At 40.2% G+C, this 277,659-nt stretch overlaps 3 protein-coding genes and 1 long non-coding RNA gene across 5 annotated transcripts; 2 read left to right on the top strand and 2 right to left on the bottom strand.

Annotated features, from left to right (window-relative positions):
• The first annotated feature begins 103,822 nt into the window (after nucleotides 1-103,822).
• asic4a (acid-sensing (proton-gated) ion channel family member 4a) lies at nucleotides 103,823-242,628 on the top strand. Its single transcript, XM_058083063.1, has 10 exons — nucleotides 103,823-104,944; nucleotides 214,265-214,409; nucleotides 216,169-216,296; nucleotides 216,429-216,582; nucleotides 226,357-226,410; nucleotides 231,171-231,324; nucleotides 231,601-231,692; nucleotides 234,552-234,631; nucleotides 235,368-235,484; nucleotides 240,001-242,628. Exons 1-10 carry the CDS (start codon nucleotides 104,369-104,371, stop codon nucleotides 240,127-240,129), a joined length of 1,629 nt encoding a protein of 542 aa, XP_057939046.1. The 5' UTR covers nucleotides 103,823-104,368; the 3' UTR covers nucleotides 240,130-242,628.
• Nucleotides 229,449-230,367, bottom strand: LOC131136329 (uncharacterized). The gene is made up of 3 exons (XR_009131732.1): nucleotides 230,357-230,367; nucleotides 230,085-230,132; nucleotides 229,449-229,983 (listed from the first exon to the last, which is right to left on the bottom strand). It is a non-coding gene; the product is annotated as an uncharacterized LOC131136329 (long non-coding RNA).
• An 8,339-nt stretch (nucleotides 242,629-250,967) lies between the features above and the next one.
• On the bottom strand, nucleotides 250,968-261,013 carry chpfa (chondroitin polymerizing factor a). Its single transcript, XM_058083062.1, has 4 exons — nucleotides 260,506-261,013; nucleotides 257,573-258,137; nucleotides 254,516-254,698; nucleotides 250,968-254,369 (listed from the first exon to the last, which is right to left on the bottom strand). Exons 1-4 carry the CDS (start codon nucleotides 260,793-260,795, stop codon nucleotides 253,107-253,109), a joined length of 2,301 nt encoding a protein of 766 aa, XP_057939045.1. The 5' UTR covers nucleotides 260,796-261,013; the 3' UTR covers nucleotides 250,968-253,106.
• Nucleotides 261,014-265,785: 4,772 nt separating this feature from the next.
• Nucleotides 265,786-272,001, top strand: LOC131136255 (pyridoxal kinase-like). Of its 2 annotated transcripts, none has more exons than XM_058082919.1 (11): nucleotides 265,786-266,088; nucleotides 266,371-266,425; nucleotides 268,491-268,595; nucleotides 268,696-268,779; nucleotides 268,864-268,898; nucleotides 269,057-269,142; nucleotides 269,249-269,294; nucleotides 269,357-269,468; nucleotides 270,596-270,732; nucleotides 270,832-270,898; nucleotides 270,976-272,001. In XM_058082919.1, exons 1-11 carry the CDS (start codon nucleotides 265,999-266,001, stop codon nucleotides 271,095-271,097), a joined length of 939 nt encoding a protein of 312 aa, XP_057938902.1. In that variant the 5' UTR covers nucleotides 265,786-265,998; the 3' UTR covers nucleotides 271,098-272,001. The 2 variants fall into 2 exon arrangements, with proteins under 2 accessions (XP_057938902.1, XP_057938903.1); XM_058082920.1 differs by having other exon boundaries at nucleotides 270,832-270,867.
• Nucleotides 272,002-277,659: the final 5,658 nt, after the last annotated feature.

Genomic DNA, 277,659 nt, shown 5'->3' on the forward strand with positions numbered 1-277,659 from the left:
CGGGAACCATGAAATCCAAAGAAATACAGTTGAATAGGTGCAGATTCTGGAAGAATTGGAAAGCTCTGTGTGCTGGTTATCATGAGTAACTGCTCTATAGGAGTCCACAACTCAGTACTAAGGGATGAAAAAATAGGTCCCTTTTAACAGGCCTTCTCTGTATCCTTTCAGCAAAGTTATATCTGTTGGTGACGGTGTATTGAACCTTGCCTATTAGGATTGGGAAGGCCATACATGAATACATTTGTCTTTGTCCAATAGACACAACAGAAAGAAAAGAAACGTTTAGTTCAAATCGGTCGTGAATATTTCCTTCCATAATAAAACAGCACCAGTTTGAGTTGTGGATTGTTATCACTGCAGCCCTGGAGAGCGACTGAATATGCCATATGCCTCGCAAGGCCATTTGGATTATATTCTCATTCATCAGGGTCATTGCATTCTCGGGGGCATTCGATCAATCTCAACAGGACTGTTCTGGTTGTCTATTTGGATATTTGAATATGAGCAACTTACATAACATGTCTTATTTTGGATCAGCTGGGAGCGTGGCAGACGTTGCTGTTTGATGACAATGGTCCAGACTCTGCCCCATCCCTTCATCTCGATCCCTTTGACACATGTTTACACAAGTCAAATATGCGGGAGTAGAGTGGAACAGAGGCCCCTGCTTGTCGCCACACATCTCCCATGATCACAGCCTTGTTTACAGTCATCTCCCGCCACACTTTGATTGATGGCAGCCATCTCATTAACGCCACAGCCGTCCAAGGCCTACTAACACGTTTGACCGCCATGCCCTCCCTCACTTGCACTGTTTGCACAGCAATTAAAAGTCCTGTGAAACCCTCTGCACTCAAGTCAAAAGGAAAAGGACATTACTGTAGCAATATTTCTGCCTCTGTTCGATTGTTTGATGCACGCAGGAGAGGAAGCATAAAAAGGCAAGTGGAAAATAGGAAACATAATAAGGAGGGGTGTCAGTATGATGTGAGTGATTTATTAGTGTAGCTGGACGCTTAATAATTACTTAACACGCACACACGCGTGCACGTATATCACCTTTACAGTATTTCTGTCAGGCGACGGTGCAAGAATGGAAATGATACGTGATTGATACCAGGAAATGTAGGCATGGCCCAAGGGGAACACGGGGCAAGGTCTTACTTATAAAAACATCAATCAGGAAGCGTGGTCTGTGAAACACCAGAGGTCCTGCTCCCCCACCCCTTTGCACTGAGAACAAGTTGCCTCAGAGAGAAGTAGGGTTTCTCCTCCCGCTTAATGAAGACACAGCGTATGGCTGCCACAATTGGAAGAAATATATAGCCATGCTGGGAAAACTTGAACACAATGTTGGATGTTTACCCGAGCTGCAAGCAAGAAATGAACAATAGTGCTGATTAGAAGTTTGTGTTTGTACCGTTTGTGCGATTCTTTTCTTTTCAGTGCTGCAAGAGGGGCAGCTCATTAGCACCGTTTCATATGGGATTGGATTACAATCAATAAAGCTGCTGTGTATCATGACTCCACCACAATGAAAACACCTTTTATTTTGATTAAACATGAACACATTATGTAACATAGTCAAACACATTGGCTGATTGCTTTCTACAGTGGCTTGCCTGAATGATAAATGGTGCCGGTTTTAAGTGAATGCAGTCAAACACTAATTTTTGAACACCCCATTTTTTGTCTGATTTGGTTTTGGATGACAATTTTGGACAAAACTTCACCATTCATTCATTGATTCTCTACCGCTTTTCCTCACGAGGGTCGCGGGGGGTGCTGGAGCCTATCCCAGCTGTCTTCGGGCGAGAGGCGGGGTACACCCTGGACTGGTTGCCAGCCAATCACAGGACACACTCCACACAGGGAGTGTGTCTCTCCACACAGAGATGGCAGAGGGTGGAATTGAACCCTGGTCTCCTAGCCGTGAGGTCTGCGCGCTAACCACTCGACCGCCGTGCCGCCCCAAAACGTCACCAAAAATATGTAATTTATAATACTGCGCACAGTACCATACTTTCCAGACTATAAGTTGCATTTTTTCTTTTGGGTTGGTTGGCCCTCTGACTTGTAGTGAGGTTTGATATAAGCTTCACTTACTTAATTTACAGAAAAAGGCCTCCAACATGTACTTGTTCCTGATCCTATCCATCCTGGTCACTCCCAATGAGAATCTCAGCATCCTCATCTCTGCTATCTCCAGTTCTGCTTCCTGTCTTTTCCTCAGTGGCACTGTCTCTAGACCAAACAGCATCACTGGTCTCACCACTGTTTTGTATACCTTTCCTTTTCATTTTAGCTGAATTTAGTACACAGTAGGGTTGGGCGTTATTTTTTTTATACCAATATAGATTCTTCCAATGATAAGAAAATGACTTATACCGGTATAAATGATCAAATGTAAACATGACATCGCAACGTGGCGGATATATATGGTAGATGACGTTGTCATGGTAAGGAGAAGGAACATTTGTGCCTGCAAACTGCTCAATCGTGGCACAAAAACATTATAAACACTGAACAATCTCCTCCTGACCTACACAGGTTAAAATGGTGATAAACTCAGGCGAAAGTTGACTGAATCTCCTCTTCCGGAGAGTGAATGGAAGCTAGCAGGGTTAGCTTGCGTGGTTGTATGTGCGCAACTCGTGCAAGATGACTATATTTTCACCACATGTTACATACTTCCATGACCATCCTTCAAACTAAGAGCGTTTGCCCTATGTCTGCCTAAACCAAACAAAAGTGTCATAAAAAATATCTTCCCTATGCAGTTGGAATTGCATTGGTGACTACATCTTCCTTAATCATTAAATCATCAATTTCGTATCCCAGGCGCAACGGGGTGCGAACGCACTTTGCAATTTTTGTGAACTGCGCAGCCAGGCGCAGCCACAGAAATAAGCGTTGAGTGGATCTGTCTTGTGCTTTTTTGGCGGCGTTTTCACATGTTTATTTGGGGGTGAGCAAACCACTTATTTAGGGCACAATGCCCCACCCCCGGCCCCGTTTGGCATCCTACTTTCAGCTGCCATCAGGTTGAGTTCCCACTATGCGTGACGTCTTTGATGTGACATCAGATGTGATGGGACATTTAATACAAAAATGTACATGCTGGTTCAGACGCTACATTCAACAGTGGTTGCTGTGATTGTTTCATGCATTGACACTCAAAACACAAAAAACAGCCTGTGAAGTTTTGGGGGCATGTCTGCACTGTGTGCCTGTCAGCCAATTTACCACTGCGCTTCGGCTGCGCCGAAAATCGGCCAGGTTAGATGCTGTATGGTATCATGTACCCAAAAAAAATATTACGTTTGATTAATGTTCATGTTAAAGGTTAAATAACTGTTAATAGTTATCCTATCCTCCAAATAACTTGGAGGCTACCGTTTAGGTTGTTAGCTCTCTAGTTTGTGAGTTAGCATGTGTCTCAAGACCCTGCAGTTGCGCAATATGTTGAAAATAAGTAGTAGTATAAATGTGACTATAGTCGTGTTTTGTCATGTCTACAGGGCTCTAATAATGCTTTGTTAATTTTAATCTGAAAAAAATAATTTGTCTACCCACCAACTATATGTGGTTTCTTAAGTTTTTATTATTTGCTGTTTTATTATTATTATTATATTTATTTATTACTGATTGATTGATTTTCTTTATTTTTGATCTTATTTTGTGTAGAAAAATAAAAATGAAGATATTTGAGAACAGTGGAATGTTTTATCAGAGCTTTTATTGTAGAAAATCGGAACCAAAGCAAAGTTTATTCATTTTTCTGTTTTTAATAAATGCATTTTTTTTTGGAAAACCTGATGCGGCCCAGCCTCGCCCAGACCCTAGCTCCAGTGGCCCCCAGGTAAATTGAGTTTGAGACCCCTGCTCTACAGTCTGTAGTACGGGTGTAGCGATTTGTTTTAATAACATTTCAATTTGTATCACGATCCTTGGTTGCCATGGATCCATGGAAAAAATTGCCTCACTTTTCATACGTTTCAGTCAGACCTTTTCTTGAATGTTGAAATGATTACTGTTACTGCAGTCATGAGCATTTTGTCCTTCGTACCAATACTATTGGGCATCAGGGCACTTATTAAATTGCTCGACCATGGCAGCTGACTTCCTCGCAAATATTTGCATGGCATTGGGGGATTACCATGATATTTTTCCCGATCCCTGATGGCATTTCTTACCATGCAGATTTTTGAGAGATCTGCAATGTTGTCCTCTATTCTTCAGCTTATACACATATTTCCTCAATTTTCCCTTTGTCTTTTTTTGTTTCTCAATGCAACTGATTATCATGCACCATTCTGCTTATTATTCCTACCCCCCTGAGTGGCCATTTGTCAATTCTATTTTAATTGGGTTATTTTTCATAGGACAAATGCTGCTGGGTGGAGTGTATTTCATTTCAAATGCTGATAAGAAACTGGTTGTGCCTGTCATACCTACAACATTATTACATGAGGGATGCTGCTCAGCATTTTCTGTTCAGTCCTGTTCAGAAGAACATATTTCTTCAAACTACTCACTAAATTCTGGTGATGTGTTAAACAAAAATGTGAAATTATAATAATAATTTTGAGTGTTTCTTGATTAGTGTTCTTTTTTTTTACCCTATTCTCCAAGCAAGAAGAGACTCTACTCAAGGAAACGTGAAAGCACTTCAGTCTCCCTTGCCTCCTATTTGCATCCCATTATTGTGCAGGTGCATTTGGAAGGGAAGGATTTGGGACCATACTAATGAGCAACCTTGTTTTAATTAACTTCAAGTTAAAATGGCGTGAAATTGAAAATGATCATTGCCAAAGTCAACACGCCTAATTAGGATATAAGAGGTGTGTGAATGAATTATTTGATAACTATTGTTTATATGGAGCTGTGCACTTTCAGGTTTGGTTTATAAATGATTATCCACACCATAAACACACCCTTTTTTCAGTTATTTTAAAGCACTTTCATTTTTGCATGTGATTTCACAGACTGTAGAGCAGGGATCTCAAACATGCGGTCCGCGGGCCAAATGTGGCCCACAGGACACTAGTTTGAGGCCCCCGCCTTGATATGAAAGTTTAATGTTAGTGCGGCCTGCGCAAGTTTGATATGGATGCTGTATGGTATCATGTACCCAGAAAAAATTATTACGTTTGATTAATGTTCATGTTAAAGGTTAAATAACTGTTAATAGTTATCCTCCCTATCTGTGTGGAAGTGGATTAAATTCAAGTTAAAGGATGAAGGCTACCGTTTAGGTCGCTAGCTCGCTAGTTAGCATGTGTCTCAAAACCCTGCAGTTGCGCAATATGTTGTAAATAAAAAAAGTATAAATGTGACTATAGTCGTGTTTTGTCATGTCTACAGGGCTCTAATAATGCTTTGTTAATTTGAATCTGAAAAAAAAATTTGTCTACCCACCAACTATAAGTTTTTATTATTTGCCGTTTTATTATCATTATTATATTTATTTATTACTGATTGCTTGATTTTCTTTATTCTTGATTTGTTTATTTATTTTTCATCTTATTTTGTGTTTCTTGTAGAAAATTGGAACCAAAGCAAAGTTTTTTAAATTTTTTTGTTTTTAATAAATGCATTTTTTTTTTTTTTTGAAAACCTGATGCGGCCCAGTCTCACCCAGACCCGAGCTCCAGTGGCCCCCAAGTAAATTGAGTTTGAGACCCCTGCTGTAGAGGTTTAGATCCAGACCAGTCTATGGTGCAGTCTGCTGTTTTTTGTCTTAAAGGTGCATGGTAACAAAAACGCTTAATACAATTTGGGCACAAATACTGGACTATCCTTGGAACTGCCATCTGTGTTTCTGATTTCCATATACAGTCAACCCTCGATTCAATGTAAGATTTGTTTTTTTACTGCAATGTTGACTCTGTTTACGCGTTTTCATGCAATATTCCACATAACCAAACTAATCGGTTTGTCCTGTATTGTATCATTACATGGAACTGAGTGCCCAAAGTGTTCAAGCTGGCCCTTTAGCAGGCTGGGAACTACCATGTTCTTTGCAAGAACTGCAGAAACCCCAGTTTGCATCTGGGTCAATTGATGGGTCTGGCCTCCAGAACAGGAACCACCGAGGTTCTTTAATTCTATAAATAACCAAGGTTATAGTTTTATAATTTATTTTAATTAGAATTTGTTAGTTAATACCAGCACTGGAGAGAGCCATTAGCTGCCAACGAACGCAGCTTTAGCCAAGTCACAGAGGAATCATGTTATGACTTCTGTCAGAGAGGTGGTTCAATGGTGTAAACTGGCTCCAGCCAGTCTTAGTTGGACAGCTATGCTCTCCTCAGACAGATAAAAAAGGTGGCTTATCTTGAAACTGTGTGTGTGGTGTGTGTGTGTGTGTGGTGTGTTAGGTAACTATGACATATCTCAGCATTTGTTTACAAAATACCTATAGAGCTCTAAAAAAAACAAAGTCTCTAACTACTAATGTATTCATTCATTCATTCATTCATTTTCTACCACTTTTCCTCACAAGGGTTGCGGGGCGTCTTTGGGCTGTCTTTGGGCGAGAGGCGGGGTACACCCTGGACTGGTGGCCAGCCAATCACAGGGCACATATAGACAAACAACCATTCCCACCCACATTCATACCTATGGACAATTTGGAGTGGCCAATTAACCTAGCATGTTTTTGGAATGTGGGAGGAAACCGGAGTACCCGGAGAAAACCCACGCATGCACGGGGAGAACATGCAAACTCCACACAGAGATGGCCGAGGGTGGAATTGAACCCTGGTCTCCTAGCTGTGAGGTCTGCGCGCTAACCACTAGACCACCGTACCGCCTTCATATTTAATCCTATTTCACAAAATTGACTTGTCACAGTTAACAAAGAATTACTGTAATTGGATTCCCCTTTATTTGCCTTTTGGAACAAATTAATGATGAAGACTCGGGTTCAACTGTACTAGCCGCCAGAGAGGTGCGACAGGTTTATTTTTTTGTTTTGACCAACTATTAAAATGTGCTTCGTATTGAGTTGTAGACCTATAGAGCAGCTACACATGATAACAAGTACAAAGGGCTTTCTAGATCTTTCAGACTCTGCACCTATTCCTGTAGTGTTTCCATAGACTTCCTGCTTCCGATCCAAACGGGCTGTTTAATTTACTCCACCCCTGGCCTTCCTCTGGGTACGCTCACTCCGCTGTGATTGGTCACACTTCCAAGCGCTGCTGAGGACTTCCAGATACGTCGGTCCGCCTTTTTTACTGTGTGCAGGCAATCTGCAGCCCATATAAGGAAGTCCACAACTTTTTTCAGGGCTCAATTCCAAATGCACAGAACTCATTATCCAACCCTTTGGCATTGTTTAACATGAGGATGCAACTTGGTCACAACATTTATAGGTCAGAAAATTGGAGAAAGCATAATAGGTCCCCTTTAAAGTAGTTTTTCTTTTCCAGTCTACAAGAGAAGTGCAAATACCTGCGCTAAATAAGATGTTTGTATTCCCATCAGCACACAGCTCACCAGAGCAGATTGAGTGGCTCTTGCTGACAGGAAGGAATCTGCCAGTGGGTGATGGATGAGCCTGTCAGATTTCAACAATTTGCTCGTGTCTGTTGACTCCAGAGTTTAATATCACTGATCACGTCATGAGCGACAATGCGTGTTCTGACATAGTCATTACGAGTTGGTCTAATTATGCTGTCATTGCGTCATTTTGCCATTTCTGGTGGCTTTCAATACAACAAAGTGTTAATTTGGCCATTTATTTCAGACGGCTGGGGGGTTCAATTTAAAATTCCAAACATGTGCTTAGCTCTTCCTGCTACCAAAACACTTGTTTTGTATATAAAATAAAGTAATAACTCACTAAATACAATAATGAAATGAAACATTAGTGAAAAAAATCCAAAGCACTAGCAACCTTTCTAACTCAATAATAAGACTAGTGAAAAACTATATTAATGATTTCGCTTTCATTGGAGCAGATCCTTTAACATGCTTAAGGATGCTGTAGTGGCAATCATATGTTCATATGTTCAACATTTGTGATTTCTGGCTGTTTGAGTCTTGACTGTGTGTGTGTGAGTGTGTTTGTGTGTAGGGTGCAGAGACGGATCAGGATGCGGATCCAAAAAAAAAAGATCCGCTGTCGCGACTCCATAACCAGGAAAAAGCCAAAAGAAACAATTTTGGCTAAACTATTAGGAATACAAATTTCACTCTTGCACGATTTTTGCTGTTTTTTTTTTATTTCCTAATATATACATTTTCTTGTTAAATAATCTTTGTGGGGCAGCACGGCGGTCGAGTGGTTAGCGCGCAGACCTCACAGCTAGGAGACCAGGGTTCAATTCCCACCCTCGGCCATCTCTGTGTGGAGTTTGCATGTTCTCTCCGTGCATGCGTGGGTTTTCTTCGGGTACTCCGGTTTCCTCCCACATTTCAAAAACATGCTAGGTTAATTGGCCACTCCAAATTGTCCATAGGTATGAATGTGAGTGTGAATGGTTGTTTGTCTATATGTGCCCTGTGATTGGCTGGCGACCAGTCCAGGGTGTACCCCGCCTCACGCCCGAAGACAGCTGGGATATGCTCCAGCACCCCCGCGACCCTCGTGAGGAAAAAGCGGTAGAAAATGAATGAATGAATGAATAATCTTTGTAAATGTTCTTCTCCTAATATTACCTTATTAAAATATTACCTTGACTTTATTCCCATTTTATAACTTTCATTCATTCATTCATTCATTTTCTACCGCTTATCCTCACAAGGGTCGCGGGGGGTGCTGGAGCCTATCCCAGCTGTCTTCGGGTGCGAGGTGGGGTACACCCTGGACAGATCAGCCAATCACAGGGCACATATAGACAAACAACCATTCACACTCACATTCATACCTATGGACAATTTGGAGTCACCAATTAATCTAGCATGTTTTTGGAATGTGGGAGGAAACCGGAGTACCCGAAAAAAACCCACGCATGCACGGGGAGAACATGCAAACTCCACACAGAGATGGCCGAGGGTGGGATTTCTTGATCACTATTTGTGCCACGGGCTGCAAATGGTCTCCGGGCCACACTTTGGACACCCCTGGTATAAAAGAATAGGACATAATAATGTTTTTAGCAGCACTCTACCATTTCATTTTCATCTGCCCACATCAGTATAGTTGTCTATAACCTTAAAAACAAATCTGGGGCAAAGGCTTTCACCACCACAGGAGCAGATTCAAATTGCAGCGCTCCTCAAAGATCATGTAATTCATATTTCCACAAAACAATGTGCAAGAAAGTAACTTTTCAGAAAGTAGTTGACCTGCTGCTGCTCCGTGTTCAAGTCCTGACCTGACATCTCAGTTGGATTAGAAATACAAAACACTGCCTGCATTTTTTTCCACACAAGGACAACGTCTCTTTGACCCATTGTAAGGCATCAAACCTTCATAGGCACAATTTCAGTGTTCCCTGTACAAACACTCAAGAGCCCTTGTGCTTCTTTTCAAATAAACACACAACCCCTGTTGACAAGACTGCTGCTTATAAAAGGATAATTATGTGCTCCAAAAACACCCAAAATTTGTGTGTGTGTTCAGAAAGTACTGCCGAGGAGCCATCATATTTTCTCAGCATCATGCTATATATATAGTATATATGTGTATATATATATATATAGCATCATGCACCTGATATCGCTTTGGCTTGGGGTCTGCTGCAGGTGTTTATGATGAAAAACATCACGATATAAAATTTTCCACCAAACGTCAGCAGCCTCCCCACAGTTGTCCATATATGTTTATGATTAACTCATTGATATGTTTGATGTATTTCCTGTCTCCTCACAGTCACATGGCCAGTATGACAATGCTGGAGTCCACGGACATACTACACATAAACAAACTGAATCAACTACAACATCTTCCACATAAACCCACGAGGATAATTAAGTGGAAATTAAGCAGAAATCTTATGTGAGCATTCCGTGTGGCCTCGCAATAATGAGGTAAAGTGATGGTTGGACATCGGGTGTCACGTTGACCACATATATGCTAGTGACATGTCGGTGGCACGAAGAAGAGGTCTGTTGAAAAACAGAACAAACAATCCATCTAAATGTAGGCCCGCCCAAAATGGCGTCTTATTGGAGGGCAGCGGGGTGTGCGGGGACTGCTGGAGTGCTGGGCACTCGGTGGGTGCACTCAGGGGCTAGGGGGGTCGGGGCCAGGTGGGTTGGCTGGCGGGGTTGGTGGTGGAGAAGATGTAGGATTTAATAAGCTTTGCTTCTTCCTGCTCCTTTTCAGACATGTGTAGTAATAAGGTGTTGTGTGTGTGTGCATGTATGCATATGTATATATATGTATATTTATATATATATATATATATATATATATATATATATATATATATATATATTGTAAGTGTATTGTAAGTGTATATGTGAGAAAGAATAATGTAACATAGTATGCATGTCTGAAATAAATTAAGAAAACGAAAGACAAAATGTGTTAATAACTGGAGGTAGCAGAGATGAGGATGCTGAGGTTCTCATTGGGAGTGACCAGGATGGATAGGATCATGAAGGAGTACATCAGAGAGACATTACATGTTAGAGGCCTTGGAGATAAAGTCATTTATCGGCCAGACTGAGATGGTTGGGACATGTCCAGAGGAGAGATAGTGAATATATTGGTAGAAGGATGCTGCCAGGTAGGAGGCGTAGAGGAAGACCAAAGAGGAGGTTTATGGATGTATTGAAGGAGGACATGAGAGAGACAGATGCAAGAAGACAGAGTTGGATGGAGGAGATCGTTTTGCTGTGGCAACCCCTGAAGGGAAAAGCCCAACGAGAAAGATGAAGTGTTAATAACAGCATATTTTTAAGTAATTTTAATATGCATGTCTTGTATTGGAGCTTTGAATGTTTTTGGTCCTGAAAGGTTACACGAGTAAACACATTTACTTACAATGTGTGAGCGAAAACAGGTAAACCAACTTGGTGGTTCTGCCTAATGCATTCTCTCCTCATGCATTTTTGAACATGACAAACATTTCAAGTTTGTCTGGATGAAAAATGCATGAGGAAAGTTACTCACAATATACAGTGGAACCTTGATTTTGCTCATTAATCCGTTCAGACGAAAACTAAAACATACCAAAATCGAAGCAAATAATTCCGTTCTAGACACCTGAAAAATATGGACAAAAAACATGTTATAGAAAATTATTGTAGTTTTCCAATAACTATAAGTGACAAATGAAATGGACAAATGAACAGCAGGTACAATCATCATTACAAACGCTGGCCTGGCTCACCTTCTGTAATGTGTCCCTGTTAAATCCTTCCCCCTGCAACTCATATCTCGATAAATTTAGGTTGATTATAGATTCACGAGGGCGGCACGGCGGTATAGTGGTTAGCGCGCAGACCTCACAGCTTGGAGACCAGGGTTCAATTCCACCCTCGGCCATCTCTGTGTGGAGTTTGCATGTTCTCCCCGTGCATGCATGGGTTTTCTCCAGGTACTCCGGCACGAGGGTCGCGGGGAGTGCTGGAGCCTATCCCAGCTGTCTTCGGGCGAGAGGCGGGGTACACCCTGGACTGGTCGCCAGCCAATCACAGGACACATACACACCCACATTCATACCTATGGACAATTTGGAGTGGCCAATGAAGCTAACATGTTTTTGGAATATGGGAGGAAACCGGAGTCCTGGGGAAAACCCACACATGCACAGCTTTTAATTTAGCAAAAAAATTAGCAAATCAAGCATTTCCAAGAATATAAAAAGGGTTCATTAAAACTCAGAAGAGGGATTCAAAGACAGGAAATTGATTCAAAGACAGGAAATGTCTTCTACACTGGTCAATAGGTGGCATTTGTAAGGGGACAACTCTTTCATAACCTGACGTATAAATGACAATGGAAAGCTGAACATATGGACGTATGGTCTAAAAAATGCAGTGGGAAATATAGAGCTGCCGTAACTTGCAGTCAGACGGCACTGACCTCCACATCAAATCTAGGTTATATCGATATGACTGATATTTACCTGTTTTTTAATTCATTCATTCATTTTCTACCACTTTTTCCTCATGAGGGTCGCGGGGGTGCTGGAGCCTATCCCAGCTGTCTTCGGGCGAGAGGCAGGGTACACCCTGGACTGGTGGCCAGCCAATCACAGGGCACATATAGACAAACAACCATTCACACTCACATTCATACCTATGGACAATTTGGAGTCACCAATTAATCTAGCATGTTTTTGGAATGGGGGAGGAAACCGGAGTCCCCGAAGAAAACCCACGCATGCACTGGGAGAATGTGCAAACTCCACACAGAGATGGCCGAGGGTGGGATTGAACCCAGGTCTCCTAGCTGTGAGGTCTGCGTGCCAACCACACAACCACCGTGCAGCAGGGCTGTTTTGTGATTAAAAAAATAGGAACACAGTTGGACTCATGCAGTGTATTTAATAACATAACATAAAAATATGTTAACTGGGTTATAGTTTTCCCCTGCAGCAATGTCTGGTATCTTGCTTTTGTTGTAGTTCTGTACATTTTGGTTTGCTACGTGTACGTAATTGACTTAATTGGTGAACGGTGAGATCCAAACGGCAGAGTTTTTAACCCGCAGATGTTCTTTATCCGCACTGCAGTTTGATAATCAGAGAATGTTTGTAATGCTCTGCTGCATTCAAAGCCGACCTCTGTGGAAAATTGGCCATGCTAAATCAAAGACACAAAGTTTAAAAGCACAGCAGAAAGTTTTCCTATTGTGCTGTAAATTGTGACAAAAGGATGTTATGTTCGGTCCAATGTCTTTGAAACAGGGAGCAGCTCAGTAAACTTTGTCAGGATAACCACCCTGAAAAAAACTTTAGTTGTTACTTGAATGTTTTGACAAACAGCTAAGTCTGAATTGGTGAGCCAAATGGATGTAGTTCTGCCATTGTGACATGTGGGGCCATAAATCAGAGTTTAATAGAAAACAAATTGTGATAATGGTATTAAAAAATGACACATAGACGTTCCTGCAAAAATGACAACAAAAGGTCAGTTTACTTACTAATGATAGCATTACACTCGTCCAGCTGGTTTGGTGACTATGACATAAATGCTCTGCAATCTGGCTCAGAGCTCATAAGTACATCCTAATTTAACATGCAGGCCAGGTCCAAATAACTTCTGTGTGCATGCAAAAAGAAAGCGGCATATTCAGTAACTGTGTTATTTACCATAACATGCATGTTTTGGAATGCATGTTACAAAAAATGGTCAAATAGGTTTAAGATAGGTTAAGTTTAATGTTGCCACCTCCCTGAAAAATTGTCTTTTTCAGTAAAACATACATTATAGCGACGTGATTTATCTTATTTGTTATGTATTCTGTAAAACTATGACAGGAACAACGTCAAATTTAAAGCACAGAATAAATCAAAATGAGTCACCATCCACCAGAACAAGCCTGGACTTTCCACATAGTATCAACATTTGGGACAGAGTTCAAGGTGAAAGAAAACGGGAATTTGTAAATATATATCATTTTTTGAATAAAATTGCCCATATTTCTAAAATTGAAATCCTCTACATAAAATGTTATGTACTGTAGCTATCGTAGTCATGTACCAAGAGATTTACATCTTTACTTATTATAGATAAAAAGTTATTTCAATTTATGATAAGTGTGACTAATTACGAATCACCTCTGGACAAAATGTGATTAGAGCCTTTTATACATGACATTAGATAGCACCCCTATAATCACCTGTACACTGGTATTACCCAACATAGTAGACAGAACAAGAGTAAATAAGCCATTTAAGCCAATATTTGTGCTTGTGTGTGTGGCTGTAAATGTGTTCCCTAGGAGAGCTGAGGGAGTGGCGCACAGGAAGTGATGACAAGTTAAGTTTAAGCTTGGTGTGGGTTATGCCTGCAGCAGTAGCCCGTTTTTTTTTCTTCTTTTTATTAGGGATTATTGTGCCTGCAATAAAAGCCTGTTGTTCCAGCGATCTCAAGTCTGGCATTCATATGTCTCACCGTACACTTACTACTATTGACCAATGTGGACTACTGCACATCATTCACAGTGAACGCATCTTCTGAATGCCTTATATATGAATTTTATCTTATTTAACCATTTTAGATCTAGGCAATAATATACATACAGTTTGCTTAGATATGCATATATTTGACTAATAGTAAGCATAAGTTCTTTAATATATTTTTTGAAAAACCGTAATAAAGTGATCCCAAAAAATCCAGAAGAACTGATTGACTGTCCATCGAGACATGGGACAATCTTCTGCCCAAACGAAGGTTGTCACTGACGCCAAACGCTGTCCAAAAATCAGATGACATGATCTGGGGTGCTTTTTCCATCAATGGAACAGTGGAGCATCAGGTTGTGCAGGGGCGTCAAACAGCAGCTGGCAATGTGGAGATGCTGCAGGGGGCATTCCTCATGATTGAAGAAGTAATAACTTCTTCTTTTTCCAAAGGACAACACTGCAGTTCACAATGCCTGCTTAACAAAGGACTTCTTTCTGATAAATAACCTCACTTTTCTGGACCACCTTACATGTTTGATCTAAATTCAATTGAGAACTTTTGGCTAAGAATGGCAAGTGAAGTTTACAGAATGGACATCGGTTCTAGATGGGATTCCCACAAGCCTCATGGAAAAACATCAAGCAAGGCCAAGCCAATTTTTGAAGTGATTACCAAGAAGAGCACAGCAACTCTCTCCTGTTTCCCATTTTTGAAAATTATGTTTTTGTTTTAGTGGGATTTCGGGTTGTTTTGAGTGATGGTCCAAAACCTATTTGCAATAAATTGCTCACTCAAAAAATGATTTGTCTCTCTCCCATTTCTTCTTTTTGCATTTTGAAGTTCTACATAGAACCTCCTTATTATCTATCGATGAAAAATGACATTTTTCAACTGGTCTCCAAATTTTGATCCGGAGCATATATTATTTTGTGTCGTCATTTATGCCAATGAGGTATTTTGTGGTAGTGGTTAGCATTCTGGACTTCGGACCAAACGCACTGGGTTTGAATCTCCTCTAGTAAGCATCATCGATATTCATCCGGAAGGGCATCCCGCATATAAAGTGATCAAGCCAAAATCAGTATGCCAATCAAAAGATATGCCGCGGCGACTCCCAAATCAGGAAAAAGCCACAAGGAAAGTGAGTTGTTTTGCATTTTTGTATTTTAAATTCTATTAAGAGGGGGTAGTGGTTATTTTAGAGTTGGGAAATCAAGGAAAGATTCCAGTAAGATGATGGACACTTTACACTCAACAAGCAGGATCAAAACTAGCAATCTGCTGTCAGTACTGCTCCAGCTTTTCCTAAAATGGTGCATCATGTAACTCCTCGGGCACAAGTTGCTGCTGCAATCCTGTGTTTGGAACCTGGATACCAATCCACACTAGTCCAATAATTTGTCTCATTGCATGGTTGGCATGGGCGTTTGTAAAATTGTATTACAAACATCCAATTACAGTAGATAAGTAAAACATCACCTGTACTCAAATGTCAATACCCAACAGGTAGGCCCCTTCTTTAGCCATACCCCTTATTAAGGGTCATGTAGTCATCATATTAATTACTTCCATTTATCATGAATGACTGCAAATGTCTCAGGGGTTCATATTTGATGAGTTCCATAGAATAATCATTCCCGTTTACGCTTGGCCCTCAGTTCAACTTATCTCTCACTGTGTTTTTTTCTTCAGTGCAGCAGCGATAAGCTTGGCTATTCAAGCGACGCCTGTGCGCTCTGATGTCTAGATCCAAGCAGAACAGCAGGTGATGCAGTTGATGACGGTAAACTCGGTTGAGCCGCTTCCCCCCAGCAATTACAGTTATGAAGCCATAAATCACAGCTAAATGAAGAAAGGGGTTGCATGACGACACTCTACCCACCCACATGGAAATGTCATTTACATCACATGTTAATTCTCCAGGCGAGCTCTGGGTTATTTGTATTTAATAACTTTTATTACTTGCTGTCACCAGATCAACTTCTCTTTCTGATTATCCCTCACATGTGCTATTTGTCCTTTAATTAATTTGCTAACTCTTTATCATACTGTAAATGCTTTTTTTTAAACCTATATTCCTAGTTCGTTGGACCGCAATGATAGGTATTCAAATGATATTTCAAAGTAAGAGCGGTGTATGTGGTTACAGCACCAGCTCTAGTGTCATTGAGGAAGAACAACAAAGAGCCCAGAATGAAAGAAGGGTGTCTACATAGGAGTTGTAACACCTCTCAAGAAAGTGAAAGTTAAGCTATGTGTGAGTGAGTGACAACAAAGCATATGTTCCATCAGTCATACACATGTGAGTGACTCTGAAAGCCCATATGTTATTTGACTTGTAATGCACTGAGCTATTATACTATCTAAAAATGTGCTACTTGTTGTACTATGAACTAGTGACGTACGTGTATTTGTAACCTTTTTTGGTATGGATTTTTGGTACAGTACACTAAGTGATAGACAGGAAGTATAACTGCTTAGAGTCACGAGTTCGATCCGAAATACAGTTCGGCCAGAGGGGAGTCAGATGTTAAATCCAAAGAGTTATGCCGAAGAGTGGTTAGGATGAAAGTAGTGTGAGTACCTGATAGTAGTTCATGCAAAATGCAAACATTTGTAATGCTAGCCAACGTGTCGTGTCGTGATGGTAGGACGTAGCATGGATCCATACATTCTATAAGATGGCAAAACCCCACAATCCACGACGGAGATGGGTTGGTTTAAGCAATAAATTTGACTACCTTTTCAGTATTCCACTTTGCCTTTTTGCTTTGGGTTGTTGTTTTGGTTTTACAGCTTTTTCAGCGGTGACTTTGCTAAATGTTTTGTACTGTGTTTTATGTTTGATCCTCAGATGGCGGATTCAATTTGTGGAATTGAATGCAACCCTACTAGTTCCACATCTTGAAATTGCCAATTTGCAGACACTGCAAGTGGATGTAGGACTATTTTAATATACAATGCAGACGTGCTTCCACACAGGTGATGTGGAATTAGTTAATTTCTGGCGTGCTGCAAAAACTAAGCACTTTAGTTGGGGTCCAATCTTGATCAGCCAATCTCTGACCAATACACGGCAAAAATCGTCCCGATCCACCTCTAGTCAGATTGTTGGAAAATGAAAATGATTCATGTTTCATGCCAAAACCTCAATTCATTTAATCAGCTCAAGTTTAATATAAGAATAATTGTTTTGGATGTTTTGATGCTAAGAAATTCAATAGATAATCTTCATTGTAGTCGTCTCATTCATCAAATCTAGTAGGTGGACTTTGAGATTGTAAGAATTGAATTAAGAGTTACATAGTTCTAGCAAAACTATTTTTGTTGTGACTGAATCACGGCCGCACGGCTGTAGAAGCTCTGAGTGGAGGTGCAGATAAACAAAGGCTAATCCTCTCAGACAGGTAGAGAAGAGCAGCTCTGGTGTGACAGGCCTTCTGTTCACTCATCGTTGCCTCTGCCACCTGGAGGCAAAAACAAAAACCCTCTTCAAGGCGGCTGTTTGATATGTGTTGTCCTCCATTGAATGGACATACAACATTTTATAGTGTTCAACAAATCAATACTGCATGCTGTTTTGTAATCTTTCTAAATTCCCCAAAAGTTCAAATTGAACATCAACTTCAAAATGTCACCAGGTTGAACATTTATTTTGTGAATGCTGGCCTCGAAGTTTCAGTTTTGTCTTACCTTTTGGAATGAATAAATTATGAAAAGCAAGGTACTGCTGTACTGTGCAACACTGGTTCTCATACCTGATGGAAAAAAACAAATAGTACTTCACTGCAAAAAGTACTTCATACTGCCTGCACCGGGGCTTGAACACAAAACCTTCGTAATGGGAATTGAGACAGCTGGAATAACATGCATGTTACAAAAAATGGTCAGATAGGTTTAAGATAGGTTAAGTTTAATGTTGCCACCTCCCTGAAAAATGTTATTTTTTCAGTAAAACATACATTATAGCGATGTGATTTATTTTATTTGTTATGTATTCTGTAAAACTATGACAGGAACAACATCAAATTTAAAGCACAAAATAAATCAAATTGAGTCACCATCCACCAGAACAAGCCTGGACTTGTTTTCAAGTAGCGTTTCCACATAGTATCAACATTTGGGACAGAGTCTAAGGTAACGGGAAAACGGGAATTTGTAAATATATATCATTTTTTTTTATTGAAAATTGAAATCCTCTACATAAAATGTTAGATACTGTAGCTATCGTAGTTGTGTGCCAAGAGATTTACATCTTTACTTATTATAGATAAAGAGTTATTTCAATTTATGATAAGTGTGACAAATTACGAATCACCTCTGGACAAAATGTGATTAGAGCCCTTTATACATGACATTAGACAGCACCCCTATAATCACCTTTACACTGGTATTACCCAACATAGTAGACAGAGTAAGTAAGAGTAAATAAGCCATTTAAGCCAAGATTTGTGCTTGTGTGTGTTGCTGTAAATGTGTTCCCTAGGAGAGCTGAGGGAGTGGCGCACAGGAAGTGATGACAAGTTGAGTTTCAAAATGTCACCAGGTTGAACATGTATTTTGTGAATGCTAGCCTTGAAGTTTCAGTTTTGTATTACCTTTTGGAATGAATAAATTATGAAAAGCAAGGTACTGCTGTACTGTGCAACACTGGTTCTCATGCTTTTTCAGGTTGGCGGTACCTGATAGAAAACAACAAATAGTACTTCACTGCAAAAAGTACTTCATACTGCCTGCACCGGGGCTTGAACACAAAACCTTCGTAATGGGAATTGAGACAGTTGCCCCGAACTGTGGGGTTTACTGGCAGGCATCCATTACATTAGACTAGTTTTGTCATACTTTCAAATTAGCATGTATTCTTAACAGGCTGCGAGCATTGAGTCTTATTTGATCACACAATCCTGCGTTTACTATTGTGCTGCATTCTTTATGTTAATGCGTGTTTTGTTGCTGCTGAAATATCGACAAACATGGTGCATGCTTTATGAAGGAAAAGGTCTTGACACGTTTTATTTTCCATTTGCTGTGGAGGAGGTGAAGGAGGTTAAGTTGATCTAAGGTGACTGGTTGGAAGGGTTGTCTTTAGCAGGAATATGTGGAAGATGCACAAAATGCATTCGCTCCTGCAGGAAATATTATGACGTGCAGCTAAATCTTAAAGAGACTGTATACAGCGTCTTACCCAGCGTTACATCTTGCCCTCTTCCTGTTTTGAACATTGAAAAAGTTGAGCTACTAATGTGAGCTATCATTGAATGCATAGCTTTTGTGTATGCGGATTCTAGAGATAATAGAGTTTTACAAAGTATGAGCATGGCACAAGTACATCTCGTTATTATTCATATTTGGTAATGGTTTAATTAATTTGAACATGCATCAGATTATAATTGAGTGCATCACATAATCAGTTCCCAGTTCCACATGTCCAAAAGGAGTAGGAAGAAGCAAAGCTTATTAAATCCTACCCCTCCATCTGGTACTTTTACAATCAGTAACTGTTACATTTGTTCACTTCCTGCTTTCCAGAATACAGTTTAAGATTTTTTTTTGTTTCTTTTTTAATAATGTACCGAAGTACAAGGTGATATGACCATCCAATGACATAATGGGTACCATAGTAAGTGTCAATATAGTGATATACGTATATAGCACATCATGACTGGTTCAAGACTCTTCATCCTTGTATTTAGCAAACATCAACTGCTTGTATTGTTTCTTGAATTGGTTCATCGTTGTGCATTGTTTGAGGTCCTTACTCAATCCATTCCAGAGTTTGATTCCTGCTTTGACTGCTGCCCCCGCGACTCGGACCCGGATAAGCGGAGGTAAATGGATGGATGGTTATAATTTACCTGATTATATGAAGTCATTTGGAAAACTTTGCTTGCAGTACTAAATGAGATAATACAGGTAATGCCTTAAGAAAGTCTTAAAAGGTACTTACACACATACACAGTACACATGCAACTGAATAATAATAAATATAGCATGTCAATTCCACTTAAGGTTTGTGCCCCGTCCACAGTACAGATACGGAATCAAATAAATTAGATACAGATACACAGTGGTGTACTCGCTCATCCCTGGCGGATACTATTGTGGACACGCTACGGACATTTACGTGAATACCAGTGGCCGCTGTCTTATACAGTCCATCATTCATACATTCATTCATTTTCTACACCGCTTGTCCTACCTTGTGTGTCAGGTTTATACTGGTGCCTATCCCAGCTGGACTCGTCACCATCCAATCAGTGGTTGATTAAAAAGCGTATTTCACTGATATTGGACTACTATCCAGAATTCCAGGGTACAATTGTAACTGCAGACATGGTGAACACAAATGTTCATCAACATAGACATAATTGAAACTCACCTTTAAAGCTTAAAAGTATTCCCAATGCCAACAAAAAATAGATCCGGCAAAAATGGTGTTATTATGTTGGCAATGAGCCAGTACATGCGCTCCAGTAAAATAGTTAGTCCACACCAAGCTTTACATCCATAAAGACACACCAACTGTTGCTGCGGTATTTCATCATTTCTATCTCTATCGCATATTTTCCACATATTATCAATTGTGAATTGGGTTAGAATTGAAGGGTTCGTCTTCTTTGAAAATATAGACATGCTGGGTTAGTAGGATTTTGATAAGGGAGCAGGGAATTGCCGCCTAATAAAGAAAGCGAGAATTTGGACTGTATGACTTTTTGAAGTTGTTTTTCTGTCTTTATTTTACAAATGATGATGACAAAACAGACGGCGGAGACCAGATACAGTGTCAGGAAGCCATGAAGACTTTGACCAAGTGAGACCATGGACCACATGTGACCATGAACACCCTAAAATAGTCATTTGTAGTATCATTGTCACATTTAAAATTTAATTAGGTATGGACTAAAGCTATGGCCTCAGTGCTTTCTTGTCTCTAGCACCAGTTATTTTGCAGGCAAATTTAAACAAAGCAATTTCGTCAAACCTAAACAAAAAAAATATATTTCGATGAATAGTGTTCCCATACTCCATCAGTGTTTACCTTTCATGGACTTTCTGTTTTGCAGGGGGTTTTTTTGTGCAGTTTTAGTGTGTGTGGTCTTTTACAGCATATATGCATGCCATTAAAAGCTGAGCCTGGCCATTTAAGAAGAACTGCATTGTAGGAAGTTGAAGTTGTGTTATAGTTCCGTGCTTAGCATGAGTTGGCGTATCTCTTTCTCGCTCTCTCTTGCCTCTCTGTTCTACAATGTCGACATATGTCGGAAGAGGAGGAAAAAAGGACAACAGAAGCAATATGTTTTAACAAGGATACAGAAACGCTTCAGCAGAACAGCTCCAGGACGAAAAAGCACCGTCAGATGAGTGAAATGAGTCACTTAATAATTCCTTGTGTCCAACCTCATAGGTTGGTCATTTAAATTCAAGCAAAATTTGAACTTTGAGAGTGTTTAGGAAGAGAAAGTGATGCCTGTGTATGGCGAGTGTGCAACCTTAAAAGACAAGTATTTTTTTAAATAAAATCTATTTGTCGACTTATTGCGGGTTATTTTGCAAACCTATTCTCCGCGATAAAGCTGTAATTGGAGAACTGTATTCATATTTATTCTCAATGTGAGTAGCACTGAAGATAGTCTGTCGTCGGATGATGCAAATTTAGCTTGAACCCAAAGCCATGCCTCGACACCAAATAATTCAATGACAGTTCTACATTTGCTGTGTATGTGAATTTCGTCATTTTGTCATTTTTGCAATTTAGCCCACCTCAAAAAAACCAAACGCTAAGTTAAACCACCATTGGTAACCTTAGGCATCCATCAGTTCTTGCTCAACAAGTAAGTGAATCTTAAAGGAAGTGTTAAAATGGCAGCATCATATGAGAGGGAGAGTGGTGTTGTGGACCTCCCCCTCTGTTTAAAAATGGTTTCTCTTGCCATTAGCCTCCAGCCCCACTCTATTGTGCCTTAACGACTATCATTTGACACCAAAAAAGAAGGAAACCATTCTTGTTTGGACATGCCACTACCTTTTAGAGGACAAATACAATGGCTCCTGCACCAACCCCTCAGTCTAAAGATAGGTAGACTAATGTTGTCCCACCCAAATGATGAATCCTGCTGGAATGAAAGGCCAAACGTTTTCTAAGACATCCGGAACAGTCCGGTTGCCATCGATTCAATGCCCTGAGAATACAATAACCTGGATGAATGAGAATATTCACAGGCAATATTGGTAACATACTGTATGCTATTTTTTGTTGAATAAAATTGAATATTGAGTCCATTTAATTTAATTTATCAGGTTTAAATGGGGTCTGTGGAGGCAGTAGGATGCTTCCTGTCAATCACAGTGTGCTCTTAATGTTTAACTCTGCCACCACGAGGAAGCATTATTTAGGGTTTGTTGATTCCTCCCCATGGCATGCAACATTAAATATTTTAGCAGGTTATATAAGAATGCGTTCCTGTTTCACGGCCGTTTCATTAAAATGTAAAGACTTTGCAAAGCAAACCTTTAAACTGTGTGTTTAGGAACGCTGGAGAATAGAACGTGGTCTGCTCCGTCACCCTTTTTAGGGTGGCAGGGGCAGGTCAAGGGCTCTGATTGTCAGTGTTTATTAATGGGCCTAGCCGAGGGGACTGACAGCACTGTGATCTCTGTGATGATGATGTCTTATTGCTTTCCTCAGGTACATACATATTTATGATGTACTTCCACCTTGACGCCGGATGGAAATATCTGCTTAACATTCGGCCCTATCCAATGCTTCCCATTGCACAGTCACAACAACAACATCCATTAACATCCATAATGTGTGTGCCACATTACAGTTAAAACGCACATAATAAATTTCCACTTTCATTTACATTTGAGGTGGTAGAAAATATATTGTGCGGAGTTTAAACACGACAAAGATTCTCCAACAGTACAGTGATGTCAGCACTTCTTGTTAATCGAGTGGCTTTTTGACCACCAATTGAATTAATTCAAACTAATTTGTATGACAGACTGATTTGTAGCGCTACACGTGTATGTATTAAATATTAACAGCCGGCACTTCCTCGAGGACAGCTGGGATTTTAAAGGGCAACTCGTTCACAGTCATTTAGTTGATTAATATGGCCTCTCATTTCAACTGACAGATTTGTTTTACTTATATATTCATGTCCTCGCAGAATGCTTCCCTTTTAAGGGAAACGGACAAGCTGATTGGAAGATTACAAGTTGCCTTTGAACTGATCATACATCACTTTTAAATCGGGAATAATAATGTTATTTATCAAAATGTGTGATTAAAACTGCATTAATGGGATTTGTTAAATAAAGCAAAGTCATTGTTAACGTTCTTCAACTTAATTTTAAATATACACACACTGAGGTGAATAATAGGACGTTTTTCCCAACCATCACCAGAAAAAAGGAATGGAATGGAATGGCCTTTATTGTCATTATACAAGATGTACAGCGAGCTTCTCCTGTCAGTGCAGTAGTCAAGTAAAAAAAATTAAATAAAATAATAAAATAAAAAAAAGAAAAAGTAGAGTAAAAAAGACAATTTAACAAGATATATACAAGATAACCAAAATATACACATAGTATTGCACAGGAGCATATGCAGGAGCAGACATATTGCAGATATATTAATTTTAGTGCAATGATAAATGGGTCATAGTGCAAATAATGACTGGTATATACAGATGAGTAAAGTCACATATGAGTGTATTGTATTGGGTTGTTAAATAAATAAAATGTTTGAGGTAGTAACAGAGGCTGTGATGGAAATATTGCACATTTGCATTACAATGGTGCGTATATTTGTGTTTGACAGAGAAAGGAGAGTTTGGTTTTTTTTTTCGGGGTGGTCATGTGCTTGTCAGAATGGAATTTTTTTTAAAGATCATACAATTAAACATTGCAGTACAGGGCAGTGTGAAAACGTCAGTCAAGCCCATCTTCAATTTTATGACATGGTTCCAAAAAAGTTTGCTCCAAAAATAGTTGGAGCAAGCACAGGTGGAAGAATAGGTGCCATGCGCAGAACAAAAATGCTGGGTGTCAAATATATTGACATTTTTAACAGATTAATCACAATTTTCAAATTAAATAATCCCGATTACTTACCATGTCCAACTATGTCTTAAATATGGATTTTTTTTCAGAATTTTATTGAAAGAGTGACATGACAAGAACATGACATTTGCTGCATTAGGGATGAGTACACCACTATCTGTATCTTTTCACCCATTTAAATGACCTATATCCGTATCTGTACTCGGAGTGGGTGGGTCATTAACTGGAAGTGGGCGTGGTTTAAGCGGAAATGTGTAGGGCTTACATCTGTAAATTATTTGAAGTCTAAAATTGACATGGATGGATGAGACGTTGCTATATTTATTATTAATCAGCTATATGTGTACTGTGTATGTGTGTAAGTGATCTGTCAGACTTATTTCATCATTTTTGAATGATCTGGGTGAAGTTGGTGATTCAGCTCTCTTGTGAAATGTGCGGTGTACAAAACAAGTTTTAAGATTACAAGATGCATACTGCAGCACATTGAGAGGGGTGTAATGTTTGACCATTGCCATACAGATAGACTGTGGAGGTGTACCTAATATTATGGCCAGTCAATCAGTTACTGTTACCACTACCTGTGTACTGCCAACATAAAATGAACAAACTTCATATATTTTAAGTAGTACACCTGTTTTATGATTACTTCAATAGGAAAAAAATACATTTAGCACTCATGGCCCCTGATGCATAAGTGACTGATGTAACACTGTCCTGTATACAAGTTTGCGTACGATGTTACGAGATATGTTTACCAAGTAACTTTTGATACAAACTGAAATAGAGGCGAGCTGAAGAGAACCTAATGAAGTGGAGGCCATCGTCTAGAGAGAGGCGGTCGCTGTGTGAGACTGACCAATCACAGAGCGTGAAGAGTGAATACATAATGAGCATTTTCTTTAAACATGAATACGGATAATGATGAAATGTACTCCTTCCATTGTCGTATCGCAAATGTGTGCACTCACACAGTTCCTTTCCAAATGTGTCAATTGTAAATAGTTCATGGTGTTATAATTGGAAATAAATTGTAATTTTGATGTAAAACAAGCATTTTTGTGTTGTTTATTTGGGGGAATAGTTATTTACTATGTATATTTTGGGTAAATATATATGGCTAAATTTGTATCAAAGTGAAAGTTATAGGTGAAATGTTTTGCTGATACTTACCTCTATGCTCTACTGCTACTACTACTACTACTACTAGTACTAGTACTAGTACTAGTACTAGTACTAGTACTACTACTAGTACTAGTACTAGTACTATTCATTTTCTACCCCTTATCTCACAAGGGTTGCAGGGGTGCTGGAGCCTATCCCAGTTGTCTTCGGGCGAGAGGTGGGGTACACCCTGGACAGGTGGCCAGCCAATCACAGGGCACTTATAGACAAACAACCATTCACACTCACATTCATACTAATAATAATAATAAGTAATAAATAAATAATAAGCGGGAGAAAATGAATGAATGACTAATAATAATAATAATAATAATAATAATAATAATAATAATAATAATAATAATAATAATAATAATAATAATAATAATAATAATAATAATAATAATAATAATAATAATAATAATAATAATAATAATAAATATTTGAATACTAAATCGCTGATGGGGGGGTGCCATTGAAAATCTAAGCCACATCTGAAATAACCCCATGCTTTTACGTTGGCCATTATTCATCTCCAACCCTTTTTAAACTCACAAACAAAAAATCTGGACCCTGCAAATCAGTGCGCTGTGATTTGCGATGACAGGAGCTTTAATATTACGCTGATTCTATATGGCAGTGTAAAGCCACCGCCTCATCTCGGCTCCTGCTGTCAAATGCATTGTATTTCAGCCATGTCCCTTCAGCGCTGAATAGAGAAATAATGAGTGCTGTCTAGAGACAATGTCACTATTATTTTAGATCTCCTAAATCCATCTCTCCCTCCCGCTCTCTTTTTGTTTATGTCCATTTTCCTGCAGGTTTTGCTCCCATTTTGTGTCTTCCTCACACATTTTTCGCCGCTCTCTCTGTCCCCTCAAAGCAGAGTCACGCCATCCAGCCCGAGAATAGATTCGGCTTCACCTTGGTGGAATGAACTGTTACATTTATATGTTTTTGTAGGTGTAGAAAATGTGTGAGGGGGGTTGAGGTGTGTTCAGGGGAATTAGGGAGCTCGGCAGCATCTCTGCAAGTGTAATGAGACACTGAATTCATAAACGGTGGATATTCATACGGTGGAACCTTGGTTAGCACCATTTTATTTGTTCCAGAGGGTCCAGAATGTGGTTGACTTTAACCAATTAGATTAAAATTGTGGGAAGCTGTTGCATGATAGGGGCTTTGTGCTCTCTGTAGTTTGGTAATTGATTGTATTATCCATAACACTTTGCTCGGTACTGTCATGTTTCTTGGAAACAATAACAAAATTCTCTATGTCATCATTGTTTATATTTCAAAGGACAGCATTTCTGTTATCTTTGTTCATAAATGCTGTTTTTATTTCCATTTATTTAGCATTTGAGCTGAAACAGGCTGAGCTTGTGTGGCTCAGTTGGCAGGGACACACTGCAGCATTGTCACAGCCACTTAAGTGCTAAATGATGCCATTAAATGGCTCCACTGGCAGCCAAAGCATAAAGTTGTTAAGAGCAAAGGAAAAAAAAATACAACCAAAACATAACACTTTATAAATTAGGACTACTAAACGCTAATTTGAAGGGCAGGATTGTTTATTAAGTTACGGTGAGCAGGATCCCATGAAGTAAGAGTTGGTATGTTTACATTAAACAAAATAATAACGGTGGTAGGCCATATTATATATATGATATATTGGCAGCTCAAGCCTGACAATATTTTTGGCCATGTTTAAAATTACTGTTCATTTCACCAAATACTTTAAACCAGGGGTCTGAAACACGCGGCCCGCGGGCCAAGGCCCCCGCCTTGAAATGAAAGTTTAATGTTAGTGCGGCCCGCGCAAGTTTAATATGGATGCTGTATGGTATCATGTACCCAGAAAAAATTATTACATTTGATTAATGTTCATGTTAAAGGTTAAATGACTGTTAATAGTTATCCTCCCTATCTGTGTGGAAGTGGTAAGTTTTTGGCTATTTAAGTTTAAAGGAAATTACTTGAAGGCTACCGTTTAGGTCGCTAGCTCTCTAGTTTGCGAGTTAGCATGTGTCTCAAGACACTGCAGTTGTGCAATATGTTGTAAATAAAAAGAGTATAAATGTGACTATAGTCGTGTTTTGTCATGTCTACAGGGCTCTAATAATGCTTTGTTAATTTTAATCTAAAAAAAATAATTTGTCTACCGACCAACTATATGTGGTTTCTTAAGTTTTTATTATTTGCTGTTTTATTATTATTATTATTATTATATTTATTTATTACTGATTGATTGATTTTCTTTATTCTTGATTTGTTTATTTATTTTTCATCTTATTTTGTGCAGAAAAATAAAAATTAAGATATTTGAGAACAGTGGAATGTTTTATCAGAGCTTTTATTGTAGAAAATCGGAACCAAAGCACTGAAAAAGTTTGTATATTTTTCTGTTTTTAATAAATGCGTTTTTTTTTTTTGGAAAACCTGATGCCGCCCAGCCTTGCCCAGACCCTAGCTCCAGTGGCCCCCAGGTAAATTGAGTTTGAGACCCCTGCTTTTACTGTAGTTTGTATGTGTAAATATGATATGTGCAGTTTGTGTGCGATGTGCGGTGACATCATCGCGTCACAGTATGTACGCGCCCTCGTCCACTCATGCGGCCGATGTGGACAAGGTAAGGCATGTTGTTTGGTCCGGAACGATTGTTGAGCTGTGTCTGTGTTGTATTTTGTGTACTGTTGTTTCCGTCAATGGTTATCACAGTAATATGATAGCCTGCAAGTGGAAGCTAGCGCCGTTAGCATTGGTCGGCTAGCGACCTGTTATTCCGTGTCAGCACTCAGGCATTGTAATTAGTAAACATCTCACATATATGTTGTTTCATGCAGAATAAACCCTATAAATAAATATAAATAAACAACGCATACGAAAGAAAGACGGGTTACACTTTTCTCCTCCAGTAATTGTATGAATGAGACTGTGAGTAACATCGTTAGCACCAGCAAACAATGGCAATTCAGCTCTCCCCCTATGTTGCCAGTTTTACTGTAACCCGAGGCTACCTGCAATGGCTCTACCCAAGTCTTCTAACTTAATCTGCCATTTATAGATAGAGAGGTGTGGGTTAGGGTGGGGTGGCTTAAGGCAGGCTTCGTGTGCTGTGATTGGATGAAAAAGTCACCAAGGAAACCACAGGGCTTTAAAGCTTCAAAATTGGTTAACATTGTTTATCTCTAATCAGAGTTGCATCACAGGTGAGATAAACTCCATCTCGGAGGAACACCAGCCCCCTTTTATATGCCGCAAAGACCTGCTTTGTTACACGTGTTCAAAGATCTTTCAACAACAAGGCAAAAGTACTTTATGGAAATTTGGAGTATAATTAAAGACAGGATTTCAAAGGTAGCCTCATAAATAATGCAAACTCGGTGTTAAATGCCCCTGACAGTTAATGCTGGCTCCGCAGAACGTAAACGTCCAGAAAGGCTGAGCTAGTCTATCTGGTCATCAGGTGCCTCCCTTGGAGTATTATAAATTGACAGAAATGGGATGCAGTGGAGAATAAATGAGATGGCTTTAATAAATAACCCTCCTTAATGGCTGTTATTGTTGTACATTGTTATGATCTGTTAGGATGGCCATTGCTGGAGCAAAAATATTTCACATATATTATTGTATATGTTATATATATATATATATATATATATATATATATATATATATATATGTATATGTATATGTATATATATATATATATATATATATATATATATATATATATATGTATATGTATATGTATATATATATATATATATATATATATATATATATATATATATATATATATATATATATATATATATATATATATATATATATATATATATATATATATATATATATATATATATATATATATATATATATATATATATATATATATATATATATATATATATATATATATATATATATATATATATATATATATATATATATATATATATATATTCAGCCATCCGGCCGGGGATTGACAGTTCTGTCCAGGGTTGGCTTTACAGTTGTTTGCATCTACTTTTATTGCTAAATTGTAAACCTGACTTAAATTATTATTATTATTATTTCACAGCTCTGGTGGTTTCACACCATATTCACACCATGGCATCCAGTGTTGGGCACGTTACTTTAAAATTCATTCATTCATTCATTTTCTACCGCTTATCCTCACAGGGGGTGCTGGAGCCTATCCCAGCCTATCCCAGCTGTCTTCTGGCCAGAGGCGGGGTGCACTGGTGGCCAGCCAATCACAGGGCACATATAGACAAACAACCATTCACACTCACATTCATACCTATGGACAATTTGGAGTCGCTAATTAAGCTAGCATGTTTTTTTGGAATGGGGGAGGAAACCGGAGTACCCGGAGAAAACCCACGCATGCACGGGGAGAACATGCAAACTCCAAACAGAGATGGCCGAGGGTGGGATTGTACTCGGATCTCCTAGCTGTGAGGTCTGCATGCTAACCACTGCTGTGCAGCCATACTTTAAAATTAGTTATAGTAATTAGTTATAGTTACCTGTTATTTCTCCAAAAAAGTAACAGTGTTACTAACTGAGTTACTCCACTACAAAAGTAACTAGTTACCAGTAAAAGTAACTATTGCATTACTCTCCCCCGTTAGGTTTCTGTAGGTTTGAGTTGCTCACACAAGATGTGGACAAAGTTGGTTTTTTTCGGCAACATAATGTAAATTCGACATGTACATTTTTACCTTTGACATCAACGAGGTTAAAGTAGTGTCTGTACTTCCCCTTGGCAAACGCTGTCTTCTCGCTAGAGTCCTCCTCACTCGCCATCTCTCGCTATGCTGTATCACACTTAGGATGTGCTCTAAACACCCACCCACCCAAGAGCTCTGATTGGCTGAAGACACAATTTTACTAAACCTTAGCCAATCCTCATTGCTTATGTAGTCACACCCCCCCCCCCCCCCCCCCCCCCGTCACTCTGCAACAGCAACACTCTCACACTGTGCTGCAGAGTAGTTATGAAGTCGGTGATATATTTTTAGGCGGCTTCAGTAACGTGCAGTAACAAGTAATGAGGTGTCGAAAATGGTAAAGGCGTTATGCTGACAGTAAGAGTAATTAGTTAGATTACCCGTTACTGAAAAAAGTACACCGTTATTCCCATCACTGGTGGTATCACACTGCCACATTGTGTCTTTGGGAATGGTCACCACAGGAATCACAAATTCATTGAAGAGAAACAGAAATGTTTATTTTGCCTGTTCATTCATAATTTGTGTGTATTCATTTCTACATGTAAAACTATAAAAATGTGTTGCGGGTTAACATTTTTGGCTTTGTGGAACGGATTAATTAAAATTACATGATGTTTTATCGGAAAAATTGATTCGGTTAGCATCCATTTTGGTTCAAGTCAGACCTTCTGGGACGAATTAATGATGCTAAGCAAGGTTCCGCTGTAAATTCGGTTACATCGCTGGATTCTAGCATTGATGAGGAGAATTGATAAAGAGCCCAGAATAAATTAGACAGAGTCGATGTAGCAGTTGCTGCACCCCTCTAGAAACTGAAAGTTACTGTCTTTTCTCCCAGTATTGAGCAACTCTGGTTGTGCTATGCATGTGTGTGTGTGTGTGTGTGTCATGGAGGATGAGTGTGTGTATTGTGGAGGCCTCTGTGAGAAGCTATTAGACTGACAATGCAATTAGCTATTTGACTGAAACTAAACGAGTATTAATCATAACTTCTAATAGTAACTGCATATAAAATAGTCATCTACCAACATAAAGGCAATTCAGGATCTGGATTAAACAGGGGTTACACACAAGCAGCGGATGAGGAAAATCCGCCGGTTATTGAGACCAGGGACACCACCAGGAATTCCGGGTCCTGTTAAATAAATTTGCCCCGCCTGCAGCTGTTGTCTCCACACCTCTAGAACCTTAACTGACCCAAGAAGAGCTTTACATAACTCAAATTTTGAAGGTGTGCAAATGTCTTGCTTCTTATTGCTCAGTACTACCAATGTAGTATTTGCTGCTTGTGAGTTGTCCATGCAAGAGTATGCATGTAGTATGCAATTCACTATTTGATGCAAAGAGAACGTAACAAATGTGCCATCGTTTACGGTCTCACTGTTATTTTCAAGGCTTTCAAAAAAGTACTTATACAGGAAAAAGCCAATAGAAACAACCAAACATTACATTAATTTTTAAATCCGCCAACCAAAAATAATGTGGAAAATGGAGTAATTAACTGGAAAAAGACTTTCTGTCATCACACATATACGCATTTTGTAATTTCACAGACTCACCTTCTTCACTCAGACAGGGAGGGGTTTATTTATGGGGAGACAGGCATGCTGCTGACTCATTTACTGTTAAATCTGGTTAAAGGGGGGGGGGGGGCAACTGATTTAATAATACATGCTGAACATTTAGCTCTGTTGATTAAATGTTGGTTAAAAAGCAGTGACATATACAACATGCTCAAAGTTTTTGGTTATGTCTTTCGGCTTTTTCCTTTATTTCATTGTGGACATTAAGCTACCAGGTTCATGCAACATCGACTGGCTAGGTTACAAAAAAAACATATTGACACCCTTATCGTTTGGCTTTTTTTTTTTTAAAATCCCAGATGCGCGACTTCTTACAAGGACACGTAAGTGTGACCATATTTCTCCAATACTAGCCAACCTGCACTGGCTCCCAGTTCATTTAAGATGTGACTTTAAGGTACTGCTTCTGGTTTACAAACTATTACATGGGTTGGCACCTTTTTATCTGGTTGACCTAATTGTACCCTATGCTCCGTCTAGAAACCTACGCTCACAACACGCCGGTCTTTTGACTATCCCGAGAGCCAGAAAGAAGTATGCGGGCTCAAGAGCCTTTTCCATTCGGGCCCCAACGTTGTGGAATGCTCTACCTGTTAATATTAGAGCTGCTACCTCAGTAGAAATGTTCAAGTCCCGACTTAAGACTCATTTCTATACTTTAGTGTTTAGTTAAAAATATTCCCTGCCTGTTTTGACTGCCGCTCCTTCTGCATTTTTGATGTTTAGCATTCTGTTCCATACTGTATCTTTACAATTATGGCTTCACTGTGAACTCTGAGTTTAAAAGTCTCAATATTTCCCTGAAATTCCGTTAAAGTCTCTCCAAAGTGTTGCTTTCGCCCAAAGGTCTGTCACGCATGTGGGTGATGTCTTGGTCCCACATCTCCAGGACTGTATCCCCTTTGATATTCCTTGACTCCAGGCCTTGCATAAGCACATTGAGAGACGTCAAGGTCACTCCCTCTCTCTCTCACTGGAGCCTCATGAATATTATGATTAATCACAGTCTTTTGCCTCAAAATAATAACAAACCCATCATTGTCATGCAAGGGCCATAAATTCAAGGCTAGCTTTGCAGGGGCCGTATGAGTTGCCCTCTCCAACACCTCCCTAGTCTCTTATTCAAAACAACAACACACACCAACAGACTGTTGCCCTGCCTTAAGGCAAGTTCCAATGCTGAATGCAGGGGGACCCAAGACGTGAGACCTTTAAGGTGTTTAAAATACACAACATTCACGATTATTAGGCACATCACATTCTGTAGGATTAATTCTTAACCAGATGCAATTGCCTGAGTTCAGCTTTTGAATCGGTGGCGTTGTGTTTCAGCCTTCTTTACTTTGGCCGTGACCGTGAAGGCTGTACAATAATAGTATTTTGGCACTGGAGGTTAACAGGTTTTCCACGCAGCTTTTTTCTGAAATCTTTTGTCTTATCTTGCAAGTTCATTTAGTTGCAAGTGCTTCACTTGTCTGACATGCGTGGAGCCAAGCCTGGGTTCAGTTCCCACGCACTGACTGAGAGAATGTGAGTCAAAATGGTTATGTGCCATGTGAGTGATCGGAACAGGGCGTAATCTACCATTCACCCAAAGTAAGATGGGATAGGCTACAGTCTTTCAAAGTGGTTACAGCTTTTGCCAATTCTAAAGCAATGGCTACTACATCCTGAGGCGGAATAATGACGTAACCCAGATTCCATAGTCATCCTACTGATAACGATTCTGTCTGCCTTCCTCTAAATATTTACACCAGACAGTGTCAGAAGACTGCAAATGTCTGCAAATGCCAACGGTAGACAATAGAACAGCATGAGTCTAAATATGTCTGGGAAACTTGGAATAACTTCGTTACTGAACCAAGCTTACAGACCATCAAACCTAATGTCCGAATAAGTATGAGTAACGAACAAAATGGTGGAAAAACATCAGATTTTTGTCTGTCAACATCCAGTTTGTGTCTCGAGCTCCACTCATCGCCTCATTACAACAGTTATTTTGAAAATATGTCTTGATCAACTAGAAGATAAGTACTATTAATTTGAAGTAGTATCACACTTCAAGGTCCCGTAAAAGACACTTGTTGAGTCCAATAAGCGACTTAGAGGAGAGGGAGTGCGGCGACGAGCGGGCTGCCTGCATGGAATATGTCGGTATATGCATTTTTCTATTTCTCAAATATAATAATTGACATGAAGTCATTTAATGGTATTGTAAAACATGTCATAATATGTTGAGCTTTGTGCCTGGAGGCAAACGAGTCATTCGCCTACCCACCAGCCATAGAAGTCTAACAAGCAGTATGATTCCGCCTTAAAAATAAGCCTTAAGAAAAAAAAACCCACCAGAGTATATATGAGAAGCGCCGATCACTGTCCAAAGCTGACAAAGTTTGGAACGGCTAGTCGGTGTGTCAACTTCTAGAAAAGACTGTAAACCACCTGAAAAACAGAAGAAGTCCAAAAAACAACAGAATCGTTAAAATCACTCCACACTCTTTATTGCTCTCTGGTTCTACCATATGTATCTTACTTATTATGTGAAAATATGGGGTAATAACTATAAATGCAATCTTCACTCGCTAAATGTACTGCAAAAAAGGTCAGTAAGGATAATTCATAATGCCGCCTACAGAGAACATACTAACTCCTTATTTCTAAAATCACAAATACTTCAACTTGCTGATATAGTTCATCTTCAAACAGCTAAAATAATGCATAAGGCTAAAAATAACCAATTACATAAACATGTCATCCAATACTTCTCTACAAGAGAGGAGAAATATGATCTCAGGGAGGAACTAAATTTGAAACACTTATATGCTAGGACTATGTTAAAAAGCCATAGCATTTCAGTATGTGGAATCAAACTATGGAATGGATTGAGTAAGGAAATCAAACAATGCACAACGATGAGCCAATTCAAGAAACAATACAAGCAGTTGATGTTTGCTAAATACAAGGATGAAGAGTCTTGAACCAGTCATGATGTGCTATATATATCACTATATTGACACTTACTATGATACACATTATGGCATTGTGTGGTCAAAGCACCTTGTACTTCGGTACAAAGTACATTATTTAAAAAAAACACAAAAAAACAAAAAAAACCTTTAAACTGTATTATGGAAAGCAGGAAGTGAACAAATGTAACAGTTACTGATTGTAAAAGTACCAGATGGAGGGGTAGGATTTAATAAGCTTTGCTTCTTCCTACTCCTTTTGGACATGTGGAACTGTGAACTGATTATTTGATGCACTCAATTGTAATCTGATGCATGTTCAAATGAAATAACACCATTACCATTACCAAACGCTGCAGTGGGACAGAGCCTCAACAGAATAATCCTGGCTTGAACAGGCTGTGTAAACGGTGCCACTGTTTCATGAATAGTAGTCTTCTAGTTACAATCAAGCCTGAGTGTCATCATCCTTGTCATGGAGACACGCCTTTGCACATCTTGCACTGGGTTGCATTCGTATGTGCTGGTTTTGCTGGTGACTATGTGATATCTTGAACAGCTATGTAAGTATAACGAGTGCTACATATACGTAGATCATACATTGCAGCTGACACATACACCTATACATGGATCCTCTTGCTGGTCCTAACAGAAGTTCCATTAATAGCTGGCCATAAAACAACATTGTAAGCCACCTGTTCTGTTGCCTGTGTGTATAAGTCGTGTGCGATGAACCACATCTTTGCCACATCTCTGCTGTCTGCTTGATTTTATCATGAGCTCATATAATGTTATGTGCAGTGATGCGTGGTCAGGAGAGGCAATGATGAGAAACAATGACAACATCAAATAAATATTAATACTGTATTACACTTGTATTTTTTGTATGATTTTAGATTTGCACATTTCTTGATGAAATATAGGGCAGAAACCTAAAATGAGACTGTCATCTTGGATTTGTGTGCAAGCCCCGCCTACCTTCTGATTTGGATCATAGCACACCAATAAAATAATGCCGCGGAATTATTTGTTGCACACCAATGTCTTCAATGGAAGCATGATATAATTAGTCTTGCTAATAACGTATGGTTGCCTATTTGGTGAAGGCTATTGCTTCTCTTCATCCTTTCTTCCTGGTTGTTGGGACAGCGTAGCTATCGGAGAAGTAGTCAGTGATCACTCAATTTGAAAGGTTTTGAATTTATACAAAAAAATAGGAGCAGTATATTTGGTGACGGCGCTGGGCTCCAGCATCTATGAGGAAGATTGACAAAGAGCCTAGAATGAAAGTACACAGTCTACTGTTGCCCCACCCCTCTAGGAAGAGGAAGTTACGTTTATTTGAATGTTGAAAGCAATGCATGTGTTTTGTGTCTGCTGATATTTTCCCATTCAGTCGTAAGTAAGTGTTGTGCAACTGTGATTGTGCTATGTGAGTGTCTGTCTGCCCCAAAGGCCCCCATGGGAGATTGCACTGAGTTGTTGTGTTCATATTCTACCTCCATTAGCTTATAATTTCTCTGTAAAAAAGTGTGGTATCCAACCTGCATAATAATAGCTAATCCTAAAATTATCCACTGTTTTACACCCATTTGCAGGAGTCTTGCCATAATACAAACTTTTCGGTTGGTTATGATTGTTTTTGTGCAATTTCCCGATGGGTGGGTAAAAAAGAAAATGGAATAGTTTGAAAACAACAGCTTTATCACAAATGCTGACCTTTAATTACAAAACGTCTGCGGTGGAAGGCTGTTGCTTTTACTTAAGCTGACATTTCTAAATACCAAAATGTCTCCATGAATTGCTTTTTGTTGACGCCAATGCATTGTTGAGCAAGATAACATCAATCCATTTGTCAAATACTGTAACTAGTGGCAAGCAGGTCTGCCAGGGGGTGTGTGTGCGTGCAAGTTGGCGTATCGCCCACCTGAACTATCTATGCAATGTACAAACCTATTAGCACAGGGCCTCCACTATCAGTCACACTAGTGATGGAAAGTCGAGATAAAGATGGTACTTCACCCTGCTATCCTGTTTGTGTTCCCGGGACAAGGAATCGATACAACTGCTTTACAGTCAAGGCAGCTCACAGCTTAAATGTTTGTCTGTTTTATTCAAAGACACCTCTCTGCAAAATGTCACCAGTGAACAAACATAAAGCAAACATACAAACTGCCCCCCCATATGTTTGTAGACTAAGGTGGGATTGTCAAAATGAAATATATCACAGCTATGAGCCAAGCCATTTTATTACAACCTACAAGGAAATATTGTTTCTTCAGCTGGCTCGTTTTTATCCCTGATCTTTGTGCCTGGACATCATCACGGGGATGTCGGCTTCCACGGGGACACGAGGCTTTCTCCACCTCTCCCTCGATAAAAGAGGATTTTCTCATCTGATATGCAGTAAAGGTTATCTGGACCGCAGTCGTGTTCTTGTATAACATACACTGTGAGGCAAAAATGGAACCATTTCTGCCCCCCCAAAACTAATTTTGTCTGTGCTTTTCAGCAGCAAACAGCAACATGGTGCGCTTGTGTGACTATAACTCTTTTTCCTGAACACGAGCACAGCAAAAGTCATGTTCCTCGTGTTTGCAATGGAAACTTGGTGATAAAAAAAAAAAGCATATTCAGGGAACGGATGATTTTGGTATAAAAATGAGATATTGGATCATCCTGGTAATCATACAGTATATGACTTAATCAAACTGCACCATGCTCCACAGAGCAACAAGCTCTATATGTCCGAGGTGTGGAATTATTTCCACGTTCCGGCTGTGGATGGTAAACATGCAATTTGCAATGACTGTAATTTGTTGCATTATGTATGCAAAACAGATACACAATAAGATCACAAAACAGGAAATAACGTAAAAACTAACGTGAACCAAAACCAACCCGAAAAGTCCAACCTGTCACTCACAGCATTGTGGCACTCTTGGATTACATATTGCAGCACATTCCTGATCAATATGGTAATACTAGTTGGAAAATTGCAAGAATTTCCATTTTGCACTCAACTTCAAAATGCAAAAGGAAGAAATGGGAGCGAGACACAAAAGATTAATTTATTGCTTTTCTTAAACTGAAACGTTTAAAACCTTAGCTCAAAAAAATAACCCTGAAACCCCCTTAAAATAGAATAAAATGTAATAAAATAAAATACAGGGCGGCACGGCGGTCTAGTGGTTAGCGCGCAGACCTCACAGCTAGGAGACCAGGGTTCAATTCCACCCTCGGCCATCTCTGTGTGGAGTTTGCATGTTCTCCCCGTGCGTGCGTGGGTTTTCTCCGGGTACTCCGGTTTCCTCCCACATTCCAAAAACATGCTAGGTTAATTGGCCACTCCAAATTGTCCATAGGTATGAATGTGAGTGTGAATGGTTGTTTGTCTATATGTGCCCTGTGATTGGCTGGCCACCAGTCCAGGGTGTACCCCGCCTCACGCCCGAAGACAGCTGGGATAGGCTCCAGCACCCCCACGACCCTTGTGAGGAAAAGCGGAAGAAAATGAATTAATGAATTAATGAATGAAAATAAAATACAATTTTTCAAAGAAGAGCTGATTAATGAGTAGCTTTTAATCACCTCCAAACTTTTTTTTGGTATGCTTGACACGAGGGTTGGGCGATATTTTTTTATATAGAGTCTTCCGGTGATGAGAAAATGTTTGATTTTGAGAAGGAATATTTGTGGAGGGAAGTATTTATTCGGCAGACCAATTGTAGCAAGCGAAACAGGTTGAAATGGTGCTAAACACTGGCGAAGGTTGGCAGAACCTTAGAGTGTGAACGGAAGCTAGCGGGTTAGCTTAATTTAGTATGTTAATGTGGTTACATGCCCAATGACCACGTGCAGGTTCCGATTGAAGACAGGAAGAACGTTCATTCTTGTACCTAACTTGTGATATAGACATTTTCAATGCAGAGGACTGCCGGCCTTCAAAATAAAAGCATTGTTTGTCATAAAAGAATATCACTGGCATAGCACTAGCATTACAGTTAGTCTATTTTTGAAACTTCCCTGCTATCCATCCACACATGTTCTGAATTGGATTTAGATCAGGAGACCACCAGGCATGGTCCAATTCCTCTTGAAGAAGTCCTTTGTCAGGCAGACATTGTGGACTGCAGCGTTATCCTGTTGAAAAAGGCAGTCATTACGACACAGACGCGGGCCGTCTGTCATGAGGGATGCCCCCTGTGACATCTCCACATAACCAGCTTCTGTTTGACGCCCCTGCACAACCTGAAGCACCATTGTTCCATTGAAGGAAACGGCACCCCGCATCATGATGGTGCCCCCTCCATCACATCTCAGGCCAGATGTCCTTGTCATGCCAGTAACTTTGGAAGCCATCGTCTAAAGCCTACATTTTGTGGTGTTGAAGGAGACAGGGACTTTGAAGGTGTTTTTTTGTTCTTAAAACCCTATCTCTCGCAGATGCTGTCTGATGGCTATAAGACTGCACTCGGCACCAGCAGCAGCCTTCATTTGGGCCAAGGTTTGTCGCGTGTCTTGATGGACAGCCAATTGGATCTTCTGACACAAGGCTGCTGACATTTTTCTTGGCTGTACCACTTCATTTTTTTTTTGTTCCATGGCCCTCAGGATCTGTGAAGAAGTTTAAAATGTCTTACTGAGGAATGTTCCTTCAGACATTTGACCTGCACGCTTCAAAAACATAAACCTTATGTTAATTCACTTGGAATAGTAAAGATGATTCATTGGTTAATTTATTTTATAAAATTGTATTTTGCATGGTGACATTAGGATAAGGTTTGACATGAGTACTGATAAATAGATAAGTTATCATCCTACATATATTTTATTCCACTCTGATGTTGGCATCTTTCCCTTTGAATCCATTTAATTTGAAAGGACTTCATTTAGGCTTCACTTTTTTGTCCACTCAGAAGCAAAATAGCAAATAGAAGCAAATAGAAGGGGGAAGTAGAACAACCATGATACAATTATGATCTGTCCAAAGGTTTGTTTAACACTGGTATCTGTTCAAAGTAGAATATTTCCTAACATTGTCTTGTACGAGCAACAAGTGGTTGGTTTTATAAATATCACCTTACTTTTGGTGTGTTTGCTGTGATTTAAAAGAGCAGCACTGGCAGGAGTTTGCTAGTTTTGATTCTGCTTATTGAGAATGATGTGTCCATTGTCTGACTGGAATCTTTCCATGGTGTCCCAACTGTAAAAGAACCACTACCACCTTCTTAATTTTCAGGTGAATCTCCACTCACAGTAACAGGTTTTCACCTCTGGGGCCGTGCGGGGATTAAATAGAACACCTCTATAAATGAAATCTTCAGATGAAACTCTCTCAGACGTACTTGTATTTGTTGATGCGATGCACACAGAGCAAAGAACAACTTCCTGCACTGTCACAGGCATTCAAGCGCACTCATACCCATGGGGGTACGCGTACCCGACTTTGGGAACCAATGCAGTAGAAGAACCATAATGTTTTCATATAAGGGTGCCTCGAACTGATATTGATATCCGGCTGATGTCAGCAAAAACATGTATCTCCATTTAAAATCTGTGATGCAAGTAGATCAGTCCAAACTCCTCTCTACCACTTCTTAAAGTAAATGGGTCCGTTTGCCTCACACCTACTATTGTTGACCATTGCTCTCTTTTTGAGAATACAGTACAGTAGTACATCAAACCTTGTCTAGCATTTCATACTACAAACCAAATCTGATCCATGCTTGGTATCGGTCAGTTGTATCGGGACACCTCTATTTTCATTAGAGAATATTAGTTTGAGGGATGTCAGTATTGGTAATGGGATGCTGGACAATATTGGTAAGAAAGCAAATATCGAGAATAAATAGGAGAGCATTAAGCAAAAAGAGTATTATCTTTTTGTATGTTTTAGTTTTACATTGTCCATATACTGATTATTTTAACCCAATTATTTGATGCAATATCTCCAAGTGTAATCTTCTGCTTCTGACAGAGGGGCCCTTTTTGCAATTCAAAGTTTTAAAAAAAGAAAGTAGAAAATGGAGCCTGAAGCTGAGTTGAGCAGACAAGAACCAGCCTCACATCACTCACCTGGATTCACAAAGGACAGAAATAGCACTAAAAGCACCCACTCACACTTTGTTACTGTTCCTTCCTGCTCCGTACAGCCAATACACTCTGCATTTAGTTTCCCAAAGGACTCTTCTCTATGGCGTTACAACCAGGGGCCATTGGAACCTGTGAGATTCAAAAATTACTTCTTTGAAACATTTGATGGTGGATTTGGAATGGATTAAAATGACAGACTAATGGGAAGACACATGCAGGGATAAAATAAATGTCTTTTCATTTATAATAGGCCTCCATCCATTACCACCTCCCCAAAAAGGGTGCATCTGTGACAACCTAGAAAATTGGTATAATACATATGTGACTTATGATAATCATTATATGAAGCAGTAATTTATTATCATTTTACAGCTTTTAACAGCTTTAAAGTCATTGTGATGACACGTGGCTTATCAGGGGATAGTGTCGGTGTCATTGCCATGGCAATCATGCATCATTTTCATTAATGGTCTCTAACCATGGACCAGCCAGTTAATTAAAGCTTAGATTACTGGTCAAGGTTGTGTGGAATAATGGTATAAGATAATAATGTTCAATAAATATTTCAGTGTTATAGCACAAACAAATTCAGTAATCCAGCCAATTTCAACAAAGTAGCATTCCTTGTTTATAAATGAAATATATTCGTAGTTAGGGCATAGAAAACCTGTGCTGCCTTCTAAATATGGTTTTTAACATTATTAGAGCCATCTAGACATGAAATAACACTCACATGACCTAATATAGTAGACATATTAACAGAAAATGTGCCATTTAAAAAATACATTTTACTCCCACTCATGTGTTCTGGTGCTTGGGGAGCAGAGTGGGTGGTTACGGGGAGAAGTTACGTCAGAGGTTCAGAGTTGAGTTTTAGCTTGCTGTGGGTTACGGCTGAAACAGTATCCGGGTTTATGTATTATTATGCCTGCAAACCTGCTATAACCCTGGGCTCACACTGAAACCGTCACAGCTCTGTTGCAGTGCCGGAAGAATTCAGCAATATTGGCATCCACCCTGGAGGCTCACAGTAGCTCCATGCAGTGCAGCTCCGTCTCCGTCAGCCGTACGCCGCAATGGAAAGAATCCATTTGGGGTCTAATTCTCATATCATCATCATATCAATACAAGAAATTGATGACAGTTACAGTGACTATTTGGACGGTATCTATCAACATTGTACACTCAAAGAATATACAACAGTAATTCAATGCTATTTAATAATAAACATGAAAAACAATACAGTTATGTAGTTACTCAATGTATTGAGTCAAAAGGCACCAAAAAAATCCACAAAAATCGACGACTCCGCAGCTGTGCAGGCAAATACGACTATTTTTTACAAGAACATCTTAGTGTGGTTTCCGCAGCCGGAGCGGAAGCTTGCTGCAGTGCCTATATGAATCAGTGAGAGTGGCACTTTACGTCAAGCCGGATTGGATCAGGACCGGAGCCGCAACGGATTCACTGTGAAAACCATCCATCAAGTCTGATCCTTGTGCATCTCATACATACAGTAACATATTACTGTAACATTACTGACTCCTAGTGACTAGTGTAAAATACTACACCATCATAACATCTATGAATGCGCTTTCCGAATGCTGTACACTGTATTTGCATTTTTGTTCATTTATGCTTAATTTAGGCAAAACGTGTGGCATTTCTTTAAACATGCAGTAGTTTTCATGATAAGTCGTATTCTACCACAAAACAGCATGATTTATTAATATACTTTTACTACTTTACTTTTACTAATATACTTTTACTTTTACTATTTACTAATATACTATTTATAATTAATATACTTGGTTGGCCTTGGTTGGCTTCTAGGTGCAGAAATCTCGTCAGATTTTAATCTATTTTCTTACATAACCTGATTACTATGTCAGTCACAATGTACATTCAGTAGCATTCACTGGATACACAATTTATGTGTTATGTTCACGCAGCATTTGCAATCAAACACTGCAGATATACAAGAAATTAAAATGATTATACAAAAGGCAATGCAGCCGAAGTCAAGGTAACATATTGAAAAGGTTTCAGCAATTCAGCAATTTTCTAATTAATCATGAAATAAGAGTTGAACAGGCGAAAGTGTAGAAAATACACATTTCTGTCGTGGAGCTCAGGACGCAAAGCAAAGCCATCAAAAAAAAATGTTCTACATCAAAAAAATCAACTACATCAACAACCAGCACTGCTCCCAATATACTTCTACACCACTATGTACATCTGTGTAATACTTGCTTTTATAGTCAGTATAGTTACTCCAGACCCCATTCACTGTGCAATATCTGCTCAACCTCCATGTGCAATATTAAGGGCTCTAAATGCAATATACTAAGTTCTATGTGAAGTATTTCCATAATGCCTCATATTAACTCACTAGCAAGATCTCAGTGTATAGACTGGTCATATATCTCATCTCGTTTCATATTATCTACATCAGGGGTGCTCATTAAGTCGATCGCGATCTACCGGTTGATCGCGGAGGTGGTACTGGTCGATCGCTGGTCGATCGCGGCGTGACATTAAAAAAATATCATCCTAGCATCAATGCCGTCACTTGATTGATATACAGGGCAGCCATTCAGATGACAACTGAATGTTGCCCTTCGGGTGACCAATCAAATCAAACAACGTCTCTAAGTGCAGCAGAACTTACAAATGTCTTTTTCGAAGTGCGTTTGCCTGGCTAACCTGGCTATCAGCAGCTACTGTCCGGACTATGCATCCCTGGCTGATTCAATTCAGTGCAAGTCATCAAAGTAAACTCAGGTAATTACAAAAAATGTTAATAGTTAATTATGTGTGTTTTGCAATATTGGCTCATTTGGTTATGTAAGGTACATCAACATACATTGTACGTACAAATAATCCTCAATACATTTGAAAATAAATAGATGTTTTGCATTTTTGTAGTGGGTAGATCATTTTGACTCGGTCATTTTAAAAGTAGCTTGCATGCTGAAAAAGTGTGAGCATGTGAGTTTTTCCCAGAGTATATAACTCTGGGAAAAACTGTTGATTTTGTTAATACTTGGGTTGTTTATATTGTTTATTTTTCTATTGTGTATTTTGTACTGCTTAACTGATTCTGTACTCTTGCTGCTGTGCAATGCAAATTTCCCCACTGAGGGACAAATAAAGGCATATCTTATCTTATCTTAACTACATCAAATGAACGGATACATTTTGTCATAGATATAGGCATCTTACCAATTAGTTCGTTTATCCTAATCAGAATAATAAAGATGGGAAGTTGCCTCTCTATGTGTAGCTTGAGACAGCTGTTCACTACGTAATCTTTGCCGCGGGGGAGCAAGAGCAAATCAGCCGGGGAACTTAATGTCAGCTGACTGATGTCATACGCCATCTACAAAGTGTCGAGCAACACTACCTTTGCAATTGACCAGTGGCTGGCGAACGATGCACTGGGTACCCCTGGTCTAAAAACAGCTGAGGGTTAGGGTATTGTGTGCCATTATTTCCATTTCCATCGCTGATATTCTATAGTGATGGTTTATTCTGCAAAAAAAGGTACTGGATACATCCCTCACTAATCCCTTAAACCGCAGATTTCATATAGTTCAATTTAGAGATTATTTGTCCACTTTATCATCAATTAGATTAGCATTATTTCCTATGGGAAAAATGGCTTCAAGCTTTTGGAATGAATTAATAACGAAAACCAAGCTGCCGCTGTGTAATGATGCATCAATATGGCAAATTTACTAGTTAACAAACACCCGCTCTTTTGAGCCCCCTTTGTCAGGCAGGCACCATTATGAGCGTCTGAGGTCTTGACAGTCCAATAGCACTGCAGTCCAGCCAAACCAATCCGTTGTTGTGACAGCGACAAGGAGGCTCCCTCGCCCAATCAGTGCAGGGCTGATTGATCGGATAGTCTGGAAAAGCAAATGTCCTTGACAAAAGGCAAAGAAGAACGACGAGTCGTAGATATTTTTTGCACTCTTCCACGAACTTTGCATTTTGCTGAAGTAATCCTCCCTGTTGACATCAAAGAACCGCGGCTGACGTGGGAACGAGCTTGCCTGGAAATGCTTCTGTCAAACTAGACAGATGCAAGTGGTCCAGATTTACAAAGTAGTGGCTCCATCCAAATGTTCAGCCTTAGTGTCTAATGTTTTGGGGAAAATGCAAGCACAGAAAATACCAGATGTACACATACCCTCCAAGCCTATTTGCCATTTTTGTATATTTCCTGCAGGGAAAAAATACTATGTACTGTGATGTAGTGTGCACATGATGCTTAAACATCTGTGCTTTTGCTTGTTAGTGCAGCCACGCAGCCACTTTCATTATGAAGACATAACCGACAAGCAAATTCAGATGCAGCTCTCACTCCTCCCAATATGAAATTCTATCAGCCTCTTTGCATTCTTCCATTGAGGATCTTGTTAAATATTTGCAAAGTGCCAAGTCACACACATAGCCGAGGCATCATAGCCATTACCAATGAGGTGCGTTCCCTTTTTAAATGTTAATTGTCATTTATCATGCTTCTCATTACAGTCCCACTAAAAAGATGTGCTTTGGGCTGTACTGAAAACATCTCATTTATTTTCAGAATGGCATTAAAAATCCACGCAGTTACAGTTTATTCCCATATCAAGTCAGTACAAATTGTCCATGCAATGTTTTCAGTGTAATCAATCTGCAAAATAAAGAAAGAATTGCAGTATATTTTTAAAAGAAGATTACAATAAATATGCGTCATTGAAAGGTCTTGGAAATGCAATGAGGCAAAATACTGTGAGGATAAAGATAAAAAAAAACCTGAACTATTCCTATGAACATTTATTTACCGTTCTACAAATAGGACATAGTAGTAAGGATAAAAGTAAGTAAGTAAGTGCCATATATATACATATATATATATATATATATACACACACACACACATTTTTCTGGCATTAACATTTTCTTGCATTTCTCTATTGTTTAAGTTCATACCTTTATTTGGATTTTAATGATTAACCAACGAGATTGGACACAAGAAATGATTCAGTGACTCATATTTAACTCCTCTGACCGTGCTCTGTCATTGTCCTGCCGCTTTTCCGCTGTACTGTAGCGTTTTTGTAGCCTTATTAAATTCTGTAATTACATAATGGCACCTTACAGCGGTGTAACTTCTACATTCCTTTAGCATGTCCCAACCTTTAGCAAGTCGAACCTTTTGTGTGATGGTTAGCTTCCTCCTCTGCATTTTGGGTGCAGAACGTTTCCTCGACATTGTGGGTTTTGTGCAATGACACAGGAGGCCCAGCAGGGTGGCACAGAGGAGATTGACTGACAATGAGCCGTGCAGTTACAGAGAGACACTCTACTTCCGACAATGCAATTGTTCTTAAAGGGCCAGGTTCGGCCTGTAACAGTGTTCATAGGCTGTAAAAATAAAAATGCATTTGTGAAATCGTGATAGAATGAAGGAGCACCACTGTGTGTTCCGACACTGTTTTTATTTAGACAAAGGGTACTCCAGTAAGTACTCCAGTACTTGGTCACCAGAAGGAATAATGTTAAAAACGCTATTTATAAGGACCTAAACAGGTTTTCTATGCTCTAACTATGAAAATATTCAGTTTATAATGAAGGAATTTTACTTTGCAAAAAAAATTCATTTATCAAGGTCAGGTCTGGAACCAATTTAAAAACTCCAGACGAAAGGTCACATGCACGATGTTTAAAACAAAACAATAAAAGTACAAGAACTTTTTCCTCCCAAACGAATCTCACAAAATTGCAAATAAGCAACACAGCCCTACACTGGACTCGAACCAGCTTAAGAGGAAAATGTAAACAGTTCAGTACTTTTGGAATGCATTATTTCATGCACGATGAAGCAGAGATGGATATTAATACTCACTGCTATAATGGATGTGAAGGGTCGTACCCGGAATGAAAAAATATGTATGTAGATGTTGGTACTAAACTAATAGTTACTATTAATTAAATCATAAATATTATTTAGTGGTCTGTGATTCATCTAAAATAATCTGTTATTGATCTGGTGAACTATTTTCATTGTTTCACAACCCTAGTGTTTCTTTTCGTCATACACTGGAAATGTTTTTCCCAAGGTAGTATACCACAGCATCACCAAAGTCATCAGTGCATACTCGCTCATACACCCAAACCACTTGTGATCCATCAAATTAAAAACAAAGACCTCGTTGATGAGACACACTGCCTCCTATGTAATGCAGTGCAGTACAAACTTCAGCACCTGCATAGGAATAAGCTTCATCCTCACTTCCTTTGAAACAAGGTGCGAAGAGCAAGTTAAGGCTAATGAGGTTCATGATAGGAATCTAGACACGTAGCATCCTCCATGTCTTGAACATGTCAGGTTGCTCTTTCTACTTTTTTAAACATGAATTTCAAACTCTCTAATATGGTACACCAGCACGATCGTGCCTTGTTGCCTTGGAAACATTGCATTTAGCTCGACGAATTGTTTGACGATGCATTCGTTTCTTGGAGAAATGAGGGGGTTTGAGATTTAACCACACCGGGATGCCGTAGTATTCCTGTCACTCTCAGGAATACTGAGAGTGATGATGTCATGTCGTTCTTTAACAAGAAAATTGTCGCTATTCGTAACTAACTCAGTCACCTCCAGTCATTGTTTGTCAAGTTCAGTGGAAGAAGTTGGAGTGACTGGTGTTATGATATTGGAAAAAACAATACAGACATGATCCCATATATTATTTTTGATGGACATTCCTTCTTAAAACTTTTTTTTTTTACAAATATTATACTCAAAGGCTGCATAGTGGTTAGCGTCCAGGCCACACATCTATGAGACCTTGGTTTGAATCCCGGCTCGGCCATCTCTGTGTGGAGTTTGCATGTTCTCCCTGTGCATGGGTGGGTTTTCTCCGGGTACTCCGGGTTCCTCCCCCATTCCAAAAACATGCTAGGTTAATTGGCCACTCCAAATTGCTCATAGGTATGAATGTGAGTGTGAATGGTTGTTTGTCTATATGTGCCCTGTGATTGGCTGGCCACCAGTCCAGGGTGTACCCCGCCTATCGCCTCAAGACAGCTGGGATAGGCTCCAGCTCCACCCGCTACGGTCGTGAGGATAAGTGGTATAGAAAATGAATGAATTAATTATCGTCTTATTTTTCCCATTATCCTTTGAATGAACAACCTCTACTAATAACGTCCAAAGTCGGTACGTCCCCCAGCCAAGAACCTAAGTGCATGTCATTGCCATACGTATGAACTGTATGTGAAGTTGCCTTGAATCTTAAATCATCCCAGATAAGGATTGGTCCATGCCATGATCAGGAATATGCTGCCTTAGACTTTGAAGGCTATTTTGAGCTTGAGCTTAAGCTTGACACAATGGACCTACACAGTATGGGTGGATCTGAGGTCTTGGGGATATGCCGAGAGAAGCACTCTCCTATAAAGAAATCCCCTCTATACAGAGAGAAGGTGAAAAGGTAGTTATTTAACAAGATGCCCCAGTCAGCAGCGAAGGGATTAAAATGCACGAGTGCTTATCAGAAGACTTTGACTTTAAAACTGTAGGTTGCCTTAAAAACTAGGTAGGAAAAGGTCATCGTGTACAAGATTGTGTTCATATAGCAACATGAACACAAGCAAAGGTTTTTGTCCTGTGTCTGTATGTTTCTTTTTCAACTCTTGTGCTCATTGTAGCCCAGCCTTTTGAAAATTCACCAGTCAACACAGCTTGTATTGATGAAGAGTGGAAGAGATGATGACCGCACCGAACTCCAAAGGCCACGGTGGCATACATGAGATCTGAAATGAATTAAGCTAGGAAGAAAATACTACAAATATTCGTAGTGTGACAGTCAGATTCCTGCAACTGGCATTGTGAATCACAGCTGAGGTATCAAAATCCCCTTTATTGTCATTGTATTGCATACAACGAAATTTGAGTGCAACTCCACGGTGCATTTTGTAGAAAGTAAAAATCAAAATAAGGAATAAGAATATAAATATAAAAAGTGGCAGGTGCTGTTCAGAATAAATGTAAATATATGTACATCAAAACAATAACCTACACAGTAAATAAAATGTAGAATTGCAGATACCGTTGAGCAATGCAAGTAACTTCACTAATTCCCCCTAAGGCAGGGGTCTCAAACTCTGGGTCTGGGTGAGACTGGGCCGCATCAGGTTTAAAAAAAAACAAAAAAACGCATTTATTAAAAACAAAAAAATGTAAAAAAAACTTCGCTTTGGTTCCAATTTTCTACAAGAAAAGCTCTGATAAAACATTCCACTGTTCTCAAATATCTTACTTTATTTTTCTACACAAAATAAGATGAAAAATAAATAAACAAATCAAGAATAAAGAAAATCAATCAATCAGTAATAAATAAATATAATAATAATAAAACGGCAAATAATAAAAACTTAAGAAACCACATATAGTTGGTGGGTAGACAAATTATTTTTTTCAGATTAAAATTAACAAAGCATTATTAGAGCCCTGTAGACATGACAAAACACGACTAGTCACATTTATACTCTTTTTATTTACAACATATTGCACAAATGCAGGGTCTTGAGACACATGCTAACTAGAGAGCTAGCGACCTAAACGGTAGCCTTCAAGTTCCTTTAAACTTAAATAGCCAAAAACTTACCACTTCCACACGGATTGGGATAACTATTAACAGTTATTTAACGTTTAACATGAACATTAATCAAACGTAATAATTTTTTCTGCGTACATGATACCATACAGCATCCATATCAAACTTGTGCGGGCCGCACTAACATTAAACTTTCATATCAAGGCGGGGGCCTCAAACTAGTGTCCTGCGGGCCACAAATGGCCCGCGGGCCGCGTGTTTCAGACCCCTGCCCTAAGTGGATGCCCTCGTGTGTAAATAATAGTGTGCGCTTGTCTCTGACATGTAAATTTATTCACAATTACTGTGACCAAAATAATTACAGTAGACAACTACAGGGCTGGAACTAGCGATTATTTTCTTCTTCTTATTTTTCTATTTCTCAGTCCAACTGCTGTCCCCTCTGCATGACTGACAACAGAATGGCTCAAAACGTAGACGCAATTCACAAGGAGAAAAGGAATAATTTTTTCTGCAACTCTACGTCACATGCAAAGTTCTCGCTATGTGGTACAATCTGAACTTTAAATACATTTAGACGCTGCCATTGTTATAATGCGGGAGGCTCATAGCTCAGAATTCTCCAGTAATATTTCCTGCCATCAGCCTGACAATCAAACTCACTTGTGTGTTCTAACATGACAGAGACCTCAGGCATGTGGAATTGAGGAAGCAGGCTAACATTGCATTTTTAGAATCATCCTCCCCAACTTATGACCTCCACCATGTCAAAAATCTGTGGACCGTGCTGTGACTATCAATGTAATTATTGGACAAATATTTTCAGATCAGATCCAGACAGAATCTTGTTGGCTATTAATTACCAGATAAAGCTGGTCCTGGTGTTGCTCTTCTTCTTTGTCTTTGGGCTTTTCCCTTCAGGGGTCGCCACAGCAAATCAATCGCTTCCATCCAACTTCCGCATCTGTCTCTCTCATGTCCTCCTTCACTACATCCATAAACCTCCTCTTTGGTCGTCCTCTACGCCAGTGATTTTCAACCACTGTGCCGCGGCACACTAGTGTACCTTGAGAAACCGTCAGGTGTGCCGTGAGGAATTATCCAATATCACTTTTTATAATTAACATTTATATTAATCATCATTTGCAAATATTATGTCAATAGCCATTATTTCAATAGTATACATGGACCCAAATATTCCAATTGCATTTGGTTTATTTGCTCAAACGGAAAGAATTGAACAGGGATGGAATATTCCTTTAACCAATCCGATTGAGGGATCTTGTATCCGCTCAAGTTGTCAGGGTGCGTTCTTCTTCGTGTTTTTCTTCTTCTGTTGTTTATTGGCGGTTGGCAAGCAGCTTTCGTGTGCATTAGCGCCATCTGTGAAACTGAATCTAAACCCTTCTATACGCCATTCACAAGTGCAGTTTTATTAAAAAAGAAAATATATATCTATATAAAACATGTCCTGAGTTTAATTATAAAATATTAGCAAGATTGAATTTGATCTTTTCCTGTTTAAATTAACCCCGGGTGCGTTCTTTCAGCGCATGCTCAGATATGACGTAACACGCAGATCCAGACGTTTTTCACTTTTAAAAATGGAGGCCAGCAATCGGCACTGGACTAAGTAAAGTTTGTTTTTGATTCAAACTAAATTTAAATTTCAAGACTGGACAGACGAAAAACTGGTAATACGGAGTTATTCCAACAAGTGAAAGAAAAACTTGGGGAAATCGGTATCACGTGATGTTGATGTTACGTTTTACTGGGCATGCCCTATTGACTATTCTGTTTGATTTTCACGGCGCATGTAGACAAGAGATTGGAATATTCCTTTCTATGGATACCATTGTTTCCTGAAAGGTCATTCGGAAAGAGAAAAACTGGTCATGTAAAAACGTGGCTACTGTGGAGTGTCTGTGGTGTAAAGACTGGCAGAGCAATGTAATATTGGTCCGTGTGGCAACACCTACCTTGTTCCTCCCATAGACTTATTGATGCACGTGTGAGGTCGTGGTGACATTTTGTAACATTTTTGGTTAGTGGTGTGCCACAAGATTTTTCCAATGTAAAAAATGTGCCGTGGCTCAAAAAAGGTTGAAAAACACTGCTCTACGCCTCCTACCTGGCAGCATCCTTCTACTAAAATATATTCACTATGTCATGTCCCAACCATCTCAGTCTGGCCTGGTGTTGCTAATGATGCTAACATGACTTTCTGAAATCAGTGTTTGGGTTTTTGTTTTTTATTTACCATATAATGTTTTGGGTGTATTTGTCAGTATATACTACCTAAAATGATAGCTCAAATGTATCATATGTGAGCACAAAGCATATTGGAGGGTTTTTGAGGTTGGGCCCAAAATTGGCCATTTGTCTGTCACATTTGGCCCATTCATCCATTACCTGTACAGAGCCATTACAAGTCACGACCGTAATAACTCCACATGATGTATGGCAGGAGTGTGCTAGTAATATCTGACTTGTAGAGAGAACAAATGTGGTATGCTTGTCATAAGTACACTTTTCTTTTCCTTCTTTGATTCCTAATCACAGGGATTTGAATGGCCAACCCCCAGATACCAGTAACCTATTTTAAACTCTCTTACGCTTTTATACTGCTTAAGTATTTCCAATGTGGTATACTTTATTTCTTTCAGACATTCTTATTATCACATTGTTACATTTGCCCAATTCAATATGTCCGACAAAAAGTGCCCGTAGGAATAAAAAGAGTTTACGTAATTTCAATAATAAATAATAAATAATAAATAATAAATAATAAATAATAAATAATGAATAATAAATAATAAATAATAAATAATAAATAATAAATAATAAATAATAAATAATAAATAATAAATAATAAATAATAAATAATAAATAATAAATAATAAAAACATCAGTAGAAATAAATGAGTTAAGAATAAGGGGTGAGATTAAATAATGAGAATTATATAAGGTATTGAGAATAAATGTGTATATATTGGAGTAAAAATGTTTGACTTAATTGCACAATTCATACCAGTCCAGGGTGTTGCCCGCCTGTCACACAAAGTCAGCTGGGATAGGCTCCAGCACACCCCTGTGACCCCAGTGAGGATAAGCAGCATAGAAAATGAGTGAGTGACATAAATTAAAGGGGACTTATGACGCTTCCACTTTTCTGACCTATAAATGCAGTTCAAATGTTGTATTGTCGTGTTAAACGATGCCAATGTTTCAGATAATGAGGTTTGAGTATTTGGAAGTGAGCCCTGACAGAAGTTTGGGATGACTCAAAACGCTCAGAGAGTGTTCCCTGTGATGTCACAGTGAGCCGGACGTCCGAACATAGGTGCACCTGCCCTCCTCCCCACTCTGCTGTAGTCTTTTTACCAGTATTATCGTGTTAGCACCGTGTTTATATTGTGTAAGTACGCGGTTGTTTGTGTTGCATCGTAGAATGTGCATACTGGGAGAGAATTACCTGCATGGCATGCAAATGATATGCTCACTGATGGTCACTTATTTTCCAGTTGAAGTATTTCTGCTGTAAGTGGTTCCTAGACTTTTAATAATCAGAGGACTTTCCTCTGCAGCTTTTCTAATACTGTAAGTGCTGTGGTGCAGGAATGTAAAAAAAAAAACAAAAACGTACAAGTCGCCCATATGTTGCAAGAAATACTCTTTTAATAGTGTACAAAACAGCAGTGTTCAATATCCCGCTGTAAATAATGATGATGATGTTTGCATGAGAAGCGAGGTGTATGGAAAGGAGTATGAAAAGTGAGTCATATTAACCCCCCAACCCCTGTTTGAAAACCACTGCTTTAAGACATCCACTTTGATACACATATACATAGATACACCCATTGTCTTATCATTCTTCTCATGTCTTCTAAAAAAAACTTAAATTATGTTTGAAAGGCAGGAAGTGAACAAATGTAACAGTTGATTGTACCCATTCATGTCATTGCATGGTCACCTCGTACCATTCACCAAGTCAAAGAAATTACTGTTGCAACGACACATCATCAGTAAGGTAAAACTAACCTGTCTCACGACGGTCTAACCCCAGCTCATGTTCCCTATTAGTGGGTGAAAAAAAAAATACAAAAAAATAAAATAAATAAATAAATATTAAATAAAAACTTTAAAACATTAAGAAAATAAATTAAAAATTACAAAACTGAAATTATATTTGGAAAGCAGGAAGTGAACAAATGTAACAGTTACTGATTGTAAAAGTACCAGATGGAGGGGTAGGATTTAATAAGCTTTGCTTCTTCCTACTCCTTTTGGACATGTGGAACTGTGAACTGATTATGTGATGCACTCAATTGTAATCTGATGCATGTTCAAATGAAATAAAACCATTACCATTCGAGTGGTGGCCAGTAGCAATGAAGTTTGGGCGTAAGAGACAGTTCATTAACATTTGTAACTCATTTTTCGACAAGTTAGTTGCTCCCACACATTCAAGCCATAATAACAAATCTGTAATTATAGTCAGGCTCCGTCGGTCTTCAGAGGAAATGCCGTCAAAAAAGGTTTGAAAAAAAGACAAAATAACGCATAAAGATAACTCATGCAGAATAGATTTGCTCCATCCAAGTATGTACTAGCCATGAAAACTGAATAATAATGTCATTGGCAAAAGACAAGTGACTGGACATATAAAAGAAACCAAGCACACAGAAAATTGGATTTTCAAGAGTGCCTTGTCTCAGAAAAAATGACCAGTCAGGTGGTATAAGAGAGGTAGACTGGCTTTCATTAGCCTAGTCATTTGACAGCACTGAACCATGAAGATGGTTAAGTGATATTATGTTAACCTCCTGTTTTACATCTAGAAAAGATGAGAATGTAATTAGGTGGCTATTGTACTTCCTGCAGTTTCCTACATAAATGCAGATGGACTGAAATCATTTACAGTCTGTGCTATTGTTCTCATTTCTGGACCTGGAGTCAGCCATTTTAACAATCATTGTCAAGGAGCACAGACATCAGCTAGTTTGCAAAAATATGGAATTTAAATGTAAACTCATCTAACAGGAAATAAGTGTGTCTCAGTCCTATTATTAGCCTGGAATAAATTATATGATGATTTTTTTTTTTCTATGCTTATTTCCCACCACCGAGGCAGAACCAGGTTGCAGTAGCAGCAGCCTGGAAAAGGTAACTAAAGGGAGAAAAAAAATGAAACCCAATTTACAAACCCCCAAAATAGGTTCGACCAGAAAAAGAAAGCGATAGGTGTGAAAGCACCCTTAATTGGACGTTCCCAGGCAATTTTTAATGGGTGGTGCATCAGTGGTGTTCAATTTCCGAAGCCTGACAAACTGTACAAACAACCTTTGACCCAAGTCCAATCAGTAGCTTAGATTAGGTAGGGATCTTGCTATGACAAAAACATTACCCTTAAAGCGGACCTGCACTTTTTTTTTTTAGAATTTGTCCCATTATTCACAACACATATTTGAACACATATTTCTTTACCTTTTCTGTGCATTATAGTAATAGTTAATTTCAGTGCTGTCATTGGGATATACCTATTTCAACTATGAAGACATCTAAAAAAAAACCTGTAAAAATGTTGCATGGTTTGATATCCATGCTGTGATCGTACATTAACACGTACACTGATGATAACATGTCATTGTTGCAGTATCTTGCCTTATTTTGATGATATAAAACACCACCGAAACTTTTCTCAGCGCATTGATACACAGTTATGGTCGTCAAAAACAACAGCGGCGACAACATTTACGATGTCCGCTCTCCTCAGGATGGCTGTATCTTCCAGCACAAGACGTGTGCTCTAGTCCTCAAGTAAAAAATGCTGACAGCAAATGAGCATCTTGTTGAGTCTTTAAGCGACATCGAGAGCGAGTTATCCACTCTTCCGTCTGTGAATGACGCTGAGACTAGTGATTAGTGAATTAGATTAGCGTGTTAGTTAGCTAGAATAGCAGGACAAAATACTGCAACTATTATGTACATGTTATCATCAGTGTACATGTGATGCATGATCACAGCATGGGTATCAAACCATGCAACCTTTGTAGAATTTTTTTTATTTTTTTTTTATAGGGCTTCATAGTTGATGACAGCATTGTAAACTAGCTTGTTTTATCATGCTATAATGCACAAAAAAGGGAAAGAAATATGCATTCATGTTTCACATAAGGATTGTGAATGCTGGGCAAAATTCCCCAAAAAGTGCAGTTCCCCTTTAAAAGCACAAAAATTAAAACAGTAATAGTCAAGAGGTACTTTGGTTGCGCTTGGGAATATGACCAATTACAGCACAGTGGGTGTGACCCAAGGCGGGCCGTGGGTGGAATAAATTAAAATAGACCATTTTGACGGGAAGCTGGAATAGTATGTGCAGATTCTGAAAGATCCATACGGTTTTCTGCGCGGGTTATTGTGTGTAGTTGCTCTCCAGGGGTCCACAACTAAATACACAGGCTCGAAAAATGTTAATATTAGGTCCCCTTGAAACATAAATGTGCAAATAATCTGAATGGTGTCTCTTGAACCATATTGTTTAAATACATTCTTAGATGCAGTAGCTAAGTTCGTAAAATACAGTTTCACTGACAAAATAAACAAGATTCACATTTTCCCATACATTGATGTTTCAAGTACTGTTATGTGTCCTGTGCTCTGACCAACACTTTAAACTTTTCACATCAACAACTGAAACTTATTCTCAATTGGGTCATATTCTTGAATGTGACCTCACAGTCCCACCGATTGCTGGAACATGAAAAAGTCTCATTTTCACAGCCCCTGGCCATTTTCCCTCCCTACATCTCTGTCCCACTGATGGTGATGATGAGAGTAGCTTTGGGGCTGGAGAAGCAGATGGACCCTCATCCTCCCTTCTGCCCGCTGCTGATCTGACTCCCACCTCTCTTAAAAGCATGATACCTGTGAAATACCCTGATCAGGACCAGACCAGACAACACAGATCCATGACCCCAAACCTCAAAGGTCAGGAGAGTGTGGATTTGATGGACTCTCAGCATGAACCCAGTTGGAGAGTGGTGTTAGAACCAGCAAACAAAGTAATGGGGGCAAAGGGAGATGGAGCCCACTCGCAATTCCCTGGGTAATTAATTGTAATTATCCGGCACAACAGGAGGTACCTGAGTAATGAATGGGCACTGCGACAGCTAAATGGGGGAGAAATCAAATAAAAGGTTACATTGCATTCTACATTACGCGGAGCTTATTAGTACTGCAGTCTGTCAAAAAATGACCTTTAAAGGATAAACTGTTCCCAACATCAAATACCCGGAGAATAGAAGCTGATCTAAACATATCTTCAAACATGTACACTGGATAATCAACATAGTTTTTTTTATCATACCACTCGTCTGATGTGTTCATGCATGTTTAGGTTGTGGTAGTACATGCTGGTACACGCTCCTGCCTTTCGTGCGGATATTGTGTGTGTAATTCCCAGTCAGGCCCCACGGCCTTAGGCTGGTCACAATAAAAGGCCATTCCAAAATGTGCATCTATACCAGAGGTCTCAAACTCAATTTACCTGGGGGCCACTGGAGCTAGGGTCTGGGCAAGACTGGGCCGAATCAGGTTTTCCAAAAAAAAAACCAAAAAAACGCATTTATTAAAAACAGAAAAATATACCAACTTTTTCAGTGCTTTGGTTCCGATTTTCTACAATAAAAGCTCTGATAAAACATTCCACTGTTCTCAAATATCTTATTTTTTTTTCCACACAAAATAAGATGAAAAATAAATAAACAAATCAAGAATAAAGAAAATCAATCAATCAGTAATAAATAAATATAATAATAATAATAAAACGGCAAATAATAAAAACTTAAGAAACCACATATAGTTGGTGGGTAGACAAATTATTTTTTTCAGATTAAAATTAACAAAGCATTATTAGAGCCCTGTAGACATGACAAAACACGACTATAGTCACATTCATACTTTTTTTATTTACAACATATTGCGCAACTGCAGGGTCTTGAGACACATGCTAACTCGCAAACTCGGGAGCTAGCGACCTAAATGGTAGCCTTCAAGTTATTTCCTTTAAACTTAAATAGGCAAAAACTTACCACTTCCACACGGATAGGGAGGATAACTATTAACAGTTAATTAACCTTTAACATGAACATTAATCAAACGTAATAATTTTTTCTGGGTACATGATACCATACAGCATCCATATCAAACTTGCGCAGGCCGCACAAACATTAAACTTTCATATCAACGCGGGGGCCTCAAACTAGTGTCCTGCGGGCCGCATGTTTGAGACCCCTGATTTATACTGTATGGTTGGTAAGGCATGCATGTGTGCAACTCCAGTATCTTGCTACTATCTGTAAGCCCACTTGTCCATCACTCTATCAAAAAACCCTCTTGAATACAATAAGAAATTTGGTGTATGAGAAACCACAAAATCAGTCAGTACTTGGTGTGGCCACCATTTGTTTCACACAGTGCAACACATATCCTTCATATAGAGGTGACCAGGTTGTTGAAATGTTTATTAATTGCTGTGCAAAGTTGCTGGATATCGGCAGGAACTGGAGCACGCTGCCATATAATCTGACTAAGACCAGTGAGCATCCCTTGCAACATAAAGTAATGCATTATTATACTGCAACATGAGGTACATATTCATGAATGAATGAGCCTCAGGATGTTGTCACAGTATGTCTGTGCAATCAAAATGTCAAAATGGCATGAGTAAAATGGACCTGTGTCTATAACATATGTATGTCTGCCCATAGCATAACCCCACTGCCACTATAACGTTGACATCAGCAGACATGACACCATCCACACTGTCTGCCCTGTGCAGTGAAAACCAGGATTCATCCATGTAGAGAACACCTCTGTAAATGTAACCATTTGCCCACTCAAGTTGGTTCAGATTCCAAACTATAGTCAGCTCGAGTGCCCAATGAGGACGATGAGCGTTCAGATGAGTTTCCATAAAACGGGTTCTGAATTTGTGAAAAAATGTTTTGGTTATGCAAACCGATTGCTGTAGCAGGTAGCTGGTCTCAGACAACCTTGCAAGTCTTGGGTTGGTGTGGTTCCACGTGGTCTGCGCTTCTGAGACCGATGAGATATACCTTTACATTTTCTGATAAGCATCCAATTTATGGGCAACATTACAGCACTCAGCATGCTTATGGAACTCTTCCTAAAAGGCATTGTACTGTGTGATGCACATTTTTGAGTGTCCTTCTTTTGTGGCCAACCTAAGGCTGTGCAATAATAATGCTGTCTAAGCAGCATTTGATATGCCACATCTGTGAGGTGGATGGATTAGATAGGCGAAAGGGAAGTGTTCACTAACAGATTTAGACAGATTTGTTAGTGTTAGTTGTTTGAGTTCAGCTCACGAAATAAGGGAGCTTAGTTGTGTTCAAAATAATAGCAGTCGAGCATGAATAACCAGATCAATCACTGCTTCTGGTGGAAATGATATTACTCCATGGCAAATAATGTACCATTACGTGAAGTAGAGTCACAGAAAACCAACACATCCAACAATCATGATGCATGTTCCTGAAACTTTGTCATTGATTGAAAGGGGTGAAAAACCTGGTGTTAATCAGGTGGCCCTTTTTTTTAAGGATGAGGCCAACACATGTTGTACATGCATTTCTCTATGAAAACCTGAGAAGATGGGTTGTTCCTGACATTGTTCTAAAGAAAAGCATACTTGATGAAAATGTTGATTGATGAAGGGACAGCATATAAACACGTGCAGAAAACCAAGTGAAGTGAGCGCTAAAATAATTCTGGGATGGCTCAAAACGCTCTGTTTGAAAAGGCGTGGTAAAGCCATTCCTTTGTGATGTCACTTTGTGAGGGCACTCTGCCCTGCCCCAAGTGCTGGCTCCCCCGCCCTCCTTCAAGTGCTGCTCCGCTGTTTACTTACTAGCAATGCCTTGAAAGGGAACGCCACATTTTTTTACAATTCCTAAAGACACCACCATCAGACACAACTGATTCCCTACCAGCATAAGAAATGCATTTTAATCTGTCAACGGTATTTCACACCTGACTTTGTGAACATGGGCCACTGTGCAGCTGGACTAGCCGATAAGCTTGCTGCTCTATAGGAGTCCACAACTCAAGACAAAGGGCCGAAAAATGAGTACAATAGGTCCCCTTTAAAAAAAGTATACGTGCTGAAGAGGATACAATTTGCCAAAGAACACATCGACTGGCCGAAAGAGAAATAGAGAAACATTTTGTGGACTGATGAAAGTCAGATTGATCTTTTTGGGTCCAATGGCTGAATTCAAGCCACAGTAGACTATGAAACTATGGTGTTGGCCTATTTTTCGCATACTTGGGATCATGGATCAGTTTGCATACATCAAAATACTTGAAGATGTTGCCTGATGCTGAAGAGGAAATGCCCTTGAAAAATTAAGGACCTCAAACAATGCACAACGATGAGCCAATTCAAGAAACAATACAAGCAGTTGATGTTTGCTAAATACAAGGATGAAGAGTCTTGAACCAGTCATGATGTGCTATATATATCACTATATTGACAGTTACTATGGTACCCATTATGTCTTTGTATGGTCTTATCACCTCGTACTTCGGTACGAGGTGCATTATTAAAAAAAAAAAAAAAAAAAACTGCATTATGGAAAGCAGGAAGTGAACAAATGTAACAGTTACTGATTGTAAAAGTACCAGATTTAATAAGCTTTGCTTCTTCCTACTCCTTTTGGACATGTGGAACTGTGAACTGATTATGTGATGCACTCAATTGTAATCTGATGCATGTTCAAATGAAATAAAACCATTACCATTACCATTACAACAGTAAACGAGCAGCATCTTGGTTCGAGACCAATAAAATGAAAGTTATGGAGTGGCCAGCACAATGCCCGGACCTTAATCTGATAGGAGATTTGTGGGGAAACATAACCAATGCTGTTTCTCAGGCAAAACCAAATGCAGAGTTGTCAAATCATCAAATCAGAAATATCACAATTAAGAGAAAAGGTAACAGATTGCAATGGAATATGTCACTATTATTCATTTATGTCTTCAATTAATCGAGATAATTTGCGTAAATGTCAACAACATACGTCATATGGGCCATGCAGCTGCAGATACATATCTTCATTGCTCTTCACATACAAATCTATCCATCTTTAGTCGCAGCTAATATATTTTTTTACATTTTTAGAAACCCATCACTAAATAAGATAAATGACCGGAGAGCCCTGTATGCCGCAAGCATATTTTATAGCTTTTGTACATATAAAAATGTGTTCACTCCTATTGAAATCAAACATTTACTGACCCCACCCACGCAATTAGTGCAACGCTTATTCATTTCTTGTGAGCAGACGTGCCTTCATATCAAAAGCTGTAATCTAAACGAGAAACAACCCCAGGCCGAGGCAGACTCTTTGATGCTGTAGCTTAATGAAGTTAATGCTCTTCAATGGTCTGCCTTGGTTATGTAGCAATAACGCCGCCAGGGAGCTTTAAGCAATAGCACAGCAATATGTTGAATCTTTTAACCAAATCCGGATCAGAGTAAACAACTTTGTATTGTGTTGGGACTCCCAAAGGACAGCGGAGACGGGCTACTATTCAGCATGTAATATTTCAACAGATTTGCTGTAAACATGCCATTTTGTTATCATGGCTTTATTTCTGCACACATTTTGCAACTTTTAAGTTCATGATATACATATACGTACTTCTACTGTGTAGTGTTGTGTTATTGCTATCCTGAGTTGAACTTGTTTTTTCTTGTCATGTGTTTACAATAGCAATGCCCTTCCATATTAACCACATTTTCCATGGTTTATGGCAGGGGTCTCAAACATGCGGCCTGCAGGACACTAGTTTGAGGCCCCCGCCTTGACATGAATGTTAGTGCGGCCGCGCAAGTTTGATATGGATGCTGTATGGTATCATGTACCCAGAAAAAATTAATATGTTTGATTAATGTTCATGTTAAAGGTTAAATAACTGTTAATAGTTATCCTCCCTCTCCATGTGGAAGTGGTAAGTTTTTGGCTATTTAAGTTTAAAGGAAATAACTTGAAGGCTACCGTTTAGGTCGCTAGCTCTCTAACTTGCGAGTTAGCATGTGTCTCAAAACCCTGCAGTTGCGCAATATGTTGTAAATAAAAAGAGTATAAATGTGACTATCGTCATGTTTTGTCATGTCTACAGGGCTCTAATAATGCTTTGTTAATTTTAATCTGAAAAAATAATTTGTCTACCCACCAACTATATGTGGTTTCTTAAGTTTTTATTATTTGCCGTTATTATTATTATATTTATTTATTAATGATAGATTTTCTTTATTCTTGATTTGTTTATTTATTTTTCATCTTATTTTGTGCAGAAAAATAAAAATTAAGATATTTGAGAACAGTGGAATGTTTTATCAGAGCTTTTATTGTAGAAAATCAGAACCAAAGCACTGAAAAGGTTTGTATATTTTTCTGTTTTCAATAAATGCGTTTTTTTTTTTTTTTGGAAAACCTGATGTGGCAAAGCCTTGCCCAGATCCTAGCTCCAGTGGCCCCCAGGTACATTGAGTTTGAGACCCCTGGTTTATGGGATCATCATACAGTGGAACCTTGGTTAGTGTTGTTAGTCTGTTCCAGAATGTCCGACTCCAACCGAAACGTCCTCTAACTGAATAATTTTTTCCATATGACAAAGATATTATAAAACGGAAATGTTACACTAGCTTTGCTAGTGTTGAAGATAAACCTGTAAAAATGTCTGTGTCGGCGAGTGTAGCATACAGATTAGCATCCTGTCTGCTCATTGGTCAATCAATGACACTCCCGCTGATTGGTCTTCGTCTGGGCGACAGCAAGCACTAACTTTCACACACACAAATTTCGTGTGTCGCTTCAATGGACGGGGACATGTGATAATGGCACTATTGTGCAGGTTCCATTGACAATGAATGGAGTAGAGGTGGTGTCATGTGTGGCGTCCATAACACTCTGAGTTGACAGTGCTTGATAGAGCCTGAAGAAAGAAGACAGACACAGAGTTACACACATAAGAATGATAATTAACACATTTCCTGGCCAAAATCTGTCAAAGACCGAGTCACCAACTCTTGGATGTCTTGTTTGATGATTCCTACAGTAGTTAGGCCAAGGACTAAAAACCAAGACAGATTTTTGACAATTTTCACCAAAAGCCCAATCCTGCGAAATCCATTTGCATTATTTTGTATACTTTTTGTGTCTGTGAACCAGCTTTGATCATAAATGTACTAGTATTGTTTTTTTTTGTTATGTGTTCAACATACATACACTCCCAATTGTCATTGGGAGTGACCAGGATGGATAGGATCGGGAAGGAGTCATCAGAGCAACATTACATGTTAGAGGCCTTGGAGATAAAGACAGAGAAGCCAGACTGAGATGGTTGGGACATGTCCAGAGGAGACAAAGTGAATATATTGGTAGAAGAATGCTGCGTTTAGAGAGGAAGACCAAAGAGGAGGTTTATGAATGTAGTCAAGAAAGACATGAGGGTAGTTGGTGTGAGAGAGACAGATGCAGAAGACAGGGTTGGATGGAAGCGATTGATTTGCTGTTCCCTGAAGGGATAAGCCCAAAGAAAAAATAAGATGTTCAACATACACACACTCTTCCAGCTGAAGTATCTGTTTAGGAATCTCTACGCAGAAGATTCCAAGACATTTAAAAAGGTCAATGAAACACCAGCAGCCCGATTGTGAATTGTCATTTATTATTCAGTGAAATCATTGTAAATGTGACATAATGAAACACACGTACAGTGTAAAGATCTACATGACACAAATGGTTGTTTAGGTCTACAAAATGCTCTAAAGTGAGTCACATAATTACATTGTGAGTAATTATTAATGAGTAAAATGTATCACATATTTGAACACTTTCATGGTAGTTTGAGGGCTATAAAAGTTCCTTAATGAGGACATAAGTCTCAGTGAGACTCGCTCAGAGAAGGTGTCAGTATTGTTGTTTTTGGTTGTAATGAACTAAAGACACAGCATATGAGGTAGTCACGCTGCACGGTAGTGTATTATTCTAGGGCAGTACACAGTCTGCACACAGCAGATGGCTGATGCCAGCTCTTACCAAATTGATTCAAATTGATCCCTTGCTGTTTTGGAATAGTGCAAATTCCATTATTGAGTGATCATTTTGGAATATTTATGCTCTTCACCCCTCGATGCCCTGGGTACAATTGCCCCCACCGAGACTCTTTGTCAGCCAATCATTCACCTGATGCTAATGACTCGGTGCCAGTTCGACTGTCCCCCTGATATCACGCCTGAAGACTGATGTATTGATTAGGCCACATTGATCAAGGCAGGGATGATACAGCAGAATTACATGATTTATTCAGGCACTAATATCTTATGTCAGGGCTGCCCTTTGGGACTTAGCTGGCCAAGAGTACTTTCATCATCCATCTGAGACCGCTTTTACAAACACTATCAGGTTTCCTCTGGAAGAAACCAACATCTAAATGATGTTTACTGTAATTATCTGTGAATTGTGGTGGCCATAGGGCCGTGCACACTCAGGATCATTATAGACTGCACAGTGAAACGTGCACGGAAACACATGACAAGATTGGATTTTATTTCTGACTTTTGTTGCCTCTTTAAACTTTGAAACATACCACAAACCATATTTGTTTTATGGCAATATATACCTAAACCACAGCCTTGCTTTTTAATGCACCTTTAAACAGAATATAAGCTGCAGTGTTCCGGTCCACTTGATTTGCAATGAACAAATGTCAGTAATGTAGTCTGTTATGACTTCTGCTGCTGCTTTACTGGCGTATTATTCCTTTATGCAACACTGTTTTCCATGCACACTGTGCACAATGGTCAGGATCTTCTATTGTCTGACATCTAATTTGGGTTGGCATTATGCAAATGACTGCTTTATCATTAGACAGGTGTAGCTTTTTAGATTAGTAATTTTCCTAATAAATGAGGCTTGATGATTGTCTGTTATTTTATCGCCACAATTCTACCGAAAAGAAAACACTTTAGTCAATCAAACCGTCAAAGTGTATTTGGAAGGCTGGACCTGGACCCAGAATTCGATTTTTGACAAAAATTGTACTCTTTTTGTATATCGTCGTATACTGTTTTTTGTATCCACGTGATGACTCAGATTTTGTGAATGCTGGTTCTTTTGGAGTCAGGACACTACAGACAGATCAAGGAGTCAAGTCAGGGAATCATCTGTCATGCTCTGTGTGGGTTCCTACGTGACAGTTTGTTTGAGTTACCTTCTGGGCTTTGGTTTCCGTTTTTGACACTTATTTGGTATTATTATTTGGTACTTATTTGGTATTGGACTTCCTGTTTTCCTGTCCTCGTCTGCCTTCGTTGTCATAGTCACCCACACCTGTCCATAATTTCTGTGTGTATTTAGTTCAGGTGTGTGCTTCTCCCTGTGTGGGATCATTATCGTTTGTACGTCTGCTCCCTGAGTTGCTTTTTCCTGCTGCTGCAATTTTTGCAACAAATAAATATTTTTTACCTGCATTTGGTCCTGATCTCTGCATCCTGGGAACCTTAAAGCTCTCGAGACCGACCGTGACATCATCTTTATTATGTTTCTGTGGGTGGTTAATTTCTTCAGAGAACACTGAAGAACACATTTGGTGTCTTATTAAGCACTATGCGCTTTTGCTCGGGAGCCGTTCACACACAATGTGTATCTCTGAGTCGTCTGTGTGCTTATTTTTTCATTACGGCTGCAAATAATGCACCATGGTGGCAAAGAAAGTTCCAAGTGCCAGAATTTTGATAACAAAGGTGAACACCACTGCTACTACTTCAATGTACTTGTTGGTTTTTGTCTGATTCCACTATAAGCAGTTTTTAAATGTAATAGTTACTGATTGTAAAACCAGATGGAGGGGTAGGATTTAATAAGCTTTGTTTCTTCCTACTCCTTTTGGACATGTGGAACTGTGAACTGATTATGTGATACACTCAATTGTAATCTGATGCATGTTCAAATGAAATAAAACCATTACCATTACCGTAATTTTACCGACACATTACTTAACGACTTGCTACAGAATATAATATTGTGTCATGCACAAATTACCAATAAAAGTACAAAATTCACCCCGCCAAAAAATCAGGGATACCAACAGCAAGCAGACGATTCACTCAGGTGACAGAGGAGCAGTGAAGCAGGCTGACGGTAAAGAGTTTTGGACAACCACACCATGCCAAGGGCTCTTCCGTCAGTTGAAAGAGTAGCTGTCATAGACTGTGACCTTCATCAGCGTTCCAGGATACGGCGTCTTCCTGTCCTGTTTCTAAATCATGCCCCAGGAGCCTTGCACACGCCTTCCACATCAGCAAATGCATGTTATGCTTGTACGTTACATTTACATACACACCAAAGGCTGAATTTAAAGTGAGAATAATAAGATGTATCTTCTCTGACAACCCTTCACTTTATAACCTCATTGCTCTGTTATTGATTTCTGCAGGAACTTGAGCAGAGCACAACCAACAGTTGTAATTGTGACCTACTCCACACACCAGAAAACGGGTTTCTGCTACATAACTATAATCCTAATTCCTGACATGGACATGTAGTTAAATAATGTCCCAAATATATTAGTGAAGGGTGTCCAATGTGCGGCCCGGGGGCCATTTTTGTCTTTTCCTTGGAATACGACCCAAAATAATAATAAAGTCGTCATTTTTGGAAAGTCATGATTTTACAAGAATCAAGTGAAAGTATTTTGGGAATAAAGTAAAAATTCTGAGTAGTTGAAATATTTGTAAAATGTGGGGGAAAAAAACACTGCCAAAGACAAACAAACAAAGAACTTATTTCCAAGAATAAACTCGTACATGAGGAAAAAATAACACTATTTTAGGAGCAAAGAACAAGCAAAATAAAGAGTTAAAAAAAAGAGAAGAAAAATCACTAGGAGAGTTTAAATGTTTGTAAGTTTGTAAGCATACCTACCTGGGTCGTTTTTTTGGCATCCCTTCATTTTTAACACAACAACAACAAGCGTTTTGTTTACAGATGAGCGATGCCACTGCAATGACCTGCAAAACCATTAAAAAAATGTTGCAATATGAATGCTGGCTCAGGAGTTAAACATATTACAAGCTACGCTTATCTGTCCTCCTGTCAAGGAAATCTTGTGTAAATCACCAAGACAAGTGTTTTTTATCGCTTTTTTTGTTCGCTTTATCGTTTGCTTTTTATTGAGTCAAGTAGCAAGTAAATCATGAGGCAAGGAGAGAAACAGTTCGATACGGTTAGTTAACAGTTGTTAGTTGTTAGTTAAAAAGTTGGGACAGTTTACTTCCTGTTTCACTTCTCTGTTAAAAGGTGCTGAATACAAGTTTGGGCCCCCACTTTTCCTGTTTCAATAGGGGTCATGGCTCGAGCAAGGTTTGTGCCCTTTAAAATATGTATCTTAAGTTCGGTCGAGTCGCTATCTGGATGCAGCACATTTCTCTTAACAGGGTTGTGGTCAGGTGCTCGTAAATTTGTAAACAACTTGTCCTGAAAATACAATAGTGTAGTCACATAATATATATATTGGATTCTAAATATGTTTGTTAGTTTCATAACGTAATGATATACTGGATTCTGAGTACATTTGTTAGTTACATGATAAAATTATATACTGATAATTGTTAGAGTTCACATAAGAAAACGATATACTGGAATCTTGGATTTCTTTCACACCTCCCGATCTCATCCAAAAGCATAAATTGAATACAAACTATTTTAAAATTTGCGTCCATTTGCCAGCAACTCCTTTAATATTGGCCCACTGGCCCATTTATTTACTATAAATAAAACTAAACACTAAAAAACAGCAAAGATGCATGATTTTGAAAGATAAAAAGGTGATTTTTTTGACTTTTTACAAACTAAAACACCCATCAGTTTATTTTCTATAACTCGTATCCCAATTAGGGAGGCTGGAGCCTATCCCAGCAGACTTTGGGTGAGAGGCGGGCTACACCCTGGACCAGTCGCCAATCACAGGGCATATATAGACAAACAATTATTCACACTCACATTCATACTTGAGGAGAACCCAGCATGTTTTTTGGAATGTGCAATAAGGAAACCGGAGATTCGAACCCAGATCTTCCCGATCTCCTGACTGTGTGGCCAACATGCTAACCACAAATGGCCCCCAGCATCCTTTGACTTGTCTGTATCTTGTCCTTTGTGAAAAATCGACCAAATGTTGGGACAAGTAGACTCGGTCTGTTAGGCAACTCCAGCTGGTATCATTCCCGTAAAGGTAGCTGCTATATTTCATGAATAATCGACAGTTTAACCTTGATAGAACCAGTTTTTGTATGATTTAGATTTTGAAAACAATTTTCTCTGTTACCATTCAACATTGCATGTAATTGGACTTACTGTACATTATTGCCAATATGTGAAAGATTGTATAATAACTGAAACAGCGTATGGGAACCGAGGCAATATTTTGGTGAAAATATTTGGTAAATGTTTAATCATATAAAAACCGGGGCGTTCAAAAGGGTTCCTCAGTTGGAACCCAGAACAGTAAGCCGTTGTCCCTCAACTCCGTCACCCCTCCTTGACATCAACGGCTGACTGTGAAGTTTGCTAACTAAAACCATAAGTGTTATATAGCAAATATTTCTGGGTGTCCTGAACACATTAATTAGATTGTTTCCTATGGGAAAAATCATTTCATTTTCCATAGGATTCAGTTTTAGACGGACCCTTTGAAATTGAATTATCACAAGGTACCACTGATCATTTTAAATTAGCCAGTAACAGTTGGATTTAAAAAAGTAAACAAATCAGTATCAAAACAATACCCCTCGTGTAAAACCATAATTTTTTGTGAGTCTACATTTAGGATGTTATGATTAACAGAATCACAAACGAAATCGTGGAATTGGCGGAATCTTTTATTGGTAATAGTTTAATTTCATTTGAACATGCATCAGATTACAATTGAGTGCATTACATAATCAGTTCACAGTTCATGTCCAAAAGGAGTAGGAAGAAGCAAAGCTTATTAAATCCTACCCCTCCATCTGGTACTTTTACAATCAGTAACTGTTACATTTGTTTACTTCCTGCTTTCCAAATATAAGTTCAGTTTTGTATTTTTTGATTAATTTTCTTAATATTTTTAATTTGTATTGTATATTTATTTATTTATTTTATTTTTTGTCACATAGCGTTGGATTGTTCACCCACTAATAGGGAACGTGAGCTGGGGTTAGACCGTCGTGAGACAGGTTAGTTTTACCTTACTGATGATGTGTCGTTGCAACAGTAATTTCTTTGACTTGGTGAATGGTACGAGGTGATATGACCATACAATGACATAATGGGTACCATAGTAAGTGTCAATATAGTGATATATATAGCACATCATGACTGGTTCAAGATTATTTAGCAAACATCAACTGTTTGTATTGTTTCTTGAATTGGCTCATCGTTGTGCATTGTTTGATTTCCTTACTCAATCCATTCCATAGTTTGATTCCACATACTGAAATGCTATGGCTTTTTAACGTAGTCCTAGCATATAAGTGTTTCAAATTTAGTTCTTCCCTGAGATCATATTTCTCCTCTCTTGTAGAGAAGTATTGGATGACATTTTTAGGGAAGTGGTTATTTTTAGCCTTATGCATTATTTTACCTGTTTGAAGATGAACTATATCAGCAAGTTTAAGTATTTGTGATTTTAGAAATCAAGAGTTTGTATGTTCTCTGTTATTACCCCATATTACCACACAATAAGTGTTTGTGGAAATTGATACAATGTGAATTAAATGTTGTCAGGAGGAGAAGTAATATTTCTGTTCAGAAATATTTCCCCAGTATGCTCAATTGTGGCGGCACCTCCTCACAAACACTATCCTAGAACTAATCAATCTAATGTTGAATTGACCATCTGAACAACTGGCATTGGCAAAAAAAACTCCGTAACATCTCTTACTCATCACCAAGCATGAGTGAAAGCTGGTTACATTGGTTTAGTTTAGTAGAGCATACTAGGGAAGGTGTACAGCCCAGGCTGTATAAGTAATTTTACAACAATGTTGTGTTTTATTGCCTTTTAAAGGGATAGTTGTGTTTGATTTACATATATTTTTATATTTTTGGTTCCACAAGTCCAATTCTTGGATTTCTGTGATGAGAAACGTAGTTCAGTTTATTTGCTTGGTCATTTAAGTAAAGAGTTTGGCTTCTCAAAACAATATGCATTCAAAAGAGCATCATAGAAATCCCTCCTTGCCACCCGCCGTATCCCTGCGCATTGTTGCCTATGCATTCATATATACTGTATGTGTTGAAGATGCTCAGATGTTGTACTGTTGAACACACACAAACAAGATGGCCACGTTGCTCCATCGCGGAAGAAGATAAATATAACACCAAGATACTTCTGAGTCACCGATGATGTACTACACCGCTGATGGAGATGTCATATAACTTCATAACTTCATAACTTCAAGTCTTCATTACCACAAGCACAGTTTGCTGAGGATTTTTATCAATGTGTGCAAAGGCTGATATCACATTAGAAAGGTTAGTTCTAAAATACTAGGCAATTGTCCAATGATGTATTGTATCAATAAATTTAAGGATTTTTGCAGTTAATGGACACTGTATTCACTGTCACAAAGGCACACACCAATTGTGGTACAGTATTTGTAAAAGTATAAAAAAGAAATTATAAACTAAATGAAAAAAAAAACAAAATTTGGACCAAAAAACAAACAAACATCAAATTATGGTAAAAATCTAAATTTTCTTCTATATTCATAGATTTGTTTTTACTAAAAATCCTATGAAGGCTGAATACAAGCCTTTGTAAGTGTGGTATCATTTAAAGGTAACAAACAGCAAAAGCATCATTCCGTCTTCCCAGAAAGTTCCAAGCAGCAGCAGCCCATTCGTAATGAGCACATTTTGACAGACACTCCACGAGTGGCAATATCATCTGGTCAGTCAACTCATTGGATATGCAAGGGAACCCCTGACATTTTGTTTATACACCAAATGACTCCGTTTTAAGGAAGCAGTATGCTCACAGATGTTAAAACAGAAGGATCAAAGGAAACCAGTGAATGTGGACACACACCACGTTCAAACGTCTGAATCCACTGACATCCACTCACCACTTCATTTTAAGTGTAGAACATTTGAGTTTGACTGGAGCTTTCATCTCAATGAAAGTGCTGAAATGACTTGGGAGGTAACATATCAGCTTGCTCAGATTGGACACGGTGTGGTTCAGTGGCTTTTCAGAACATGAATTTGGCGAGCATGTTATAATGGTAGATGAAAGTCAGAGGATCCAATGCCTAATGAGAGCTTTCATTATTATGGCTGTTCTAAGTCCTCAAGGACTGTATGTGTATTCATATCCTGGGTATGTAAGAACACACAGCCCAAAGGGAAGAGAAAGCTATCCAACCTTGTGAAGTGGACTGAGGAATTGCTATGCTTTGCACATGAGTGCAAAGAGCAGGGTTCAATGATTTTATATTGCCCTGAGCGTCTTGTCTCTTCAAGTCAGCAAGCTGCTTTATGCAGCAACGTCACATATTTGTTAGCCATACACCCTCAGTGTTAATACTCTAATTAGCAAAGAAAATTAAATTAGCACCATCAATGTGAGCGCTGTGTCATTTCTAAAAATAAGCGACAAACTACTGTCAGGTTCAAAGTCCTGTGACACTTGTAAAAACACTTAAATACAGAAGGGACAGACAACAACACTCAAAGTTACTCGCAGCGAGGAGAGTGAAACCGCTCCACTCTGAGTATGCAATTCACACTCCTCTCTTTTTATTCTCTTTCGGGGTTCCCTACTACATGGTCGTGGAACTCTAAGGGGGGGGGGGGGGGGTTCTCTATGTGTGTGTGTATGTGAGAGTATTTTATAGTACTTTTTATTGTTTTAGGAGTTCTTATCTTGACACATTCTTGCAGGATTAGCATGAGCATCTGCAGGGTTGCTCTTGGTGCATCCAGGCACCTCCAGGACCTGGGGATCGCTGGGGCTCTCTGATCAGGGTCACGGGAACATTTCTTCTTCAGCACATTCAAACACTCTTTCAATAAAGGGTGATAACTAACAAAATAATAATTGTATCTACATTTTATTCTAACAACTACCCTCCAGTTTAAAAGCAAAACTAGCAGAACAATGGTACATGTGATATGACACAGCACACTGTGATAGTGTCAATGTGAGTGTTAATGTTGTCTGTCTTGACTGGCGAGTTAGTTGGGATAGACTCCAGCTAACACTCCTGAAGTCTTTATTCATCTGCTCGTGATAGTGGTTGGTTTTTTGCAATTTGAAGTGCTCCGATACTGCCTTTCTTCCTGGAAAAGCTATTTCTGTTCTTGAGATTTTCTTCCTAATCCATTCAGAGAAGTAGTCAATGATCACACAATTTAAAAGGTTTTGAAATTGTATTAAAAAACAACAGCAATATATTTGGTTCGAGCTCTGGGGCCTAATATATGGTAATGGTAATGGTTTTATTTCATTTGAACATGCATCAGATTACAATTGAATGCATCACATAATCAGTTCCCAGTTCCACATGTCCAAAAGGAGTAGGAAGAAGCAAAGCTTATTAAATCCTACCCCCCTAATATTTATTATTATCATATCTAAAATAGTTAAAAGATCTAAATTATTAGAAAATATATTTTATATAAATTATTATATATTAAGTATCAATAGTAGTATCATTATTATACATACATAACTATCAATAAATATTATTATTATTACTATTATTGTTATTACTATTATTGTTATTATTATTATTATTGTTATTATTATTATTATTACTACTATTATTATTATGGTTACTATTATTATTATTATTATCAATTACTTTACTTTATTTTTATTTATTTATTTATTTATTATTATATTTTTTTTTATTATTTTTATTCTCAATTTTAATTTTTGTGTATGGTAGGTGTATGGCCCCGGGTGGGGCGCCTGGTAAGCTCATATGGGAGGGGGGGTCTCGTTTGTGCAGCTTGGGCTCTGGGTGGGGAGGTGCGGTGCTGGGGTGGGGCATTACCTGCTTCCCTCCCTTCGGTGGAGGGATGGCTGGGTTGTGGTGGATGTGGGGCGGGCGGGTGGGGGGCTGGCTGTGGGTGCGTGGGTAGCGGGGCGGATAGCGGTGGGGGTGGTGCTCTGCGCGGCGTGGGCCGGGATTAGCGGGGGGCTTGCTTGGGGGGCGGGGTGGTGGGCTCTGGGTCGTGGGGGGGCCTCGACCAAGGGTTGGGGGGTGGGGCTGGCCGGTGGCTCACGGGCGGCCCCTGCTATTTGCCGGTGTCTGGTTGGCCCCTTCTGTCTCCGGTCTGGTGGCGGTCTTCCCGCCTCCGGGGTGTCCTACTTGGCGGGTCCGTGGGTGGATGGGAGATATGGTGGAGACGGGTCGGCGCTGTGGTGGAGGGTGGGACTGGGGGGGGCATTCACTTTTTGCGGCTGTTGGGGTATCGTCTGCCTGGTGGGCTCTGCTGCCTGGTGTGTGTGTCTCTGTCCCGCCCTGGCACTCTTGGCTCACGAGCCCGGGGGGTGGGGTTGGGCTCTTCCCCATGCGGGTCCCGGTTCTCCTGCGGTCTCTGTGGTGTCACTCCCTGGGCTGCCATGGTGACGGATGTGTTGCCGGGGCGCGGTTCCTGCTGTTCTGGTGGTTGTAGGAGCAGCCTCGGGGCGTGTGGTTTGTCCGCGGCTCCTGGTGGTCCGGGGGTGGCATAGCTGGCTCAATCTCTGGTGGGGCCCTCCGGGGGGGAGCTGGCAGGCCGGACTGGCCGCCACGATGGGCTGGGTGGGGCCCGTGGTTGGTCCTGTGGCCCAGGGCTTGCTCCGGGCGGCTGGCTTGCCCGGCTCGGTTGGCCGGTAGTGCGGGGTGGGCGTGTGTGGGGCCCCGATCCTCCCTGCTGCACTGCACCACCTCACATACATGTAGGACTTTGGGGGGTGGCCTGCAACTGGTTTTGCCGGGGGCGAAGGGTTTCCTTGCGGATGCCCTTTTGTCCTCGGCATTCCTCTGGCTGGTCACCCTTCAATTTTAACCGCACCTTAGACACTCAGTTCTGGGGGGGGTCTGGGCAGGCAGGGGACCCACCATTGCTCAGCTTCCTTCCACACACACACACACACATACACATACACCACACACATAGGTCAGCCCTATGGGACAGGCCTATTTTTAATTGCACTATCTACACAATACCATCTTCACACACACAGGTGTAGCGGGCTGGACCGGAGAGCCTACTGCCTACCCCCGCGATTGGCCCGCTGGCTGCTGGGGCTTGGCGGCTCGCTCGGGGTGCCCTGGGCTGCAGGATATTTTGGTCTGGTCTGCCTGGCCTTCCTGGGGGTCCCGCTGGAACCAGCTGACGCCGGGGCTTGCCCTGGTGTCATGGTTGGCGCTACCTCCCTGGATCTGTCCTGGGTCGCGGGCGCCAACGTGCCCTTGGGGGGGCGTTCACCGGCCTCCAGGCAGTGGGGTCCGCGCTGCTGGTGGCCTGAAGTCTACGGTGGTGGCTTGGGGTTGTTGCGCTGTGGTGGCTGCTGCGGGGACCGGGCTGTGTGTTGGGAGGGGACCTGATCCTGCTCGTGGGTACGGGGGCCGGGGTGGCGTGTGGGGATGGGGAGCATGCTCCTCGGGGTGGGGCCTGCTGGGGGGGCGGTGCTCTTTCGGGCGTTTGGGTGTCTGCTGCCACTGGTCCTATGCTCTGCCGCATCGCTGTCCCTGTCTTTGCCCATCCCCAGTCTTGCCTTAGGGCTCGTCGGGGATGGTTCTCCGGTACGTGGGCGGAGCGCTGCTGGTTCTGGGGGCGGGGGGGGCTGGCCCTCCCGGTGGATGGTGGGGTCCTTCGGGGGCCTTGCGCTGGTCTTAACTCCTCGGCTCTGGTGCGTGGCCTCCCCGTGACTTGGAGCTATGGCTCTCCCTCACGGGGGTGAGCTGCCCGGTGGATGTCGGCCGGCGCAGTGGAGCGCCTCACCACTCGCCTGCTCGCCCCCTCCGCTTGCTCATGTGCGGGCCTCCTCCCCTCGCCCGCTCCTTTGTCTGCCACACTGCAGTAGCCCTGATGCCGTGGTCGAGGGGAGTCTGGGGGTGCTATGCCTTGGCGGTCCGTACCTCCCTGGGCTTGGGGTCTGGTTGTGGGTCTGGGACCCCTGGGTCCCCCACCCTGTGATGCCCCGGACGCCCCACCCGGGGACGTCCACAGCATGTGTGTGTACTGAGTGGATGGGGTGTGCATGTGTCTGAGTTTATTTTATGTATTTATTGTTTTAAATACTTAGATAATTAATGATTAGTTTTATTATAATTATATATATATGTATATATATATGTATATGTGTGGATGTGTATGTGGGTATATGGCCATGTAGATATACGGGGGGGGGGGGGGGCTCTGCGGGGGTCTGGTGTAGGGTGTTCCATCTCAACCGCCCGGTCCTCCATGGGGCAGTGTGCCCGGGCCTCTTCTGTCCTGGCCGGGGCGGTCCTATGTCGGTGGTCGGGCCTGGGGTTACCTGGGGCGGGCCGGGTTCTGCTTCCTGGGGGTGTGTGGGGGGCGGGAGGCGGTGCCTCCGGCCGTGGACGGGCTCCCTTCCGGCCGGCAGGGGCGCCCCTGTGCCCACGGGTGTGTGGCCTTCGATGCCCTTCTGCCCTAGTAGGGTATGGTCTCCCGCTGGTCTCGGGGGTGCGGCTCTCCTCCGGCCTGCTGGCGCCCTGTTGCCGGTTGGGATTGCTCCTCCATGGCCTCTTGCTGGTCTCTTCGGGGAGTTGCTTCGGGGGCGGGTCTTGGGGAGTCGGCCCTGGCTTTGCCCACACCCACGGGGCCGGAGGATCTCTGGCGGTGGGGGCTTGACCTGGCTGCGCGGGGCGGGGTTTGCTGGGTGGTAGAAGGCAGTCTCTCTCCTTTTGTCACTCTCAGTGACAATTACACATTCACACACTCGCATTCACATACACAACACACCTCCATATGGGCACTCACAGCACATGGGTGCTTCTCTATACAATCTACTCTCTTATCCCTGATGTTTATATAGTATTGGTATGCTATTATTACAGTAATAATGATGTCAAGCAATGAGATTTTAATTACTGTAACTGTATGGTTGCAATTGTGTTTACTATCATGGGTCATGTCCTCATTGTTACTATTGCTATTGGTAAGTTGGACTGTTTCATTCCACTGATATCATCTCCAGTGTGACCCTTAGCCATCATTGACATTTAACTGTTCTGTTTGTCACTGTTGTTGTTTTGGGAATTCTTGTTGCTGCTGTTTTTGTCTCTCCCTCTACTGCCCCCCCCCCCCCCCCCCCCCCCCGACCCCACCTTTCTCTTCTCTCTTCTTCTTTTCTGTTCTTCTTCTTGCTCCGGTCCGGTCGTCCCAAATGGCATAACAAAGACATCAAATAACGGCAAATAAAATTTCATGGTACAGGGAAGTTGTAGCCAACACCTTTCCTGACACAGAGCAAATCTGTCTAGCATGTAAGGGCATTTAGATCAACAATACTATCTGCCCCAATGGCTGGACGGGACAAAAAAAAAAAAAAAAAAAAAAAAAAAAAATCCTACCCCTCCATCTGGTACTTTTACAATCAGTAACTGTTACATTTCACTTCCTGCTTTCCATAATACAGTTTAAGTTTTTTTGTTTTTTTTTGAATAAAAATGTGCGTGGAAATCTAAATAAAACTACACCTGAAACCCAAAATGTGCGTACAGAAAAAAATATTCAGACCTATAAAAAGCGGCGTACGCACACATTCACGCAATTTGTGGTTTCCAGAGTCTACCTTGAGGAGAAGTGTGTGTACGCAACTCCTCCTCAAGTTACACCCTTCCCATTCCTCAATTTCACCAGAGAAGGCCAAAGCAAAGTAACTCATGAATGTGGAATCAAGAGCCTTGATTGCATTGGAATCACAGCTGATGGGAAGACGACGACAATGAAAAAAGTGAACTTTCACAGAAATGGAGGTAGAAATAAATAAAAAGTGTCATATTAAGAAGACACAGCAGTGACATTACAAATAAAAGACTGAGTGACGGCACATCAACTGGGTTTGCTGTGAAGAGATCAGGTTGAACTGAGGCAAAAGTAAAGCAAAAAAGCAGTCCAATATCAAGGCACACATTTCCATTTTGTTTTTAGCAGTTAGAGCAGTTGACGTGCCCTTCTAGAAAGTGAAAATCAAGTTTGGGTAGAAGTGATCTGTTGTATTTACTGTATATCCCAGTATTTTTACCGTCAGTCGTATGTTAGCCTAGGTCACAACCGGTCTACAGGCTCGTACAGTGAGTCTAAACAACGCTAGAAGGAGGGCAAGCGTATGATGTGCTGATTTTTTAGCCTTAGCTTTGTCATGTCAAACAAATAAACAAACTCTGCAGGCGCTTACATTTTTTTTCAGGTTGCAAGACACACTGTGTACATTGTGCATCGTCTGTACGGCCACTGTGTGTCTTTTACGTTTTGCAGACCAAAACATTCATGCATGTTATTTCACTTCGAAAATGTGAATAAAAAAGGAGGCAATTGTGTAGTTCCGATAGTACTGTTAATTCGTGGAAAAACAAAGTCAAAGCCATCAGGTGCACAATTTAGAAAGAACAGTAGAAATGGGCTAAAGATAATGGTATGGCGCTATAGCATCACTTTATGTACATTCCACGTTATGGAATGTATATGCTAATGTTACTTGGTGACTATAGACTAACTGAGTTTTAATTATGTAAATGTGGAATTCAAGTCAAATGCAATTTAAGGGGAGCTTGAGCTTGTGAAATCAGCACCTTTCAGGAGTTGGAAAAAGTAGAGGTGGTTGTTTTTTGAGGTGGAGAGAATGGGGGCTGGGAAGTATTGTACTTGAAGAATTTGTGCAATGCAAAAACATACACTACCGCAAAGTTTGGAATCACTTGCAAATGTCTTTGTTTTCAAAAAAAAAAAAAAAAATGCATTTCACAAACATTTTTATCCATTTCACAAACAATGAAAATGAATCAGATGACTTTCAAAGAAGGATCTACATTTCTGCATAGAAGCCTACTATCAACAACTGTCAGTCCTCTGCATCAATCTCCTGGTATGGCTGCTAATTCAAGTTCATCATTTTATAAGGCTAATAGATTATTAGAAAACCCATCTAAAAAATCTCTTACCATGCTGTTAACTACTCCCTTCAGAGAACAGCACAAACTGGGTCTAACAAGGACAGAAAAACGATGCACAACTGTGCAAGAAGACAAATATCTGAGAGTGTGTAGTTTAAGACAAAGACGCCTCACAGGTCGTCACCTGGCAGCTGCACTAAATAGTAGCCGTCAAACACCAGTGTCAGTATCAACAGTGAAGCGGCCACTTCAGGACTTCAGACTTCATGGCAGGATTGGCAAAAAAAAAAAGCCATGTCTCAGACTGGCCAAAAACATTTCCGAGTGATCCCAAACTTTTGAGCTGCAGTGTATATTTTCTTCTATTTGTGTTGTGGATCATATTTTTTTGCTTATTTTTTTAAGTAAGCTTGTGTAGTATATCTTAATAGATAGAAATGTCAATGTAAAAAAATAATAATTTATCAGAACGGTATGAGCCGGTCCAGCATTACCCATACGGCAAGAGTGCATCATTTGCATGAAAATTCAGGTATATGAAGATGCTGAGGTGTGTACGGCCATTTGTACACATTGTGCTTGTCACTATATCATCCATACCATAAACATAATCGCTTTTACAGAACCTGTGGACCTATTTTACAGCAGTCATACATTAGACAATTGGAACTGTATTATGTATGTCAACTACGTCATTAAAAAACATCAAAAACATGCTAAGTTAATTGGCGACTCCAAATTGTCCATAAGTATGAATGTGAGTGTGAATGGTTGTTTGTCTATATGTGCCCTGTGATTGGCTGGCCACCAGTCCAGGGTGTACCCCACCTCTCGCCCTCGTGGGGACAAGCAGTACAGAAAATGGATAGATGGAAATGACATCTAATATTGTATTCATTGTGCAAAGTGGAAACATTTCCTGGCTATCAATTACACAGTACGCATGAAGCGACAGCCAGGAGTCTGAGCAGCCTCAGATTTTAGATTTTGTGTGTGGATTGCACATTTGATTTATAGGTTGTACGTTGGGTGTGTGGTGATCTTGCTCCATCATGGTCCCAACAACTACATTCTCCACAAATGGGAATGACAAAAATTGCACGGCCAGAAAAATCTTACCTCAGGTGGTGACCTGGGCTTAAGTGTTGTGCAACTCTGATTGTGCTAAATGGGTATTTGTGTGTGTCATGGAGGGTGTGAGTGTGTGTATCCTGATGGCCTTCATGAGAAGTTATTAGACTCACACTGCACTGAGCTATTATACTGAATCTAAAGCTGTAATTATTTTAATAATATGTCAGATTTAGGCAACAGCGCTTACTCACTAATGTCAGGTAATGAACACATTATCCTTTTTTTTTTTACTGGGACGCCCTTGGATGCATTTCACAAATGAACAACTGTGCAAATACTGCAATATTCAATACAAGTTATGCAGTAGAACAAGTGTTAAAAGCTGGCTGTGACTGAATGTTTCTTCCTGAGGTGTGATAGTACCTTTCTATCTATACGTAGAGTGATACCAGATTAGTTATCAGATTAGTTCCATTGAGGCCTAGTTATCTACGGCCCGGGCAGCATGGTCCCTATAACATGCTGGAGTTTAAAAAAAGCCTGTTTAGGAACATCCAGAAAGGATTATTATTAAAGATTTGCCTTTCCTCTATGAAATGTACAAATGAAAATACCTAAAACATAAGGCGATATATTAAATAAAACATTAATATGTTGTATATAAAAATTAAAAATTTATAAAATTATATATAAAATAATAAAACATAATAAATAATAAAATAATAAAAATTAATATATTAAATTAAACATTAATATGTGGTTTAATATGAAACATTTCATCAAAATTGCAAACTCCAAAACACAAGGCGATATATTAAATTAAGCATTAATATGTTGTATATAAAAATTAAAAATTTATAAAATATATAAAATAATATTTAATAAAAATAATACAAATTAATATATTAAATTAAACATTAATATGTTGTTTAATATTAAACATTTCATCAAAATTGCAAACTCAATGTCATTTCATTTCTCTTTTAAAACACATTAAAATACATAGATATTAATCATTATATTACAGTAAATATTATTGTATTTCAATTAATTTGAAATCCCCCAGTTTTCGAATGTTTAATGTGAGCAGCGATTTGTCCTACTTTTTCGATGGTCATTGAACGCACCGACCCACCGTTCTCCGATGCAAAGAGGGCTGTATGGATGTATTTGGATGTATTCCCCCCCACCACCCCCTTTTCTTTCACCTCATACTTGCTCCCGAATGCTGATACTATGTGGGAATGCATAAAGGTAAGATTTGATGACTTTGAACGCTAATGTGTATCATTGTGGTAGTTCCATGCTAAATGGCTAACGCTAGCAAAACACTGGACATCACATTGACAGCCCGTCAATAGCAGCTGGAAGTCCAATTTAGCTGGCAGTTCAATGCAAAAATCATCAGATAGATGTAAAAATGTGAATATCACTGGTTAGGTGGGCCACTCTTATGCCAAGGTAGCACTGTATATGACAATAAAAACAATACCTGCACTGCTCCAGTCTCTGACAGGCCATGGAGTCCGTGATAATTCAAACAGCGACAGTAGATACAAATAACTTTGGTCTTGCTACAAGAGCCATCTGCCAGGGCTTTGAAGCTAACTTTACCAATACTTTTCTTTCTCCATTTCCCATCAATATTTGTTCCAGCTTGTGGCTACAGAGTTACCGTGCTTCAACCAAACTGTGGTGGGGGCAGAGGGTCAAACAGGAGGAGCGCATGTAATCGCACATCAAAAAATTGCTGCCATTAAAGGAAAATAAGTTTGACAGTCCTAGAAACTAAATTTTCAATATATATCAGCTGGACTGATTTTTTACATTCGCTAAAAGGCCTATAAATAATAATATGCGTATGAGGTAGTGCTACAAAATGCATATCAGTTTGGAAGCTGATGCAAACCTGACAAATAAGACTTCAGCTCCCCTCAACAGAAGGCAGCCATCATTAATGCTGTTAATTCCAACTCCATTTTTTTTCTGCTTTGCTAAGTCAAAACATGAGTGAGGGGAGAAAGGGGGGCTACTATTGATCTAATGCTGAATTTTAAAAAGTTGGCTGCTGTCAAAGGGCATCCAATAATCAACTTAGCTAAATAGCATGAATCTGACTTTAAAGTGAAGGTCACTACAGAAAAGCAAAGTGAGGTCATGAATATCGTTTTACTGACTGGGTATGAGCACCAATTATTAGTACTCAGAGGGACGGCGATGCAATAGCAGTCCAGACTGCTTCTATTTCAATGTTTTTATTCTTCGCTGTCCCCGATTTTCCTGGAGGTACCAAGCTGCTTTGCCAAATGCAAAACTAAACACATACTGTGCACATGAAGTGGTGTGATAACAATGATACCTACATTTTAGTAGAAATTGTCTGTGAATGCTGAAATTGAACTCAAATGTAGAATGAATGTTGACATATTCATATAATGTGTTGAAATATATTCACTGACTGAGGATCGAGCCAGCAATCATTCATTCAACCTGTTCATTTTTCAATGGGATAAATGCCAAAGAAAGTGGAATTCTAAAAAATGTGGGAATTAATTTTTAAGAAAATCCTGACTGACTATTACTGTGCCCTGAAGATTATTGAAATGTACGTATACATAAATATGTTGAACAACTACGCAGCAGTGACCATTGGTTTAGGACAGGGGACTCAAACATGCGGCCCGCGGGCCGCCCCTGCCTTGATATGAAAGTTTAATGTTAGTGTGGCCCGCGCAAGTTTGATATGGATGGATATGGTATCATGTACTCAGAAAAAATTATTGCGTTTGATTAATGTTCATGTTACAGGTTAAATAACTGTTAATAGTTATCCTCCCTATCCGTGTGGAAGTGGTAAGTTTTTGGCTTTTTAAATTTAAAGGAAATAACTTGAAGGCTACCGTTTAAGTCGCTAGCTCTCTAGTTTGCGAGTTAGCATGTGTCACAAGACCCTGCAGTTGCGCAATATGTTGTAAATAAAAGAGAATAAATGTGACTATAGTCGTGTTTTGTCATGTCTACAGGGCTCTAATAATGCTTTGTTAATTTGAATCAGAAAAAAAAATAATTTGTCTACCCACCAACTATATGTGGTTTCTTAAGTTTTTATTATTTGCCGTTTTATTATTATTATTATTATATTATATATATTATATTATTATTAAATTTTTCAGTTTTTAATAAATGCATTTTTTTTTTCTTTTGGAAAACCTGATGCGGCCCAGCTTTGCCCAGACCCTAGCTCCAGTGGCCCCCAGGTAAATTGAGTTTGAGAACCCTGGTTTAGGAGAAGACCCATCTCCCACCTGACCCATGTCACCCTGTGGAATAAGGCTGAATCCCATTTCTACCACTTGGCCATTGGTCTTTGTCTTACCCCTTAAAAAATCGGGCCACTAAGAAATGGGACACCACTTGGTTCTCATTACATCATCACCCTTCATCGCTTGCTGGGTGCTAATTTTACAAACTATGACATTTATTCCAAAACAACGTACAACTAATAAAACTAGGGGTAAGGGGGTCGACTTGGGATTCAGCCTAAGTGGAATGGAAAATGATTTTCCACCAGTCTGTTTTCAATGGAAAAATGTAATACCAGTAAATGCGAACATGTCAACAAAATGTGCTGAACACTTTGACCTTGGATTGGTTTGTATCGGTTGAGAAATGTGGGATGAGTTAGTAGAGGAATGAAAAATCGTGTATAATTTTATATGTATAAATGTTTTTCAGCATTCACACAATCACAATTCCTAGTGTAACAATTCCCTCTTAACACATTTATTCTGGCACTTCTATTAGTGTACAGATGAGATGAAATGTATTCATTAGTGAGGTTTAGAATTGCTAGTAGACACACTGTAGACTAATTAGGAACAAGAGATTGTGTAAATGGTGAACTAATCCTTTAATTAAAAGTTGTGCTCAGTGGATTTTGTTCTACAGTACTTCTAACAATTGCCTCAGGAGATATTCTTTCGCTGCTGTTGTTTGGTTTGTGTTAGCTTTCAGGATTATGGAAAAACAACCGGGCTGATTTCCATGACAGTTTCTAAATAATGTGCATTGAAATAGCCCATAACAGTTATGGTACACATTGGGATAAGAATTATATACAGTATATCGCTCTTTCCAGTTTGCAGTGAAGGCGCAAGGCTATCGCTGACTACTACTTGGTGCTGACCAAGTGACATTATTATTGGACAGATGACTTTTTATTCTATTCACCGCCTGTCAGTGCAGGACAGATGGGATTGGGTGGATGGGGTAGGAAGCCTTGAAGGTAAAGCCGACCCTTTTCCCCTCCCCATCAGCTGCACCAACAACATGCCATTCGCATCATGGGTCCGACCCATCCTCGACACTGACAGAAGCTCACCTGCCCTCCAGCCTCCTGAACAACAGGCTTTGCTCCTCTGCCAGCTGGAGAGCAGCCTGCACTTCTGTGTTAGTTCTTAACAAATACACTCGATACAGTGGCACCTCGGTTTTCGCTATGAATCTGTTCCAAAAGATCACACCAAAACCAAAACGTATCAAAACTGAAGCAATTTTTCCCATCGGTACGTTGAATTTATTAATAACAATACTGCTTGGATCACGCACCCAACACCAAATATTGCGATACTTATTTTACACAATACTACAGTATCCTGTAAGGCACATTCATTTAGCAAACTCCAATGAGAATATGACACAAACTACTCCATCGGGAAGCAATCAAGGAGGCTAACTTTGTGAAAGGTGTTCAACAAAACACATCGACTTGGATCAAATTAACAACATAAACCAAGGCACCACTGTACCTTACCACATTTTCTTTCCACACAGATTATTTTTAACCATTTTATTCACATGTAGTAGTAGTAGTAGTAGTAAGCCCTTTATTCTTGTCACTTATACAGGAGTACAAGCGAAATTGTGCAATCATCCATCCATACATATACAACATACTATGCAGTGAGACAAGGGGTGACAGGACGGGATGATTGGGCGATGAAGGGGGGAAGAAGGGGGGGACAACACTAGGAGAGGGGGGGGAAAAAAAAACAACAACTCCAAACTAGACTCTTAATGAAGGAGTACAGTGTGGGACTGTTAAAAAAAAACCTCAGCATACAAATCGGCATACAAGTAAAAGACATTGTTCACACACATAGACACAAGACCAGCGCCACGAAGGGAAAATGGCCGATACGAGCAGCGGCCAGCCCAGCTACCTGAAGCCACTTACGGCGCAAGCCGTGGTCCCCGTCATGCCCGCACCGGGGGGGTTAGCGGCAAAGGCTTTGGATGTCTTCGATGTCCTCCACGGAAAGAATCGCCAGGCACATGACCTTCTACTTTCCCCAACTGTCCATCACGTACCCAGCGGTGTACGTTCCGTCAGGGCAGGCAGGTTCGCCTGTACCTGAGCTTCTCGTCGAGAAGATCGTGTCAATTGCGTGGAGAGACCAGTTGATCAATTCCATGATTTAGGTTTTTGGAGAGTAGTGCAGTGAGAGGCTCTTGAGGAAGTATAAGACGAGACTAGACAGGACATGCAGCATCGAGAGAGAGCAAGCTTTTTCATTTTCATCTTTAATTGACTCCATGTTCCTGTTTAATTGGTGGGTCGTATATTATCGTATATGTTCCTAGTCAAGGCTATAAATAAGCCACTTAGCCACACCTACACATGTGATCAAATGTGGTTGCTTATTATTTTATTAACACTTCACAGAATGATACATTCCAGTCGGACGATTGGGGGGGGGGGGGGGGGTTGCCAGTCTTAACATATTAAACCCTTGTAGGTGGTTGTCCATTGTTGTCAAACAGATTTCGTTATTAATACAGCTGGGATGGCGTATGTATCCAACTAATTGGAACATCTCTGTGTGGGGTTTGCATGTTCTCCAGCTTCCTGCCACATTCCAAAAAAAGGCATGTTGGGCAAATTGGAGACTCTTGCGTTTCTACAGTGTATGTGCTTTGTGATTGAGGACCTACTCTCACTAGACCATTTGTACCATGCTGGATTTGGATACATCATTCCACCTCCATAACGCTCTATTAGAGATCATATCCAGTCTCATCCGGATTATTTTTATGGTGCAAGGTGGCAGTGGTCAATAATTACTTTCAAAAGGACTGACCACATGTATTCATGACACATTTTTATTACCCATACAAATGTCGTCATGGGTCACATCACCTCAATAAACGGTGACAGGTAAAAACAAACGTCCTTTGTTAAAGACCCATTCCCTTCCAGTCCACACAGTCTACTTCTGTCAGTTATGGATTATTGCTCTCAGTAATTTTCAATTCTGCCCTTCTCTGCCCCACTCAAGCTGCAAGTCACGCCCACATCATCAACCAGCCCACCACACCTTTTATAAAACCTTAATCACTTCAATCACACTTTGCTTGATTATTCCTTGCTAATGGTTTTCCCAGCATTTAAAGGGGTTCTATTATGCATTTGCCACTTTTCTGACCTATAAATGTTGTTACAGTACAATGTTGTATTCTTGTTTAAAACGATACCAAAGCATTAGATAATGAGGTTTGCGCAGCAACACCGACTTCTACTGACGTCAATGAGATCTGGACTTCCTTTAATGGGCTGCAGATTGCCTCAACTCTTGGGAGTGTGACCAATCACAGCAAGGTGGGCGTACCTACAGGAGGGCCGGGGGTGGAACAAATTAAACAGACATCATCTGAGAGTATTAGTTATTTGTCCTTCAATATGCGGTCTGATTTATTTGGGATGAAATCAGGATCTTTACTCATTTTTGTAAGAAGCACAATACCACAATGTGAATCTGTTATTTTACAAATATTTTTGCATATTAATAAATTACTAAAGGGCACCTATTATGTTTTTTCCACTTTTCTAAGTTAAAAATGTAGGATGGCTCAAAACGCTCGGTTTCAAAATGTGTGGTTAAATTTGCCCTTCTGTACCAAATTTGGTATACTAGACAACTACACCACCCTCACCTTTAGACTTGAGTAACATAACATTCCAGATCAAATCTGCTAGCATTTTATGCCATGAATAAAAGTGCATTTTTCACAATGGTATTGGTAAAGCCTGAAATAGAGATATATATTGCAGAAGAACCATCATTTTAATAGCCTCAATGGCACTTAAAGGGGACCTATTGTGCTTTTTCCACTTTTCTGACCTATAAATGTAGTTAGAATGTTGTATTAGTCCGTTAAACCATGCCAAAGTTTCAGATAATGAGGTCTGGGCATTTGGAAGTGAGCCCTGAAAGAAGTTTAGGATGGCTCAAAACGCTCGATTTCAGACCCGTTGTAAAACTGTACTTTTGTGACGTCACAAAAGTGGTGAGCTTCGTTATTGGGCTTCGTTGTAGGAGCGATACGCTCTTTGCTCTCCCCCAAGCCCTGCTTGGACATGCTGTGCGTCCACGGAAGTGGAGAGAACCACAGTGCTCACCGATGTCTGGAACACGGTAGTCCCGCAAGAAGGTGTAATGACCACGTTCCTACGTTCCTACGTTCCTACGTTACCACCCTTCGAGTTTATACAATTATCTTCCACTGGGTGGAATACATTAAAACAGACCGTTTTGGTGGGAAGCACAAATCCAAGGAAATACCACTTTATTTCCTTGGATTTATGTAGATTCTGGAAGATCTAAATGTTTGTTGTGCTGGTTATTGCGTGTTGCTGCTCTTTTGGAGTCCACAACTCAATACAAAGGGTCAAAAATAAGCATAATAGATCCCCTTTAAAATTCCATATGATATTAATTTCCATCTTCTCAACCTTATTTTCTAATTCATCATAGATCATCTTAAAGAGGTCTTGTAAGTTCCTAAATATTGCATTTTTGAAGCATCCCAATGCAATGTTTAACTGTCCTTCAAAGTCTGACTAATGAATAATTTATTGTTAGTAATTTACATTTACTTACATTAACTTTATATCCAGATACATGACTATATCCTGTAATAGTTTCCATAAGTAGAGGTATAGATTGATCAGATTCAGCAAGATACATTATAATATTGTAGCGTCGTAGAATGACGGCAGTCAGGATGGCTCTATCGTTGCATGGTTTTTTATTTCCAATCAGCATGAGAAACAACTTACTGGCCTGTTGCAGACTTAACTCACTAACTTCGGCGCCCGGCAACCGAACTTCCCCCTTTTCGCTCACGTTCTTCCTCCTTGGTCCCAAAACGCCCGCTCCAAAACCGCGAGCTGAACATGACTGCCCCCCAGCGTCCATGCATGAAACTACAGCCCGGAATACAACACACACGCAACGCTACACTACCCCCGCCCCACAAAGGCCCTCGCCCCGAGGGCACAGAGAATCAGCAACAATCAATGAACATTAGCAACAGCGTAACACAATTTCAAGTGCTCCCCCCAACATTGTGACCCACATAGTCTCTGAGATACCGTGGCGGCCTTCTCCTCCTCGGGCGCCTCGCTATGGGGGGAGTTCCAGCGGATGGTGAAACCGGCTGTCCCACCTCTGGCGCTGCCAGCCCGGGCGGCTCTCCATCCTGAGCTGGGAGTGGTGAACGTCTCCCGTCCGCCTCTGGTGGAGCAGGGGCCCTATGGCCCACTCCCTGCACTCCCCGGTATGGCGCCAGCCGGTCCCGATGAAGAACCACTTTCCTTCCTTGGTCTGGCAGCTGCACTCGGTACATGACTTCCCCGACTCTCTCCAGAACTCTGCACGGCCCCGTCCAAGGGCTGTCCAGTTTGGGGCACCGCCCCTTCTTGCGCTGTGGGAGGTAGACCCACACCTGTTCGTCCTGTTGGAAATGCCTCCCTCTTGCTTTCAGGTCATAGTTCCTCTTCTGTCGCCTGCCTGCCCTCTGTTGCTGCTGCCGGGCGAACTCGTGAGCGGCCTCCAGCCGGTCCTGGAGTTTCCTGGAATACTCTGGACCAGGGACTGGCTCTGTGGTCTCTGGGGGGCGGCCAAAGGACAACTCGGCTGGCGTACGGAGCTCCCTCCCCAGCATGAGCAGGGATGGCGTGCAGGCTGTAGACTCCTGTACAGCAGAGCGACAGGCCATGAGCACCAGGGGAAGATGATCATCCCAGTCCTTCTGGTGCCGTGATGTCAAAATGGCCAGCTGCTCACCCAGAGTGCGATGAAATCTTTCCACCAACCCGTCACTCTGGGGCCGCAGAGGGGTTGTGCGTGTCTTTCTGATGCCCAGCCGCCCACACATTTCTGCAAACACTCGTGACTCAAAATTTCTTCCTTGGTCACTATGCAGCGTCTCTGGAACTCCAAAGCGGCTAAACATTCCCTCTATCAAGGCGCTAGCGACTGTCTCGGCTTCCTGGTCGGGTAGCGGGTACGCCTCTGGCCACCGTGTGAAGTAGTCGATGGCTGACAGGACATAACGATTCCCGCGATCGGAGCGCGGCAGCGGTCCCACAATGTCGACTGCCACTCTTTCCATGGGCGCTCCCATGAGGGCCTGCTGCAGTGGGGCACAGGAGCGGCCAGGGGGGCCCTTCCTCGCTGTGCACAAGTCGCAGCGGCGGCAAAAATCCTCCACATCTCTCCTGCAGCGGCCCCAGTAGAAGCTTTGGCGAAGGCGGCGCAGGGTCTTAGCCACACCAAAGTGTCCAGAACCAGCCGCTCCGTGCATGGCAGCCAACACAGGCTCTTGTAGACACCTTGGGACAACCACCTGCCACCTCTCTTCCCCTGTCGCTGGCTCCCTCCACGCCCGCTGCAGCACCCCTTGGCTCAGCCGCAGTGTGTCAAACTTGGACCACAAGCCTTTAGTCCCTGCTGACGTGTGGGCTATCTCCTCCCATGCTGGAGGTCGCTGAGACTCCACCCACCTCCGGACTGGTTGCAGGTCTCCATCCTCCTCTTGCTTCTGCTCCCACTCAGCGACTCCCACAGCCTGAAGTTCCCTGGCCATCACTCCTGCAACCCGGCACTCCGACAGGCCGCCACCCGCTTCCTCCAACAACTCCTCCTCGCGGGCCTCTCTCCTGTCACAATAGCGGCAGCCCTCTGCAGCACACGGGCGGCGGGACAGCGCGTCTGCGTTGGAGTGACGTGTCCCGGCTCTGTGCTCCACCTTGAAGCTGTAAGCCTGTAATTCTTCGAGCCACCGTGCCACTTGCCCTTCTGGCTCCTTGAAGGTCATCAGCCAGCTGAGAGCTGAGTGGTCTGTCCTCACAGTAAAAGGCTGGCCACATAAGTAATATTTAAAGTGTCTGATGGACAGCACCACAGCCAGCAGCTCTCTGCGGGTGACACAGTAGCGCCTTTCAGCCTTGCCCAGCACTCTGCTGAAGTAGGCCACGACCCTCTCGCCTTCGGGTGTGGGCTGCGCCAGCACCGCTCCTACTCCCTCTCCGCTAGCATCTGTGTCGAGGATGAAGGGCAAGTCCGGATTCGCGGATGTTAGCACTGGGGACTCACTCAGGGCTTGCTGAAGGCTGTTGAATGCTTTTTGGCAGGGGTCAGACCACTCAAAGTCTCGGCCCTTCTGGAGTAGCTGGAAGAGGGGTGCCGCTGTGCCAGCAAAACCTCGCACAAACCTCCTGTAGTACGAGGCTAGCCCCAGGAAACTTTTCAGCTGCTTCGGGTTGGTGGGCACTGGCCATTCCACCACCGCCTTCACTTTATCAGCCAGGGTGCTGACTCCTTCACCTCCCACGCGGTGACCCAGGAATGTCACTTCTCTCTGCATGAAGTGGCACTTTCCTGGGTGTAACTTCAGGCCAGCTGCTCTGATGCTCTCCAATACCACCCTCAGGGACTTTAGCGCTGTCTCGAACGAGCTTCCATGGGCCAGGATGTCATCCAAATACACGAGGCACTGCTGGCGAGGGACCCCGGCCAGCACTCTGTCCATCAACCTCGAAAAGGTTGCTGGTGCATTGCACAGTCCAAAAGGGAGGACCTTAAACTGCCAAAGGCCCCTCCCGGTGGAAAACGCTGTTTTGGGTCGGGCCTCCTGGGAAAGGGGCACCTGATAATAGCCACTGCGGAGGTCCAAGGACGAGAACCAGGATGAGCCCGAGACCAGGTCTAAGGACTCGTCAATGCGCGGCAGTGGGTAAGCATCCTTCTTGGTCACCCCATTGACAGTCCGGTAGTCAACACAGAGACGCCATTCCCCCGACTTCTTTGGCACCATGACAACTGCCGATGTCCATGGACTGTCGGAAGGTTCGATAATACCCGCTCGCAGCAGCTTAGCTACAGCCTCCTCACAAGCTGCGTGTCGGGCCAAGGGAAGGCGACGGGGGCGGCATTTAATTGGCCTGGCCTCCCCCGTGTCAATCTCATGCTGTGTCAAATGAGTGAGACCCCCTTCATCGTCGTTCTTGGCGAAGGTATCACTGAAGTCCGTCAGCAGGCTTAGCAGCCGTTCCTCTTGCTTGGGGGTCAGGCCACTGCAGTTCCTTTTCCACAACTCCCACAGCGTCCTGTCCACAGCTCCCTCTTTCACAGAGTCTCTGCCTGCTGTCTCTGGTTGTCGGCGGGGCTCCCTCGAAGGCGGAGGTGGGCCTGCGGCCTCCAGTGCACATGCCATGTGCTTGGCCCGGGGATCGAGGGAATCCAGGGAGGTCATAGGAATGGCAGGACCCCCCTGAAAGCTGATCCACCCACTTCCGATGTTCATCACACAGTCAGCCGCCTTCAAAAAATCCAGACCCAGGATGCACGGGTCTTGTATGGCTGCTTTCCATACCGGGTGCTGGAGTGACATGCCCCCCACCGACAGTGCCAGTCGTCCTTTCCCTTGGAGAGGGGACCACTCTCCTGTGACTGAGCGTAGAGCTACCGCTGTCATTTCAAGATGGGCGTTCTTCGGCCACACGTCAGACCTTATCAGCGTCACCGTTGCCCCCGTGTCTATGAGGGCCGGACAGAACACGCCCTCCACTTGGATCATCACGTAGCTGGAGCCTTTGTCCGACGTGCGCCCCACAGCTCCAATCGCCTCCACGCCCATGCTCACTTGGGACCCCCTGGAGGTGGTAGACACAGCAGCTTGTGGGGTGTTAGCCTCTCGGGTCCGCACATCCCCCACTATGCGGGCCCGTGGTCGTTTCCCGACGACTGGGGCGAGCGAGGGCATTCTCTGATCAAGTGACCGGGCTGGCCACACCCCCAGCATACCCTCACTCCAGGGCGTGGGCGTTGTGGCGACTGTAGCGACACAGACCTGATCAGTTCTGTGATTTCGGCCACCCAAGGGGGTTTATAGTCAGCCTCTTGACTCCCTGCTGCTGACCTCGCTGTGGGCGGCAGGACCCTCCCCTCTGCCACGCTGGAGCTCTCCACCATTTCTCTCTCCACAGCCAATTCTAGGGCTTCTTGCAGGGTGCGGGGGTGTAACAGATGAACTTGAGCTCTTAGTTCTGGGGGCCGAAGAGCTCTGACAAATTGGTCGCGTGCCAGCTCACTTTGTACCTCTGGCGACATGTGGGAATATGCCCGCCTTGACAGGCTCTCAATGGCATAAGCCAGAGTTCGCAGCGGTTCTCCAGCAGTGCGACACCTGTAGCTCAGTTCATTTCTCAGGAGTCCCGGTTGTGCGCACTGTCCAAAACGCCTCTTTAGCGCCCCCACTAGAGCTTTATAATCATGGCGACTCTCTGGGTCAAGGAGCAAAAGGCAAGATAAGGCGTCCTCCGTGAGACACACTGCCAACTGTAAAGCTTTGTCTTTATTGGACCACTGCTGTGCATTTGCAATCAGCTCAAATTGGGCGTGAAAAGCCTCCCAGTCAGCCTTCCCAGAATATTTGGGCGTTTTCAGACACATGGCCGCAACTGCACGTGGTGCGCCGTCCTCTGTGTTCTCTGTGCACGCTGCAAGGCCGCCATTCTTGGCCGCCGGTGACAGCTTCGACATGCCGACAGCTTCTCTCCACGCCTCCCGACAAGCTCTCACCATCTCTCGGCGCTCCCTCCCTTCCCAACTGGCAGCGCCCACCTCGCTGTCGCTCTCCACCTCCTCCTTCACACGCGGCTCCCCTCGGTGGCTCATACTCGACGCCGCCGAAGACTCGGGCAAAACAGTACAGTAGGCTCACGTTCGAAGTCACTTCTGACACCAGTGTAGCGTCGTAGAATGACGGCAGTCAGGATGGCTCTATCGTTGCATGGTTTTTTATTTCCAATCAGCATGAGAAACAACTTACTGGCCTGTTGCAGACTTAACTCACTAACTTCGGCGCCCGGCAACCGAACTTCCCCCTTTTCGCTCACGTTCTTCCTCCTTGGTCCCAAAACGCCCGCTCCAAAACCGCGAGCTGAACATGACTGCCCCCCAGCGTCCATGCATGAAACTACAGCCCGGAATACAACACACACGCAACGCTACAATATCAACGGCTACCAATGTTCTTTTTATAATATCATTTTATCAAATTACCAATAGAAATACTTCTATAAACAAGGCAAACAATCATGGCAATAAATGGTCACTTGACAGGTTCCTCTCGGAATTTTAAATGCTCTTGATAAAGTCCCATTAACTCTTGATGATAGGGTCCCATAGAATGCTTCTATCCATAAACTAAATTCAGGTCCCAAACCAAAACAGTTTAAAATCCCAAACAAAAAAGTCCAATGTACCAAATCAAAGACCTTTTCAGAAACTTATTGATTGTAGTCAATTTAATTTATTGTTGGTCTTATATTATCTATTAATGATCTGTAAGATATTTAACACTTTGTTTCTTGCATTAATTTCTGATGTCCTTATTTATTTTTTAATGAGTCTTTTGTAAAAACAAAATATCACCTCTATCTTTCTCCAGCTGTAGTAACATCGATTTCCTCTTCATCGGATTATTCAACCATTATTCAACCATTTACATTTCATTAAATTATGTTCATTAATTCATTAATTTTCTACCAATTGTCCTCACAAGGGTTGCAGGGGTGATAATGATAATGAAAGAAGCGCATCATAATTACATTTTCATGCCCGTTTTGAGGCAGGTATTTGGTGGGCCACATTATCCGGTAATTGGAGACAAGCTCTGATGAAATTTTGATCATGAAGCCAACAACTTTGGTTCTTTCTAAACTTGAGGCCCTCTTGCTAGGTGCTAGCATGATGACTGTTAGCATGTTAGCATTTTAGCTAATTTATTCATGTCTAAAGGCAAATACACACATGGCATGATATAGGGAGGTTATTCGACAACCATGACACTTTCTAAACTTGAGGCTCTCTTGCTATGTGCTAGCATGATGACTGTTAGCATTTTAACATTTTAGCTAATTTACTCATGTCTAAAGGCAAAAATACACACATGGCATGATGTGGAGACACTATCGGACTGCCTGGACACTTTTGGGACTTGAGGCATGATATAGGGAGGTTATACGACAACCTTGGCACTTTCTAAACTTGAGGCTCTCTTGCTATGTGCTAGGATGATGACTGTTAGCATGTTAACATTTTAGCTAATTTACTCATGTCTAAAGGCAAAAATACACACATGGCATGATGTGGAGACACTATCGGACTGCCTGGACACTTGTCATGTTAGTCCCCCAGATAAAATGAGTTTTTCATGTTAGCTGCTACAATAATATATCGCTGTAGCTTGTAGCTCTCAGCCAAAATGATTTGACCTCCTAAATTTTGATTCCCTGCTTACAGTATAATTACATGTGCACATGTCCAATCAGATCGGTCCAATATTTTGTTTGATGAGGTCTCATTGAAGCATCGATATTATCGGCAGAAAGAAAAAAAACGCCACAGATATGATCTAATTCTAATCTAATTTTAATATTTGTCAGCAAATTTTCAAGGCAGTATTGGCCGATAACATCTGTCGTTAATATTATCTAACTGCCCTAGTTTTGATGCTTTACCTATAGTGTGATTACAATTAGGTATGGTCCACTGTGGTAATCAGTGTGGGAGTTTGATGAGGTCCTACTTGAGCACTGAAATCATTTTTGGCAGTAAAAAGCAATATTGATATGATTCAATCAACCAATATTGTGGAACTTTCCTAATTTCGATGCTCTATTTACAATATGATTACAATTTGAGAGATGACCCGATGCGACACTAACGGTCCAGATTGGTTTAAGATTGATGTTTGATGAGCTCTCACTCAAGTGCCTATATTATTGGCAGACAAAAAACTTATCGATATAATCTGATATCTTATCATTTTTAAGCAGTATCAGCTGATAATATTGATCAACCCCAACTCAAAACAAAAATGAAACTTTACTTTCTGGATAAAAACAAGTCATTGAGCACCAACACAATGCATCAGTTTGATACCGTCTTGATGTTATTTACATACCTAAAATGGTGGCAATTAATTTAATGTGACATTGAGGAAACAGTGTACATGCGCATAGAAAACACTTTGTGATTACTTACATGGTTACACAAGAACACATATAAATGCAGCAGTGGGTTTTAGAGCATGGCAGCGACTATTAAAAAGGTAGACAAAGACATTAGACATATTTCCAGGGCATAAAAAGCAGTAGCATTCAGTGTGTGAAGCTGAACCCCTGAAAGATCGTGTAGGTGAATCAAAAGAAGTACAACTTTAATGATGACAGGTGCAACATTAATGGTGGTGGAGGGGAGTTTTTTTTTCTTTTTTTGTTTTTTAGAACAAAAGTTTTGTGAAAGAAAAACGAATATGAGGATATTTGTAGCAGAAATACAATGGTAACTTAATGGTGCTCGGAACTATTCAGTGCATTTCCTTATCAGAGCGGCTCAATCTAAATGCTGCCTTCACTGAGCTGTGACCTGTGGTGTTTACTCGAGGGGAAAAACAAGAACAAATATCAGCCGGGGCTCTGCGGTCTACACAATTGCATACCTTCAAACACGCCGCGCCGAGAACAACAAGAAATACAATATTTAGTGGCTTTTATGTAAATTTGACATTTCCCTTGGCTGTACACAGGCAGGCTCTCCTGTTGACCACTGATACCTGCATGTGTTACTGCTGAGGCAGCAGCGTCCTCTGTTGCATAGCGCCGTCATTATTTGTTTTCGCCACATTAATACCTGTCAAATAGAAGCTACACACATGCAGGTCTAAAAGTTGTGCTGATTGTGTACCAAATTTATCACAAGTCTGTGCCAAATACATCAGGGAGCAGGCCTATCTTGTGACTGCACCTTTCTGACTGAATTGTAATAGCTGCAAAGCAATTTTTTCCACCTTTCAGCTCACCGCCATCAGAAAATTTGATGTTTATAATGGACTCACAAACAAAAAAACACAATTTTGATCGTATCTTAATGCAGCAATTTTACAGCTAGGACAAAGATTAATGAAAATAGGTGGCTAAATAGGTGGCTAAACTGAAGTTGTTATAATACACATTGCACACATGCTGGTGCACACATCACTGATTTACTGACTGACTAAAGTCGATATAATACAGTGATGTGTGATCAAGGGAAGGTCATATCAAAACTTTGAAAAGAAGAATAACAAACTATAATAGTAGCATTTGTCTATTGAACTGTTATAAATCTATTGTTGCTGTGATTCCAAACATTTTCCTAAGGGAAAATTTGTGAAATTGTGTACCTCATATCAAACATAAGTTTAAAAAAAAATACGGAAAACCATTTAAACAGGAGGGCGACTAGAAAGCGGGCAACTGGCAACAACATTCATTCATTCATTCATTTTCTACCGCTTTTCCTGTCTTCGGGCGTAAGGCGGGGTACACCCTAGACTGGTCGCCAGCCAATCACAGGGCACATATAGACAAACAACCATTCACACTCACATTCATACCTATGGACAATTTGGAGTCGCCAATTAACCTAGCATGTTTTTGGAATGGGGGAGGAAACCGGAGTACCCGGAGAAAACCGGAGAACATGCAAACTCCACACAGAGATGCCCGAGGGTGGGATTGAACCCTGGTCTCCTAGCTGTGAGGTCTGCGCGCTAACCCCTAGACCACCGTCTGGCAACAACAAAAATATCCAATTAATCAACAACTATCCATCCATTTTCTATACCGCTTATCCTTATGAGGGTCGCGGGCATGCTGGAGCCTATCCCAGCTGACTTCTCGAGAAGCGGGGTACACCGTGGACTGGTGGCCAGCCAATCACAGGGCACATATAGACAAACAACCATTCACACTCACATTCATACCTATGGACAATTTGGAGTGGCCAATTACCCTAGCATGTTTTTTGGAGAAAAACCACGCATGGACGGGCAGAACATGCAAAGATGCCCGAGGGGGGAATCGAACCCAGTTGTCCTAGCTGTGGACTGTGCACTAACCACTCCATCTACCATGCAGCCCAATCAATAACTATTTGATATTCAATTCATTTTTAAATTTCTAAATGTCTTCTAATTTCAGCCTCTCAAGTGTGCATATGTTTGAAATGATTTCATCATCCATGAAAGCAGACCCATTATCTTTTATGTTTTAGGCAAGGACAGATATTCTCACACATCAGCTTCACTTTGAAAAACAGTGATCGGCTTTTTTTGCGTCCTGTCTGATACATAGCGGACCAAACCAACTGTTCATATTGATTTGGGCTGACTAGAGCCTAACTGATTACTCGATAATGCGAAACAAAAAGTTTCAGATTAATCGACAAAGAAACAAATCATTAGTTGCAGCCCTAATGTTATCTTAAACAATATTTAATCATTATTTCTCTTGCAAGGCACTTGTCAGCCTAATTCTTCTATCTGTCACAGTGTTGCTGTACATCAGCAGTCGAACATCTAATAGATGGAGCTTTTCAAGTAAGATGATAATCACTTGCTCTTCTTGGGAACATATAATACTTACATATCTTATAGTTCTATGTCAAAATAAGTGGACTAAATCGAGCAGTTTCAAAAAATTAAACTGCTTTTATCATATGTCCACAGAGAAGAACCTTGTATCTGAAAAGGAAATGCACCTATGGAATCACTAAACTGCATGTTGCCACCTAAAGATACATTAAAATGGACCAGCATGTCTTACAAAGCCGTGTGCTAATATATAAAAAACGATCCTGCTAAATGACTCAGACACAAATATCTTGAAGGTCAGCAGCATCTCATCCATTTTGTCTCGTTTTTGGGCATGAACAACAAAAAAAGCCCCTGTATTGGAGTAGGATTGGATCTGGCACACAGATACGGTAGGATTCCATCCACTCCCTCAGTCCTTCAGGTTTTTATGTGCCAGATGTGTCTGTGTGTTTTTATTTACATTTGATATTCAGCCATGGCACCGACTCTAAGCTTCGGTTCCCTCGGTGAGATTGTAAATAAGGCCAGCATCTTTTGGGAATAACCACATTAAAGACGATGTGGTTGTAGCAAGACCTGCAGTGTTTGCTGCCAGAGGCAAAGCTGAAACATGGCCACCTCACCAAAACAACAATATCCAGAGCACACCAGAAACCGCACTTTAATGTGCAAACAGAAAATGGTCAAATGGCTGAATGTATAGAAATATTGATAAATGTTGTGTTGGAAAAATGACATTGACATTGATATTGGTAGTTTGGCATTTGAAACAATGTTTCAACAGTGTAACAAAAATGTAGCTGGGTGTTATCCACTATACTGTTTGGTTAGGGGTACTTTTCAGTGATAAATGTTTGTACAATGTACATGTACTTCACCTGTTCTGTTATTCATTGCCTGGCAAGAAAAAGGTCACCAAGTGGATTTAACAAAGCAAATAGGTGAGAGCATCCCATTGGATAATTAATGCATGAGTGATTATATTTTACTTGGCAACAAGTTACAGAGTGGGTAGGTCACAGGTTGAGGACAGAGATGCACACACGTTTATTTTCCAAGTCCTACCCACGTTTGAAAGTCATGTTTCCTCCACAGAATGGTCAGGCAAGATGTTGCAGGTGAACACTCAACAGGACTGCCTTGCCTTCTGATTCCTTACGTTTGTTTCCCTTTAAGGGTTCCCCCAGGAAACCAACCTCCTCCATCCAACCCTGTCTTCTGCATCTGTCTCTCGCACACCAACTACCCTCATATCCTCCTTCATTACATCCATAAACCTCCTCTGTGGTCTTCCTCTACGCCTCCTACCTGGCAGCATCCTTCTACCAATATATTCACTATCTCTCCTCTGGACATGTCCCAACCATCTCAGTCTGGCCTCTCTGACTTTATCTCCAAGACCTCTAATATGTAATGTCCCTCTGATGTACTCCTTCCTGATCCTATCCATCCTGGTCACTCCCAGTGAGAACGAAACGAGCGAAAACTCTTCTATCACACATCACGCCTGACCTTTTTCTCCACTGTGTGCTGTGAGTTCATATTTTATGTGACAGTTTGCCATTGACAATGATTTGGCATTTAATTTGGGACTTCCTACTGGTGGAAAATTATCTCACATTTTCCATTAATGTAACATTGTGTTGGTTCGATCCTCGGTTTCATCATAATTTTGACATGTCAAAATTTTCCAACATGTCAAATACCATACTACTTCCTGATCCTATCCATCCTGGTCACTCCCAATGAGAACCTCGGTGTTCTCATTTCTGGGGTTCTCATTGGGATTTTGTCCAATGTTGACTAATATTATTTTTTTTCTTGTAAGCTCTCCGCAATGGCAATTCCAACAAATAAACAGATCTCATTTTCGACTTTTTCCACCTCAAAGAAAAAGGCTAAAACACTCAATCAAATAAACATGGTAGGTGTGCAACAACAGTACTTTTATTTATTTAGTGACACAGAAAGCGTCTTCCTCCTTTGCGCAGTTGGTCTGGTACTCTGCTGTTTAGTCATGTCTCTACACTACATTTCACTACAAAATGCATATCTGGAAGAGGCACTGGGTCCATCTTGCTTCTTCTGTTAAAGAACACTCATCATTGTGTCTGAATGTGCATCAGAATAGGCTATTTCTAACAAAAACAAATACATTCTATGTAAAAATGTATGCTCAGCCACCACCATTTAGTCAGAATTATAGTATTCATCACATGACATTTTCAAATGGTTCGACTACAAAATTGATAGTCGAATAAAAATCGTTGAATAGTCAAATAATCTACAACACCCCTCAGACATCCTGTCCCAAATGGAGGATTTTAAGTTCCTCTGTGACGAGTGAGGGAAGAATAGAATGCAAGATCGACAGGCGGATTGGTGTGGCGTCTGAATCGGTCCATTGTGGTGAAGAGGGACCTGAGCCGGTCGATCTATCTTCCTACCCTCACTTTCCTGCCCTCAGCTTTGCATAGTGACCAAAAGGACAAGATGGCGGGTATAAGAGGTTGAAATGAGTTCTCTCTGTAGGGTGGCTGGGCTCTCCTTTAGAGAGAACTGTCATCCGGGAGAAACTCGACGTGGCGCTGTGAATCATGTAATAGGTTAGTACTTGAAAGCACTGTTCTGGTAAAACTGCTGCTATGACAGGATTCAGCTACAGGAGTTGCAGAGTTGTAGGTGGCTTCTCACTTTTGCTAAATTGATATGACTCCCCTGGCTTCCTTCTTTTTTTTTTGCCATCGACATCATTACAAGAGCATTCAAAGGCACTTAACGTTGAGTTCTTTTGTAGCCTTTACAGTTTTGTGGCATTCTAATGCTCCTCAGCAGCTGTGATTAGAATGGTTTAATTCACAATTAAATGGGAGTTTTCTCTGGAGGTCATAGCCCCGTGTGATGTGACTCACATGACTAATTCCATCTAAAAGGCTCTCCCATCCCTGCCTTGAGTTTGCATAATTTTGTTTGAAAACTTGGTGAAAGTCATTAGCAGGTCTGAGGCACACTGTACACAGTACACTGCAAAAAAGCTGGATCAATAGTTCAACATATTTAGTAGCAGTGGGTGTTCACACTGAGTTGTACGATGTCTCCTTTTCTAATCTCTGACAGACATGTTGCACCCCCATGTCACATGTTAGCTGACAATGGTAATGGTAATGGTTTTATTTCATTCGAACATGCATCACATAATCAGTTCACAGTTCCACATGTCCAAAAGGAGTAGGAAGAAGCAAAGCCTATTAAATCCTACCCCTCCATCTGGTACTTTTACAATCAGTAACTGTTACATTTGTTCACTTCCTGCTTTCTTAATATAGTTGAAGTTTTTTTAATTATTATTATTTATTATTTTATTATTTATATTATATATTTTTTTGTCACGTACCAAAGTATGAGGTGATATGACCATACAATGACATAATAGGTACCATAGTAAGTGTCAATATAGTGATATATATAGCACATCATGACTGGTTCAAGACTCTTCATCCTTGTATGTAGCAAACATCAACTGCTTGTATTGTTTCTTGAATTGGCTCATCGTTATGCATTGTTTGAGGTCCTTACTCAATCCATTCCATAGTTTGATTCCACATACTGAAATGCTATGGCTTTTTAACGTAGTCCTAGCATATAAGTGTTTCAAGTTTAGTTCTTCCCTGAGATCATATTTCTCCTCTCTTGTAGAGAAGTATTGGATGACATTTTAAGGTAATTGGTTATTTTTAGCCTTATGCATTATTTTAGCTGTTTGAAAATGAACTATATCAGCAAGTTTAAGTATTTGTGATTTTAGAAATAAGGAGTTAGTATGTTCTCTGTACAATAAGTAAGATATGGTAGAACCAGAGAACAATAAAGAGTGTAGAGTGATTTCTGATTGAGAACAAATTTTGCTTAATTTTTGCTCAATATTGACGTATTTGTGGCCACCTTATGTTGTATATTTGTAATATGAGGTTTCCAGCTCATATTTTCATCTATTGTGATCCCCAGATATTTATTTTATTTATTTATTTTCCAGGGCGGCGACTCCTCCCCTCGTGTTGTTCCTGTTGATGCAGGTCATCTCATAACCTTCCAAGTCAAAGTCCGTGCCTTTATCCTCGTTCAGCCAGGTTTCAGAGATTGCGATTACTTTGAAAGGTTCCTTTAATACATTCAAATATTGTTTGATGTTGTCATAGTTTGCATACATGCTTCTGCAGTTTATATGTATGATTGACAACTTGCCAATATTTAAATTGTTGTTGTATTCTTCTTCTGTATAATAACACCAGTCAATTGTCATGTGTGAAAAAAAATTTGTCCAGATCTATGTCTTTTTCCAATTCCAATTGTTTGTGATTTGTAGAGCCAGAGGTGTCCAGTTGCAGATCTTCTTGTGTCATAATGGTAATGTTTAATGGTAATGGTAATGTTCTATTGTCAAGAATTGTCAAGAATTGTTCCAGATCCGCGCTTTTTTTGACAATGAGCACACAGGCTTCCGGTCCTCATTTAACTTTATGAAAATTTTTCAGTTGGCACTCCAAGTAGCTTGGATCTTTCCCTGCTTTCTCAGGTCACGTGTTTTCTTCGCAATTTCAGCATTACGTTTGGTCAGGTGGTCATTCATGTAGACATTTGTACCTTTCAGCTTCTTTCCTTGTTTTAGTACAGCGGTCTTGAATTTCCTGTTAGTGAACTTGACGATGACGACGGGTGTGGTTCTGTTCCTGCCATATAGTGGGATGCAAGTGTCGATGGATTCACTATTATGTAGTTCATCCTTGTATTCTGATCCATGTCGTCAATCGTATTTTTCAGCTCCTGAATCATTTGTCTTTGTCCTCATTATCTTTTTTGATGTTGGTATTACTCTCTTCTAATTTTTTATATGTGTCTTTCAAATCTATCATCTTCTTCATTAGGGTTTGAACCTGCTCATCCATCTTCTGTTTAGATTTTTCCAACTTCAGAGTCATCTTTTGCAGTTCATCGCTGTTTTTTCTTAATTTCTTATCCATGTGATCCGTCCTCCGAGTTAAGTAATCCACCTTATTTAGCAGCTTCGATAGCATCTCTAATATGCTACTCTCCGTTAGCGGCTGCGGCATCAGGGGGAGATCGCTTCCAGTGGGAATCAGCGGCAGATCTTTTAAGACTTTCTCCTTGTCTATAATTGTGTCCGGAGTGCTTCGGCCCGAGCTACATGAGCTCCCAGGTACACTTCGATCCGAGGTACTTGGGCTGAGAGGTTCATTATTTTGTCCGTGGGGTGAACCCTTCCCCTTGGATCTCCGCAAAGTTGCAGTTGCTAAAAAACGCCTTGTCAACACCGACCGTTGTTAGCCTGTTAGCTTGCTTTTACGACTGTCTTTGATATTTAGTGTTCGTTGTTATCGAATATAGTCTCTCACCACTCGATGTTACAGCCCGTAATGTCCCCACGAAGGTTAAGAGATGTTATGAGGGTTATGGAGGCTAAAAGCTGCCACCAGCTAGCTAGCCACCACCTTGCGAGCTAGCCTTGTAACGGTGCTGACACGTGTAATGGTCTGGAATGTTCCCAACAAAAACTAAAAACTCCGGCAGCAAAGCCAGAGCTCATGCCGCCCATGTCCATCAGGAAGTGACGACATGTCAATGACCTGCACAAGGGATGTTCTGATCAGGATTTTATGCTGCCGATACCGATCCCGATAATCCATTTGTCAAAACGTCCGATACTAATACTGATGACATAACTGATTAAATGTACTTCTGGCTACATTAGGGGTCACCAAGAGTTTACAAAATGAAAATGGCCAAGAGCTACTCATTTTTGTAACATTCATTTTATAGCTCATTTCAAGCTAAACAAAGCCAATAAGCTTGTCTTACCAGGACATGAACTAAATGCTGATATCCACAACTCACCTTTTGTATTTCACACTATTTTCACACATTTATTTCTAGTCTTCTCACATTATTAATTGAAAACTCGAATAAAAAGTAGGTTTATCCACCTCCGGCCGCATCCACGGAAGCGCAGATGCGCTTTTCTGTGCCCGGAGAAAAGATACAATATCACACGTCATACTCGTCACACATCATCCGGAGTCCAACGCAACCTCGCACACAACGAAAGTTCCTCGGCACTAAAAGTGCTACATCATGTCTGCATGTCCCAAATCCGTACTGAGGTCCTACTCATCCCTAAATTACTATGCCCACACTTGCCTGTACAGAGGGTTGGGACCTAGCCGCGGACGAGCCCCAAACTCACCACACCTTGACATGTGCTCGACCCCAAATGTCGCACCTATCTAAGCTTTTCAAAGCGGCAACCCAGTGGGACATTTTTGAGACACGTTTTGCAGGGTGCAAATCTATCTATCTATCACTTTCACAAAGACAGGAAGCCCCACACATGACAGACATGCTTGTTATGGATGCTGCAGCGGGGGCGTAGCTGATCAGCAGAGGGGATCGGTGTTTTAAAGTATCGGACGATGTTGATACCATCCTTTTTCACTGATATCGGCCCATACTGATCGGTGACCGATTGATCGAAGCACCCCTAACATACACCATTTTTTAACCTGCAGCAAAAGAACAATTCCATTTTAACTAAAATTACCACATTGACATGAATATAAAACAGTACTTTTTTCCTACATGGTACATCCACAAAAGACAAATTGTCTTATATTTGGGTTTTAGAGAATTTTGCGTGGAAAGCTTCTTATTTCACATAATAACATGGGTCCGGTGTGACTCTGTGTACTTTTAAAGACACTAGTGTTAGTAAAATAGAGTTTTCGATGTGTGGTATCTTTTAGGTTGATTTACATGTTCAGTCAATTTGGAGTTATTAGTACATACAAATATATTGTACGTATATAATCCTGTCCGATCATTTAGCTTCCTTGTATCGCGACTAATGTTACAACTAATGTGTCTGGTAAATTTTGAAAAAGTGATTTATTTCAAATCATAGCTCATAGCATAAAGAATACCAGATATCAGAGTGATTTTTTCAAACAGTGACATATGTTGATATAGCAGCGTAATTTACATATACATATCATATACATCATATACAACAACAGAAAAAAAAACCCAGAGGGCAAAATCTACTGTGTTCTTGTTAATTATGCACCTTATCACTGAAGTATCAAAGTATTTGATACTTGTATCACGTATTTGATACAATTGCTAAACTGAGAAAACCCATTCCCAATTTGCATTTTATCTGGATTTGCATCATAATTTAATGGGTCCTGAAGTTTTTTCGAAGCCGATTAAGTTTTTGATGTTTTTAACCCTAGCCCATTAAGCAAGAATCAAAACAAGACGTTCTCCATTTTTGCTTTCACCCTGTCCTTTTCTATAGACTTGAAGTAGTAAAACATGGGGGCAATTCTGATGGTATTGAGAATTTCACTTGAAAGTGAATTGTGAAGTATCTATGAATGTTTAGGACAAAACCTTTGACATTAACTGTGATCTATGGCCATCCAAACATTCAGGCTTTGAAGGGAAGGCTGCGTGTGGGGGTTGTCTGTCGGAATCATAGGGATGACCACAGCTTGCAACTTGCACCACTGAGGGGGAAATAATCAGCACGTTACCTTCTCATGAATTATTAAACACTCTGTTCCTGTTTTAGCCCAACTCAATGCGCTGAATTTACGTCTGTCGGTCTTAGGCAGTGTGTAAGGTGTTTATTTATTTTTATTTTGACTATGACGGGGCCGTATTACAGCTGATATGCAAGAGCGTGTGAGCTGAACAAGGAGTGAGACAAGTGTTGAGAGCAAAGCAGCACAGCGGCAGCACTCTGGTCACAAGGATCCGTGGTAGAGGCAGCAGCAGCAACACTATCAGTCACAGCGCAGGCAGCATCGGCAGCAGAAGCAGCACACTCTCCTCTGTTTCTCTCTCTTCTTTCTGGAGTTGTTTCTTGCTCAGAGGACAAACGGCAAGGAAGTCACAGGAGAAAGTGATCCAGGGCTGATAGCTGCCATAAAAAAACCCAAACGCAGACCTGGCTGCCCCCATGCCTATCGAATTTGTTTGCAAAATCAAGTTTGCAGAGGAGGATGAGAAGCAGAAAAACAAGCAGGATGGGGACAAGGAGAGTCTGATCGAGGAGAGCTGTGCACCTCCGGCCAAGGACTTGGCTGGGTTTGCTAACTCCTGCACTCTACATGGGATTAATCACATCTTTGTCTCTGGTCGTCTTGGCATCCGGCAGACTCTGTGGGCGCTCGCCTTTCTCACTTCATTGGCACTATTTGTTTACCAGGCGGCAAAGTGTGCTATCTCCTACCTGGAGCACCCCCATGTCACAGCTCTGAATGAAGAGGCGACCCCAGAGATGGTTTTCCCAGCCGTCACCATCTGCAACATCAACCGCTTCCGCTTCTCCGCGCTGACTGATGCCGACATCTACCACCTGGCTAACTTGACGGGACTGCCCCCCAAAAACAGGGATGGACACAAGCCCACGGATCTCATGTATCCTGCCCCTGACATGCAGGACATCTTCAACAGGACGGGACATCAGCTGGACGAGATGCTCATGAGCTGCAACTTCAGCGGGCAGAACTGCTCAGCGGATGATTTCACTGTGGTGAGTGTGAAAGTTTCTTCAACTTCTCCCATCGTCTTCGCTCGTCATATATTATCTGAAAGGGGGAAATCTATTTCCTTTGCAAGGCTTCTTTTGTTTGTACAAAACTGTTTACACATGAAAAGAACAAGAAAAGTTCCAGGCATCATCTGTGTGGAGTCCTCTCCGGGGAGTGAGTGGTACCGATGATGCATTTCTTCATTCATCATTCATGACTTTGGTTCCATCGGTGAGCCGTCTCGTCTCACTAAGTTTAAGGCGGCACCAGCACTCCCGCTACGGCTGTGTGTTTCCTTCCCTGCGTCGCTGCTCACAATGTCAGATATCAGAGGCTGCTCCCAGTAGGCAAAAAAAACAGGAAGCTCACGTGTGTTCTGTACTTTTACTCGGCAAACCCTTTTGCTCTGATGTTGTCTCAAACTTCTTGCATAGAGATTAACATTGTCATCAAAAATAGCCTCTCGTGGCTCTCTCACTCTCTGGTAGAGAAGAGAGTAATGCTTCTTCAGCGTTGTATTTCAATCGCGCTGCTGTTTGACTTTAAATATTTAAAGACAGACATACATGATTTTTGCATTAGCCAGATTGACTAAAAGGACTGAAGCAATTTCCATGTGAATGGACGGGAAGTGTGGGGTTGTGGAAGGAGGGAGGGAGGAGGGGTAGATTTTTTTTTATTGTTTTCCTCACTATTTATTAATCCTCACAGGAGATGAATTCCCCCTATCTTTGCGGCAGGAGTGGGAATATACATTTGCTTTAGTGATGAAGTGCTTGTGTCAAGTCTTTATGCTGTGTGTTGAACACTGATATGGCCACATGAACACAAGAAATCCAGATATCATTGTAACAATGGCAGTACATTGCTTTGAAAAAAAAAATATATATATATACATAAATACATACGTATACACTGACATTTCAGCGCTTTTCTTGTAGTGATGGGAATTCCATCTCTTTTAACAGTGCCGGCTCCCTAAAAAGCAGCAGCTATTGTGTCCCCCAAACGGTTCCTTCTATGTTTTTTTTTTCTTATATATTTGGAAAATTTAATTATATCAAATATTAATGATATGGCTCTATGTATATGCTCGACATGGAACAGATCCAAACAACAGGTACAAAAAACAAATACGTACAAAAGTACTGAGCACAAAGTCTCATCTCGAGCTGCAAGATTAATTGATGAATCGATGATTAATCAACTATTTTGGTCTTCAATTTAAGCCTCTGAAATGTGAATATTTTAAATTTTCTTTAGTCATCGAAGAAAGCAGACCTACTGTCTTTGTGTTTTAGGTAAAACATGATAGTCAAACACATCAGCTTTGCCTTTTATGGAGATGATCCTGACCAAAACACGACTTGTTTGTTTTCGGTTCACATTGATTTCGTCCGTCTAGAGCTTAATTGATTATTCAATTAATCACAGCAACAAGCTTAAGATTAATTGCATGTCAATCAGGCAAAAAGGTCAAATCCGATTGTGTGTATTATTTGTACATATTTTCCCATTTACAGTGAAAAAACCTTGAGAAAACAACAAAACAACATAGGGCTGCAACTAGTGATTATATTCTTTGTTAAATAACATGAAGCTTGTTTCGAATGAATTGAGTGATTGGGGTTGGAAACCTGCGGTTCTTCAGTCTCTTTGTTGTGGCTCCTTTTGTAAAGCACATATTTTTAAACACACCGTGTGGGGAAAATGCACATTTTGGATTGAAAGTTAAAAATTGGACTTTCTGTAAGACCGTGAATTCATCCTGGCTTACTGGTGATTGGATGAGCATAAGGAAGGGAGGGGGTATTGAGATGTGCCAGAGAAGTATCCCACTCACCACTTGAAAAGTAGCCATACATTTCAAAGCCGAGCTCTCCATGTAAAAATGGTCATCCCGCCAAACGGCAACAACGTAAGTCCACTGATTGATAGTTGGAATTTATGGGGTGACACTTTTTTGTTGCCACAACCTGGATAATTACATGTACCACTTTTTAAACCACTATGTCTGGCGTTGTAGTGATCGCGATCTGTGCATCTTAACACTGAGAAAAACGTACACAACAATGGACAGATGGGAACGCGAAGTGATACGACTGCAGAGAAAATAAAGCCTAAGAATTGTTTTGAGAAGCCAAACTCTTTACCGAACTGTCCTCAGCAACTAGCTGGAACTACTTTCCTCAGCACCAAAATCCAACCAGAGCTCGGCTCAGGACACTAAGTGGGGAGAGTCGCTGTTGACGGACCTCACTGCTAATGTGGGTGTCATACAACTCTATGTCAAAAAAGCCTAACTATCACTTCAAGTTGAGCAGCATCAGCCAGCAAACCTGCTGTCAATTCCTCACTAGTAGCCATCCGTTGCACATACACACTGCACCTCTATTTGTTTCATTCTGTTGTTGTTACTGTTGTTACTATTAGTTTATAAGATGGTATTTTAAGCTGATGTTTTGCACTATTTTGGACTATCACTAAAGGTTGCCGACCCCTGATCTGGATGGGACCAAATCAATTTGAAGCCAACTCAAACAGTGAGTGGTTCGGTGCACAACATGTCAGACGAGAAACTGTTGAATTGTTGTTTTCCGAAGTCAAAACTGATGTGTGCTAATGTTAATGTTTCTTCATGAATTAATTGTTGCAGGGCTCCCTCCATCCCTCCCCCCTTCTGCTTAGTGTCAACACACACACCACCACACGTTTTCACCAATCTCGTGTGGCTTTAACCGGAAAAAAACTACGTCTTGTTCCCTTCAAAGAGCTGACGCATCACTAACTCTCCTTGTCGTTATCCCAACAGAAAAAAAAAGTAAATGTTAGTCCAGTCAAAAAGGAAAAGCAGTGACATTGCGAGTTAAAATTTGATATTGTGCCATAAGCGTGAACCCGCCCACTTGCACTTCAGAGACAAATGTGTCATGTAGGAAATGTCAGTGTCAGTCAGTGAAGCATCTATTAGCACTTTTTGGACACTGTTTGACTTCATCAGCTCCCTAAGCTGCTTGTTCCTCTCTGTCAGCCTTGTGATTGAGTATATCTGCATTTTCGGGGCCTGTCACTTAGATTTGTTACAGGCTACTTGCTGCCTCCACGCCTGACAAATCACTTACTCCGAGTCCGGACTTGGGGACATGGCTGAAGTGTTAAAGCAAGGTGGACAGGGGGAACTGTGGGAGCAGAACACAAATGTGAGAGGGTGGGGGCCTGGGGGAACTGTTTTTCTGTGTGTTGTGGAAACAGCTTGCACGTCATTTGTTACTGTGCCTGGAAATGGAAGGAAGTCATTATTACAGGTGATGTCCTATTAATCACATCCAAACATGTACAAACCCAACGCTCCTCGGTCATTACTCCTCCTCTCGTGGGGACCCACTTCATGGATCGGCTTCTTGTAATGTGTTTTCTCCCTATTGATCATTATGGGAGCGCCAGATGTTTCATTTTGGGAATAGCCTCATGGATGCGGTGGCTGTTGGTGGAAATTTCATGACAAAATGGAAGTGTGATATTTCCTGGCATCGTCTATAAACACACAATGTTTGGTTTTGTGTTTATTTCACAGCCAACATGGATTATTACCGTATTTTCTGGACTATAAGTCACACTTTTTTCTGTAGGTTGGCTGTTCCTGCAACTTGTGCTCCAGAGCGACTTATTTTTAGAACTTGGAGAGGATGTAATGTCGGTTTTGATCAAGTCGTGTGTAAAATAAATTACCCGCAAAAAATGCAACTTATACTCCAGTGTGACTTATGTATGTTTTTTTCTACCTAATTATGCATTTTTGGCCTTGTGCGACTTATACTCCGAAACGACTTATAGTCCAAAAAGTACGGTACTTTATTTGGTGGGAAAGTCATTGCAGTAAATGAACATTTTATTTCCGAAAGGCATTAGTCTTTCTCTATTCAAATGGTTTTGACATGACATTTTGACATTTGACATTTTGACATTTGACAAACATTCAGCTCGGTGGCGTAATATATGGAAATAAAAAAATCATCCAGTCATCCAGTATAGGAAGAAATGGATTTTCCTCTTCCTATCGTTTGTTTATTTGAGACAGGTAATAACTTTCTAATTAAACATTACATTATTGACTTGGTTTAATCACACAAGATAAGGCTGATTCAACAAGCCATGAAAAAATAGATTATTATTTTTTCCTCCAGTCTAACACAACATCATTGTAAATCTATTGTGTGCTGACGGAAAGACGAGCCGCGAGCCCTTTGGCTTTTTTTCCCCCCTCTTCTTCGACAGCCCTCTTGATTGGTTTGTTCTGACTCTTAGTTGTGTTTGCTGATGCATTATCAGATTTTGCTCTCAGCAAGGACGGATCCCCTTTTGCATATACGTATTCATGGACGTAACTAAATAGCTAAGGGATACCTCACAAGGTGATCTATTAAAGCCGGGGTTTTGCTGCTCACTTCCTGAAGTCTTGCATTTCATTTTCAACCGCAGCCAGAGATAGTGGGTTTTACTGATAATTGGATCTTTAATAGTACAGGCCACAGATGGTGTCCCTTTTTCTTTCATTGTGGCATCAGAGGCTACATCCATGGTAATCAATACACCAAATAAATTGGCATTGTCGCCTTTTCACAAAGGTTCAGCAGAAATATATTTTGAGTTTCAAGACATTTTTTGAAGACGACCCTGGAGAATAAATGATTTTCTGTAAATTATAAATAATTGACAAATTGTAAATTGTACCAATGTACAGTCGTCCCTCCTTTCTTGTGAGTAATTGGTCGTAATAAGTTATTTTTAATGACTCATTTCTGAAGGATTTTTTTTTTTTTTGTAATTAGAGCATATAATTTTTTTGCAATATGAGAGCCTTCTAGACATGGAAAAGACTCCTGTAGTAGAATGGCCCAGTGAACATATACTCAGGAGCTGCTCAGGTGGCTGTCAGCCACAACTCACAACGGCCACTGGTGTTCTCCACACTGCTATACGATGCACACGACATCACTAACATTACACGACATATAACATTTTCTTCTATTTGTATTTTCATTTATTTAGTCATTTTTATAATTAAAAATGCTTAATTTGAGCCTAAAATATGTAAACAAATTACAAACACATATAGCAAATAACTACATAGAACACAGACACCCTTACAAAAAATTAAAATTCTTGTTAAGAAAACTAAATTACTTATAAATACGGCAATCATATCATTAGAATAACCACACAAATTGTACACAATACCTCTATATATTAGCTACATTTACACTATGCAATCACTACATATTAAAAATGATATACGCTGAGTGTTTCCATTTTAAGAGTTGAGAGCAATAACTATTAATATTTATTTAATATAATTTTATTAATTTAATTATATTAATTATTTTCTGGACTACAGAAGTCGCACTGGAGTATAAGTCGCATTTTTTGCGGGTAATTTATTTTCCAAACTACTTGACCAAAACAGACATTACGTCCTCTTGGAAGGCAAGTTCTAACAATAAAAGAATAGAGAACAGGCTGAATAGGTGTAAGATATGCTAACACAATGGTTATTCAGCTACACAAAAAATAAACATGAACAGAAAAGATGTCCAGTGTTTATGTAACATAACAAACAGTTTTAAGTACAGTAACTGTTTTGTTTTCTTCATGGCAGTAAGAGTGGCCCCTTGATAAGTGTGACTTATAGTCCGGAAAATACAATATATTGAAGGTGAATTTTTGTGTCCCAATTGACTGACAACATCCTTAGCATCTGGCTATGTAGTAATCCCTTACCACTTCACACAATGATTTCACATTTTGTGAAAAATATATTAATTTATAAATCACACAGCATTGTGGTTGAAACAGTTTCTTGTTAAAAAATAATTAAATTTTTTTAAACTATTTTCAAGCATAAAAATGTAGAAATGAACACATATATATATATATATAAAAGGCATTGTGATGATGTGTAGTATTCTACACTGGTTACTAGGTGTCAGTAATGTTACTGTAATGTTCGGTGAGACACACAGGCACCAGACAACAGAATCTATTGTAAGTTTAAATATCTCACAGTTACATCAATGCATAAAACGGGCAACTGTTATAGCTATAACCCATGCCAAACTAAAAGTTAAATCTGAACCGCCTACGTCCGTCCTCCACTCATCTCCACTCGAACTGGAACACATTTACAGCAACACATATGATTATGAGTCATATTTATGTCATCAATGGCTTATTTACCGTTATTGTGTCCACTATATTGGGTAATAAAGGTGAATATTGGGTCGTTATTTCATGTCTAGAGCGCTCTAATAATGTTAAACAGCATTAGAGGGTTGTTAAACTGATTTTCTATGCTCTAACTACAGAAATATTCTATTAATAAATCAGGAATCATCCACCCACATAATTATTTGTAACATTAGTGGTAATAGCTTGCTTTTTTGTCATTGTTTTTATGATTATAGGTAGAGCAGTCACATAATAAGTTAACAGGCCACTATCACATCCACTATTGTTTTTTGCAAAGCGCTGGAAAAATCATCAGAAAAGGGACACTCTGATGTGTAATCATGTTCGATCAGATATGGGGAATTTCTCTTCTTTATTTAGTTAGTTTTTACTTCAAATGCATACCAGCTACACTCGGGTCTGTTGTCACACGAGTGTCATCATTGTTATTACCACAGGAAACACATTTTGCACTTGTCTGTAAGCTCTGTTAAAAAACAACTTTGCCGTGTGTGTGTGTGTCTCAGGAAATGAGCCGTGTACATGTGCAGGAAAGTGTAAGAGTGACAACTACTTCCCCCGTGGGTTCAATGCATGCACACCACCTGACAACACACCCCGACAACACACCCCCACACCACATACTAGTATACACACGATAAAGGTGGGAGCGTGAAAGTGACTGGCTATCCTGACTGGCTCAGTCTCCAGCAGCCTGTCAATTAGGCGTCTACGGTTACACTGCTGTGTGTGTGTGTGTGTGTGTGTCCCTGCAGCTTCGCATGTAGCTTCATGTGAGCCTCACATCGTCACTGGAGGCAACAATATTACACCACCAGCACGTAAACAAACGCCACACACACACACAAACTGTTTTGACAGGGTTGGATCTCACTTTTGTTTTGTACGTTATGTAAATTCCCCAATGGAAACTATTATTCATATATGGTTGTATTTTGTGTTTTTTTGTGGAGCAGATGAATTGGATTAATTGGATTTACATTATATTTTAGGGACAAAATGTATTTGGTTAGAACAGTGTTTTTCAACCTTTTTTGAGCCACGCCACGTTTTTTACATTGGAAAAATCTTGTGGCACACCACTAACCAAAAATGTTACAAAATGTCACCATGACCTCACACGTGCATCAATAAGTCTATCGGAGGAACAAGGTAGGTGTTGCCACACGGACCAATATTACATTGCTCTGCCAGTCTTGACACCACAGACACTCCACAGTAGCCACGTTTACATGACGAGTTTTCTCTTTCCAAATGACCTTTCGGGAAACAATGGTATCCATAGAAATGAATATTCCAATCTCTTGTCTACATGCGCCATGAAAATCAACCAGAATAGTCATTGGGGCATGTGCAGTAAAACGTAAACATTAACATCACGTGATACCGACTTCCCCAAGTTTTTCTTTCACTTGTTGGAATAACTCCGTATTACCAGTTTTTCATCTGTCCAGTCTTGAAATTTAAATTTAGTTAGAATCAAAAACAAACTTTGCTTAGTCCAGTGCCAATTGCTCGCCTCCATTTTTAAAACTGAAGAACGTCTGGATCTGCGTGTTACGTCATATCTGAACATGCACTGAAAGAACGCACCCGGGATCAATTTAAACAGGAAAAGATCAAATTCAATCTTGCTAATATTTTATTATAATTAAACTCGGGACATGTTTTATATAGATATATATTTTCTTTTTTAAGAAAACTGCACTTGTGAATAAAGTATAGAAAGGTTTAGATTCTGTTTCACAGATGGCGGTAATGCACACGAAAGTTGCTTGCCAACTGCCAATAAACAACAGAAGAAGAAAAACACCACGAAGAAGAACGCACCCTGATAAATTTCCGTTTGAGCGGGTACAAGATACCTGAATTAGATTGGGGAAAGGAATATTCCATCCCTGTTCAATTCTTTCCGTTTGAACAAATATATCAAATGCAATTGGAATATTTGGGTCCATATATTCATGGCTATTGACATAATATTTGCAAATGATATTTAATTAATGTTAACTATAAAAAGTGATATTGGATAATTCCTCACGGCACACCTGATGATTTCTCAAGGTACACTAGTATGCACAGTGGTTGAGAATCACTGGGTTAGAATCCATTTCCGTAAGAGTCAGACCTTCAGGAATGGATAAAATACGCAAATCATTGCATTTGCATCATCCCACTAACTACCAAACGTGATGAAGCATTATTCACATAGAAAGGACTGATAAGAATAAACAACTATAATGGTGTCTCTAAAACAAAAACGTGCTCCTATTTAGGCTGTGTAGTCCACCCCACTGTCCAAGTCCCATGTATTAAGTCTGCAAGCAGACAACCAGGCCATAACCTGTTTGCTTTGTGTAATAAGTGAACAGTGTGGGCTAAAAGGAGGACTGCTGTCTCTGCAACTTACTTCAGCCCGTCTGCACCCCACCCCTGCTGCTCCGGTGTATCACAGGAAGATGAATCCCTGCTCCCGTTGACATGCATCTCCACTGTCTTATCAGATGTAACCCACCTGTGACTGGCATGCACTGATACGCAAAGAGTTCACATTTGGTTAGTGTTTTAAAACCAGTCACTGTTCCACTGCTTGAAATGTTTATTTTGATGAGGACGGTGTGGAACTTGGGGACGATGAAGGCTTGCAATGTTGTGGTACCGCTAAACACCCCCTACCTCCTCACAGCCCCCCGCCCCCTTTCCTATAACCCCTGGGAGTCTTTTAGTCACACAGACATTTGTCTCTTTCTGACAAGTCATACACCAGGCTGTTGGGAGTGTTAATGTGCCTGCTCCTGCACACGCACACACACATACACACACACACACACACAAAATTGTATTGAGAATGTTTCCCCACACAAACACACCCAGGTTTCCTCACAGATTGAGAGTTGGCTTACAAGATTGATCATGACTCCTGACTGCACGCCCCTCCCTCTCCGCCAGATCGATTCTTCCTTCAGTCACATCGCTTCCCAGCCCTTCCTTCTTCGAGCCAAGTGTGACTAATTATTCTGTGCTTCAGCTTGGGGCTCAGTCTTAGCTGCATTGGTTAATGCTACTAGCAATGGTGACGAATTTGAGCTGGAGAAAAAAAAAAATGTCTGTTTATCTAAGTGTAGCTGTGACTGTCTGCATTTTGTTCATAGCAAGGTGAAATTATGAAGCAATATGAGATGAAGGATGCGAAGGACTTTGATGCAATGTCAAAACACAATAACTCATAAATAACAACAGCAAGGCAAATTTTTAGATGTTACATTTTTCACTTAACATTGTCTGAATAAATGGGTTAAAAAGTCAAATGACAGAAAAGTCAGTAATTCTCAAGGTAGTCTCACTTATTTTCTCCCCCCCCCATAAAAAGGAGACAGAACTGTAGTCAGGAAGTAGCTACTGTCATTAGAATGTGCAATATGCCAGGCCTGTCACTTGTTGAGCCATTTGCTTGAAAGTATGTTATGCTTAGTATGCATGATCTCTCGAAGTGAACTGTACATTTAAATGTCTAATAAATCTACAAATAAATCACTAAAGAATAGAAAATATTAGCTATGCAGTAATCCTTTGTTTGTTGTGGTGAATCGTCCATGCCCAACCCAATGGATTTTTCCTTATACATGGAATATTTTCGTAGTTATGGCATAAAAAACATCTATTCACATCATTAACAATCTTTACATCATTAAAGCCCCCCCCAGATATGAAATATCACCCATATAGTCACCTTTGCATTTGTATTGCCCATTATAACATTAGACAAAATAAGCCATTTAAGACATAAATTGTATGTTCCAGTGTCTTGTCGTGGGTTATGGCTGCAACAGTAGACCTGTTATGATGATGATGATTAGATATTATTATTCTTCCTGTTGTAAAAGCCTGTTGTTCTGGTGATCAAGTCTCACTGAACAATTACTGATACCAAGTAACTCATGTCGAATATTACAGGCACAATTTGAATCATTCTTCTGAATGCCTTAAATATGTATTTTACTTCATTTGAACATGTGTATGCTTGAATATGCTTAATTTAGGCAAAACATTCATTCATTCATTTATTTTATACCGCTTTTTCCTCACGAGGGTCGCGGGGGGTAACGTGTAGGATATTTTGACAATTTTGACTATTAATAGGTCATATTCAACCACTAAACAGCATAATTCATCAATTAATATATGTTTGAAAAACCATGACAGAGTGACTCTGCGAAATTCTAACTGGGATGACTGTACAGTCGCCCCTTGTTTATTGTGATTAATTGGTTTTTCAACAAAAAAAAAGGGGGGGGGAGGGAAAAAACTTCAACAAACAAAATCTGCTCGCTCGTTGTGAGTGTAAAGAGGGATTACATCACATGCTGCAGAGTCCCTTAATATTAGTCAATTTAATGGCCAAATTAAAAGCAATAAAAAAACAGGACATTTTAATCACTTCAAAAAAACAAATCAAGCAAAAGCGGTTAGGACGGCACATGTAAACAGGACATGTTCTGGGAAAACAGTACCCTGTCTTCAAACAAAAAAAAAAATTGCAAAAAAGCAAAACATCCCTTAAAATGATGCATTGATTGGCACCAAAATAAAAAAAAGACACGTCTACATTTAGGTGACACAATGAATTATGTACTGTATTCTGATAACCCACATGTGCAGGTGCATTTAGGGAAAAGTTTGGGAACACCAATCTAATCTAGTCCGTGCTGCTTCAACTGTCACAGCCGACTGAATTGATGACACTCCAGAAAAGTACATGATTGTCGTACAGCCAACCCCTTTCCACACTGCATGAATAAGAAGGCCGAAATAGACTGACAATATTCTTTTATTCAAATGTAAGTTAGCTAGAAACCAGCATTGTATACCCAGGAATTAGTTTGAATCAATGAGAACGAAAGTAAAGCTTGTGTTTGGTTTTGCGTTCCAGATATTAAAATAGGTGTATGCACTTTAAGGAACAGTATTTTTAAGAACATCTTGACAAAAATGGTTTCAAGATTGCTAAACTTAGTGTCTCCCGCCAGTCTATATGCCAATCTGACTGAAAGACCTGTAAAAGTATGTCCAAGGTCCCTTTCCGAGAAATGCCTCTCGAAAGGACCTATTCACCGGAGCACAGCAGGCAATATTTGAAGCTCTTATTTAAGAGTTGGAAATTTACAATGCTCTCAGTGGGTCCCACAAAAAGAAATATGTCATTTTATTGGGGTGATCTGACCGCATGTGCTTTTAGCACAGCTGTTTTTATAGATACAGTGGAACTTTGGTTTCATCATTAACCTGTCAGACGAATACAAAAACCTAATCCATTTTTTTCCATAGGAAAGAATGGGAATCTCATTAATCCTTTTCAGACACTAAGAAATGTGAAAAAACAACACTTTTTGTGGAGGATTATCATTGTTTTGCATGCAGAAAACAATGACAAATATATACAAATGATGAATAAACGGAGGAATTAACATTGAACATTACCTTTACTGAAAACTGGTGGTGAACACGCTGATGAGTGGAATGACGAGTCATTCTAGTCTGTTAGACACTTAACTTTAAAGAGTGGACAGTTAGCTCACTCAGCTTGCTCACTTGAACTTTTTTGGAAACTTCAGCGGCAGGTACAATCATCATTATGCACAATGGCATTGCTTATTTTCTGTAATGTTTCTCCCTCTGCCTCTCCCTCCCTGTGTTCAAGGTTCCCACCAATACAGCAATCCCTCGCTTTGAATTTTGCAGCTTCACTCCACTACATTTTTTTCAAATATATAATAATATATAATAATGAATCATGCTCTTTTGTGGTTGAATATGATCTATTTTTAGTCAAACACATGCATATTTGAGTACATGTAATGTATCTTTGCTTAAATTAAGTATCTTCAATTATAAAATTCTCCACATGAACTAAAACATTAGGCTTTCATAATGCATTCAAAGATATTGTAATGATATGTAGAATTCTGGTCACAAGGTGCCAGTAATGTAACTACTGTGCTACTGTTGCTGCTGTAACCTACAGCAAGCAAAATCCTGAACATCTCAACCTTTGACTAAGTCTGTAATAATGTTTAAAAAAATGTTTTCAGAAGGTTGTCAACAGGTTTTCTATGCTCTAACCAGAAGTCCTACTTTACGGAAATTCATTCATCAAGGGCGGGACTGGAACCTCTGGATGTTGAGGGACTGTCTTGGCTGACCTGTGAAGAACAGTACCTTTGGATAGGCCGACTGGGGTGGTGGTCCCCCTTTTTAAGAAGGGTGACCAGAGGGTGTGTTCCAACTATAGGAGGATCACACTCCTCAGCCTCCCTGGGAAAGTCTATTCCACGACCGGTGGTTGAACCTCAGCTCCAAGACGTTCAATGCAGCTTTCCTGGACCAGCTCTACACCCTTGCGAGGGTGCTGGCGGGTGCATGGGAGTTTGCCCAACTGGTCTAAATGTGCTTTGTGGACTTGGAAAAAACATTCAACCGTGTCCCTCGTGGCATCCCTTGGGGGGTGCTCCAGGAGTACGGTATTGGTGGCGCGCTACTACGTGCTATTTGGTCTCTGTACGACCGGCGCAGGAGCTTGGTTCACATTGCCAGTAGTAAGTCAAGCCTGTCTCCGGTGAACATTGGCCCCCACCAAGGCTGTCCTTTGTCACCAATTCTGTTCATAATTTTCATGGACAGAATTTCTAGGCAAGAGACTAGAAAGAGAGAGTCCAGTTCGGGGGCCTTACGATCTCATCTCTGCTGTCGCGGACTATGTTGTCCTGATGGCCTCTTCAGTCTGTGACCTTCAGCGTTCTGAAGCGTTACTGGGACGGTTTGCATCTGAGTATGAAGCTTCTGGGATGAGACTCAGCACCTCCAAATCAGAGGCCATGGTTCTCAGTCGGAAAAGGGTGGATTGCTCCCACCAGGTTGGGTATGAGGTCTTGCCCCAGGTGGAGGAGTTCAAGTATCTCGGGGTCTTGTTCATGAGTGAGGGAATGTGAGACAATGATGTCGATAGGCGGATTGGGGCAGCGTCTGCAGTAATGCGGTCGCAGTACCGGACCATCGTGTTGAAAAGAGAGTTGAGCTGGAAGGCAAAGCTCTCAATTTACCGGTCGATCTATGTTCCCACCCTCACCTATGGTCATGAGCTTGGTCTAGTGACCTAAAGAACGAGATCACAGATACAAGCGGCTGAAATTAGTTTCCGCCGAAGGGTAGCTGGAGTCACCCTAAGAGATGGAGGTGAGGAGCTCAGTCATCCGGGAGGGGATCAGGGTAGAGCCGCTTCTCCTTCACATTGAGAGGAGCCAGTTGAGGTGGCTCAGGCATTTAGTGACCCGGACCCGGATAAGCAGAGAATGGGTCAGTAACCAATTTCACTGCGATAAAGGAGGGATTACTATACATTACAATCCAACTTAACAAATGTTACCTTGATAGTTGGCTACGAGTTCTTTCTTGAATTCAATAGTGCTTCCCACGTCCTTTATCTATGTTTTGGCATGTATAACTTTTTTTGGCATCATAGATGCATTTTTTTTGGCATCATTTGCAGCCGTAATTAAAAAAGAATTTGGAAGAATTTACAGTACACCATGTATACGCAGTGTGATTGAAAGCCTTATGAGCACAGGAAGCACAGCACACTATGACAAAGAAAGGAGAAAGAAACTGAGTTGTTCATCCTTCTATGTGAGTTCTACAAACAAACTAACCACACACACAAAGGTGGTTGAAGAATTCTTTGGTCAGAATCTGTCTATAGCAGGGGTCGGCAACCTTTACTATGAAAAGAGCCATTTCACCCACTTGCCCACTAAAGAAAAATAGCCTGGAGCCGCAAAACGTTGTATGTTTAAAACAACATTGGAGGGAAAAAAAAAGACGAGTTGGAGTACTCTTGCTAGTACTGGAGATAAACTTTTGTTTTTAAATGAGCTCTAATTTATTTTTTAGAATCGTCAAATAACTCATTAATAATAATTAATAACTCAAATAACTCAAAGTATTACTCATTTCCCTTCATGTTAACCTGTCAGAGAGAACTGGATAGCATCCTGTCTGCTCATTCAGTCACCAGTCAGAACTCAGTCAGGATGCATTCATGGTCTCACACAAAGTTGGATTTTTGTAAACTCATAACAAAGACGTGCATTTTCACCACACGGGTGCTAAAAAATATTCAAGCATTGCAAAGGGAGCCGCAACAAAGAGGCTGGAGAGCCACATGCGGCTCTGGAGCCGCGGGTTGCTGACCCCTGGTCTATAGTGTCATGATCACATAGACAAAAACGAGACATATATTTGGCTTTTTTGTATGAGGTTCCACAGTATTTGGGATAACTGTTTGCCACTTGATTTAAGCGACTTCCACACAATAGATTTGGCACAAACCAAGAATGGTAGTGGTACACTCAACTATCCCACTGGAACTGTTCCACAAGGGCCTCTTATAATAAGCATCTGATGATTACAGTGCACAAGTCCCACAAATATTGTTTGTCGAGAGACACTGAAAAATCATTTAATGAAGAACTCCAGACCTTTTCCTTCTTTCCCGCAACACAGATGATAAGCAGCTGTCATTGTCGAGATAATTGTCACTGTATAAGCCTTTCTGCCTATAAGCCAAGTAGACTTTCCCTCTTCGCTGCCAGCGTGTTTTATTTTGTCATGTTGCTCAGTCTGCAAAGCATTAGTGGAAACTCCCCTGAAAAATTAACCAAGCTTGCTTTTAGGCCACCACCACCACATAATGAGTTCGTGCCTCTCCATTCCTCTTGCTTGTGTATGCTTTAATTGCTTTGCAGAAGATAGCACACGCAGGAGGCGGGCCAGAAAATACTTGCTCTTACAAGACAATACAGTTAAATCGAATACATTTGCTTCAACTTTATTTAACATTTTATATCAGTAATGTGTGTGTATTTGGCATTCTCACACAGTGTTGCGTTAATTCTCGCAATTCCTTATTTTTTTTTTAATCGAATTATTTAGCAGTTAGAGCACAGAAAACCTGCTTATGACCTTCTTACGAGTATCATGTCCACAGTCGGGGTGTGATTTCATGTCTAGAGAGCTCTCATTATATATTTGAATATATATATGTATATATATATATATATATATATATATATATATATATATATATATATATATATGTGTGTGTGTATGTATATATATATATGTATATATATATATGTATGTGTATATATATATATATATATGTATATATATATATGTGTATATATATATATATATATATATAAGCTCTCATATATTTAAAAAAGTATATATATAAGCTCTCATATATTTAAAAAATATATATATATAAATATATGTATTTATGTATTTAAATATATGTATTTATGTATTTAAATATATATATATATATATATATATATTTAAATATATAATGAATGATTACCCAATTCTGGAGACGTAAGAGAAAATAAGACATAAATGAGATATTAATATTACCAAACACAATAGACATTATAAGATTAGCTAATCCATGTAAGACATAAATAAGACTTGTGCTTGTGTATGTTGCTGTAAACGTATTCCGAGGTTAGGGGAGTAGGTGGAAGGAGGACAGGAAGTGACGTCGGGTGTTTAGAGTTGAGTTTTAGCTTGGGGTGGGTTATGGCCACAACAGTAGCCCATGTTAATTGGTAGAAGCACATGGCATGAAGACTCCACCATAGAGAATAATCCAGCACTGGCTGGCTGCAGGTGAGGAGGATAAGACGGGAACTAATTGGAAACAGCTGCAGGGTCCCGGTAGCTCCGCCCAGCTCAGGAGGTGTCAGGGTCTGAGCAGGGAACACAGAAGGAGGAAGAGCAACACAACACAAATGGAGAATACCATTGTTTTTGGAAAAGTCATTCGCAATATTCCAATCTGGTCTACACACACACACAAATAAGACGAGTCTTAATAATAATGAATAATAGGAAGAACATATATATCGTTACATTCACAGAGCCTGGTATAGAAACATTTAAAGCACGTACTGGACAAAAATACAAATACTATTCTCCCTGTCCAATTTGGTGACTCTTTGAATCTGAAAAAGAAGGAAAAGTCATGTTGTTTTTTTTTAAACTCTCAAGAACTGCAAGTACATGTTTTTTTATTGGACAGAGAATAATAATAATATTGCCTCTATTGAAAAGCAATATGGGATAGTGGAGGAATTGTCAAAATGTACATCATAAAAAGCATGGAGGAAAGAAAGATTAACAGGGAAACAATACCAGAGGACGCTATAGCGCATATCCAGTAGTCACAAAGCAAAAGAAGAAGCAAAAGTCACTAGTCCGTATAAAATGCAATATACTAAGTTCTATGTGAAGCATTTCCATAATGCCTCATATTAACTCTCTAACAAGACCTCAGTGTATAGACTGGTCATACATATCATCTCATTTCATATTATCTACATACTGTATTGTATATAACTCTTGATTTTGTTAATACTCGGGTTGTTTATATTGTTTATTTTTCTATATTGTGTATTTTGTACTGCTTAACTGACTCTGTATTCTTGCTGCTGTGCAATACAAATTTCCCCACTGAGGGACGAATAAAGACATATCTTAATCTTAAAATATTTTGACCAGAAGCAGGTAGAAAAAAAACTAATAAATATATTATTAAAAGATAAAGATAAATTGTCCGTACACACTAATAATAACAATAATAAAATTGCATCTAATGTGAAAAAAGAACAGTAAACACCCATTTGTTTTGGCATGTGTGATGTGTATTTCCTAGACCAAAAGTATTTGAGACATACACGTCGTGGCCAGTGTGTGACGAGGATGAAAATGTCAGTCTGCGTCACTTTAGCCAGCTAAAATAAAGCATAGCGTACATCCCACATGTCATTGTGAATAACCTTATGTAGCCCAAACAGGAGGCTCGTGTCTGTGCGCTTGACTGGACACGCGGCCTTGAATCTGACTTATGTCTGATGTCACAGCATCAGACATGCCTCTTGCTAGCATCCCCCTCCCCCCACGCCACACCCCAACTTGGTGGGGTTACTAATTAATCCTAATAACCTTCTCTGTCTCGATGTGCTTTTCTGCTTGAATTACTGCTGGCTACAGATAATGCAAACAAGGTCTGAATTCCACGTGTTGCAAATATTAAGGTATCGTGACAGGTGTGATATTTTCTCAGATTCCAAAACGTGCACAGGGTGACTTTGAAGTGTAAACCACCTGAAGGAACACTCTCAGGAGACACGTAGGGGTTTGTCACATGGCTTTAGATTTAGGTCAGCACCAAATGCACAGAATACATTTTGCTGACTTAAATTCACAAATTTTCAGAGTTATGAACATCAATCTTATGGAGGAATGCACAGCAAGAAGAAATGCAATTCAAGCAATGCAGTGGATCCCCACATACTTGTGATTCAGCATTCGCAACCCTCGTAATATACATTTTTATTCGACAAAGGTAGTTTTTTTCTTATTAAAAGATACTAAGTGAATGTTAATTTTCTGTGAAAGTTAAAATTAAGCTTGTGTGAGAGAGTGAGGACAATATATCTATATTGTGTATCTGCCTCTTCTCCTAGTCTATGAGTCGTATATAAGCGCCACAAGCACTCTGATTGTGCTATGTGAGTGTGTGTGTCTAGAAGGCATTCTATGAGGACTTCTATAATAACTGAGTTGATACACTGAAGGTGTAATAATAATATCTAATACACCGTAACGCATCTAAGGCTAGTGAGGATAAACGCCATAGAAGATATATATATATATATATATATATATCGTTGGCATCCTTCTGTCTTCGTGAGACAATGGAGTAGTTCCGTACAGATGGGAGGTCAGCGGCAACGACGGGAGTGGCTAAACAGTCCCACCCTTGAGTGGCAGTCCCGCTTCCATTTTTCGCAGATGAATGTTGATTGTTGTTTTGGCACTCGCTCTGCTTCCGCCTTCTTCTCTTCTCTCTTATACTGTAAGTGGGTAATCATTTATATATACATTGTAAAACAGGTAAAATGTACAGAATACATGACTATTAAAATGTATACGTAAAACATGTCATATAGGGTAGCTCATAATGTTCTTTCATCAATCCATGATGTTTCTTTTGAGATTTTAGTATGTTTTACATACATTTGCAGCCCTTTTTTTTTTGTTTTGTTTTGTTTTTGGTCCTGCGGCATCTACTGTATGTCATTGCAGCATTTTTCCTATAGCATCCATTTCATGGGGTTTGTGTGCTTTTGGTTTTGGATCATTTCCATGTTTGGAGTGATTTCAAGGCCACATTATTTCAGTAGAGATGTTCGATATTGTCTCTCTTACCAACAGTCCAGCACTTTATTGCCGATACCGATGTTGCTCGCAGATTTTCCCTTAAACTAATGTCATGGAATGAACACGTTATGCTTACTGTGATGCCACTGTAATGTGATTCCACAAATAAACACTGTTTGTGCAAACTAAGACAATTACTGCAAAATGTAATACAAGTTATAGATAAAGTGCCATATTTTTTTAAAATATAATTTAACAAGAAAAGGAAAAAATAATAATAATAAAGTCAAAATATTAAGAGAAAGAGTTGTCATCTAATGAGAAAAAGTTGTGGATTTAATATTAAGATCTATTTATTATTCATACTGTAATATAATAAAGAAAAATAATGTAATTTAGTTTAATCAAATATTAAAGGAAGATAAGTTTTTATTTTTAAAGTCCTTATATTCTGAGTCACAAACAAAACAAACAAAATATTTTGCAAAATTATGTTGCGGAAAAAGTTAGACTCTTATGAGAATTAAGTCAACATATTATAGGATTTTTTTTTTGTGACTAAATTCATCATTTTCAAGCAGAAAATTGCTAAATAAACCAAAGTACAAATACAAGGCATTCAGAAGATGCATTCAAAGATGGTGTGACGATATGTCATTTTACACTGGCCACTAGGTGTCAGTAATGTTAGGGTAATCTTTAGTGAGTGAAGGGGGCCATGTTGATGTTTTTATATATTTTTAAAATGCTGGAAAAAGTCATAACTACAAAAAGAAAATTAACAAGAACAAAGACAACAGAAATTGAAATAATACCTAAAATTTTATAAGAATAAAATCAAATGTATTAAGAGAAAAAAAATAATGTTCTAACAGGAAAAAAGCTGCCACTCTAGGAGAATAAATTTGTAAGATCATGAGGAACTATAATATCAATTAGTGGCAATTTAATGGCGGTTCCAGAAAAATATTTTCAGGTTGTCGTTACCGGTATAATCCGATATGTCGTTTAATGCCAAAATTGCCGACATTGGACATCCCCAAAATGTAGGCCACAGTGACTTTCATCCCAATATTATGATATTCTCTTGACAGTGTCATGGTAGTTCTGCTGGCCACATTTAAATGGGCTGAACAAATCTCACCTTGATTAAATGTCTAAACGAGTTTCCTCCAGCAATCACTGTGGCTTGCGGAAACAGAGAAATTAGAGGTTTAACATTAATTAACATGAACAACATTAATAATGTCTATAACCAATTTAGTTAAACCATTTGCTGTGTTCAATCCCGGACATGACTTGGAGGACATTAATGAAATGGAGCAATGTTTAAGGTTAGTGTTTACATTATTCATCCTCTTGCTTTGAAGAGTCAGATTCTGCAAAGCAGGCAGTTATTGAGTTTCTATCGTTTCTAATTGTTATTCCTCTTTTTTCCTTCTGCTACTGGAAGAATACTAATTGGAGCAAGTCTCTGGTTCCTTTTGGTTGTTTTTCATTCTTCACATCCAACAATGAAAAGGTACTTTTAGGTCAGATTGAGAATATTTAGAAATTAGATTTAATGTGAACATAATTTACTTTTGTAATATTCACTTTACTGTACTTTATTTTAACAAGAAACCAAATGACCAGAGAAAGATTGACCCCCGACATTTTAACAAGTAAAAACTGCAGTAGTATTGAACTAAAATATTTTTTTTACTGACATAACGGATGAGGCCAAATCCTATGGACAGACATCACTTTGCAGCAACTACTTTACTTTTTTAGCCTTGAACGCCATCAGGTCATGTTGTCATGGTGACTGTTCCCTGCCGGCCTTGCAATCATCATTATTGTAATTAGGGATTGAATCACACACAGATTTGTAGTTTTTCAGGCTGAAAACTCTGTTAAAGGAAAGTAAAGACACTTCACATGTTTGAGAAAAATATCTTCCCAACATTTATTGACAAAGGTTTCATTGTTGGTTGTTGGTCTACCTGCTGGGCATTGCTGTCCATGCGTTTGTGCAAGTATGTTCCTTTGAGCACATCAGCTGGGGAACGCCAGTCATGAATGATTCACTCCTCCGCTGGTTTGCTCATGGTGCCGAAGCGATGGCAGGGATCTCTCACTGCCACCCCGGTAGATGCCCCATCCAGGAGCTGCCCTTCAGACAGTTCTTTGGCTTTCTGACACACTGCTCCTGTGCATGTCACGTAGTGGTCGGTTGAGGACCAGATCATACATTGGATGGCATGGCTCCCAACTTGAAGGTTGCTGGTTTGATCCTCCGTCCTGCCGTGACCATGTTGAAGTATCCTTGATGCTAAATCCTCAATTACTCCTGATGCTGAGTCGACAGTCAGTAAATGTGGTAAAAGTGGTTATTTATTTATTCAGTAGTTACTTCCACTTCTCTCTTTTCATTTTGTTCACTTGGTTTTGCTTTACTGTTTTTCCCAGTACTCTGCAATCTTTTTTTTTTTTTTCGCTTAGCATTCAATAACACCACACTTGCCAGCTTATCCGTGCTCTGCTGTAGATTGTCCACGTCTGACTGGTGGACGGTAAATCCTTCACCTGGTGTCAGCTGCTTGGCCGTCAAGTTCTGTTCATGTTGGCAAAACACTTGACCTTCACATGCTGTGAAATGTCATCTGATTTAGCACACAAGGTTGGAGCTTGCCTTATTTTATCACCCAAGCTTTGCGATGCCAAAGAGGTTTGCGCATTAGTAAGAGAGCCCTGAAAGAAGTTTTGGATGGCTCTGCAACTGACATCATTGCGATCCGATCTTCTTTGTATGGGCTGCAGATTGTCTGCCCTTAGTAAACACGGACCTAGGTATCTTGAAGTCCTTGGTATGGCGGTATGGAGTCGTTGTAAATTAAACAGACCATTTTGGTCGGAAGTAGGAAGTCTGTGGAAACACTGCTGAAAGAGGTGCAGAATCTGGAAGCTCTAGCATTTTTTTTATGCAGGTTACAGTGTGAAGTTGCTCCGTTGGAGTCCACAGCTCAATAGAAACCTCTGAAAAGGAGCATAACACAGTAAGTACCGTGTCCATGGTCCCACTTTGTTGAATTTGTATTTTGACTTGGAGTTTTCTGTCTGTGTGCCTATGCTTGTGCTGACTGGCTCATTAGTTTCGCCTCTTCTCATTTAACATGCCCTCTTGTGTCAGCCAATCAACTACTTACTTTTATTCTTGACCTGTACAGCTGTGTTTCCATTTCAATTTCCGTCATGTCTATATTTCTATTTAATTTCTGTTCAGTCATGTTCTTCTTCTTCATTGGCACACAATTGGTTGCTAGCTTTTGCTCTATTTTCATGTTTTTTTTTTATTTTGGTTTCTGACAAGAAGAACTAAGTTAAGTTTACCTGGAGGCTTACCAATGGTTACACAATCCTAACAAATCTCAAGTATTCTCTAATGATCCCCCAGTCATTGTATCGCATTGCATTTAATACGTTGTCTGTATTAACCTGCATTTACATATTTACATAGTTTGCCCTTGGAAACAAATTATTGTATTAATTATAGTATTTGTTTCCAATTTATTGCACATTATTTAACGTTAAATAAGCTCTTCCTCAGCGGATCTTCCTTGAGCTGCAATGGAGCTTCAAGTTGTGCAGGGGTGTCAAACAGAAGGTTGGCTAAATGGAGGTGCTGCAGAGAGAATCTCTCATGACTGAAGGCCCTCGTCTGTGTAGTAATGATTGGGTTTTTCAACACGACAAAGCTAGGGCGGTCGAGTGGTTAGCGCGTAGACCTCACAGCTTGGAGACCAGGGTTCAATTCCACCCTCGGGCATCTCTGTGTGGAGTTTGCATGTTCTCCCCGTGCATGTGTGGATTTTTTCCGGGTACTCCGGTTTTTTCCCACATTCCCAAAACATGCTAGGTTAATTGGTGACTCCAAATTGTCCATAGGTATGAATGTGAGTGTGAAAGGTTGTTTGTTTATATGTGCCCTGTGATTGGCTGGCAGCCAATGAATGAATGAACACGACAAAGCTGAAATTCACAATGCCCAGTTCCCAATGCCCTTTTTCCTGAGTAATAACATCACTCTTTTGGACTCGAAATTAAATTGAGAATACCTGGGGATGGATGGTAAGGGAAGTTCACAAAAATGGCCATCAGTTCCAAATCGTGGGTGCCCTCCGTGAAGCAACATTCCCTTCTGTAAAAACTGAATCAAGAATGCCCAAATCAGTTTCACTGCTCCTCATTACTGAGTAATTTGTTGAGCATTTTATTTCTATGTTAGGGGGATTTGGACATGTTTTAGATCTGGTCTTTGATCAGCTGATGAGCAATTAGTGGGTGAACAATCCAGTACTTGGTGGTGACATGTTAAAGTTGGCAATAAGGTTAGTGTCCTAATAGACGTGACATGCACAATATTACCTTCAAGCACTTGTTGCAGGTGGATGTGTCTGCATTCATTTAGTCCTGAAATGAGGTACTAATAGCGACTTAGTTTTAGTCCAATCGCTACCTTTTTCCTCAGTGTCTGTGTTTACGTATGCATCCCTAGTCTTCACTAACTTAAACAAGCATCGTTGTGTTCCTTGATGGCATCATCAGGATTCATTCTGTTGTCCTAATGCATGCTAATGAGAAAGTTGTGAACATTTCACTGTCAATAATGTGAAATACGGCCCTGTTCCCTTAATGCTGGCTCTGTTCAATAACCTATTAAAGCTGAATCACAGATAACCTGGCTCGCATCAGGAAAGCAATCTGAAATTTGTGCTGACATTGATCCAGTAGGAAGCAGACCTATTGCTCCGATCAACACTGTTGCCCCAGGAGCGCAGTCCCTCGGACATTAATAGTCCACTGTCCTATATTTTACAGACACCATATACTATTCCATAATACTGTATATACAGCCAACCTTTTAAGGTATTTTACAGAGCTGTAGTTTTTACTTCCTGGCACTTTTCAATGCTGTATGTTTAATGCTTTCAAGAACAAAATTTGCTGTTTGCTCAATGTTGTAGTCATTACACAGGTTTATATGAACGCGTTAACTCATTAACGCAGTGTGTTCACCATCATAGGCATTACACTATATCTAATGTCAAAACTGAGAGTTGACATCACCGCAAAATAAGTGGTCATTGGTTGTTAAGACAGCAATTTAATACTTATTTTAATACTTATAAATACTAAATTAATACTCTGATAGGAAATGCACAGTATACTGTATATGTTCCATATATATATTTTCTGATTGACACAACCCACACATATAGTAGTCATATGTCCGGCATGCAGTCACTGGGTTAGCCCTTTGGGGTCCACAAGGACGTTTTTGTCCATTCCAATCCATTCTCAGGGTCGTGGGGGCAGCAGTCTCAGTAGGGTAGCCTTCCCGGTCCCGGTCACCTCCTCCAGCTCCACCGGGAGGACACTAAAGCCTGGCCAGCTGTGAGACATAATCCCTCCAGTATGTCCTAGGTCTGCTGCAGACCGGCTGCATATGCTCAGAACACCTCACTAGGGAGGAGTCCGTCCCCGAGCCACCTCAACTGGCTCCTCTCCATGTAAAGGAGAAGCGGTTCTAGCTGTACTCATAGCCCCTGCCGCACAACTGAGCTCCTCGCCCTAGCTGTTAGGGTGAGTCCAGCCCCTACGGTTTCTACCGCAGGGTAGCTATCTGCAGTCTCAACGATCACAACGCAAACGTCATGACAGGGTGGGAACATAGATCGACCGGTAAATTCTGAACTTTCCCTTCCGGCTCAGCTCTCTTTTCACCACGACGGTCCGAAACAGCAACTGTATTGCAGCAGATGCTGAGCCGATCCGCCTTTCCACCTCACGCGCCCACCCCCCCTTAGACCCAAGATACTTGTACTCCTCCACCTCAGGCAGGACCTCATTCACAGAGGGAGCACTTCACTCTTTTGCAAACCATCACAGTAAACGCTGAAGGTCAAAGCCCGAAGAGGCCATCAGGACCACATCGTCAGCAACTAGCAGAGATGGGATCCTAAGGCGAGGGAACTGGACTCCCTTGATGCCTTGACTGTGCCTAGAAATTCTGTCCATGAAAATTGTGAACAGAATTGGTGACAAAGGGCAGCCTTGGCGGAGGCCAACGTTCACCAGAAACAGGCTAGACTGCTGGCAATGCGAACCAAGCTCCTGCCAAGCTGAACCAAGCTCAAAGCTCCTGCACCAATCCCGTACTCCCGGAGCATCCCAAAAGGAAGCCGCAAGGGACACGGTTGAAAGCCTTTTCCGAGTTCACAGACTTGTTTTGTCTTTTCAGGTAAATTTGTGCTTTTTACCTCCGCCAAGCGCAGCGCAAAGCGCAAGCACAGCATTTACCGGCATTTATCTGTTTGTTTCTTGTCTGTACTGAGTCTTGTCTGTTATGAGTGAGGCATAACCTGGAAGTGGGCATGGTTTAACCGGAACTGGGTGGTCTGAAATTGACATGGATTGATCAGAGGTTGCTATATTTATTATTATTCAGCTATATGTGTGGAAGTGATCTGTAAAATTTTATTATTTAATTATGTTCTAATGATCTGTGTGAAGTTGGTGATTCATGTAAACATCCAGTGATGGTCAGTGAACAGTCTTGTTCACTGTATTTTTGTCAAAATCACCGCGTTCAGTACTCAAGCAAAGTGTTCCAAATGACACCAGAAAAATTACGAGAAAGCAGACAAAAAAAAACAAAAAACACCGGCAGTGACTGACCACAAGATGCATACAGCTGCCTTGTTCTTCCTGTGCATGCATAGGTTTTCTCCAGGTACTGCAGTTTTCTCCTACATTCCACATATTGCTGTGCAAGTAATGTTGTGGCCAGTCAAGGCTGTCTGTGTACTGCCAACTGAAAATTACGAACATTCTTAAATTGTAGGTAGCATGCCTGTTTTATTATGACTTCATAGAATAAACCAAAAAAAGCTGCATGCTACTCCAATTGAGTTGTTGCACATGTGACAAGCCTGCACAGCGATATCTTGTCAAATGCACTGTGTGCGTTACGAAACAAGTTTAACAAGTAACTTTAGATGCAAACCGAAATAGAGCTGAAAAGTAAAGTGGACGCAGTGGGCATTGCCACACAAGCCGATTTCAACTTTCAACCAATTGCATCGTGTACGTGAATGAGGCACCGCTCAGCTCTTCTGTGGCTGCAGACTGCAGAGTCTGTCTCAGGAGGGTCGGTCGCTGTGTGTGACTGGCCAATCACAGAGCATGAAGAGCATCAATTTTATTCATAACAAGTATACAGAACAGTATACAAACCTGACAAGGATTTCCTTCGTCATGATGACGCATAATGACGAGCTGTACTCATTTCATGCTTGTACCCGACATTATCCAAAACATACACTTGTTTATAATGAGTATCTGGCTCATCCCTATTTTCTGTTTTCAAAAATGTTTCATTCAAGACTCCTATTTTGCTGCAATTCACTCAGTTCTGGAACCAGTTAACTGTGATAAACATGGAGAAGGGCTAGGATTAAATAAACCGGGCTTCTTCTTCCTTTTTAGAAATGTTGAATATGTTAAGCATGTCTGAAAAGAAACATTTCAATATTGAACAAAGCAAAATTCGTTCTCAATCAGAAATCACTCCACACACTTTATTGCTCTCTGGTTCTACCATATCTTACAAATAGTGTGGAAATATGCGGTAATAACTATAAAAGCAATCTTCACTCGCTAAATGTACTGGTACTGCAAAAAAGGTCAGTAAGGATAATTCATAATGCCACCTACAGAGAACATACTAACTCCTTATTTCTAAAATCACAAATACTTAAACTTGCTGATATAGTTAATCTTCTAAACAGCTAAAATAATGCATAAGGCAAAAAATAACCAATTCCCTAAAAATGTAATCCGATACTTCTCTACAAGAGAGGAGAAATATGATCTCAGGGAAGAACTACATTTGAAACACTTATATGCTAGGACTACGTTAAAAAGCCATAGCATTTCAGTATGTGGAATCAAACTATGGAATGGATTGAGTAAGGAAATCAAACAATGCACAACGATGAGCCAATTCAAGAAACAATACAAGCAGTTGATGTTTGCTAAATACAAGGATGAAGAGTCTTGAACCAGTCATGATGTGCTATATATATCACTATATTGGCAGTTACTATGGTACCCATTATGTCATTGTATGGTCATATCACCTCGTACTTCGGCACGTGACAAAAAATTAAAATTAAAATTAAAATTAAAATTAAAATTAAAATTAAAATTAAAATTAAAATTAAAATTAAAATTAAAATTAAAATTAAAATTAAAATTAAAATTAAAATTAAAATTAATTAAAATTAAAATTAAAATTAAAATTAAATTAGGAAAGCAGGAAGTGAACAAATGTAACAGTTTCTGATTGTACTGAAATTACCCCCCTGAAAGTACCAGATGGAGGGGTAGGATTTAATAAGCTTTGCTTCTTCCTACTCCTTTTGGACATGTGGAACTGTGAACTGATTATGTGATGCACTCAATTGTAATCTGATGGATGTTCAAATGAAATAAAACCATTACCATATTATTTGGTACAGTGCATTTCACAATTGTGACACATGAAGTGCTATTAACACCATAACAGAATATCTAATGTTTCACGTCCGTTTGGTCTTTGGGTGTCATGTCAGAACAAGCCGGTGGCTGTCTTAATAAATCTAAAACTGTGCCATTGAACATATGTTAAATGCCACTTCGCCTTTCTCAGCGTGTCAGTTGTTTGACTTGCAGATGCTTGCATGCTTCTGTGCTTTAATGCCAGCTCATGGGAGGCTGCTATAATTAGCCCATCTCAAAAATGTGATTGTCAGATCTTACAAGCAGATGAAAAGCATGTAACACGCATCGTGGCCGGGAAAGACAAATGGCTCATCCATTAAACAACCCCCCCGGGACCTTGGCAATAGAAAATGACAGATCTTTTCCAAATTGTGGTCTCATCCATTTAATTATAAACTCTGTGATAAGGGCATCGCCTTAGAATAAACAGGACTGGTAATGAGGTATGGCACGGCTGTTTGTGTGTCCTTGACATTCGCTTTGAGAATAAGGCAGGGGTGCTGATGGTGGCTTGGGGGGCGGGGGGGCAGCATGTTTCCAAACACAACTTGAAAGTCCACGCAAAGGGATACTAAATGTCAGTGGGCTTCACTCACAAATCAGTGTGTTTTCTCCCCCTTTGCGACCTTCACTCTATCTTCTGAGTAGGATATTATTAAATGTACTGTATGAGTATACTATGATGAAAGTGTTCCCAAGGGACAGATTGAATATGCATGCTATAAGAGCAGGCCCTTAGACTGTCTATTAATTAGTACGTTTAGGTGATCATAAATACTTCATTAGCATGACTTTGAGAGACTTCTGGGACGGTGTGACAAGTGGATAAATTACCAAGCTTTACTGTAAGCCAAATAAGCATGAGATGTTAACCCTTGCCCAATAAATCCATTGTACGCATTATTGATTATGTTGCAATTATACACCAGGGTGAACCTGTAAAGCCCACAGAAAGATGGGCTTTAGAGAGATGCCGCGCTTCGGAGAAAGGGAAGAAAAAAGCTCAGCGGGGAACACACCAGCCACCAAGGTTGGCCACGGACCCGATTTCATGACCAGCTGGCTTCAGCGGCAAATTAGAGCTTCCCCCCTTGTTTCCACCTGCTGTACGCTGCTCAAGTAATCCAAATCAAGCCATCATGTGCTTCATTTCCTTGCTGTCCGCTTCACCTTGCAAGCCAGTCAGCCGCTCTTCCCTATGGCATTGCATGGTCTTACTCCGAATAGAATCAATACAAGCAATTTTCTGATTCAACTACTACTTCCTGCATAACAAAAAAACACAGCTTTGACATTAATTGGTATCTTCAAGTACTTTTCCGCTTCTGCATCACTGCATTGTTCAAATTCACGCACTAAGAATTCAGCAAGGGCGTGGACAAATAAACCATAGCCAATCCTTAAAAGGCTTACGTTGATGCTCGGAAGAGGTCACCTTTAACCAAGCTTCTTTCAAATTCAAGTTATGCAACACTGCGGGGCTGTGAGTATTTGCCACTGAATAAATAAAAACCCTCACTCTCTAAACACTCGTGTAAGATGTTCGGATTAGCATTTCATTGGGGAGTACAGTGGGTTTACCTCTGGTTTTTGTTATTCATTCGTTCCAAAAGGTCAGGCGAAAACCAAAGTTTTCTCCTTGGAAATAACGTAAATCCAATTAATCTGTTCCATACACCTAAAATATTGACAGAAAATACACTTTAGAGAACATAATTGCATGTTTACGTGTAGAAAACTTTGTGAAATAATTATAAATGATGAATGCGATGGATAAACGATTATTTGACATGACATTTAATTTTAATGAAAACTTGTTGGCAAAGACGGCAAGGAGCAAGGCAGGAGCGAATAAAACGTCCCTAATTCAATAGTGTTTCTCACCTTCTTTATGAAGCGTTTGTCACCTTAGCGGGTTATTTAGCAGTCACACTCAATGCAAAAATAATTTGCGGAATGACACAGTGCAGGGCTCATGGACTAGTTTTTTTTGCACCATAACTAAAACAGTGTATGAAAACAGAGGCAACATTTGGGGGAAAATTGTTATCAAAAACTGGGGCGTTTGAACATCAAACTTTGTATGCCCTGTTTTTTTGTGGGATTCAGCTTTTGACAAAAAGTATTGCCACATTGTCTCCATACACCGTCTCGGTTATCATACAGTCAAAAGCCCAAACAAAGTATTAGTGACTTTTTTGGGACACTGTAGACCAGGGGTCTCAAACACGCGGGCCACTAGTTTGAGGCCCCCGCCTTGATATGAAAGTTTAATGTTAGTGCGGCCCGCGCAAGTTTGATATGGATGCTGTATGGTATCATGTACCCAGAAAAAATTATTAAGTTTGATTAATGTTCATGTTAAAGGTTAAATAACTGTTAATAGTTATCTTCCCTATCCGTGTGGAAGTGGTAAGTTTTTGGCTATTTAAGTTTAAAGGAAATAACTTGAAGGCTACCGTTGAGGTCACTAGCGCTCTAGTTTGCGAGTTAGCATGTGTCTCAAGACCCTGCAGTTGCGCAATATGTTGTAAATAAAAAGAGTATAAATGTGACTATAGTCGTGTTTTGTCATGTCTACAGGGCTCTAATAATGCTTTGTTAATTTTAATCTGAAAAAAATAATTTGTCTACCCACCAACTATATGTGGTTTCTTAAGTTTTTATTATTTGCCATTTTATTATTATATTTATTTATTACTGATTTATTGATTTTTTTTTATTCTTGATTTGTTTATTTATTTTTCATCTTATTTTGTGCAGAAAAATAAAAATTAAGATATTTGAGAACAGTGGAATGTTTTATCAGAGCTTTTATTGTAGAAAATCAGAACCAAAGCACTGAAAAAGTTTGTATATTTTTCAGTTTTTAAAAAACCTGATGCGGCCCAGCCTTGCCCAGACCCTAGCTCCAGTGGCCCCCCAGGTAAAATGAGTTTGAGACCCCTGCTGTAGACGGATTCTGACCTGTTAATCATCTGTATTATGTGTGTCTGGGTGGTTTATTTGTTCATAGAAGGCACATAGAATGATGGACAACTTGAATCTGTCTCCTTCTTGTCTCCTTCCAAGCACTGTGCTGTATTCTGATGACGCATTCAGGTGCACTGCGTATTTCTGACTGTTAGATGATTTTTTTTTTATATTGAGAACAGCTGCGGAAAATGTTTCTGCCAAAACTTTAATAAAGAATATGAGAAACACTGCTGAAGTCAAGAAGTAAGTCATAGCAAAGTACAAAGGTAGCATCTGTTACAATAGAATTGTAATGAGGTTCCTTGGTTACCACAGGTTGCAGTAGGAATGGTTGGTGGGAGACACAACAGAAAGTGGGATTGGACCTGCCGCTGAAGTTTACAATAAGGTTCAAGTGAGCAAGTACACAGCTCTAACCGTTTACTCTTTAAAGTCCGGTTTGGTGTCTGGAACGGATTAATTGGATAGGAACATAGCATTGGCATTTCTGTGTGGATGTTCAGTGTGAATGTGAGTGGGACCAGTTGTATACAGTATATGTATATGTATATAGATATAGATATATGTATATGTATAGTCTGTGACAGGCTGGCAACCAGTTCAGGGTGTATCCTGCATCTTGTAAGTACGTAGATATATAAATAAAAAAGACATTGTCTGCTGCTGTTTTTCATAAAAATGTCGTCTGCACATAGATATTAAAGTAAATGAATATATACCATTCCATATTCATATTCCATATTCCATATACAGTACTTTTTATCTTCTTCCATCACTCCGGTCCAGGCTTTAAATTGTACTTAATTTTCCAAGCACAAATTGACTTGATGTGGTCCAACACTTAATATACTAAATCTGATACGAAACTGAAGATGTAATCTAAAGAACAAAAAAGTGTACAAATGGAAATATATTAGATATCATATGAAAAAAACATTCTCTCTTTCTTCTACAAAGTGTTCATGCTCACCGTCTGATTTTTTCATTAGTAAAATGGGTTTATAACATTGTTGTTAGCATGCTAACAGCTAGTATGTTATATCAGCATAGTATCAGCATGTACATTTCTTTTTTTATTTTCAAAGGTATAAACTCACAGGCCGTAGGCCACACGGTCAGAAGATCGGTTCTCCGCTTGGGCATCTTTGCATGTTCTCCCCGTGCATGCGTGGGTTTTCTCCGGGTACTCCGGTTTCCTCCCACATTCCAAAAACATGCTAGGTTAATTGACCACTCCAAATTGTCCATAGGTATGAATGTGAGTGTGAATGGTTGTTTGTCTATATGTGCCCTGTGATTGGCTGGCCACCGCCTCTTACCCGAAGACAGCTGGGATAGGCTCCAGCATACCCACAACCCTCATGAGGATCAGCGGCATAGAAAACATATGTATGGATATACATTTAAATAGTCATTTTGTGTTTTCATGTGAGGAGTTAGCATACATTTTAGCATTGCTACCATGCTAACATTAGAATTATAGCATTTTTAACTGCTTTCATAGGTATAAACTTACGAAGATGGGGTTATTTTGCTAGCATTGATAATATTAGCATGTTAACATTTCTGCCATTTTCTCAGGTATGACTTTACATATAGACAGTGCGATTATGCTAGGCATTAACATATGAACAGTTAGCATTCTCGCTAAAGCTTTTCAGCTTTGCATCAGCTCATCAGGGTTTGGGCACAGGATGCGAGTGCAGTGACTGCACATTGATGTTTGGTGTTAGTATAGCCAGCATTCACAGGCAAGATCTTCCAAAAATGTTCCAAAAAGCGTTTTACTACATATTTTTCTCTTTGGTGGCGCCTGTTCCTACTTTCTAGAGGAGCGCCATGATGAGATACTTTGCTCCACCGTTGGAGAATACAATGGCCTTATTCAAGACCTTGAAGATATTAGTTGCACAGTTGCATCACCAAAGCGGGAGGGTGGTAGTCTAGTGAATACTTGCATGAAAAAACTTGGTGACAGTTTGCCTCGGAGATAAATTGGCCGCAGCAAAAGTGTCTCCTGCTGGTGTCCAGTCTGTGCTATCTGTGGCATGAGCGTATAATTTTCCCTTGATTGTGCCTCCCAAGGATAAGTGAACACATTCAGCTGAGCAATTCAACAAAGATAGTAGTATTCATCTGCCCGAGGAGGCAAGTACAAACCCTAAGTCTGAGGGATTATTCCATTTTCCGACTATTAGACTGTCAGCCTGCTGTGAATATTTTCTGTGTTGTGTTGATATATCTATTTAATAAGAATGCTTAAAAACGAATACTGATTTTGTTCTTTTGCATGCATAAAAACCACAATAGGAACATTTTTTCCCACGCAGATTTCTTAGATATTTGTGGGTGGGGGGTGCTATTATAAGTGATAGATATGAATGAAATATGAAACGCTCGGAAAGGCCAGGCTCCTCACTTCACAAATTCAATTTCACTGTTCTAACGACATATGGCAACGCTGGATGGCTGGTGAATGTCTTGGACAAGTTTTTACAAAAGGTTAATGTTGGTATTCCGATGCTGGGCTCGTATGCGCTGCATGGCACATTGAAGAAGTTTTATATTCCTAGAGCTGTGAAATGCATTTAAATGGATACCACATTGCGGGTTTTGATTAAAATGTCAGTGGTGTGTTTACTGCTGCTGGCTGATAATCGCTTTCAAACTCAGAGGTTGTTACTGTTTGTCGTCAGAGTGGATCGCTATCATAAAGATTCTCATGTCACGATGAGCAGTGCAGGAAATCAGCCTGTGAATTTGACTGCAGCGTCTCGCCGGCCTGTCATCATGATGTGCGGCCCCTGTCTTATATTAACTTTGTAGCTCTCTGCAGCAGGGCTGTAAACCAGAACTTATCTGACAAAAATACTTCTTATCATGTCTAATCATGCCCCCAACACAACTCTGTGGAAGTCCTTCCCTGATTACTGATCAGGCGCACCATTTGTTAGGCTTTTTCATGCACTCTTGCAAATTCACTGACTTACGTACTCATTTGTCATCATCTTTTAATGTTTCAGCCCTGCTATATAGAGCGTAGCCAAAACCAAATAGGGTTAAGCTGGCGATGACATTAATTTAATTAAAATTAACCATCCAGATTGTAGCACTTAGTTCTCAGCGTTACGCTATTAGGTTTGTATGGAATCACAGAAATATTTAACACATGAATTCCTTGGTAGGAGGCTCTCTGCTTGGAGGGGACACAGCGTGTTTTTAGCATTTATTTGGTGGTGGGGTGATTCTTTATCATCTCTTTGATATATTCAGTTATCATTTATACTACATATAATATTACACTTTGTATGTACTATATATTAGGCCTGTCAAAAATACTGGTATCGACCGTTATAGGACAGTATCGACAGTGGCTGATACTTAATAGTAATAGTAATAGTAATGGTTTTATTTCATTTGAACATGCATCAGATGACAATTGAGTGCATCACATAATCAGTTCACAGTTCCACATGTCCAAAAGGAGTAGGAAGAAGCAAAGCTTATTAAATCCTACCCCTTCATCTGGTACTTTTACAATCAGTAACTGTTACATTTGTTCACTTCCTGCTTTCCTAATATAATTAAAGTTTGTTTTTTTATTTATTTATGTTTTATTTTTTGTCACGTACCGAAGTACGAGGTGATATGACCATCCAATGACATAATGGGTACCATAGTAAGTGTCAATATAGTGATATATATAGCACATCATGACTGGTTCAAGACTCTTCATCCTTGTATTTAGCAAACATCAACTGCTTGTATTGTTTCTTGAATTGGCTCATTGTTGTGCATTGTTTGATTTCCTTACTCAATCCATTTCATAGTTTGATTCTAGTCTCCCTGCAACCACTTCCAGTTCCACCTGGAGGACACCAAGGCATTCCGAGTCCAGCTGTGGGACATAATCATTCCCAAATCCAATACGCTTTATTTATGTAGCACATTTTATAAACAGGGTTTCTAAAGTTCTCCACAGAAAAGTAAAATTTAAATAAAAAGTAAATACACAAATTTGCCCCGGGGTCTTCTCCTGGCTGGGCATGTCTGGAACACCTCATGTGTCCCAGAGGCATCGGGACTAGATGCCTGAGCCACCTGAGCTAGTCTGAACCGTTCCCGGATGACCAAGCTCTCGTTCTTTCGGTCTGGACCCAAAGCATAAGGCTTCAAAACTTTTTAAATTAGCTTCCACTTCACTCGGCCACGTCACCATCTCCCGAAGCTGCACTCAATGTCTTTTTGCCATAAATTAGCTGCATCACCGTACAAGCCGCAGGGTATGAAGCAGGGGTGGGCAAACTAAGTCCGGCCCGCCAAGTGTTTAAATACTTTGTTCTTTCCAAAGTATTTTATTGAAACTTAACATACAACCTGGCGTCATGGCTTGCGCCAACCTTTTGATGGTTTAAGTAGCTTTTTTTTAATCAATTTGGTTATTTGATGTGGTCTGCTGTTTACAAAGTGCTCCTGAAAAAGGGACTCAAGCACATATAACAGGTTTCATGACACTTTTACAGATACAATAATTCCAGGTGGACTGTTAGAATATGTGTAAAATATATAGTCTGCCCCCCGTCAATTTTGTTAAATCAATGCGGCCCGTGAGTCAAAAAGTTTGCTCACCTCTGTTAAAAAGCATGACAAAAACATTACTGACACCTACTGACTAGTGTAGGATACTACATATCACAAGGTCTTTGAATGTGTCTTCTCAATGCCTTATATTCGTATTTTAGTTGGTTTAAGCCATATTTATTCTGGGAAATGCTTAATTTAGTCAAAATACCAGGCCAAAAAGTGTCAACCACAAAACAGGGTTGATTTATTAATGAATATATTTTGTAAGATGTGTTGAAGTGAAGCTGTGAAAATCCAAGTGGCGAGGGATTATTGTAATTTACTTTGGTGAAAGTATGTTAAAATGTAAGATTGTTATGTAAACCTTGTTAAATCCCGGTGTCATGGGAGCACAGAAGAATGATCAATCCAAACTGTCAGCAAAACTGCTCCACACCACTTGAAATGAGCAGGATTTGTGTTGCCTTGAGCCATTGTTTTGTTTTGGATATAACAGAGAAGCAATGTCTTGAGACTGGCTGCTACAAAATATAAAAACGGAGGCACTGGTATCAGCCAGCTATCAAGTTGAAGCATAGCCATTGTCATATTTAATGAATGTGTGGCTCTTTCAGATAAAAACACAGCAACAAAGAAAACAAATGACGTTTCGCTGTCTGTTTATTTGTTCGCAAACAATTATGCACAGTATGCAGCGATATGAATATGATGATTCACATTGGGACCGCTGAGGCTGCAGTGAAATGTGATACAAAGTTGGCGACTCCTGTGAAATAGTGAGCAGTAGGTGTGTCTGGGAACTACTCCCAAAATCTCCCCATGCTCCAAAGTTGAGATCATTTGATCAGCCACCTCAGACGTGTCTGCCGCATTGATCGACTCGCCGTATGTTATTTTTCCTCTTTATCAAGTCAGTCATCTATCTTGCCGGGCACAGCCCTCAGCGGTCTGTCTTCCAGATTACAAGAGCCTGTCCACCACCCACCAGTCAGCTGAAGCCTGAATGGGGCCTGTGGGATACGACTCAGTGCAGATGATCCTGGGATGCTGCTAGAGCTTTAATCCCCACACTGTGAGAAATGCGCTTCTCCTGCTCTCCCTCTTGCTCTTGCAACTTTGATCAGGCCCTAATGTGATTAGGCAGTGACCCTGACATGACTGGTCCAGGAACATGTAACACCAAGAGGGGGAGGACCGGCACCGTCTGATCTGACCAGTAACGCGGGAGAAGAAAGGAATTATTCTGAAGGTGTCTCGCCCCCCCTTGGCTGCCTTGGGGGTAATCAAGATTTCATGTATTCATTTTACACAGGCAAAAAATTGTAATCTATAATGACCTGACATTTTTTTAAACCAGGCAGTCGGCTTGTGCTTTGAATGTTAACCATACCTCATCCTCAATTAAGGTGTGGTGTGCTTCTGTTGCATCTGCAGCATGTAGACTTTGTCTGATAAGACATTTGATTATTCATGATCAGATTTTAAAGTGGGTTTTTTTCAGGAAATTGTTTTGTCAATAATCAGCGACTGCGGTTCATATGCCGTTTTGTGCAGTTTTCAGGTGGCTGTATGCTTATGGTGCCGTTTTGAATGTGCATTTTTTTTGTTTTTTTTACACTGTTTCTCCTAATTGGCAGTGTGCCAAAGAAAAGGAACCATAACCATGGAAGTGAAAATGAACATCAAAAAAGACACACCCACCAACATTAGCTACTCTTTTGGTCCGAATCGCTCGACTGTTGTGACCGTCATTAAGGATAAAGATGCGAATGCTAGAGGGGGCTGCAGGGCTGTGTGATATAAGTATGTATATGTATGTATGTATATATACGTATTGATTTTTCTTTTTTTTTGTTTTTTTTGTTTTCTTGTTAAATCCTATTATTAGAATGTGCCGTGGGCCAATGAACAAAACAAAAACAAAAATGACCAAAAAGATGTTTGAATGTGAATGCTAGAGGGGGCTACAGGGCTGTGTGGTATATGTAGCTGAAAAAGTGTATTATTAACTTTGTTTCTTTGACATTTTTTTCTGTTTTTTTTTTCTTCATTTACAAATATTTTAACTTTAACTTCTGTACATAATCTTCATACATTTAGGTTTTGTAATATTATGACTTTATTTCCATAATATGTTGACTTGATTTCCATAATATTATTATATTTCATACTTTTATATTATATTTTCCAAAAATTACAACTTGGTTTTGCATTGTATGTTTTCCATAATATTACAAAAATATTTTTTCTTTAATATTTCAGCTCTAGTAGTACAACTTTATTATCCTAAAATGTCAACTTTTTTCTTGTTAGTTAGTGTTAAGGTGATGACTTTATTCTTGTAAAATTACTGCAGATTTTTACATTTTTGCTTCCATAATATGTTGACTTGATTTCCATAATATTATTATATTTTTATATTTTTTATTTTATATTTTATATTATATTTTTAAAAATTACAACTTTGTTTTGCGTTGTATGTTTTCCATAATATTACAAAAATATTTTTTTCTTTAATATTTATTTCAGCTCTAGTAGTACAACTTTATTATGCTAAAATGTCAACTTTTTTCTTGTTAGTGTTAAGGTGATGACTTTATTCTTGTAAAATTACTGCAGATATTTCAATTTTTGCTATTGTTTTTTTTTAGTTTTCTTGTTAAATCCTATTTTTAGAATGTGCCGTGGGCCAATGAACAAAACAAAACAAAAACAAAAATGGCCCCCGGGCAACACTTTGGACACCCCTTGCTGTGGTTGTTCACCAGATTGGTGGCATTACAGAGAGAAGTGGAATGTTCTTTTACTGTTTGGACCCCAAACCGTAACAGAGACAAGTTAATCAGCAAAAAGCATTCATTTCTTTTACTAATAACAGCATAAGATGTAGCAAAAGGTCTATGAGAAGAAAAGACAGTAAGGTGTACAATGGCACGGATCATGAAGCAGGTATGAGCTGGACTATGCGCCGGTGGAAAGCAGGTGTGTGACACGGTCGAGGAGGCATGAGAGGCGGGTGGGCACGCTCAGTATCAGCGTCTTTGTGCTTTGTTCTTCATATTTTGATAATCAGGTTCTCAATCGTGCAGTCATCCCTCCTTTAGTGTGTCTAATTGGTTCCAGATGTGATAATGAAAAGTGGATTTCTTCATTCATGGAGTATATTAGTAGTGTTTTTTCAACATTGCTGGAGCCCTCAGACATAAAAAATAACACCCCTATAGTCACTTTTACACTCATATTACCCAATATAGTAGACCATCCATCCATTTTTATGCCGCTTATCCCCATTAGGATATAGAAGACATAATAATATAAATTGAGACATTTAAGACACAAATAAGACTTGTGCTCATGTGTGTTGCTGTCAATGTGTTCCAGTACGGGGGCACTGAGTGGAGGTCGCACAGGTTGTGACAGTGTATAAGAGGTGAGTTTTAGTCGCCCGCATTCGGGATTATTTTGCCTGCCGTGAGATTATTCAAGCCTTGTGTTCTTGCAATCAAGTCTGGTGCTTGTGTGTCTCACCGAACACTACAGTACCCTAGTTACCAGTGTAGAATACTATAAACAGTATCATCACAGCGTCTGATTACTTCCTCTGAATGCCTTACATTTGTATTTTAGCTCATATAGCCATTTTTATCCTCAAAAATATAATATTGTATAATATTTATGATTTAATAATTGTCTATCTTCAACTCTTTTTATGCCATTACCTTGAATTCTAAAATTAATATTAAATATAAACTCTGGAAAATTATATTTAGTCAGCTGGGATAGTTTTAATCTTTTCTCTGCACCCTGCACAGGATAAACGGTAGAAAATGATTTGATGGATTGAAAAATCGCAACGACCTTGCATTGACCGCTTGTATTGGCCAGCGGAAAGGGACAATGGCAAGGAAGGGATGGATTGTGAAATATGTCCTATGTGATTGGCAGGGAGATGGAAAACGTTGCACCACAAGGGATCGTTTGTCCATTAGTCTACAATGAGGGTGCTGGTGTAGAATGGAAATGGGCTTATTTACAGGAATGATGGTGCTTTGTATCAAGAAGGAAAAAAAATTATCTCACTCTCATTACGGTGTTTGATGTGTACTGTGGCTTGAACCCAGAGAAAGAAAACACAATTATGGTTGGCTTTTTTTTTTTTTTTAACAAATGCTATGCTTTCTTAGGAAAAAAAAATCCAGCAAACATTACATAAGAGTTGAGTAATACTTTTTTTTTAAATAACATCAGCATCACTGTGCATTTATAAGATCTGAGTGCACACTTAACAAATGATGAGTCTGTCATGTTGTGAATTTACTGAGATGAAAATCATTTATTCTGAGGTTATGGTACACAGTATTTCTCATAGTAGTCGCTACTAACAAAAAATGTACACTTATAATGCAGCCTGATGCACAAAATACTACAGCAAAATCACGTGGCAATACACTCCAGAACCTGGACATGAATATAACATTTCACAGTAGTTACGTACATTTTCTGGATAGCATTAATGTATGGAAAAAATATATATACGTATACAGTGGCAGAGCTACGGGGTGGCCACTCTCCCGCCACCCCCATGACTTAGGGACAATTTTTCTGTGGCTCTGTGGTGCAGAACATCGGTTCAGTCTGTTTCCGCTTGGACACATTTAACTGCAGCACACAACACAAGAGCTGCCCAAGAGGTTTTCCATGATCACTTTGATTGGTTCCAGTCAACTTTTCTCACTATGTTGACTTTGACTTAAATTCTGAACTGCGATTCAGCACATAAATATTGGAAGCTCTCTCTAGCATCATGAGTAGGCAGGTAAACCTCTGAGTATAAAGTTAAAACAGTAGCCAGGAGGGCTGATCGGCATCCACTTACGTATTATGCATCGGCCACCATAATGGTGAGCAGAATCCAGAAACTATGCATTGAAAACATATTCTCGGGAACACTGCTCAGCTATGAATCCCTCTAATAGACGCGGCAAAAGCAATGGTAGAACTATCAGGTGGCCACCACTAGTCACTCTCCGGCCACCCCACTGGCCATCTAACCCAGTGGTTCCCAAACAGTTGCATTCCTCTTCAGACATTTGACCTGAATCCATGTACCTCCTGTACACTTAAAAAACAGAAATATTTTTATGTCAATTAAAATGAAAATATTTGACAACAAATATGTTGGCCTAAAACAGTTTCCACAATGACAAATTTGTCTCTGTTATTTATACTAACTCAACGTGAAACCTTGGCCTGTTTAGTTGAACACAAAAGCTGATATCCTTGCAGGAACTGCAGAAAGACACACGCAAAGGTTTTCCTCAAGTGCTTCTTAGTCCTTCTTTTTATTAGTTTCATATGAGTCTTGCTTGAACAGCTCAGCTCGCATACAGTATGTTTTGGAAAAGGGTAAGCAATGTGGCTCATTAACCACAAACTGTCCAAATAAGTCGGTCTGCAAAGTTCAACCATAAACTACAGCAGGACCTTGGTCGTTAATTCATTCCAAAATGCTCACTGAAAACAGGAATTTACAAAAACCAAGGTCATGTGGACTATTTCCTCGGACTAGAGCTGTCCTATGTAGTCCCGCTAGGTGGAGGTCGACATTCTCCTTTAATTTCAGATCAAATTTGCAATAAAAGTGACTGTTCTTGGGTTATATTCAGTTGCAGAACACTGCTCTTCTTTTTTTTCAGTATGCCTCACAAACTTATTAAATACAATTGAAAATGTACTTTTTATACCACTAATGAATGATAATGTAAGTTGATCAAAGAACAGCAACTCTGATGTGTTCAAGGACCATAGAAACAAAGTCAAGTCTCAACTCCTGAAGAAAAAACATTATCATTGAAGCATAAATACATAACTTCACAAAATGTGATTTCTGCAGGAAAAACAGGAAAAAATAAAATAATTATACATTTTTTAAAACGGTAGGGAGTGGTTAGCGTGCAGGGCACACAGCTAGAAAACCCCAGTTCGATTCCGCCCTCGGCCATCTCTGTGTGGCGTTTCCATGTTCTCCCCGTGCATGCGTGGGTTTTCTCTGGGGACTCCGGTTTCCTCCCACATTCCAAAAACATGCTAGGTTAATTGGCCACTCCAAATTGTCCATAGGTATGAATGTGAGTGTGAATGGTTGTTTGTTTATATGTGCCCTGTGATTGGCTGGCCACCAGTCCAGGATGTACCCCGCCTTTCACCCGAAGACAGCTGGGATAGGCTACAGCATGCCTTTGACCCTGGTGAGGATAAGCGGTAGAAAATGAATGAATGAATGAATGAATAAAAAAATACATATATGTGAACATATTTGAAACCAAAACTCAGTGAATTGGTAGGATTGTGATTGCTGAATGGTGAATGTGTGCCATCCACTGTACTTTGAGCACACATGCAACTGTGCACGTTCTCACAATAACACACCTAATGTGCTTGTGGTTTGTAAGCTGTGTAGTATATTACCGACACCTTCGACCAAGGTGTGTGTCTTCCTCTTCCTGGGAAGTGAATCAAAGGCTCCCAGTGGTGAGCCATTTTCTCCAAGAGGAGCTGATCATTTCCCCTCTAATTTCCACAGCCTCAGCAGCTGTGAAGCTGATCACTGTTGTTGGAAACAGAAAGCTGTCTTTTTTTCTCCCTCTAAGGGTGTGAGAAGTGAAAGGCACTGTGTAAATGAAATGTGGACTTTGTGACACCTGTGGTTTTCCTCTCAACACCCCCCCATCACAATGCAATTTGGCGATTTTGTGGAGGACTGCTGAGTGGTTCTGTGGACATCCGGCATGGTGAAGGCTCACATTTGTTTTCTGTCACCAAGCTGTCACTCACACTTTGGCCATTAGCGCCAAGGGCAAAGCTGATTTTAACCTCAAATGATAAGAAAGCGTGCATGCTGTGACCAAAGACGGAAGGACAGAAAGGCCAGAGACAAAGGAGACATATTTGCCAACCTCACAGTCCCTAGAGATCAATATCTTATTATCAAATCTTGGCTTTTTTTCAATGCATGAATTCATTTATGACATTTTTTAAATATGAAACATTGTTTTTACAAATATTACATTGTAATAGTGTGTACATTTTATGCAGCTGTATCATAATAGTTGTGTGTATGCTGAGAAGCAATACAAGTTAGCTATTTATCGGAACTCTTTGACTCTTTGAAATTCCCACATGTACTGTCTTCTTCTTTTTCTCTTTGGGCTTTTCCCTTCAGGGGTCGGCACAGCAAATCAATCTCCTCCATCCAACTCTGTCTTCTGCATCCGTCTCTGTCACAAGAACTACCCTCATGTTCTCTGTGGTCTTCCTCTACGCCTCCTACCTGGCAACATCCTTCTACCAATATATTTACGATCTGTAAATCTGTCCCAACCATCTCAGTCTGGCCGATAAATGACTTTATGTCCAAGGCCTCTAACATGTAATGTCTCTCTGATGTTCTCCTTCCTGATCCTATCCATCCTGGTCACTCCCAATGAGAACAAAACGAGCGAAAACTCTTCTATCACACATCACGCCTGACATTTTTCTCCACTGTGTACTGTGATTTCATATTTTATGTGACAGTTTGCCATTGACAATGATTGGGCATTTAATTTGGGACTTCCTACTGGTGGAAAATTATCTCACATTTTCCATTAATGTAACATTCTGTTGGTTCGATCCTCGGTTTCATCAGAATTTTGACATTTTCCAACATGTCAAATACCACATTGTTTTTCTCAACTACTTCAAGTTGGAAACACTCCAACATCAAAATTTTCAGCTCATTCCGGACATGTAGGCTATCTACCAGGACACGTTTTAATGTCGCACCCTATTTGTGGAAAATGATTATATCCAGTAGTTAATATTCTAGGCTCAGTGGCATGGCTCGGGTCATAGAGTCTCCCAACTTGAATTCTCAAATTATTTGTAGGATCTTTTAACATTCATTCTACATTTCAGTTCAGCTTGTCAACATTCACCCCACAATTTCTACTGAAATTGCTTCATCTCGTTATATTTTTTTAGTATGGTTATAATATTGCATCCATAATGCGATCATGTGTTATGTTTTTTTTTTTACAATGTGAATGTGTAAACTGTATACAAGACAGCCGCTGCACGGTACGTTTATTACTTAGAACGTCTATACTGTCAGGTAGTGGGCATCTAACGTCCTGTGTCTTATCTCACATAATTTATTCTGATTGGCATCCTTCCCATAACAACCCTCATGCTGTTTCTTTCATTTCCAAAAGTGTCTGGGTATTGACTTTTCATTTGTGTTATCTCATATTCTTTGACTAAGAAAGTGAAATGTAGACCGACAGTGAAGTGTGAATTGATTTTTATCATGCCGACGATCCAAGACACCAACAGCAGGTGTTAAATGAGATTCAGCGTGAGGAAGCTTGTGGGTTGATGAACACTTTGTGTTAATCGGTGCCAATAGATAAGCTTTCACTCATTTGGGGCATTCACTCTTTGCAATAGAGGTTGTGAACCTAAAGGCGCAGTCCCAAGGCCTCGCTTACTGATTCCTTGTGAAAAAACCAAGGCGTGTGTTTTTTTTACATGTAATGTTTTCAGCTGGATTACAGACACAGGCGTTGAAAGACGCTGGTAGCCGTTCCAGCTTTGGATAGCAATTGGTGGTTCTCATATGTTATTCTAATGTTTTTTTTGGCAATTGTCACCATTCTTTCTGCTTTTTAGACTTCCATAGCTCTTAGACAGCCATGACCTTGACATGACCACATCTTTACAACAATAGGTTAAAAAAAATCACGTTTTCTCAGCCATGAGTCGCTTAGGGCAGTGATTTTCAACCTTTTTTGAGCCACGGCACGTTTTTTACATTGGAAAAATCTTCCTCATCCAAAAATGTTAGAAAATGTCACCACGACCTCACACGTGCATCAATAAGTCCATCGGAGGAACAAGGTAGGTGTTGCCACACGGACCAATATTACATTGCTCTGCCAGTCTTTACACCACAGACACTCCACAGTAGCCACGTTTTTACATGACCAGTTTTTCGCTTTACGAATGACCTTTCGGGAAACAATGGTATCCATAGAAAGGAATATTCCAATCTCTTGTCTACATGCGCCGTGAAAATCAAACAGAATAGTCATTAGGGCATGCCCAGTAAAACGTAAACATCAACATCACGTGATACCGACTTCCCCAAGTTATTCTTTCACTTGTTGGAATAACTCCGTATTGCCAGTTTTTCGTCTGTCCAGTCTTGAAATTTAGTTTGAATCAAAAACAAACTTTGCTTAGTCCAGTGCCGATTGCTGGCCTCCATTTTTAAAACTGTAGAACGTCTGGATCTGCGTGTTACGTCATATCTGAGCATGTGCTGAAAGAACGCACCCGGGATCAATTTAAACAGGAAAAGATCAAATTCAATCTTGCTAATATTTTATAATTAAACTAAGGACATGTTTTATATGGATATATATATATATTTTTAATAAAACTGGAAATGTGAATGCCGTATAGAAGGTTTTAGATTCTGTTTCACAGATGGCGGTAATGCACACGAAAGCTGCTTGCCAACCGCCAATAAACAACAAAAGAAGAAAAACACCATGAAGAAGAACGCACCCTGACAACTTTCCGTTTGAGCGGGTACAAGATCCCTCAATCGGATTAAGGAAAGGAATATTCCATCCCTGTTCAGCAAATAAACCAAAAGCAATTGGAATATTTGGGTCCATGTATACTATTGACATAATGGCTGTTGACATAATATTTGCAAATGATGATTAATAAATGTTAATTATAAAAAGTGATATTGGATAATTCCTCACGGCACACCTGACGGTTTCTCAAGGTACACTAGTGTGCCGCGGCACAGTGGTTGAAAATCACTGGCTTAGGGGACTCACCTCCAAGTGTGATAGTACTCCAAATTAACAGTATTCCAAGATATCTAATTTCTCAACTTGCAATGTGGACAGGAGCTACAAGTGTTGTGATGCGGCAATGGGCTATTAAAAACCAGTATATAAGTATCAAACCATTGCACATGGGAGTACATGTTCACAATGATTAGTATTTTTAAAAAGCATATGAACAAACAATCCTGTTCTTTATGTGCTGGAGATGATGATGCAGAAGACAAAGTGGAACTTAACTATGTTTGTGTGTTCCTAATAACCTGCATACAGGAAGTTGTTGGTTTGATTTCCAATATATCGCTTTTTTAAAATAAACTCCCTTCAATGCAATAGCCATTATTGATGCTCCATAGTATGCGAGTGGAAACTACGTAGCAACAGCGGTATCACTGTTGCTACGGAGCCATATAGCCTACTGCCAACGTGAAATCACATGAACAGGGACGGAGATGAATATCCAATGTCCAACGTGAAAAACTAACTTCACCATGGGAAATAAGTAAGGTGAATGGAGTAAGACTTACAAGTAAGTACACAGTTACATTATGTTAGCTGGATATTTGAATTGGCCACCGTATTCACAGAATACTCACAGTATCATTTGTTTGCTGCTTCAATGTTGACAGAAGATCGACAGAATTTATTGTTTAGCTTACCTGATTGGTAATCCTGTCACATAAGGGGTGAAACTCCGATTTAGGGCGTCTCTGTAAACCATGAATCCAGTGAGTGGTGCACAATCCTCATTTTTTGCCCAATTTCAGCCAAACTCTGTCCATGGCTAAAATGATTGAACACAAATGCTTCCTATCGCGTCTTCTTGTTTGGTGTTATGCCGTTGGCCTATCATGAATATAAACACCGGAAATGAAAAAAAAAACAATTCTGGAAGAATCGGAACGTCAGAACTGGTTCTCTTCGATGCTTGATGCCCAAACCTTCTGATGACGCACCATCACTAGCAACTGGGATTTCAGTATCTTACCCAAACTAGGATGCTTCAACATGATCATGGGCGGACAGAGGACCACTCTACCACCTGAGCCATGCCGCCCCCATGTTAACCCAGGTGTTTGATGTCCTTTAATCTGGGATGAATGAAGACGTTATACATATTTGAGCATATGTTTCTGAGACCTGTTCTGTTATTCATGGTGTTTAATCTACTGTCAGAATGTGAATTTGCAACCATATGAAGCCACCTGACGTGAATACAGTAACTGCGGTTCATTTGGTTTTTCTATTAGAGTATATAACACCTGTTTACGACCTTCTAAATGTGATTTTTAACATGGTTAGAGCCCTCTAGACATAAATTAACACCGCTACACTCACCTTTACACTCCCAATATAGTAGACATATAACAGTCAATACAACATATATAAGCCTCCCGCTTGTGTGTGTTGATATAAATGTTTTCACCAGAGTAATGACAATAAAGGGAGTCTATCTAGCTGATTTGCGGGTGGGCAGGAAATGACGTTGATTGAGAGTTATAGCATATTACTACAGCAACAGTACACCATGTTTTTTGAGGCATTATTGTGCCTGCTTGAGATCATTCAAACCTGCAACAAAAGCCTGTTGTTCTGGCGATGAAGTCTGGCACTGAACATTACAGTAACATTACTCACACCAAGTGACCAGAGTAGCGTAACTACATCATTCACAGTGCATCTTCTGAAAGCCTTTTATTTGTATTTTATTTCATTTTGACATTTGTATGCTTTTAAAATGTTTAATTTTGGTGCTGAGGGATTGCTGTATTTAACCAGAGACAATTTGAATTTTTAAACGGCAGAATGGAACACAGCCAATTTGGGCCACATTCACCAGTTTGTTTGAAACGCCACTCAAACTGGCATCAAGTACTAATTTGGTGACTGAAGGTAGTAATTATTATAGACGTTTGGGTGTTTAAGTCAAAAAATGAATTTAAAAGTCCCCTCGGGGTCTATTTGAAATGAAGGGGCTCCACTTCAAGAAGGTCTGGTGTTGCATCGTAGTTTTAAGGCATGTACTACATATATTTCGGGTGTCTTTTTCACTTTTTAAAATTTTTGCCCAACATGAATTCCATGAAAAAGCGAGTTTCAGTCCCTTTTTACAGTGCACACTATATGGTTCAAGTGACCCGGTGATTAATCTTTTTTCTCCCCATGGCACAAGGGGGATAAGCATCATGGCAGTGTAAGCAAGAAAAAAAAATCGGATGTCTTCAGCTCCACCCCGGGCCTCCATCCTTTGTGGATAAAATCCGATATATTGGTTATCTGTCAATCAATCTATGTGCAGTGTAAGCAGACTAATCACAGGCCTGATGCCATCAATATGTGCTGATCAACAATGTACTGTAATACCCATATATTGTATACACACAGTATTTATATGTATAGAGTATATAAAACGTCCTAGGATCCTTGATGAGGGTGTGTGAGACTTCCTCCAACTGCCGGACCAAAAATAGTGGAGTTGAAGTAACTTGAAAGAATGAGATTTTGCGACAGATGAACCGGAAAAATGCAGAAAATGGATCCCTCAAAAAAGTGACCATTTCTGCATTTTTTGGGTCTTGCCCCAAAGGTGCTAAAATCGAGGCAGCCAAAATACAAACAGCAGTACACATTAGTAAAAAGTTTCAGGGGTTCACATTCTTGACTAAATATTCCAAAAACAGCACCATGTGATTGACGGTTATAATATCTTGCTGATGTTTGTGCATTTGCATATGGATGGCATCGATTGCAGTAGACGGTGATGAACCAGAAGGATCCTTGCTGCATAAAAACACCCAACAATTCCATGCACAGTGAGATGAAGGCTCCTTGTCACGATATTGCAAGAGAATTCAATTCAACTCAATAGCGGCCATGTCAGTTCAACTTTTATGTATGTGCTGTTTGTCCATTGCTGACCCGAATTATTTAAATGTTGAAGTAATCCTCAGAATCCAGGGAGCTGTAAAGCTGAATTAGGGTCAGTTGGAGGTTAATGATGGTTAGCATTATCTGGTTGGGTCATACAGCCTTTAAAGAAAAAAAATCCGCATTTAATTAGGCTGCTGTGTAATTACACATTCCAGGCTCATTTTGGCCCATATTGCTGTTTGGATCATGTTTGCTGACACCCACTGAAGAAATTCGGCTCTATTCACTCCAATATGTAGTCAGGCCCCCGCTCCATTTGACTTTTTGTTGGTATTTGCCAAATGTTATCAAGGCTACACGTGGGCCGTCACGCATAGTGGCTTAATAATACACATCTCAGTGGGCTGAACAGCAAGGTGTGATTGCTTTTGAAATATCTCAAAAGAGTGTGAATAGCTGATCTTTCCGTGTGCTCTGGCACGATCAATAAGAGCTTGGGTGGCCACTTACATGTTCTGCATGAAAGCATTCACTGAACTCATGGAAATACAATAAACAGCCTCCAAAAACCATCTTCTGTTGGCCACAACATGTCAAGAATACCAACTTGCTTCTTGATTTTTCAATTTCAGTTTTGGTTGTGTCAAAGGAGATTTTTCTTTAAGCCACACTGCAGCAACACATCACCAACTCGGGATGCTATTACGGGATGGTAAATGAGTCAGAGGAAGACCGTCATTCTTGTTCTAGTGAGTGGAAAAGGCTTCCAGGCTGCACAAGACTAACAGAAATAAATGAAACAAAAGTAGATTCAGTAAGCCTTTTTATTGATGATGCAACAATTGTTCAACAAGGACAATATCGCCGACATTTTGCAAGATCCTTGGATGATTTTGTGAAATTTGCCTCTAATTTGTTGATGATGGTCCTCCATCATGAACAAAACTTGTATTAATTTGATTCTCTGCTTTTGTGTGCTTTTTGTACTCTTGCTGCTATAAACCTGGGACTCATAAAGGCATATCTTATCATATCTTATGATGATAATAATTAAGATTTTAGGAAGGAAGAGGGCGAAGTATATGGAATATTTTTGTAAGATGGAGCATAGAAAACCTGTTTACAACATTGTAAATCTATGGAGCCTATCCCAGCATACAAACAACAAACAAACAACCATTCCCAACCACATTCATACCTATGGACAATTTGGAGTGGACAATTAACCTAGCATGTTTTTGGAATGTGGGAGGAAACCGGAGTACCCGGAGAAAACCCACGCATGCACGGGGAGAACATGCAAATGATGGCCGAGCGGTGACCATTTAAAACATTAATTCATTCATTCCTTTATTTTCTACCGCTTTTCCTCACGAGGGTCGCGGGGGTGCTGGAGCCTATCCCAGCTGTCTTTGGGCGAGAGGCGGACTGGTCCACCCTGGACTGGTCGCCAGCCAATCACAGGGCAATTTGGAGTGGCCAATTAACCTAGCATGTTTTGGGAATTTGGGAGGAAACCGGAGTACTCGGAGAAAACCCACGCATGTACGGGGAGAACATGCAAACACCACACAGAGATGGCCGAGGGTGGAATTGAACCACTAGACCGCCGTGCCGCCCCATTTAAAACATAAATAACTATTAAACGTGCTTGTGTGTTGCTATAAATCTTTGCCCAAGGTAGTGACTGGCGGTCGGCAAGTGAGGTCGGGGGTTCAGAGTTGAATTTCATCTTGCCACCAGAGTAGGCCATGTTTTATTAGGGATTATAGTGCCTGTTGTAAGATAATTCAAACCTGCAATAAAAGCCTGTTGTTCCGGTGATTAGGTCTGGTGCTTGTGTATCACACTGAACATTACAGTAACATCACCATCGGCGTCAGTGTCTATGCATGCATCTTTTGATTGCTTTATATTGTATTTTAGTTCATTCATCCATGATATGCCTGAAAATGCATAATTTAGGCCAACAATATGAAACAGTAGCTTAAATATGAATATGTTTGTAATAGAGTGAAGACGCGACCTTCGAACCGCAAAGTGATGAGCGATGACTCTAATACCGCAATACCTTCTGTGGTAACCCAGATATGCAAGACAAGACTAATCAATTATGTTTTATGGGTGGCCTTTGGGAAACATAAATATGTCAGCACACGACTCTCATCTGCCTCTGAAGGATGCCTCACCTGTTTGTTGGTTCACCTTACTTAGGGCTTTAAGTTAATTAATAACATGTCATGGCCTAGCAGGCATACACATATATATAGCATGATGCCTCACCGCGTCCCACCTCCTCTAACGTGAAGACACTGGTAGTCCGTGACTCGGCATAAGCACGGCGTCTAAGGAGAAGTGCAAGAGGCCCAGGGGTGCACTTGATTTGGTCATCAACATAATGAGGTAATTTGAAACAGATTGCCGCTTAGACAGATAATAGGCACATCATCAATGTGCTGGCCTGACCTTTACTAACAAAGCATAAAACTGTCTTGCTGTCTCAAGGCAGTTCTGCATCAAGCCTTCCCATCAAGAGCTCTTTTTGCCGTCTTTAATCTGTCCGTGTTCTTTGGAAATTGTCTATTTGTTGTGTTTTTGTAATAAAGTGGCACGGTAGCAATTAATAGAAGTCGTAGATTGCAATTTCATTTTGAAATCCATTTCCAAATTGATGACAAGTTGATCTTACAGATTAAAAAAAAAGTGAATAACTTGTTATAAGTTGCCTGCAGCTACCTGCGTACGTCCTTGCTTTTGTTCGCTCATAAGGCAAATCATTATTTCAGTTGGAAAATGTGTGAAATAAGACATTCTGCTCCATCAAAGGCAAGCAAAACTGTTTGGCCATATTGTCCACGAGAAGATGCTCTCCATCAGCTCAGTAAAAAGCTGTGCACTCTCCGACCTCAGCGGGGGTCAACTGATGTTGCGGCGTTCGAGGCTTCGATTTAGAAGGCATGGACTTTTATTGTGTGAATGCTAACCATAAAGCGTGCCGCTGTGCAGCAAGTTTTTATTTTCTTTACAATTATTAATATTCCACTGAGCATCTGAAGGTCACTTATGTTTGTGTCTACATAGGTAATAAAGGAGTTCAAGACAGGTTTGGTATGGTATACAAGTTACATTGTGGTGGTGGTGGACTCCTATAGAGCAGCTACACACAATAACCAGCATAGAAAGCTTTCTAGTTATTCCAAAATCTGCACCTATTCCAGCTGTATTTCTTTGGATTCTGTGGTCCCGCGAAAACGGTCTGTTTTAATGTATTCCACCCCCAGTCCGCCCCCAGGCACCCGCACTCCGCTACAGATGGTCAGACTCCCGAGTGCATAGAAAGATTTGTAACGCTAACCTTATAGGAGTTGATAAACCGTATTGAACCGAGTTGATAATAAAGGGTGATGTATCTTTTTCAAATGTCCGCTTTTAACATACAGCCATTTGTGTTGGATCCGGAATCCAACCCGGAAGTAGAGACTGGACAATCCTAAGTTTCTCAAGAAAAGAGGTTACTTCAGGACATCTCTCAATTGTAAGTAGCTTTAGTATTTTAGCGTTTTCTAGAGCATCTGTAACGTCTAATGTGTTTTGCGGGACTACCAAAGTGTAAAAAACTCAAGTAGAGCTACTAATTGTGGTGGGGAAAGGCTATTAGCCACTCTGCTTCCTGTATGCACACTCTGTAATGCTACACAGACAAGCGCTTTTGTTCCATGACTTACAAAGTAAACAGTTAGGACACTGATCAATTCTTACCTACTGCTGGCCCTTCTGACTCTTCCACACGACAAAGTAACGTTGGAAAGGTGTCAGGCTTCAGCAAGTTTGTGGGCTAGTCCAGCAGCATACTGGCCCATGTTCACAAAACAGTCTCAGAACTCCAACCACTTGTGGCTGATGGTGGCGCCTTTAGGAATTGGAAGCAAATGTGGCTTTCCCTTACGAGGCATTGCTAGCAACATAAACACAGAAGGAGAGGTTGGGGGAGGGCAGAGACCTTATATGGCATATTACAGCCACGCCCATATAAGGAAGTCAACTACTCTGTGACATCCCAAAGGGGCAGTTTTACCACGCCTTCTGAAACAGAGTGTTTTGAGCCATCCCAAACTTCTTTCAGGGTTCACTTCCAAATGCACAAACCTCATTATCTGAAACCTTGGCATATATAGAATAGAACACATAAAAAAGACCCTCCAAAAACCAGCCATGAACCTCACCGCACGTCACTTATAACAAACTGATTCCTTTACACGGTAATGATTGGCCTACTGTTAGCAAGTTACTCCTAAATATCTTTTTCTCGTTGCCATTTTGCATGCAATTATGAGTCTATTTCAATATCTTCCTTTGTTGATGGAAATAAACACCGAGCCTCTCTGTACTCATAATGACCATGCCTATGTAAATAACAGGAATAATCAAGAACGACTTGAACGCACTGTCAAAAGGGCGCGCTCATGACAAAAGAGGACAATCGGCACCGGACATCATCAGCTGTACATCATCTCGAGAAAATAATTTGGCAGCAGCCAAGGAAAGGGCTCCACACAAAAAAAGTAATAACACACAGCATAATGGCTGATGATGCACGCGTTGTGATGCTTGTTATCAACCTCCCAGTCATTATTCCTCATAAGGCTCCCTGTTGCTGGCAACAGCCATTAGAGAGATGATTCTGTTGATTTATTATTCATAGTTTCTCCCCAATGCAATTTTGGACTGTTTTGTCAAAATGCCTTTGCCTAATTTGCATTTTGTAGCGTAAATTCACAAGAGATATGAAAAGATTCTGTTGCTGCTTTATTGGCATGTTGCCCACTAAACCAAACTGTTTCCAAACATCACATTACTTTTGACACGTAATTATGCTGTCTCATTCCCACAGTGGTATTGTATTTGATTATTTACCCATTATTGTTTACAATAAGGAGACATTCTTATATGGATAATTAATTGTGTTTGCTTTCACAAACTTGCTTCTCATAGGAATAGTTGCTCATTTTCTTGTTGTGAGGTTTGTAGATCAGTGGTCCTGAACTTTTTTTGGACCCATGGTCCCACAAAGGGACCATCTTAGTCCATTATAGGAATCTCACGTCTCCTATCCATTATGTATTCTGTAAGAACTAAACCAGGACCAACATGAAATTAAAAGCACCAAATGAATGCAGGCTCACCATCCACCATTAGGATCCTGGAGTTTGTTTTTCAGAGAGATGATCATTACACCGCTGTTTGATGCGTGTGCTAACAGACAGTGTGCTTGCATGAATTAACTTGAGTTTGTACACAAATATGAACAAATATGCACATTAGCACTCAATTACATCATCTTCAACCGCACCCGTGTTGATACAGGTTAAGAAGATAACAAAATAATTACAATTTTTGTTTTCAAAGCTTCTTATTCTCATGTATTTTTATTTTTTTAACATGTAGTCATCCCGCACCACTGTGTGCCTCAAATGACGTGGCTTCACTCTATCACAGTTGTTGAAAAACACATTAATGAAGTCATGCAGCTTCACCGTTGAATACGGGCTATTTTTAGTAAAAAAATATGCATCATTAAGCAGATGGTACATATTCTTTTTCTAAATTGAACATTTTAAATCATGAAAATGGCTAAATGAACTTGAATATAAATATAAGGCATTCAGAAGACATGATGAGATGTAGTTATTTTAAATTATTTGTACAAATTACTGTTTACGCTGTACATTGTTCATATTTGATGTCATCTATTTATTCTCCACATTATTATTTATTATTTATTATTACACGGGAGCCAGGCAACGACATTTCGTTGGCAATTTCACTGCTGTGTTATTGTGCAATGACAATAAAGAAAGTCTATGTCTATGTCTATGTCTATGTCTATTCTCCATTGGTCACTAGGTGTCATTAATAGAAGCACCTGACGTCCTCGCTGAAGCAACATGCTTTTTTTGCAGGCTTGAATATTATATCACAACTGGCAAAATAATCCGTAACGTGCTACTTTTTCAGCTGGAACCCACACCGATACTGAACCCCTGACATCACTTCCTGTCCATCCCCTACCACCAAAACATGTTTACAGCAATACACACACACACACTTATTTATATCTTAAATGTCTTATTTTCTCTTATTATGTCTATTGTATTGGGTTGTCTGTGATTGGGTGGCGACCAGTCCAGGTTGTACCCCGCCTCTCACACAAAGACAGCTGGGATAGGCTCCAGAATACCCGTGACCCTCGTGAGGATAAGAAAAAGGATGGATGGATGGATGGATTGGGTAGTCAACGTCGTTCATTCATTCCCACAGCACAGCATGAAAAATGCAATCAATGCATTTAACTTTCATTCTTGTAGACAAGGCATAATATATGTTTTGTTGGGATGAGGTTGGAATCTGGGTAGTTAGGGGGGTGGGACTAGATAAGTCTTGACTTCTTCCCATTCCCTTTCGAACATGTGTACGTTTATATATACATAGGTATTTTTATTTGTGTTGATTTATGTGTGGTTGATTTATTTGTTGTGCTTTAGATGATGTTCGAAATAAAGAAGGAAAAAAAAAAAAAACTTGTTGCTCAATCTATCTCTACCCTCACCTGCCTCCCCTGACCGCTCGTCACTGGGAAAGAAGCATTGAAGATGAAAAAAACACCAGACTGGGCTGTGATCAACAGATTTGACCTGGAAATGGCCACGGGAATACAAGACCTGGGCAAAGGAAACACACACACAAGCTGCGGACGTATCCATGACACGACCACAGATTCTAATCTCTGATACGGTTCAGGCGGCTACGCGCTTCACACTGAATAATGCTCCTCCATCTGTTGCCCCCAGAGACCACGGTTGGCCTTTAACTTGTTTACACATCTTAAAGATGTAATGTAGAATCATGCGCTGGATGAAACGGCGAAGGCGTAACATGATGCGTGTGAAAACTCCAACGCCGTATTATCTGTGCCACAGAACCACTGGGAACGGAAGCGAGCCTGATAAAGGTCCAGCAGGGACAAACACGTTTTCTACTCGTCCCCCACCTGTCTACAATCTGTTTAACCAGTGTGGGGGTTGGGGAGAGATTGTGGAGCATCCAATCCGGGGGCTGTCTGCGGGTTGACGGGGTGGAAGCGGAGAACGGACAAGGCACAGTTTGGCCCTGAGAGAATTTTGTGTGACACTACAACAGACGGGAGCGGCTTGCGGACAAACCAAGAAGGTCAGCGTTGGACAGGCAGGTGCCACCTGATGTATTGGAGGTTAACAGCCTCAGAATGGTGTTGTCATCAGCTCAGCCCTGCACACACATCTATCAAACTGAGCTCAAGTGCTTCCCGAGTGTCAGGCTTCTCGGCTGTGCCTCATTGTATTCTCATTCTATGAGGCAATGGATTCTTCTTTACCTCTGACACCTGGGAGGTACTGCGGTTGCTGGCTTTTGTTCATTCGCAAAATCATGCAAAAATATATACATAGGTATATTTGTAATCAATACCTGGAGAATATATATATATATATATATATATATTGATATGTTTTTTGTTTAATAAATCTTGACAACGATTTTTTTTGATGAAAACTTGCGGAGAAAATTTGCGGAGCCGTGAATGTTCAACTGTGGCTGTATGGGGATTTTTTGGTAAAAAAAAAATGCATACATATTTAAAGACTAAGCTTTTGTCTTATCTTACAAATATTATATTATATATTATATTTATATGGTTTTTTTTGTTTAATAAATCTTGACAACGATTTTTTTGATGAAAACTCTTCCAATATGCGGAGCCGTGAATGTTCAACTGTGGCTGTATGGGGATTTTTTGTCTTATCTTACAAATATTATATTATATATTATATTTATATGGGGGGCGGCACGGCGGTCTAGTGGTTAGCGCGCAGACCTCACAGCTAGGAGACCCCTGGTCTAAAACCTCCGTCATTGGAAGGACTGAGTCAGAATGAGCCACTAAACAGCAGTCAGCTGTGAGCCAAGTTCACTAATTACTGTTTGTTGAGATTCATCAAAGAGATCATCGGGTTTTTCTGCTGTCTATTTCCTCAAGAAGAAAAATCTAAATGTGTGAAATAATTTAAATTTAGCACAATGACCTTTTCACTGACACTTTTTAAAGGCTATACTGCCGTCTGGCTCTAATTAACATTAGCCTGTAGCAGCTGACTTGTGTCTTGTGGGAAGCAGCAACAATGCCATCCGGGCTGTCGTCCTGTAAAACACAAGCAAAAGGCCATCGGTTCATGTGTTTGCCCCACGCCTCCTCCTATCACCACCCACTCCCGTCTCATCTCCCACAAAGCAAAGGAAGAATCCGCTATTTAATCATGTCATCCTCACAGCAGGCGGCTTCGTCAGTAAACTGCTGCGTGATCGTTAGGAATCATTAAGTGACGACAACTCATTCGGATCATTAATGTTAACAGTTGCACATTTGTTCTGGCCTGTTAAAGGAGCGGAATCGGGGGATTATTTTGTCTCCAAACATCAGAAGTGTGCCAAGATGAATTGTCACATCAGGATATGTTTCTGTCCTAATTCCCGGGGTGTCATCGCTCCAGTAAAGCGGCGCTTCTATTACATTTGCTCCCAGATCAGTGCATTCTGGCGTCTGGCTACGCCACTCTGTGTGTGTCTGTTTTGTAGTGCACTACCGCTGTCAAATAATGCAATCATACAGCAAGCAACAAAGGTGTTTACGTGATGGAAGGCTGCAAATCCGTGAGCCTCTTCTTTGTTGTCTTTTATGAGAAACTGCTCTCTGGTTTTTATTTAAAGCTTCGAGATTCTAAGCCCTGATGGTTCAGAATCAAACACAATTTTGCTTTGGTTTCGCATTTACAACATAGTTAGCATCTGTTCACCCTGATGGAATAAGTATAGAGCCGCTGTTGAAATATTTGTTGGGTCCACAGGCCGCCGTCTGAGGTGTCATGAGCTGGCAGCTTTCCATCATCCTTGAGTACATCGGTTTTGTTTACCGGAGATTAGAGGAAAATAAATAAAGTGTGTGACTGTATGATTGCTTCACATTTTTTTAGTCAAGGTCAAACACTTGAGCAGCTCTGCAACTCAAGGCATTAAGTGCCCTCTCACTCATGAGAAAACCCGATGAAAACGATTCCCTATGCCCCCGTGTGATGTGTGTGTGCGTAGTGCAGAGAAGTACTCCCTGGGCACCTGCCATTTTTCACGGGAAAAAAAAAATCAATCAGCTGTACAAGAGGGGCTCATTTTCATTATCACTTCATTGACTTTCTCCCCAGCTAAATTTGCTTTACAACCACCTAGTGATACAGCTGCAGGCTAAGAAGATCATAGTGCATTTTAAAGAGATTTTGTGCGCACACTCTCGTTTTCCCTTTAGCCTTATTAGCAGACATTTAACTGGTAGCGCTCACATGTTGCTGACAAAAGCATTCTGTTTCATGTTCTCACCAGATGAGGGACACCAAGCTCTGGAGCTTTGAGGCGTGATCTTCTAACAAGTGGTCAGACACAAAGCACCAGGTTACAGAGGGGCAACATGCGGGGATTTTGCGTTAAAAGTCAGTTTATTAGCTTGTGCACAGTTAAAAAGATCATTCCTTTTACAGTCCTCCCTCACCATTCATTCATTCATTTTCTACCGCTCTTTCCTCATGAGGGTGCTGGAGCCTATCCCAGCTGTCTTCGGGTGAGAGGCGGGGTACATCCTGGACTGGTCGCCAGCCAATCACAGGGCACATATAGACAAACAACCATTCACACTCACATTCATATATATGGACAATTTGGAGTCGCTAATTAACCTAGCATGTTTTTGGAATGGGGGAGGAAACCGGAGTACCCGGAGAAAACCCACGCATGCACGGGGAGAACATGCAAACTCCACACAGAGATCCAATGTCTTCCCAATTTCCTGACTGTGTGGCCGACATGCAAGCCACTCGCCCACTGTGCAGCCCTGAATATAACCAATTAGTCTATAAGAAAAACAATACCTATTAAAGCGAATTGTATCTATTCTTGGCCTAAATTAAGCCATTTCAAGCCAAAAATGGTTAAATAAACTCACTAAATGAGTCTCTCACATTCATATTGTCCATTCTATGGACAATTTGGAGTCGCCAATTAACCTAGCATGTTTTTGGAATGTGGGAGGAAACCGGAGTACCCGGAGAAAACCCACGCATGCACGGGGAGAACATGCAAACTCCACACAGAGATGGCTGAGGGTGGAAATGAACCCTGGTGTCCTAGCTGTGAGGTCTGCACGCTAACCACTAGCCCGCCGTGCCGCCACTCCAGTCACAGTTTTTTTAAATATATGAACTATGTTAAATATGAGTAAAACAAATGTGCAAATGCAAAGCATTACCATTCAGTGCATGTTGTGATGGTATGTAGTATTCTACGCTGGTCAGTCATGTAGTAGTAAGACATATCACGTTCGCAACAAAGGGCTAGGTGCGGTAACGTGCCTCAAAGCGCTCGACTCCCACCACCCGCATAAAGAAGACAAGGCAACACCACCATGCACCAAGTTCATGGTGAACCGTAGTAAAGGTAGTTCCGCCTTGGACGTTCGTTGGATATTCGGCTCCATGGCTACAGCGGTAGTTCCCCCTCACTGTGCTCGGACGAAAAAGCTGGTTGATACTACAGAACAGCAATAAAGTACTATTGCTTTGAAGACGCTAGTGATATATTCTATAGTAAATAAGACCACTAATTGACCGATAACCATGTTACATGATCACTACTGGCCTAAAAGTATTTTGCAAGGCTATTATTTCCCATTGTATCTTTTATTGGACGGGACCTGACTCACAGAGGTTTGTTACAAAAGCCAAACAATATTGATGGTTGAGCTGTGTAATAAAAACTAATTTCAGCAATACTTTGGTTGTATTATTTAAATGCTTTGAAAAGCACAAATTCATGTTTCCAAAGAAAGTATCAGTACCAGATTGGATCAGCGAGTTTACAAAAAATTTTGGATCGGATCGGAAGCCAAAAAATGTGGATCAGGGCATCCCTAGTAATGCTTTGACGGTGAGTTTCCATTGTGTTTAAGTTTATGACGTTTGTGTTCACTGAGCATGCATTTGTAGTTGTATAGAGTATAGAGCCACCGTGGTGAAGTGGTTAGCGTTCTGGTTTGAATTGCCACGAGTAAGCATCATTGGTATTCGTCAGGAAGGGCATCCGAAATATAAAGTGCTAAAGCCAAAATCAGTATGCGGATCAAAAAAGATCCGCTGTGGCGACTCCATAATCAGGAAAAAACAGGCAGAAACAAACAAAAATCCTGTATATCAGCCAAATCTCAGCAAATTAATTAGTTTAATTAGTACAACTGCCATACAAGTGCTAAAATACCGGATGATACCACTGCTTTTTGTTCTGGAGGGAGTACAGACGAAATCATTAGAAAGGTCAGAAGAAATGGTCACACTAAAAAGATGGTTTGATGATAATAGATTGTCCTTGAACCTAAGTAAAACTAAAATCATGCTGTTTGTTAACAGCAGAAAGGACACGCACCAGCAAATACAAATAGACGGTGTGGACATTGAAAGGGTAAACGAAAATAAATATCTGGGGATCACAATAGATGAAAATATGAGCTGGGAACCTCATATTACAAATGTACAACATAAGGTGGCCACAAATATTTCAGTAATGAACAAAGCAAAACTTGTTCTCAATCAGAAATCACTCCACACTCTTTATTGCTCTCTGGTTCTACCATATCTTACTTACTGTGTGGAAATATGGGGTAATAACTATAAAAGCAATCTTAACTCGATAAATGTACTGCAAAAAAGGTCAGTAAGGATAATTCATAATGCCGCCTACAGAGAACATACTAACTCCTTATTTCTATAATCCCAAATACCTGCTGATATAGTTAATTTTCAAACAGCTAAAATAATGCATAAGACTAAAAAGAACCAATTACCTAAAAATGTCATCCAATACTTCTCTACAAGAGAGGAGAAATATGATCTCAGGGAAGAACTAAATTTGAAACACTTCTATGCTAGGACTACGTTAAAAAGCCATAGCATTTCAGTATGTGGAATCAAACTATGGAATGGATTGAGTAAGGCAATCAAACAATGCACAACGATGACCCAATTCAAGAAACAATATAAGCAGTTGATGTTTGCTAAATACAAGAATGAAGAGTCTTGAACCAGTCATGATGTGCTACATATATATATCACTATATTGACACTTACTATGGTACCCATTATGTCATTGTATGGTCATATCACCTTGTACTTCGGTACGAGGTACACTGTATTATGCAAAGCAGGAAGTGAACAAATGTAACAGGATTGTAAAAGTACCAGATGGAGGGGTAGGATTTGATAAGATTTGCTTCTTCCTACTCCTTTTGGACATGTGGAACTGTGAACTGATTATGTGATGCACTCAATTGTAATCTGATGCATGTTCGAATGAAATAAAACCATTACCATTACCAAAATAAGCTGCACTATAAAACTAAATAAAGCAAGTAAAATACAACCCATCATTTATGAAAGTGGAGGGTAAGCAGTTGAATGATTGAATCTTGACTTGTGAATCATACAAGTGTATCAGGAAGTTTACTGTGCTCCAGTAAAAACTTACAAGACAACAAATGATGTACTTAATCTTCACAATGTATAACAGAAGCAGACGCCTGATCGACGTGTTAGCTGCACATGCGTCTCATCGCTTAAGGAAGCTGTCTTTGCCTTTGTATTCCATATGTGCTTTTTCTGTTACTGTTGGCGTTGACTCGATTCATACCTGTCAACGTTCGCATTTGAAGGTCAGGGAAATGTTCATCTTTTGTTTAGCTTCCCAAGGATTTTGTGCTACTTTTGAGGCATATTTTCCAGCAACACAATCCATTTTTACTTGACTGCCTTATTTGTGAGTATGGAACATTGTTTATTATGACGATGGCAGTAATGGGTCATTTCTTACTCACGCAATCATGGTTGGTGGTACAAATCACATGATGAGGCACATCAGTTCATCACTTTCACTTTGATGAAAATCCTAATTGTCAACAACGTTTTTTGTTTCATATGCTGTTTTATGCAAAATATGATCTTTTCCTTAACTTCTCAGTGAATAGTAGATGTATATTCTGTGAACTGATTATGTGATGCACTCAATTGTAATCTGATGTATGTTCAAATGTAATAAAACCATTACCATTACCATATTCATGAAGAATGTTTGGCTTCTGGAGGTGGTTTGAATCAATGATAGTGACCGTTTGGCTGGTGATCCATTGTGAACACAAAGTAAATTGCAGTTAACAACATGCTATTGGGCTGTAATCTTGGAGACTATTGCCAATGAAAGTATTTCCAATGATTTGGAAGGATCCAGGTCTGATGGCTTTCACACTGACTGCATTGGATAATAAGCATTGTGCTTTCTCAGATGAACAAAACCTTTCAGTCGTGGTAGCTACGCTTGTCCAATAACGCCACTTCGGCTTCAACCACTCAGTCCTTCCTTGAATTTTAGCACTGACCTTGTACCCAGGGTGTGTGATGTGATCCGCTGTGACATTCAAGTATGTCCCTTGGACCAACGAATGGCTCTTGCCGGTGTGTGCCTTCAGAAAAAGGCTTGGTTTTCCCGAGCAATCCTGCAGAGAATAGACTGGTCATTGCTTGTTTCCCAACTGGACGGATGTCGGAGGAATAGCAGCACATCTCAGTCGGTCATGTCGGGATGCTGAAACGTGTGAATCAAATTTACAAGGCAATATGACTGAAGGTAAATCTATTTCATTGAACTGAATAAAGTTACTGCCATTTTATGAAAATGTGTTTTAGAAAGCATTATTCAAGAATAAAAATTGCTAAATGAATACAAACACAAATAAGACATTAAGAAGATGCATTGAAAGACGTTGTGATGATATGTAGTACTCTCCAACAGTCACTGGGTGTCAGTAATGATACATTGATGAGACTGTAGCCACCAGGAAGTAAGAAAGCATAACAACAAGGAACTCCCAATGCTAACCTGTGAGTGTATATTATGATGTATTGATGTCTTATTTTACGTGATTATGTCTACTGTATTGAGGAATACAAATACGCCATGCAAAAAGGGATCTAATATGGTTTAAAAAGCAAATTTAGAAAGTTTCAAACATTGTTTTGTGTGTTTTACCTACAAAAACATTTTTATTTATAATAAGAATCCTACACAGGCAAACAAAGGTATACAAAACTGTGTTGAGACCAGCCATGTTGTTTGGTCTAGAGACAGTGCCACTGAGGAAAAGACAGGAAGCAGAACTGGAGGTAGCAGAGATGCTGAGGTTCTCATTGGGAGTGACCAGGATGGATAGGATCAAGAGGGAGTATATCAGAGGGATATTACATGTTAGAGGCCTTGGAGATAAAGTGAACTGAAATGTAGAATGAATGTTGAAAGATCCTACAAATAAGTTGAAATCAATACACTGAGGATGGAACCAGCAACCATCAAGTTGGGAGACTCTATGACCCGAGCCATGCCACTGAACCTAGAATGTTAACTACTGGATATAATCATTTTCCACAAATAGGGTGCGACATTAAAACATGTCCTGGTAGATAGCCTACATGTCCGGAATGAGCTGAAAATTTTGATGTTGGAGTGTTTCCAACTTGAAGTAGTTGAGAAAAACAATGTGGTATTTGACATGTTGGAAAATAAAAATGCAGACTGAATGTCATAATTATGATGTAACCGAGGATCGAACCAACAGAATGTTACATTAATGGAAAATGTGAAATAATTTTCCACCAGTAGAAAGTCCCAAATTAAATACCCAATCATTGTCAATGGCAAACTGTCACATAAAATATGAAATCATGATGTGATCGTGATGTGTGATAGAAGAGTTTTCGCTCGTTTCGTTCTCATTGGGAGTGACCAGGATGGATAGGATCAGGAAGGAGTACATCAGAGGGACATTACATGTTAGAGGCCTTGGAGATAAAGTATGGGCCAGACTGAGATAGTTGGGACAGATTTACAGATAGTAAATATATTGGTAGAAGGATGCTGCCAGGTAGGAGGCGTAGAGGAAGACCAAAGAGGAGGTTTATGGATGTAGTGAAGCAGGACATGAGGGTAGGTGGTGTGAGAGAAACAGATGCAGAAGAGGAGATTGATTTGCTGTGGCGACCCCTGAAAGGAAAAGCCCAATGAAAAAGAAGAAGAAGAATCCTACTTCACAGAAATTCACTTATAACGGTCGGGTCCAGAACCAATTAACTGGGAATTCTCAAGAATTCATTTGGATTTAATTCATTGTACTACCTCAGCCCAGAGCTTAGATAAAAACAATATGCAATGGTTAGTTCAGGTACATCACACCATTAGAACAAAAGACAACACATCAGCAGCCAATACCATGAAATGTGGAATTATTCACAGGGGCACTGATCTCTGATCAGACTTATGTGGGTGTTGGATGTGTTTGACAAGGTTCCCCATGAGGATTTCTGTGAACAATGTACTTTGCCCAAGGAAAGGAAGAAAAAATACATTTGAACTTTTTTCAAAGGCGAATCACCAGCCCCCTCATCTTACCTCTCATTATTTTTACAAGAAATGTTCTAACTGTATCAGAACACAAAAACGATATTTTGCTAAAGTCATAAATAATCCAAATAATTGCTGTTATTTCTGTGTCCTGTCTTTAGAGTGCCAAAAGATTTGTCCTAGTAATTCAGATTTTTTTTCTCCTATCAGCAAAATGAGGGTAAATGTCTTGTGATGTAAATGGTACATGTCAGTAACCTGACGACTCCACAGCCATGCCTGTTGAAACAGCTTTGCTCCCGTTCCATAGGTGACTAATGAAGAATGACTACATGTTCTGAACACAAAATGGCTTTGACGGCTGTGTTTCGGTGGATGAAAAGAGTCAGTTCAAAGAGAAGGCAAAGAAGCTGCGGTGAAAGCAGGCCATTTGGCTGCCCCCTCGAGTATCCAGCTAAGTGTGACTTTGACAGCACGGGATAAGTGGCCATTAAAATCCCACAATCACATAATACACCTGTCTATTGCCATCAGATGTGCATTAACTCCGCAAACAGCAGCTTACCATATGGGATGGTCTGACTCCAATTAAAAAAGACGTAAAAAACAGCTCATTTTTGTCTATTTCTGCTTTTAAAGTACTGTGGAGAAGGTGTAAAGATGGATAATCAACTTCAACAGATGACCAAGATTGTCTCAAATGTAGCGGTGAGAAATAATCATCTAATTAATTGCAATGAATGGCATTCTAATTGAATAACAATATTTGAAGAATCGTTTTCAATTCAAAGAGACTGTGGTCGACGACTGAATCAATCATTAAACTTATTAAGTGGGGAAAATATTTGAATATTTGTTCCCCTGCTGATTTTGTTTACCTTACAAAGACATGAACAGTATTATAATCATTATGATATTTACGATGGGTTTAGAGCAGGGGTCTCAAACTCAATTTACCTGGGGGCCACTGGAGCTAGGGTCTGCATCAGGTTTTCCAAAAAAAAAAATAACGCATTTATTAAAAACAGAAAAATATACTAACTTTTTCAGTGCTTTGGTTCCGATTTTCTACAATAAAAGCTCTGATAAAACATTCCACTGTTATCAAATATCTTATTTTTTATTTGTCTGCACAAAATAAGATTAAAAATAAATAAACAAATCAAGAATAAAGAAAATCAATCAATGAGTAATAAATAAATATAATAATAATAATAAAACTGCAAATAATAAAAACTTAAGAAACCACATTTAGTTGGTGGGTAGACAAATTATTTTTTTTTCTGATTAAAATTAACAAAGCATTATTAGAGCCCTGTAGACATGACAAAACACAACTACAGTCATATTTATTCTCTTTTTATTTTCAACATATTGCGCAACTGCAGGGTCTCGAGACACATGCTAACTCGCAAACTAGAGCGCTAGCAACCTAAACAGTAGCCTTCAAGTTATTTCCTTTAAACTTAAATAGCCAAAAACTTACCACTTCCACACGGATAGGGAGGATAACTATTAACAGTTATTTAACGTTTAACATGAACATTAATCAAACGTAATATTTTTTTCTGGGTACATGATACCATACAGCATCCATATCAAACTTGCGCGGCCGCACTAACATTAAACTTTCATATCAAGGCGGGGGCCTCAAACTAGTGTCCTGCGGGCCACATTTGGCCCGTGGGCCACGTGTTTGAGACCCCTGGTTTAGAAGATGGAAATTAGAGGTTATAAATTCAATAAATATCGGTATGAGGTACATTATTTAAAAAAAACAACCTTAAACTGTATTATGGAAAGCAGGAAGTGAACAAATGTAACAGTTACTGATTGTAAAAGTACCAGATGGAGGGGTGGGATTTAATAAGCTTTGCTTCTTCCTACTCCTTTTGGACATGTGGAACTATGAACTGATTATGTGATGCACTCAATTGTAATCTGATGCATGTTCAAATGAAATAAAACCATTACCATTACCATAAAATAAGTATTTAACCTCACAGTTAAGTGGCCATGAAGCATACAAATGAGTCACATCCCTACAACCAGAAGCTGAATGAGATACAGACCACTGTTAATGACCACACCATAATTCCATCCATCCATTTTCTGTACCGCTTATCCTTGTGGCTATGCTAGAGCCTATCCTGAGAGGCGGGGTACACCCTGGACTGGACCCTGAAATGGTCCGACAGTCAATCAAGTAGCACAAGAATATTTTTACAGATTTTGGAACTTTTGGAACCATACGGCACACCCTGGATTTGGGAGAAAAATAAAGGCTTTTAAGTGCACTTTATAGTGTGGGAAAACACGGAAAGTATGATTCTTTCATTTGAGATCAGTCCAGAATTACACCAGAGGAGTTTGATAATGATCTCAAGGGAGCTGGGACCGCAGTCGCCAAGGGAAACAATGGTAACAGTCCATTAAAGGGGACCTATTATGCTCATTTTTCGACCCTGTGTATTGACTTTTGGTGTCCTATAGATCAGTGACACACAATAACCCACACAGAAAACTTTTTAGATTTTTCAGAATCTGTACCTATTCCATATGTATTTCCTTTGATTTGTGCTCCCTGGCAAAATGGTCTGTTTTAATTTATTCCACCCACGGCCCACCTCCAGGCATGCCCACTCCACTGGCCCAAAGTGCTTCCTATCTATGAACCATGTAAGGAAGTCCGCCCCTCTGTGACATCACATAGGGGCAGTTTTACCACACCCTTTTGAAACCGTTTTGAGCCATACCAAACTTCTTTCAAGGCTCACTTCCAAATGCGCAAACCTGATTATCTGAAACTTTGGCATGGTTTAACATGAAAATACAACATTCTTACTACATTTATAGGTCGGAAAAGTGGAAAAAACATAATATGTCACTTTTAAGATTGGAATGATTGTATTGGTTTGTTAGCAAGTTGTCGGGGTTGTATGCAAACTTCATAATCACTTCTGTTGGTTTTTGTTTTTGCTTTTCAAGGACAGGTCTGGATACAGATTTGAGGAAAACACGTCTTTTGCTGTTTGAGTCTCAATGGTGCACAGGGCCAGCAAAGCATTTTCTGCTGGCTTAAACATGATCATAAGCACTGACCTACATTTGCGACTTAAATTCTGGTATTTATTCCCAACAGTTGATTATCTTCATTTCAAAGAGTGTCTCTTAGCTGCAGCGCTTCCTGTAGCCATATTTGTATAGATTGTTTTTTGTCCAATCCGATTTCTATATGTTGCCATGTCAATGTAATCCACCCCAAGACCTTCAGAGTAAGGAGAGCTGGCCCATGTCACTTAACCACAATTAGTAATGGGGCTGTTTCTTTAACGAATTAGATTTCAGATTCACCACACAAAGCCAGCTAGCAGGCTTTGATGCGTGACAGCCTATACCTCAAAGTTACCAGTGCCCTTCAATGCACCATTACATAAACAGTTCTAAAGAGATATACTATAATAGATTCTGTTCCAACACAAAGAAGGTAGTGTTCATCATTCTGTGCAGATGTATTTTATTTAATTGTGTATGTTTTTGTCATGAAGTGAGATTAAATATTGATTCTGAACTGTTCCAGATGATGTTGTAGTGTGGAGGTTTGCAGTTGTTTCTTGCTGGGTATCTTGCTTTATTCTGTCCTGCCAATCCTTGTTATATTGTTTTTTTGTATATTATTGATGGTTTTAATATAAAAGAGGTGGATCTGGACACTTCGGCCAAGGTATCAAATCACTGCTAAAGATACTGTAAATCAGGGGTCTCAAACTCAATTTACCTGGGGGCCACTGGAGCTAGGGTCTGGGCGAGGCTGGGCCACATCGGGTTCCCCCCCCCCCAAAAAACGCATTCATTAAAAACAAAAAAATGAATAAACTTTGCTTTGGCTCTGATTTTCTACAATAAAAGCTCTGATAAAACATTCCACTGTTCTCAGATATCTTAATTTTTATTTTTCTACACAAAATAAGATGAAATATAAATAAACAAATCAAGAATAAAGAAAATCAATTAATCAGTAATAAATAAATATAATAATAATAAAACGGCAAATAATAAAAACCACATATAGTTGGTGTAGACAAATTATTTTTTTTCTGATTAAAATTAACAAAGCATTATTAGAGCCCTGTAGACATGACAAAACACGACTATACTCTTTTTATTTACAACATATTGCGCAACTGCAGGGTCTTGAGACACATGCTAACTCGCAAACTAGAGAGCTAGCAACCTAAACGGTAACCTCCAAGTTATTTCCTTTAAACTTAAAAAGCCAAAAACTCACCACTTCCACACGGATAAGGAGGATAACTATTAACAGTTATTTAACCTTTAACATGAACATTAATCAAACGTAATAATTTTTTCTGGGTACATGATACCATACAGCATCCATATCAAACTTGCTGCGTGTTTGAGACCCCTGCTGTAAATACTTGAAGTCAGGGTGAAATGTACTTATTTTTAAACCAACTTACTTACACTGAAAACTGTTTTGTGGACCAGCATAATGTGAACCAGCTGGAGAGCTTCATTTTGTTGTACACATGTTGCATGAGCACAACAGACAGCTTCTGGCCAAACAATATATCCTTTATGCTGCTAATAACCAAAACAGCAACAAAAACATAATGGAATGAACATACAGTCTGGACAGAGTGTAAAACTGTATTATATATAGTGTCATTAAACAAATAGTTGAATATGTAGAAATGGATTTTCTGATAATTGTTTTTGCAGCCTGAGGCTTAAGATATGGATTATTTTTTTGTTGGTCTATTTCTCAGTAATATTGCAGTGGCTTGGCTGTTTCCAAACAGCGATATATTTATTCTTGTTTTGTTTTTTTTAACATGACGTTTGTAACACGCTTGTTCTCACATTGAAGACTGGCTGAAAAATAGTCCATCGCTTCTGATGCCTCTGAGCGCAAGTTCACAAACAACATTCAACACATCTTGAAAAACTTTTCCTTCCTTCTTACGTTGACGTGTCATTACATTTTTGCTTTCAAAATAAGATTGATGGAGGAGTAATACGGAATTAGAGAAGAATGGCTACCACCTGTTTCATTTTTTTCAGCAGTCATCTCATGGTCATATGTATGAGATACACACCTTTCAGTCATACCAGCGATTTGTCTTTCCAGTCACATTATGCAAAGCACATGACAGCTTTGGTGTTTTAAAACCCATCACGCTCAAGGTCAAAGCAACACGATGCAAACACAATCACCGCTTATATACTGTGTGTCAGCCTCCAGCCAAACTCAGTAGAACCTTGGTTTTCCTCATTAATCTATTCCAAAAGGCACCGTTTCTCACTTTCTTTACCAAAGTTCTACCACTTGCAATGTTTTTTTGCAGACATTTTTAATTTTGAAAAAATGCAGATTCACCAGTGGATGAGAGGTTAGCATGTTGGCCACACAGTCAGGAGATCTGAAAAAAGATCTGTGGAGTTTGCATGTTCTCCCTGTGCATGCGTGGGTTTTTTCCGGGTACCCCGGTTTCCTCCCTGACTCCAAACTGTCCATAGGTATGAATGTGAGTGTGAATGGTTGTTTGTGTATATGTGCCCTGTGATTGGCTGGCCACCAGTCCAGGGTGTACCCGCCTCTCGCTCCAGCATACCGCTGCGACCCTAATGAGCTAAGCGGTATACAAAATGGATATCAGATTCACAGATTCCTTTAACACACACGCTTGAATGCTTCATCAACACACAGCGCCGTGTTTGAAAGGAGAGAGATACCAGTCTCGCATCATGTGTGCATTATAGCATTAACAAATAAACCACACACACACATAATAAAGGTGATTAAAACGTTCCCTGCTCCACAATCTGTCTATAGTGTCCCAACTCTAAAAGAACCACTATCTATTTTTCACAGAGACTGAGTCACCTAGTGTGGATGTGTTGTTCCTGTGTGGTTCCACTATACCTTACTTATTACAAAAATAAATACAGTACAATATATGTATGTACAATATATAATTGGTCGGTCAACAATCAGTTCCTCCGCTTATCCGGGCCCGGGTAGCGGGGGCAGCAGTAGGAAAACCCAGACTTCCCGGTCCCCGGCCACCTCCTCCAGCTCCACCAGGAGGACACCAAGGCATTCCCAGGCCAGCTGTGAGACATAATAATATAATCCAGACATAATCCAGCGTGTCCTAGGTCTGCCCCGGGGCCTTTTCCGGACTGGGCATGCCCAGAAGACCTCACCAGAAAGGCGTCTGGACTAGATGCCCGAGCCACCTCAACTGACTCCCCTCGATGTGAAGGAAGAAGCGGCTCTAATCTGAGCTCCTCCCGGATGACTGAGCTCCTCACCCTATCTCTTAGGGTGAGACCAGCTACCCTATGGAGATAACTCATTTCAGCCGCCTGTATCTCCTGTATCCTGTATTCTATTGGTCATGACCCAAAGCTCATGACCAATAGATGAGGGTGGGAACATAGATCGACCGGTAAATTGAGAGCTTTGCCTTCCGGCTCAGCTCTCTTTTCACCACGACTGTCCGGTACAGCGACCGCATGACTGCCGAGGCTGCACCGATCCGTCTGTCAACCTCACACTCCCACTTTCCCTCACTCGTGAACAAGACCCCGAGATACTTAAACTCCTCCATCTGGGGCAGGATCTCATTCCCAACTCAGAGGGAGCATGCCACCCTTTTCCGACTAAGAACCATGGCCTGGCATCCCAGAAGCTTCACACTCAGATGCAAACCGTCCCAGTAAACGCAGAAGGTCACAGCCCAAAGAGGCCATAAGCACCACATCATCCACAAATAGCAGAGATGAGATTCTAAGGCCCTCGAACCTGACTCCCTCAACACCTTGGCTGCGCCTAGAAATTCTGTCCATGAAAATTGTGAACAGAATCGAAACAAGGGCAGCCTTGGCGGAGACCAACGTTCACCGGAAACAGGCTCGACTTACTACTGGCAATGCGAACCAGACTCCTGCCCCGTTTGTACAAGGACCGGATAGCACGTAGTAGAGCGCCACCAATTCCGTACTCCCAGAGCACCCCCCAAAGGATGCCGCGAGGGACATGGTCAAATGCCTTTTCCAAGTCTACAAAGCACATGTAGACTGGTTGAGCAAACTCCCATGCACCCCAAGCACCCTTGTGAGGGTGTAGAGCTGGTCCAGTGTTCCGCGACCAGGACGAAAACCACATTGGACCTCTTTTAGCAAAGGTTCGACCAACGATCATACCCTTCTCTCCAGCACCCTGGAATAGACTTTTCTAGGGAGGCTGAGGACTACTGTATAATCTTTAATGTTCTGGATGCCTTGCTTCTGTCCCCGCCATGAATGCATATGTGATGTGATGACTGGTTTGGTTGTAGGACCCTCCACCACTCATCTAAGACAAGCAGAGACCCTCGGCAAATAGCTCAAACAGGAAGGTTCATGGTCATTATTTGTATTTTTTACCTGCAACCCAATGAAAAATGGCTCCATAAATCACTACACTATTCAACCAACTGAGAATTTGTCTTAGTTATTTGTCTCATCGTATGAACATCCTGTATCCTGCTGCAGGCCAAGAATCCTTACAGTTATTTAACAAAAAAACAGCGAAATTGGAGAGGCTTGTGTCTTTTCTGTAGTCATAGCAGTTCATGTTTTCTCACAGTCCTGCTAGCAGACATGTACCGTGCCTCCACGTGGGATTTTTGTTGTTTCTTTGTTGCCTTGCGGTCGTCAACAGCTGTTCTGTTTTCCAACTCTCTTGTCAGATTGTGGGCCAACAAACGCTTCTAACTGCTTTCCCACCTCATTGCCGTCAAATCAAAAACATGGAAATTTATGTTGTCAGAGCTCGGTCCCAAAGATGTACAAAATCGGTGAGTTTGTGCAGCCAAATTTGGGCGGCTTATAGGGAAAGGAAGGTATAGGCCTTGGGTAGCATTGGCGTTTAATGTCACCGGAGCTAATTTGTCATCCCTTTCCCCGTCCTCCCCAGCCAGCTTCCCACCGCCCTATACTGAATGATGTCACAATGTCGGGAATGCAGGATGCTGAAGAAGAGCACAACGGCAGCAGGCGGCAGAGATAAGCCTACCCCCCATACCAACTACAGATTAAACAGCGGGATTAACCTCTCTACTCCGCCAGTGCCACCACGGTGTCTTTCACCCCCTTATCTGCCCCTACCTCCTCCTCCGTTTCTCCTCCAACATTTGCCACCATATATTTGTACAGTTGTCATGTCGTGGGGAAATTGCTTCTTACTGTAGCCCTGTGTGGCTTTGCTCTTCCATTTTCAATTGAAATATAAGAAAATGGAACTGGGTCTGCCATAGGAAAGGCTGTTCTTCCCCCCCCACTAAAAAGATTATTGGTGTCGTCGCATGTTGGATGTGAAATAACTCATCAGTTGAGGTAACCAGTAAAAAAGATACACAGTGAATGCTTACTTACAATTTTGGAAATTTTGTCAGTATCTTATCTTGTTTTTGTTCTTTAAACCAGATTTAACAGTACTGTTATTGTTAATTATTTTTTCCAAGATATAGGCCTAAAGCATCAAGTAATAAAACCAGACTAGTTTCGATTTTTAGTTCATTTTTAAAAATTGTATTAAAAAAGAATTCCTCATGCCAGACATTTTCATTTGAAAAATATACATATGGCCATGTTTTATGGTTATTAGATCGCAATTCATCAAATATATATGTAAACTAAAATGAAATTGAATACATTTACATAATTTGAACCGCAGAATATGTCTATTCCGAAGGCAATGCATTTTAAATGTTTGTAAATAGAATGACACACTGCCAGGAAGGCCAAACAATCTTAATTTGGATCAACATAATATTAAGACCATGTCCACACGCACACAGATATTTTCACAAACGCACATTTGCCCCTATCCGGTGTCAAAAAAAAAATCTGTAGTTATAAAGTGATTATTGCTATCCAGAGGAATATGCATTCACAGTTCACAATGTCATGTGCATGCCAAAGTAAAAGGGGCACTGCAGCAGTGGACTGCTAAGGCAAACAATCATCAACCAATCAGAAGCAGCGATAACGTTATTGCCATCGACGCACCATCAAAAACGTGGACTGTTAGTAAAGTCGCGTTGCTTTTCAGAACTTTATTTCACATAGATTAAACATGTTCTTAATTAAAATGTAGCTGATTTTCACTACTGTGCTATAATTGGTTTTATCGGTCAAGAAAGGACGCCATCAGTTAGGATTGCGGAAATAATTCTGTGTATCTGGCAAACTGTCCTTGTTTAATTATAATAGGGAAGCTTTCAATGTGTGGGCGAAGTAGATCAGTCAAACGCAATCACAATCTTCTCACATTACTACGGCATTCTTCCAAAATGACGACATGATTGTCCTACCAGCAAGAGGTTGGATCGGGTCTTGTCCCAAATCGCCAACGTTGGCGAGAGTGTTGTAGCAAAACAGCAGCTGTAGCATCCTCTGAAACCTACAGTGGCGCCTTTGTTCATCAATGGAAAGCGAAAGTAGGTGTATGTTTATTCTTATTCATAGAAAACATCATTTTGTTAGGCTTAAAAGCAGCAATGTTAAAAGAGACCTATTGTTCTTTTTCCACTTTTCTGACCTATAAGTGTAGTCAGGACGTTGTATTCTTGTGTTAAACAAAGCCAAAGTTTCAGAAAATGAGGTTTGCCCATTTGGAAGTGAGCCCTAAAAGAAGTTTGGACTGGCTCAAAACGCTTGGTTTCAAAATGCGTGGTAAAACTGTTCCTTTGTGATGTCACAGAGGGTCGGACTTCCTGATATGATTCATAGTTGGGAAGCACTTTGGGCATGTAACCAATCACAGCGGAGTAGGCATACCCGGAGGCGGGAAGTTGTTGGAATAAATTAAAACAGATCGTTTTGGCAGGAAGCACAAATAAAAGGAAATACAGCTGGAATAGGTGCAGATTCTGGAAAATCTAAAAGGTTTTCTGTGCGGGTTATTGTGTGTAGCTGCTCTATAGGAGTCCACAACTCAATACAAAGGGTCTAGAAATAAGCATAATTGGTCCCCTTTAAATTATACAGACCCAATGTGGCTACAACTGCACATAGCGCCGTCTTCGCCATCCACGCATACACATGAAGTCGTAGTTTTCCAAAATCTTCACCCTGGCTGGAGTTTTCCACAAGCTCAGTTTTCATTCATTCATTCATTTTCTACCGCTTTTCCTCACGAGGGTCGCGGGGGTGCTGGAGCCCAGCTGTCTTTGGGCGAGAGGCGGGGTACAACCTGGAATGGTGGCCAGCCAATCACAGGGCACATATAGACAAACAACCATTCACACTCACATTCATACCTATGGACAATTTGGAGTGGCCAATTAACCTAGCATGTTTTTGGAATGGGGGAGGAAACCGGAGTACCCGGAGAAAACCCACGCATGCACAGGGAGAACATGCAAACTCCACACAGAGATGGCCGAGGGTGGAATTGAACCCTGATCTCCTAGCTGTGAGGTCTGCGCGCTAACCACTCGACCACCGTGCCGCCCTCAAGCTCAGTTCTTAAAGACAAAAACCTCTGATTGCAGTTTGATGAGAGGCCAAAACGCATAGATAAATATGCGTTTAAAAAAAATAAGTATTCATGTGGTCAGGGCCAAAGTAGATCTTTTTACACCCCTCTGCCGTACACTGCAATTTGTTCATAAAGTGTGTGTATTCGTCAAAGAAATTAAAGAAAGTGTCATCTGCTTTTTGCCCAAAATCAGTTAAGTAAGCAGAAGAAAGTGGACTGGTGGATGGATTTTGGCTCTTTTGTCATATCCCAACCTCTGCAAAAAGTGTGAATGTTAACTACTATGAATTAGTTTTGCAGTTTTTGTGCAGTACCGAATGTCAGAAGTAATAACTAATAAGAAAACAATAGCTAAAATAAATAAACCACAAAGAAAATCACAAAAAAATATAATCATACACAATTTACTGGAATTTTTTATGAAAATAGTTAGCATTGTTTTTGTCCATTTTAAGAATGTATTTCCCTATTGTATGTCCTTCAATCCACCATTTAATGCACACATAAATACCTATGTCACCAGGTAATAAATACCGGCATTACATCACCCGTGGAGGGAGTGTGTACCCCCAGCTCTCCAAAGCATTAAATTAGCATGGCATCCTTGTGTGTTCGCTGGCTGTGATAAGAGCTAGTGACCAAGAGTGCTATGACATTCCATTGATCCAGAAAATTGCTGCAGAGCCAGCCTTGAAATTAGTTTAAATTGCTGAATCAGAAATGTTATCCTGGATTCTGGCAAGGCCAGCGCAAACCTTCTGCCTCTAATCCCTCGACTGATGTGAAAAGTTGTCAGGGATCGTGTCGCCCACCGCTACAATTGATGGGGGAATTTGGACTCGCTGTGACACAAGAAGACACAAGTGCGCTGGGATTTGACTTGGATGGCACTTATGGCTACCGGGGGTTGTGACTTGGGTGCAAAATCTTGTCGGCTTTGGGAAGTTCCCTGCAATCTACCCCTGGCTTTGTGCTTTTCAATTCAATTACACACAAACGCTTTACTCCGTGACAATATCGTATCTCAAGCCCTCTCAGATGTGAGTTGAGCCATAAATCTGAGCTTTGATGCACAGTTCAAGGAATGGGAGAAGGGGTCCCCATCAATCACATGACTTGTTTTATCCTCTTTGGACAATCCCCACATGGGACAAACATCGGCAGTGGAGACATAGATTGATGGGAGGGAGGCAGGAGTGGCAACTCTAAACACCACTAATGTGGAATAAGCCTTGTTAAGCGCATCACTGAAGTAAACACGGGATTCAGGTCAAACATGTTCAGTCATGGCTGTAATCACTCGTCTGTCAAGAAGGATCGAGAGCGCTGTCGACTCGTTGTTCTGCCAGCACAACAATATACAGCAGAATGTGCTGGTTGATCTGTGGTTCATATCCTGTCCATTCCACAACCTTTTTTCCTCACAGGCGCTCCTTGGGTTACGTAAGAGCTTCTTAGACTGTGTTGTGATCTGATCTTACCTCCAAGTGATACCTAAACTAAATCAAAGAGGACAACAAATTCAGTGATAAAAAACATTAAATCCAAGAATGAAATGAAACAATAATAATCACAAAGCAACCTGTCGCATTCACAGGATCAGCGACCTGGCATTTATGCGTACGCTTGTGGCAATAAAGAGATTCTTGATAGACCACCTTAGATGGTAGACGGTCCGTAATGATGGTCGCAAGAGTGACTTAAACCAGTGATTTTCAACCACTGTGCCGCGGCACACTAGTGCACCTTGAGAAACCGTCAGGTGTGCCGTGAGGAATTATCCAATATCACTTTTTAAAATTAACATTTATTAATCATCATTTGGAGCGGCACTGTGGCCTAGTGGTTAGCACGCAGACCTTACAGCTAGGAGACCAGGGTTCAATTCCACCCTCGGCATGAGTTTGCATCTTCTCCCCGTGCATGCGTGGGTTTTCTCCGGGTACTCCGGTTTCCTCCATTCCAAAAACATGCTAGGTTAATTGGCCACTCCAAATTGTCCATCGGTGTGAGTGTGAATGGTTGTTTGTCTATATGTGCCCTGTGATTGGCTGGCCACCAGTCCAGGGTGTACCCCGCCTTTCGCCCAAAGGCAGCTGGGATAGGCTCCAGCACCTCCCGCAAATGAATAATCATCATTTGCAAATATTATGTCAATAGTATACACACATAAATGCCAGGTCGCTGACACATATTCCAATTGCATTTGGTTTATTTGCTCAAACGGAAAGAATTGAACAGGGATGGAATATTCCTTTAACCAATCCGACTAAGGTGCTCGTTCTTCTTCTGTTGTTTATTGGCGGTTGGCAAGCAGCTTTTGTATGCATTACCGCCCTCTGTGAAACAGAATCTAAACCCTTCTATACGCCATTCACAAGTGCAGTTTTATTAAAAAAGAAAATATATATCTATATAAAACATGTCCCGAGTTTAATTATAAAATATTATCAAGATTGAATTTGATCTTTTCCTGTTTAAATTTATCCCGGGTGCGTTCTTTCAGCACATGCTCAGATATGACGTAACACGCAGATCCAGACGTTCTTCAGTTTTAAAAATGGAGGCCAGCAATCGGCACTGGACTAAGCAAAGTTTGTTTTTGATTCTAACTAAATTTAAATTTCAAGACTGGACAGATGAAAAACTGGCAATACGGAGTTATTCCAACAAGTGAAAGAAAAACTTGGGGAAGTCGGTATCATGTGATGTTGGGGTTTACTTTTTACTGGGCATGCCCTATTGACTATTCTGGTTGATTTTCACGGCGCATGTAGACAAGAGATTGGAATATTCCTTTCTATGGATACCATTGTTTCCCGAAAGGTCATTCGGAAAGAGAAAAACTCGTAATGTAAACGTGGCTACTGTGGAGTGTCTGTGGTGTAAAGACTGGCAGAGCAATGTAATATTGGTCCGTGTGGCAACACCTACCTTGTTCCTCCGATAGACTTATTGATGCACGTTTGAGGTCGTGGTGACGTTTTGTAACATTTTTGGTTAGTGGTGTGCCACAAGATTTTTCCGATGTAAAAAACGTGCCGTGGCTCAAAAAAGGTTGAAAATCACTGACTTAAACCAATACTGAGCATGTACTATATTGCTTGTAAACCAAGGACCACCACTAAAGAAAATCCAAACAAATCAGCACCCAATGAATTGGTTGTGCTTTATCATTCATTTGTAAAAAAAATAAAGAAACAAAAATATCTGCATTTTATTAGCTGATTAGCGACTATTCTCAAACTCTGGGTAACAGTGGCTCAGGAGGTAGAGCACGTTGTCCACAAACCACCCAGTCAGTGTCGTTGTATCTGGGCAAGACGCTTCACCCACCTTTTCCCCGGTGCCGCCCACACTGGCGTATGAATGTATGAATGTTTGGGGGTGATTGGAGGGGCCGTCAGCGCGAATTGGCAGCCACGTTTCAGGCTACCTGAGGGCAGCCGTGGCTACAAATGTAGATGACTACCACCCGTATGTGACCGAGGAGTGAATGAATAATGGGTTCACTTCATTGTAAAGGGCTTTGGGTGCCTGGAAAAGCACTATAAAAATCTAATCCATTATTATAATGGCTACAATTGGCTTGCAATTGAATTAAATCGGTTGTGGCCTATTTAATATATTATTGCTTAGTCAGACATTACTTTCTGATGATTAATTTTGAAGAAAAAGACCACATTGCTTGCATTTAGGAATAGAAATAAATGTTAAATCATTCAATACCCGCCATTTACGTTCAGGGCGCCACGGTGGTCTAGTGGTTAGCGCGCAGACCTCACAGCTATGAGACCAGGGTTCAATTCCACCCTTGGCCATCTCTGTGTGGAGTTTGCATGTTCTCCCCGTGCATGCGTGGGTTTTCTCCGGGTACTCCGGTTTCCTCCCACATTCCAAAAACATGCTAGGTTAATTGGCCACTCCAAATTGTCCATAGGTATGAATGTGAGTGTGAATGGTTGTTTGGCTATATTGTTTGCCTGTGATTGGCTGGCGACCAGTCCAGGGTGTACAAAGACAGCTGGGATAGGCTCCAGCACCCCCGCGACCCTAGTGAGGAAAAGCGGTAGAAAATGAATGAATGAATAGTCATCAACAATAGAACATTGGTAAGTTTCAGGAAAATATCAATCCCCAACTACAAAAGGGAGAAAAACAGCTTTTAGTGAAGAGATACATTTCAAGCATCACGATCAAGCATCAAGATCCCCTTTTTGCACATTGATCCCTCTGGGAACCAGTATGGTTCTGGTGTTTTTATGCTCTGTTTCTTTTATTCTCTCGTTTATGCTTGTTGTATATGGTTTTACTATGTCTGTTTTTTCTATGTCTGTCATGTACTGTATGTCTCTGTTGGTTGTATGCAGCTGTACCCTGCCTCTAAACCAAATTTCTCCCAAGGGAGACAAATAAATTGAACTGAACAGAACATCACTTGGACACAAATATTTTTTTTAACATAAACAACACAAAAATGGGGGCTTTTTACATAAGAATAACAATTTATTTATAAATACAGCATCGCAAATTATTACAATTTTCACATTTGGAAGTGAACTAAAACATTCAAATGTGTAACTGTCTGCACGCTACACTCCACCACGCTCTCTCACTTCCTCCTCCCTGCCATGTGTGATTTTCCATTCAACGATCCCTGCCGAGTTCTGATCAAATATATTTCTGCCACCTTGTATTGAATTAGTGCAGAGTTGCACCATCACCTCCTTTTGCCTCGTGGGCAAAACAATAACAAAAGATTTATAAAGGTGTTATCCAATTACCTATTATTCTCTAATGTCTACAATTGGTTGATTAACGCAGTAATCAGCTTGCCGATTAATGTGTCAGATACTACGTAGTTAATAATCTTGTTTAGTTAAATGTTGCTTTCCAAAGCCAATTTCCAATTGAATGGCTATAAAATTAGTCAGGCCCTAATATTGTCCGTTGTCTAGTTAAATCTTACTTTTTTACCATCTTACCTGCATTTTATTAGTGGAATATAAATGTTTGCCCATTATAATCGTCCGATTAATTAGTCGGGGTTAAGTTAATAATATTGTAGAGTTACACTTCACTACTTTACCCTGCGGGACCAAACTGAAGTCTTTTTGCAGTCATGTAACCTTCGGGAATCCTCCTTTAAAAATGTCCATTAACAGGCCAGACGGGGAAGACAGTGGCAATTATGTTGTAGTGATGATGTATGCATTAGGTAATATGTTGTTTGTTTCATTCTGCGTTTAGTCAGTCCAGCTCGTAGTTGACCTAAGTAAGCTGCAGTAGGCTCCAATAGCTTATGACCTTGCAGAGGAAAAGCTCCGTGGAGGGATGGCGTGGGTTTTGAGGTATTTATCGGACGTGATGTGCAATGCTATCACATCATGGAATTTAAAGTCTTGCTGTCCCCTCCTGTGACCCTTAAGGACACCAGTGTTGGGCATGTTTTCTCCATCGGCCTGAATGCGAGCATCGGAGCTGTGCTGTCAACCTGGTTGCTGTGGTAACCAGCAACTGAATGGCTTCCAAACAGACGAAAGGAGGGAGCCTTTCTTCACAACTGTAATCAAAGGGCCCCCAGACACACCTTTAAGCCTGTGTATGCTTACTAGTTGATTGCGTAGCAGCCAGGCTGAGACCGGCCACTAACAAATGAAACAGTGTGTACCTTTCAAGCACAATACCAGCTGCCCTGCTCGTCTTCTACTTTGACACAAATAGAATGTTGTGTGTTTTGTTTGCGCAGATCGTTTTTGAGCATCACAGCAGCATTTCAAAGACAACGAAAAACAGAGCATTTTATCTGCCAGTTTGACGGCGACCTTTGCACAACCCCTGTTTGTTTACCACACCCACCAATGTCAGCAAAAGCAGAAGTGGGCTTTATAGTTTTTTCTTTTCCTGGTGGAAAAAGTTGAAGTCGAAGCGGGTGAAGCTTTAAGTATCGTGCATAATCCCTTTTACTTCTGACAGGAATAAGAAACTTGCCCCGAAGACCGTTCCACGGATTTTAGGTTAGTGTGTGAAAATCCACAAGGATAAGAGCTGGCCCCACTGGATACAGCTGGATTAGTGTATCTATTGATTTGTGTCATCTTGAAGAGCACGCAGTATATTACCAGCACATTAGAAGACAGTATCGCTCCAATTCAAATGTGAATGAACACTTCAAACAGCTTCTTGATGAGCTGTTTCTTTCCATCAAGTTTAAATTAAAGCTGGAGTTGGAAGTGGAATACTCTATCGATAAGAACACTTTTTTGGGCATGACACCCAATAATCAAGATAGCACTGGGTGTGTTTTCATATCTCATTAAATATATTGAGCAACATCACTTAATTTCCTTTTTCTGTGCTTATTTCCTGCTTGCACTTGACCAAAATAAGAATACACTTTAAACAATTCATTTCTAAAGGCAGTAAATTAGACCACAATCAAGTTGCATTCAAGTAGCTTCTCTTCATTTAGTTCAGTTAAAGAGCAAGGATTTACAGTTCTACCTACTTATCTCAACAAAGCACTTTTGTTCATCTACACAAAAAAGCCATTATAAAGAGGTTAAATATATCACAACATTTTTATTATATAAAACTTGGTAGAAATTTACAGTAGTTGGTCATTCATTCATTCATTTTCTACCGCTTATCCTCACGAGGGTCACGGGGGTGCTGGAGCCTATCCCAGCTGTCTTTGGGTGAGCGGCGGGGTCCACCCTGGACTGGTGGCCAGCCAATCCCAGGGCACATATAGACAAACAACCATTCACACTCACATTCATACCTATGGACAATTTGGAGTGGCCAATTAACCTAGCATGTTTTTGGAATGTGGGAGGAAACCGGAGTACCCGGAGAAAACGCACGCATGCACAGGGAGAACATGCAAACTCCACACAGAGATCTGAACCAATGTCTTCCCGATCTCCTGACTGTGTGACCAACATGCAAGCCACTCATCCACCGTGCAGCCCTGAATACAGCCAATTAGTCTATTAAAAAAAACAATACATATTAAACCGAATTGTATCTATTCTTGGTGTCACGGTGCGGATTGTGAGTTTCTCGGTTCGACCCCACGATGCAGAGATTAGGACCCAAATGCAGGTAAAAAATATATTTGTTTTCTCTATGCAGTAGAAGAATAATGCACTAGCATGGCAAACTCAACCAAAGACAATGAACCGACAACGAAGGGAGCGCACACCTGAACTAAATAGGCAACACAAAATAGGAAACAGGTGCGGGAGATAATTGAAAGGAACAGAAAACAGAACAGAGCAACAGAGGAAGTGAATACAAAATAAGGGCACAACGAGGAACAGAGGAAAAGACGAAAACTAAGAAGGCTGTCACGAGGGGGTGAAGCCCAATCGTGACACTTAATAATTTATTTTAACTACTTGACCAAAACAGACATTACGTCCTCGTCCGGCCGAGGGTGGAATTGAACCCTGGTGTCCGAGCTGTGAGGTCTGTGCACTAACCACGCGACCGCCTTGCAGCCTGTAGTTGGTCTATTATTTATCATTTATTCAGACAATAACTTACATTTTAAGTTATAATATTTTCAATCCTTTGTATTGAATTGTGGACTCCTACAGAGCAGCTACACACAATAACCCGCACAGAAAGCTTTCTCCTTCTTCCAGAATTTTAACATATTCCAACTGTATTTTCTTGGATTTCCAAAATAATCTGTTTTAATTCATTCCACCCACAGGCCACCTCCGGGCACGCCCACTCCAAAACTCCGAACCCCACTTTCTATTTTGCAGTTATAGGACCTGCTAATAGATGAACAATCACTTGAAGCTAAGTGGTTAGGAGCTACTGGTAGCTTATGAGGTTCTGGTTGGAGACCCCTGACTTACCATGTATGAACTCAAAGAGTGATAACGTAGGTTCCAGTTTACTGCGTGCAAACCATCCTGACACAACATCAGTAGAAATGTGGTCATTATACATTTTTTGCGGGACTGCCCGTGTTAAAAAAAAAAAGGCTAAAGCAACTGCAGACATGGTTGACCTTGTAATTTGCATGCAGGTAAAATGCTCCCTGTATGTACACTGTGTAGGCCTACAGTTTGTACCCGGGCACTCCCATTAAGTCGGCAACTTCTCACAAGGCTCATTGTGATGTCACAATGAGCATGTGTTAGAAAAAAAACTCTCTGAAACATAGCAGTCAGAGCCATTCCGAACTTCTTTCAGGGCTCACTTCCAAACTTGCAAACCTCATTATCAGAAACTTTGTATTGTTTAACATGATAATACTACATTCTAACTACAGTTCAAAGATAACACCGATGTTTCTGACTGTACTGTGGGGTGTGAGTGCAAGACCATCTTCGGCAGTAATGTCATTTGCAGTCTTGTCTCTGAGGTGCTGGGAACCAAGGACTATGACTTAAATTTTTGTCGGAGTTTAGTATTTCTATAGAACTTTAGTATTGATAGTAAAATGTTTGAGCTCACACAGGACTGTTTTCGTGAACATTAACGTGAAATACCCGGCAAACTGTTGCTGAAACCAGAAGCAGCGCCTTTCTAGGAAAGATGCATTAATGTCAGACACGGTGTCGAAAAATTAGCACAATAGGTCCATTCTAGCATTATTAGAGCCCCGTAGACATGAAAGAACACCTCAATAGTCACTTTTACACTCAATATTGTTTGTTTGCATCCCATTCCACAGGCTACGGGATCACCACCACGAGCATAGCAAGCTCTAGTTACTATCCTAAACTTGGGAAAATGTTTCAAATAGAGTGGGGAATGACAAATAAGCTCAAAACGTACCACTTCCACACAGACTGAGAGGAGAACCTTTTTTTTTAGCATGTTGGCTCGGCTCAGTAGCTCAGTAGCTCAGTAGCCATGCAGTGTGAAAGGTAATGTAACATCATGTCTCATGTCATTACCGAGGCCTAGTGACCAGAATGCTAGAAAAAAACAATATATAAAACTAATATATAATATATATTAATATATTTTCACTAATAATAGCCCATAGTCAACTGCGATCATTTCTTTGACATTCCATCTCTCGTACCATAAACCCACCATAAAATTCTGTACTTTTCATAAACAAGTTTATTTTCACCAGTGTATTTATATATATATATATATATATATATATTTTACTCTGTAGTACCCCCTTGAGTGCCTTCAGGTACCTCTGGAGGTACCAGTACCCCTATTTGAGAACCAGTGCTGTAACATATCCTTAAATGACGATGCAATTGTGTCCTCATATTAAAGTCACAAATCATAACAAAAACACTTTCTATTCACAATATTTGTTATTAGATAAAATATTTTAAACCAATCACATTGTTACTTGCCTGTTTTTTAAGCCAAATCCTATTTCTGTGTTATTTTTCCATCTATTCATCAATCTAACACTTGGACGCTTTGTGCTTGTCCCCATGGACACATGTAAGCTGGAGCCTATCCCAACGGACTTTGGGTGAGAGGTGGGGTCATGCTTTTCTCCTTTTCAGGTAAACTCTCTTTTTCCCGTCGCACTCCCATTTAGATAGCTTCCGGGGAAATTCCAGTACATGAACATGCATCAAAACAAGGGTATCCAAGCTTTAGTGACAGCAAGGACAATAGGGGGAGGGGACCCTGGAGGAAGACCCGACTGGAGAATTTCAAAGGAAGATACTGACAGGTAGACCTAGCAAGATGGACGCACGTTTTCACCCTTGGATGCTAGTTCAGCTTGTGAAACCTGCTTGGTACTCCTGTGTGGACTCTTACAATTACGTGCACCTCCAACGGAATCTAACCTTGTGATAAAATGTGTTACAACTTGTTCCATTTCTGCAAATGCCTCATTCGATTTTGGACCGATATTTGCACAAAAAATGACTTGTGAGGCCAAATTTTGGTATAAATTTCAGTCCAAAAACATATCATACAAAAAAAAATTGACTGTGCTACTGCATAAAAATATTTTATTTTTCAAAAAACTGAATGCCAAAATACATTGCAAAAATACGTGCTATTCATACTGACAGGCACATCAGACATGATTTTGCAGCATCTAATGTTGTATGTATGAAGTCTCATTAGAATTCTGTACCCTATTTGGCCTTCACACTTCACAAGGAATGACCATCATAAAATCTGATTAAGAGGGTTTAAAAACACTCTTATGGACTATGTATTACGAGGGCGACTTAAAGAATAGCTATAAGTGCGTTAAAGCATACGTGCATGCGTGCTACAGGAAATAATGTTGATGCTTAGTTGTTGCATTCTACTTTCCCAGCACCACATGTGGCGTTTTTGTTTATTGCACCAATTAATTTCAAGAGAATGCATCATTTTGGACACGTATAAAGATCTCCAACATCAATTTAATTGTTCAAGTTGAGTTATTCAGACATTGCCAGCAGTACCACAGCCAGTGCACGTCCCACCGGAGGGCAAATAAAGGCATGTAGTCGGCACTCTGACAACAAGTACGGCCATATAGAGTGAATATTTCATGTTGGGGCCAAGCACAATTAAAAAAGAAAAGAAAGCATTATGTTTTCTTTCATTCAGCAAAGCTGCTCTATCGTTAAATAGTTGCTGTGCAAGGTTCTCCTGGGAAATTAAAACATACTGTGCCACAATTTCCCTGTGACTCGGAAAGTCCCTGGGGAGAATACTTTTAAAATTTCTAATAAAGGAGACTTCAAATTACAGAAAAGGGACCTGGCATTAATTAAACTGGGAATTTCAGGTCAACTCCTCATATTTATCTGTTTATACCCACATGGCTTGGTCGTGGGTAAAGACTGTTTGGTGTATTGAGGTCACCGCTCATGGGTAAAACAAACCTGTGGATGGTCTCAAGTATGATACGGAAATGATTTATACGCTACAATAAATGAAAAGAGTAAGGGGATCAAGTGCCGTGCAGTGGACTATGCTGGATCTGAGGCAAAACCAAGTCATTTTTCTTCTACATTTCAAGAAGCACATGAACGGCTTAATTGTCTAATCTTTAACATCAAGATTATCCAATTTGGGAAATTAATGCTTATTTCTGCAGCTAAAAACCAAACATCACAAGCACTGACCTACATTTACGTACAAATTGAAATGTAATCTGCCCAGGGCCTTCAGAATCAAGAGTGCCGGCCCATGCCACTATAACACTATTAGCACTGGGGTGGTCTCTGTACCTGTATCAGTTTTTTTTTCTCTCAGGGCCAGCTAGCTGGCCTACAATAACCTCAGCATTTTTCAGTCCTCCAACCATTAACCATTCTACTTATACGTGCTACAGTTGGCTGATAGTTACAAGCATCGCCGATCACTGAAAGAAGCGACTAGTAGCTTCTCAGTCAGGGTGAATGGCAACAGACATAATACTGGCCCTCAAAGCGTCTGCTGTGTCCACACTGAAGGCCCATGTACCAAATGCAACACCCACCACCGCCTTGGCTTGTAGTTGCAACTGCCGTGCTTCTATTTTTACAGGACAGTAAACCTGCCACTAATGATGTCTGCTGTCCTTAGCTGCTCTATCGGAATGCCTACAACTGGGAAAATATTGAAAATACAAGAAAGCTTTGTTCATGGAGGGGTGAAGGTTGGCCTTGTAGTTAGCACGTCAGCATCACAGCCTGGAGCTACAGAACATCTCTGTGTGTACTTTGCATGTTCTCGATACTTATTTTTCTTTATTATGAAAAGCACAATGAAAAGTACCAAAATTACTCCAAAGATACTCCAAAATTCATTCATTCATTCATTTTCTACTGCTTTTCCTCACGAGGGTCGCGGGGGGTGATGGAGCCCATCCCAGCTGTCTTTGGGCGAGAGGTGGGGTACACCCTGGACTGGTCGCCAGCCAATCACAGGGCACATATAGACAAACAACCATTCACACTCACATTCATACCTATGGACAATTTGGAGTCGCCAATTAACCTAGCATGTTTTTGGAATGTGGGAGGAAACCGGAGTACCCGGAGAAAACCCAAGGGGAGAACATGCAAACTCACACAGAGATGGCTGAGGGTGGAATTGAACCCTGGTCTCCTAGCTGTGAGGTCTGCGCGCTAACCACTCAACCGCCTCCAAAATATTAACAAATAAATATATTGACAGAGAATATTTGTAGTTTTATGTGCTGAAAACAATGCAAATAATAATGACAAATAAATGCTAGTACATGGGTAAACACTTATGATAACCGAGACAGTGTATGAAAACCGAGGCAAAATTTGGTGCAAATTTCAATCAAAAACCAAACCATAAAAAAACTGCCACATACAAAAACCTTTTCCACTGACACGCCACTTACTGAAACTCAGAATATGCGGGGTAGTTGTTTATCTACAGTTTTAAGCATCCAATAATTCCTAATTAATCGGTTTGCTCTTGCTTGTTTCCATGGCATGCTGTTCTTGGAATGTTGCCTCACGAACCCCCATGACTAAAAAGATGAAATTGGGTAAAATTAGGAGCATTTCCAACAGTGTTTAATGAACGTCCCCAATCTATGTGTCCTTGTGGCACGCATGAGTCATTTTCCATTTACAGCAGTATTTGTAATGCAGATATTTAACGTTCTAATTATATATGTTGAAGTGAATAGTGGTAGAATAGTGCTTAGCATGTCAGGAGATCTGGTTCAAATCTCCTTGGGGAACATCTCTGTGTGGAGTGTGCATAATCTCCTCGTGAGGACATGGGTTTTCTCCGGCTACCTCCCACATTTCAAACACAAGGTTAGTTGTAGACCCCAAATTGGCCATCGGTCCCTAATGAGGACAAGCAGTACAGAAAATGGATAGGATGATAAGCTGAACTTGTGTCATTCATTCATTCATTCATTTTCTACCGCTTTTCCTCAGGAGGGTCGCCGGGGGTGCTGGAGCCTATCCCAGCCATCTTCGGGCGAGAGGCGGGGTACACCCTGGACTGGTCGCCAGCCAATCACAGGGCACATATAGACAAACAACCACTCACACTCACATTCATACCTATGGACAATTTGGAGTCGCCAATTAACCTAGCATGTTTTTGGAATGTGGGAGGAAACCGGTAGTACCCGGAGAAAACCCACGCATGCACAGGGAAAACATGCAAACTCCACACAGAGATGGCCGAGGGTGGAATTGAACCCTGGTCTCCTAGCTGTGAGGTCTGCGCGCTAACCACTCGACCGCCGTGCCACCCTGAACTTGTGTCAAATACTGATTTTTAGAGAGTTTTATAATATTATTGCAACTATGGATTCAGTCTGATAACGTCTTATGATACACTCACACAGCACAATCAGAGTTGCACAACAGGTATATGTGATTGATGGAAGAATACTGGAAGAAGCATCCACACAAAGATGCATTGTTCTCACTTGGTCACACAAACTTAACCTTCACTTTCACAGAAGCTTAAAGTTCAGGTTCTAGAGGGGGCGGCGACTGCTACGTATGCCTTGAACACCTGTCATTCTGGACTTTTCTTTGAGTCCAGCACTGTAACCAAACATATTGTTCTTGTTTTCTACTGCAGTTTGAAAACCCTTCAAATTGTGCGATTATGGACTGCTTTTCTTCAAAGGTAATGTAATGTAACGTAAGGTAATGTAGACAGGAACACGTCAACTTAATGCTTAATATTCAGCAGTGTGAGTGATTAATTTCAATGTTGTTATAATTAGTAATTTCCTGCAAGTAAAATTGGGCGATGATTTCACGATTGTCATCTCCACCGAATCCCTGCAGTCACATTCAGTATTTTGGAAATTGTTCATAAGGGGATAAGCCAGGACACTGATGAGATGTTAGTATCTTATCATGTTCAAAATAGTAATATCCTATCACTGTTTGTTTACAGAGCCCGGTGTGGGGGCAGCCAAGATTATTTGATCTGTTAAAATTGTGATGACAGCGCTACAAAACCAAACACTGTTATGAATGAAATAAAAGTCATTTTGAAATTGTGTCAGTGCACTCAGTAGTATACCTACACAAAGGATGAGGCTCCATCATATGTGGCTCAGCCAGGTAGGGGACCGTGGTTGTATGACCTAATTACATTGTTAGGTAGAGCGATAGCACATCAATCTCTGCTGCTCAGCTGCATGCAACAATCCTGAAGCCAGACAAAAAAACATGCAGTCAACATAGGACTCTAGTAGTAGTACTTTATTCACCATCATTAAAATTGTTCAGTATTTTTAATAGGGCTGTCAAATCATGTGTGTATTCAATGCCACTATATATATATTTTTTTGAAGATTAACACATTGCTTGGAGAAACAGGAAGGGGTGGAGCTGAAACACCTTCTGATTTGTTCAGACACGGCTACAGAAAATGTTGTCATGAATGGCAAGTTGAGCTTTATTGTGCTAAAATACTGGCAAAACTACATTACTGAACAAAATTTTATGACCAGGGGAAAATGACGTGTTCGGCTGCATTTCATTATTTCTATTATAAAAGGGAGTAGTTGTCATTAAGAACTGTCAAGCAGTTATTACCTGATATATCTAATCTACATAAGCCAAGTCCAAACGTCTGTCCAATGGCCTGCTGTGAGTGCAACCTAGCACGGTGATCTCCAGTGTGTCTGTCCATCCATCTGTCCGTCCGTCCATATTCTTCGCTTATCCGGGGTTGGGCCGTGAGAGCAGCAGCCGAAGCAGAGAAGCTCAGGCTTTCCCTTTTTTGGCAATCCGGCCAGTCCCAGCAGATCTTTAGGTGTTCTCAGACCGGTTGAGAGGAATGGTCTCTCCAATGTGTCCTCGGTCTTCCCTTAGACCTCCTATTTGTCGGACATGCCTTGAACACCTCCCCAGGAAGGCGTCCGGGAGGCATGCTGACCAGATGCCTGAGCCATGCCTGTAATGGCACTGGACTTCGGCCATTTTACAAATAGACGAAAAATTGTATGATTTCATAAGACTGTTGAAAATGGCAGCCAGAAAGTATTGTTTTGGGATGAAAAAATGTGTTTCTTCCAAACCAAAGTAGGGCAGTACAGTCGTCCCTTATTTATCGCAGCTAATTGGTTTCCGACCCAACTGCAAGTTGTCACTGCAGTTGAATGCACATGAATGCACCATTTTAGAAAATATGTTATTCACGTACCACTTTGGGAACCACTGCTATATATAATATCATATAATCAATAGACAGCCCTATGTATAGATTTTAATGCTACTGTTGGTGTTTTTATACTCCTGCTAGTTTGTCTGACCTTGCTTGTCTTGTCAATGTCAGCACTCAGTGTGCACATAAAAGCTGTTGAGTGCAGTGTTGACAACAAAAAACTGTACATTGACATTTATTTGTGTTGACCAAAGAGACACAATACACACGCATACACACAAACATGAAGGAGATCTTTTTCAAGGTGAAGCTACTCCTTAATAGAGACCTTCAAGTATTCATAAAAATGTTGTCTGGATGAATAAATGAGTTGGTGGCATTGAAAGTACCAAAATAGAAAGTAATGAGAGTGGTTGATATGTCAAAAGAGAGTTTTAAATGTTACCTGAATGCCCGCGACCTTTAGTTCCTATCCTTAGCAGTGAAGCCAACATAAGGCCAACTTTGTGTACACCTCAGCAAGCAACAGCATAAAGTAGGATTGATAGATGGTCCCTCACAACTTATCTTCTTGTTTCATCCCTTTTTAAAAATGACCCTTCAAAAATGGGGAGCAAGGCAGTGTTCTGGAGGAAGACATGCTTGCTGGGGTAATCCTTCACCATGGCTTGTACACAGACCTTTCTATGCGTCAAGGCAACACTTCCCACATCAATACGAGGTGTCTATCCCCTTTGGGTAGGTTCACTTGATGGCTTTCCATCTCACTATGAGAGCTTGCGAAGATGGAAGTGTCACGAGGATACAGACATCGATTTCTTCATTCCAATGCGCACGCTGATGTATTGACTGGACTGTTGATCAGAGAGAACATGGAGAGTGGAGTTAACAGCCAACAAACAAAAATGAAACCACGCCAAAAAGTCAGAGGTCCGTAAACTTTTCATTTTTCATAGAGGCTAGTGTCAGTGATTTTCTGTGAAATTCTGCTGCCAAACACGATTTGAAAAGAAGACTCAAGTAGCCCATCTGCCAGCTTCTGTGATTATGCTGCTACCGTCAGAGTGGAGACAGTAAAGCCCGATCTTTAAGGTCCATTTTACTGTCACAGACTCCAGTTTAGAATGTCTGCACATGTAAGGTACGTTGGCCAAACAACTTAAAAAAAAAAGAAACGTCACTCTATTGCCCCAAGCTATACGGTGCAACCTTGGTTAGTGCCATTATTCCATTCTAGATGGTTCGACTCTAACTGAAACACACTCGAACCGAATCAACCAATCCAATTTATTTGTTACAGAAATTCAAAACAATTAAAAATGCAGGGCGGCACGGCGGTCCAGTGGTTAGCACGCAGACCTCACAGCTAGGAGACCAGGGTTCAATTCCACCCTTGGCCATCTCTGTGTTGAGTTTGCATGTTCTCCCTGTGCATGCGTGGGTTTTCTCCGGGTACTCCGGTTTCCTCCCACATTCCAAAAACATACTAGGTTAATTGGCCACTCCAAATTGTCCATAGGTATGAATGGTTGTTTGTCTATATGTGCCCTGTGATTGGCTGGCCACCAGTCCAGGGTGTACCCCGCCTCTCGCCCGAAGACAGCTGGAATAGGCTCCAGCAACCCCTGCGACCCTCGTTAATTGATAAAAGTCATGAAAGAAAGGGATAATGAACTCAAACTCAATTTAGCTAGGGTCTGGGCAAGGCATCAGGTTTTCCAAAAAAATACATTTATTAAAAACAGAAAAATATACGAACTTTTTCAGGGCTTTGGTTCCGATTTTCTACAATAAAAGCTCTGATAAAACATTCCACTGTTCTCAAATATTTTAATAAATAGCCAAAAACTTACCACTTCCACACGGATAGGGAGGATAACTATTAACAGTTATTTAACCTTTAACATGAACATTAATCAAACGTAATAATTTTTTCTGGGTACATGATACCATACAGCATCCATACCAAATTTTTATTTTTCTGCACAAAATAAGATGGAAAATAAATACACAAATCAAGAATAAAGAAAATCAATCAATCAGTAATAAATAAATATAATAATAATAATAATAATAATAATAATAATAATAATAATAATAATAATAATAATAATAATAATAATAATAATAATAATAATAATAATAATAATAAAACGGCAAATTACTTAAACTTAAGAAACGACATATAGTTGGTGGGCAGACAAATTATTTTTTTCAGATCAAAATGAACAAAGCATTATTAGAGCCCTGTAGACATGACAAAACACGACTATAGTCACATTTAAAAGCAGCTGCGGTCAGAGAAAGTGACTATTTTTAACCAAAAAACACATTAATGCACATGTACACTAACCAAGGTACCACTGTAACTGATTGTCGATTTTTCCTACAATAATACAATAATGTGTATCAGTTTGCAGTTAAAATCAGCGGCGGTCAGAGAAAGAAGCTTACCCCCTCGCAGGGACAACTTTCCAGATGCATGGAATTGAATAATCATTACAACTTGCTAAATATAATGCATGAGCTGCACGGTGTTCATAGACAGCAGGCTGTTAAGATGTTGAATGTATAAATATGTGTATATATTTTTCACATTGTTGTCACTCCATAGCTTTAATAAAATAAACATGTTCTGCCATAACAATTTATAAATCCTGGGGAGAGTTGCAGAAGGTGTATTTAGTGCCAGGCTTGTTGTAATAATTCATCTGTTATTTGCTCTGAGCTGGACTGATGAAAACATGCTGCAGAAGCAGAGTAAACACGCTGTACTGTAGCTAGAGTGGCTACCAGGTTAAGGACAACAAAAGAATACATACAGGCTGTTATACCTGAAAGGTAAATTCTCGGTATTGAATACTCATAATATAAGGGTTTTAAGGAAGGTCAAATAAATGTCTAATTGGTGGATATGACAGAGTGATATCACGCTCTATTCTGCAGCATTATTTGTCAGTGGAGGCATTGCATTCATCTTAGCGTCTGCTGAATGCAATGAAATTGCTCTGAGACGTCTTAATGGAAACCTGCCGCCGTCTCAGCGACTCGTCTCAGCAGCTCTGGACAAGGTCAAATTTAAGGCTACCTCCTTTGAAATTGATTTGACAGACAATCATTCACATGGAGCAAACATGCGTTAAAAATGCATGCCGGCTGATCGTACTTAACATCTGAAAGGAGAAAAAAAGTACACCTACAGCATCGATTCCCTTTCTCATCAGCATGTATTTCTTTCTCAGGAATCACATGATAGTACAAATATTACACATGGTAATGATGTTCCAAAACCTTGACTATATACTAGTTTGTGTGATACATAATGTGTTTACTTATTTTATTGAACCGTCTGGACTGTGCTAATATGGTTAGCACTCACAACCAGGTGGTTCTAGATTTAAATCTCCAATTAATCTCCAAAACTACCAAGTTAAATTCCTGTCAGAAGCTGAAGAAGAAGCTTAGCTGACAGGAAGCAATATGTAAAGCTAGGACAATACACATCTGCAAGTTCATATATTACATGCGGAGTTCCCCAGGGGTCAATACTGGGGCCAAAACTGTTCAACTTGTACATCAATGATATCTCCAAAGTCACAAAGGACTTAAAGCTGGTATTATTTGCGGATGATACCACTGCTTTTTGTTCTGGAGGGAGTACAGACAAAATCATTAGAAAGGACAGAGAAGAAATGGTCACACTAAAAAGATGGTTTGATGATAATAGATTGTCCTTGAACCTAAGTAAAACTAAAATCATGCTGTTTGGTAACAGCAGAAAGGACACGCACCAGCAAATACAAATAGACGGTGTGGACATTGAAAGGATGAAGGAAAATAAATTTCTGGGGATCACAATAAATGAAAATATGAGCTGGAAATCTCATATTACAAATATACAACATAAGGTGGCCAGAAATATTTCAGTATTGAACAGAGCAAAATTTGTTCTCAATCAGAAATCACTCCACACTCTTTATTGCTCTCTGGTTCTACCATATCTTACTTATTGTGTGGAAATATGGGGTAATAACTATAAAAGCAATCTTCACTCGCTAAATGTACTGCAAAAAAGGTCAGTAAGGATAATTCATAATGCCGCCTACAGAGAACATACTTCTTATTTCTAAAATCACAAATACTTCAACTTGCTGATATAGTCAATTTTCAAACAGCTAAAATAATGCATATGGCTAAAAATAACCAATTACCTAAAAATTAAACTATATTAGGAAAGCAGGAAGTGAACAAATGTAACAGTTAGTGATTGTAAAACTACCAGATGGAGGGGTAGGATTTAATAAGCTTTGCTTCTTCCTACTCCTTTTGGACATGTGGAACTGGGAACTGATTATGTGATGCACTCAATTGTAATCTGATGCATGTTCAAATGAAATAAAACCATTACCAAATTAATTTTAATGTATATACTATCATCTTTTTATATGGAAAAAGTGTCTCACATCATAAACCATATGAATCATTTTGATAGTTCAAGACTAGTGTTGGGCGATATTTTTTTAATGTAACGGTTTACCGGTATACATTCTTCCCATGATGAGAAAATTATTATTATTATAATTATTAATTATAAACACTGAACAATCCCAGGTTGAAATGGCAAAAAGTTGACTGAATCTTCTTACAGAGCATGAACAGCAGCTAGCAGGGTTAGCTTATGTGGTTGTGTGTATACGAATCGGGCTAGATGAGTATATTTTCACTAGGTTGTATTTTTACGGCTTTAATGAATAAGCATTTTACAGTGTCTGGTGGCGGCATGGAAGTTCTGAGTGAAAAAAATACGAGAAGCACGATAATTTTTGAACGTAGCTAGTCTTAGCCACATACGCAACACACTTCCTTGATGGTCCTTCAAAATAACAGCACCATTTGCCCCATGTCTGCCAAGAGTGTCTTAAAAATACCTTCCATGTGCAGTTGGAATTGCATGGGTGACTACATCTTCCTTCACCACAAGAACAGGCATTACAGTTTGTTGAACACTTCGAAGCAATGTGTGCAGAGGCTGACATCCCATTAGGATTCTTAGGTTCCTAGGTTTCTTAACAATAAATAAATGGGTTTTACAATTTGACGTGATACATCCCAAAGTACCGTGATATATGCTCAGGTCCATATCGCCCAACCGTATTCAACACCTACCCCTGATCTGTTTTGTATTATTGATATAATAACAAAGATGAAGACCTGTGTGAACCAACGGGGTGCGGACCTCGTCATTCAGTGCTGCTCAAAACTGGTAAGGTTCAGCATTCCAAAGAGAAAAATGAGATGTATGCAAATGTGGAAGAATTTCAGGACATTCATCTTGACTGTGCGCTTTTCACTAGGATGCCAAAGGGCACCTGAAGGGCATACGAAGGTATCACTGCCGTTCTACAGTTCTAGCTACATAGTAATAATAGGATATGCCATAGTCACAATTATTTCTACCTCTGCAGCTCAGGCAGAGCGTACTTTGGCACAGCCTCGCTCTGAGGCTGAGGCTGCCTGCACACAACAAACAAGTGAGTTCATTCCAAGGAGATGAAATGCACAATGACAGTGCGGTGTGTAACCACAGGAAACCTTCGATTATTGTGAGGCCCGACCACAAGCAACTTCTTTAACTGGCAGTCAAAGCCCCGGCAGCACGCCTGGATATTGTCACGACGGTGAACTTGGCATCCGCTCCTTCTGATCAACACTGAGCTTTGTGTGTCGGATATCAAACGTGCCTATTAGCATCATACATAATTAAAATTCAGAAGGGAGGCGACCGTGTCATCATCTTCTAAAGGCTCCAGGAAGACATGTACTGTAAGTTACCATCCACGGTTTGATGGGAAATTGTTGGAAAAAAGTTTTACGACCGCATAAAATTGAAGAGCACAGCTACTATATATATGCCAGGTATTGATAATAAGTCCATAAATCAGAATGGTGGTTTTTCGGTTCATGTCTTGGAGATCAGAGTGTGTGAGATCCCAGAAATCTGCCATAACTGTTTAGGAACTTGACAAACCCTTCTCTTAAATTATACTCAACAAAAATATGTATACAAAAGGCCTATTTCTCTCCAATATTCATCACAAATCTGTCTAAATCTGTGCTAGTGAACTTTATTGTTAATTTAATTTAGAACTACAAATAAACTTAATTCTGACCACTTGTGAGTGCTTTGGGGCAGGGTAGACACACACACACTACATACCATGCACAAAATATGTGCTTTCACTTTTATGTCCCCAAATACCAGAAAACTGTCAAAGACAGAAAAAGTTGCTAGATTTGTCGCTTTTGGGAATATATGCCACCAAGACAGTTTGATGTTGCCAGATTTAGCAAGAAAATCGGCAAGTTGGTAACACTGAGTGGTGTAGTTAAACAAGGTCTAAGGTACAGTTGTCCGTCACTACATTGCATTTCGACAACTTGACTACTACGACTACTTCAGCTACTTCCTATTATTAGACACAAACATATGCATATTTAAGTAAATCAATTTCTTGTCCAAATTTTGCATTTTCAAGAGAAAAGTGGGTAAATGAGCTAAAATACAAACATAGTACAATCTATTAAGACCATCATTCAACTTAGTATTTTACATTGGTCACTAATTGTCAGTAATTATTCTGTGAGACAAGCACCAGACTTCATCGCCATAACAAGAGGCTTTTAATGCAGTTTTAAATGAACTGGCACAATAATAACAACTTAATAATAATCATCATCATCATAATAACATGGGTTAATGTTGCAGCCATTGCCCACAACAAGCTAAAACTCAACTCTGAACCCCTACTGTCCTAAAAATGTATTTTGAATATCTTAAAAATGTTTTCAATGCAAAATCAGGGTTTGATTCCACCCTCGGCCATCTCTGTGTGGAGTTTGCATGTTCTCCCTGTGCATGCGTGGGTTTATTGGCCACTCCAAATTGTCCATAGGTATGAATGTGGGTGGGAATGGTTGTCTGTCTATATGTGCCCTGTGATTGGCTGGTGTACCCCGCCTCTCATCCAAAGTCAGGTGGGATAGACTCCAGCATACCTTTGCACTCCTAGTAAGGATAAGCATTATAGAAAATGGATGGATTGATGGAAGTTTTCTATGCCATAACTACAAAAATATTATATTATAAATAAATATTATATATTATAAAAAGATATTTTACTTCACAGAAATACATTTTTTTTGGTTGCAATAAATGAAAAGGCTCTGAAAAGGCTTATATATGGTTTATGGTAATTCATTCAATTAACAGGCAACAGCTCTCCTGGTCATTCCTACAGTCTACTGTATGGCATCTACTGAATTGCCTTGAGCTGTGTGATAAAATTACACATTTTGGTGTGGCCTTTTAGTGGAGCCAGCCTAAGGCACACCTGTGCAATAATTACACCTTGTAAAGTGTTTGCGTTTAACAGTGCAAAATAAATTGGTAAACCTAACACAGTCGCCCTGGACACCAGTTTAACAGCCTGGGCTTTTGAGCTTTAATCTAGGTCTGCAACAGATTATTTGGAGGTTGCTTTTGTAGGACATCTGATACGACCGTGCAGGTATACAGTACCCAATACTGTCTCTTTGAGACCTGTTATTGAGGTTTCTGAGGCCCCACAAAAACCTCCTCCATCTGTGTTGTAGGGTCTCCTGACTCCCATTTGGCAGGACTGGAGTCCACATGCCAAACATCTGGGCAGGTGGAACGCTGCCACTCGGCACGGCCAAATATTTGGACCATGATGAGCAGACCGCTCTCATTTTTAATAATCTGCCACTTCTTATTGTCTACAGTCTTCATTAATGTGCTTTGTTTTGGTTGTTGCAACAATGGTGAGGCGAAATAGAGACAAAGAAACAAACTCTAAAGAATGGGAGAAAATGATGGTCAAGGAAAGATAGAGCGGTTGTCGTTTTAAATCTTTTAATTTGTTCTTAAATTTCTTGCCTAAATTGTATTTATCAATAGGGGTTGTGATAGCTGTCATTCAACCTACACCCAAACAGCCTTGGAATCTGGTTTTGCATTCAGCTTAGTCTAATGATCTGTGAGATGTGCTTTGTACTCCAAACAGGATCTTTTTAAAATGCAAAGCAAAACCTTAACCAGACTTGTTTGCTTGGATGATTTATGTAGCATAAAAAAACAGGAATCCCCGCGCTCATAAATGGTGCATGCTTTGGAGGCAAATACTATTTCAGTGTTGTGCTTACCACATATGCCATGAGCCTGTGCTAAGTGTGTGCACTTATTGCACCATCTTGTGAATGAAGCTAGAGTTGCATGTGAGTGGACCTCTCAGGACAACAGCAGCAGCTTGTGTTGTGTTAACATACAGTAAGCATCACCATCATACATAAGACATGCATACATAAAGTCAATCTTGACATATTAATCATTAATCAATCATGGGTTGGCCCAATACCGCTTTGGTGAAAACACAGTTTGACGCATTTTCAGTTCCCTATGTGTGATTTTATGTGTCTCCTGTATGTTGGTACTCATACTGAGTCATTGACTAATATGCCAAACACAACCCCAGCTTCTAGACAGTATTTATGTACACGTATGTCTGTATATCTCACATCCCGAGGCTCTCCATATTTTCTCCAGCTAAATATTGAGCACAGATAGAATATGGACCACTTATCTCCAGAAGTTTCATCCACATTTACATTTGGCGCAAGACCAACATAAATATTTTTTGCCGAAGTTTAGTCGTGAAAATGCAAACAATCAGGTGTCTCGGTCCTGACGAATGGAAATAAAAAGGGTGCTCAGGGAGCTGTGTAGTGGTTTCTCCACTGACGTTGTTGTGAAATATTGCTGGTGTGAGAGCGAGGGAGAAAGCGATGAGTGATTGCAGGCTTCGGAAATGAAATCCTGTATAACTGACGGAGGTATCTTGATTAAACAGGTATATGAAAATGACCGACGACAAAGAAAGTCAAAAAGGCAGACAAGTGCAGAAAGCAGGATTATTCAGATGCATGTTACTCCCCACCGTCTATCTCCTGACAGACTGATCAAAAGAGAGGGCGAGTTGAGGTGAAGCCGAAAAGAAAAGCGCACATTTCTCAGGTATGGTAATATGTTCTCTGCAATCTTTAGAGGCATTTGTTTAAACATTCGGTGTGCTGCACCCACACGTCTTCATGGCCTAAAGCTGTGGTGACAAATAAATGTTTCTAAACTGGAGCTAAAACATCATAGGAGGAAAATGATGAGCGCTCACCAGAACCTGTTGGGTTTTATAGATGGAGTACGAGGAGCCAAAAAAGACCCATGGAGGTTCGTGGTGAGAGAGGCATTGACCCCTTGGTAGATGTTTTTGGATGGAAAATGTGCATAAAACCATGCTAATGGATGTAGTTTAGATTAAAATTACAGACATTTATCGTGTACGTACACATACAAAGGCTGGATGAGTTTGCTTTTTGAAGAACATTTGATCCAATTGAGCCTTATCTGCTGCTTTACTGGATGTCCCCTCTGGCTCATTGTGAGTTATTTGAATGATAGAGAACAAAGCGTGCGGTGGGGTTCCGACATCAGCATCCTCTCCTTGTCCAGTTCCAGCTGGTGTCTCCCAGGGTGTTATATTATCACCTTTGTGTTTTGCATTAACAGCGTGGACTCAAGTCTTCACCCCACTGTTTAACCAAGCTCATTGAATTTCTAATGGGGTCTCAGAAGGTCTACGACTCTGTGACTGGATGGGGGTTGGACCTGTTATTGTATATGTATGGTGCTGAGACCAATGATGTGGTCATTAGTACAAAGAAAGACAGAAATATTCTCTCTCCTCCATTGCTTATTGTTTCAGGTCAAAGCATCATTTAGGTCTTCACATTCAAACTGCATGGAGTTGAGATTTCTTCAAATTTGTCATGAGATGTCCATGTCAACTACAGGTTCTTAAAAACTGGAAAAGCCTGTGTGAGGAATTACAGGACAGGGATGAGAAAACGGTGGTGTAGGATTATTGACATCCCACATTCATCTTTTCCTACTTCAAGAGAAACTAATCTGAGCACTTTTATCAACATTCTGTAGGTTAGTTCTTCACCCTTCTCCTTCTGGCAGCACAGAAAAGGTATTGTGACCAGGAACAAAACCTTTTTTTTTGTTCTTCCCCAAGTATTTAAATCGTACACGGCCATTCGCATCAACGTAGACTTGACCATTTTCTACCATCGCTGGTGTAACCAGTCCAGCTACCCTCACCTACCCCCGGACCATGGTCGCAGAGAGTCCAGGGCGCTAGCCGTCAAGCTAAAAGCTCGGACTGTCAACTTGATATGCAACATGACTCCTAAGGTGTCAGGGAGTGAGGGTCGCCAGTGTACATTATTATTAGATTATTTAATTAGGTTAATTGGCAACTCCAAATTGTCCATAGGTATGAATGTGAGTGTGAATGGTTGTTTACCGAAGACAGCTGGGATAGGCTCCAGCACCCCCCTTGTGAGGAAAAGCGGTAGAAAATGAATCAATGAATGAATTATTGGAACGTGGCGGCTCTCGTCACTTCCTTGCAAGAAGTGCGATTGCATTAAATAATACGTTCATATATTTATATACTATGTGAGTGTGCTATGGCTTTGACTTTTTGGATTGTTTTTCAATATTTGTATTTTACGTATATCAAGAGATTTATCGTTTATCCTTACAAAACCTGTGAGGAGCAATCGCACGAGTCATTTTTTAAAATTTGGCTACATTTTACGTGCATGCCCTGGGATAACTATGAAGACCGCGGATCCCACAAGCCAAGCATGGTGTATCGTATGCCCTACAATTCAATTAATAATTACCGATGACCCTTGAGTCTAAGTATTTGCCCACCCCTGGTTTCAGGTAATTAATTCCAATTCAAATCAATGACATATGACCATCTTAATTAATGGGGGCAAATCTGTGACTAGCAATTTGAAACGCACCGTCCTGTCAGACTCAATTCAACCAGCAGGGATTCAACATGCATGGATGCAAATTAGAGATCCAACTGTCTGCGGAGAGAGCTGTATAAATCAACCCTGAACATGACATTAGCTTTAAATCACATTTCTAAAACAGCCCCTCGGTGGGCATGTGTCAATGTAGTGCAGGCTGCACTCACAGGAAGCTCTCACATCTCTGAGAGCTGGAAATATGACGACCGTTCTATTTGTGAGTTGCTGCATTGTGCTGGAGAGCCTGTCCATTTTCAACCTGTTTTTCAAAAGCATCTCTCACTGCTCCATTAGATGAGTATGCATGGGTAAGTGGGGAATGGAAGCACGGGGGGGTAGGAGGTGGCACAAAAATGGGAACGCGAGCATTTGAAGAGCGAGAGCGAGGCTGGCTGGCTGGCCATGCAGCACTGACTTAGATGCTGAACTTATTTTTGATGCTCTGGTGGAGGAGACCAGAAAAGGGGCATGAGATGAGTCACTACTCCTACAACTGCAGGTTGAGAACAGAGTTCATTTTGATATATGGTGCTTTGTCGTAACATAACTATATGTATGGGCTAAATCAGTCCATCGCCTCTTTTTACAAACCTCACTGAGGGTTTCATCGTGTGCATTGAGCAGTGCCAAATCAATTCATTTTTCCCTATTAATCAGTGAGTTGCAGCGGAACTCTCCAAATGTTCGCTATTCATTTACTTTTATTATGACTATTTGAGGAAATCATCACATTTACCAAGCATGTTATTCCTCCTCGCATTAGAATGATGACAAACCACTAATTGCAAATGATGGACCTCACTCAGATGGCCCAATGAGAAAGTACCGCTGAGATTGAAACACTCAGCTGTGTAATGGTCTATGGAATATGTACGCCATAATGTAATGAATGGCAACATTGAGACGGTAGTTAATGCGCAGTCTCCACTGCTGAGATGTGTCAGTTTTACAAAAATGGCTTATCGAGGTCAAGATGTGTATTTTGTAGGCCCCATCTCAGCCAGGACAAAAGTAATCTGCTTCACTTTTCATTGAGGATTACTTGAACGCAGTTTAATCATGGAGCTTTAAGTGAGCTGAATGAAGTGTAGCTTAGTTTAAGACGACTTGAGCAAGGGTCACACGCTGGTTCAGGCGGTCCAAAACTCACACAGTATGGATTCATGTCTTAGTCGCCAGAATATTATACTCACTAGGGTCACGGGTATGCTGGAGGCTATCCCAGCTGACTTCAGATGAGAGTGGCCAGCCAATCACAGGGCACATATAGACAAACAACCATTCACACTCACATTCATACCTATGGACAATTTGGAGTGGCCAATTAACCTAGCATGTTTTTGGAATGTGGGAGGAAACCCGGAGAAAACCCACACATAGTACACAGGGAGAACATGCAAACTCCACACAGAGATGCGAACCAATGTCTTCCCAATCTCCTGACTGTGTGGCCGACATGCAAGCCACTTGTTCACCGTGCAGCCCTGGATATAGCCAATTAGTCTATAAAAACAACCCCAATACATATGAAAGCGAATTGTATCTATTCTTGGCCTAAATTAAGCCGTTTCAAGCCAAAAAATGGTTAAATAAACTCAATAAATGAACTAAAATACAAGGCAAAAGAAGCATTGTACTGTATTTTCTGGACTAACGTAAGTCGCATTTTCTGCAGGTAATTTATTTTCCAAACTACTTGACCAAAACAGACATTACGTCCTCTTGGAAGGCAAGTTCTAATAATAAAAGAATAGAGAACAGGCTGAATAGGTGTAAGATATGCTAACACAATGGTTATTCAGCTACACAAAAAATAAACATGAACAGAAAAGGTGTCCAGTGTTTATGTAACATAAACACTTTTTTCATTTATAAGTCGCTCTGGAGTATAAGTCGCAGGAACAGCCAACCTATGAAAAAAAGTGTGACTTATCGGCCAGGAAATACGCTAATTGTGAATGTACAAATTTGTTGATATAGTATTCTACATTGGCCACTAGGTGTCGGTGTTTGGTGAGACAAGGGCCAGATGTGATCGCCAGAAAAAGCATTTATTAAGGAATTTAGGTCGAAACTATCCTACACCAGACACAATACTAATACCATGAACACAAGCTACTGCTGAGGCCATAAACTATGACAAACAGTCGGTTCTAAGTTGCCAGATAGCCGGTCATCAACAGGGGCACTTACTTGTCTCGCCTTAAGGGCCTCTGAAAACAGATAAACATGAACAAGGCGGTGAAGGGATGGAGGGTAAACATGGAACATAACAGGTCACCGTGTAATTGAAATGGTAATTATTTAGAGCTTCACTTTGCATTGGATGCGATAAATTCCAAAGCTATCACAAAGGTGTATGACTTCGTCATGCCATGTCATGTGTTCAGCCCTGCTGTGTAGAAGCACATATTTTGGGTTCCAATATTATCTAATGAGTTATTTTTTTGTTTTATCTGTAGATAAAGTATCACATTTTAGTTTTTTTTTATCTGTGGCTGTTTCCATCTCTTTCAAGGCGGTGGTGCACTTTTCTATTTTGTCGTATCCTCTTTTGCTCTGGTTGCAGATTGAGGGAACAATGATGACCCTGTCCCATCTGAATTGTTAAAGATTTATACGATGTCATGGTATGTTGATTTATTCATGTTAAGTTGTCTAACAGGAACATTTGAGCATTGTGATGTAACCAGGTTTTGTTTTTTTTCCTCACTCAGATAAAAATGCAACACCGCTATTCATTGGATTTGTACTTGTCAAGCCATTTATTTATTTTCATTTTGTCCGTTTGGGAATAACTTGAATCAGGTGTGTTACCTTAGTGTGCAATTTGTTGGGATAAAAACTCTTAGTCATATATGTATATAACTAATGGCAAGGATGAAGCTATTTTTTTTAGCTAAAACACTCCTGGAGATCCATCCATCTATTTTATATGCCACTTATCCTCCCTAGGATTGCAGATATATGCTGGAGCCTATCCCAACTGACTTTGGCCAATAGGTGGGGAAACAATAGATGAACTATAGAATTATACAATAAAGGCACTATTGCTTGATCTTTATACAGAAAGATTGCTTGACAACCTCTTCTGCTTGGTATAGCTTGCTTCCTTTAGAACAGGGGTCTCAAACTCAATTTACCTGGGGGCCACTGGAGCTAAGGTCTGGGTGAGGCTGGGCCACATCAGGTTAAATATATATATATATATATATATATATATATTAAAAACAGAAAAAATAAATAAATAAAAACTGTCTTCAATGCTTCTGCTTCTGCTATACCCTCCACTTTTTCAGTGCTTTTGGTTCTCTGATAAAACATTAAATTATGATAAATTAATTTTTATTTATTATTAAATTATTAAATAAATGTTTAGTGTTAATTTTTTTTCGACACAAAAAGATGGAAAAATAAATAAGCAAATCAAAAAACAAATGAAACAAATTAACAAATTAATTTTTATTTATTATTAAATTATTAAATAAACGTTTAATGTTAATTTTTATTTTTTGACACAAAATAAGATAAATAAAAGAAAAATAAATAAGCAAATCAAAAAACAAATTAAACATTCATTCATTCATTAAACTAATTAAACTTTCATATCAAGGCGGGGGCCTCAAACTAGCGGCCCGTGGGCCGTGAGTTTGAGACCCCTGCTTTAGAAGACACACATGCATAGCCTCGACTTACACGAAGCACAACAAAGCAGACACGCAGACACACCACTGATCCACGTAGGTGAGCGTCCCGCCCCTGCAAGGGTGTGACCCAAGAATAGCATAATAGAGCAGTCCAATACATCCCTGTTTCGGGGCTTCCGTCTTTCATCTCTTAAAGTGTTGGGCTGGATGCTCAACGCTGAGCCTTATTATCTTAATATCTTCCAGAGTGTTCGCTCTGTCTCTGTACATTTCAAAACCTAAAATTCCCAAATATAAAGGTGTTTGAGTTCTTACCTAATGCCATTTAAAATTTGACACTGATAATCCAAAAAGGGGGTGGCACGGCGGTCGAGTGGTTAGCGCACAGACCTCACAGCTCGGAGACCAGGATTCAATTCCACCTTCGGCCATCTCTGTGTGGAGTTTGCATGTTCTCCCCGTGCATGCGTGGGTTTTCTCCGGGTACTCCGCTTTCCTCCCACATTCCAAAAACATGCTAGGTTAATTAGCGACTTCAAATTGTCCATAGGTATGAATGTGAGTGTGAATGGTTGTTTGTCTATGTGTGCCCTGTGATTGGCTGGCGACCAGTCCAGGGTGTACCACGCCTCTCGCCCGAAGACAGCTGGGATAGGCTCCAGCACCCCCTTGTGAGGAAAAGGCGGTAGAAAATGAATGAATGAATGAATAATCCAAAAAGGGGAGCATTTTACACCAATTTTTAAGGTAGGGCGCGATCCGGCTTGTGAGTTTTATGGTTCGACCCCAGGATGCAGTGATAAGGACCCAAATGCAGGTAAAAATATATTTATTTATGCTAGCACTAGCAAGTCCAACTCAAACAATGACAATGAACCGAAAACGAAGGGAACGCGCACCTGAACTAAATAGGCAAGACAAATAGGAAACACGTACGGGTGATAATTGAAAGCAACGGAAAACAGAACAACAACAGAGGAAGTGAATTCAAAGTAAGGGCATGAACGAGGAACAGAGGTAGACAAGAAGAAACACAAAACTGTTACACAGGCAAAGATGCAGATTGTGACACCCTTGGTCACAAAGTCTTCACTAGCTTCACATGAACAAAGCTCTACAACTTACTGACACTGTAACTTGTCGTTACATACAGTTTTGTCATAATTATAGACAAAATCAATTTCGAGGTGGAACATTAATGTGCTATTTGAAAATGTTTTGCTATGCTCCATTAAGTTAGGAATGGAATATTTTCCACTCATTTTTGGAAAAGTAATGCAACATATTTGTGCTTAAGTACAACACAGAGATCTTGGATTTCCTTGGAAGAAATACACATTGGGTTTTTTTTTATTAATCACACAAACACACATAATTTGATTATGAGTCACCTTCCTGTCTCCTTGCTGAGATACCTAGCAGCCTGGCCAAGATTTGCTGAAGGCAGATCAGACAAATATCCTAACAAGTTTCACTCTAGAGACTGCTTGGACCTTGCTAGGCTTTGGCTGGGTGGCTGGCCGTTCTCTCCAGTGCTGGCATTGCAACTGTTTGCTTTCACTCCAAATAGAATAAACTGTTAAACGTACTTATTGAGTCACAGTTGAAAGAATTAAAAGAGGCCTAATAATTATGGAGCAGGTGCCTGATTTTATGGCAAGGTCCCACCAATCAGCCAGCATATCTCTCTGTTATCAGTCATCAAGATTCAGTGTAATTGACCTGAGCTTCATACATTAGAAGAGAGGGCTCTAACTTATGACGCACAGTTAATTGGTTATTGTCAACCAGTTTTCTGTGAGTGAGATGTCAAACAAAAGGTAGCATAAAATGGATAATGCATCTATGCTTACCAAATTTACGATAAACAATATAAAATATGCGTGTATGATGAAAATGATGGAAGTGTGCAGCCGCTGCTACTGTGTGCGGACAAACTGTTTACATTTACTGGCTCATTGCCAATGGAAACGGACCTTATTTGTCTGACTTTTATCTGCTGTTGGAATACTGTGAGCCTCCGAAGGTGAGGCTGACGGAACAGCAAGGAGTTAAATCCAGGGGGTGTTTTCAGCCTTTCCAAAGAAAGCTCCTACGTTGCCTCCCATTGCCTGCTCCATCAGCGGAAGGCCGCCTGCTGGGCTTAAGTGTGTCAATGAACGCTTGAGAGGATCAGTGACAAGTGAAGCTTACCTGCCACAGCCAAATGGAGATTAAACCATTTCCAGCGAACAAGAGACAGACAGAATTAGCTCTTTCTTGAACCCAGTTTCATGGTGTTCTCACTCCCATTTCTAATTATTCTACGTTTGATAGAAATGTACAACTTGTCATAAAATTAAATCTGAGATCTTGATGAATGAAACAGACTGATCCTTCCACGGACACCATCTTCCACCATCACTCTGTGTGGTGTCTCGCTCCCACATCGTGTCAGGTAAATACTCATTTATCCCTTCTGTCCATTCATTCATTCATTCATTTTCTACCGCTTTTCCTCACGAGGGTCGCGGGGGTGCTGGAGCCTATCCCAGCTGTCTTTGGGCGAGAGGCGGGGTACACCCTGGACTGGTGGCCAGCCAATCACAGGGCACATATAGACAAACAACCATTCACACTCACATTCATACCTATGGACAATATGGAGTCGCCAATTAACCTAGCATGTTTTTGGAATGTGGGAGGAAACCGGAGTACCCGGAGAAAACCCACCCATGCACAGGGAGAACATGCAAACTCCGAGGGTGGAATTGAACCCTGGTCTCCTAGCTGTGAGGTCTGCGCGCTAACCACTCGTCCGCTGTTCAAATTTGTAATTGTTCACTGCATTTACTGCACTTCAGATATCATTTGTTTCGGTGAGAGTCAGACTTTATGGAACTAATGGCGCTAACCAAGGTTCCATTGTAGTTTCAAATAACGCAGAATGTAAATGCTAGGACTGTCTGTTATAAACAGTGACTTTATGAAGCCATTTTCTTTTTGGTTATGCATCAATATTTTCATCTGCCATAATAATATCATGCATTTTCATAAAAATACCTCAAGTTGATAAAGGTAAAGGTTAATTAATTAAGATCAAGATCAATAAAGATCAATTAATTACAGATCAGGGCGGCCCGGCGGTCGAGTGGTTAGCGCACAGACCTCACAGCTAGGAGACCAGGGTTCAATTCCACCCTCGGCCATCTCTGTGTGGAGTTTGCACGTTCTCCCGTGCATGCGTGGGTTTTCTCCGGGTACTCCGGAAAACATGCTAGGTTAATTGGCCACTCCAAATTGTCCATAGGTATGAATGTGAGTGTGAATGGTTGTTTGTCTATATGTGTCCTGTGATTGGCTGCCGACCAGTCCAGGGTTTACCCTGCCTCTTGCCCAAAGACAGCTGGGATAGGCTCCAGCACCCCCCGTGACCCTATGAGGAAAAGCGGTAGAAAATGAATGAATGAATGAATAATTACAGATCATAATTAAACTGTCAATTTTAAATCTCTTGATAGAACTAACCAAAATTAAGTTTTTCATTAATTTAGGGAGTGCTAAATGTACTGTAATGTAACCATGTAACTTGGAACGGAGGAGCTGGAGCCTATCCCAGCTGTACATCCTGGACTAGTGGCCAGCCAATCACAGGGCACATATAGACAAACAACCATTCACACTCACAGTCATACCTATGGACAATTTGGAGTCAACATTCTTATTGAACAGTTCGTATTCAAAGCATTCGTTTCCCTTTGCAGGCCTCATCCTTTGTATATAAACTGCATACACGTTCCTTTAAAGGGCACAGAGCAATTACTCCATAAAATACAGTGTTTGCCCTCCAAGGCCAAACTGTATTATACATATTTCTTTCTCTAATCATACTTGTGAATGCGCCCAGACTCACACTTAGTTGTGAAACTGCCTTAGATTTGTTGTTGGACCCCATTGAGAAAAAAAAAACTCGTTAGACTCCATTTAACGGCTCTGCTTGATATCAATGTCAGACCACAGTTCCATTCCATGTTTAGGAATCATCAGCATGACTCTTTAATGATACCCTTCTGCCTATTCAACCCAAATCTTATTTCTGCTTGCTTTCTCCAGAGCCTTGTGGTTGATTTCTCCTGCATTGACATTTTCCTCTGCTTGAGTACTTTCATTCCCGGTGATCGTTTTTCACTAAATGTTTCCAGTACATTTTGTTCACTGTGACAATTCATGTGTTATTTAGCTGGGTGCCCTGAGAAGGGTTTCTCTTTGTCATGCAGGCTTTATTGTTGAACCTCCTTCACAGGAATGTGATTAACAACATTTCAACCAATAGAATTTCAATGTAGGCTGAAATAATGAAGGTTTTTAATAAGGCGGCTCTCACTTCTAGTGTGTTTGTGCTTAGAATTTCACTCCTGTCAAAATACATTTTAATTAATGAGTCATCGCTGTTTTGTAGTTGAATATGTACTGTATTTTCAAGCAAATTGTCAGGTTTTTTTTTGCCTAAATTAAGCATTTTCATGAATTAAGCATTTTCATGAAGCATGAATTGAAATACAAATTTAAGGCATTCAGAAGACACATTCATCATGTTGTGATGATATGTAATATTCTACACTGGCCACCGGGTGTCAGTAATGTTATGTTGATGAGACAATAGCCAACGTAGTAGGTAGTACTGTACAGAAACTGCAGTTTAAGAAAAAAAACAACAAGAAGGAACTCTTCCAATGCCAACATGTGAGTCTATATTATGTCTTATGTATGTCTAATATGTCTTATTTTCTCTTATTATATTGGGTAATACAAGTGTAAAACCAACTATAGGGGTGTTATGTCTTGTTTAGAGGGCTCTAATAATGTTTACAAAAACATTCAGACGGTATTAACAGGTTTTCTATGCTCTGACTACAAAATATTTGATTTATGAATAAGGAATCTTACTTCACAGAAAGTCCCTTATCATGGTCAGGTCTGAAACCATTTAACCAGGACAAAGAAGCCATTACTGTATCACTTTTTCCCATCATGCCTTACACACACCTGTGTAATGAGTAAAAACATGTGGCTTCACATCAGTCATTCTTAAATAGTGGGACAGGCCCTCCGATGGGTGGGATTGTACTCATAAAATGTCTTCAAAGTTGATTTGAACAATGCTGATGCCAGCAACTCATACACTGGTTTGTACAGGTAAGAAATTGAATACTATAGGTTCCCAATAGGATTTAAAATATGGGATATTTGTTTTATCTATCATTATATGTGCCCAAACAAATGTACCCTTAGTTGTAGCAGACATTAGAACTTTGAGTTCCTTTATGTTTTTGCCTGCGGGTGAGCATTGTTGCACAGCATTAAGGCAATAACAGCAGCAACTTTACAACTTTAATCTCTCAAAAATATTTGAAAATGCAGTTTTGATTTAAGGTAATGGTGGGAAAAAACAGGATTGGTATTTTAAAAATACATGAATACACACACTCACAGTAAAATAAAAAACAAGCATGCCTTTTCAGGCCAATGCAAACATATGCAGTCATTGTATACGTGGAATATTAAATGTTTCTTCTCATATATATGAACGATGACGTTTAAAACGATGTGTCACCATGATGAGTGAGATCTTGGTCATATATTATCCACAACGGCGCCCACGCATCTGTCAAAGAAAACACAACTATATGGTGCAGGAAAACACAGACGGCACAAGAAATGCACTGCAAGCAAGCCCAGCAACATCATTTTTATTTTACTGTTATTTGCTGACATCAAACTTAGAGGGAAGTGACTTTACTGATTGCTTATTTCTGCAATTTACTGCCACATGTTTTTCTTTCTCGCTGGAACCCGAAAGTTATAATGCAACTTAACCTAACTTTCTGAAACGATTCCATTTCTGATAGTTGGCACAACAATAATGACTCAGCCTACAGGCCATATGCATGAGGTTGTGAGATACGTATATTCAGCAATTTGGCCAAGCAGAAGGTCAACTTGCTTATTTATTGTATGTTCCGTATTCATTTGCACTGTCTTAGGCAGCGTTTTGAATTTGTCAGTCTCATGATAAATGTCTGTTTTCTTCCCCAGGTTTACACCAGATATGGGAAATGCTACACTTTTAATGGAAACAAGACGACGTCCAGGAAAAGCAAGCAAGGTGGAATGGGAAATGGGCTGGAGATAATGTTGGATATCCAGCAGGATGAATATCTGCCAATATGGAGAGAGACAAGTAAGCCACCAAGCATATGTTCAGTGTAATCCCTTTTGATGCAGCATGCTGTAGCTCTTCTGGGGCGGAATTCAAACAAAATCATAATGAGCATCACTTTCTATGGTCATACAGTGGAACACCTCCAACTAAACTTCCGCTTGCATGTTGGGTGGTGTCGGAAAATTGATAGCATGACAAGCTAACAATGCACGTAATGGGATTCACCTCATCTCCCGACAAAGCCCTCTGTTAAACCCCCCCCCAACAATGTTTTATTGCTTTACACACATGCTGTGACCATGTAGTAACAGGTAGGTAGAGCCAGCTATCAGGTAACAGTCATTTCCGTAGCATTATCCATAGACATCGATAGACGCCGCATCGAAGGGACTACAGATGGAAATTAGCAGTTGTGCTATAATCTGGCATGTTTCCATCTGTATTGCTTGCAGATATTCATGAATATGCATTGATAAAATCGAGTGGGTTTGTCCACTGGTGTGATATGTCAGCGTGGCCTGCATATTGGATGGGTCAAGGCCATGTTGTAAATGAATCCAAGTCAATGCACTTACTTCCATAAAGCACCTTTCTCCAAAGACATTTAGGTTTATACACTCCCACAAGCACTAATGTACTTGGGAAACAGTTAGGCGTCAAAAGCAATCACGTTGTTGATGTTAACGTCTATCTATATATATGGCATTATCACCTAGCACAAAATAAGACCATAATAAAACTGGTATAAGTTGAGAGCCAATAGCAACTACTTCAGTCTAGCGTGTGGAATCTCAGGGTTGAACAACTTTTCAGCTTATTGCCACAACATTCTATTAAACGCATACAAGGCATGATTTTTAACCTAGCATTAACTTTTGCAAAATCACTATATATATATATATATATATATATATATATATATATATATATATGTATTATACCCTAACCACTATACTACCCACTATACTCACAAACTTTGGGTAATAGGAGTGTAAAGGTGACTATAGGGGTGTTATATCATGTCGAGAGGGCTCTAATAATGTTAAAAAAAACTGTATTTAGAATATTGTAAACCAATTGTTGTTTCCACGCTTTAACTATGAAAGTATTTGAGTTATAAATTCACTGAAACGGTAAGATCTGGAGCCAAGTAATCATGATAAGTGAGGGATGACTGTCTACTAAAAAAGGTAATCATCAAAAGGTGGGTCAACAAAACAACAGTATACAATTATGCAGTATACAATTTTATTTTTTGGCCTATTTTTCATGATATGAAGTCAAAGATCTAAAAACATTTAAAAAAAAATCAAATCACGCCCTAAATATTGTTTACAAATCTGACTTGGTGAGTATTCAGAATTCATCCACCTCAAAGGTGGCAAATGAAGATACTGATTATTGCACAGGTGCGGCTTCGGTTAGACACAATAAAAGGCGACTCTAGAATGTGTAGTTTAACTAGCGTGACCACCGTTTTACTCACAGCACATTTGGAATGGCCTTTTATTGTGGCCAGTCATGCTGACTCAAAATGGATTGGTTTGTTGCTTTGTTTGACTAGTTTTTTTTTTAAAGAGAGATGGTGTACAAAAGCCAAGGCAAAAGCGTATGAAAACTGAGAATTCATTGAGAATTTTCTTTTTAACTGGACTACAAATGGAAATGAGATTATTATTATCCACTGTTCCCTAATAAGCAAAAATAACCAACAAACTTGTCATTGACATTGACTCTTACTAATGTTCTTTCCAACACCTCTGCTCTATTTTTCAAGATGAGACATCTCTGGAGGCGGGAATCCGAGTTCAAATACACAGTCAGGACGAGCCTCCCTACATTCACCAGCTGGGCTTCGGTGTTTCTCCAGGCTTCCAGACCTTTGTTTCATGCCAAGAGCAAAGGGTAGGTCTTTACTTTCATCACCACAGCATATCTCTTCTGAGCCCAACCACAAGCGCCATCGCTATTTTACTAGTTTAGCTTTAACACTTCACCCCCGCCGGCTTCCCAGCTAATAAATCTTTGTGTGCTTAGTTGACCTACCTGCCCCAGCCCTGGGGGAACTGCCGCTCCAGCAGCAATGAGAAGTTCCCAGGATACGACACGTACAGCATCAGTGCCTGTCGCCTGCTCTGCGAGACCAATGAGGTTGTGAGAGTGTGCAACTGCAGGATGGTGCACATGCCCGGTACGTCCTTTGGAAAAACGCAAGTTATATTTCGTTTACATTACGAGAAACTACTGCTTGTTTTGATTTTTACAAAGTCAGTCATGATTTAAGTCATCTTTAAAGATATTATTCTATATGGGGATAATGTTGACGTTCTCTGGAATACCACCTCCCACTTAATCGGCCCTGTGATTGACTGCGTCAAACCTCTTCCTTGTGTGTGAACAAGGCACCCATGTGGCACCCTCGCTGCGGTTCCATATGACACCCCCCTCTATCAGCAGTTTACATATGCATACAAAACATTTGTGTTTTTACCATTAATTTTACTATTATAACCTAACATTCATTCATTCTCCATGCCACTAAACCCTTATTAGGGCACGGCGTAAACTGGAGCCTATCCCAGCTGACTTTGGGCAAGTACACCCTGGACTGGTTGCCAGCCAATCACATGGCACAAACAACACACTCACATTCATACCTATGGACAATTTAGAGGCTTCAGTTAATCGAACAAAACAAAACAAAAACGAGATAAAATATCTTTGGCCATATAAAATACATATGCTATATACAACTACATACAAAGATGAAGAACATTCCTAAATTTAAAGCCAGAAAGCCTCAAGAATGAAATAAATGATTATTTTCAATTATTATTTGCAGGCAACAATTGGAATAATGGATGGGTCCACTCCATCATAGCATTTGCATGATATCATTGCCCATGTGCAAAAAATTTCATCTGCATTTTTGCCCACTTGAACCCTCTGAGTGCAGATGTAATTTGGCGTGCCGCTTGTCTGACCTTGAGGTGTAATAAAATGTGGAGCGGAATGCTCTTTCGGTGTGCTGGATGCTCTCAGTCACATGTCATACCTGATTAACATCTCAGTGATTTCCAGACCCTTTTTGCTCTACCTGGTAAACTTTTTCGGGGCATTGTCACATGTGCTGTGCCCCCATTAATTCATTGAATCCCAGCCATTTTTTAAAAGCCGTCCCTCTCAGTACCGACCATGTTTTGATTTTTGAAGGCACACATAATATTGTGTTAAAGGGCTATATAAACATGGTATATACCAAAAGAAAGGGTACACTCTCGTCTTTCAGCAGAAAAAAATATGGTAATGGTAATGGTAATGGTAATGGTTTAATTTCATTTGAACATGCATCAGATTACAATTGAGTGCATCACATAATCAGTTCCCAGTTCCACATGTCCAAAAGGAGTAGGAAGAAGCAAAGCTTATTAAATCCTACCCCTCCATCTGGTACTTTTACAATCAGTAACTGTTACATTTGTTCACTTCCTGCTTTCCAAATATAATTTCAGGTTTTTTTTATTTATTTTATAAACGTTTTTTTTTATTAATTTATTTATTTTTTGTCACGTACCAAAGTACGAGGTGATATGACCATACAATGACATAATGGGTACCATAGTAAGTGTCAATATAGTGATATATATAGCACATCATGACTGGTTCAAGACTCTTCATCCTTGTATTTAGCAAACATCAACTGCTTGTATTGTTTCTTGAATTGGCTCATCGTTGTGCATTGTTTGAGGTCCTTACTCAATCCATTCCATAGTTTGATTCCACATACTGAAATGCTATGGCTTTTTAACGTAGTCCTAGCATATAAGTGTTTCAAATTTAGTTCTTCCCTGAGATCATATTTCTCCTCTCTTGTAGAGAAGTATTGGATGACATTTTTAGGTAATTGGTTCTTTTTAGCCTTATGCATTATTTTAGCTGTTTGAAGAACTATATCAGCGAGCTGAATTATTTGTGATTTTAGAAATAATGAGTTAGTATGTTCTCTGTAGGCGGCATTATGAATTATCCTTACTGACCTTTTTTGCAGTACATTTAGCGAGTGAAGATTGCTTTTATAGTTATTACCCCATATTTCCACACAATAAGTAAGATATGGTAGAACCAGAGAGCAATAAAGAGTGTGGAGTGATTTCTGATTGAGAACAAATTTTGCTTTGTTCTATACTGAAATATTTCTGGCCACCTTATGTTGTATATTTGTAATATGAGGTTTCCAGCTCATATTTTCATCTATTGTGATCCCCAGAAATGTATTTTCGTTCACCCTTTCAATGTCTACACCGTATTTGTATTTGCTGGTGCGTGTCCTTTCTGCTGTTACCAAACAGCATGATTTTAGTTTTACTTAGGTTCAAGGACAATAGTAATCCACATTAGAACATAGGTAAGTTTCAGCAAAATATCAGTTCTTAACAAAAAAATCCTATAAATACGTCTTTGGAGCGAGTGGCCGGGTTGAAGACCATAGTAAAACTTATAAATACGTTATAAATCCGTTTTTGGTAGTGAATGACTTCATCGATTATTACCACATACATGTACATGTGTTTGTATGTTATCGACCTAACCCAAAAACAACTTAAAGGAAGAAACCCAGTCGTGACAGAATCATTAAGATGGACATTAATCTCTTTGAGAATTAGGGTTTATGATAGGCGATGATGGTGCGGGATCAGTGAGGAGAGGAATCTTTGTTTTTCATGTTTGTGTGGACATGGCTTGAGATCTGATACGACACCCAGTTCGCCACACGGGCTAGACCTCATATAGCTCGGGATAAGCTGTCTTGACACTATGCTCCTTTGCCATTTCAATTCATAACGCTTTCATTGCACATTTGGTGTGACGTTCTTTCCAGCCCTTTTGTCGGATTTGAGTTTGACACGTTTTTGCAAGGCTCACAAGATATGTTAAAGTCACCCAGAAATATGCTGAAGTCGGCATGATGCCACATAAGATTGTTCAAAAGTTTTTGTGCGATTGTTTTTGTCCGTATTTTTCACAAAGGGCAACATTAGTGGCATTCACAGTTGGAGTTTCTACAGTAATGGTATGTGTCTGGGCCTTCAGCATGGAGTTAACGCACCTCTTAATAGCACCACTATCCATCCATCGATACATTTTCTTCTTCTTATTCAAGGTCAGGTCGCTAGGGCAACAGCCTAAGACGAGTAGTTCAGCCTTACATGTTCTCGGCTGCTTCGTCTAGTTGCTCCTGGTGAAGCCTAAGGAGATCCCACGACACATTGGAGAGACATAGTCTCTCCTGGGTTTTGCCTGAGGTCTCCCCTGGTTGGACGTTCCCTGAACACTTCCCCAGGGAGGCGACTGGAAGGCTTTCTCCTGGATGAGAGTGCTTCTCACCTTATCTCTAAAGACTAGGTCACAGCCAGATGCACGATTGTTTGGCTGTGCAATTTTTGACGTTCCCCAAATTCTTGGAAGGGGGTTGTTCATGGAGAATGTAGCTGTTGTGTCGTGGTAGTTGTGGTGACCATAAAGGAGTAAGATCTCCGAAATATCCAAAGTTGCGATGCCCACACTAATTATGGATGCGGGGTGAACGTGGGGTGCACGACACACATGGGAGTCGACAACTGCAACATACAAAAAATATTCTCAAAAAAATAAATAAATAAATAAATATTCTCAAACTTCAAATCTGATTGGACAAAAAAAAACATATACATGTTCTGGATAATAGACTATTTGGGAATACCGTATTCCCTCTGTACATCTGTACCAAACAGTCCTGATTGGCGAAGGGAGAACCCGTTCATTGTGTTTTGCATTCCGCTTTGCTAGCGATCATACCTATATTGTCGCAAGGGCGTCATTATGGAACACTGTAAATGAATCTTGGCAGTACGAGGAGGAGTAAAATACTAAAATGGGAGCAATAGCTTTTAACAAGCATACAAAAACGCTACGGTCAAACTGCGCCAGAACAAAGCACATCAGAAGAGAGAATACGCGAGTCACTTAATAATTGCTTGTGTCCAAGGGATTGAGTATTAAAATTCAAAATACAATTTACTTTTTAAACAAGAGGGAAATGTGTGCCTCTCTTAGGAAAGTATATAAAGTGTATTCCGAGGGATTTTACAGCTTTAAAACACATACAATAGTTGCAAATAACTTTGGCTACTTTGTGGATTTCACTTATTGCGAGCTATTTTGGGACCACTCCCATCCTCGATCTCAGCCATGGCATGACCATCTCTTTTGGCATGTCAGCTCGACTGCTGGCTCGGTAGCCAGTCTCTATGCAGTGTGAAATGTAATGTCATCTAACGTCATGACTCACAACATTAATGATGCCTAGTGACCAGAATACTACACATAAATTGTCTTTCAATATTTTTTGCCTATTGATAGGCCATAGTCAACCACAAAACAGCAATCATTTATTCATATTTTTTTGAAAAACTACAATATAGCCACAGAACAATATTCTAACCGTTATAGCGACGGATGGCTGTAAATGATTACAATTTAATGTAGAATTTATCAGTCTATGTGACAGAGTAAAAAAAACAAATGTGTGTGTGTCAAACAGACAGTGGTAGAATGTTTACCACTATTGATTCCTTTTTGGCCATTTTCTCCAATCATCTGGAGGATATGACTCAGACACCAATCTTCCAATGACAAAATGCTGTGCCTAGACTGGCTCAGCATGTGTGTCATCAAGACAAGTGCAAATATCCATGTCACTGAGACAAACTGGATACTTAATTTTTGCTGGGGGTGGATGGGTTTAAGCTTAATCATACATCCGTCTCTGTGTGCTGCAATGAATGAAGCTGAATTTTTCTTCAGGTTAATCAATTCAAAAGATAAAAACAACACATAAATAAAACAACACTGAGGGTGAAATACTGTACTAACTGGCTGTATTTTGTATCAGGGTGTATGTATATCAATGGCATCAACCCATATAGCGTCCCATATATGCCAGAGAGAGAGGTTAGCATCAGCGATTCACTTGATTTCCAACAACTTCAAATGTGATAACTCATTTGACAATGGAATGCACATTCGACTTAAACAGATTATGCATAATTAGCATAACATACTTTAATTTTTCTACAGCTCAACAAGCGACAGGCCTGACTCATATACTCATATAAGACTCATATAATAAAAGCAGTGTTGCTTGATGTGCTTGACAGGCGTATACGACAGCGTGTACCAGTTCCCACTGATATCCAGCAACTTGGCACAGCCATTAAAGAGGAGTGGACCAACAAACAATCTGATAAACTCTATGCAAAGATGTGTTGCACTGCATGAGGCAAATGGTGGTCACATCAGATACTGACTGGTTCTGAGTCCCCAGACCCCAATAAAGCAAAAAAAAATGCACATTTCAGAATGGCCTTTTATTGTGGACAGTCTAAGGCACACTGTGCATTCATCATGATGTCTGATGAGCATCTTGCTGTGGCACAGCAGTGAGGTGAGATGGATTATCTCAGTAAAGCAGAAGTGCTCACGATCAAACATTTAGACATTTCAAACATTTGAAATAAATATCAATATTGTTTATCTGGAATGAATTTCAGATCTTTGAGTCCATCTCATGAAAAATGTGAGCAAAAAGTGTTGCGTTCATATTTTTGTTGAGTGTACATATGTATACACTTAAGAAATAAACAATTAAAAGTAAAACTTAGATGTATAAAAGGGATAATAATACTGTATAATGCAATTCAAGTAAGTGGGTGGGTGATTAATAAACAGAGACATTATCTGCATTTGTAACAAAAGACAGTATTTACCATCCATGCATTTTCTATGCCGCTTATCCTCACTAGGGGACAGTGGGGACAGTATTTACATTTTTTAAAAACAGGATTGGTGGGGGTGCCAACACTGGCACATTCAAGTGTTGATCACAGTGACGGACTGGGGGCAGATGCACATCCCTGTGACTGATTTGCACTTTTTTCTCTGTTTTAAGCATCACACAGAAAATAATTGAGAACCCCTAATATAACGTCACATGTGTAATGTTGTAAGTTGTATTCATTGCTTTTGATTAAATAAATTTGCATCCATCCCAAAGCGAAAGTGCCGTCTTCACCAGAAGTGAGGTTTTGGTGCAAATGAACAAGACAGCACTGCTATGAAATGAAATGAAAAGGGGCCGTTTTGGGAGAAACATTTGAATTAACAGCTTGTGAGCTCTGTTCACTGGGGAGTTTGGAGAGAGCAGCAGAACCACTTTGCTTCCCACCATGATGTATTGCATCAGGAATTCTATTTACTGTAGATATCAGATGTAATAAATGTAGAAGCTTTACCATGCTGGCTCTAGGAAAGTGCCTGTGTCGAGCACTACACATTAGTGAGCTGCACTTATCACAACTGAACACAATTTATTGTTGAATATTAAACAGTCAGAAATTCCTTTATAGGACTCTAGAGAGCAATCGGCTCAAAAGCTTGTCAGGGGAGCGTGAGGCCAAATTGTGAATTGAAAATCTTTTCCGGTCTCCACCACACAGCTGCTAAAATGTAAGAGCACTGAGTTTTACAGTGTTACACGATAAACAGATATATATTTATGTATATAATTCTCTCATGGAGCTGGTCATTCATGTTTACTGAACAGTATACACTAATCCCTTTATCATGGTTACTGATTGCAGGAGGTCATAACTCAATCTAACAGCCTGACTCATGGTGTCATCTTACAAAAAACGCTAAACTCATCACACACCAACTTAACACTCAAAAAGTAGCTGGGAAATATACCAGTACTAATACACGTTTAAAAATGGAAAAAATATACATTTTAAAGTTTGCCTATAAAGTATTTGTCTGAACAAAGCATTTCATTGGAGGACAAGCAACATAGAGAATGCTGTCTCTGTCCACCAGAAGGAGACTGACATCATTGCAGCACCCTGGCAGGCACCAATGAATGCTTTTCTTGGACAATGTATTATGGGAAAATGTTAAGATAGTTGTTTTTTAGTAGTTTTCTGTAGTATTGTAGTATTGTAGTAACAAGTTGCTGTATGATGAGTTTAGCGTTCTTTGTAAGATAATAAGACAAGTCTGTTATATTGAGGCATGACCTAATTTCCACTGAATTCACAGACTGCTCATGATTGACTCCCGCCAAAGAAGAGCTACAATTAGCTCACTGACTTGGCACAGTATTTAAACAATTAGTAGTAGTACTAAAGTAAAGGAGACGTCCAGAGATTAGAATTTAGCCATATCGCTTTATTTGCTGCAGGGTTCCAAGAGTATGCGGGGCTCACTTAGACACTGATGTCTATTAGGGGGCCATGAGTTTAAGACCCTTGCCTTGGTCTGGCTTTAACGAGCAGAAAAACGCCTCTATCCCCTATAGCCCAACCCCTGAATCACAAACCATTCACCGGACAAAACTGTGAGGGTTTGTAAATGAGTAACTTAGGAGAAGAGCTTTGAGCAAAGGCTTACAGTCTTTATTGAAATTCTCACGGAAAAAACTAAACTGGAAAAACTCAACAAATGGCTAACAAAATCTAGCCTATAGTAAAAACTTCATAAAGAGTAAGAGGATGTAACGAGTCGAGGATCGAAAGGTAATCAGCTAAAGGCAGCAAGGCTGAAACGTGGAAGTCCGGAGACTAATCCGACGCCGTTCTTCCACTCAGGTGACGCTAAATACCCACTTGGCTAATTGCCGAGTGGGTACAGCTGCTGCTCATCATGCTTGACTCAAGACTCTTGTTGCCAAAGATTGATGACGGGTAGGGGAGAGCCAAATGAAAGCCACTTCTGTACTTTGCCATGACTTCTTTCTTGAATTCAGTATTGTTTATCTATCAAATGCTGGCATTTGTGTTATATCCTAAAAAGCACAGACTGTTAATGTCCACTGATGCATTATGGTACAAAATTTTGCACCGTCATGACTCCACAACACCACAGCAGTTGTAGGCGATTAAAAAAGGCACGGAGACTGTCTGCCAGCTTATTCTAACAATCAAAGTTGTGCGGTGTGCTTGAACGCCTCATCTCGTCCCATGACCAACCCCACTGCCATTGAAAGTAAGGGAGCACAGTGCTTGATAAGCAGGAAGAAAGGAGTTACGCGCATATTAAAGATGATTAAATGACTCCGGTAGGAATTTGTCCCAATTCTGATAGAAGCACTAGCCGTTCTTCAAAGACACTGAATCACTGACGCATGAATGCTTGTTTTGAGTACACAATTCCTAGTTAGGTCAATGTTTACTTATAAAGCACATTTAAATCATATTGTTCATGCTGCCCCAAAATGCTATACAGAAGAAGAAAATAACATTTTAAATAAATTATTAAAATATTACAATAAAAATAAAATAAAACAAGCAATGAAATCTTTTGTTTTTTCCGTGAGCAAGCGAGCAGCTAGTTGGGATTAGGACTAGTTTGTTAGGTGCAATGTTTGGCCGTACAATAACAAACATACAGTATTTTTTGGAAACACTTTTCATTGAAAAATAAATCATATGAAAACTGGGGCGTAAAATCAATATTTTAAATATTTTAGTAGCGTTTGTATATTTTAGTAGCATTTGATTTTGTCTGACTTTGATTGATTTGGTTAATTGTTGTACGTTCCTCTGTAATAACAATACACTAATCCCGACTTTAACTGGTCGACTGGTATATATTTTTATTGTTAGAGCATAGAAAATATGCTTACCACCTTCTGAATATTTTTTTCACCATCATTAGAGCCCTCTAGACATGAAATAACACCCCTACAGTCACCTATCCTCTCATATCACCCAACAAAATAGTCATTCATCCATTCATCCACCTTGTATGCCGCTTATCCTCACTAGGGTCGCGGGGTTTGCTGGAGCCTACTATATCATAGTAATAGGAGGAAATAAAACACAATATAGATTCTTGTTGTCTCATGACACCTAGTGACCAGTGTGGAATGTTACATCTTTGAATGCGTCTTCTGAATGCCTTATGTCTGTATTTTGGTTCATTTAGCCATTTTTATGCTTCAAAATGCTTTTTAAAATGTACAATATATAAATGTAAATATTTTTGGACAAATAATGGGCCATATTCAACTACAGAACAGTGATGATTTGTTCATTTTGAAAAACTGTGATAAAGTGAAGCTGAATTTGAGGAGTGAATTGGCACGAGATTACTGTGATATGAGAAGAATAACCATTTTGTTCTGATAAGGCTTGTCCTCATCCAGGTCACAAGTGAGCTGGAGCCTATCCCAGCTGACTTTGGGGCGATACACTTCAACAATGATATTTCAATATTTATGACTCCGTGTGAAGCTATTTAAGGCATCTTCCACTTTTAACCACCACCAAGGCATAAAAGCAAAAATGTGTTTTCCTTGATTTGGTTGGGTCAAAATCAATATTTTATTATGCGAGTCTATTTCTATATTTGGTTGACCACCCAAAAAAGCTATTAGGTTGTTCTTGTCCATGACATGTGGACAGCAGATGGAAACCCTGCACAGCCCGTGCTGCTCATAAATAGCCCCACTTTTATTGCAAATTAGCTTCATTTAATTGCAAAATATGATACAGTGAAGTTGGAAAAACTGAGTGTGTAAAAAAAAATCAGATGCTATTTCACTGCACATTAATCTGCATTTACCTCACGAAGAAACAAAACCAAACCTTGCTAATGACTTTTGTAGCTAATGAATACCTGCATTTAATGACCTGGCTTGTTTTGTTTCAAGACTTTTGCGGTAAATATGCCTCAAGATTGCAGTAACATGCTCCATTCCTCAATGACAGTAATGCTTGGTGAACGGAAGCCATGCTCTGTGCGTCTGCCCTCATTTCCAGATGAATGATAAGCTCTGCAGTGTTGTTCGCAGTCATGCTTTCCCATCGCAGTTGGCATGGGTCACTGATCATTGTGATTGATCTGACTCATTATGTGTTCTCCTCTCCAGGAACCGCTGATATCTGTCCTCCAAGTCAAATCAACTGTGTTGACAAAGCACTAGGTAAGAAACAATCTTCCTTCACTTCTTTTCTCATTATAATAGATTCCCGAGAAGGCAGACACAATTGTTTGCAGTTCAGATGCATGTTTTGGAGTAAAAGAATAACATTTTTTTAGTGCACAGTAAAGTAAAAGAATAAAAAAGTAAAATGTAGGGCTTTGATCAAACCCACAAAATCGACATGAAATGGCAGCAGCTGTACCATTACACCACTACGGCCTGACAGGAGAATTGGTGAATTTATTCTTGTATTCTCCAGCATGCTGTCAATCATTGCAGCAACAAATATTGGTCTATTTCCTTTTCTCTCCCGCCTCAGGCTGACTGGGTGCTCTGTGCCTCACCTTTCTTCCTCGTTCTTGTCACCGCATAGCGAGCAGAAAAGTAGTCAATGGTTACACAAGATTTACTCATTGTATTAAAAATATTAGCAATATATTTAGCTATAGTGCTGGCCTCAACAAGAAAGCACCTAAAATAAAAGTACACAGAGTTGATGTAATATTGCTACTCCTCTCTAGAAGGTGAAAGTGTGATGTGAAGAGAGTGAAAACTATGAGTTGGTTGTGTGCCTGCCTCTTCTCCTGGTAGCGTTTCCCTCAGTCATATGTCAAGTGTTGCACAGCTCTGATTGTGCTACAGTATGTGAGTATCCGTGTCAAGAAGGCCTTCTGTGAGAAGCGATTGGACTATAACGCATTAAGCAAGGCAAACCTAAAAAATAATGTTCTCAGTGTATTCAAACTCCTACTAATCAGTGTCCGTAACATTAAGACTAGGGTTGTCATTCATTCATTCATTCATTTTCTACCGCTTTTTCCTCACGAGGGTCGCAGGGGATGCTGGGGCCTATCCCAGCTGTCTATGGGCAAGAGGCGGGGTACACCCTGTACTGGTCGCCAGCCAATCACAGGGCACATATAGACAAACAACCATTCACACTCACATTCATACCTATGGACAATTTGGAGTGGCCAATTAACCTAGCATGTTTTTGCAATGTGGGAGGAAACCGGAGAAAACCCACACATGCACAGGGAGACTAGGGCTGTCAATCCATTAAAATATTTGATCATGATTAATTGCATTTTGTCCATCGTTAACTCACAATTAATCACAGATTTAATCGCAGATAGAAATATGTTTTTATCTATAATAAGTAGGGGAAATCTCCTTGTGGTAAACGATTCAATGTGCAACTACAACAATAATTACATCAAATTTTATGTAAAAGGACATAGATTTCGGAACTATGGGCCATTATTTAAATAGTACAGTCAGCAAGCATATTTTTGTATTACTATTTTTCTTTATTATTAGCATATTAGCTCGTAAACTTGCCACACAAACATTTAGCAAATACAAAATTTGAGCGAGTGAGACCTCTCCCACTGACACAAATATGTTATTGTTCATTTGTGTCATTTTGTGTCAACATGCAAACTCCACACAGAGATACCTGATCTCATGACTGTGTGGCCTACATGCTAACCACTCGTCCACCATGTGGCCATATTAGACTGAATTTAAATGTGTAATAATAATAATAATAGTAATATCTACTAAAAATGAGCATTAGCAGAGAATATGAAAAATGGTGGCCATCCCGGATGGTGAATACACGGCACACAAGAATTCTCTTGAAATGTAATACACACTACCAGAGATAGGGTTGAGTTCCTCATTGTGATTTTGTCACCTCAGAGTGAGATGACCTCTATTGTTGAACTCTTCAAATTAAACCTTTTTTCCATCTCTGTGCCCCTCCTCATACTTGAATTAGGACTGAACAATAGTACTGCACATTCAGTGGCATGAATGTTGCAATATAATAGATATTTTTACCATTATGACCGACACACGTGCCTTCTAATTAGATGTCTTTTCTGTCTCACTTTTTATTAAATTTAAACCATATTTACAATATCTTAGATATGTCTTCCAAGAATGGATTGTATTCATAAGGGTCACACTCCTGAATAGAATTATCTGATATATGCATACTTCATGAAACTGCTAAGCTCATATTGTAAGAGTCTTCATGCCCCAAATCACACTAAAAATATATGCCTTTGTTCTCCTGGGTATAAATATCTAACAGACATAAATTATTAAATTTTCATTACTGCTCCCACACCTGATTTTGTCTAGACACAAAACTTTGAGAATAAGAAAAGAGGAGGCGGATGAGGTCAGTGTAAAATACCTTTTTGACCATTTTTATCTTGCATCCTCTGGATCTTTCAACTTCTGTGCTTCTGAAATATTGGAACCCGCCACTGCACCACTATTTTGTGTTTGCTAACACGCTAACACTTAGTCTCTACTTGCTAGCACAGGAAACAGATAACAGGTCGAGACACCAGTTGACTTCCTTTTCAGAGGCTTTATTTTCAAAACTGATCGTACAGAATAAAGCATCTTACGTAAGATACAGACGTTAAGCATGAACGAAATGCATTCAAACAAATGCGCTAGCCTGTGTAGAAATCCTCCCCCTGAGGACTCTAAGTGGGTTTCGAATAGAGGATAAGGGAATCTCAAAGAACCAAATCACAGAATGAGAACCAGATTATTTATTCCTGACAACAATACTTAATACAGACGTCCGCGCTTATCTGCAGTCCCTGTATGCCTACAAGTAAGCAGGTCTTATTACAGCGCAGCTGCAAAAAGTATCCTTCCTTTCCCTGCCTGGTCTTTTATACATTCGAGGCTGGAGTCCTGATGCTGGAGTCCTGGACCAATTAGCTTTCGCCGCTGCCCTTGCTTGAACCGCTTTCATGGTGTTTCTCCTTTTGTTTGTTCGCTGTGGCATCAAGGCATCTTTCCTTTGCAGGGGCATCAAGGCTTCACTGGGGCATCAAGGTGTCTGGAACATTCTGCTTTTCCTTTGTTGCAAAGCAATCTCTCATATGCGTACTCGATGTTTCCACCTTAACTGTCAGTTGTCACGTTAGTCCTCTTTTTTTTGTATGTGGGCGCGTGTATCCTTTATATCCAAAGTATCCTTTGTATTTGTGAGACTATGTGTTTTGCTTTTATCTTTAGCTAACAAAATTGAGCAAATACCTTCACCTGATACTAATCTACATGGGAATTCCCATAAATGCGCCAGCTACTAGCATTAGCCACATGCCGATTTCGAAAAACCTCCAAATAGAAAATAGAAATAGAACCCCATATTATATTATTATTAATATAGCAGACACAATAAGAGGAAATAAAACTTTCATTGCTGTAAATGTGTTCCAGTGCTTGGGAAGCGGGGTTGACAGGATATCAAGTGTTGCATTTTAGCTTGCCGTAGCGTAACGACCACAACAGTAGCCCATGTTAGGGATTAATGCGTCTGCTGAGAGAGAATTCAAATCTGCAATAAAACCTGTGTGTCCCTGTAACAGCCTTTGTTAGGTTTCTGATGGACAAAAGAATGAAAATAAAGTTATTTTCTCTCCACTTCTACACCCCTCGTCAATGCCAACCACATTGTGTGGCAAAGAGAGGAAGTACTTGTTTTAATGGTAAACAAAACACAGACTTTATATTTACAATGTTTTACAATACTGCCAACTAGTGGCCAACATAAGTAACAGAGTGGGGGAGAGAAGAGGAAGGAGTAATTAATGACACGTGAAAAGGTATTATGATAACATAAAATTAAAAACACATACCTGATGGACAAAAAAATGAAAATAAAGTTTTCTCTCCACTTCTGCACCCTACACAGACGGAACATAAATTACACATTGTAACAAAAACCACAACGGGCCTAATGTAACTCAAATCCCGCCAGAAGTGTAAATGAAGCCCCTTTTAACTAAAACCAACGATCAAAATAACATAAAACCACTTTAAATCGACATAAAAATAATATACACAACACAGATGACCAAATCTTAAACTAAACAACACATTTTATCTGCAGCTCTTTAACTGAACTTACCCTCATCAATGCCAACCATGTTGTGTGGCAAAGAGAGGAAGTGCTACCAGAGCTGGGGCCAACTACGGAAGCCCGGGAGGAGCAGAAGTGAAAAGATAAAATAAACACACATACAAAGAAAGCAAAGAGTAAACAAGATAAGAAAAATAAATAACTCATTGAGATAAAATTCACACAATAACTAAATAATAATAAATTCACGCATTTAGAAAATAAATAAAGTGCATTTTTAAATCTGTTACATCTCGTCGAAAATTACAGTAACATTACTGACACCTAGTGACCAGTGTGGAATACTACACATCATTGCAGCAGCTTTGAGTGCATCTTCTGAATGCCTTACATTTGGATTTTAGCTCATTCAGTCATGTTAATGCTTGAAAATGACTAATAATGGCCGGTATTCAACCATGAAACTGCATGATTTATTCATTCATTCGACGTGACAAGAGTGGAGCCTCGAAATTGAAAGTGCGAAGTGGCGAGGGATTACTGTAGCTACTTCCTGTCTATGGTGAAAAAATGTCAGTCCCCTGCAAAGGAAAATAACTGAACCATTCATTCATTATTTTTGTGCATTATTTTAACTACTTAAAAAGTGATTTTTTTTTCAACAAAATCACTAAATAGCAAACTAGATATCAATTTATTGGCTTTATTTGTGTAGCCAGAGTTTCCAACTAAAAACATTGGTGGTTGTTTATAACCCAAACCTTCCTGACATCTCTTCACAACTGGAATTTTGGATGTTCCTTCTGATCTGAGACCGGACCCTGCTGTTTTAAGATTAGGAGTTGTTTCTGATCTATTGCAGCACAGCTCCAAAAGACCAGCGGGGACACCTGTCCATGTGAGACGCCCTGTAATCTCACCCGTTACGGTAAAGAGCTCTCCATGGTCAAAATCCCCAGCAAGGGCTCGGCTCGCTATCTCTCCAGGAAATACGCCAAGTCCGAAGACTACATCCGGTAGGCCCTTTCAAGAGGAAAATCAAACTGACTTACATTAACTTGGACCTCAAGCCTGTGACCGCATCCACACAACATCAGCAGCACAGCAGTATAGTACAGTACAGTACTTATAGCAGCACTTAGCAATACACATAACGGTACATATATCGTCTTTAGGTATGTCATTGCATGCATTATTTCATATTTGATATGAGTTTTGCAAATGTTCAGTGGATAACATGATTTTAATGTCTGCAGTTTTTTTTTTTTTTAATAGTCTAACTTCATTTTTAGGGACAACTTCCTGGTCCTGGACATCTTCTTTGAGGCTCTAAACTATGAAACAATAGAGCAAAAGAAAGCCTACGATGTTGCGGGTTTATTAGGTATGAATTGTATATTGTATACATACAGTGAAGAAAATAAGTATTTGAACACCCTGCTATTTTGCTATTTCTCCCACTTAGAAATCATGGAGGGGTCTGAAATTTTCATCATAGGTGCATGTCCACTGTGAGAGAGATAAACTAAAAAGAAAAATCCAGAAATCACAATGCATGATTTTTTAACAATTTATTTGTGTGATACAGCTGCAAATAAGTATTTGAACACCTGTGTATCATCTAGAATTCTGACCCTGAAAGACCTGTTAGTCTGCCCATTAGAAGTCCACCTGCACTCCATGTATCATCCTGAATCAGATGCACCTGTTTGAGGTCGTTAGCTGCATAAAGACACCTGTCCACCCCATACAATCAGTAAGACTTTAACTTGTAACATGGCGAAGACCAAAGAGCTGTCCAAAGACACCAGAGACAAAATTGTACACCTCCACAAGGCTGGAAAGGGCTACGGAGCAATTACCAAGCAGCTTGGTGAAAAAAGGTCCACTGTTGGAGCTATCATTAGAAAATGGAAGAAGCTAAACATGACGGTCAATCTCAATCGGAGTGGAGCCCCATGCAAGATATCACCTCGTGGGGTCTCAATGATTCTAAGAAAGGTGAGGAATCAGCCCAGAACTACACGACAGGACTTGGTCAATGACCTGAAAAGAGCTGGGACCACCGTTTCCAAGGTTACTGTAGGTAATACACTAAGACGTCATGATGTGAAATCATGCATGGCACGAAAGGTTCCCCTGCTTAAACCAGCACATGTCAAGGCCCGTCTTAAGTTTGCATATGACCATTTGGATGATACAGAGGAGTCATGGGAGAAAGTTTTATGGTCAGATGAGACCAAAATAGAACTTTTTGGTCATAATTCCAATAAGCGTGTTTGGAGGAAGAAGAATGAAGAGTACAATCCGAAGAACACCATCCCTACTGTGAAGCATGGGGGTGGTAGCATCATGCTTTGGGGGTGTTTTTCTGCACATGGGACAGGACGAGTGCACTGCATTAAAGAGAGGATGACTGGGGCCGTGTATTGTGAGATTTTGGGGAACAACCTCCTTCCCTCTGTCAGAGCATTGAAGATGGGTCGTGGCTGGGTCTTCCAACACGACAACGACCCGAAGCACACAGCCAGGAAAACCAAGGAGTGGCTCCGTAAGAAGCATATCAAGGTTCTAGCATGGCCCAGCCAGTCTCCAGACCTGAACCCAATCGAAAATCTTTGGAGGGAGCTCAAACTCCGTGTTTCTCAGCGACAGCCCAGAAACCTGACTGATCTAGAGAAGATCTGTGTGGAGGAGTGGGCCAAGATCCCTCCTGCAGTGTGTGCAAACCTGGTGAAAAACTACAGGAAACGTTTGACCTCTGTAATAGCAAACAAAGGCTACTGTACCAAATATTAACATTCATTTTCTCAGGTGTTCAAATACTTATTTGCAGCTGTATCACACAAATAAATTGTTAAAAAATCATGCATTGTGATTTCTGGATTTTTCTTTTTAGTTTATCTCTCTCACAGTGGACATGCACCTACGATGAAAATTTCAGACCCCTCCATGATTTCTAAGTGGGAGAAATAGCAAAATAGCAGGGTGTTCAAATACTTATTTTCTTCACTGTATGTACATATAATAATACATATGCTATATATAGAGTGGAACCTTGGTTAGTTTACACCCTGGTTAGCATGTTTTTTGGTTAATGTCGAAAATTTTGCCATGTTTTGTGTATATGTTCTGGTTAGCATCCATTGTGTTGCACATCTTGTTGTGAGTCCAACTGTTTTATTAATGTTACTTTCTCATAAAACGTCCTTCCCAGTAGCTTATTAGCCTGCTAATACATGGTAACATGAACGGGACGTCAGCTCTGTTGTCATCAGCGACTGACTCTGTAATTCTTTGCCACCTAATACGGCATAAGTCTCGGAAATCCATCCATCCATTTTCTATGCCACATGGGGTCTATGTTGCGGGGGTATGCTGGAGTCTATCCCAGCTGTCTTCAGCCAAGAGTCGGGGTACACCCTGGACTGGTGGACAGTCAATCGCAGGGCACATATAGACAAACAACCATTCACACTCACATTCAATTTAGAGTGGCCAATTAACCTAACATGCATGTTTTTTTTGGAATGGGGTAGGAAACCGGCAGACAAAACTCACGCATGCACAGGGAAACTCCACACAGAGATGAAGTCTCGAAAATGTTAACACAAAACATGTTTTTATAGTTTTACACTTATAGTTTAATGCACATGAATTGATTTTAAATGCATATATATGATTAATAAATAAATATAAAAGGGATAAATGAACATTTAAGGTTACTTTACCGTCATTAAAGATGTGATTGTTGCCAAAGACATCATGTGGCAGCAAGATCACTACCTTGCTATTATGCAATGAGCTATTTCTTGAATTGAACTTCCTTTATCGAAATGCTTTCTTTGGCTCCATTTTGGGTTATTGAGGTAAGAAACACAATTGAATTTTAGAAGTAACTCACACTACTGTGACTGCTACATAAGCCACCAATGCGCCAAAGAAACTTGTGAATGCCAGCAATGTGATAAAGAAGGTGAGAAACACGACTGAATTCAACAAAGAACTCATTACAAAGTACAAAGATGGCATCCGGGTTTCTAGAACAGATTCAGTGGATTTACATGAATTTTTATGGGAAAAAATTGATTGTTTTTTTGTACAACTTGTTTTTCCTTTTGGAGTAAATTACAAAAACCGAGGTACCACTGTATATATAAGTATATTTATTAAGAAAGAGATGAAAACACCATTTGTAAGCATGTTTGAGAATTTTTGAAATGTCCTTTTTGTTTTTTTTTAGGTGACATTGGTGGACAGATGGGGCTTTTCATTGGAGCCAGTATCCTGACTATCTTAGAAATACTTGATTATATCTACGAGGTACTGCGATTTCTCTGTCATTGTGTTTTTTTCCCCCAACTTGACAGATCGGTCACTCATTTTTGAGACCTGAATATATTGACACCATGATCACCCTTGATGAATCTGACATGAATCTGTCACCCGGACTACATGAAGCATTAAATCGCATGCTGTCTGAGTTGAACTTGGGGTTAGTGAATGCTGGCAATGGCCCCCCCATCTGCAAGCCAAGAATCAGCAAGATAAAAAGCCACTAGCTATCCGATTAAACATGGCAAGCCCTTTTTTGACCTTATTTTGGCCTCAATTCAGCATGCCGGGAACAAATGTCACCCCAAATTCCCTTCTGACTGACTGTCATTTATCGTGCATTCTGACTAATGTCATGCTGCCTGATTACGGGGTCGTAGCAGACCCCAGACCACTGAGTTGTATCTTTGGCTTGTAAGACTGTTATGTTAGCCGCATTGTAAGTAGTAAGAGTACTTGCAGTGACACGTCTCCGAAACAGAGCGGTTCCTAGCATTTATTGCAATAACACATGGGAATTGCATGGAGATTGGAAAGACCCATGCCAATATGGCCTCAGCCAATGGTAAGAGTCTTATGTTTATGTGTGTAAATTAATGTTTATAAGTAGGGTGTATGTGTTATCATCTCATTTTGACTTATTGATGAATGTCTTGCACACCAATTTGAGGATAACACAAATTGCTGTGTTTGTATTCATCTCGGCGTCTCTGGTTGTAAACAGGTAATCAAGCAACGATTACAACGTCTACTGAGGCCGCAAAAGGAGGAAAAGAAGAGCAAGCAGCCACCGCAGGCCAGTACTGTCGCGACGGTGGGTCTGGAGGAGATGGAAACAGAGGTACAGCACATTCACAACTATTGCACTTCCTCACAAACACGAAGAGTTTCCCTGCAGCATTATAATTCTATTAAAAAATCACAAGGGGATATTTAGGAAAACACTAACTTGTATTTTTTCAAATCAATGTGCTCAGTTTATGAGAACTTTTATTGCTGGGGTGTTGGGTTTGTTTGTTGCTCAACTTTAGTCAGATGTGCAAATGTTTTGGTCCCACTTGAATCCAAAGATCATACGTCTCAAATGCAGTGGCTATATGTATGTCGCATATTGACTAACCTCCTTATTAACCTTTATGTATTAGCTAAAATGTCAAGCATTAAAGTGAAGTAGGGTGTTCATTAGCTGATGAAACCCAAACTCTTGGAAAAATTCAATAGAATTTTATATCAGGTATTCACACTGTCAAATCAGAAATCAGAAAAAGGGTTTATTGCCAGGTATGATCAAACACATACTAGGAATTTGTTTTGGTGAAGTAGGTGCAGACACATCTATTAAAAAAGAATGAAAAATACAAAATATACAGAATATACAGTATAAATATATGTACACAGTTTGTTTTTTGTTTGTTATTCCGGAAGTGCAGTCTGATTGTTTTCCTAAAAGTCCAAACTGGGCGTTAATGTAACGCATATAGTGAAAGTGTCAAAGTGGCACGATGAGGCAGGATTGGGGTGTGAAGACTGTCGGGGGGGGTTCCGGGCCGACGGGAAGAAACTGTTCTTGTGGCGTGAGGTTTTGGTCCTGATGGACCGCAGGGGAGCGTCTCGAAGAGTCTGTGTCCGGGGTGAGAGGGATCGGCCACAATCCTTTCTGCACGCCTCAGGGTCCTGGAGGCGTACAGATCCTGGAGGGACAGGAGATTGCAGCCAATCACCTTCTCTGCAGACCGAATGACACGCTGCAGCCTGCCTTTGTCCTTAGCAGTGGCAGCAGCGTACCAGATGGTGATGGAGGAGATGAGGATGGACTCAATGATGGAGGTCAAGATCTCTTGATGGCCAAGAAAAAGCTTTCTGTCTTTGAACTCGGTCAGATTGCTGAGCTACATTAGCAAGGCCTCTCGCATTCCACCGTTACACCGTATGGAACAAAAGAATCAAGTGGAAGACCTGAAAAATGTCACCGTCCCTGTGTCCACCAAGACTCGGGACTATACTCCGCCCAAATGAAACACGACAGCACCAAGCATGAGAAATGAGATGAGGAAAAAATTTATCCTGCACGGTCCTGATGGCTTCAAACGTTAATTCCATGACAAGTAGATCCTACCTGAAATGTTTTCCACACAGCACAATGGAAGGGGGCGACATCATGATCTGGACCAATGGTGCAGGGGTGTCAAATGGCGCCCCTGGAGGCACCACTCATGACTGAAGGCCCTGGTCTGTGTGGTAATGACGGACTTTTTCAACAGGACAAGGGCAAGGGAGGTTTACAAAAATGTTCATCAGTTCCAGACAGTGGATGCCCTCCATGAAGCCATCTTCACCCCCGGGAGCAATGTTCCGAGCAGCATTCTGGAACCATTGGCATCAAGCATGCCCACAGCCATTTTTTGATTTGTTTGAGTTGATTAGCAAGAATGGCGCAGCTACTCATTACTGAGTCCTTTTTTAGTTTGAGTTTTAATCAGCTGATGAACATCCTTGACTTTGATCAGGAGTGTACCTTCATCTGTTTTTATTATTAATTCCATATATTTGTTTTTGTTATTTCACCAGTCATCACTCACATTTTGACAGTGGTTATCACCCTGCCCATTTCCTGTTCCAAACAATAAGCTTCCAGCATGTCCTTTTGTGTCGTGTTTCTTGTGACCACATCGGCCTGGATACATTTAACTTGCTTGGTCTGTTCAGTTGCGGTTTGATCTTCAGCAGTGGTTCACCGCCTGTGGCGCCCCTTTCCTGTGGGATGACACCCACAGTTGTTTTGTTCCCCACTCATCATCAAATACATCTGTTCCTGAAGCCGCTTTCCCACAGAATAAAGAAGTCCTTTCTTTTGGATGTGAGAATGTAACTTGAACCCTACCCCAAACTGTTCCCACAAGTTGGAATCCTAGATCCTAGAATACTAATTATTAGTACCAGACGGTACGTGAGTGCATTGAGTTAAAAAGTTAAACGTTAAAAACACAAATGATGATGTCACATGTACATTAAATACATTACATGGGATGTACAAAGTTATGGTGTACATTAGGGTGCATCAAATTTGAATGGGAAATTTTTATTTCATAATATCAATTTGGCTGGCATTCAATTTTTTTCTAATGAACATAAAAATGTCTTTTAGATTTAGGGGTGCCACCTCACACATAAACTTTTGTAAAATTTCGGAAAATGTGCAATTTCTAGTCTAATTGTCTAATCTAAAAAAGTTGACCTGGAAATGTTGAGTACAATGAACTTCTATACAGCATCATTTTCTATAGGGTTATCAAAGTAAACATATTTGTTTTCTCTTTGGGCAGATTGGGTATTCCTCAGAATTCAACTCTCAAGATTCTCCATTCATTTGTCCTACCATGACCATAAACCATGAAGCTTTAACTTGAGAAAATGGTAAAAACCTAATGTAATGCTATTCATTTGGTCTCCAAATCAGAGGCCATGGTTGTCTGTCGGAAAAGGTGGATTGCATCCTCTGGGTTGGGAATGAGGTCCTGCCCCAGGTGGAGGCGTTATCTTTGGGTCTTGTTCACGAGTGAGGAAAGGTTGGAGCGTGAGGTCGATAGGCGTATCGGCGCAGCATCTCAGTAATCTGGTCGCTGTACCGGGCCGTCGTAGTGAAAAGAGCTGGTCCGGAAGGCAAAGCTCTCAATTTGCCGGTCGATCTATGTTCCCACCCTCACCTATGGTCATGAGCTTTGGGACCAACAGTACGAGATTGCGAGTAAAATTAGTTTCCTCTGTAGGGTAGCTGGACTCACCCTAAGAGATTCGGAAGGGGCTCACATCAATAGGAACCAGTTGGTGGTGCCTCCTAGACGCCTCGCTGGTGGGGTGTTCCGGGCATGCCCAGTCAGGAGAAGGCCCCGTGGCAGACGTAGGACACGCTGGAGGGATTATGTCTCACAGCTGGCCTGGGAACAACTTGGTGTCCTCCCGGTGATACTGGAAAAGGTAGCCGAGGACCAGGAAGTCTGGGCTTCCCTACTGAGACTGATGGCCCCGGATAAGTGGAGTAAAATAGATGGATGGATTGATGGATACAAAACCTGATAAAAAAAAGTGAAGACTGGCGCTTTGAAAGGGAAGAATGACCAGCAACACGCAGCCTTCACAGACTCAACATTGGTACGACTTTGGAGTTTCTTTTCCAGACAGAAGATGATCCCATCGTTTTTTTTGTGTTGTTATGGAATGGAATGGAATGGAATGGCCTTTATTGTCATTATACAAGATGTACAACGAGATTGGAGAGCTTCTCCTTTCAGTGCAGTAGTCAAGTTTAAAAAAGCATATAAAAGTAGAGTAAAAAAGACAATTTAACAAGATATATACAAGATATATACAAGATATCCAAAATATACACATAGTATTGCAAAGGAGCATATGCAGCAGCAGACATATTGCAGATATATTAATTTTAATGCAATGGTAAATGGGTCATAGTGCAAAATAATGACTGGTGTATACAGATGAGTAAAGTCACATATGAGTGTATTGTATTGGAATTATGTGATTGTGTGATAGCATGAATTAACTTGACATCAAATAAATACGATGTGCACTCAACACAGACGTAACCTCACCTTAGCATTCACACCTAGCACCAACATTTGGGAATAATAATGAGATGAAAGAAGAATGGGATAAACTGTGGAAGGGGAAACATATACAGTAGGATACCAAATGTGTCTGGAAAAGTAACAGGACTGGGTGTGCTGTATGAGCTTTGGGCAAAAAAAGGATTAGGAAATTGTGTTATCATTCGGATGATCAATCAGCATGCCTACAGAGATATCCTACACTGTTTGCTTTGCTCAGTGCGCAAGAGGAGACAAAAGTTGCGGCAGGACAACCTGCGGCTGCTTCAATATGTTTTTGTATCCGGCGGTTCTTTGCCGAGAAGAACAGCACCGTGCTGGAACAACCTCCCTATTCACCTGACCTTGGTCCGGGTGACTTTTGTTTCTTTTCGCCAATCTTAAGGAGGGCATCAAGGGGACCGGTTTTGAAAACGTAGAGACCATTAAGACATCTGAGGGACATTCCAGAAGAATCCTTCCAGCAGTGCTTGTATTGTTCCATAAAATCCCTACAAGTTGCAGGCTGTCTGTATTTGATCTCGCTATGATGTGCAGGAAGTCCACACCAACTACTATGACTTCCATGTATTTGTAATTTTTAATTATTTTCTCCATGTAAAACTAGAAATATTCTCTACAAAATGTATTTTTTGTTTTGGAACAGATTTACATTCCATCCTATGGGAGAGATTGCTTCCGTTTTCATCTAATATTTTGGAACAAATTAAGAACAGTGTTCTGTGCTTCCAACAGGAGCCCAATGCCATAACACGGAGTCACCCAGAGGGGGCGTATGCCAACACGATGCTCCCCAACCACCACCATCACCGTCACCATCATCACGCTGGACACCACGGGGTGTTCGAGGACTTCACTTGCTAGAGCCAGCCATATTTTTTCCATCCTTTCCTTTGCATTGACAACTAAAGAGGAGGAGTTGCGTGTGTCGCCATCAATAAGAGACCTTCTGCATATGCGCCACTTCTTTGCTGTCATCAGTGAAAAAGCTCCAGCCAAAGTCCAACACCAAACTTGTGCTGCTAACAAACCACGTGTGTGTACAGTAAAAAAAAACAAAGGCACAATTTGGACACCGCTTTTTTTTTTGTTTGTTTTGTCTGGATGGGACCACTTTAGCTATATCTCTGAGAAGTCAGGCACTTTGTGTTCATAGGACCAATTTTTGCTGATGATTCTTGCCCTACAAGGAAACGAGGAGGACTGCATGACCTTTGATCCAATTTATACTCCAGAAAAAAAGCCAAATTTATTCATTTATTTCTCTCAATCCACTTTGGCCCATTTTTCTGAAAGCTATTTCCCCCGACTTCCATGGAGAACAAACTGTGCCACTGCATCAAGCCATTGCAATATCATAAATGATATAACCATTTAAAGAGATACTAAGATCTATATGTTCTATATTGTATACAAGATAAAAAGTTCTAAGATAAAGAAACCTCTTTTGTGCTATATTCAATCTAACTCGAAAAATATACAAATGCAACACTTTTGTTTTTGCTCCTATTTTTCATGAGATTAACTCTTTTTCTAGATATACAATACAGTTACTGAATATTTTTTGGAGTGGCCTTTTATTGTGGCCAGCCTCAGGCAAACCTCTGCGATAATCATGCTGTCTAGTCTCCATTTTGATATGCTACCTATTACCTCGGTACAGGCTGCTCACTTTTGCTGCCAATTTCGTGGCTTCGCTCTATAAAAATATATATTAATAATTCTTGCTGTTTTGTGGTTAAATATGATATGCACATTTTGGCATTTCTGAGCCTAAAAAGTGAAATAAAATACAAATACAAGGCATTCAAAGACGTGGTGATGTATTCCATCCTGATCACTCGGTGTCCGACTCGATGCCGGGATAACTGGCTGTTACTGCAGAATTGGATTATCTCACAGCAGGCGCAATAATACCAACACGGACTACTGTTGTGGTCGTAAGCAAGCTAAACCTCACCTCTGAACTCCAGATGTCACTTCCTGTCTGTCGCACCGGAACATATTTACAACAACACACACAAGCACAAGTGTTATTTATGCCTTATATGTCTTATTATTTCCTCCTCTTATATCTTCTATATTGGGTAATACGGGGGTAAAGGTGACTATAGGGGTGCTATTTCATGTCTTGAGGGCTCTAATGATTTAACAAATTTATAAAAATATTCCATCTATCAATAAGGAATCCTACTTTGCGGAAATTCATTCCTGTAGACATATTTGTAACAATATTTGCGAGAGATGGGCCTGATGTGTACAAAGAAAAAAGTTTGAACTCGTGAACAATGGGAGCAAAAAAACAAAGTGTTGTGTTTCTATTTTTGACGTGTGTAATTACGAGGAATACAGGAGCTGAACTGTCAGATTTTGGAAAGACGGAAGCGGCATCTTTCCACGTTGATACACATTGTCTGACTTGTGGTGAAGGTGTTAGAGAGTAGCGTTGTACATTGTAACATGAACATTGTAATACTGTCAAATCCGATGTTGAAAATGAAAGCTTCTGTTTTAATGGTTGTAGTTTATAATGCATTAATATATGACTTCAGTAATACTTTTGTTATTTATACATTTTAGAAAGGTAATTTTATATGCGATCACGATTGTAGCAATTACTGTACACTTAAAACCTGAAAATGAGCAAGAATATCAATACATTTGTACAGGTAACAAAAACGGATTGTCAATTTTATTTCCTTTTCATCAACATTTGCAATTTAAGGTCATACAATTTTGAATTGAAGGTGTTGAAATTAGCTTTTTCGTTGGCTTTTTTTGTGTAACGTCAAACAGAAAACCTGTGACAATGATGGTAATTCTGGAAGTGGGAAAAGTGGCTCCAGTAGTCGGCATCCAAGTTATTGGTGAGTTGTATTGCTTCTCCTTGTACAACTTCTTCCTACAGTTAAGTTAAACTCGTGAGGTCCATGCCATCACTTGTCATCTGAGTTAAAGGTGAGTACACCGTTTATCGCGTTTACGTGGTTTTACACATGTATGATTAGTTTGCAGATAAGGGGCCAAAAATAGAGCCGAGTAATTTGAACTTAATCAGTTTGCTTCAGAGACTGGGACGCTAATCGGGGTTAATAGGGTTAAGAAAGTAGTTTCTTACTCTTTTGCCCTCACCGTTGGCTCTCCTTTGCCAGGCTTTATATAAGTACAGATTTATATAACAAGTATGCTTTTATATAACAAGTACAGTTGCACTCCCTTTTTGGTTGCTGTTATCTGTAATCTCTTTTATTTTCAATAAAACTCAGAAGTGTTACCTATTTCATCTTCCATATGTAAAAGGTAATGCAGGAACGTGCACAGCAGTCAGATAAAATGCAGTAACAGTAAAAGTGGTAATCTAATAATATCTTGAAATGATGATGAGCAACAGGACAATTGGTGTGGCATCTGCAGTCATGGATATTCTCCATCGTTGCGTTGAGGTGAAGAGAGAGCTGAGGGAAAGGCAAATCTCTCCATCGACCAGTCCATCTCCTTCCTACCCTCACCTGGCCATGAGCTTTGGGTAGTGACCGAAAGGACCACATCACGGGTACAGAGTATCTCCCTTACAGATGAACCGCTGCTCCTCTGCAGTGAAGGAGCCAGATGAGCTAGCTTGGGCATGAGGTCAGGATGCCTCCCGGTCACCTCCTTGACGAGGTGATCAGGGCACACCCAACCGGTAGAAGGCCTCAGGGAAGACACAGAACATGTTGGCGAAACTGTCTCTCAGCTGGGCTGGGAACGCCTCAGAATCCGCCAGGAGGAGCCGGACGAAATGGCCCGGGAGAAGGAAGTTTGGGCTTCCCAGCTTAGGCTGCTGCTCCTGCAACCCGGTTTCGGATAAGCGGTGGAAGGTGAATGGATGAATGTCAGTTAAAGCGTGAGGTCAATCTAGTTTCCCACCCTGACCGATGGCCACAAGCTTTGGGTCGTGACTAAAAGAACAGCATCCCGGATACAAGCGGCTGAAATGAGTTTTCTCTGTAGACTGGCTGGACTGTAAGAGATAGGAGGAGCTCGGTCATCCAGGAGGACCTCAGAGTAGAGCCAAGAGGAGCAAGTTGAGGTGCCCCGGGCATTTAGATCGGATGCCTCCCAGACGCCTCCCGGATGAGGTGTCCGTGCTTGCTAAGCCAAGAGAAAACCCCTGCGCTGATTTAGGACATGCAGTCGGGATTATGGCTTACAGCAGTCCTTCCAATGGAGCTGGAAGAGGTGGCCGGTGACCCGGAAATCTGGGTTTTCCAACTGAGACTGCTGCCCCCGCAACTCGGAACCGGATAAGCAGAAAAAAATTGAATGGGATAGTAAAATAATGTCATTTCAAATATGAAAGATTTTTTTTAAGTTGCATTTTTGGAAAATTTGCGGCTGTGCGAGTGATTAGTGCACAGGCCACACTACTAGGAGACCTGGGTTCAATTCCCCCTCTGGCATCTCTGTGTGGAGTTTGCATGTTCACCCCGTGCATGTGTGGGTTTTCTCCAGGTCCTCCGGTTTATTCCCCCATTCCAAAAACATGCTAGGTTAATTGGCCACTCCAAATTGTCCAGAGGTATGAATGTGAGTGTGAATGGTTGTTTGTCTATATGTGCCCTGTGATTGGCTGGCCAACAGTCCAGGGCAGGGGTCGGGAACCTTTTTAGCCATGAAGACCAGATATTTTAAAATGTGTATCTGTGAGAGCCATATACATTTTATGTATACATTGAATGCAATAAAATGTGTGCATTTTTATGTAAGACCAACAGTTTTAGATATAATGGGCTCTAATTACGTAGACCAGGCACACTACCCCACGCCAAGGGGGTGTGGCCAGCACACTTTTGTGAGCAGCGCAGTGTCCAATAATAAATCAAATACTTGCTGCCATTAATGCAACTTCTGCTGCTGCATGGTTTTGCACCGTACTCAGTATATTTCATTCTTGTGGCCATCTTTGCCAGAAGGCTTGCTTCTGCAGCTTTAGCTTGGTGACTATTTGACTAAAGGAGGAAAGTTTACATTTACATCTTAATGACCGAGGTACACTACCGCATTACCCAGTAATAATCGAGTTTTGGTGTTTGACCTGGAAAATATCATCAGGAAAGATAGATATGGTCGGCCGTATTGCAGTAGAAAATAGATGGACGGATTAAAATGCATAAGAAAGTTGTTGATTTTTAATATTTTTAACAGTGATTTCTGTGATGGTTTACTTTAAAATGTTAGCAAAAATGCATTTTTATTGTGGTAAATGCTTGAGAGCCAGATACAGTCATCAAAAGAGCCCTACCTGGCTCCCGAGCCATAGGTTCCCTACCTCTGGTCCAGGGCGTACCCCGCCTCTCGCCCCAAGACAGCTGGGATAGGCTCCAGCACACCCCTCGACCCTTGTGAGGATAAGCGGTAGAAAATGAGTGAATGAATAACGTTGTCATGATTGTGTGTTGTTGTTCTGCTGCCGCCTGCTGCTCTTTCCTTGCAGTGCATCCTCATCCTGTCCAGCAGCAGGCGGGCCACTCCGGCACATACCTGTATAAATCATCCCATTGGCTACTTAAGCCCTGCTCACAGTTATGCTAATTGCCAAGGTCAGCAGTGTTTTTGTTATATTGCCTTGCGTCTTGCCTGTACGCCTTTTGCTGCAGTGTTTTTAGTCATAGTGTTTTGACCATTGTGATTAGAGCCTCAGCAGCTATTTTGTACTTAGTTTTACATAGTTTTTATATTGTATAAAAACTATTTTTGTTCCGCTTCCTGCCTCCACATTTTGGGTTCCGGACCAGCTGACCAAAAGTCTTAATAGTATGAAAAAGAAGTCATATTCTGATGAGAAAAAAGTTCACATTTTCCAAGAATACACTTATACTGTAACAATATGGGGAAAAATAACGTCATTGCAGTTACAGAGTTTAAATATTAGAGAAAAAAATGTTCTTTTTTAAAGTTCATTCATTCATTCATTTTCTACCGCTTTTCCTCACGAGGGTGGCGGGGGGTGCTGGAGCCTATCCCAGCTGTCTTCGGGCGAGAGGCGGGGTACACCCTGGACTGGTGGCCAGCCAATCACAGGATTGTCCTATGGACAATTTGGACAATTTGGAGTGGCCAATTAACCTAGCATGTTTTTGGAATGGGGGTGGAAACCGGAGTACCCGGAGAAAACCCACACATGCACGGGGAGAACATGCAAAGAGATGGCCGAGGGTGGGATCGAACCCAGGTCTCCTAGCTGTGAGTCTGTGCGCTAACCACTCAGACACCGTGCAGCCTGAACCAAACAAGTTTTGCAAAATTAGGTTCAGTAATATCACGGTTCGCTTATCCCTTATCCCTATATCACATTTTTCCCGAAATTAATTAATTATCACTGTTTCATGGTTAGGGCTGCACAGCGGTCGAGTGGTTAGCACGCAGACCTCACAGCTAGGAGAAAAGGGTTCAATTCCACCCTCGGCCATCTCTGTGTGGAGTTTGCATGTTCTCCCCGTGCATGCGTGGGTTTTCTCCGGGTACTCCGGTTTCCTCCCACATTCCAAAAACATGCTAGGTTAATTGGCCACTCCAAATTGTCCATAGGTATGAATGTGAGTGTGAATGGTTGTTTGTCTATATGTGCCCTGTGATTGGCTGGCAACCAGTCCAGGGTGTACCCCGCCTCTCGCCTGAAGACAACTGGGATAGGCTCCAGCACCCCCTGCCACCCTCGTGAGGAAAAGCGGTAGAAAATGAATGAATGAATGTTTCATGGTTGACTATGGCCTGTTATTACTCAAAAATATGCATATTTAAAGCAAATTTGATGTATTTTTGGCCTAAATAAGCATAAACATTGTTAAATGAAGGAAACTGTAAGGCCTGGGTACTATTGTACTATACAATACAGAAGTTATTGTTGTATTGTTGGCACTGATTGTCTCACCTTCTCATACAGCGTCCACCCACATGTGCTTCCTACCTTGTTGTTAGACGGCTAAAGATAGTATCTTTGCTCTGGTGAGTGAGTGACAAAAAGTAAACAAAACACAGAATTTACTAGTTTCTTGTTAGGGAAATGTATTAAATATGTTAAATTACAGGATATTAAATGTAAATCCTTTTCCCCAATCATTTGCTCAGTGCATGGTGTAGCTGTAACCTGCACACCGACTGGTGAGCTTCAGCAGAGCGTCAATCTGTCAAATCCCCTCTTCCTGTCAAGTAATCACAGGCTGTATATGACCGTTTAATATTCATAATCATGTGTCACTTTGACATTTTCAAAAGGTTCCCAATCACATTCTCTGATGGCGTCCCACACAGGCCATGCATAACAATCCTCTCTGCTGTCATCAATAATAGCGGCCATTCTCGGGCAAGTCGCACAGGGACCTGATGTGTTAAGAATACAGGACTTTTCCACTGCAAAGTTCGCTTGAATGCTAATCAGAAGAGCATTTGTTTTCTTCCTCAAGATGCCGCCCATGTCTCGACCTCTGTTTTCCCACTCATTAAAACCTGTGTAAACTGCAGATAAAGGACATGCCGACATAAGAGTGGATGCTGGGTTCTGGAGGGCAGACGGAACAGCATGCAGCCTGCATTCTTGGGATTCCCCACAATTCTTTGCTGGGTTCTGAGTCACTTTAATCCTATCAGCCTAAACCTGTCTTCAGAGGGAAATCATAACATTTGATAAGAGAAAACCATCAGAGCAGGGTGAACATTTGTTCCTGTTTTTTGCATTGTGATTACATTTACCCCATGTTGATTTAAAATGTATATACTCATCAGACACAACATAGCTATATATGTAATGAGGTCCAATACAAGAAATGTATCTGGATGAGAGGGACAAAATACTACAAAACCTCTCGGTATGATGCAGTGCTGAGGAAAACCACTGTGATGTTGACCTATTGTGCTTTTTCTCCACTTCCACTTATTGTATTCTTGTGTTAAACCATGCCAAATTTCTGATAATGAGATTTGCGCATTTTGGAAAAGGCGTGGTAAAACCGTTCCTTTGTGACATCACAGAGGGGCACATACTAGATAGGAAGCACTTTGGGTGTGTGACCAATAACGGGAGAGTGGGCATGCCCGGAGGCGGGCCATGGGTGGAATAAATGAAAACAGACCGTTTTGGCAGAAAGCACAAATGACAGCTGGAATAGGTGCAGATTCTGGAAAATCTAGAACGTTTTCTGTGTGGGTTATTGTGTGTAGCTGCTCTTTTGGAGTCCACAACTCAATACAAACGATCGAAAATTAATATATATATATATATATATATATATATATATATATATATATATATATATATATATTTATATATATTTATATATATTTATATATATTTAAATTAATAGGTGAAGGCTTTTTGAAGCAGCTCTGGTTTTGGCGTTCTAACGTGACTGGTTAGGGTACAGCATGCATGACAGGAGTTGTGCCTTCCGAGTACATGCATTGATCCATTGGGCCGCAGTTTTGGCAAAAATCCCAAGCTAGCCCGAGACAGGGGAGTATAAAAAAAAAAAGACATTCGAACCCGAGGCGTCCACTCCAAGGTCCAGAATGCTAACCACTACACCACAGCGGCCATTGAGTCATTATTATGGTAAAGGTAATGGTTTTATTTCATTTGAACATGCATCAGGTTACAATTGAGTGCATCACATAATCAGTTCACAGTTCCACATGTCCAAAAGGAGTAGGAAGAAGCAAAGCTTATTAAATCCTACCCCTCCATCTGGTACTTTTACAATCAGTAACTGTTACATTTGCTCACTTCCTGCTTTCCATAATACAGTTTAAGGTTGTTGTTGTTTTTTGTACAAGGTGATATGACCATACAATGATATAATGGGTACCATAGTAAGTGTCAATATAGTGATATATATAGCACATCATGACTGGTTCAAGACTCTTCATCCTTGTATTTAGCAAATATCAACTGCTTGTATTGTTTCTTGAATTCGGTCATCGTTGTGCATTGTTTGAGGTCCTTACTCAATCCATTCTATAGTATGATTCCACATACTGAAATGCTATGGCTTTTTAACGTAGTCCTAGCATAAGTGTTTCAAATTTAGTTCTTCCCTGAGATCATATTTCTCCTCTCTTGTAGAGAAGTATTGGATGATACTATGCTCGGAAATGCTAAATTTCAGTAGGGAAGTAGGTCAAATTTGTTTAAGTATGCACATTTTATGGTAATAGGCCGTATTCAACAACACAATAGCATGATTAATATTTTTTGAAACACGATTTGAAAGTGAATTTGAAATGGTGAGGGATTACTGTAGTGTTACATGACTTGGGTGCTATAGATGTGGTGACCATAGCTGCCCCAATGTGATTGTTTACTCCCCACAGAGTCCAGAATTCCTGATGACACATTTTGACCAAGGGGGGGCCCGTGTATGAGCGTCTGAATGCGATAAATGAATGGCTGCAAACCTCAAGTACAAGAACTGGGAACAAAAAATGTCATTAACTTTAACTGGCAACATTTTCCATGACATGTCTTTCAAAATAACCTTGGCATGAACCCCAACCCCACCTCCCAAAAATGGTTTGAAGCAGCTATACTCCTGTGTCGGAGGAGAAAGTCCTGGGATTGTACATAAAACAAAGTACAAAATGATGGCTTACAATTAAGTCCCAGCTGCTGTGTAATTATGTGGTTTTACAACATGCCTGGGGGAGTACATATAGACCCTTGACATAACTAAAACTGTAATTAGGTTTGCAGCATTTTCCCTGTTTTTACTCCACCTAGACTCAGGTCAGAAATGGGTAAGAATGTTGGCGCCAGTTCCTTTGAGGATATGCACACAAATAAAGCAAATGAAAAGCACGGTGATACGTATAATATAATATTAATAAATGTTCACCTGCTATGCTATGCAAATGGTACCCGGTACTGGAATGGTAACATGCTCTTCTGCTGACACCTAAAGGACAAACAGGATTTTACACACAGCAAAAAATAGAATAAAATGTTTTCATCAGTAAAAATGACCAGTAATCATTTGTTTATTTTTTTCAAAAATTACAACAATTCACAGTTCATTCAGAATTACAGCTCATGCAATGATTTGTGTCAATGATAAAAAGTATTGCTTCCATTCCTTTGGTAATAATAAAACCACAAAATAAACCAATTTGGTTCTGTGATGGAAAAAAAACTGACCAAGAAAAATCTAAATGCCATCATGGAAATGGGGAAATGACAAAAAACAATCATAGAAAGTGAAAAGTAAAAAAGGAAAAGAAAACCTGTTATAGGGACATAAGACATTATGGTCAATGTTTCCCAGATCTGGTTTTGTGTGTCTTTGAATCATAATGTCACGGCAATAAATTATGTATTTGAGTAAGTTTGGATCCTGAGGTGAAAAGTTTTCAGTAACAATATGGAAGCAGCAGATTTTAACATTGTGGTACGGCTTTTCCGATGTTCTCGCCACACGATAACTTCATATTGTCATCGCCGTAATTCACAGTGGTTTTTGGAAGGTTCACTTAGCTGTTAAACATCATCTCGCATGAATATGATGATGTCAGTAGAGCACCATCTTTGTGCTTGTCAAAAACATGAATGACAAAAAGTTATATTTGAAAAAAAATATGGTTAAAACAAATACAACAATACACAGAATTACCACCTTCTGCAGTATATGGTGTTTCCAACATACAGTAATCAGTCATTCACTGTAAAATGCATGATTGAAATTGGTCAGGCAAATTTCATTAAGAAGGATATGAAAAAGGACCAATATGTATATGACTGTACAAATGAAGTGCAGTGTTCATAATGACATTTTCGTTATGTTATCATGGACTCAAAAGTGGAATCTTTGTGTTCTGCTACGTATTGGTCCTTTGGAAAAAATGTTCATTTCTGGCTTGGAATTGTTTGAATTCAATTTACAGTAAAAATATTGGGAAAAAAAATCCTTGGTCATCTTCCTAGCTGCTGACATCCCTAAAGCACTTCCTCCCTACAAGCCAGCTTTAATTCTCATTGGACAACATCCACAAGTACACTGGGGGGGGGGGGGCATCACAGGGATTATTTTTAATCCCCGGTACCAAACTGCACATTCCTCGCGCGTGTTCAAAATCAGCATGTAACTTTGACCAAAAAAAATATATACAGTGGATCCCGGCACAGGATTCACCACAAAATATGCTGTTGTTTCCCACAGAAAACACATTTCATTCACCCTAAATCAGTAATCATTTACTTTCATTTGGAGAAGAATGAGCCGTGTGTCAAAAATATACATTTTTATGTGTGTCTCAAATACTCGCTGATTTCAGCCATTGGCCGGTGGTCCCAGAGAGTAACCGCCGTGAAAAGCGCCGATCGACTGTATTAAGTACCGTAAGCTGTCAAATAAGCAATCATGTACTCCAGCTGGTGGTTCCACAGTGGCTTTAGCAGCAATATTGCACTTTTTAGTAACCTCGAAAAAAAAAAAAAAACATTCCAGTATTGTTCCTATTCTCATAAACTGTCAGTAAAAGTGTCCTACTGAGTTTAGGATTACAGTAAATATATCTTAGAAAACACAAACGAATGCGTCATACCTTGGTCATATCTATAACACTAACTAGACTGAATACATTTTCTTTATTTTGTTTTCCTACATTATACTTAGTTCTTCTGGGCTTTGTCTGGGTACAGTTTTAGCAATATAAACAGTTCCGAGAAGAATTTGTGAACTCACTTGGACACCACTTTTCCTACACAAGATTCTGTCCACCGAAAACCAACAGGAAATGTGGGAGGGGGGAGCTCCAGTCCGTGCTTTGAGGCACAAACATGTGGACCCAGTTCCTGTAGACCCAGTATGCCAGTCCCTGTAACAGGCTTCAAGATACAAAACCATGTGCTATCAGTACCAAAAAACTGACAAAAAATACAGCAAGTGCAGATCCTGAACTGCAAATTAACACAAATATGATTTAAAAAGAACCATCATATGAAATTCAGTTTCAAGGCACAATTACAGCAATTTTGCTAGGGAATATATTCACATCTGCAAATAAGTTAAATGCAGCTCTTATTAACCTAATGTTCAATGTTTTTGATCTGTGGGGCGCACCTGAAGATAACCAGAGCAGGCAAACACAGAACATCTTAACTCCAAAAACCAGTTTCGAACCTAAAACCCTCTTCTGTAATAGTGCAAACCACCCTCAAATCTTTTTGAGTGGAACCTCTTTAAGCATCATTAATCCCTTCCGGAAGGTCCTGAAATGTACTTTCATCCAATACATCATTTTTCAAATCCAATTAATCCGTTCCACACCCAGGTAATGTTAACATGACACACTTTTATGTGCAGACAACTATTTGAAATGCACTCCAAATTGTCCATAGGTATGAATGTGGGTGGGAATGGTTGTTTGTCTATATGTGCCCTGGGATTGGATGGACACCAGTCCAGGGGGTACCCCGCCTCGCACCTGATAGGCTCCAGCACCCCTTGTGACCATAGTGAGGATGAGCGGTAAAAAAATGGATAGGTTGATTGAAGACCTTTTGTAACAAAAATGTCAAATTGTCAAAATTACTTTGCCCATTGAACTGTATTAGAAATGTATTTCCAGTACGTTCCCATTCATTTATAAAATTTTCTTAATTAAAAATTGCTGAATTTGCACATTTTCTGATCAAATACAGGACAGCAAACTATGATGAGGATGCCATGAGATTTCCTCCCAGCTTCGTGCACAAGCCCTGCCTACCGTCTGTGTGCACTGAATGACTGCACTGATTTGGATTATGGCACCTACCAGTTTGTTTGTCAGCATGTCGCCATTAATATAATGTTGCACAGTATTGTACACCATGGCTTTCGTATTTAATAACGTATGAAATAACGTATTTAATGTGAGTGGAACATCAATATTCTTGCTAATCGGACAATAAAATACAGAGAGGCGCTTGCAGCACTTATTCCATTCTGAAGGAATGGAGGGCATGCTGGAAGGCGCTTGTCACTGCCTTCCTTTTATAGAAAGGAATAATAACAGTGGCGTGTGGCGTAACTGTGTTTGCTAGCAAAGAACTACAGTTCAGTAGTGTGATGGAGCTGGGAGGACAATGACAATGCTAATAAGCTGCTAAGAGGAACGCTATGCGATAAAAATACTGTACATTACAAACAGTTGGATTCACGCACTGTATAAATAACAAAATTATCAAAAATGTTTGCGTAAGATCTTGACCGGAAATACGCTAAAAGGGGGCGCATGCCAACCGAGGGTCCACTATATTTGGTTGACTTTGGACCGACATGCATGAAAACTCGCAATAGCCGCCGTGCTTTGTCTATCACCAAAAATTGCAACCTACCCCTTAGTGCAAAACCTAGATAAAGATCCCAGTCAGTGTCAGAGGCGACGGGTGCAGAGAAAGAGCCGTGCTGTGCCACTGCTGGCCACGCGTCAACACCTAGTCATGAAAACTGGCTAACTACTTGCACAACAAGGCCCTGTTCTTCAAGCATAGTGGTCAAATATGACTTATTGCATCTCTCAGACTGTGGAGACAAACATAACCATTTGGTTGTGCCAACTCTTCGAAAAGGACAACTCTTGTAAACATGTTTTGAAGAATAATTACAAATGTACTGCACTCATTTTAAGCTAAGTTCCACAAACTCTTTGGGAATGTTCGGTTGGGTCATAACTGTTTCGAAACCCTGTAATATATTACATTCTGTGTGAAGTTGCTATTATTTTCAGACATATCCAAATTCCTATGACCCCGGAAGTCATTTGAAGAAACCCACAGCTTCCATTTGCACACATGCCAACACAGAGAGGTTTAGTTGCTTTGCTTTGCTTTATCACGTGCTATTTCCTTGTTCTTGTTCAAACAGCACCATGGCCAGTTTGGGGCGAGAACCAAGACCTTCCAAGTTGCTCTGAACGCACCGGTGGTAGATGTCCTCGCTAAGCCGTGGGTTGCAGGCTTGGTAGTGGTAACCCTGGTGCAAAGCTGGCTCTACGGCCCTGAACACATGCAGACCCGAGTACTTGACAAACATGTCATAAATGTCCAGGGTCTCTAGGATCTCCTCGTTCTCTTGGACATCTTCAAGCATTTTTGTGCGTGTTGCCATATAGTCTGCATTGTAAAAACAAGCTTCATCAAACGACCAGCGATTAAAATGCCCAGAGTCTTTGCCCAGGTCGACTGTGGTCGGGCGCGGCTCGTTGTGATAAACCACATCGGGATTGTAATCCTGGAAATGGATGGGGAAGAACACTTGCCAGTTGTTTATGGAATTCATGCGGCAACGGTTCAGAAACTCTGCATTGATATTGGTGTTAACACCCGCTAAGAGGAACAGAGTGTCAACCGGGTGCTTCTTTGAAATGATGTCCATGAATTTGATCTGAGATGGTGTTTCCGTCTTAACGCTGATCCAAGGGATTTTCACTGAGGAGAATTTACCCTCGAGGATGTTTATTTCAGTCTTTACGCTAGCAAATATGTCATTCTGGTGAACTTGCTGTGCCTCCACTGGGTCATAAATAAATAAGAAGGTGAGGATGGCGTTTTCACTTGTCTCAAATGAATTTGAGGCAAAGACCTTCAAGAAATGTTCGACATAGTCCCGTTCCAACACAGATATTGGTATAATGACATGAACCCTTGTAGCTTCTGTGACATAGGGCATGGGAATGATCTCTACTTGGCTCAAAGGTCGCACCAAATGAACACGCTTGGAGATTGAACGACTACGACCTTTTTGGTTGACCGCTTCGAGCTGCAGATCTAAGGTGTACTCCATGCCCCTGGTAGGGTCAAAGCGTCTGTAGCCATTAATCAGATGCTGCTTTTTCAGGAGCAAGACCGGTTTGTACTTCTTGTTCAGCTCTCCTACAGCTACGTCAATGACATCAGCCACATCCATGCGGTCAATGCCACGCAGTTCACACTTTGGGGATCCATCTATGCATGCGTACATCTCCTCTTCTGTAAAGTACTCCCACTTTAAAACTTCAAATCGAGTATTTGGTTCAAAGGGTGGGTTGATCCCAATCGGCCAATGGGCACTTCGGTTGCCCTCAAATGCCACCACGCTGACATTCATGATTTCTGCCTGTGGAACGTGAAAACAAATGCATCCATCAAGCGAGACATGTAATACTGCGCTGAAGGGGCGAATACTCCACCACCACCAAGTTTTTTGGACCTACCTCAGAGATAACAGGCGATTTGATTTGTGACACTTGAAAATCCGCTTACCTGGAGCTTAGCAATCTCATCGTAAGTCTTCTGCAGTTCAATCTCAGTGAAGTATCTGTGGAGTCGGTACATCTGTTCGGGGTCAGACACTGGATGGACAGTCAGAGCTTTTTTGAACTGCTCACTCTGCTCTTTGCTTGGATCAGAGTTTTTTCCCAACTGGTAGTGGTGGTAGCGGAGCCCCTATGACAGAAGGAGAATTTGACAGATTTAACATTAAAAAAAAAACATTTACGCTAGAAGTTTTGCATTTGTTTTTACCAGGTCGAGATTGAGTACATTTTCATTCAATGAAAATGATCATTTTAACATTAATTAAAATTGCATTTGATTTTATGAGCTCACAGTTCAGTTATTTTAACAAAATTAAAATATTTTGAATACATGAAAAATTACATTTAAATGTTTTAAAATCAATTAAATTAAGATTTTTTTCCATTTAAATTAATTAAATGACACAATTAAATAATTTTCAGTGAGTTTAAAGAAAACAGCCTTAATAATTTTTTTTAATTAAACAATTCATTCATTCATTTTCTACCGCTTATCCTCACAAGGGTCGCGGGGGTACTGGAGCCTATCCCAGCTGTCTTCGGGCGAGAGGTGGGGTACACCCTGGACTGGTGGCCAGCCAATCACAGGGCACATATAGACAAACAACCATTCACACTCACATTCATACCTATGGACAATTTGGAGTGGCCAATTAACCTAGCATGTTTTTGGAATGGGGGAGGAAACCGGAGTACCCGGAGAAAACCCACACATGCACGGGGAGAACATGCAAACTCCACACAGAGATGGCCGAGGATGGAATTGAACTCGGGTCTCCTAGCCTGCGCACTAACCACTTGACCACGTGCAGCCCATGTACGATTCACAAATTACAGAAACAAAATTACACATAATATCATATCTTATAGTCGACAATGTTTCTTTTTAGGAAAGTGCAACTATAATGGTAACTGTCTGACTTATTGTTGAATTTTAAAGAAATTTAAAGTTCCTTTATCGTCTATTGTTCCCAATCTCAACTGACAAATCCCGGCACACTGCTTTCATCCAATCAATTTGCCTTTGTCCATTTACGCATTTTACCAGGAAAGTGTTCCCAAATTGGAGACTTCACAGACGGATATTATTTTTTTAGCTCTGTTTCGGCTTGGTACTATCACCAGTCATGATTCTTGCTAGTCAAAGGTCGGGCTGAGTGAAAGTTACACTAGCAGCCATAGCCCCATCATGTAGTACAGTTACACCCCTACTTACAACAGATTGGGGCATTTTAGGCCACAACAGACCAAACTTAACAGACCAGTAAGGTCATGGAAATAAGATATGCAGCATGGTCTCTAAAAAAGAAAGCGAGTAAGTGATCCCTATTACTTCATTGTGTGAAGCTCTGTGGGAACAGTTGGCTTTTTCCATAAATTTGGTTGGTTTTGGCTCACTTAGACCGTAGAAAATCTGGGCACAAATATTTTAACACAAATGATTAGTCATAGCACCCGTACAACATATTGTAGGGTTGGGCGTCACAGCTGTCAGTGATTTGCCGGTCATTATCTTCAATCAGTTTTCCAAATGTTACAGCATGATTAATGAATGAATAAAATCCCACACTGGTTGACAAATCAGAACGTTGGCTTGTCACCTCCCCACCAAAGACAACTCACGGCTCTTCTCTTGATTTCTTTCCACTCTCCAGCCCACATAGTAAAAGGAGGGTATTAGCAACCTACCCCGTTATATAAATATTATATATAACCAAGCCCAGTAATTATACTTTTATATAGCAGTGTTTCAGTTTTAAGTACAAATAGGTCAAGGCCATGACGGTTCAGAATCCTTGCTATAACTTTCCCACAGCTGTTTGAAACGACCTTCTCCAATCAGTTTTCCCTTTTTCCTTTCGCTGCCTTCTTTTCCTCCACTTTAACACGACACACTGGAAAGCAAAGTGAAGAAAATATCAGCACGATGTAGCCTGAATCTGATTCTTGCAAGTTAAAACCAAGTGGATGTATGGATGGAGAAGAGGAGGGACAACACATAATCCAAAGTATATATCTATAATGTGCTGTTTACAAAAGAAGCACACTATTTGTGCTACACAGATACAGTATACGCTGGAAACACACCCTTCGTGTCCGCCGCCATCACAAGCATCAAAAGCCTTCCGTTTTGCTTCTAATACAGACCAGACGCAAAGCAAGAAGCTATGCCGTAATTATGGGGCCAAATTATGCCATTTAATTACGGATTGATCTAAAAATCATGTAGTGTCCAAATCATCACAAATGTTATCACTGGCATAAATTTCAGTGCAATGTTTTATTATAATTTTTCATGAATGTAGAGAGAGTTGATGGTTAGCTGAGTGCTACCAGCAGGTTAGCAGTGGAGAGAGTGGCCGACAGCAGATCCTGTGTGAATGTTCACTGCATGTGTTGTATTAACTCTGCTTAATAAAATGACTGAAGTGCATCATGAGTTTCTCCTTAAGCACAAAACAGTGGAAGTAGAGTAGTATTCCATACTAGCCTCTGGGTGTCAGTAATGTTACAGTGATGAGGCAATGGCCACCAGGAAGTACACTGCCAACGCTAATGTATGAGACTTATTTTATATTATTTATGTCAAAGATGCGGCTGCATGGCAAGGCGAGTGGTTGGCATGCAGGCCTCATAGCTAGAAGACCGGCGTTCAATTCCACCCTAGGCCATCTCTGTGTGGAGTTTGCATGTTCTCCCCGGCAGACGTGGGTTTTCTACCGGGACTCCGGCTTCCTTCCCCATTCCAAAAACATGCTAGGTTAATTGGCCACTCCGAATTGTACATTAATGAATGGCCCATGTCAGTCAAGCCAAGAGAGCATAGCATGCCTTTCACTTAGTGAGGCTAAAACTGACGGCACTTCAATCATCTCGGGACAGTTTTATATCAAATCAGTTGTTGTGGTGTGTAAAAGCTGCATAATAAAAGCTATGTTATTGCCCAAAAGCATCTGTACATAACAAATGTTGCAAGTTATGGCATACAGAATATGTTCCTTACCTCATAGTTGTTGACACAGTTTGTAGCCGTATAGTCAATGATGCATCTCCCGAGCCACTCATCAGGCCTGGCGCTGAGGATATCGTTCCTGCAGTTTTCCAGGAACGGTTGAAGCCGAAGAAGAAGGGTACGAGACAGGAGGTACCCGAACCCTCCGTAGCAGTACCTCCCTTCCATCTCTCCACCAATGAACTCCTCGGGACAGCCCATATATAGCTCTCGATCAATACTCAGGTGATCCACAAGATTTTTGATTCTGTCGGCTTCAGTGTAGACGTCATCTTGGACCAAGTAAAACCAATCATAGTCTTTGATGTAATGGTCAAAGATGTATTTAACAGTCTGAAACATGTTCCAGATTAGCCTTTCGTCCCCATGCGTGACTACGAACATGCCATGGGGGACTTTGCGGTTGCGTGTGCCGGTGAAGAAGACCACAGGGTCCAGGTGATGGCTAATAGTGCGATTGACAGCTACACCCAGGGTGTTTATGGTGTTTTTAGACGTCAGGACTCCAACGAAGAGACGCTCGCGCATCCCCAATTCTGTGCTTATGTATTTTGCCCTGAAAGAGACACCAAATAGCAACTGAGTACAACGTCTACAGCACAGATTCCCGACGGGTGGATCTTAATCTTGCAAATGTATTCTGTCATTGAGATCAACTCACTCTACCCTTGCCCCTTTGCCCCAGGATGAGCCATTGCCCTATGCCCATTTTGTCAGGAGCCACATGCATCGTGATCCCTGTGAACTCGATTCAAGAAACTCACAATTTGAAATGTTGTTTGGACACAAAGATATAAAGAAGGTACATTTTTGTTGAATGAACACAATTTGCACTAAAGAAGAGGTCAACTTGACCTAAAGTTGCACAAAATGTTTTGGCAAATTCCTTTCGTGTGAAGAGTGTCCCTTACTCCTGCCAAAAAGCCACACTGCTCATGTCCAGATAAGGAGTGAGTCCTGGTGATGCCACGTCATTGTTATCCTCTAAAACCCGACTTAACTGTGGTTGGTCTCCAGCCTAAAATGTACTAGCCCCGTCTCTTGTTTAGCCTTAGAATGTGTTTCACTGTACTTCATGCGTTTTATACATCAGATGTGTGGATCTGGAATGTGCATCATAGTTAACCATTTATGTGTCATATTTGAAATCACTATGAAAGAAATAACCACGAGCAATCTAAAGGGGTGATGGTGAGTCCCTCACCCAAACCAGTTCCGAACAATCAGTCCACACATCATGAAATGCCTTCCATTTGGATAAAGGCTCATATGATTTGTCTATATTGCTAGGGGTTATCAGAAAATCTAATTAGCAAAGTACGTAAGTTTTGACTTTTGTAAATGTTTCCGCAATAGAATAAGCAATTTTATCATCAGCTGTGTTTTTGAGGCGCTTTGGCATTTATTTAAAAACGGTGACCATCTGATTAATCATTGATAGGACACTTATTTATACACATCTACTTAAAACAAACCGACATCCAACTTGTCGTCCATGCAAACCGAACATCATATTTCTGCCAAAAACGCAGCGCAAACATTAGTGCGCCGAAAATGTATTTCTGTTTAAGCATATGACATCTACTGTGTGCTTTGTATTTCCAAGAACCCTGCAGGTCACCTTTTTTAAAGGGACTTTAAACATCAAGTCTCTTGGGGTGCCAGGGCTAATATTTGAACAGGGGTAGAATCCAGGAAAAGTTGGACATTTGAATGCATCAACACAGCAAAAATACAGTATGGTGTCTGAGGTTCTCCGCTGCTTGGCTAAAGTTTATTAGGTACACATTAGTAGTAACACACGAGTAAACACAGCATACATATGGATGTGCTTAAAATACATAGTGTTCATAGTAAATTGAAGTAAGTTATTTAGATCAGGGGTCTCAAACACGCGGCCCGCGCGCCAAATGTGGCCCACAGGACACTAGTTTGAGGTCCCCGCCTTGATATGAAAGTTTAATGTTAGTGCGGCCCGCACAAGTTTGATATGGATGCTGTATGGTATCATGTACCCAGAAAAAATTATTATGTTTGATTAATGTTCATGTTAAAGGTTAAATAACTGTTAATAGTTATCCTCCCTATCCGTGGGGAAGTGGTAAGTTCTTGGCTTTTAAGTTTAAAGGAAATAACTTGGAGGCTACCGTTTAGGTCGCTAGCTCTCTAGTTTGCGAGTTAGCATGTGTCACAAGACCCTGCAGTTGCGTATAAGTTGCGTATAAGTATAAATGTGACTATAGTTGTGTTTTGTCATGTCTACAGGGCTCTAATAATGCTTTGTTCATTTTAATCTGAAAAAAATAATGTCTACCCACCAACTATATGTGGTTTCTTAAGTTTTTATTATTTGCCGTTTTATTATTATTATTATTATTATATTTATTTATTTATTTATGACTGATTGATTGATTGATTTTCTTTATTCTTGATTTGTTTATTTATTTTTCATCTTATTTTGTGTAGAAAAATAAAAAGTAAGATATTTGAGAACAGTGGAATGTTTTATGAGAGCTTTTCTTGTAGAAAATCGGAACCAAAGCAAAGTTTATTCATTTTTCTGTTTTTAATAAATGCGTTTTTTGTTGTTTTTTTTTTTGGAAAACCTGATGCGGCCCAGCCTCGCCCAGACCCGAGCTCCAGTGGCCCCCAAGTAAATTGAGTTTGAGACCCCTGATTTAGATAGTCCGTTTGCTCTGCCAGTATGGTTCATTTGGTCAAGTGTGACCAAACGGAAACCAAGACCGCCTGATTGATGAGGGTCAATCCCCTTGCCATGTCACCTTTATGGGCTGCATGTGGACGCACATTCAGGCCTGAAGTATAACTGTCACTTAATTCGGATGAAGTTTGTAAACCACATGCCACTTAAAATTAGACTTATTAAGTATTGGCTTACTTCATGATACAGCGATCACACCTACCTGAAAACTTTCTTAGGAGTACTTGGCTTGACTTGATTATACGGGACTACTCGTGGTTCGAAATCCGCCTCGGACTCCACGTCGTTGAGGACTGAAATGGAATTGGTCTTCCTAGCTCCTTTAAAGTGTTCGTCCTGAGCCAAAGCAGCGCCATCAGCGTCGTGCCCGTCCACATAACATGCTTCTTCTGTCCAGTTCACACTCAGCAAACTCAAGGAGAATCCTAAAGAAATGCCGATTACTACCGGGCCCAGCGACCTCAGGGCAGAAAAAAGGGCTGAAAATCTCATCTTGCGCGTCCGCTCCTCTTTCCTGATGCGCTTTCGGAGCCTCCAACCTCTCTACATACACGCTACAGGTCAACTACATCAAGTCGGCGATGTTTCCACATCCAACTTCTACCAAAGACGCAAGTTCTTCCTTAGAAATTACGTAGGAGTCTTACGTGTCAGATAGCTGCTTACATAGCTCCGCCCTCTCCAATGGAAGAATCACCCGCAGGCGGCTCTAGTTCCTGTGTGTCCTCATGCGCTTAAAGCTGTGCGGAAGGCACTGTGTGTGTATGTTGGCCGTCGTGAGACGACCAGTTCACCTGCGTTGCCATGTGACGTCACCACACAATCCCTTGCAGGGAATCCTCAGCAGGGGTGGGCATGTCTTTTTTTTATAGTACAATAAAAAAAGTCTCGTTTTCTGAACATTCAGATTAGAAAAATTAATATCCAACAGAGCAACTACAGTATTTGATAAAAGTCAGTACACCCCTCACATGTTTATTACTCTATGTTTTCACAGGACAATACTACAGATAAAATGTGATATACTTAAGAATAATCAGAATATAACTTATTTTTTAAACATAACTTTTTAAACCTGTTTAAAGATATTCTTTTTGTCTTCCAACTTTTGTCTTTTTGCCTCAGGGGACACTACATAGAGCAGGGGTCTCAAACACGCGGCCCGCGGGCCAAATGGGGCCCGCAGGACACTAGTATCTAGGCCCCCGCCTTGATATGAAAGTTTAATGTTAGTGCGGCCCGCGCAAGTTTGATATGGATGCTGTATGGTATCATGTACCCAGAAAAAATTATTACGTTTGATTAATGTTCATGTTAAAGGTTAAATAACTGTTAATAGTTATCCTCCCTATCCGTGTGGAAGTGGTAAGTTTTTGGCTAAGTTTAAAGGAAGTTTAAAGGAAATAACTTGAAGGCTACCGTTTAGGTTGTTAGCTCTCTAGTTTGCGAGTTAGCATGTGTCTCAAGACCCTGCAGTTGCGCAATATGTTGTAAATAAAAAAAAGTATAAATGTGACAATAGTCGTGTTTTGTCATGTCTACAGGGCTCTAATAATGCTTTGTTCATTTTAATCTGAAAAAAAAATAATTTGTCTACTCACCAACTATATGTGGTTTTTTATTATTTGACGTTTTATTACAGTAAACCTCAGATATATCGGACTCGGATATATCGGAAATTCGCTCAAAACGGACAGATAAAAAAGAACCGATGCATTTCCAATAAAAATTCATTGCATATATCGGATTTTTTATAACGGATTTCGCCTATTTCGGACAAAATCTCCAGTCCCGTTCCAATGCATTTCCATTAAATTTCCCTCGCATATATCGGATGGTCGCGTCGTGGCGCTCTGATTCGCCGAATCGTGACAGGCCGCTATACGACGTCATTTGCAGCGTTTGCAGCGTTGCCTGCGCGTCCAGGTACATTGGAAACATAGTCAAGGAGGTGCCTTTTTATAACGGATAAAATCCGATTTACGCATATACCGGATATAAATCTGATATATGCGTAAAATGGACATTTTCCGGTATACGCATATAACGGATTTCGCTTATATCGGACAAAACCAGTGGGAACAATTGAATCCGATATATCCGAGGTTTACTGTATTATTATTATTCTATTTATTTATTACTGATTGATTGATTTTCTTTATTCTTGATTTATTTATTTTACATCTTATTTTGTGCAGAAAAATAAAAATTAAGATATTTGAGAACAGTGGAATGTTTTATCAGAGCTTTTATTGTAGAAAATCAGAACCAAAGCACTGAAAAAGTTTGTATATTTTTCTGTTTTTAATTTTTTTTTGAAAACCTTATGCGGCCCAGCCTTGCCCAGACCCTAGCTCCAGTGGCCCCCAGGTAAATTGAGTTTGAGACCCCTGACATAAGAGTCAATCACATGCTTGATTTGGTTTAGTTTTTCACCAGTCTTTATCTAGGCTAACTATACTGCTTTCCAAGATGTACACTGACAACTTTTAATTATATCCAACTTTCAGTTCTATAGTTTTGACCCTTAAGGTTGCTGAAATATAAGGCATGTACTCACTTTTGCAAGATACTATACTGTATGAAGATGGCAGACAATATAACAGGTCAAATCTTTGGCGTTTTGTGCATTTCCAAAACAATTAATAATAAATAGCAGCAATGTAGCTGGGCCAGCAAAGCCTTCTCTGCTGCTAATGTCAGCATTTTTCCATTGTTTGGCTGGGTGATCAGAGCAAAATTCTTTGACGAGCCAAGTTACACCCACAATGGCTGAATGGACATGTATTTTATTGAAATGGTTTGTGTTTTTGTCATGTTTTTAGCTAAATGCAGATTCTTAACTGCTCCAGATCATGTTTTAGCTTGGAGATTTGGAGTCATCTAGATGTGGCTGATCGTTTAGTTTGATTAGCAATTTAAAGAATCCTATAGAGAATCCTATAGTGGTACAGGAAATGTGTCACAAAAAATGTTGTGGTCCATGTGTCACTACTACGTGGAGGACTTTGTTCTTGGAAAGGCACATAAATATAAGAAATCCCTACAGGTTTCTAGTCATCCGTGATAATTATCCTAAACAGCAAAGGCCAGTAGAATTCTTCACATTCTTGAGAATGTTCACTCAAGTGAAAGGGATTAATCAGCTCCTTAGCTTTTGCTTGGAAAAAAATTGTCCTCTCATGCCATCTAGTGGTAACATAACAGGAAGCCCCAGCACATACAGTCAGAATTTAAGATTGGAATTTCTGTCTTTCTGTGTAGACAGAAAGATTATACAGCATAAAACACAAAAATTATTTATTTATTTATTTATTCTAACATAAGGATTTATGTGAAAAAGGGGACATTTTTACACTGTGTGACAAATAATCATTTCTTGCAGACATTGTGCCGTTCTTTTCCTCCCATGCATCCTGTTCAGGGATGATTTATTGAAACGGATTATGTGTGAAAGGCAGGCTACACCCTGCTACAAATAATCACAGGACAGAAACAGAATACCTGCAATTGGCTGGCAAACAGTCCAGGGTGTACCCCTGCTTCTTGCCCGAAGACAGCTGGGATAGGCTCCAGCATACCTGTGACCCTAGTGAATATAAGCGGTATAGAAAATGAATGGAGGGAAACTGAATCCAAGGCTAGGGACCACAGCAGTGGGTGTGTCAAATGAAATTAAAGCAATGGTCGTAGATCATGTCATCAATCGGGGCATGACGATGAGTGAGGCTGCTTTGCAACTACATCATGTGACAGCAGCCCAGTGTCAGGCCTTGATTCATCATGCCTGGATTCATCATGCCTGACAAGGGGACATTTCCACTGTAATGTTGACGAGAGTCTCTGACCAACTCCTGAAGAGAGAGGGAAGGAAAATGATGAGTAACAATGTTACAATATTGTTTTTCTGTAAATTATAGTGTCATATTTAGCAGGGGATGATTACACACTGCAAAGTTACAGTAACAACCAATGGTGGATCATATCACAATATAAGGAATGTAAAGTGCAATGACCCTAAATTGGACACAAAGCTTGACGATCCTTGACCTTCTGGTTGTTCCTTTAAAAGGGAACCCTATAGGGCAGGGGTCTGAAACTTAATTTACCTGGGAGCCACTGGAGCTAGGGTCTGGGCAAGGCTGGGCCGCATAAGGTTTTCCAAAAAAAAACAAACATATTTATTAAAAACAGAAAAATATACAAACTTTTTCAGTGCTTTGGTTCCGATTTTCTACAATAAAAGCTCTGATAAAACATTCCACTGTTTTTATTTTTCTGCACAAAATAAGATGAAAAATAAATAAACAAATCAAGAATAAAGAAAATCAATCAATCAGTAATAAATAAATATAATAACGGCAAATAATAAAAACTTAAGAAAGCAAATATAGTTGGTGGGTAGACAAATGAATTTTGTCAGATTAAAATTAACAAAGCATTATTAGAGCCCTGTAGACATGACAAAACACAACTATAGTCACAGTTATACTTTTTTTATTTACAACATATTGCCCAACTGCAGGGTCTTGAGACACATGCTAACTCGCAAACTAGAGAGCTAACAACCTAAACGGTAGCCTTCAAGTTATTTCCTTTAAACTTAAATAGCCAAAAACTTACCACTTCCACACGGATAGGGAGGATAACTATTAACAGTTATTTAACCTTTAACGTGAACATTAATCAAACGTAATATTTTCTTTTGGGTACAAGATACCATACAGCATCCATATCAAACTTGCGCGGCCGCACTAACATTAAACTTTCATATCAAAGCAGGGGCCTCAAACTAGTCTCCTGCGGGCCACATTTGGCCCACGGGCCACGTGTTTTAGACCCCTGCTATAGGTTATAAGGAGTATAATGGTATAAGGAGCTGTTTCATGGTGACTCTGTGTTTCTGCAAGATTCAGCTCAGTGTGGAAGTGCTGACCTGGTTAATGTGATTTAATCTATTGACATCTTGAATTACAGTATGTGTGTATAAGCATTTCCAATTACCAGAGTGTGTTTTGCATTTTTATTAAAAATGTTTTCCCAATGATAACAAGGTATTTTATCTTTGAGCTAAGGTATTGTTACATTGTGTTTTATTGTTACAAGAAAAGTTGGGGGGACGGAAGGTCTGCTCTAAGCATTCACTTGTTGGGTGTAGTTGGCAAAAACCGTAACGTATGGATTTAACCAGATTTTCTAAGCAATGTGTTATGTAACAATGTCAACATCACACTTTATAAAGTAAAAAAACGCAATAATGTCACGAGTTGTGTAATACATGCTAGGATGTGGAACAACGGCAACATTAAGGTGCTCTTTTTTGGTAGAAGTGAAGTCATTTTCAATCTGCAAGTTTTAAACAAGTTAAATGATGATATGCAAAAAAATGTTTACATTTGCAGAAATCGCATATCAAGTTTGTCCAAGTGGTGTTGCCGTATTAAATCGACTCGGGACTGAGCCGACAGTCTACATCCGGGTATTTCTTGTATGCGGAAGTCGAAGTTCAACTTGGTGATGACGTTTAACGGGTCCAAAGCAAGTGCAGAGAAAAGCGGACAGAAACAACCTATGAGTTGAATAAGCTGCTTCCAGGGGGCGTTCTAGCTGCCCTTGCCAGCTGGCTTTCGGCGTGTCTGAGTTTTTCATGGTTCTCCTGTTGCTCCTTTGGGGCTTTTAAGTGCAGCTCTGGCTCATGGCTGAGATGGAATGTCGCGTGTTGTCCATTCAGAGTCATGTTGTCCGCGGATACGTGGGGAATAAATCTGCAACATTCCCACTGCAGGTAAATATGCCGTTTAATATGCAGTGTTTGTATCTGTATAGCCAACATTACACTACTGCTTGAGGTTATTTTCAACGGCAGCTGTGATGATCTTACAACTATTTTATTTATGTACATTAGCGGTTTCATCTCCACGCAGAGCCATCCCTTTCGGTACACTTGCGCGAGGTCATTCTATCCAGTGCAAAAATATTTAATGCGCAATTATGGTTCACACTGATAGAAAGGTATTTATTTGCCATTTAGGATGTTGTCAAACAGGATTGTTGTCTGTTTCCTCAGGTCCTGGGTTTTGAAGTGGACTCCATCAACTCTGTGCAGTTCTCCAACCACACAGGTTGTCCCATGACAGGAAAATAACTTTATTTATATTGTACAAAATGACAACAAAAATGTCTACAGTTGCAATTATTATTTTTGTAAATAACTTGGTTTGAAGGTCAAGTCCAATGTATCATTCCATTGACTTTGAAGTAGAAACAGAGGTGTCATAGATGATATAGAGGAGTTAATGACTGTTTTCTTGCTTTTGGACTTTGCACGGCTTCAGTGGTTGTCAGTTTTGAAAAAATAATGCCAAAATAACACGCCTATATGCCAGAAGCACTATGGCTGTTGATTTAGTTTAGTTCTGTTAACATGCACATGCTTACATTTTGCTCAACTTGTCAACAAATGCACAATTGTCTCTATCCATTTGTATTCCACACAATGATGACTTTAAGATAGCCTGGTAGTTGGGGGGTTAAAATACCCCCCTCCTTCAATCAGATGTTTTTCTATTACACTGAACCTTGGCTAATATGATCCTGTAAATGAGCATGGCAATTTGCAAATGGTAAACATCTTAAGGCTCAATTAGCTTAATGCTTAATTAGCACATTGAAAGGAAAAGTTTAAATGTCGAAACTTTCATGCCCAAAATGCCGACAGTTCAGGCTGGGCTTTATTCACCCAACTATGTGAAGAATGTGACTCCCCATAGGGGAAGACTTTGCACAACACCCTGTTAAATCCATTAATCACTGCAGCTTTCTAAAATGACAACAAAAAAACAACTAGTGTGTGTATACAGACTAAATGACACATCTGTAGTTAGAATTGTATGTTTACAGCAAATGTTGTTTCTGGTGCAGAACTGAATGAGTCTCCTTGTGTAAAAAGATCTCACAGCATGAACTGCCCTGGTTGGCTCAGGGGTGGTGGAGGTCTTGGTTTGAACTTTGTGCTCCTTTGTGTGTTCATTCATTTGCAGTCTGAGCAGCATTGGGTGTTTACTGCGGGTTACTGGTGAAGAGGCACCAAAAGGGAGACTGCTGACACTCAGACATTCCATTTAGTCAATGAGTCCATGATAAGACAGAAAAGGGAAGTAATTGGGTAGGCCCTAGACCAGGGGTGTCCAAAGTGCGGCCCAGTGGCACGTTGTAAGAATGTCATTTAACAGGAGAAAACATTTGTAAAAAAGCAGCAGCAAAAATGGAAAAATCAGTCATTTTACAAAAATGTTGGAAAAGTTCTAATCTAACAAGAAAACGTAATTTTTGAGAATAATGTCATTTGAGGAGCATAAAGCTGACATAGTATTAAAGAAAAATGTACTTTTTTTGAGTCATAAGATTTCTTAAAAACAAACAAAATAATGAATAAAGTAGTAATTTTGGGAAAATTAGATTGGGGAAATGTAAGAATATTATGGAAATAAAGTTGTAATACTACTAAAAGAAAATTTACAACATTATTTAAGAAGAAAGGAAAATAAAAAAAAACACAGCAGCTATAATGGGGCAAAAAGAGTGACGCTCATACGTTCATTCATCCATTTTCTACCGCTCATCCTGACGAGGGTCGTGGGTATGCTGGAGCCCATCCCAGCTGTCTTTGGGCGAGAGGCGGGGTACACCCTGGACTGGTGGCCAGCCAATCACATGGCAGATATAGACAAACAACCATTCACACTCACATTCATACCTATGGACAATTTGGAGTGGCCAATTAACCTAGCATGTTTTTGGAATGTGGGAGGAAACCGAAGTACCTGGAGAAAACCCATGCATGCATGGGGACAACATGCAAACTCCACAAAGAGATGGCCGAGGGTGGCATTGAACTCAGGTCTCCTAGCTGTGAGGCCTGTGTGCTAACCACTCGCCCACAGCCACATATTTACATGTGTTGCTTTCAAAGTGGCCTTCGGTAGAAAGTTAAAGCCAATATGTTGTTTTGTCAAAAACACAAAACTGATAATTATGCCTTCATGGATGAGTGAGGATTTTTTAAATCACATTTGAGAGGATCAATATTTACATTTTTTTATTAAAAAAAAGTTAATCAATTACCGCAATAGTAGTCAATTAATCGTTGCAGCTCGACTCATAAACAAACTTTTGTCTCCTTTCAAGGCTATGCCTACTGGAAGGGTCAAGTCTTGACAGCCGATGAGCTCAACGTGCTGTACGAGGGCATCAAGCTCAATAAGGTCAACCACTATGACTATATCCTCACAGGTGAGTCCAAAGGACGGGGCCATGTTGTCTTTTAAATATTTCAAGAAGAGAATCTTGCGTCGGAATTGACAATGTTTTTGTTCCATTTCCTGCTCCCAAGGGTACAGCAGGGACACGTCCTTCTTGGCAACCGTGGTTGACATCATTCAAGAGCTGAAAAAGGCCAATCCCAGTCTGGTATATGGTTAGTGCAACACTGTTGAATTATCTAGTATATACAGTGATTATACAGTGAGAGTCAAGTCTTTTGCTATTTTGTTTTCCACAGTTTGTGATCCTGTGATGGGAGACCACGGGGCAATGGTGAGCACCGCTCTGTTTCTACACTAATCATCTAGGTATAAGGACATAAGATTTTATTATGTCCACACTGAGGATATCTACAACCACACACTTGTAGTGTGACGACAATCTTCTGATAAAGCAGCCAAAACAAACATTGAACTTGTCACCCATTCCAGTATGTTCCGGAGGAACTTCTGCCAGTCTACAGGGAAAAAGTAGTGCCTTTGGCTGACATCCTTACGCCTAACCAGTTTGAAGCAGAGTGGGTAACATTTTACAATATTCCATGATCAAACAGCCAGCAGCTAGCATTTGCAAATGATACACGTGAGCTGTTTTCATGGATTCATCTGCCTTTTCTGATGCAGGCTATTAACTGGAAGAAAAATCCACACAATAGAAGATGCAATGGAGGTGGGTGTGCTGCATTTAGACAACAGTCCAAAATTCTGAGTGCTTCCTCTCGTTCTCTCCAGGCAATGGAATTGCTTCATAAAATGGGTCCTGGTATGGTGGTGCTCACCAGCACTGACTTGCCTTCAAAACAAGGAGACCGGTACCTGGTGGCCCTCGGGAGCCAGAAAACCGGTAAAGTACACCAGCACTTTCCTCAGCACAAATGATAAGACTGTAGCATTCAAGATATTTTGTTTGTGTGAGTACCGTAATCCCTCGTTCCAGACCCAACCGTGAGAAGTGAATTTCTGAGAAGTAGGATTCATTATTTAGAAAATAGAAATCAAATGTCTGCACAGCTACTGTGCTACATAGAATTTTACAACCTTCAAAACATTATTAGAGCCCTCTACAAATGTAATATCACCCCTATATCACCATTGCACTTATATTAACCAATATAGTAGACATTATATGAGAGATTAAGCAATTTAAGACATAACTATGTCGTGTGTGTCACTGAACTTTACAGTAGCATTACTGACACCAAGTGACCAGTGTGGAATACTACATATCATCACAACATCTTTGTGTTTTCTGAATGCTTTATATGTGTATTTTAGTTTATTTAGCCATTTTTATGGGAGAAAATGCCCGAAATACATAAAATCTGGTTCAATATTTTTTTTTACTATATAATAGGCCATTTTTAACCACAAATGAGTATGATTTATTAATTCTTATATTTTGATGTGTCCATAACCCTGCTGTTTGCCAGTATCTTTAAGAAATACAAGGTAAGATTTAGGCGGCACAGTGATCGAATGGTTAGCGCAGACCTCACAGCTAGGAGACAAGGGTTCAATTCCACCCTCGGCCATCTCTGTGTGGAGTTTGCATGTTCTCCCCGTGCATGCGTGGGTTTTCCCACATTTCCTCCCACATTCCAAAAACATGCTAGGTTAATTAGCGACTCCAAATTGTCCATAGGTATGAATGTGAGTGTGAATGGTTGTTTGTCTGTATGTGCCATGTGATTGGGTGTACCCCGCCTCTCGCCCCAAGACAGCTGGGATAGGCTCCAGCACCCCCCGCGACCCTCGTGAGGAAAAAGCGGTAGAAAATGAATGAATGAAGGTAAGATTTATTAACTTGTGCATTTTGTCCAAGGGGTGCATTGCCAAGATGATGCGAGCATCAAGTGCTCAAGAGCATCAAGCTTGAGGTTCTATCACCAAATTCATCCGCTGGCCTGTCGATTCCAACAATCAACAACATCTGGCCTAATCTCGCTGCCCTTTCTGTTATCCTTCATATAGTCAAACCAGACGGGACCATTAGCACTCAGAAGATCTGCATGGACATCCCCAAAGTTGATGCCGTGTTTGTGGGGACAGGGGACCTGTTTGCTGCCATGTTGCTGGCCTGGACACACCATCATCCCAAAGACCTGAAGGTCAGACCCACTTTTGTGTTGCTGCAAGCCTGCAATGACTGCCCCAATGCAATAATGGCTACTTAGTGTAACCAAGCCTTCTGTCTCTTTCCCCCACAGGCTGCCTGTGAAAAGACTGTTTCGGTCATGCACCATGTAATTAAGCGCACCATTACCTACGCTAATGGTATTTCTGGCTATTTATTTGTATCATTACTATTCTTCAGACATGCGTTATCATTTTCCTCTTCATTTATTTTTCAGAAAAAGCTGGGCCGGGGAAAAGGCCAAGCCCAGCACAGCTGGAGCTGAGGATGGTTCAGAGCAAAGCCGACATTGAGAATCCGACCATCGTAGTGAAAGCGACAGTTTTACAAAAATCCTAAAATGCACACGCAGGCACAGGATGGTACGTGTAGGATTTTCCACCTCCTGGGCCAAGACCTCTACCCTGTACGGAGACACTCCAGAATCACTGCCGTACATCTCTAATTACTGTAAATCAAATTGAAAGCATTATTAGCCAATAGGGCTTATTTTTAGAGACAGATTACTTGACTTGTAAATGTACTTGAATCATCCTTTTAGAAAACAACACTGAAATATAACACACAGAATAACTAGATGCATGCTTGCCCATGCTTCTGCTTGTTTAGGCTTTATTATGAAGTCACCATTGGTGTGTTGTTGTCTAAGCTACAAACACGACAAACTATATGAACCTCATGTCAAAACACAGAAGCGAAATGTTTTTATGTCAAAACAATGATGTCACATTAGTGCATTAACATGTCATTGCTGCGGGAGTCAATGACCTGACGGGTGCATTCAGGTGTGGGGCATTGTGATACATGTACTGTAACACCCATGCGGTTTTTACTTTATTGGTGGTCGGTATATTTCAATCTATCCACTTTATCGTCCACTCCTTTTTATAATCGTATTTGATGTTTTGAATTCACTTACTCTTACAATATATTTCTGGAAAGGTTTCTCACATGGCTGTTAAGATAATGCTGAGTAATGACATAATGACAGAACTAATGTTAGATCCTGGTCTTAAACATCTCAAATTGAGGTATTTGCGCAGATAATCTTTGAGATATATCAACAGTGGTGTGAAAATGTGTTTGCCCCCTTCCAGGTTTCTTCTTTTTTTTTTGCACACTGAAATATGTGATCATCAGATCAAATTTAAATAGTCGACAACAACACAACTGAACACAAAATTCAGTTTTCGAAATTAAACTTTGTATTATTAAAGGAGAGAATAAATCCAAACCTACATGGCCCTGTGTGAAGAAGTGATTGTCTCCGAACTTTAGCAGCAACAACTGCAATCAAGCAATAAGTCTCACAGAGCTACAAAGGAACCTTTGCTCAGTCATTGCAGACTTGTTGTCATTCAGCCACATGGGAGGCTTTTCCAGCATGAAGCCTTTTTAAGGTCATACCACAGCATCTCAATAGGATCCAGGTCAGGACTTTGACTAGGCCACTCAGAAGTCTTCATTTGTTTTTTCTTCAGCCATTCAGAGGTGGACTTGCTGGTGTGTTTTGGATCATTGTCCAAGTTGGTTTCAGCTTGAGGTCACAAACAGATGGCTGGACATTCTCCGGAATTCATAGTTCCATTTATCATAGCAAGTCTTCCAGGTCCTGAAGCAGCAAAACAGCCCCCCACCATGACACTATATTTTGCTGTTGCTATGATGTTCTTCCTGAAATGTGGAGTTCCTTTTACACCATCTGTAATGGGACACACACACCTTCCAAAAAGTTAAACTTTTGTCTCATCAGACCACAGAGAATTTTTTTTCAAAGTCAAAATTGAGATGCCACCCTCTGCCATATCTGTGTGGAGTTTGCATGTTCTCCCCGTGCATGCGTGGGTTTTCTCCGGGTACTCCGGTTTCCTCCCACATTCCAAAAACATGCTAGGTTAATTGGCCACTCCAAATTGTCCATAGATATGAATGTGAGTGTGAATGGTTGTTTGTCTATATGTGCCCTGTGATTGGCTGGCGACCAGTCCAGGGTGTACCCCGCCTTACGCCCGAAGACAGCTGGGATAGGTTCCAGCACCCCCGCGACCCTCGTGAGGAAAAAGCGGTAGAAAATGAATGAATGAATGAATAAAAGGTTTAAACACAGGGTCATATTATAATAAATATAATATAATATTCATAATAAAACAGTTTCATTTCAAAACTGCATTTTGTGTTCAGTTGTGAGCAGTGTGATACTTGGGCATACGTACCTACCAGCGGCACTGGGTCACTGATGTTTATTGACGATCTGACACAGGACACAACCAGGCAGACGAATTCAGAGACATACAGTCTCAAATCCAGCCAAACCGACATTTCATAATCCAGATGGACAATGGCCAAAACCGAAGGAACCCAAGACTTTATTAAAACAAAGAAGTGGAATCTGATCTCAACTCAACTGAGCACACATTTCACCTATTAAGACTATATAAGACGAACGTTCAGAAAGAAGGGCCCACAAACAAACATTAAGTGCAAACTGCTGCTGTACAGGCCTGGCAGAGCATTAAAGAGGAGGAAACTCAGCATCTGGTCAGGTCCGAGACTTGTTCTTGATGTTCAAGACTTCAAGCAGTCATTTCCAGCAAAGGGTTTTCAACCAAGTATTAGAAATGAACATTGTATTCTCTGTTATGTAATTATCCAATTACTTTTGAGCCCCAGAAATTGAGCCAATATTAGAAAAACAGTCCAAATATGTATGGACCTAACAATATGTACATAAAACTTACAGTATGAATGATCACTATTTTTCTTCATTGTCATATCTCCACACTTGTGAATAGCCTTAAAGCAGTTAGGAGGTTGTGAATGGGTTTTTTTGTGTGCACAACTAATCCTCAAAAAAAAAAAAGAAGGCCAAAACCTTGAGCCGCAACTCTCACCGAGCAAATAAAACGTTGACAGTAATAATAAATCATCTGATAACTTTCCAACAAGTGTGTGTTTCTTAAATTATATTATTTGAAATATACTATTTGAAATCTGCCTCAGACAAGTAAAAGTGTTCTAACGTGTTTGGTTTTGGTTTTGCTGTGAGCCTGATGGTTTATAATGAAATTGGGTGCTGCATTTAAGGGCCTGTATGGAAAATTCCAAAGAAATGCACATGTTATTTTCACTGGAAACAATATTATCTTGGAAAGAGATGTGTACCTAATTAAAAATGCATTTATAGACAGTGCAGTATGAACAAGTAAAATATTTTTGCAATCAGTGCATAAACATCCTATTTTAAATGTGCTACTCATTTAAATTGAAATGTGTATTGTGTAAGTGCTTAATACTATGTTATGCGATTAGGGGCAGGTATGATTGTGCCAGCACTAATCCACTGTATGAATCGTGGGCATTAATCCAAATAGAGACAACACAATACATCCACCTAAATATAGTTGAATATTTATATTATAATATTATATTTGTATGCAATACTTGTTTGCCGAAATGCAGTTTTAAATATATTTATCAATGCTCAATACTGCTTATTTAAAGGAAGCAGCTGTGCTAAAATGCCAGCAGGGGGCTAAAGAGGTTCTGCAATTGGTGTGGGTGATAGTGCAAATATTTGCATCGTTCCCATAATAATAATAATAATAATAATAATAATAATAATAATAATAATAATAATAATAATAATAATAATAATAATAATAATAATAATAATAATAATAATAATAATAATAATAATAATAATAAATTTATTTATATTGCACTTTACATTACAGAAATCTCAAAGTGCTACAAAGAAAGCATAAAACCTACAGTGAAGCAATAAAACAACACAACAAACAACAACAAAAGGTATATATGTTTAAAAAAGGCTAAGAAAAAGCCTTTGTAAAAAGGTAAGTCTTTAGGCTCCGTTTAAAGGAATCCACAGTCTGTGGCACTCTCAGATGGTCGGGAAGAGCATTCCACAGACTGGGAGCAGCTGAGCAGAAGGCTCGAACGCCCATGCTGTGCAGCTTGGTTCTGAGACCCTGAGAATATCAAGTACTGCAGACCTAATACTGAATTGCAGAAATCTATACTGATACCGATATATTTCCAAGAGTATTGCCTTTTGGTAATGGTTTTATTTCATTTGAACATGCATCAGATTACAATTGAGTGCATCACATAATCAGTTCACAGTTCCACATGTCCAAAAGGAGTAGGAAGAAGCAAAACTTATTAAATCCTACCCCTCCATCTGGTACTTTTACAATCAGTAACTGTTACATTTGTTCACTTCCTGCTTTCCTAATATAGTTCAAGTTTATTTATTTATTTATTTTTGTCACGTACTGAAGAATGAGGTGATATGACCATACAATGACCTAATGGGTACCATAGTAACCGTCAATATAGTGATATACGTATATAGCACATCATGACTGGTTCAAGACTCTTCATCCTTGTAGTGTTTCAAATTTAGTTCTTCCCTGAGATCATATTTCTCCTATTTTGACCTTTCTAATGATTTCGTCTGTACTCCCTCCAGAACAAAAAGCAGTGGTGTCATCCACAAATAATACCAGCTTTAAGTCTTTCGTGACTTTGGAGATATCATTGATGTACAAGTTGAACAGTTTTGGTCCCAGTATTGACCCCTGGGTCTAGGTTTATCTGAAAACATAAATTACTGATGTAAACCTGTGGTTCTACCATCTCGTTGACTACCGTTTTTATAGTGTCCATTTCAATTCCATTACAATCAGTTGATGTTTCTGCTTTACAATTTTTGACAATGTCGATGATTTCCTTTTTTGTCACATCTGTCATAAACATACAATTAGGATTCCTTTCTATTGTTTCATTCCTTTCCTCACTTGTCCTTTGTTTCGGAATCCCTTCTTCTAGTTTGGGACCAATATTGACCAAGTAGTTATTGAACTTTTCAACTGTCTCATCCATATCATCATTATAGGTGTTTCCCACCATGAAATAATTAGGGTAGTCTGTCTTCTTGTTACTTTTCCTGATAATACTATTTAGTATGCCCCAGGTTGCTCGAATATTGTTTTTGTGCTTGTCTAATAGTTGGCTATAATATTCCTTCTTACATGCTCTTAGGATTGTAGTCAACTTATTTTTATATGTCTTATATGTTCTTTTTGATTCTTTAGTCGATGAACGATGAATTTCCTGTCTAGTGTGTTCTTCTTCTTACAAGCATTAGTAAGTCCTTTTGTCATCCATGACTGGTTGTTTTTCTTTTGCTTCTTTGACTTTTCTCTCCAGGGACAGTTCTTATCGTACAGCTTCATATAAATATGTAGAAAGTGTTCGTATGCTTCATCCACGTCTTTGGCACTGTACACACACACCCATTTTTGTTCTTCTAGATCCTTCTTGAAAGCGTTGACTCTGTCCTCTGAACGTAGTCTTTGGACAGTCTTTGTAGTTTCCATTGGTCTGTTGTTGTAATGATGGTTATGAATTGTGAACACTGGAAGATGACCACTGATGTCTTTGATTAGTAGGCCACTAGTGGTTTTGTTATCAAAGTCATTGGTGAATATATTGTCGATTAGAGTGGCACAATGGTCTGTTATTCTACTTGGTCTGGTGATTTTGGGAAACAAACTTAAGCTGTACATTGTATCTATAAGATCATCAATTACCTTGTTCTTGTGTGGATTCAGCAGATCGATATTGAAATCTCCACATATGAAAATATTTTTTTGATTGTTATCTGAAAAGGTTGTTTTGATCCAGTCTTCAAACATTTCTATCCTTGAGTGTGGCGTTCTGTATACACAACTTATGTACATGTTTTTGCTTTGTTCTTTACAGATCTCAATTGTTATGCATTCTAGGATATTGTCAATAGCAACTGATATATTCTTTACCACTTTGTAATGTAGTTGTTTGTCCACATACAGGGTGACTCCTTCTCCCCTTGTGTTGTTCCTGTTGATGCAGGTCATCTCATAACCTTCCAACTCAAAGTCCGTGCCTTTATCCTCGTTCAGCCAGGTTTCCGAGATTGCGATTACTTTGAAAGGTTCCTTGAATACATTCAAATCTTGTTTGATGTTGTCATAGTTTGCATACATGCTTCTGCATGTCTATGTCTATGTCTATGTCTATGTCAGGGGTCAGCAACCCGCGGCTCCAGAGCCGCATGTGGCTCTCCAGCCTCTTTGTTGCGGCTCCCTTTGCAATGCTTGAATATTTTTTAGCACCCGTGTGGTGAAAATGCACGTCTTTGTTATGAGTTTACAAAAATCCAACTTTGTGTGAGACCATGAATGCATCCTGACTGAGTTCTGACTGGTGACTGAATGAGCATGGAGCGAAATGAGAAGGGAAATGAGTAATACTTTGAGTTATTAATTATTATTAATGAGTTATTTGACGATTCTAAAAAATAAATTAGAGCTCATTTAAAAACAAAAGTTTATCTCCAGTACTAGCAAGAGTACTCCAACTCGTCTTTTTTTTTCCCTCCAATGTTGTTTTAAACATACAACGTTTTGCGGCTCCAGGCTATTTTTCTTTAGTGGGCAAGTGGGTGAAATGGCTCTTTTCATAGTAAAGGTTGCCGACCCCTGGTCTATGTCTATGTCTATGTCTATGTCTATGTCTATGTCTATGTCTATGTCTATGTCTATGTCTATGTCTATGTCTATGTCTATGTCTATGTCTATGTCTATGTCTAATGTTAAACTCGTAATTTGTTTATCATAATTTTCGTCAGAACAACACGGGACAAAGGTTTTTTGTCAAAATTAGACAACTTATTTGTGAACAATTTAATAATTTATAGATATAACAATGTAAGACGATTTCAGTTAAACGATTCCCTAGGGTCAATAGCACAAAATAAATGAACTGAAACAAAAACAATATAATTGGCTGTTGGAATTTGTTAGCAATATAACAATATATACATTTACAATACAAT

This window comes from Doryrhamphus excisus, chromosome 9, assembly GCF_030265055.1.
Source record: "Doryrhamphus excisus isolate RoL2022-K1 chromosome 9, RoL_Dexc_1.0, whole genome shotgun sequence".
Lineage (NCBI taxonomy): Eukaryota > Metazoa > Chordata > Actinopteri > Syngnathiformes > Syngnathidae > Doryrhamphus > Doryrhamphus excisus.

What these genes read in the sequence shown, in the direction of transcription:
- chpfa (XM_058083062.1), bottom strand. Translation starts at nt 260,795, where the DNA reads ATGAGATTTTCAGCCCTTTTTTCTGCCCTGAGGTCGCTGGGCCCGGTA. An exon ending in ACTCCTAAGAAAGTTTTCAG is followed by an intron (nt 258,138 to 260,505) that starts GTAGGTGTGATC and finishes TGTCTCTTTCAG; the next exon opens with GGCAAAATACATAAGCACAG. An exon ending in ATGAGATTGCTAAGCTCCAG is followed by an intron (nt 254,370 to 254,515) that starts GTAAGCGGATTT and finishes CACGTTCCACAG; the next exon opens with GCAGAAATCATGAATGTCAG.
- LOC131136255 (XM_058082919.1), top strand. Translation starts at nt 265,999, where the DNA reads ATGGCTGAGATGGAATGTCGCGTGTTGTCCATTCAGAGTCATGTTGTC. An exon ending in TGGGAGACCACGGGGCAATG is followed by an intron (nt 268,899 to 269,056) that starts GTGAGCACCGCT and finishes CACCCATTCCAG; the next exon opens with TATGTTCCGGAGGAACTTCT. An exon ending in CCTAACCAGTTTGAAGCAGA is followed by an intron (nt 269,143 to 269,248) that starts GTGGGTAACATT and finishes TTTCTGATGCAG; the next exon opens with GCTATTAACTGGAAGAAAAA.
- asic4a (XM_058083063.1), top strand. Translation starts at nt 104,369, where the DNA reads ATGCCTATCGAATTTGTTTGCAAAATCAAGTTTGCAGAGGAGGATGAG. An exon ending in TTTCATGCCAAGAGCAAAGG is followed by an intron (nt 216,297 to 216,428) that starts GTAGGTCTTTAC and finishes TTGTGTGCTTAG; the next exon opens with TTGACCTACCTGCCCCAGCC. An exon ending in CTGTGTTGACAAAGCACTAG is followed by an intron (nt 226,411 to 231,170) that starts GTAAGAAACAAT and finishes GATCTATTGCAG; the next exon opens with CACAGCTCCAAAAGACCAGC.